The sequence below is a fragment of the Sphaerodactylus townsendi genome, linkage group LG05 (assembly GCF_021028975.2).
Source record: "Sphaerodactylus townsendi isolate TG3544 linkage group LG05, MPM_Stown_v2.3, whole genome shotgun sequence".
NCBI lineage: Eukaryota > Metazoa > Chordata > Lepidosauria > Squamata > Sphaerodactylidae > Sphaerodactylus > Sphaerodactylus townsendi.
This window is the reverse complement of record NC_059429.1, coordinates 115,492,619-115,780,976: the sequence shown is the minus strand read 5'-3', so window position 1 is coordinate 115,780,976 and position 288,358 is coordinate 115,492,619. Positions and strand designations below refer to the sequence as shown.

The window sequence follows — 288,358 nt, the reverse complement described above, 5'->3', positions numbered from 1 at the left end:
TTGATTACAGCAGCACAGGAAGGACACAGATTGTAGCTTTTAATTGCTTGGAGAGTGACTGACTGGGCACTCCTGAGTGACTTTCAACTCACCTCTGCAATAGGCAATAGCGGGCTAGAAAGTTGGACTCATGTAGAATAGCTCCATGTGTTCATTTGACTGAAAAACAGCATGGCATAATGGTTACAGCATTGGTTGATGATCTGGGATACTCAGGTTTGAATCTCTGCACCACTGGGCGGCCTGGGTGACTCTCGTTAAGTCTACCTTGCAGGATTGTTGTTGTGAACATAAAATAGAGGAAAGACAGGATAAAAATGTACAAAGTAAATAGACTTTGAAACATGCGGTTGAAAGGGAGAAATACCAGCCTGTGCATTGAATATAGTCGCCCCAATGTCCAGACCTCAGAAACTGGTTTATCAATTATCTTGACTTCTATGTTATGTAAAGGCCAGATCTTATTATGGTATTGTGATGGGGTTGGCAGGATGGCATGAAAAGGCTATCAACACAGGGGAGGCTGTTTATCACCTTGGCTTGCAGATTGCCTGCTCTACTTGCCCCACTTTGGTGGAGGGGCATTTGCAATAAGACCTACCACTGGCCCTACATCTTTTCCCTTTCAGCAGCTGTGCCACCTTGAAAGTGGGGGCCAGGTCTAAACTGGGGGTAATGTTTTTGTCATCTGCTTCCTTGCTGCTTTGTACCGCCTTCCGGCTCCCAAAGCTGCAATTTGGCTGGGGCTGGGCTGGGCCCGCCACCAGACTGTTCTATTAAGCTTTGTTTCAGTGAAAGGTGTAACATTTTCCCCCAAGGTCGACTACTGATCCCAGAGCCTGTTTTGCAGTGGTTCAAGCAAGCTTTTGAGGTCTGGGTGATATCAAGGAAAGATCAGACACTTGTTTGCCATTTGTAATGAAAGGGTTGTGAATAGTTGATGTCTTGATGTGTTTGGATTCTGGGTGATTGCACTGGGGTCTTAAATTGTTCATGATTTCAAAGTCTGTAAACTTTTTTGAGCAGCCTGAAGAGCTCAAACTAGTCTAAACTTGTCAAAGCTTGTCATAGCTTAGAAACTAAGCAGGGTCAGCCCTGTTTAATATCTGGATGGGAGACAAGAGGTGCTGGGCAGAGAAAGGCAGTGTTAGACCACCCCTGCTCGTTTCTTGTCTTGAAAAACCCCGAGGGTGTACCCTAAATCAGCTGCAACTTGACGACTCTTAATTAAGTTGCTTTGAATCCTGTGATCCATGAGAAAGGCGATACACATATATTTTAAATGAATACACGGTCTACATATGCTTGCAAGTGTGTGTGTGTCATGCTCATTGGAGAGCCAGGTTCACTATAGTTCTCTTCAAAGTCTAGGACTAGGTTCAGCAACATATCCATGTCTGCCTTATCTAATAAATATAATGGCCAGTGAGTCTGCAACCCCGCATATTTTCTGGAATAGTTATTTAAAAAGAGAGTTTTGTTTGCTTTTTTAAATTGAAGTAGCATGGATTGTTCAGCTCTTCAAAGCCTGGCGATTTCAGCTTTTGTAGACTTGGGAAAGAAGATCAGATGCCGAAATAAAAAAGACACGGGGAGGTCGGACGATCTACTGCAAAGCTTCCACTTGACGGTTTGGCCCTCGCCAATAAACCATCTGGTCTCAGCTGAAAGGAACTGCAAGATTTGGAATGGAGAAGAAAGAGAAGAGGTGGTTCAAAAGCCAGCTAATAATTTGCAATGAATAATGTATCCAGTGAGTGGCACTTGTTCCTTCTTGCTTCCTGATTGCTAGCAAACAGAGGGACTTTGCTCTTAAATGTATTTTATCAGTGGAAACAGTTTGCTGAATAATTTCCATGACTAATTCTGGCATTCTTCATCTCTGAGCTTTTGAGAATTCGTTAGGTTCAGGTTGTATGTTGTAAAGAACAAATCTGTTCTTCTGTTCAGTTGTTAGAGTGCCAGAGGCAGGCGTGCCGCAAAAAGCGATAATCACAGCGTGTTTGACTTCAGCCTGGCTCCTGTCTGCAAAACAATGCTGACTTTATCAGCAAGAACCAGGGAGCAAATAGATAGGATGCTGCATCATTTAGAGGGACAGGAGGTAAGGTAGCCCTTGAGCAGCAAAAAGGCAGGAAGGGAGAAGAGTTAAAATTTTCAGCCGGAGTGAAATTTGGAAGCACAGATGGGTAAATTTACTCAGGAAATCTCTTGCTGATTTAACAGGCAACCTGTATGAGAGGGGAAAAAAACACTTTTTAAAAAGCCTCCCCTGCTTAAAACTTTCCCCATGTTAATTTAGTCATGAAGGCTTGCTATGGTGCCCAAACAAGTTTGCAGGTTGCCAACAGAAAAGCTATACCAAACATCCACAGCCTTTTTAGCCTGGGGTTGCTTTTGAAGGTCGAACGCAGGATGGCAGGCACGGTCACAAAATGGCTGCCTCAGGAGGCAGAAACAGCTACAAAATATCAGGAAGTGCAAAGTTCTTAACAGTAATACTTCAACACATGAGGCAGAATATCTCCTTAATCGTTTGAAAATATTTTCTTGCATACGTGCAGCTGACCTTCAGTCACACACAGTGAAGATCCTTGTGTTGTGGTGGGAACACCTGTCAAAAGCAATTGGTTTTTAAGCTGCTCAGCCAATCAGAAGCCCTGCTGGACAAGAGCCCCACATGGCCCCACCCTTTTTGAAAACGCTTGGTCAGGAAAGGTGTTGGCGGGCACCATGCTTAGGACCCCTGAGATATACTGAAGCCTCAAAATGGCCATATTTCTTTATCCAGCCATATTGCATGGTAAGAAATGGTCCTTTATGCTTCATGTGATCCCTTCAGACAAATGAAAACGTAATTCAAGGTGATCAGTTCTGATTTTGGAATGGATTGATTAATCCTGGGAAAAATATTTCTCAGGAGAGGGAAGGTATGTGGGAAACTGGACCCACTGGGATAAGATTGGCTAAGCCAGGGGTCCCCAATGTAGCGCCAGGGGAGCCACTGCGCCTGCCAACCCCTTTCCTTATATTCTCTAAGCGCTTTTAGAAGGTGGGTGGGGCTTTTGCTCAGCAGAGCTTCTGATTTGCTGTGCAGATTAAAAGGCATCCTGTTAAGAGATTCAACACATCAGGTAGAAGAGGCATTGTTAGAGTTATATACAACCTTGCTCCCTGACATTTTATTCTTGGTTCTGCCTCCTGCAGCAGCCATTTTGTGATTGGCTCCACCTCCCATTGCAGTCATTTTGTGATTCTGCCCATAACCCTGTGTCAGAATCCCAGAAGTACCTGCAGGTTCAAAAAGGTTGGGGACCGCTGGGCTACGCCTTCCCCTTTTTCAGGTACTTTGAAAAGTGCCAAGGAGCCACTAGCTCTTAGTCCAGGTATCGGCAACCTTTTCTAACTACAGAGACAAACTATATCAAAATTCAGAGCAAGAGATCAACAAAAGGACCAGTATGACAAATTCTATCCATGTAACTGAACCTATGCAACTTGACAATACTGGTAACTGACATGTTGACTGATAATCCATGCAGTTTCTGCAGCCCAAACACTGGTGGCTACAAGTCATTTATTAGGAACTGGTACACAATTAAGAAGTCTCCGTGTAATAAGAATACCCGGGAGTACCTTACGCAACTATTTTAGAAGAGGAGGAGGAGGCGTTCGAATTTATACCCTGTCTTCTTCTCCTGTAAGGAGACCTACAAACTCTTTTCTCTTCCTCTCCCCACAACAAACACCTTGTGGGGCTGAGAGAGTTCTGAACTTTGACTACCCCAAGGTCCCCAGCAGGAACGTAGGAGTGGGGAAACAAATCTAGTTCACCAGATAAGAGTCTGCCACTCATGTGGAAGAGCAGGGAATCAAACCCAGTTCTCCAGATCTGGGTCTGCTCTTAACGCCTGCACCATGCTGGCTTTCAGAATTATTAGCACACTGGCATAATTCTGAGCATTGTTCGTACTTGAATTACTTGTAGCTATTCATCTCTAACATCTCCCTGTTTGTAAAGAATATCTAGGAAGCCTTTTAGTCCCATAAAAATCTTGACTACCATTCCTGTCACCTATTAGTACGCCACATGCCTCTCCAAACTTGAAAGATTTGATTCTCCTTTTGTAAGAGGCTAGAGCAGTGGTTCTCAACCTGGGGGTCGGGCCCCCTTTGGGGATCAAACGACCCTTTCTCAGGGGTCGCCTAAGACTCTGCATCAGTGTTTTCCATCTGTAAAATGGATAAATATTAGGGTTGGGGGTCACCACAACGTGAGGAACTGTATTAAAGGGTTAGGAAGGTTGAGAACCACTGGGCTAGAGCTATTTTCAGTTCTTTTTTTTAAAAAAAAAATATTTTTATTGATATTTCGGAATTATTACAGATTTATAATGTGTACTTTATATACATCCTCCATATCTTTTCCCCCCTTTTCCCCCTCCCCCTCCTTCTTCTTCTCTTCTTTAGATGCGCAGCAGCAGGTCCATTCTTTTCAATCTTCTTGTCCATTTTTCTTCTGTAATTCCAATTTCGTTTAGCCAGTCTTTGAATTCCATCCAGTTCTGTACTGAGCAAATCGTAGCTGTCTAAAAGCCCAGCCTAGCTTGACCTTGCCAAAGCCTGGAAGTTAACAAGGGCCACTACTTGAGCGGGAGACCATCAAGAAAGACTAGGACTGCTGTGCAGAGGAACTGCAATAATAAACCACCTCTGCTCATCCCTTGCCTTGAAACTTGATTCATTTGAAATCTGGTATTGGAGGAGAGTTTTAAAGGATACTGGTGACCTCCAAAAGTCCAAATGAATGAGTTCTAGATCAAATCGAGCCCAAACTGCCCCAAAAGCTAAATAACTGAACTGAGACTAGCGTACATTTGCTCACATTATGGAAGACGAGTCACTGGAAAAGACAATAGCTGAAGGAAGCAGAAAAAGAGGAAGACCCCAGATGAGATGGGTTGACTCTGTAAAGGAAGCCACGGCCATCAGTTTGCAAGAGCTGAACTAGGCTGTTCATGATAGGATGTTGTGGAGAACATTAGTCATAGGGTTGTCGTGAGTTAGAAGCAACTTGACAACACTTAACACACATTCCAGGAGAAGTTGGCCACTCTGTGAAACAGGAGGCAGGACTAGGAAAACCACTGACCAGATCCAGCAGGGCTCTTTTTATGTTCTCAGGGAAAGTAGGCATCTGAACCCCTATTTCCTCCCACCCACCAATCACAACAGAGTTCATCTTAATTCTTTAACCACTATCACACTGGTTCTCAACATTTTATATTTGCTTTAGAAGAAGAAGAGTTTGGATTTCTATCCCCCCTTTCTCTCCTGTAGGAGACTCAAAGGGGCTTACAATCTCCTTGCCCTTCCCCCCTCACAACAAATACCCTGTGAGGTGGGTGGGGCTGAGAGAACTCCGAAAAGCTGTGACTCGCCCAAGGTCACCCAGCTGGCGTGTGTGGGAGTGCACAGGCTAATCTGAGTTCCCCAGATAAGCCTCCACAGCTCAGGCGGCAGAGCGGGGAATCAAACCCAGTTCCTCCAGATTAGATACATGAGCTCTTAACCTCCTACTCCTTTAGTTATCAAGCAGCATCTGGGTGGGTGGAAGAGAGTGGCTGATCAGTTATGCCTACAGCTCGTCCTTCACTGCCCTGAATACAACTTTTAATGAAAAAAACATTCAGATTAGGTTTTGAACACATGAAACGGCAGGAAGACGTCTTTTTTCCATCTCTTACTTCCTGATACTTTTAACTGAAGACATTGTGAATCAATACTGGGGCATTCTACATACAAAGTTAAGGTTGCCAGGTCCCCCTGGCCTCCGACAGGGGATGGGGGGAGGGTTGAATTGCCAGATCTAGGCTGGGAAACTCCTGGAGATTTACAGATGGAGCCTGAGGAGAACAGGTACAATGGCGGAGCATCCATTTTCTCCAGAAGAACTGATCTTGGTGGTCTGGAGCTGAGATGTACTTCTGGGGATCCCCAGGTCCCACCAGGAAGCTGGCATCCCTATACGAAGCAGATGCTCTGCCACCAAGCTCCTGCCCCAGTTCTCTAGCAAAAATACTTGTTTTTAAATGCCAATTACTGGTGGTATTGCAATAATGATGACGGGTGCTCCTCCAAGTTGGAAAACCAGATTAGTTTGCAACAGGATCAGATTGTGTTGCAACAGGAGTGACTTATTTCTTATCCTGCACATGCAGAATAATGCACTTTCAATCCACTTTCAATGCACTTTGCAGCTGAATTTTACTGTGCGGAACAGCAAAATCCACTTGCAAACAATTGTAAAAGTGAATTGAACGTGCATTATTCTGCATGTGCAGAAGGGGCCACTAAGGATCTGTTCAATACACAGGCTTCAGTCCCAAACAGATTGCTAACTTCCCCAGATCCAAACAAAATGAGCTCTCTGCGATTGCCCAGGGCTGGTTGATGCTTCAATTTGAGCACTGCGATTCTCAGTTCTGAGCGGCCATCGGAGCAAACTGTATTCTCATTTAGGCCCCTTCCGCACACGCAAAATAATGCATTTTCAAACCACTTTCACAACTGTTTGCAAGTGGTTTTTTCCATTCTGCACAGCTTCAAAGAGCACTGAAAGCAGTTTGAAAGTGCATTATTCTGCATGTGCGGAATGAGCCTGTTTTTAATGGTTTGCGTCGGTTTCGCATTCCCGTTTTCTACCTTGGTCATTTGTTAACATTATGTTTGATTGCAGCCCTAAATTGCTAAGACACCAGGCGTAGGTACGGATACATGGGGTTTGTGGGGGTTTTTTAAAAGTTTAGAGTCAAGTATTAATAACATAAATATGGATGGCAGGCAACATGTGTGCAACAAAGCCGAGCTGCCTGCGACCAAATTCATCAAAATACAGTGAGGAGCGCTGTTCAGACGAGAGCCAGCTCGCAGCGATCCCTAGTGGCCGAAGACCACAACTACACACAGAATCTACTAATAATATGCACCCTTCCAAAAAGACTAGGGGGGGGGGGGGGATACCCTTAATAAAAGTTTCCTTTCATCCAGGGAACAGCCTGAAGAAACTAGGAATTTAGAAACCCTAAATCTGCACTTCGTGATTTTCTGCCCTTCGATGTTAATCATCTCTCGTTCCTTTTTGCATCCTTGCCGCGCTGCCAATTTCCCCAACCACTGCATCCAAGGCTGAGTTTTCTATATTATAATTTCAGAGGGTAGCGTAGCCCTGTTTGTCTGCAGTAGAAGAGCAAGACTGGAGTCCAATTACATCTTTAAAACCTACAAGATTTTCAGAGTATAAACTTTCGAGAGTCAAACCTCCATTAGTGGAAGGGGATCGTTTGTGCACTGCATTTAGAATTCATAAATTCCTCTTCCAAATGTAGGAGTTGCTATTCTATAGGTTGCAAGTTCTTGTTGGATGATGCCTATCGGTTGTACATCTGCTGTATCTGTTGAAACGCACAGCTACACCTACACCCCAGGTATTTACTTGCCCTCTGCAATACTGTGGTCTTCCCGCCCTGTTTTGTATTCTATGTCCCCGTTTAGTGTATTGCAACGCTCGTGGAGCGACCTCAGGATAAAATCACTAGCGCGAGTGCATCTATACAGCAATACCGCCCGGGGAATCCATTGGTGTATGTCTCAGTAGTGTGCACGTGTCCTGTGCGCAACACATTTGGAGCAAATACTTCTGAACCGCACGCTGCGTTCTCTTTGCAACCCCTCTTTAGTCACTCGGCACTGCAAACCCCTCTTTAAACAGAGCACCGAAGTGTTCCACGATGCGAGCAGGTCTGCAGCGTGAGATCAGGTATGCTTGTGAGTCGATGCACGCGTGCAATCTCGCGTCTTGTGTTTGTCGCAAATGTGCTCTGTTGCGCGCGCTGTCTTGGGTCGGGGCGGTCTCTCTGCTAAGTGCCTGGCGGCAAGCAATATGCAAGCCGGCCGCATGTCCGATAGAGGTGCATAGAAGAGAGTGCACAACCAACACCCCCAGCGTATGCGCTGCACGCAGCGCCTGCAGACGCCTGTTGTACTGTGCTCGGCTGCCGGTGGCGGGCGGGGAGAAGGGCGGGTTTGCGGGTGTGGCTTGACTCGTCGCTGTCGCCTCTTGCAAGGGGGGTCGTGCCGGGGGCCCCAGTTCCTGAGCGTCCTCGGGGGGCCGGGGCCGCCGCCGTCCTTATCATGCTGCCACCCACTCTCCCCGCACCGCCGCATCCAGAAAGCGTCCTGCAGGCGCAGCCTCTCCCGCGTTCCCGGCGCTGCGTTGCCTTCTGCGCGGGGCTGCTGCTGGCGGTCGCGCCGCGGAGTTTCTGCACCTGCTCCGCCCGTCCGGGATAACCGCAGACCCTGCTGCAAGTAAGCGACCCCTTCCCCGGTCCTGTTCCCCAGTCCCGTCAGGCGATCAGCTCCGGCGAACTTCTGGGGCCAGTTTGGGGAAACTTTTTGGGGTTTCAAGGAGCCCCCCCCCCCCCCGGACTGGATCGCCCAGTAGCGAAAGGCAATGCGATCCCATGCAATCTCGCCAACCAACCACCGCCAGAATGATCGCGGATCGTTTGAGGGCGGGGGGGGGGGGGAAATCTGTATGCTTAATGCAGGTTTTCAGAGGTCCCAATTGCTGTCTGTTCTGGAGGGGGAGTGTTTTAAAAGATTGTTCTGTTCTCCATCGTTCAGTACATGTTTGGTGGGAAAAGGTTGTGGATTCCAGTGAGAAAAGGGGGTTGAGTTAATCCGGATTACCCCAGGCACCTGCTTTGTAGTGTTAATTGCACCATTCCCATTTAATTCGGAGGATGGAATTGACAAGATTGCGGGTACAGTATTTTTATAACATTTATCAATGAAATCTTTGCAAAGTTGTCCAGTTCTCTCAGGTGCGCACAGACTGCAGTCACTTTGTTTGGGAATGACCTTCTCTTTGGCCCCGATCCACCTGTTCTCTCTTCCCTCTCCCCCAGTACAGTAGCGCTGCAGCTTGCTTGCAGTCCAGTCCCAGGAAGTTAACTTGAAAGAAAGCCCTGCACAATTCAAACGGAATTATTTCCAAATATGCGTGGGATTGGGGTTGCACTGCCTTTTCCTTATTCTGGTTCTCATTAGCTCTTGGACAGGAGCCTCAAACTGGTGTTGGCAAAGTCCCATAACTGTGTCAGCTTTTCACTGCTCGGGACTGACTGGGATGATATTTGCCATGACTATGCACCAGATTTCATGTGCGGAATGGAACACATTTTTTTCCAAAAGCAGGAAGGTTGCAGGGCCAGAACCATGTGCTATCGTTATTGAACATCTGGTGTGTTTATGGGCTTTTAGAACAGCCCTGTGGTTCCCCCCTCATCAATTTTAATGGTAGTCAATCTATTGACAGATGTCTGTGTTGATGCTTGTGATAGACCTGGCATCTTCCACCCACCCCAGTATGTCATTCTTGCTGGGTGTTTTCTCTCTGTGAGTGGCATTCCGTATAGCAGTTACCTTTTGATTGTCCTTTACGCAATGAAGGGCAGGGATGAATGTACTATACACATTGGTGATTTATACACATATAGAGACTTGTCTTTAGCAAAGTTATCTTTAAAAACTACCTTTTACTAGTTGTCTTGGTAGCTAATGCGATTAATTTGTCTCCTCTTTGCAGCATTTTCTGTTCCAATAAACCACCACAGTGCTGCAGATTGTATGGTCTGGTTTAGCAATCTGTGTTCCTCTGGATAACTGTTAGCACATACTGGAAATGAAGCTGTTGCTTCAATGTACTTATTAATAGCTGGTTTGGGAGCTCGTACAACTTCTGTGGGTTGTGACACATTTGAAATTGGTTTACATGAAATATATATCTATTGCTCTCTCCCTCCCTTACTTCCTCCTAGCAAGATTGTAAACAGCTCTATAACTACAAACTACAATCAATAGCAACAACAGATTCTCTTATATTTGCAAGATAATATTCCTGAAAGAAATAGAATTTCTTCCTATAGAGTCATCTCTCTTTATCAATACAATATCTAGAAACTTTACATAAAGCCCAAACTTTGATTAGAATTTAATATGGAGTTGATTCCCCCCCCCCAACAATTTGATATAAAATTGTTTTGTTCCAGTTAACAGCTGCAGTGGGAGAATGGAGGAAAGCAATGTGGTGTGTAGGTTAAGAGCAGGTGGATTGTAATCTGGAGAACCTGGTTTGATTCCCCACTCCCCCACCTGAGTGGCAGAGGCTTATCTGGTGATCCAGATTTCTTTCCTCACTTCTGCGTTCCTGTTGGGTGACCTTGGGCTAGTCACAGTTCTGCCAGAACTCTCTCAGCCCCACCTACCTCACAAGGTGTCTGTTGTGGGGAGAGGAAGGGAAAGGAGCTTGTAAACCACCTTGAGTATCCTTATAGGACAGAAAGGTGGGGTATAAATCCAAATTCTTCTTCATTTTAAGACCTGGGTATGCTGATCTGCTGATTGTAATGTGGCTATGAAGTTCTGCTTTGTAGAAAAGAGTAAAACTTTGAGGTGACCCTGTCACACTGTATACATGGATTTCAAATGTGCTATGTCAGAATTGGAACTTTCTGCGTGTGGTCTCAGAATATAATTTAGCCCAGATTCTGGAGGGCAGCATCTTCATTCTCTGACCAGCCTTGAAAAGTATTAAAAGGGGGGAGGTACACACAAAATACACCTTGCATCCTACCCCATGTAAGTATAAGGCAAGAATCATGGTAGGATTGCAGAACCGTTTGATTTCTTGTGACGATGCCTATTTTGGAAAGGCTGTATGGCTCACTTACATTGCCCTAGAACATTTTTTACTAGTGCGGGGGAAAATAAACAGCTGTAAGAAGTTCCAGACATCAGAAGTCTGCTTAGACTTTTTTAGCATAACTTGGCAGAACCCTGCAGTTTATATTATGTTATCACTTTCATCCAAGGAACAACTGTAAAATTGCCTGCACCGCAGAAGGGTTGCAAGGACTTTTTGCAGGATCACTGATGACATCCGAGATGTACTGCAGGAATGAAATGCAGCAGATGAAATTTGGGGCGGGGGGGGGGGATTAGAAGTTGAACTTTTCAGCATTTAAGTTACCATTCCTCTTTCCCACAGTGGGGAAGGCAAAGTTTCTCACCCTCTTCCTGTTCATGTCAGCCTGACAGTCTCCTTGGATTCCAGATGATCATGCCATTTTCTAAATCGGCTTGTTAGGTCGATTTGTTAAAAATATTGTTTTGCTCCATATTGAATATTGCTTAGGAAATATTAATACCGGTGCATTTTATTTAGTAGTCACTCTCAAGAGATGTGCAAATAAGTGTGCATAGGATTGCAGCTTCTATTCAGCTTGTCTCAATGGGACTTCTTTATGACCTCCCAGCGCTTCATGTAAACAGCTAAGTACTGTAACATTGTAGAACAAGGAAGCCATTCAGTGTTGATAGCACAAAATCAGGGGCAGAAGGAGTGTCTTTTATAGGGGTACAGTGATTTCTTTCCTCTGTCTTTCTGGTTGATTTAATATTGGAGGGGGGAAAGGGAAACTGACCCCCCCCCCAAAAAAAAGGCAACTGGCATTACTTGGAGGCATAGAACAGTGTGGTGTAAAAATGAAAGTAAAATTGACTGCAGATCTATAGCTATGATGCTTTTAAATGAACAGAGCAGCAGATTCCCTTTTTGTAAAAGGCGGTCACCAAAAGGAGAAACTTACTCATCACTAATAATCCTGCAAGTATTGTCGAAGGCTTTCACGGCCGGAATCACTGGGGTACTGTGTGGTTTCCGGGCTGTATGTGTCCTAGCAGCATTCTCTCCTGACGTTTCGCCTGCATCTGTGGCTGGCATCTTCTGAAGATCCTCTGAAGATGCCAGCCACAGATTCAGGCAAAACGTCAGGAGAGAATGATGCTAGAACACATACAGCCTGGAAACCACACAGTACCCCAATCCTGCAAGTGCTTCTGTGAAATGCTGGTTGTGAGCTAGAGACAGTGAGCATTGTAAGTTGTTTATGTACAGGAGGGCAGACTGGAAGAATCGGGGGTGGGGGGAGCAGGTGAAGGGAAAAGCTAGAATGGAGGGCAGGGAAGTAAGCTGAGATGGATTGGGGGAGGAAAATCCCCCCCTTTGTGAATTCCTGAGGATTTCCCTCTTGTAAGAGACTCTTGTTAACTCATATCATGTAAAGATGAGTCCCTTTGCAAGCACCAGGTCATTACTGACCCATGGGGTGACATGACATCACAGCATTTACCATGCAGACTATGTTTACAGGGTGGTTTGCCATTGCCTTCCCCGGTCATCTACATCTAGCAAAGAATAAATTGATGGGGTGAACAGGAAAGTGAATAATTCCTTTTTAACTTGTGTATCTATTCATTGTCTATTAGCCAAAAATATATATATTCTTCGTTTTTCATGACCCTGCCCCACTCTAAGAGATCTCAATTCATTTATTAAATGGCGCTCAGTTGCTATTTTGAGAGGAGGGCTCCCACAGAAAGGTCAAATCCGAGACAGAGGAAGTACCCTTCTTTACATGTTCTCCTACAGCCCGGCTGGGTCTCCATCATCAATGATGCTGTTGTAAGGAATGTGAGTAGACTGGAGGATATGCATAATTGGTGGCAGTTGGCCATATTCACATGGGGGATATGAACGAATGAGCAGTGTAAAAAGGAAAGTTGGTACCTTTCTCCGTCTTTATTCATGGGCCGTTTCCACACGGCACAATTATACCGGCTTACAACTGGTATCTTACAAACCGAGTCTATTTTATCCAGGTTTCTCCCTCTACATATTTCTTTCCAGGAGCTGAGTTAGGTCTGGTAGGTAATACTCCAGTTTGTTCCACACGAGGTCACGTCTTCTGTATTTACACCACAAGTGCATCCCTGCATGCACCTCTTGATTGGTCAACCTAGAGTGGTGAGGCGGGAAAATAAACCGTTTCTGCTCCCATGGTGTTTGCACGGCAGCAGGGTCACCCTGGGATTTGGCAATTTTTGAAAATCCCAGGCTAAGGGAAATATCGCAGGGCAACACCGGGGCAGGCCCACTTTAGCACCGGGAACCGTGTGGAAAACTTGCACGAATCGGGATATTTCACTTGTCCATTCCAGGATATTTGGACTGTGCAGAAACGGCTGTAAGCTCCAAGTGATAATGGTGAATGTGTATAAAGTGATAAACAGTATGTTGTACATTCATATCTGAGGAGGCATGAATATGTGTTATACCCATGGCTATATATAAGCAGCAGTTCCATGGGAGCTCCAAAAAACTAGAATATGGCGTTGGCTACAAAACTAGCCATCTAGGAATCCTCACTTTGTAAATCTGCATGAATACCGTGAATACAGGCAATACAGTGAAATCCGAGAAGTCAGAGGTGCTACAAACGTGAGCAGAGGGTAGGCTTGGGAAATTTCATGTTGGAAGAATGCCCAGCAGGCGTGCCAGTCAGTGGCAGCATAGGCTAACACGGAGTGTAGGCTTTGGGCTCAAAAAATGGTAGCTGAAATAACCATCCTAGGGTTGTCATGACTTGGATCCCACCCAAAAATCTCTGCTTGTGAAAGGATTACTGTCGGTGAAGGCCAATTTATCTGCCTTTCCCTTTAATCTGAAGCCCAAAATATCCCCCTAGATTCTCCTCCTGGCATACACGGGACTCCCCCAGAAACAGCATGAACAAGAGGACTACAGCACAATGCAGGACTGCACAGAGCTAAAACTACTCCCCTTTGTGCCCATGGAAGTGGGATTTATCGCTGGAACATGTTCCTGCTGAGCATTATTAGCCATTTCCTTGGCGTGTTGCCTATGCTGAACAACTCCATGCTGCTGTGTTCCATTCCTCTATTGCCTCTGACTCATTTTGGTAAGTGAAGCCCTCTCGGTGGTTGGTACTAGTGTCAGAAACTTGACAGTGTACTCTGCATGAGCCAGCATGGTGTAGTAGCTAAGAGCAGTGAACTTTTATTCTGGAAAACTGGGTTTGATTCCCTATTCTCCAACATAAACAGCAAATTATAATATTGTGAACCAGGTTTGTTTCCCCACTCCAACACATGAAGTCCGCTGGGTGACCTTTGGCTAATCACAGTTCTCTGAGAACTCAGCTCCACCAGCCTCTGTAGCGCGGTGTAGTGGTTAAGAGCAGGTAGATTCTAACCAGGTTTGATTCCCCATTCCTCCATCTGAGTGACAGAGGCTTATCTGGTGTGTTTCTGCACTCCTACATTCCTTCTGAGTGACCTTGGGCTATTCACTGTTCTTTAGAACTCTGTCAGCCTCACCTACCTCACTAGGTGTCTGTTGTGGGGAGAGGAAGGGAAAGGAGCTTGCAAGCCACCTTGAGTCTCCTTACAGGAGAGAAAGGTGAGATATAAATCCAAACTCCTCCTCCTCTCCTCCTCCTCCTCTTCTTCTTCTAGGTGTCTGTTGTGGGGAGAAAAAGGGAAGGAGTCTGTAAGCTGTTTTGAGACTCCTTATGGTTGAGGAAAACGGCATAAATCCAAACTTCTTTTCTGCCACTCTGCATCAGTGCCTCCTGTTTTTCTTCAAGATGTTTCAGAGCTGCAGTAGAGCAGCTACATTGGAGTCTGGCAGCTAAAGACCAACAAGATTTTCAGGGTATGAACTTTCAAGAACCAAAGCTCCTCTCATCAGACGAAGTCAGCTTTGATTTTAGAAAGCTCACGCCCTGAAAATTTTGTTGGCCTCTAAAAGTGCCACTGGACTCGAGTCTAGCTGTCCTATTTTTCTGTGTGCTTCAGTCAACATGTGATCTATGTTCACATGCATACCTTTGTTGCCTTTTGAGTTGCGTGCTTCATTATGCACATGTGCAATTTCATTAATTTTTTCTCATTCCTGCGACTGAATGGGAGAAGGACAGTCAAGGGGGCGGAGATGCATGCACCTATCCTCCTAAATCTGTATCATTGTTGTTGCAGAAATCTATAGCTGCAGTATCCCAGTGATGTGAAGTTATCCGGTGACCAGGATGTCTCTTTTACCAGGAGAAAATTCGGACTATGACTACAGCGCCCTCAGCTGTGCTTCGGATGCCACCTTTAATCACCCGTTCTTTGCCGAAACAGAAACTCTCAAGGGAGTCTTTTACCAAAGAGCCAAACTAATTCATCCTGGGGAAGACCTTTATGAAAGCATTTGTCCGGAAGATCGGAAACATCACATCATCATCAACGTGGGAGGCTTTAAATACTTGCTCCCGTGGACCACTTTGGACGAGTTCCCCATGACCCGCTTGGGCCAGCTGAAATTTTGCAACAACTTCGATGACATCCTCAACATTTGCGACGATTACGACGTGACCTGCAACGAGTTCTTTTTCGACCGCAACCCCGGGGCGTTTAGGACCATCTTGACTTTCCTGCAGGCGGGGAAGCTGAGGCTCTTGAGAGAGATGTGCGCTCTCTCGTTCCAAGAGGAGCTGCTTTACTGGGGGATCGAAGAAGACAACTTGGAATGGTGCTGCAAGAGGCGGTTTCTGCAGAAAATGGAGGAGTTTGCAGAAATGAATGACGCGGAGGACGACTTCATGGACAGCGAGAACCCTTGTGAAGCAGTGGAGGAGACGAAAACGGGCCGCTGCATGAAAAAGCTGCAGGACATGGTGGAGAGGCCGCAGTCCGGCATTCCTGGGAAAGTGTTTGCCTGTTTATCAGTGCTGTTTGTGACAATTACTGCTGTCAACTTGTCCATCAGCACTATGCCTGGCTTAAGGGAAGAGGAGGAGAGAGTAAGTTGAACTTTGAGATGCAGGGGGAACGGAACGAAATGCTACTACAGGCATGTAAATAACCAGCTCTTGTCACTATGGCGAATAAGAATGATTTCCTGGACATCTGTGAAGCAGCTGCATGTGTCCCAGTGCAGACCTCCCCTATCTCCAAAGTTTAGGTTTAGTAACCACCAACAATTACTTGGGATTAAGCCTTACTGAAAGCAGTGCAATGGGACTGTTATAACCAATTTAAGCCTTAGATTTAATTAGGATGAGGGCACTACTTCTGTATCAGCAAGCATTCAGGTTTTAGGGCCAGAGGCAAATAGCCAGGGTCCAGGATAGAGAAGAGTCATAGCCCAAAAGCAAGAGCAGAAGGTCAGAAACAGGCAGCTAGGACATCAAACCTAAGCAGTCACATATCACATTGAGAGGCATTGAGTAGGTGAACTACCAGACATTGAGCCTAGTAGGTGAACATCCAGATATAGGCAAACGTGCCACACATACCCCATGAGGTAGAGAGAAACACAGGGAGAGGTAAGGTCCTGGAATGAGAGTGCTGGTTCAAGGACACACATAAATGCGCTCGCATATTATTGCTAGGATTTGCTGGTAGGGAGCAGAAGTGGCATAGTGGTTAAGAGCAGGTGTACTCTAATCTGGAGGGACCGTGTTTGATTCCCCGCTCTTCCACCTGAGCTGTGGAGGCTTATCTGGGGAATTCAGATTAGCCTGTACGCTCCAACACACGCCAGCTGGGTGACCTTGGGCTAGTCACAGTTCTTCTGAGCTCTCTCAGCCCCACCTACCTCACAGGGTGTTTGTAGTGAGGGGGAAAGGGAAAGGAGTTTGTAAGCCCCTTTGAGTCTCCTATAGGAAAGTGGGGACATAAATCCAACTTTTCTTCTTCTTCTATTGCATCCATGCTTCTGCATCAAATTTATGAAGTGTGGATGATATACCAGTATCATTAAATATGGGCATTTGGGAATCTGTGACTCATTGCATGAATATACATGAGAGTTGGCCATCGGAAAGCAGGAACAGCAAATACAGTTTTAGCCCTGCTTTCGCTCAGTCACTCAGAACTCAGATGAAGCGGGGACATGGTAACTCTCAACGCAACAAATGATCAGAGGTTACAAATGATCTTCTCGTCATGTGTTTACAGCCATGACATTTTAGTATTTTAAGTGGCTAATCATTTGCTTTTATATATAACCGGGACAAAAGTGAAAATACATTAGCTTTATATTCAAATGGAACTATTGTTTCTGTCAAATGTGATCCAAGATACAAAGAAATGGTAATGCATATCTGTACACTGTCCTGCAGCTTGCTGAGTCTGTTCATATGGAGGGTTTATTGCCATTCAGACTTCATATTAGAAACCTTCATTTCTACCCTATTAGAGCATTATGTTATTCAGTGTTTGTGTATTTCAGCATCTGTTACCCTAGCATAGCATTTTCACATTCAGTCTTGCATAGTTTGGGTGGCTTGGAACTCACCCCAGGGGACAGTAAATATGGGAATATTTTGTGATAGCTTTCATACTATCTGTGTATATGAGCTACCACAGAGATTCCTGGGGTGAAAACATGATGTATCAGCATCAAAGAGGTATATTTTGTAAAACCTTGGGAAGCTGTCAGTTTGAATTTCAGTGGGATAATTGTTTGGACCCCTGATCAATTCTGTTATCCGGTAAGCTTTTGCATTGAATTACAGTTCTGTACTTCGTTGATTCAGTTTCTACCAACATTTATGCTAAGTGGGGTAGCTCTTGTTCTGTTCACATTTTAATTGCTGGTGATGGCTAATGGCTTTGGAGGCTTTTAGAAAAAGGATTGTACAAATGTATAGAAGCTGGGTACACCTGAGCTATTAACCAAAGTTCTAAGTAAAACCTCTATTAATGGAGACAGCCCTGAATTTTGGAGGGTTTATGGCTAGCCTGATCAGAACTTGGAAGCTAAGCAAGGTCAGCCATGGTTAGGTGGGGGACCATCAAGGAACTCCAGGGTTGTGAACACAGAGGCAGGCATTGGCAAACCACCTCTGTTTTTCTCTTGCTTTGAAAATCCTCTGGTCCTGGGGCTGTCATGAGTCAGCTGCAACTTGAGAGCCCAATTGCTCAGAAGTAGAGTTCATTCTTTTCTGGTAGTAAACCTAGGTTCAGTCTCTAGCATCTCTAGAACTTTCTCTACCCAAAGTACTGACCATGTTTGGTAGTAGACCATAGGTTTTGCAGAAGGTTCAATCCATGTCATCTCTGATGAAAAGGTCTCCCATGGCAGAGAGTGCAATTCTTTGATACCGAGCTAGGTGGTCTAGAGGCAGCTTTGGCCATCAATGCACGCAGTACTTACCCCGCGGCTGTTTGTCTCCTGTTCACTCCAGGGGCAGCTGAGCAGCCATTTTGTCCTCCTCCATATCCTTGTTGTATCTGCAACTTCTGTTTGGGTTGCTCCAGTTACCTCTTTTCTTTTGAAGGGCAAGGAGGTGTCTCTTGGTCTATTGCTCCTCTAATACGGCATTATTGTTGTTGTTTTTTAAAGAAGCCCCTCTGAGCTTCCTGAAATGCTCGCTTTAAGAGTGGTCAGAACTGCTGCTGCTGTGTGGGTGGGGAAAGGCAGGTAGGAGCAGACTGAATCCACTGTGTTTTCCTTCGCTTTCCCGGAGGGAGAGGAAAAGTCACATTTCGACCTGTTTCTAAAACCACGAGGAAAGTCTCATCTGAGAATGGTGAGTTCAGAAGAGTGGGGGAAACGTGTGCATAACCGAGAATCCAACCCAAAGGCTATGTATACTCAATGCGAAGGAGACCACAAGTGCATAAATGAGCTGTGTATGTTCAGTTACAAATTCTGGGAACAAATTATAGCAAAGACTATTACTCAAAGATCTTTTTGTGTACTTCACAATAGGCATCTGGCTGGCCATTTTTAGGAATAGAATGGTAAAACAGGTAAACCTTTCTGCGATGAGCCAGGGACTTTCTTAGGAAAGATATTCCTGAGTCAACATGGCATCGTGGTTAAGAGCAGTGGACTTTAATCTGGAGAAGCAGGTTTGATTCCCCACTTCTCCACATGAAGCCTGCTTGGGAGATCTTGGGCCAGTTATAGTTATCTCAGAATTCTCTCAGCCCAACCTACCTCACAAGGTGTCTGTTGTGGGGAGGGGAAAGGAAGGTGGTTGTAAGCTGCTTTGAGATTTCTTAAAGGTAGAAAACAGGATATAAAAACCAACTCTTCTTCTACGACTACTTGACTCTCATGCAGTATCCTTTTCTCCTTCTGTTCCAGGGTGAATGTTCTCAGATGTGCTACAACATTTTCATAGTAGAATCTGTCTGTGTGGGATGGTTTTCTTTGGAGTTCCTTTTAAGGCTCATCCAAGCACCGAGCAAGTTTACTTTTCTGAGGAATCCGTTAACCCTGATTGACATAGTGGCCATCCTGCCCTACTACATCACTTTACTATTAGATACCACCTCAGTGAGCAGTAACAAAAAGCCAACCTCTGGCAACATCTACTTGGACAAAGTGGGCCTGGTGCTGCGCATACTACGTGCCTTGAGGATTCTATATGTTATGCGGCTGGCCAGGCACTCTCTGGGCCTGCAGACACTGGGGCTCACTGCCCGTAGATGCACCCGCGAGTTTGGCCTCTTGCTGCTTTTCCTTTGTGTAGCCATTGCACTCTTTGCACCCCTCTTGTACGTGATTGAAAATGAAATGGCAGACTCACAGGAGTTCACCAGCATCCCGGCTAGCTATTGGTGGGCAGTGATCACCATGACAACAGTGGGCTATGGCGATATGGTGCCCAGAAGTATCCCGGGCCAGGTGGTAGCACTGAGTAGCATCCTGAGTGGGATCCTTCTCATGGCCTTTCCCGTCACATCAATCTTCCACACGTTTTCCCGCTCATACATTGAGCTGAAGCAAGAGCAGGAAAGAATCATGTTCAGGAGGGCACAGTTCTTAATGAAAACAAAGTCCCAATTAACCAACGCATCACAAGGGAGCGACATATTTCCAAGTATCTCTTCAGAGACCAGGGAAAACAACTGAAACGGAAGTTTCCACATCGGCCTGTTGCTGAGCAAACAGTAACATTTCATCTTGGCATTTGCTTCGGGAGGCATTGGAGAGAGATGTACTATACAAATAATGTCCAAAGGACTTTTAGCCATTCAGAAAGCAGAGTCTTATTTTATTGTAACGCATATTAGCATTATTGTTTAAGAGTGGGTGAAGGGGGGTGTCTTTTCAATAGATTGCATATTTGATGTGCAAAATTGTAAAAGTAATTTAATTTTTTTAAAAAATATATTGTAACAGGCTTTGCTAACCCAAAGGAAAATGGTGTAAAATGGGCACAGCTGTTGTAACATAAGGAGGAAGGCCCTTTTCCAGAAAAACAACTGTGAACATCAATATTTTGATCATTCTGCTAATTGACTTAGTTGTTCATTTATACCAGTCCATGTGAATTAGAACGTCTCAGAGAACGAAATTAATCCTTGGGAAGAGTAACTCGCTTCCTTGTGTCAGGGTTAAACGTGAGTCACACTGGCAAAAACAGATTTTCCTTGGTTGTTACTTTAGCTCATAGATTTTCTTTTTTAGCTTCCATTCTGTGTTCCAACTACATTCTGGCTCATTCCGCACGCAAAATAATGCACTTTCAAGCTGCTTTCACAACTGTTTTTGCCATTCCGCACAGTTTCAAAGAGACCTGAAAGCAGCTTGAAAGTGCATTATTCTGCGTGTGCGGAATGAGCCTTAGACATCTTAGCTTTAGGTACCAAACACAACAAGCAGTTCTAGATCATGTTTTGGGCCAGAATAAGCAGTAACAACTTCAAAAAAAAGTTGAAACATAATTTATTAGATTTTGGTGTATTAACACTTGCTGTTATATAAAAAACTAGCCCCACTGCCTCTGCATGCAATTTCCTCTACTACCTGTAGAGTGTCCAAAATACATGTTTGGGAGTCTCCTAGTACCGTGTTTCCCCGAAAATAAGACAGTGTCTTATATTAATTTTTGCTCCCAAAGATGCACTATGTCTTATTTTCAGGGGATGTCTTATTTTTCTGTGTTCTGTTCGTCGGGCATGCTTCCAAACAAAACCTTTGCTACGTCTTACTTTTGGGGGATGCCTTATATTTCGCACTTCAGCAAAACCTCTACTACGTCTTATTTTCCGGGGATGTCTTATATTCGGGGAAACAGGGTACATGTGACGAGTTACTGAAAAAGCATATGAATGAAGTGAAGTGAACACATGGACTTTCCCTGTCCCTTTAATTCATACAAATTATACAAAGCAACCATTTGACAGATTTTCTTCCTGCGGTTTCTCTTACATGTAGGTAAATTTACTCATGAATAAACCCATGATTACACAAAGCAATGATTTAACAGACTGACAAAGCATCAAATCAATGGATCAGCAAAAAAAAAAAGAAATATTGGAGGAGATGAGTGTGAACAAACATCGTGGTGAAATGGGGATCAAAAGCTTTCTAGCAACATTCTAAAAGATTTGTGCAGAAAAGACCAGTGTTGGCAATATTCAGATGATAGTTTGGGGTTGACCCAAAGATCCAGCTAATTCAGAACAGCTGGGTTCTGGGTGCCTATCTTAGGAAACAAGGATAAAATTGGCCCCTTTTAATTCTGTCTCTTGGCAACAAAGCTAAGCTAACAACATGTCCTCTGAATCACTGTTAGAAATTGCTTCTTTTTAAAAATACCGCAAAGTGTTACATGCTGCGGCTTCGTACGCTAACATGAGCACAGTTTATACATTTTAACGGAACATTCACATTGCATTCCCATGCTGTGCCTTGCTCCCAGCTGCGAAGACTAAAGAGAAATGATCATCAACTTTTTCCAGAGCATAGTCTTGAATGGTGGTGGTTGTTTTCAAAATGCCATTAACGTGACAGAATTATTTCCAATTCTGCAAGAATTCCTATTGCATAGCAGCTAAATGTTCCCACATCTTTGAGATTCTTTAAAAAAATCTTTTACTTTTTAACATCTGATGGGAAAAGTCATTTGGAAAACACAGCATGCTTTTATGGAAGAGCCACAGGACTCTTGGAACACTCACTGATAGAAAGTGGCATTTATCATATCAATATATATTGTTGCATCATATAAAATGATGCTGTTTTAGAAGGAAGTGTTTTGATTTATACCCCGCCTTTCTCTCCTGTAAGGAGACTCAAGACGGCTTACAAACTTCTTTCCCTTCCTCTCCCCACAACAGTTACCTTTGTGGGGCAGGTGTGGCTGAGGGAGTTCTGAAAGAACTGTGACTAGCCCAAGGTCACCCAGCAGACTTCATGTGTAGGAGCAAGGAAACCAATTCAGTTCATCTGATAAGAATCCCCCACTCGTGGAGGAGTGGGGAATCAAACCCGGTTCTCCAGATCAGAGTCTACCACGCTTAACCACTACACCACACTGGCTGGCTCTCAGTTTTATCAATGTCCAACTCAGTGGCTGCTGTTTATATCATATCTTTTCCTTTACTGGTCATTTCATTTCACCTGAGATCTCAGTTTAGGATATTTACAGCATATTGTAAATAGGAATAGTGTGTACATGCTCAATTCAGACAGAAATAACCATGTTCATTTTGATTAATAAAAAGGGATTTCCTTTTTAATTATTTACCTACTGTATTCATAAGAACCCTGCTGGACCAAACCAGTGGTCCATCTTCTCCAGTATCTTCTTTCATACAGTGGCTAACCCAGTTTCTCCAGAAAGCCATTGGCAGAATAGCGGTCTCTGGATCAAGTCCAAGCACTTTCGCTTCAGAAATAAACCCTTTCAACTGGTTCTGGTGGGTTTTCCGGGCTGTGTGGCCGTGGTCTGGTGGATCTTGTTCCTAACGTTTCGCCTGCATCTGTGGCTGGCATCTTCAGTGGTGTCTCACAGGCTTCCCTCTGTGATACACCTCTGAAGATGCCAGCCACAGATGCAGGCGAAACGTTAGGAACAAGATCCCCCCACCCCCCCCCCCCCCCACCCCCCCCCCCCCCCACCCCCCCCCCCCCCCACCCCCCCCCCCCCCCACCCCCCCCCCCCCCCACCCCCCCCCCCCCCCACCCCCCCCCCCCCCCACCCCCCCCCCCCCCCACCCCCCCCCCCCCCCACCCCCCCCCCCCCCCACCCCCCCCCCCCCCCACCCCCCCCCCCCCCCACCCCCCCCCCCCCCCACCCCCCCCCCCCCCCACCCCCCCCCCCCCCCACCCCCCCCCCCCCCCACCCCCCCCCCCCCCCACCCCCCCCCCCCCCCACCCCCCCCCCCCCCCACCCCCCCCCCCCCCCACCCCCCCCCCCCCCCACCCCCCCCCCCCCCCACCCCCCCCCCCCCCCACCCCCCCCCCCCCCCACCCCCCCCCCCCCCCACCCCCCCCCCCCCCCACCCCCCCCCCCCCCCACCCCCCCCCCCCCCCACCCCCCCCCCCCCCCACCCCCCCCCCCCCCCACCCCCCCCCCCCCCCACCCCCCCCCCCCCCCACCCCCCCCCCCCCCCACCCCCCCCCCCCCCCACCCCCCCCCCCCCCCACCCCCCCCCCCCCCCACCCCCCCCCCCCCCCACCCCCCCCCCCCCCCACCCCCCCCCCCCCCCACCCCCCCCCCCCCCCACCCCCCCCCCCCCCCACCCCCCCCCCCCCCCACCCCCCCCCCCCCCCACCCCCCCCCCCCCCCACCCCCCCCCCCCCCCACCCCCCCCCCCCCCCACCCCCCCCCCCCCCCACCCCCCCCCCCCCCCACCCCCCCCCCCCCCCACCCCCCCCCCCCCCCACCCCCCCCCCCCCCCACCCCCCCCCCCCCCCACCCCCCCCCCCCCCCACCCCCCCCCCCCCCCACCCCCCCCCCCCCCCACCCCCCCCCCCCCCCACCCCCCCCCCCCCCCACCCCCCCCCCCCCCCACCCCCCCCCCCCCCCACCCCCCCCCCCCCCCACCCCCCCCCCCCCCCACCCCCCCCCCCCCCCACCCCCCCCCCCCCCCACCCCCCCCCCCCCCCACCCCCCCCCCCCCCCACCCCCCCCCCCCCCCACCCCCCCCCCCCCCCACCCCCCCCCCCCCCCACCCCCCCCCCCCCCCACCCCCCCCCCCCCCCACCCCCCCCCCCCCCCACCCCCCCCCCCCCCCACCCCCCCCCCCCCCCACCCCCCCCCCCCCCCACCCCCCCCCCCCCCCACCCCCCCCCCCCCCCACCCCCCCCCCCCCCCACCCCCCCCCCCCCCCACCCCCCCCCCCCCCCACCCCCCCCCCCCCCCACCCCCCCCCCCCCCCACCCCCCCCCCCCCCCACCCCCCCCCCCCCCCACCCCCCCCCCCCCCCACCCCCCCCCCCCCCCACCCCCCCCCCCCCCCACCCCCCCCCCCCCCCACCCCCCCCCCCCCCCACCCCCCCCCCCCCCCACCCCCCCCCCCCCCCACCCCCCCCCCCCCCCACCCCCCCCCCCCCCCACCCCCCCCCCCCCCCACCCCCCCCCCCCCCCACCCCCCCCCCCCCCCACCCCCCCCCCCCCCCACCCCCCCCCCCCCCCACCCCCCCCCCCCCCCACCCCCCCCCCCCCCCACCCCCCCCCCCCCCCACCCCCCCCCCCCCCCACCCCCCCCCCCCCCCACCCCCCCCCCCCCCCACCCCCCCCCCCCCCCACCCCCCCCCCCCCCCACCCCCCCCCCCCCCCACCCCCCCCCCCCCCCACCCCCCCCCCCCCCCACCCCCCCCCCCCCCCACCCCCCCCCCCCCCCACCCCCCCCCCCCCCCACCCCCCCCCCCCCCCACCCCCCCCCCCCCCCACCCCCCCCCCCCCCCACCCCCCCCCCCCCCCACCCCCCCCCCCCCCCACCCCCCCCCCCCCCCACCCCCCCCCCCCCCCACCCCCCCCCCCCCCCACCCCCCCCCCCCCCCACCCCCCCCCCCCCCCACCCCCCCCCCCCCCCACCCCCCCCCCCCCCCACCCCCCCCCCCCCCCACCCCCCCCCCCCCCCACCCCCCCCCCCCCCCACCCCCCCCCCCCCCCACCCCCCCCCCCCCCCACCCCCCCCCCCCCCCACCCCCCCCCCCCCCCACCCCCCCCCCCCCCCACCCCCCCCCCCCCCCACCCCCCCCCCCCCCCACCCCCCCCCCCCCCCACCCCCCCCCCCCCCCACCCCCCCCCCCCCCCACCCCCCCCCCCCCCCACCCCCCCCCCCCCCCACCCCCCCCCCCCCCCACCCCCCCCCCCCCCCACCCCCCCCCCCCCCCACCCCCCCCCCCCCCCACCCCCCCCCCCCCCCACCCCCCCCCCCCCCCACCCCCCCCCCCCCCCACCCCCCCCCCCCCCCACCCCCCCCCCCCCCCACCCCCCCCCCCCCCCACCCCCCCCCCCCCCCACCCCCCCCCCCCCCCACCCCCCCCCCCCCCCACCCCCCCCCCCCCCCACCCCCCCCCCCCCCCACCCCCCCCCCCCCCCACCCCCCCCCCCCCCCACCCCCCCCCCCCCCCACCCCCCCCCCCCCCCACCCCCCCCCCCCCCCACCCCCCCCCCCCCCCACCCCCCCCCCCCCCCACCCCCCCCCCCCCCCACCCCCCCCCCCCCCCACCCCCCCCCCCCCCCACCCCCCCCCCCCCCCACCCCCCCCCCCCCCCACCCCCCCCCCCCCCCACCCCCCCCCCCCCCCACCCCCCCCCCCCCCCACCCCCCCCCCCCCCCACCCCCCCCCCCCCCCACCCCCCCCCCCCCCCACCCCCCCCCCCCCCCACCCCCCCCCCCCCCCACCCCCCCCCCCCCCCACCCCCCCCCCCCCCCACCCCCCCCCCCCCCCACCCCCCCCCCCCCCCACCCCCCCCCCCCCCCACCCCCCCCCCCCCCCACCCCCCCCCCCCCCCACCCCCCCCCCCCCCCACCCCCCCCCCCCCCCACCCCCCCCCCCCCCCACCCCCCCCCCCCCCCACCCCCCCCCCCCCCCACCCCCCCCCCCCCCCACCCCCCCCCCCCCCCACCCCCCCCCCCCCCCACCCCCCCCCCCCCCCACCCCCCCCCCCCCCCACCCCCCCCCCCCCCCACCCCCCCCCCCCCCCACCCCCCCCCCCCCCCACCCCCCCCCCCCCCCACCCCCCCCCCCCCCCACCCCCCCCCCCCCCCACCCCCCCCCCCCCCCACCCCCCCCCCCCCCCACCCCCCCCCCCCCCCACCCCCCCCCCCCCCCACCCCCCCCCCCCCCCACCCCCCCCCCCCCCCACCCCCCCCCCCCCCCACCCCCCCCCCCCCCCACCCCCCCCCCCCCCCACCCCCCCCCCCCCCCACCCCCCCCCCCCCCCACCCCCCCCCCCCCCCACCCCCCCCCCCCCCCACCCCCCCCCCCCCCCACCCCCCCCCCCCCCCACCCCCCCCCCCCCCCACCCCCCCCCCCCCCCACCCCCCCCCCCCCCCACCCCCCCCCCCCCCCACCCCCCCCCCCCCCCACCCCCCCCCCCCCCCACCCCCCCCCCCCCCCACCCCCCCCCCCCCCCACCCCCCCCCCCCCCCACCCCCCCCCCCCCCCACCCCCCCCCCCCCCCACCCCCCCCCCCCCCCACCCCCCCCCCCCCCCACCCCCCCCCCCCCCCACCCCCCCCCCCCCCCACCCCCCCCCCCCCCCACCCCCCCCCCCCCCCACCCCCCCCCCCCCCCACCCCCCCCCCCCCCCACCCCCCCCCCCCCCCACCCCCCCCCCCCCCCACCCCCCCCCCCCCCCACCCCCCCCCCCCCCCACCCCCCCCCCCCCCCACCCCCCCCCCCCCCCACCCCCCCCCCCCCCCACCCCCCCCCCCCCCCACCCCCCCCCCCCCCCACCCCCCCCCCCCCCCACCCCCCCCCCCCCCCACCCCCCCCCCCCCCCACCCCCCCCCCCCCCCACCCCCCCCCCCCCCCACCCCCCCCCCCCCCCACCCCCCCCCCCCCCCACCCCCCCCCCCCCCCACCCCCCCCCCCCCCCACCCCCCCCCCCCCCCACCCCCCCCCCCCCCCACCCCCCCCCCCCCCCACCCCCCCCCCCCCCCACCCCCCCCCCCCCCCACCCCCCCCCCCCCCCACCCCCCCCCCCCCCCACCCCCCCCCCCCCCCACCCCCCCCCCCCCCCACCCCCCCCCCCCCCCACCCCCCCCCCCCCCCACCCCCCCCCCCCCCCACCCCCCCCCCCCCCCACCCCCCCCCCCCCCCACCCCCCCCCCCCCCCACCCCCCCCCCCCCCCACCCCCCCCCCCCCCCACCCCCCCCCCCCCCCACCCCCCCCCCCCCCCACCCCCCCCCCCCCCCACCCCCCCCCCCCCCCACCCCCCCCCCCCCCCACCCCCCCCCCCCCCCACCCCCCCCCCCCCCCACCCCCCCCCCCCCCCACCCCCCCCCCCCCCCACCCCCCCCCCCCCCCACCCCCCCCCCCCCCCACCCCCCCCCCCCCCCACCCCCCCCCCCCCCCACCCCCCCCCCCCCCCACCCCCCCCCCCCCCCACCCCCCCCCCCCCCCACCCCCCCCCCCCCCCACCCCCCCCCCCCCCCACCCCCCCCCCCCCCCACCCCCCCCCCCCCCCACCCCCCCCCCCCCCCACCCCCCCCCCCCCCCACCCCCCCCCCCCCCCACCCCCCCCCCCCCCCACCCCCCCCCCCCCCCACCCCCCCCCCCCCCCACCCCCCCCCCCCCCCACCCCCCCCCCCCCCCACCCCCCCCCCCCCCCACCCCCCCCCCCCCCCACCCCCCCCCCCCCCCACCCCCCCCCCCCCCCACCCCCCCCCCCCCCCACCCCCCCCCCCCCCCACCCCCCCCCCCCCCCACCCCCCCCCCCCCCCACCCCCCCCCCCCCCCACCCCCCCCCCCCCCCACCCCCCCCCCCCCCCACCCCCCCCCCCCCCCACCCCCCCCCCCCCCCACCCCCCCCCCCCCCCACCCCCCCCCCCCCCCACCCCCCCCCCCCCCCACCCCCCCCCCCCCCCACCCCCCCCCCCCCCCACCCCCCCCCCCCCCCACCCCCCCCCCCCCCCACCCCCCCCCCCCCCCACCCCCCCCCCCCCCCACCCCCCCCCCCCCCCACCCCCCCCCCCCCCCACCCCCCCCCCCCCCCACCCCCCCCCCCCCCCACCCCCCCCCCCCCCCACCCCCCCCCCCCCCCACCCCCCCCCCCCCCCACCCCCCCCCCCCCCCACCCCCCCCCCCCCCCACCCCCCCCCCCCCCCACCCCCCCCCCCCCCCACCCCCCCCCCCCCCCACCCCCCCCCCCCCCCACCCCCCCCCCCCCCCACCCCCCCCCCCCCCCACCCCCCCCCCCCCCCACCCCCCCCCCCCCCCACCCCCCCCCCCCCCCACCCCCCCCCCCCCCCACCCCCCCCCCCCCCCACCCCCCCCCCCCCCCACCCCCCCCCCCCCCCACCCCCCCCCCCCCCCACCCCCCCCCCCCCCCACCCCCCCCCCCCCCCACCCCCCCCCCCCCCCACCCCCCCCCCCCCCCACCCCCCCCCCCCCCCACCCCCCCCCCCCCCCACCCCCCCCCCCCCCCACCCCCCCCCCCCCCCACCCCCCCCCCCCCCCACCCCCCCCCCCCCCCACCCCCCCCCCCCCCCACCCCCCCCCCCCCCCACCCCCCCCCCCCCCCACCCCCCCCCCCCCCCACCCCCCCCCCCCCCCACCCCCCCCCCCCCCCACCCCCCCCCCCCCCCACCCCCCCCCCCCCCCACCCCCCCCCCCCCCCACCCCCCCCCCCCCCCACCCCCCCCCCCCCCCACCCCCCCCCCCCCCCACCCCCCCCCCCCCCCACCCCCCCCCCCCCCCACCCCCCCCCCCCCCCACCCCCCCCCCCCCCCACCCCCCCCCCCCCCCACCCCCCCCCCCCCCCACCCCCCCCCCCCCCCACCCCCCCCCCCCCCCACCCCCCCCCCCCCCCACCCCCCCCCCCCCCCACCCCCCCCCCCCCCCACCCCCCCCCCCCCCCACCCCCCCCCCCCCCCACCCCCCCCCCCCCCCACCCCCCCCCCCCCCCACCCCCCCCCCCCCCCACCCCCCCCCCCCCCCACCCCCCCCCCCCCCCACCCCCCCCCCCCCCCACCCCCCCCCCCCCCCACCCCCCCCCCCCCCCACCCCCCCCCCCCCCCACCCCCCCCCCCCCCCACCCCCCCCCCCCCCCACCCCCCCCCCCCCCCACCCCCCCCCCCCCCCACCCCCCCCCCCCCCCACCCCCCCCCCCCCCCACCCCCCCCCCCCCCCACCCCCCCCCCCCCCCACCCCCCCCCCCCCCCACCCCCCCCCCCCCCCACCCCCCCCCCCCCCCACCCCCCCCCCCCCCCACCCCCCCCCCCCCCCACCCCCCCCCCCCCCCACCCCCCCCCCCCCCCACCCCCCCCCCCCCCCACCCCCCCCCCCCCCCACCCCCCCCCCCCCCCACCCCCCCCCCCCCCCACCCCCCCCCCCCCCCACCCCCCCCCCCCCCCACCCCCCCCCCCCCCCACCCCCCCCCCCCCCCACCCCCCCCCCCCCCCACCCCCCCCCCCCCCCACCCCCCCCCCCCCCCACCCCCCCCCCCCCCCACCCCCCCCCCCCCCCACCCCCCCCCCCCCCCACCCCCCCCCCCCCCCACCCCCCCCCCCCCCCACCCCCCCCCCCCCCCACCCCCCCCCCCCCCCACCCCCCCCCCCCCCCACCCCCCCCCCCCCCCACCCCCCCCCCCCCCCACCCCCCCCCCCCCCCACCCCCCCCCCCCCCCACCCCCCCCCCCCCCCACCCCCCCCCCCCCCCACCCCCCCCCCCCCCCACCCCCCCCCCCCCCCACCCCCCCCCCCCCCCACCCCCCCCCCCCCCCACCCCCCCCCCCCCCCACCCCCCCCCCCCCCCACCCCCCCCCCCCCCCACCCCCCCCCCCCCCCACCCCCCCCCCCCCCCACCCCCCCCCCCCCCCACCCCCCCCCCCCCCCACCCCCCCCCCCCCCCACCCCCCCCCCCCCCCACCCCCCCCCCCCCCCACCCCCCCCCCCCCCCACCCCCCCCCCCCCCCACCCCCCCCCCCCCCCACCCCCCCCCCCCCCCACCCCCCCCCCCCCCCACCCCCCCCCCCCCCCACCCCCCCCCCCCCCCACCCCCCCCCCCCCCCACCCCCCCCCCCCCCCACCCCCCCCCCCCCCCACCCCCCCCCCCCCCCACCCCCCCCCCCCCCCACCCCCCCCCCCCCCCACCCCCCCCCCCCCCCACCCCCCCCCCCCCCCACCCCCCCCCCCCCCCACCCCCCCCCCCCCCCACCCCCCCCCCCCCCCACCCCCCCCCCCCCCCACCCCCCCCCCCCCCCACCCCCCCCCCCCCCCACCCCCCCCCCCCCCCACCCCCCCCCCCCCCCACCCCCCCCCCCCCCCACCCCCCCCCCCCCCCACCCCCCCCCCCCCCCACCCCCCCCCCCCCCCACCCCCCCCCCCCCCCACCCCCCCCCCCCCCCACCCCCCCCCCCCCCCACCCCCCCCCCCCCCCACCCCCCCCCCCCCCCACCCCCCCCCCCCCCCACCCCCCCCCCCCCCCACCCCCCCCCCCCCCCACCCCCCCCCCCCCCCACCCCCCCCCCCCCCCACCCCCCCCCCCCCCCACCCCCCCCCCCCCCCACCCCCCCCCCCCCCCACCCCCCCCCCCCCCCACCCCCCCCCCCCCCCACCCCCCCCCCCCCCCACCCCCCCCCCCCCCCACCCCCCCCCCCCCCCACCCCCCCCCCCCCCCACCCCCCCCCCCCCCCACCCCCCCCCCCCCCCACCCCCCCCCCCCCCCACCCCCCCCCCCCCCCACCCCCCCCCCCCCCCACCCCCCCCCCCCCCCACCCCCCCCCCCCCCCACCCCCCCCCCCCCCCACCCCCCCCCCCCCCCACCCCCCCCCCCCCCCACCCCCCCCCCCCCCCACCCCCCCCCCCCCCCACCCCCCCCCCCCCCCACCCCCCCCCCCCCCCACCCCCCCCCCCCCCCACCCCCCCCCCCCCCCACCCCCCCCCCCCCCCACCCCCCCCCCCCCCCACCCCCCCCCCCCCCCACCCCCCCCCCCCCCCACCCCCCCCCCCCCCCACCCCCCCCCCCCCCCACCCCCCCCCCCCCCCACCCCCCCCCCCCCCCACCCCCCCCCCCCCCCACCCCCCCCCCCCCCCACCCCCCCCCCCCCCCACCCCCCCCCCCCCCCACCCCCCCCCCCCCCCACCCCCCCCCCCCCCCACCCCCCCCCCCCCCCACCCCCCCCCCCCCCCACCCCCCCCCCCCCCCACCCCCCCCCCCCCCCACCCCCCCCCCCCCCCACCCCCCCCCCCCCCCACCCCCCCCCCCCCCCACCCCCCCCCCCCCCCACCCCCCCCCCCCCCCACCCCCCCCCCCCCCCACCCCCCCCCCCCCCCACCCCCCCCCCCCCCCACCCCCCCCCCCCCCCACCCCCCCCCCCCCCCACCCCCCCCCCCCCCCACCCCCCCCCCCCCCCACCCCCCCCCCCCCCCACCCCCCCCCCCCCCCACCCCCCCCCCCCCCCACCCCCCCCCCCCCCCACCCCCCCCCCCCCCCACCCCCCCCCCCCCCCACCCCCCCCCCCCCCCACCCCCCCCCCCCCCCACCCCCCCCCCCCCCCACCCCCCCCCCCCCCCACCCCCCCCCCCCCCCACCCCCCCCCCCCCCCACCCCCCCCCCCCCCCACCCCCCCCCCCCCCCACCCCCCCCCCCCCCCACCCCCCCCCCCCCCCACCCCCCCCCCCCCCCACCCCCCCCCCCCCCCACCCCCCCCCCCCCCCACCCCCCCCCCCCCCCACCCCCCCCCCCCCCCACCCCCCCCCCCCCCCACCCCCCCCCCCCCCCACCCCCCCCCCCCCCCACCCCCCCCCCCCCCCACCCCCCCCCCCCCCCACCCCCCCCCCCCCCCACCCCCCCCCCCCCCCACCCCCCCCCCCCCCCACCCCCCCCCCCCCCCACCCCCCCCCCCCCCCACCCCCCCCCCCCCCCACCCCCCCCCCCCCCCACCCCCCCCCCCCCCCACCCCCCCCCCCCCCCACCCCCCCCCCCCCCCACCCCCCCCCCCCCCCACCCCCCCCCCCCCCCACCCCCCCCCCCCCCCACCCCCCCCCCCCCCCACCCCCCCCCCCCCCCACCCCCCCCCCCCCCCACCCCCCCCCCCCCCCACCCCCCCCCCCCCCCACCCCCCCCCCCCCCCACCCCCCCCCCCCCCCACCCCCCCCCCCCCCCACCCCCCCCCCCCCCCACCCCCCCCCCCCCCCACCCCCCCCCCCCCCCACCCCCCCCCCCCCCCACCCCCCCCCCCCCCCACCCCCCCCCCCCCCCACCCCCCCCCCCCCCCACCCCCCCCCCCCCCCACCCCCCCCCCCCCCCACCCCCCCCCCCCCCCACCCCCCCCCCCCCCCACCCCCCCCCCCCCCCACCCCCCCCCCCCCCCACCCCCCCCCCCCCCCACCCCCCCCCCCCCCCACCCCCCCCCCCCCCCACCCCCCCCCCCCCCCACCCCCCCCCCCCCCCACCCCCCCCCCCCCCCACCCCCCCCCCCCCCCACCCCCCCCCCCCCCCACCCCCCCCCCCCCCCACCCCCCCCCCCCCCCACCCCCCCCCCCCCCCACCCCCCCCCCCCCCCACCCCCCCCCCCCCCCACCCCCCCCCCCCCCCACCCCCCCCCCCCCCCACCCCCCCCCCCCCCCACCCCCCCCCCCCCCCACCCCCCCCCCCCCCCACCCCCCCCCCCCCCCACCCCCCCCCCCCCCCACCCCCCCCCCCCCCCACCCCCCCCCCCCCCCACCCCCCCCCCCCCCCACCCCCCCCCCCCCCCACCCCCCCCCCCCCCCACCCCCCCCCCCCCCCACCCCCCCCCCCCCCCACCCCCCCCCCCCCCCACCCCCCCCCCCCCCCACCCCCCCCCCCCCCCACCCCCCCCCCCCCCCACCCCCCCCCCCCCCCACCCCCCCCCCCCCCCACCCCCCCCCCCCCCCACCCCCCCCCCCCCCCACCCCCCCCCCCCCCCACCCCCCCCCCCCCCCACCCCCCCCCCCCCCCACCCCCCCCCCCCCCCACCCCCCCCCCCCCCCACCCCCCCCCCCCCCCACCCCCCCCCCCCCCCACCCCCCCCCCCCCCCACCCCCCCCCCCCCCCACCCCCCCCCCCCCCCACCCCCCCCCCCCCCCACCCCCCCCCCCCCCCACCCCCCCCCCCCCCCACCCCCCCCCCCCCCCACCCCCCCCCCCCCCCACCCCCCCCCCCCCCCACCCCCCCCCCCCCCCACCCCCCCCCCCCCCCACCCCCCCCCCCCCCCACCCCCCCCCCCCCCCACCCCCCCCCCCCCCCACCCCCCCCCCCCCCCACCCCCCCCCCCCCCCACCCCCCCCCCCCCCCACCCCCCCCCCCCCCCACCCCCCCCCCCCCCCACCCCCCCCCCCCCCCACCCCCCCCCCCCCCCACCCCCCCCCCCCCCCACCCCCCCCCCCCCCCACCCCCCCCCCCCCCCACCCCCCCCCCCCCCCACCCCCCCCCCCCCCCACCCCCCCCCCCCCCCACCCCCCCCCCCCCCCACCCCCCCCCCCCCCCACCCCCCCCCCCCCCCACCCCCCCCCCCCCCCACCCCCCCCCCCCCCCACCCCCCCCCCCCCCCACCCCCCCCCCCCCCCACCCCCCCCCCCCCCCACCCCCCCCCCCCCCCACCCCCCCCCCCCCCCACCCCCCCCCCCCCCCACCCCCCCCCCCCCCCACCCCCCCCCCCCCCCACCCCCCCCCCCCCCCACCCCCCCCCCCCCCCACCCCCCCCCCCCCCCACCCCCCCCCCCCCCCACCCCCCCCCCCCCCCACCCCCCCCCCCCCCCACCCCCCCCCCCCCCCACCCCCCCCCCCCCCCACCCCCCCCCCCCCCCACCCCCCCCCCCCCCCACCCCCCCCCCCCCCCACCCCCCCCCCCCCCCACCCCCCCCCCCCCCCACCCCCCCCCCCCCCCACCCCCCCCCCCCCCCACCCCCCCCCCCCCCCACCCCCCCCCCCCCCCACCCCCCCCCCCCCCCACCCCCCCCCCCCCCCACCCCCCCCCCCCCCCACCCCCCCCCCCCCCCACCCCCCCCCCCCCCCACCCCCCCCCCCCCCCACCCCCCCCCCCCCCCACCCCCCCCCCCCCCCACCCCCCCCCCCCCCCACCCCCCCCCCCCCCCACCCCCCCCCCCCCCCACCCCCCCCCCCCCCCACCCCCCCCCCCCCCCACCCCCCCCCCCCCCCACCCCCCCCCCCCCCCACCCCCCCCCCCCCCCACCCCCCCCCCCCCCCACCCCCCCCCCCCCCCACCCCCCCCCCCCCCCACCCCCCCCCCCCCCCACCCCCCCCCCCCCCCACCCCCCCCCCCCCCCACCCCCCCCCCCCCCCACCCCCCCCCCCCCCCACCCCCCCCCCCCCCCACCCCCCCCCCCCCCCACCCCCCCCCCCCCCCACCCCCCCCCCCCCCCACCCCCCCCCCCCCCCACCCCCCCCCCCCCCCACCCCCCCCCCCCCCCACCCCCCCCCCCCCCCACCCCCCCCCCCCCCCACCCCCCCCCCCCCCCACCCCCCCCCCCCCCCACCCCCCCCCCCCCCCACCCCCCCCCCCCCCCACCCCCCCCCCCCCCCACCCCCCCCCCCCCCCACCCCCCCCCCCCCCCACCCCCCCCCCCCCCCACCCCCCCCCCCCCCCACCCCCCCCCCCCCCCACCCCCCCCCCCCCCCACCCCCCCCCCCCCCCACCCCCCCCCCCCCCCACCCCCCCCCCCCCCCACCCCCCCCCCCCCCCACCCCCCCCCCCCCCCACCCCCCCCCCCCCCCACCCCCCCCCCCCCCCACCCCCCCCCCCCCCCACCCCCCCCCCCCCCCACCCCCCCCCCCCCCCACCCCCCCCCCCCCCCACCCCCCCCCCCCCCCACCCCCCCCCCCCCCCACCCCCCCCCCCCCCCACCCCCCCCCCCCCCCACCCCCCCCCCCCCCCACCCCCCCCCCCCCCCACCCCCCCCCCCCCCCACCCCCCCCCCCCCCCACCCCCCCCCCCCCCCACCCCCCCCCCCCCCCACCCCCCCCCCCCCCCACCCCCCCCCCCCCCCACCCCCCCCCCCCCCCACCCCCCCCCCCCCCCACCCCCCCCCCCCCCCACCCCCCCCCCCCCCCACCCCCCCCCCCCCCCACCCCCCCCCCCCCCCACCCCCCCCCCCCCCCACCCCCCCCCCCCCCCACCCCCCCCCCCCCCCACCCCCCCCCCCCCCCACCCCCCCCCCCCCCCACCCCCCCCCCCCCCCACCCCCCCCCCCCCCCACCCCCCCCCCCCCCCACCCCCCCCCCCCCCCACCCCCCCCCCCCCCCACCCCCCCCCCCCCCCACCCCCCCCCCCCCCCACCCCCCCCCCCCCCCACCCCCCCCCCCCCCCACCCCCCCCCCCCCCCACCCCCCCCCCCCCCCACCCCCCCCCCCCCCCACCCCCCCCCCCCCCCACCCCCCCCCCCCCCCACCCCCCCCCCCCCCCACCCCCCCCCCCCCCCACCCCCCCCCCCCCCCACCCCCCCCCCCCCCCACCCCCCCCCCCCCCCACCCCCCCCCCCCCCCACCCCCCCCCCCCCCCACCCCCCCCCCCCCCCACCCCCCCCCCCCCCCACCCCCCCCCCCCCCCACCCCCCCCCCCCCCCACCCCCCCCCCCCCCCACCCCCCCCCCCCCCCACCCCCCCCCCCCCCCACCCCCCCCCCCCCCCACCCCCCCCCCCCCCCACCCCCCCCCCCCCCCACCCCCCCCCCCCCCCACCCCCCCCCCCCCCCACCCCCCCCCCCCCCCACCCCCCCCCCCCCCCACCCCCCCCCCCCCCCACCCCCCCCCCCCCCCACCCCCCCCCCCCCCCACCCCCCCCCCCCCCCACCCCCCCCCCCCCCCACCCCCCCCCCCCCCCACCCCCCCCCCCCCCCACCCCCCCCCCCCCCCACCCCCCCCCCCCCCCACCCCCCCCCCCCCCCACCCCCCCCCCCCCCCACCCCCCCCCCCCCCCACCCCCCCCCCCCCCCACCCCCCCCCCCCCCCACCCCCCCCCCCCCCCACCCCCCCCCCCCCCCACCCCCCCCCCCCCCCACCCCCCCCCCCCCCCACCCCCCCCCCCCCCCACCCCCCCCCCCCCCCACCCCCCCCCCCCCCCACCCCCCCCCCCCCCCACCCCCCCCCCCCCCCACCCCCCCCCCCCCCCACCCCCCCCCCCCCCCACCCCCCCCCCCCCCCACCCCCCCCCCCCCCCACCCCCCCCCCCCCCCACCCCCCCCCCCCCCCACCCCCCCCCCCCCCCACCCCCCCCCCCCCCCACCCCCCCCCCCCCCCACCCCCCCCCCCCCCCACCCCCCCCCCCCCCCACCCCCCCCCCCCCCCACCCCCCCCCCCCCCCACCCCCCCCCCCCCCCACCCCCCCCCCCCCCCACCCCCCCCCCCCCCCACCCCCCCCCCCCCCCACCCCCCCCCCCCCCCACCCCCCCCCCCCCCCACCCCCCCCCCCCCCCACCCCCCCCCCCCCCCACCCCCCCCCCCCCCCACCCCCCCCCCCCCCCACCCCCCCCCCCCCCCACCCCCCCCCCCCCCCACCCCCCCCCCCCCCCACCCCCCCCCCCCCCCACCCCCCCCCCCCCCCACCCCCCCCCCCCCCCACCCCCCCCCCCCCCCACCCCCCCCCCCCCCCACCCCCCCCCCCCCCCACCCCCCCCCCCCCCCACCCCCCCCCCCCCCCACCCCCCCCCCCCCCCACCCCCCCCCCCCCCCACCCCCCCCCCCCCCCACCCCCCCCCCCCCCCACCCCCCCCCCCCCCCACCCCCCCCCCCCCCCACCCCCCCCCCCCCCCACCCCCCCCCCCCCCCACCCCCCCCCCCCCCCACCCCCCCCCCCCCCCACCCCCCCCCCCCCCCACCCCCCCCCCCCCCCACCCCCCCCCCCCCCCACCCCCCCCCCCCCCCACCCCCCCCCCCCCCCACCCCCCCCCCCCCCCACCCCCCCCCCCCCCCACCCCCCCCCCCCCCCACCCCCCCCCCCCCCCACCCCCCCCCCCCCCCACCCCCCCCCCCCCCCACCCCCCCCCCCCCCCACCCCCCCCCCCCCCCACCCCCCCCCCCCCCCACCCCCCCCCCCCCCCACCCCCCCCCCCCCCCACCCCCCCCCCCCCCCACCCCCCCCCCCCCCCACCCCCCCCCCCCCCCACCCCCCCCCCCCCCCACCCCCCCCCCCCCCCACCCCCCCCCCCCCCCACCCCCCCCCCCCCCCACCCCCCCCCCCCCCCACCCCCCCCCCCCCCCACCCCCCCCCCCCCCCACCCCCCCCCCCCCCCACCCCCCCCCCCCCCCACCCCCCCCCCCCCCCACCCCCCCCCCCCCCCACCCCCCCCCCCCCCCACCCCCCCCCCCCCCCACCCCCCCCCCCCCCCACCCCCCCCCCCCCCCACCCCCCCCCCCCCCCACCCCCCCCCCCCCCCACCCCCCCCCCCCCCCACCCCCCCCCCCCCCCACCCCCCCCCCCCCCCACCCCCCCCCCCCCCCACCCCCCCCCCCCCCCACCCCCCCCCCCCCCCACCCCCCCCCCCCCCCACCCCCCCCCCCCCCCACCCCCCCCCCCCCCCACCCCCCCCCCCCCCCACCCCCCCCCCCCCCCACCCCCCCCCCCCCCCACCCCCCCCCCCCCCCACCCCCCCCCCCCCCCACCCCCCCCCCCCCCCACCCCCCCCCCCCCCCACCCCCCCCCCCCCCCACCCCCCCCCCCCCCCACCCCCCCCCCCCCCCACCCCCCCCCCCCCCCACCCCCCCCCCCCCCCACCCCCCCCCCCCCCCACCCCCCCCCCCCCCCACCCCCCCCCCCCCCCACCCCCCCCCCCCCCCACCCCCCCCCCCCCCCACCCCCCCCCCCCCCCACCCCCCCCCCCCCCCACCCCCCCCCCCCCCCACCCCCCCCCCCCCCCACCCCCCCCCCCCCCCACCCCCCCCCCCCCCCACCCCCCCCCCCCCCCACCCCCCCCCCCCCCCACCCCCCCCCCCCCCCACCCCCCCCCCCCCCCACCCCCCCCCCCCCCCACCCCCCCCCCCCCCCACCCCCCCCCCCCCCCACCCCCCCCCCCCCCCACCCCCCCCCCCCCCCACCCCCCCCCCCCCCCACCCCCCCCCCCCCCCACCCCCCCCCCCCCCCACCCCCCCCCCCCCCCACCCCCCCCCCCCCCCACCCCCCCCCCCCCCCACCCCCCCCCCCCCCCACCCCCCCCCCCCCCCACCCCCCCCCCCCCCCACCCCCCCCCCCCCCCACCCCCCCCCCCCCCCACCCCCCCCCCCCCCCACCCCCCCCCCCCCCCACCCCCCCCCCCCCCCACCCCCCCCCCCCCCCACCCCCCCCCCCCCCCACCCCCCCCCCCCCCCACCCCCCCCCCCCCCCACCCCCCCCCCCCCCCACCCCCCCCCCCCCCCACCCCCCCCCCCCCCCACCCCCCCCCCCCCCCACCCCCCCCCCCCCCCACCCCCCCCCCCCCCCACCCCCCCCCCCCCCCACCCCCCCCCCCCCCCACCCCCCCCCCCCCCCACCCCCCCCCCCCCCCACCCCCCCCCCCCCCCACCCCCCCCCCCCCCCACCCCCCCCCCCCCCCACCCCCCCCCCCCCCCACCCCCCCCCCCCCCCACCCCCCCCCCCCCCCACCCCCCCCCCCCCCCACCCCCCCCCCCCCCCACCCCCCCCCCCCCCCACCCCCCCCCCCCCCCACCCCCCCCCCCCCCCACCCCCCCCCCCCCCCACCCCCCCCCCCCCCCACCCCCCCCCCCCCCCACCCCCCCCCCCCCCCACCCCCCCCCCCCCCCACCCCCCCCCCCCCCCACCCCCCCCCCCCCCCACCCCCCCCCCCCCCCACCCCCCCCCCCCCCCACCCCCCCCCCCCCCCACCCCCCCCCCCCCCCACCCCCCCCCCCCCCCACCCCCCCCCCCCCCCACCCCCCCCCCCCCCCACCCCCCCCCCCCCCCACCCCCCCCCCCCCCCACCCCCCCCCCCCCCCACCCCCCCCCCCCCCCACCCCCCCCCCCCCCCACCCCCCCCCCCCCCCACCCCCCCCCCCCCCCACCCCCCCCCCCCCCCACCCCCCCCCCCCCCCACCCCCCCCCCCCCCCACCCCCCCCCCCCCCCACCCCCCCCCCCCCCCACCCCCCCCCCCCCCCACCCCCCCCCCCCCCCACCCCCCCCCCCCCCCACCCCCCCCCCCCCCCACCCCCCCCCCCCCCCACCCCCCCCCCCCCCCACCCCCCCCCCCCCCCACCCCCCCCCCCCCCCACCCCCCCCCCCCCCCACCCCCCCCCCCCCCCACCCCCCCCCCCCCCCACCCCCCCCCCCCCCCACCCCCCCCCCCCCCCACCCCCCCCCCCCCCCACCCCCCCCCCCCCCCACCCCCCCCCCCCCCCACCCCCCCCCCCCCCCACCCCCCCCCCCCCCCACCCCCCCCCCCCCCCACCCCCCCCCCCCCCCACCCCCCCCCCCCCCCACCCCCCCCCCCCCCCACCCCCCCCCCCCCCCACCCCCCCCCCCCCCCACCCCCCCCCCCCCCCACCCCCCCCCCCCCCCACCCCCCCCCCCCCCCACCCCCCCCCCCCCCCACCCCCCCCCCCCCCCACCCCCCCCCCCCCCCACCCCCCCCCCCCCCCACCCCCCCCCCCCCCCACCCCCCCCCCCCCCCACCCCCCCCCCCCCCCACCCCCCCCCCCCCCCACCCCCCCCCCCCCCCACCCCCCCCCCCCCCCACCCCCCCCCCCCCCCACCCCCCCCCCCCCCCACCCCCCCCCCCCCCCACCCCCCCCCCCCCCCACCCCCCCCCCCCCCCACCCCCCCCCCCCCCCACCCCCCCCCCCCCCCACCCCCCCCCCCCCCCACCCCCCCCCCCCCCCACCCCCCCCCCCCCCCACCCCCCCCCCCCCCCACCCCCCCCCCCCCCCACCCCCCCCCCCCCCCACCCCCCCCCCCCCCCACCCCCCCCCCCCCCCACCCCCCCCCCCCCCCACCCCCCCCCCCCCCCACCCCCCCCCCCCCCCACCCCCCCCCCCCCCCACCCCCCCCCCCCCCCACCCCCCCCCCCCCCCACCCCCCCCCCCCCCCACCCCCCCCCCCCCCCACCCCCCCCCCCCCCCACCCCCCCCCCCCCCCACCCCCCCCCCCCCCCACCCCCCCCCCCCCCCACCCCCCCCCCCCCCCACCCCCCCCCCCCCCCACCCCCCCCCCCCCCCACCCCCCCCCCCCCCCACCCCCCCCCCCCCCCACCCCCCCCCCCCCCCACCCCCCCCCCCCCCCACCCCCCCCCCCCCCCACCCCCCCCCCCCCCCACCCCCCCCCCCCCCCACCCCCCCCCCCCCCCACCCCCCCCCCCCCCCACCCCCCCCCCCCCCCACCCCCCCCCCCCCCCACCCCCCCCCCCCCCCACCCCCCCCCCCCCCCACCCCCCCCCCCCCCCACCCCCCCCCCCCCCCACCCCCCCCCCCCCCCACCCCCCCCCCCCCCCACCCCCCCCCCCCCCCACCCCCCCCCCCCCCCACCCCCCCCCCCCCCCACCCCCCCCCCCCCCCACCCCCCCCCCCCCCCACCCCCCCCCCCCCCCACCCCCCCCCCCCCCCACCCCCCCCCCCCCCCACCCCCCCCCCCCCCCACCCCCCCCCCCCCCCACCCCCCCCCCCCCCCACCCCCCCCCCCCCCCACCCCCCCCCCCCCCCACCCCCCCCCCCCCCCACCCCCCCCCCCCCCCACCCCCCCCCCCCCCCACCCCCCCCCCCCCCCACCCCCCCCCCCCCCCACCCCCCCCCCCCCCCACCCCCCCCCCCCCCCACCCCCCCCCCCCCCCACCCCCCCCCCCCCCCACCCCCCCCCCCCCCCACCCCCCCCCCCCCCCACCCCCCCCCCCCCCCACCCCCCCCCCCCCCCACCCCCCCCCCCCCCCACCCCCCCCCCCCCCCACCCCCCCCCCCCCCCACCCCCCCCCCCCCCCACCCCCCCCCCCCCCCACCCCCCCCCCCCCCCACCCCCCCCCCCCCCCACCCCCCCCCCCCCCCACCCCCCCCCCCCCCCACCCCCCCCCCCCCCCACCCCCCCCCCCCCCCACCCCCCCCCCCCCCCACCCCCCCCCCCCCCCACCCCCCCCCCCCCCCACCCCCCCCCCCCCCCACCCCCCCCCCCCCCCACCCCCCCCCCCCCCCACCCCCCCCCCCCCCCACCCCCCCCCCCCCCCACCCCCCCCCCCCCCCACCCCCCCCCCCCCCCACCCCCCCCCCCCCCCACCCCCCCCCCCCCCCACCCCCCCCCCCCCCCACCCCCCCCCCCCCCCACCCCCCCCCCCCCCCACCCCCCCCCCCCCCCACCCCCCCCCCCCCCCACCCCCCCCCCCCCCCACCCCCCCCCCCCCCCACCCCCCCCCCCCCCCACCCCCCCCCCCCCCCACCCCCCCCCCCCCCCACCCCCCCCCCCCCCCACCCCCCCCCCCCCCCACCCCCCCCCCCCCCCACCCCCCCCCCCCCCCACCCCCCCCCCCCCCCACCCCCCCCCCCCCCCACCCCCCCCCCCCCCCACCCCCCCCCCCCCCCACCCCCCCCCCCCCCCACCCCCCCCCCCCCCCACCCCCCCCCCCCCCCACCCCCCCCCCCCCCCACCCCCCCCCCCCCCCACCCCCCCCCCCCCCCACCCCCCCCCCCCCCCACCCCCCCCCCCCCCCACCCCCCCCCCCCCCCACCCCCCCCCCCCCCCACCCCCCCCCCCCCCCACCCCCCCCCCCCCCCACCCCCCCCCCCCCCCACCCCCCCCCCCCCCCACCCCCCCCCCCCCCCACCCCCCCCCCCCCCCACCCCCCCCCCCCCCCACCCCCCCCCCCCCCCACCCCCCCCCCCCCCCACCCCCCCCCCCCCCCACCCCCCCCCCCCCCCACCCCCCCCCCCCCCCACCCCCCCCCCCCCCCACCCCCCCCCCCCCCCACCCCCCCCCCCCCCCACCCCCCCCCCCCCCCACCCCCCCCCCCCCCCACCCCCCCCCCCCCCCACCCCCCCCCCCCCCCACCCCCCCCCCCCCCCACCCCCCCCCCCCCCCACCCCCCCCCCCCCCCACCCCCCCCCCCCCCCACCCCCCCCCCCCCCCACCCCCCCCCCCCCCCACCCCCCCCCCCCCCCACCCCCCCCCCCCCCCACCCCCCCCCCCCCCCACCCCCCCCCCCCCCCACCCCCCCCCCCCCCCACCCCCCCCCCCCCCCACCCCCCCCCCCCCCCACCCCCCCCCCCCCCCACCCCCCCCCCCCCCCACCCCCCCCCCCCCCCACCCCCCCCCCCCCCCACCCCCCCCCCCCCCCACCCCCCCCCCCCCCCACCCCCCCCCCCCCCCACCCCCCCCCCCCCCCACCCCCCCCCCCCCCCACCCCCCCCCCCCCCCACCCCCCCCCCCCCCCACCCCCCCCCCCCCCCACCCCCCCCCCCCCCCACCCCCCCCCCCCCCCACCCCCCCCCCCCCCCACCCCCCCCCCCCCCCACCCCCCCCCCCCCCCACCCCCCCCCCCCCCCACCCCCCCCCCCCCCCACCCCCCCCCCCCCCCACCCCCCCCCCCCCCCACCCCCCCCCCCCCCCACCCCCCCCCCCCCCCACCCCCCCCCCCCCCCACCCCCCCCCCCCCCCACCCCCCCCCCCCCCCACCCCCCCCCCCCCCCACCCCCCCCCCCCCCCACCCCCCCCCCCCCCCACCCCCCCCCCCCCCCACCCCCCCCCCCCCCCACCCCCCCCCCCCCCCACCCCCCCCCCCCCCCCCCCCCCCCCCCCCCCCCCCCCCCCCCCCCCCACCCCCCCACCCCCCCACCCCCCCCCCCCCACCCCCCCCCACCCCCACCCCCCCCCCCCCCCCCCCCCCCCCCCCCCCCCCCCCCCCCCACCACCACCACCCCCCCCCACCACCACCACCTCCCCCACCACCACCACCTCCTCCCCCACCACCCCCCCCCCCCCCCACCCCCCCCCCCTCCCCCCCCCCCCCCCCCCCACCCCCCCCCACTCCGCGTCTCGTCTCGTTCTTACGCTGACCGCGTGGGTCGACTACAAGCTGGTGCCGAAACCGGGGAATCCTCGAACCTCCACCCTGCTCACCGTAAGCGCCTGGGGAAGGGCCGGCGATACCCGAAGTCCGCTGGATCGGCGCATCAGGGACCACCGTTTTGACGGTATCGCCTGTCACTCTGGATCGGCGCATCCAGAGTTTCGGCGATCCTAGGACGCACTCTCTCGTCCGACCGGAACACCGGTGAGTATGGGAGCTTGCAAAAGCAGGAGAAACTATGACAAGCACGTTGGGCGAACTGGGGCGTTAGCGAAATGCGGCAGGGTCCCGTGAAGAAGGGAGCTGGGCTTAAAATTGGTTGAGGAGATTGAAGCTCAGTGTCCATGGTACCCAGAGGGGGGACATTGAATCTTAAGGACTGGGAAAACATCGGGCGCACTCTTGGCACAGAGCCTCGGCGCGCCGATGTCGCCAAACTGCTACTGACGATGGAGACAATGTTTTGTCGCCATCAGCCTGCACTGAACCTATGGCTCCCTTGCTGTAGAGCCGCCCTCCTTCGATCTTTCACCTTCAATTTCAACCCCGGAATTTTTTCTCTATCCCACTAAATTGGGGCGCCTGTCCTCCTTCTGACCTAAGCTCCTTCACCCAGATTCCAAACTCTCCAGCGGCTCCAGCGCCCCCTCCCCTTGCTCCGCCTTCATTTTCGAAGCCACTGCACCTCCGTCGAAGCGCCGCGTATTAAGTGGCCCGGGTTTCAAAACTCTAGCCAGAAAGGCGGTATTAGCCACGATCTGCAGAAGAAAACCCTGGCGGAAGACGATAGCGATATTCTTGCATTGTGCCCCATCCACTTCACGAATACTGAGAGGGAGGGATGGCATGTGATTCGGCCGAAGGTTGTCGAGTACGCCCCTGAGCTATAATATCATACCGGAGCTCCATAAAGGCAATCGCAGGGCGTAAAGGTCCACTAGCCCCTACGTGAGAGGGCATGCTGGAAGCCATCGCAAGGAACCACCTAATGGTTCCAGATGACTGGAAAACCACCTTTAGCATGCTCCTGACCCATGCGCAATTTGTGGTCTGGGGAAAGTGAGTTCCGCCAGCAATGCTTCAACAGAGCAGCCACCTCTGGCGAAGCCTACACCGCCCGCTCAGCTTTACGGTTTTCGATAGCTTTTTGCCAATCCCAGCGATCAGATTGTGTCCTGCCTGGGAAGGCCACCCGCGCCGATTACGATTAGCCTCTGGGAAGTGCGCCTATAAGGCATTTATCCAGAGTCCCCAATGCTGGCCAGCCAACCCAGAGTTTCTCCTCCATCCGGCAAAAACCCCAAGAGGCCCTATGCTGGATTTGTGAACAGGCTCCAGGAAGCTCAAGAGGCAGGTAGATAGCGAGGAAGGCCCAAAACGAGCTCCTCATAGCCTGCGCAAAGGAAGGCACGCTTCCATGGAGATGCCGCGCCAGGGCAATCCGCAGGCCTAGAGCAAAATCCTGAACTGGCCGACATGCTATAAGGCTTGCCAGGACATTGGATCCTCCGCCCACCAAGCTAGCCTCCTCCCTCTCTCCTCGCCAAGCAGCACTCTCCACCGGCGGGGAGACAGTCCTCCAGGATGACTGCTTTAACTGGCGTGCAGACCCGGACACTTCCGAAGGGAGTGTAGAGCAGCCCGGTGGGGGGGAGCTTCTACAACCCCGATGGAGGAGGGTCCTCCCCAGGAGGAGAAGGCCACCTAAAACCCGGTGCCCACGTTGCCAGAAGGGCTTCCATTGGAGGAGCGACAACTGCCCGTCGAGGAAACTCCCCGCCTCTTGGGCTGTCTCCCCAGCCCAGGACCAAGAGGAGGAGAGTACTAGAGGCAGACCAGCAAACGCCAAAGGCCCCTGCCAAAACCACCCCCCTCATTGGCATTCTCGCTCGCATGCAATCTAGCCCATCTTCCTTTTAAGTTCCCCACGAGGGTTCTTTTGTCGCCCCAACCCAGTATGGCGAGCCCATCCCTACCGGGACAATTGGGCTAGTGCTGCCAAAGGCCTCTGCCGCTGAACGGGGACTGTTCATCGTCCCCGGAGTGATCGACTCCACGCACCAAGGGACTCCCATCCACCTCCAGGTCTGGACAAACATCCCCACAGGAGCTGCCCGGCGGAGCCAGCTGGCAGCTCAGCTGATTCTCTTGCCCCATGCGCTGCCCGCTGCCGACCCAATAAGGAGCTGCTACGAGCCCCAGCAGCCAACATGGGCAGCCTACACCACGATGCCAAGAGCGGTGGAGACGCTTCTATCGGGAGCTCCCCGCCCATACCTGGAGCTTGCGCCTATAGAAGGATGTAAGTTCAAAGGGCCTGGTGGACACCGGCGCTGATGTTACCGGTCATCAGAGCAGCCGAGTGGCCCGACCAGTGGCCGACCGAGGCTTGCCCCGCACATCTGGGGGGTGGGGGGGAGACAGAACCCATGAGACGGAGCATCCGCCTGGGCTCCACGGTCAACAGCCCAGGACTTTCGGCTGGCAGCTCACAGTCCGCCCATCGATTCTAGACATCCATGTGTCAATCTCTGGGGAGAGACCTCATGAGTCAGGTAAAAGCGACTCTGGTCTGGGATGGAAGTAAAACGCGTCCACGGATCATTGATTCCAATCGAATTGCCTTCCGAAGTTGCCTCCTAATTTCCACGAGGAAATCTGTTTCCCTCTCCCCTCCCCTTTTCCTTTCCCCTGCTTTTTTCGGACCAGTAAAGGCGGGAGGGCCAATTAACTGACTGGCCCTCCCTGGGATTAAAATCTGGGCCCGTCCTGATACCGCGAGCACTGTCATTGTGGACAGGCCCCAGTTTAAAAGGGCTGCCGCCATTATGCGCCTAATACCCAAAACCCGTTTGGGTTATGGCTGCCAAAAGCCTGGCAGCTCTATCAATATCATGTTTAAAGGCCAGGCGCTTCAGCCGAGAGCCGACGCTTATAACAGGAAGGCGGTCTCGGCGGACGGCCAGTTCCCTCAAGATAATTACGATCACAAAATTTAGCACCATCCAAGCTTCCTGCATTTAGCCACCAAGGTCCACGGTAAAGTGCGAAAGCTCCCACTTGCAAAGAAACCCCCCCTCCTTTCTCCTTTGTGTGTGCGAGGAATTTGCCTCTAATTGCCTGATTGCTTCATTCCCCGGATGCACCCATCCCCCCAAAAGGTGCTTCCAAGCCCCCTTTGTGTTTGCTGATTAAGCATGCATACCCTGACAATCCCCCCCAGGACCCGCCTGTTCCCTCCCCCCCTCAAGGCTCGGACTCCTGCAGCCTTGACGCGACCCCAAGCATAGTGGCGGCTCTGAAGCCAATTCCCACCAGGGTTGCTCTACCTCCTGCCCTCCCTGTCAAACAACTAAAGAAAGAGGAGTGGTAGGCGGCCCAGTGAGGAGAAATTGCATTAAAAGCAACCTTCACAGGCTGCAAAACAAGCCTTCTTCAGCTTCCTATATTAAAATCTAAACACTAACTAGATCGTCCCAATCTCCTCGCCATCAGCTCTAGAACTGAGCCTGGCATGGACATCGGCCCCCCCCGTGAACCTGGGAAAGGGGTGTGTGTTTCTCAGTCCACTCTTCCTACAGGTTCCCGTGGACTCTTCCGGATTACGGCCACGACAGAGCCAACCCATGGAGATGGCGCCAGGAAGGAAAACCAACCAACCCCATCCCGGAGATGGAACGCATCTCTCTCCTAAGAGGATCCCGCCCAAAAGCGATCTCTAACAGGAGCGCTTGCGTGTGCCAACGCCCAAAGACCCGGATGACCTGGGGGGGGAGACGGTCAAAGCTGACCACCAGCCAGGCCCTGGCTGCTGCTGCGCCAGCAAGACCACCCCCGGAGACACCCGAGGGGAACCTCTGTGCACGCTCTCTTTGCGATCATCACCACCAACTCAGCGACTCACCTCATCCTTTGCCTGCTCTGCTGCCTCTTGGCCGACATGGCGATCGGCCACCCCTGGCGAAGCTTTCACCAGACCAACATCTGGGAGCAGTTTGCTGCCGCTACTTAGCGTCTCATCTTTCTGCCTGGGCCAGTACCCACTAGGAGTCGGGAGCCTGCTGGAGCTCCTGCCGTGCTCCCCGTCTGCAAAAGCACCCGGAGACTTCCACCAAAAGCGAGGTCAGGTCTGGGCTGAGGCCCTTCATGAATGCCTCATCCATCAGAGTATCTCTATGAGCCCGACTGAGGGACCCGTCAGTCCAAACCCTCCCGGCTGGCGCTCTTTCCCTTGTCACCAAGAGCGGTGCGGCGTAACCACGGAGTCCAACACCTGCGCCCGCATGCCGGCCTCAAGCCGAGGGCCGAAAGGAACCGACCCGGGCCCGATTCGTCGGCTTTCGGCCAGTTGGAACTGCACACACATGGGAGTGACTATCCCCCCCGTGTTCGGGAAACATCCTGCTCCCCAGGGGCTGGTTCTGGACCTGCGGGGAGAGGGCCCGTTTAACTACATTCCCGCCCGAGCTCCCTGCCGGAACTCTTTTGCTGCCTCATAGTCGCCTCACCATTGTCCTACCCCAGGCTCCACCTCCGGGAGCCCGGACGCGCCGCCCGCCCAGCTCCGCCCTGCTGACCCCACTCCGCTGTCGGGATGTATCGGCGGTCGCCTTCTCTCCGAAGCGGAGGATTCGTCTCCCTCGCAACTTCCTGAGTGGGAGTCCCCGGACTTCGCTTCACTACAATGCTAAGACTATTGGCCGGCTGGCCTGTGCCCTTCTTGAAGTCCATCAACTCTACCTCCACTGCTCCTGGATGCCCTGGCTTGCCTCCGAAAGCAGCCTTAGTGAACTTCGGGCTGCTTAAGCGACCCTAGACAATCGCGTGCCGCTATTGATTATTTGCTGTTGTTGCATCACCAAGGTTGTGAGAATAGTACACATAATATGTGTTGTTTTAATCTTTCTGATAATTCCCGAGTTGATCCACATGTGAAAGTCGTGAGCTGCAAGCAGTTGTATCTTAATCTGAAAGTATGATGTTTTGCCCCATTGGTGAGTCAGCCCTCTGGAGCTGGCTGCCGGGAGGATGGTTGGAGAGTGCTATTAGTACAGCTCTGCATTGCGGTTTAATTCTGTGTGCCTTTGTTATCCGGATCTTGTTTTACGTTCAATGCGTGTCTAATATTGCCTGTAACGTGTGTAAGAAACCCCTCGGTGATTTCCCTTACCCCGCCAACCAAGGTTTCTAATGTTGCACAAGCAGCTTGGCCAGCCAACTTGAAGCCAAAAGCGGGCGGCGAGGAGACAAAGCTGAATCCTTTTAAATGCAGCCCCTTGGCGTTTATTTACGTTTTCTAAAATGTAAAAAAGCGAGGAGATAGTAAGTGAAGATTGCACTGCCGACTCCAGCAGTGCTGCGTGAGTGCGCAGACGTTAGGGACAGCCAACGGACCTCGCGGCCTTGCCGGTCGCATCACGCACCCCCCACTCCCTCATCCCCCCCATAGGAGTCCACGGGTCATGAGCACAATGTCTGAAGCAGCTCAATCACCGGGCTTAGGGACAATGGTCTTGCCCCCAGGTGAGGATTAGGCTCAGGCAGCCAGTCACGGCTCCTCTCCAAGCCCGTAGCCAGATGAGATCATGCATCACATGATGATCTCCCGACCTCCCCCGCTCTCCCGGAACTCCCCCAGCCCTCCTCTCCTACACGCCCCCGATAGAGTAACAATAAAAGGTGCCAGGAACCGGCAGACGGGAGATTCGCTAGGAACACGGACCTCCGGTCTCCCGCTGCTGGCGATCTCCGCAGATGTTATTCCTCCAGCGTCGATCTGCGTTTCCTTCAATGCTGACCGCTGCATGCCTTGCGACTACAGGAGGCAACCCCATCCCTGGATATGGTCATTGATGGAGTGTCTCTATACCCACCAGCAGAGACTATTCCTGGTTTTGCCACCTAAGAGTCATTAGAGATGCCAGAGATCAAATCTGGGAGGCTATAAATATGCTCTACAGTTATCCGGAGGCCCTTCCCTCCTGCTCTTCGAATTTTGTCCAGCATTTCTTCTTCACACCACTTGTTTCCTACATATTTTTTTTTTATCCCAGAGTGACTGGGAATGAAATTGCCTCCCTGCTGTTTTTTCTACATCTCTCTTAGCCCCCTTCTGAGATGTTCCAACACTGTGATAATGAACCTCCCATAATAACTAGGGGGACATGGATAGAGAAGTCAAGGGGGAGAGTACGCAAAAGCCACCAAGTTCATAAAAAACTATTCAGACTCAGGTAACACCTTGCAGACTGTGTATTAAGTGCTATCAAGTTGCCTCTGACTCATGGTGACCCTATGAATCAATGTCCTCCAAAATGTCCTATTGTTAACAGACCTGCTCAGGCCTTGCAAACTGAGTGCCACGGTTTCCCTTATAGAGTCAATCCATCTCATGTTGGGCCTTCCTCTTTACCTGCTGCCTTCAACCTTTCCTGGCATTATTGTCTTTTCCATTAGTGTCGTCTTCTTAGGTGACCAAAGTACGACAGCCTCAGTTTAGTCATTTTAACTTCAAGGGGACGTGCATAAAAGCGTTCAGTTTCTGAATATTAAACGTAATTCCTTTTGTATGAAACGTTCTCATACAAATGTAAGAAGAGCTCTGCTGCCTCAGACCAACAATCTTTCAGGTCCAGCACCCAAAGAATTAAGGGCCCCTGTGTTCTGAAAACGGACAAGTCAAACAACATTTCTTCATCATAACCCAGTGGGCTTCTCTAACCAGATATGGAACTCTTTGACCATTTATTCACTTGCGGTCTCCTTTGCCTTGAGCATACATTCCCTTTGGGTTGATTTCTCAGTTTTTGCCTCTTCAGAACTCACCTCATTCTCAGATCAGAAAAAATCCCCCGTTTCCAAAAGCTCTCAAAGTGTGACTTTTTCTCTCCCTTTGTAGGGAAAGTTAAGGAGTATCCATACGTGTTAGGCGTTCTTCTTTTCTCCCCACCTTCCCCAGCCTACACCATAGCAATTCCTCCCACTCTCTGGTCCACCACTTCAAAACAATCAGAAGTGCTTTTAAAAACCCTTCTGAAGATCTTTTGCTACAGCTATAGACCCAGTGGGTCTAGTGAAGTAACGTAGCAAAGTGACAGACCAAAGACAGCAGCAATAACAACAGAAAGGCGGCAGACATCCTCCTCAAATGGAGGTGGTACAGCAACAACAAAGAAGTGGCAGATGGGCAAAATGGCAGATCAGATCAGCTGGGGACACTGTGCAGAAATAGCCACGAAGTAAGCAGCACATGCATAAACGGCCTTTGATTCAGCATTTTTTAAATTAAACCTATAATATTTCTTCATTGGACTTCTAAAAGCAAAATTGGACAGCAGGTACTGAGAAAGACCTTTCTCTGCATAAGCCTTGGGGAACTGCTGCAAGACAAAACAGACAACAGTGAGCAAGATATACCAATGGCAGGATTAGTGTAAAAGTAGTATATGTTCATATAAAAGTGCTGGCCCATAATTTAAACAATAGGGTGGATTCAAAGAGATGCAGAGCTAAACTCCTAGGGTTGCCAAGAGTGTTTTTTTTGTAACCCCTGCTGTTGCGACTGTTGTAACAGCAGCTTGAACCACATACATTACACATGGTAATCTCTAAAACAATCGCCGTGGCACAGAGTCGAGTTCTGTAGTGCAGAGTGGTACGCTGTAGTACTGCAATCAAAGCTCTGCTCACAACCTGAGTGTGATCTCAATGGAGGTTGGTTTCAGATAACCACCTCAAGGTTGACTCGGCGTTCCATCCTTCTGAGATTGGTAGAACTGGAACCCAGCTTGCTGGGAGTAACGTGGGGAAGGCAATGGTAGTCTACCTAATAAGGTTTCATATGCTTGGGGGAGTTGCACGGGGGGGAGACCACCTTTACTTTTTTAATCTCTAAAGAGCTTCATCTGCTTCTTTCTGTAGATCAAGCAGATGCTAGTATTTAAAAGAACAGGAAAAGGCCAGGCTGGTCCATTTCCCTCCCCCTCAAAAATGAATTTGCTACCTTCACCCCCAGCCAGCTGCCACAGGCTAAAAGAAGATTAAAAACTTCAATAGGAATTAATGAAATCACTCTCTTTTTTTCCTCTTGCATTCATTTCTCTCCCTTTATTATTATTTTTTTCATTCTCTAAGCCCGCCGTGCTGCAGAACCCTCCATGGCAAATGTCATCCGTATCAATGTAAGAAGCACTTATGATCAACTGCAGGCATGAAAGATTAAGTGAAATGCTGAACTCATGCTAAACTAGTGGCAGCTGCATCTTCTCTCTGGCTGATGGGTTTCTTAACCTCCTTCTGCTCTTTTGGGCTCGCTCCAGAAAAGAACATCACCGGAGCTCCGTTATTGCCCTCACACAAGTTCCAACAAGTCCTACAGATCTTATAAACAAATAGTAAATCCAGGACTATTAAGCAAAGAAACTGCAATAGGTTCTCTATCATACATTATTTACCCTCATTAATATAAGAGCCAGCATGCCTGTAAATAAACATCTGTAAAGAAATGCTCCAGGGGCCGCAAAAGTATCTGCTGCACATGGAGAAGCTGGTCTATGCTCTTAAGCATCTGTAGCTCCCTAAAGTAACCTTTCTTCCCCAGCTGTGGGTTATCTACAGTCACATGTTGGTGATGCCAGAAAATGTAAAGATCTTGCCTTTGCACCCATTAGTGACTGTCATGTTCACATTTCAGGGAGATACACAAAATTAAGCTGCCAAAGCAGTCTGTTATGGCACTACTCAATTATACCAAATCTTCAGTGCCTTTTAGAAAAAGCACTCAAAACAGTTACAACTACTAACAGTGCTCAGTAAATAAAGAAAAGCAAGAAAGTCCAAACAATAATGCAGGGCTTCCTTATTCCCATCTGTTCTTCTGCATAGGTCTTTGCTGCAGGTCTTTCTTCAACTTGGGTCTATAAAAAAATAAGCAGTTCCCTCCATTGAGCTGTAGCCTTCCTTCTCCTATTGCAGGCCAGATCAACTCAGGAGCATAACATAATTACCGTTTCCCCCCCGAAAATAAGACAGTGTCTTATATTAATTTTGCTCCAAAGATGAGCTATGTCTTATTTTCAGGAGATGTCTTATTTTTTTGTGTTCTGTTCGTCGGGCATGCTTCCAAACAAAAACTTTTCTATGTCTTACTTTCGGGGGATGCCTTATATTTCGCACTTCAGCAAAACCTCTACTATGTCTTATTTTCAGGGGATGTCTTATACTCGGGAAAACAGGGTAACACACTAATACACCCTTCTGTTACATTGGATAAATTCTAATATACATTTCTCTCTTATTGGGTCCACCACGTACCTGTAAAAAAAAACATAAGCAATTCCCTCAATTCAGCCTTCCTTCTCCTATTGCAGGGCCAGATCAACTCAGCAGGGTGCGGCCCTTGCAGTTGGTAATACGTAAACAAGTTTACCAACTGCACATCCTCAGTGAGCTCTTGTCCCCGGGACCCTAAGATCCAACCAAAACACAAATAGTGAAATGGCATGGGTTACACAAACACTGGAAGGAAGCAGTAGCATCCTCAGGGGGAGCATGCCACATGAAACGAAACAGTCTTCACCTGGTGGCCAAATATCTGATAGAGGGAGGTGTGTGACTTTTTCTGGGAAGGAAGTTCCAAAGTGTTGGTGCCACAACTGAAAAAAAAAAGCAGTTCTTGAGTTGCTCCCTTGTTTGGCTTTAGTGGGCAGGGGCAGCCAAAGCTTGGCCTCCGAAGTTAATCAGAGGGTATGAGTTCAGGTAGGCTTGTATGGGTCAGAGTGTACATGAAAAGTGAGATGGAATATGCCAAGCCATTGAGGAATGGAGGCCGTGCTCAGAGGGCCCTGCGCATTGTTGTGATGGTTGCTAAGAGACGGAGGCTGGCATTTTGACATTGGGCCCCAACATTCTCTTGACAGTTGGTCAGTTGCGAGGCTGTCGGCTAAGCGAACAGTTGTGGATAGCTGTGTGTGTAGTGATAGTTTTGAGTCTACTGTTAGTAGGCTGGTTTTGTTCTTGTTTTATCGTTTCAGTAGTTCAGCTGATAGGTTGGGTTTGTTCTTATTTCACAGTTTTAGTAGTTTGTTGTTTTTAATTGAGTTATTTGTAATTTTAGAGAGCTATTTGTTGATATTTCTATTAGAGTCGTTCTTTTTATTTGTTTTTTGACGTTTGTTAGTTTGTATGTTTTAGATATATTTGTTTGTTTGTTTTTATGGTTTTAGTTTATTTAGTTTGCATTGTTAGGTATAATTAGTTTGCAATGGCCTGGACCAGGCAGCAGTTAATGCTGTAAGTGGGCTTTACTCCTGTTTTCTCCCCACCCCCTTCTCGGGTGGTGGTGGGGTGGTGGTGTTCCTACCCCCGCCCTTCGCAGCCAGAAGAGGGAGCAAACGGCTGCTCAGGCCCCAAGCAGGACAACTGGACCGTCTCTCCAGAGCATCTGTCCTAGAATGGGCTTCTCCATATCTTGTGTGCTGAGCATGACCTCCCCCCCCCGCCCCGCCCCGCCCAAGGAACTGATAGCTCTTCTAGGCAGGAGAGGTAAGTAGCAATTGAGATGCTCGTCACCAAGGAGACCATGTTGCCATCAAGCCAGCTGTGGAAGATGGCTCACACTGACTGCCTTTCTTCCAAAGCTCCCCTTCATGCCTGATGTTGGGCCGTTTGAAACCTGAATGGCTTTGGGACCATTTTCAGTGACCAAGAAACATGAGAGGCTCAGCTGCTGAGGCGGAAAGGCTGACACAGTGTGAGAGGCTGAGGGTTCAAAGCCCTAGGAGCAGCAGTGGCGTAGTGGTTAAGAGCAGGTGCATTCTAATCTGGAGGAACCGGTTTGATTCCCCACTCTGCTGCTTGAGCTGTGGAGGCTTATCTGGGGAATTCAGATTAGCCTGTGCACTCCCACACATGCCAGCTGGGTGACCTTGGGCTAGTCGCAGCTTTTCGGAGCTCTCTCAGCCCCACTTCCCTCACAGGGTGTCTGTTGTGAGGGGGGAAGGGCAAGGAGATTGTAAACCCCTTTGAGTCTCCTACAGGAGAGAAAGGGGGGATATAAATCCAAACTCTTCTTCTTTTCAGACACAAAGTCCCATTTCACATGCCATTCTCACCAATAGGAGAAAATTTGTACCAACCAGGCTACAATAATTACTTCCAAAAAAAATTTGACTCCCACCGGAGTAGCAATTTACTTAAAAGTAACCAAAATAATTTTACAACACAATAATGTTGTAAAATTATTTTGGTTACTCATAAGTACATTGCTACTCCAGTGGGAGACAAAAAAAATTTTTTGGAAGTAATTATTGTAGCTTGGTTGGTACAAGTTTTCTTCTTTTCCCTTTGGTTGTGTACCTTCCCCTTTTGCATAGCATGGAGGATTCTCACCAATAGGGGCATGGGTAACATCGACCAACCTGGCAGAACTGTTGTTAGGCTGATTGGGATGGGGAATCCCTTTGGGATTTCAGAGACCCAGGTTCCAATTCTCAACTGGTCTGAGAGCTCATGGAGTGAGCTTGGGCCAGTCACACCTTCTCAGCCTAACCTACCTCGCAGGATGGTTATGAGGATAAAATGGAGGCAAGGAGAATGAGATCAGCCAGTTTAGACCCCAACAGTGGAGAAAGGTGGGGTGTTACTTTAATGAAGGAATCATTATCATTCTGGATGCCCCAAAGCCTCTGCATTTAACAGGAACGTAGGAAGAGGTCAAAGAGGGAAAGGGCCCAAGCTGGAGACCGCCAGAGTAGTTGCGAGTAAGACAGTGGCTGAGGAGAGATTAGACTGGCCAAACTGAAAGCGGGCTGCTCATTTCCCAGCCCAGGAGAGAGGCGAACTGGCCCCTCTGGGCAGAGGGAAAACCCAAAGACAACTCTCGAGGGGTCCCCCAGATGCTGAGGCAGTCATCTGTTATGTGAATGACAGTCAGCAGGTAAGCCCATCGGCACTGGTGTCCCCTGCAGAGGCCCAAGGCCATGGCCACTCCCTTGGCAGAGGGTTCTCCTCCACCTGAGTTCTGCTCCTTTCAAGGAGCAGAAGGCTTCACACTCCTATGAAGAATGCTTGGCTGTCAGGGGATGCCAGGCACACAGGGAGCCTCACTGCTGAGCTGAACACTATACCAGAGGGAGGGGGTTGTAGCCAGGGAGTTTTTGAAACCTGAGTCCTGGTCCCTCTGGTGAAGAAAGCAGCATTGTTGACCTTTGGGCTCAAGGCCTCCCTCTGAAGGATGCTGACCAGCCTTCTGGGCAGAGCACAGAGAACATTGGGGTCGAGAGGGAAGTTGAGCCGGGGACCCAGACAGGCTGAGGGTCAGGCGGGGTTTGAGTCCTGCTGTTCTTCTGAGCCCCCTTTGGGGCAGGGGGCAAGCCCTTCTCAAGTGAAATGGTCTCCCTGTGGATATTGACAGAAATGTTGATACTCCCCTACCCCATGGTGGGTTTCAAAACAGGCCTTCCCCCACTGGCAGCTGGATTCTTCCCAATTCCAGGACAAGCCCCTTGTCCAGTGGTGGGATCCAAAAATTTTAGTAACAGGTTCCGATGGCGATGGGATTCAAACTGTGGCGTAGCGCCAATGGGGCTGGCAGGGCATGATGGGGGCGTGGCCGGGCATTCCAGGGGCGGGGCATTCCTGTCCAGGGCTGTGGCAAGGATGCAGCCGCTGCGCCAGTCCTTGGGCGGGAAACGAATGCACGCAGGTGCAGGCTGCCCGCATGCCGGTGCACCTCCTGCTAGACTGCTTCAAGTTCTGCACGCTACTGCTGAGAGGAGGGGCGTAACTAAGGCAAAAATCACATGGCAAAATCACCAATTAGTAACCCCCTCTTGGCACACACAAATAATTAGTAACCTACTCTCGGGAACCTGTGAGAACCTGCTGGATCCCAGCTCTGCCCTTGTATTTTTTAAAATCCATCAACATTCTTTACCAGGCTCAGAGGAGGAGCGGGCTGAAAACTTTTTAGCTGCCTTGCAGCAAAAATGAGGTGGGCACAAAAGTCAGAGTGAGTAATGCCTGGGAGACCTTCCCTCAGGGTGGGAGATCCCAGCAGTGGTGTGAGGGAAAGGTGAGGGAAAGGAAGCTCCTTGCAGTAACTGGGGGATGGACTCCCCCCCCCCCCTCCCCGTCCCAGGGATCTTAGCCTGGCGTATTCTCTGGACTGGAAGCACTTGGATTTCCCTGCCTCCTGGTGGAATTTCATCCTCTGCTTGAATTGTAGCCAGCCATCTTCTGGCTGTTTCCTCCTGGGGGATCTTGGGGTGGTGCTTTAGGTGGATGGGGGCTGACTTCCCTTCTCTTCATATTGCCTTGGCAGTTCTTGAAGAAAGGTGGGTGAATTATTTCCCTCCCAAGAGAGTCATTCCTGTTCAGAGGATCTGTGTGCAGTGCCAAGGGGGGGCCAAAGAGCCTGAGCCCTCACCATTGGAGAGGAGAGAGCGGGGCAAATAAGTGGCTGTAGGGGTGGAGCAGCTCTGTTAGAGTCTCAGGGGCACTGACTGCCACCATGTCCCACCTTTGCCTCACTTATGACCAGTGGCAGGGGGACATCACACCCCGGGCGCACGTCATTGGGGTCACGTGGGGACAGAAAATCGCAGAGAAATGTCCACACCAAGAGATCCCACAGTCTCTAGGAAGAAGCAGATGCCCATGGGCCGCTCAAGGAACCTTGGGCCCATGACAGGAAGGTGGACCTGAGTGCAAATTCAGCTCACCTCCACTCCAGCAAATGTCAAGACTCACTGGACCACTTTGCCTGAGCATCCCCAGGCCTCTTCTCCGTCCCTCCTGGCTGGGATGTCTGGGGGCTTATTGCTGCTCCCCACCAGTCACTTTGGCAAAGCCTGAGCATGTTTGTGTATTGGGAGTGGCTCAGGTACCTGGCATCGCATCTATTCTTCACACAGCACATCACAGAGACCAATGGTTTTCCCTCCATCTTGCCAGCCACTTCCAGCCATGGCTGAACTCTGCTCTTGAGGGCAGCATTGTGGCTTGGGCAACCCAGGAGGTTGTAACCTGGCCCCCAAGCCAGGACCAGCCTGATGGCCAAGTATGCTTCCGTCGTCCTACCTTTTCAACAGCCCGGGACAGAGGCCTGCCAGTCTGAAGGTTAACAGGTAGGAGTGTGTGTGTCTGTGTGTATATACAAAAGAACTTTACTTATACTGAGAGAAAAAGTATATCTGTAACCAAAGTAATATTTATATGTTGATGCATTTACAGTTCATCATTTTGTTACAATTTGGTTACCAATAATCAGCATGGTTTACAGTATTTAACTTTCAGTCAGAGGCTTTTGCATAGCTTTAGTTAACTGAGCAACATCTATTCTCAATGAGAGTCAGAGCTACAGCCTCCAGCTGTCACCTTTAGAATGTTCTCTGACCTCTCCCAGAATTTCGTGCCTGCTGCATGCAAGGATGTCAAATCCAGCACGGTCCCACAGTGCCTGGGACCAAGTCTCCTCTGGTCTTCGAAAACTGAGCACTGGGCAGAACCATCTTCCTCAGCCCAAGCAGGCAGAGGCCCAGGAGAGCTGGGCTGAGAGAGCAGCCCCTCACAGCTGGTTCCCTCTTTCCTTTCAGTCTCTGCTTGCCAAAGCAGAAAAGGCCCTGCGGTAAATGCTGCAGGGGCTGCTGAGGGAGGACCCCATTGCTCTGCATCTGGTGGGACATTATAAGCGTGTGAGAGAAGAGAGGGTGGAGCACCTGGCCTGGGCTCCTGGTGTTCTCTGCATCGCTGACCCCTCTGGAACTCCCCGCCACATGACTTGTCTTGGCTGTGGTAGCGGGGAGGGTTCTGGAACAGCTCCTGTTCTGTCCTGAAATCTCCGGGCCGGTTTCCAGCCTGGCCAAGTGGATCGGGGGCCTGGACCTCTGTGGGGTGTAGGTGGGAGAATGGACCTTTTTGGGCTGACACAGTTCCAAGGGGGACCAAAGAGCCTGAGCCCTCACCAGTGGGGAGGAGAGAGTGGGGCAAATGAGCAGCTGTAGGGGTGGAGCAGTTCTGTTAGCTCTTACCAGCCACTTCCAGCCATGGCTGAACTACTGCTCTTGAGGGCAGCATTGTGGCTTGGGCAACCCAGGAGGTTGTAACCTGGCCCCCAAGCCAGGACCAGCCTGATGGCCAAGTATGCTCCCTTCGTCCTACCTTTTCAACAGCCTGGGACAGAGGCCTGCCAGTCTGAAGGTTAACAGGTAGGAGTGTGTGTGTCTGTGTGTATATACAAAAGAACTTTACTTATACTGAGAGAAAAATATATATATAAACAAAGTAATACTTATATGTTGATGCATTTACAGTTCATCATTTTGTTACAATTTGGTTACCAATAATCAGCATGGTTTACAGTATTTAACTTTCAGTCAGAGGCTTTTGCATAGCTTTAGTTAACATAAAACTGAACAACATATTTACTCAGAGTCAGAGAGCTACAGCCTCCAGCTGTCATCTTTAGAATGTTCGCTGTCAAATCCAACACGGTCCACTATGTGGAAATGGTTGCTCAGTTGAAGCAGCAGGTCCAGCAGAAATTTGCTTTCATGATAAGTGTCAAGGAGATGGCCAAGAACTTCAAAGCCTTCTTTCCCATCAACAAGGACACCCTTCCCTTCATGTCATCAACTACAGAGCTCTACAACTGGTAGAGCAATTTTTTACATCAAGGAGCAAAACAGCATGAGGCTGACATGAAAGAGAAGAATCTACTCCATCGGCACCAACCAGAGCTGCACCCCAAATCATCGAGCCTTCGGGACAGCATCGACACCCTCATCAGTATTCAGGTTTGGCATGATGTCCTGGTGGCTGTCAGAAGCAAAGATTATGGGATGGTTCCAGCTCTTCCCACACTGCAGATTGCATTATTTCCCTGCGGGTTATTCATTGCATTTGGGATGCACCTGAAGCATTAGAGGCAAACTAGGTGTGTTTTCCCACCCTGCTGTATTTCCTAAGTGCCTATCTAAAAATGTTTCCTGGAATTCAACATCTAGAATTTCCAGAGAGCCAGTGTTAATGTTCATGCTGATCATACTGAGGTTTAGCAGCTTCTACCTATCTTGTATGCCAACTTCAGCCCACAGACACCCTTGGCATATCCATTTAGAGCAGTGCAAGAACTGCGAGGCAGGCGTGAGTAAAAGAAAAGGATTTTGAATTAGCCAATAAACCTGGAAAATAAGGAAACAGCATAGAATTAAATGGGTGAATAAAATTAGAGATGGAGATATGTTGATTGAAGATAGTATCAAAATTAACAAACTCAGTGATTCCAAATTATATAAGGGCTCAAATATAAAGGAAAGGGAACAAAAATAATATTTAAATAATAAGGCTAAAGGCAAATAAACAATAGGACTATAAACTAGTATTAAATGAGAATATTCCAACAGAAGAATTTTTTAAAAGCTATATAGCAAATTTAAAAGTAGGGAGAAACCCCAGAACTAGATGATCTTACCAATAAATACTATAATTTTTTGAGGAGTTGGTGTACCCTTTATGCAGAATAACAAATTCTGTAAATATTAATGGGATATCTGATTCTTGGAAAGGGGTAAACATTACAATTACCGGTATCCCTAAATTAGAAAAAGAAGTACCAAACATAAATGAGTTGTGGCCCATCTCGTCTCTGAATTGAGATTATAAATTGTTTACCTCAATAACTGCAGAAAGGTTGAAATCTATATTAAAGAACTTGATTCCGGAGGACCAAATCAGGTTTCCTTCCAGACAGACAAATAAAAGTGAATTCGAGAGTGTTTTTAAATGTGGTGGAATACTATCAAAACCATCTAGAAAAGCAGCTGGCTTTGATTTTTTATTTTTATATCAAAAAAGCCTTTGGAACTTTGAACTGGAACTTTGTGAAAAGTTTTGGAAAGAGTGGAATGTGGGGGGGGAAATGTATTAAATGGGTGAAAGAAATTTATAAAGAGCAATATGCTAGCTTAATAATAAATGGAGAAACGACCTCTAGTTCTTTAATAGGTAGGGCTACAAGGCAAGGGTGTCCCCTTCCTCCATTACTTTTTATGGCGATATTAGAGATATTGATTACTGATATTAGAGAAGAAAAGACAATAAGAAGCCTTAGGATTAGAAAAGAAGACTATAAGATTAAAACTTATGCTGATTTTTAATGGTAATTCTGGAAGATATCCTAGAAAGTATACAACCATTTAATGCCAGAAAAATTTGTTATAGTATCAGGATGAAAAATTAATGGTCTAAAATTATTTTTAAAATAGGACCTGCTTTTTCCTTCTGACTCAGGGCAGCTAACAAGCCATATGTATATATATATATTTTTAAAAACTATATTTTAAAGCAACAGACCAACCCCTCCATCCAAATGAACCCCCTTTTCTCCCACCAAGAGACAGCTGTATTTTATATTCCATTGATATAAGTCAGTAGAGGTTAGAGATGCCAACTCTGCGTTGAGAAATCCTGGAGATTTGGAGGTGGATCCAAGGGCGGTGTATGCAAGCATTGCTTCACAAGTAAGAACAGCACCACCAGTTGGATTACTGCCAGCAAGACATAATCATTATCACCCCTAAAAGGAAACAGCTGTTGCTAATAGAGAAAAAAGGTTAAATAAGCACAAAAGAAAAAAAGCCAGGGGTTCCTTTTCTCTCGTTACGTAGAGAGGAGAGACAATTAAGTGGGGCTTTTAGCCCATGGTTTTGTCAGTACTGAAAAGGTTTTTTTTTACTGGCAAAGGAACTACCTGCAATGTTGTTTGTTCCTGTATTTTAACTGCTACGAATAAAAGCTATTGGACGGCGTTATTGACGGCAGTTGGATTTGTCTGCTTTCTTCTCTGTGCTCGAAAGCGAAAGTGAGGTGAAAGTAACTCACAGAGAAACTGTCTTGGGAGAAGAGAAAGGGAGAGCCTTTTGAAGGAGCTTGAAGGCTATTTGCTAGCTGGTTTGCAAGAGTGTACGGATGCCAGAGCAAAGAGCCCGGCTCATACAGGCGGGGACCTCAGCAGGGTGGACTGCCAAAGAGACTACCACCACCACCCCAGCCATTTTCTCCAGGGGAATTTGATCACTGTAGTCCAGAGATCAGTTGTAATTGCAGGAACTCTCAAGGCCCAAGGCCCCACCTGGAGGCTGGCAACCCTTGTAGCTGTCAGTATTTCCCAGAATACTCTCAAGGCCCCCACCTTAGTATTTTACAGTGAAACTGCTTTTGCCAGCAATAGTGTCACACAAAATTTCCAATTTGTTGTATTTTCAGTAAAATTTTAAGTAAAAATGAACTCCGTTCTTTACTTTCCATTACTTCTCAAAGCAGTTTTTTTTCTAGAGAAGCAGAAAATCTGGAAGATTTCTAATAGCTGCCTTTGTGCATGTTGGGGGGCAGAGTATCCTCTCGTCCCACATTATGTGACAAGCAATTTGCTTGATGAAACTCTGAAGGTTCTCTTCACAATGGACTTTGAGTCTCAACAACAAATACAGTAAATAAATGAAGCTGTTCCTATAGGAAGATTGGGTTTGGAGGGTTGGTTTGCCATTTCTCCATTTTCGGAATACACGGAGACATGTCAAACTCACCTGCCTCTTCAGATAAGCTACTAATTAGCTGATATTGTTACTGGGTTATATCATGTGGATAATCTACTTTAACAATTGTGAGAGGGGAGTAAAGAAGACTTGCTGCGGGACCTAAAAGATGGAGCATGTCAGAGACTTTGCTAGAATGCAGCAGAGGGAAGATGTTATTACTAAATTGTTAGCGGTCATGCTAGTATGTTAACCCTTTCCTGTCTATGTCTAAGAACAGCAAGTGGAAAGAGACTTCAGTGGCAATGGCAGGTGTGGAAAGGGTTAAGAACATCCTCAACTCTCTTATTCGGCTTTTCCAGTTCCGGCAGCCCAGCAGAGCGGTCGTTATGTCTTGAGCCCCTCCACATTTTAAGATAAGTTTTATATTTTTAGATAAGTTTTCGACTCCTTTTTTTACCCAACCTAGTTTTTACATTTTTAGCGACCCCTCCTTTTACCAGAGGCGTATCTAGGCAAACTGGAGCCCAGGGACAAAATCTGAGTTTGGTGCCCCCCCTAATGGGCAGCCACCCTCCCCCACCACGACCAAACAATGATTTTTTTGCACCAGCTCACAAAACACCTCCCACCTCCAGCAAAACATACACGGCTCTCTCCCCACCAACTCTCTTTCCTAATTTTGTCCTCACACCAACCCTATGAGATAGGTTGTTAGCCTGAGAAACAGCTCCAAGCCAGTGCAAGTGGGTATTAAGCACGCAAATCTCTCACAAATCAGCCCCAGCAAAACATTTACCAAACAAATGTCAGCATCATCTCTCACAAAACACCTCCAGTGGAATCTACCCCTAAACAGCATCACTTTTCAATGGTGGGATCTCAACTAGGGATCTCAAATTCTTCTTTTAAATCCACCTTAAAGGGAGAATCTGGGGTCCCCAGTTAAAACAACATTGAAAGTGATGCTTTTTGGGGGTGGATTCTTCCCCACCCTGAAACAGCATCACTTTCAATTTTTAAAGTGGGGACCTCAGATTCTCCTTTTAAATCCATGCCGAAGGGGGTGGATTTCAAAGAAGAATCTGGGGAAATTTGGAGGGTGCCTGCTGTTAGGGGTGTAATTGTTAAGCTAGCAGCACCAAAATTTCAGGGTATCTTTAGGAGACTCTCCTGAGGATACCACCCAGTATGGTGAAGTTTGGTTCAAGGGGTCCAAAGTTCTGGACCCTCAAAGGTGTACTACCCATCTCCTATTAGCTCCAATTGGAAACAATGGGGGATGGGGTCCCCCTTTAGGGGTCCATATCTTTGGACCCCCTCAACCAAACTTCACCAAACCTGGGTGGTATCAGCAGGAGACTCTCCTTATGATGCCACCCAGATTTGGTGAAGTTTGGTTCAGGAGGTCCAAAGTTATGGACCTCAAAGGTGTACCACCCATCTATTAGCTCTCATTGGAAACAATGGGGGATGGGGCACCCCTTTTGGGAGTCCATAACTTTGGACCCCCTGAACCAAACCTCACCTAACTTGGGTGATATCCTCAGGAAGGTCTCCTGAAAAATTCCTGAAATTGTGGTGCTGATTGCCTAAAAACTGCACCCCCGCAGGCCAAAAACTAAAAAACTCTAAAAATACAAAAAAACCCACAAACGAACCTGAATTTTTTGCGCCCCCCATGTGATCAAACGGGGGCACCTGGGGACATTTGACTCCCCATGTTCCCATGGCAGATACACCCCTGCCTTTTACTATTGTAAATGTTTTAAAGTTTTATTGTTTAAAGGGCAGATCCTATTAATGCCTGTGTGTTCTCTCAGCTGTTTTCACTGCCTTTTTACGTTTAAATTGATTAAGACAACTGATTTATTTTTATTTTTTTTAAGGAGTTTGATTTGTGAATAGCTGAGATGCTGTAACTTGTGAGATTTTCATTTTAAATGTTGTTTTAATTAGTTTTTTACAGGATTCCAACAGGTTTTAACTCCCCTTGACTTGGAGTGGGAGTAGCTACTCCACTACCAGCAGGGAAGAGATAATGGTGACAAAGGAGATCAGCCGAGCAGCTTTGTAAATATGGGGGGGGGGTGTCTCTTTATTTTTCCTTTATTCCATTTATTTCTGTGCTTTCTCACACAACAACTGGCACAATTGGTTTTCAACAGCAAGGCACTTGCTACCGGAGGTTATCTGTGTTTTAGGACTTTGTGGCTGTTAAGCATTTAAACAAACAAGCTTGGCTCAAGGTTACACCTGACTAATTCAAACGCCCCGCCCACTAACTTTTTTTTCTCTAATTTTGTCCTTAGCTATCTACTTGCTGCCTACCTGCTTGTTTCAACTTTATTCATGGCTTTTGGGGGAAAGGCAAAGAGATACAGAAGAACACAGCCCACTCCCTGAGAGTAAACAGTCAAAAATTGGAGATTACTTTATGGACAGGACAACAGGACCCAAAACAGTCAACTTCCAGATACCCACCTCCAATCGTTTTGCCCCTCTCATGCAAGAGAACCTTCCCAGCTGTGTGTCTTCAGTATCAAGTGCTGATGATAACTGTGGAACCTCAACCAACTAGTACTGCTGCACCTTTAAGAACCCTTCTGAACTATGCCATATACCAGAGTCTCTGGTTGGAAACAGCTGTGGGAAGACTCAAGAGAGGAGGGAGATGAACCAGAACACCTCAACTATTTGTAACCTCCTTGCGGTAACTGTTGATAATATTTATAAGGAACTTAATGGCATTAACTCCAGACTGAGTCTTGTACAGTACTCAATCAGGGATTTGCAGGAAAGCTCAAATAAGAGACTGCAGCATGCTAGTAGTTCTTCTGCCTTAACTGACCAACAGCCACCTTGCAGCGAGATTAGAATTTCACCCTTCCCGGCTGCTCAGCCAGTGATGGCATCAGAAACTCCCATGCCAAGCTCCCCACAGTTGGTATTAGAGCGTAATAAAATCTGTTTAATCGTTTTTAATTTCCATGGCATCCATCCTACATGGAATACTATCGCCTTCAGGGCAGTCCCTGCCCCTCAAATTCTCGGATTCGAGTGTGCCGGATTGGAGTGGCTGTCTGGGGAGAGGTTGGCCGTTCTCCTGGTGTACCGGGTTAGCGCCTAGCTTGACCGAGGCGCACGGCCTGCCACTGCTGCTAGAGGCGGTGGCCGAGTGGGCGTTGCGATTCCCCCGGCTTATTGTCTTGGGGGACTTCAACGTCCATGTGGACGCCGCTTCATGTTCAGCGGCAGTGGACCTGGTGTCATCCATGGCTTAATGCTTGGACTCTCCCTTTTAAACACGGCGCCGCTACTCAACGAAGCTGGTCACACTCTGGATCTGGTTTTGGGGCAGGAGTGAATATGGTCGTATCCTCTCTGTTAGCAGAGTGCCATGGTCCGGACCATTTTGCCTCTGAAGGTTCGGGTGGACTCCGCCGCCCCAACCCTGTCTAGGCGACGGACTTGTTTCTGTCGCGCCATTAAGACTCTATGGAACCGGATAGGTTCCCTTGAATGCTCTTATGGGACTCCTGAGCCTCCTGGCACCCTGCGATGTGAGCAGGTGTCAGACTGGTACCCAGGCTTTCCGATGCCATTGAGGGAGATTAAGTTCTGTATTCTCTTATGCGCCAAGCTCACGTTCTGGCGGCCCTTTGGTACACCGTCAGGGAGGAGCTGCGCTAAATGAAAGCGTGGAACTCAGACGGGCTAGGAGATGAAAAAAAAAGTGGAGGAAATTCACCAGCGCTGACAGTGGCGCTTGAACAACTTATAGGGACGCTTTATGAAAGCCTATATATGAGTTGGCACGCCGGAGCGGCTTAAGAATGCTCATTTCGTCCATTCTCCTGCAGCGATCTGCTAGCTCTAGCCCGGCACAACTATTTCTCGGATTGTCTCGATCCCTCACACCTCTTTGGTGGAGGGGCACTACAAATTCCCAATTGGCTGTGGCTGTGAAGAGGCATTCCAGAGCTTTTTTTGTAGATAAAAGTCGCCACTCAATTACTGGACCTTCCAACCACAATTGATACAGTAAAAGGAACTGAGGCTCCTTTCGGGCCGCCTTTTGGGTCCAAGTTTGGACCGCTTCTCCTACTCTGCGAGTCCGATGTTGACAGGGCCCTAGCTGCTGTTAGACCTACTACCTGTATCCTCTGGATCGTTGCGCCCTCCCATGGCTGATAAAAGCTTTGCCGGAGGAGTTACGACCCCACCTGTTGAAAATAGTCAACTGCTCCCTTGAGCAAGGAGTGTTTCCGGGTGGGTGAAGGAAGGAAACAGTGGTCCGCCCAATTTTAAAAGACCATCTTTAGATCCTATGGCGATTCTGGCCACCATTACCGTCCCGCTTTCAACCTTGTCGCTCCTGGGAAGGTAATTGGAGAGAGTGGTGTTGGAGCAGCTTCAGGGTTTCCTGGAGGATGCATCGGGTGCTCGGGATCCCTTCCAGTCCGTTTCCGTGCTGGGCATGGGACGGAGATCCGCCCTCATCAGCTATCACAGATATGCTCCTCAGATGCAGCTAGACCAAGGCATGGATCGGCGCTGCTTGTGTTACTTGACCTCACAGCAGCTTTTGATGTGATGCCGATCACGCGACCTTTTGATCCATCCGCCTGGCAGCCTCTGGAGTGCGGGCATTGTTGTCCCTTCAATGGATTGCCTGCGTTCCTCCAGGGTGCGTGGGTCAGTAGGTGATGGTGCGGGGATGAGGCCGCATCCCAAAGGGCTCCCACTTTAGCTGTGGGGTTCCCCAGGGGGCCTTACTCTCCTCGCTTTTATTTAATATCTACATGCGACCCTCTTGCCTCAGCTGGTGCTGGGAGCTTTGGGCTGGTTTGTCACTGTTATCGCGGGATGACACCCAGCTCATTCTGTTGATGGAGAGGGGGCGGCCTCTGCCCTGCAGCCTCTACAGCAGCATTGTCTGCAGAATCGGGTCAGCTATTGGTTGGTTGAGGCAGAGTGAGGTTAAAACTCAATCCAACAAAAGAGCGGAGAGGTCGCATCTGGCTGGGCCGGGGAGAGACCGGTGGGAATTCCAGCGCTATCTTGGAAGGGTGCTCTCTGGCCCCCTCGACATCCCTGGCCTGCAGCCTGGGGGGTCCGGGCCTGGACTCTGCCTTGTCAATGGAGGAGCCAGGTGACCCATGTAACCCAGGGTTGCGTTTTTTTTCATCTTCGCCGAGGCGCCAGCGGTTGGCTCCCTATCTCTCCGGCCCGACCTGGCCACTGTGGGATCCATGTCGCGACGGTCACCTGCCAGGTGGGTGGGATTACTGTAACTTCGCTTTTACGCTGGCCTTTCCTTGGCGCTGATCCGAAGTTGAAAGCTGGTCCACAGAATGCAGCTGCACGGCTTCTGACAGGGGTGATTATTTCGATCATATCACTCCCCTGTAAGCTATGCCGCCTGCACTGGCTCCCAGTGGAGTTCCTCGATCGCCTTCAAGGTGTTGGTAATAACCTTTGAAGGCCTCTACGCTGCATGGGGCCCTCATATACCTGCAAGTGGACCGTGATCACCCCTTATGTCCCACATAGGCCATTAAGCTCAGCGGTGGCAGAACTGCTGGTGACCCCTAGTCTTCGGCTGACGACAAGCTTTGCTGGCTCCCCACACTCGGCCAGGCCTTTACGGCTCTGGCCCCTGCCTGGTGGAATGCTCTACCTCCATCAGTTCGGGCTTAAGTGGGACCTTGGGGAGTTCCTCAAGAGGGCCTGCAAAACAGAGCTATTCCACCGGGTTTTTTGGAGAGGCTGGTCAAAGCGGTTTTACTGCCCCTCACTGACCGAGGCTGTCGGATTTTAAACTGAGGTCAGCTAATTTTCATCATCTGTTGCCAACCCGGTCGGGGCCCATTGCACGATTCCATCTGGGCCCGCCTGTTTCCCTCCCTGTTCCTTTCTTCCTCTCTTTCTTTACTGTTTATCTTTTTCCTCCTCCTTTAGCCTTGGATTGGGTTTGCTTTTTAAACTGTTTTAAACTGTTTTGAACTTGTTTTTAAACTGTTAGACTGTCTAAAGGTTTGAACCGCTGGAAGTGCTTTTGAACAGCTTATATTGTTGTTGGAGTTGTTTAGAATTATGCACCTGATTGCTGCTGGAATTTTAAATTTGTTAGAAGTTATATTGTTTTTTGAGTTGCTTTGTTTGGAAACAGTTATATAGAGCTGCCTCTGAGTTCTTCGGCCGAAGAAGGCGACCTATAATCTACAGTATCACAAATAAATAAATAAATAAATAAATAAATAAATAAATAAATAAATAAATAAATAAATAAATAAATACTATGAGCTTGGTCAAATGCCATTTGGAGTGTATTGCTGAAGAAACGGGCAACCCAGATTGATTTCATCTCTGCAGAATATTTGCCCAGCACAAACCTTGGCACGCACTCCTTCGAGACTGATACTTTCCTTTGACTCCCCAGTCATCCCAAAGTGCATTTTTGAGCAGAGCTGAAAGATGCATCCAGAAGGGTGTTCACCCTACCTATTTCTTTAAAAACCTGTCAATGTCACCAGTTTGCCTGCCCATCTGAGGTACCTATTGTTAAAAGGACAAAGACGGTTGAAGAAAAGTCCCCTTTGGGAAGCGCACTCATCGTTGAAGTGTAATTTGTTGCTGAAATGATAGGACTAGCTTTGGTACATCTTGGCAGTCCCATTGCATTTGCAGTATGGAGGGTGAAATCCTTGAAACTAACCTGAAAGCCCTTTTTTTCCCATCTTGCAAGACTTGAACGAAGGGCAGATCACTTGAAAGGTTAAATTTCTACTCAAGGACACTTTATTGGCTAGCATGACTTGAATTTCTCAGTCCAGGAAGACTCTCCTGGTATGTGCATACTAATTCCCAAATTCCAGCCCCACTATATAGTGTGGGGTCAAAGGTTCTACAGATCATCTGCCAGCACAAAACCCCATATACCAAAGTGCTGTCAGGTTTCCCCTGCCAGATCTCCTAAAAGAACCCAGGCCGATTCCTTTAAACATGTTCACTGAACTAGCATCCACTTCTTTCCCATCTAGCCCCACCAAACTAAACAAATGCCCACCACCACACATTCCATCCATGCACACTGCTCTCAATCTAATTTGAATGACTGGGAATTTAGACTAAGCCTGAGAAGGTTCTTAATTCAAAGTTCACTCTGTTGAAGTAACTCTAAAGTTGGAAGAAGTCATAGATACCGGCTCGAGAGCTGGAGAACCTTAGAGGCTCAGGGTTAGACGTGGCAAAGCAATAAAGATATCCCATCTTTACCAGTACCTGCTGGAGAAGTCTACCCAAGGGAGGAGCACCTGGCAAACAAGAAAACCCCAGTCTTGGAAAAATTGTTGCATTTTTTCAGTAACACAAACAACTCACTGGATCACCCTCTTAGCACCCCAATGACTTCAGGCTTTCGCCAAAAATGTGTTACACCCCATAAAAATGGTTTCCTGGAACATTGCCGGCTGGAAGAACAAAAAGGCCAGCCCAGAGTTTGTTCACTTTCTTAGGGACTACAACGTTGCCTTCCTTCAAGAGGCCTCATCCCATATCTCTGTCCCAGATTTTAAGTCCTTATGTCTTCCAGCTTTTAGATCAAATCCCTCGGGAAGATGTGAATTGGGCCTTGCTATCTTAATTGATTTGGATCTCTGACAGAGCTCCCAGTTTGCCAAAACTTTGCCCAAGCTGTGCTTTTAAAGGGGAATCAACTTAGTGTACTTTTAATCAATGTTTACTTTTCTCCATGTGTGGACAAGGATACCCCAATCCAGCAATGGTCACAGTTGTCTCAGTATATTGGTGAATTGAATCAAAAAATTTATCATTCTGATATAATTATGGCAGGTGATTTTAATGCCAGAATGGGAAACAATGAATTAGAGATCAGTAAGGCTGCTGACGTTGACCTTGGTCTGCCAGCGTATTTTTCCCTTCCAAGAAGTTCTAAAAATAGGGTAATTAACAAGGTAGGAGTTACTTACTCTTTTTAATCTTTGTCTTGATTTTAACCTGGCCCCACTTAATGGATGGCAAAGATTTGCGCACTCAGGAGAATTTACATTTGTGTCACGGAGAGGGTGCAGCGTTCCCGACTATATCATGGTGTCAGCTGGGCATATTGACAGGGTGTTAGACTTTCATATAGAGCATAGCTCTTTAAGCGATCATCTGCCTCTGGTTGTCACTCTTAATCGTGACATCAGTCGTCCTCTCTTAACACCCTATGGCTGTAATCATTTCCTAATTAAATTGGGATGGTCAGATTTAATTTCACATAAGACTCAGGACCTCCTGCACTCCCAGAATTTCATGGACCGGAAAAATGAAATCTTACAGCCTAAATGCTCAGATGAGGTTTTGGAACTTTTTGAAAATTTAACTAAAAAAATTATTGAAAATTGCTCTCTTTCGTCTGCTGGTCCTGACATATGTCAGCAAGAACTGCCCACATTCTTTCCAGATGCATCCAGCTAAAATGTTCAGGATGCTAAATTCTGCAGCCAATAGCAAATTTCATTCTGACACATTGCACATACTTAAAAGGACTGCAGGTTGTGCAAGTGACAGACTGAGTCTCCCTCTCTTGGCTCATCATCTCTTATAGAGCCTTTCCATGTTTCCTTGGAGAGGCAGACTTCATGTTCCAGCCCAATTTTCCTCACAGCGTGCCTTGAGGGTTCCTAATTTTGGACATCAAGGCAACGCAGAGCCTGCATGTGGGCAGAGAAGATTCTTGAAACCCATTTCTTCTTGGAGGCCCAGCTATACGTTAGCAAGAATCTTCTTGCTCAGCTCTTCTCTCTGAGCGATGCAAACCAAACACGGGATCCAAGTTATTCATTCGTGCATCTCAGCTGCCACCTACAGGCCTTTTATATACACGTTATACAGTTTGTCAATGTTTTAAGCTTCTACAGAGAGAAATGCTGAGGTATCAAAAATATAATACTTGAAAATCCATGTGTGTTGATGGGATAATCAGTAAGCATAACGTTATTTCAAACAACACAGCTCTGCCTGTTCCAGCACTTTAAAAGGTATGGAGGAAGAGAACAATATCACCTGTTGCTGCTGAGCCATGGGCCCTCATGGAAAATTTTAAATGATTATACAGTGGAGCCTCGGTTTTCATTGCCTTCGGTTTTCATCAGTTTCGGTTTTCATTGATTTTATCAGTGAAAATTTTGTCTCGGTTTTCATCGATTTGGCTCGGTTTTCATCGATTTGCAGTAAGGTGCAGGGTTTGTGGAGAAAAATCACCCTGACAAAGCATTTGCAGGCCGTGGTCTGGTAACTTGTTTAATGACAATGTTCATTCCCCATTTACAGACAACTTCTACAGATAAGCGCCAGAAACAGACCTCTTTTGACAGCTTTCTGGCGTGATGTTGGTCCACAGGCTCTGAAGTTGGACCTAGTGTCATTGTTTGTTACTGTTTTCCACATTAAACACTATGTTTATTCACCAAAAATGTGTTTTTTGGTATGTTTTTTGGAGTGCCTAGGACGGATTAATTGGATTTACATTGATTCCTATGGAAAAGTTTGCCTCTGTTTTCATCGGTTTCGGTTTTCATCAATTCTTTTCGGACGGATTACCAATGAAAACCAAGGTTCAACTGTATTCTCTTCTTTATGATAAATACTTGATGGTCGGGAAGAAATTAGGATAGAAAGAGGGAATTGAAACAATGATGTCCGCTTTCCATCATTATTTAGTAGTAGCAATGGAATACCTAGCGGATAGAATTAGAAATAATGGTAGGGATCAAAGGCTATAAAATCAATAAAGAAGAAATAAGATTAAACTTATTTGCAGATGATTTATTACTAATAACAACTAACCCTGTAGAAACTTTTAAAAGAATTAAAAATAATATATTAGAAGACTTTCAAAAGCATTCTGGTTGGTGGTGTTAATATGGAGAAATCTAAACCGGGGAATAAATATAGAAAAAAAAAAACTACTAGGAAAAGAAATGGTGAAGAAAGAAGATTAAAATATTTAGGCATAACATTAACAAAATAAGAAGGAAAAGATGTTTAAAATATAATTCACGAGAAGCAATATGGAAAAAAAAAAATAATGGAACGCAACAAAGGGAGTGGCAAAGGGAAGAATCTATCTATTTCTAAGAAAGAGAATAGTAGCATTGGGTGTGTGTATAATGCCAAAACTTCTTCTATCTATTTCAGTACTTTGGTCGTGTTGGAGATTAAGAAAAACAATTTGAAGAATGGGATAGAAAAGAAAATTAAAACTATGGGCATTTAATCAAAAAAGAAACCAAGAGTGATGAATAAAATAGTCTATATGTCCTATACAAAACCCAATGTATTGGGGCTCCTAAAAAATTACAGGAATATTACGAGGCATTTCAAATAAAAAAGTTTGATGGGAATTCAAATAGATAAAAGAGACAGATGGATGAAGTTCGAAAATGAAATAAACTTGAACACGGGTAGCTTTGGAATATATTCAAGTTGTTCAAAAAATAGAAAGACAAAAAAATGAAAAGGCCCTAGAAAGGTGTTAATGGAAATCTGGGAGAAATGGAAGGGAAAATGGATGCCAGGGCTACTGGGTGCGGCACCACTCAAGCAGCATGGTTGGACAGGAAGGAGCACAAACAATAAGATCTCACACAGACAAGGAATAGTACAAGGTAGCACAACTGTACAATGAAAAGAGGAGAATTAATACCGCTTCCAAATTCCCTATAGAGAAAGGAGGTAAAAGAAAACTGGTTACTATTAAAGGAGGAATCTGGAAAAGATACAAAAGCCTCCAGGAGGAGGGAGGAAGAGTGTATAATGAAAAGTTGTATAAAAATATATGAGGAAAAGAAAGGACAAACATTAGGAGTTATATACAAAAAACATGATAGAAGATCAAGGAATCGCATGACAAGAATCATAATGGAAAAATGGCTTAAAAAAACTAAGATGGAAATTGAAAGACATAGAGCCTTATTAAAGGATTAGTAGAAGAATATGTAGGAATAAAATAAAAAATAGATAAATATGCAGAACTAGAGGAAAAGAAATTAATATTAAAATGGTATAGAACAATCGAAACAGTTGGCATAATATATGATAAGTGGGCTCAGTCCCAAATGTTGGCATTGTGGAGAAAAAAAATGCAATATATACCCATATGTATTAGAATGTATAATAGAAGTATAAAAATATGTGGGAAAATGTGATAAAATACATGAAAAGAAGAGAAAATAATATGTAAAGGTAAAAAATAAAGATAAATATAGATTTACTATTTATAGGTATAGTGGATTGATTATACTATAATAGAACAAAGAAAAAAGAAAACTTTTCAAATTCATGATTAGAGCGGTCCATGCAGTAATAGCATTGAGGGTGGAAGGACAAAAAATCTGGACAGAATGCAGAAATGGTTGGAATATGTAAGGGAGCAAATACAATAAGAAATTTGAGACACAATGTCAAAAAATCAAATATGGCAAGAAAAACAAAAGGATATGAAGGAGATTTGGATGGAATTCAAAGACTGGCTAAACGAAATTGGAATTACAGAAGAAAAATGGACAAGAAGATTGAAAAGAATGGACCTGCTGCTGCGCATCTAAAGAAGAGAAGAAGAAGGAGGGAGGGGGGAGAAAGGGGGAAAAATGATATGGAGGATGTATATAAAGTATACAATATAAATCTGTAATAATTCCGAAATATCAATAAAAATATTTTAAAAAAAAAACTGTATTCTCTTCTGAAATGGCATTGGTGGCCATGGGTTAGTTCATTGACTGTCGTCACATCTACTGTGGTTCTCAGGGCTTCTTAATTAAAAGGAACACAAATATGGGACAGGGAGGTAGAAAACTCAGATTTATCACTGGGTAACATTTTCCCTAGATACACCTCTGGTCAGGGCTGTTCGACAGTGGAATCTGCTGCCTCAAAGAGTGGTGGGGTCTCTTTCTTTGAAGGTTTTTAAACAGGCTGGATGGATATATGTTGGGAGTGCTTTGATTGTGTATTCCTGCATGGCAGGGAGTTGGACTTGATGGCCCTTGTGATCTCTTCCACCTCTATGATTCTATTATTCTAATTAGAGAGAGCTTGGAACTTTGACTCTGGAAAGCTGATACTCTGAAAATCTTCTTGGTCTCAAAGTTGCAACTGGAATTGAATCTAACTGTTGTGTGACCTAACTGGAAATATAGGTGAAACACGCACGTTGGTCATGAGAACTTACTATTAAAGCTTTTGATTTTAAAGACTTTTTATTAACTGCAAGCTAGCCAGATTTCTTAACTTTTCATAAGGTTACGTAAAGGAGAAAAAGTAGTTTATCTTCCTGTAAGAGCTTGGTCATTATTCTGTCATGGTGACCTTGGGTCATTCACACACTGTCAAATAGAGGAGAGGAGAACAATGTAAGGAGGTTTAGGCAGGGTATAAAATAAGTAAATACATACATGCACAATAGTTCAATATCTCCACCAGTACATGCATTGAGCTCACCTGCTAGGACTTAATCCAGCCGTCTTTGACCTTTCCATACCTGGAATCCACCTCTGACCCCCAGGGGGCAGTATGGGACTCACTAAGCTGCAAACACATGACAGGAAATTACTTGTCGTCACTGTTATGCCATATCAGAATGCCAAGACCACAGACAGTTGGAACAAAACCTCTTGAGACAGAAAACACGTGCAACGGTGGAGAGAGAATCAAAGCTGAAAAGAAGGGAACTGCAACAAATGCCAGCAGCTAAAATGTTGCAGAAAAGCAGGTATACATAAACCTCCAAACTAGATTTAACCAGGTTGCCTGGTATAGCAGGCCAATGAGGTAGTGGTTATAAGAGTGTTGGACAAATATCTGGAATATCAAATCCCCACTTGGGTCATGGAAATTCACTGGGTGACCTTGAGTCACTGTCCCTCAGCCTAATCTACCTTACGAGGCTCCTTCATGAAGATGCCAGCCACAGATGCAAGTGAAACGTCAGGAGAAAACGCTACTGGAACACGGCCATGCAGCCCGGAAACCCCACAACGCTCCAATCATCCTTTGTGACAGAACAGTTCAGTTTGAGGAATAAAACACCCAGTCAACTCAGCTACTCCAAATTAGTTTCACATATAAGAACAGTCTATTGTTCAAAATAGTAATCTATTGGCATATTCCTGTCATTCTACTGAAGTGTAATTTCATTGACCTGCCGGCTGCTGCCACATAGATTTGGTTTTCCAACTTCGGTGTGGGAAGCTTCTTCAATAAACAGAAGTGACCAGATGACATCAGCCGGGATATGAGTCTTCTGCTTCTCCTCCCTTAATCTGGAAGGAGGAAAATGGTTTTTCTAATTTATTTTCTCAACATACACAGGAACAAAAAATAAACAAACACTTTCACACCACCACCACATAAATACAAAATAGGAACATGAAATGCAAATATGGAAAATAACCAAATAGTGACTTCCCGCTATCTCATTATTGAACTCTAATCCATTCTAGGTTCATGCATCTAATTAAAATGAAACCATTTATCAGCTACACACTTTATCATATCTAGTATTCTAGTTCAGTCTGTCGTTTTCTTTTAAATCTCAAATCCTGCAATATTTCTCTACCATATTTTTTCAATATGCAATGGAGGGAGGAAAATATTGAAATAGAATATTAAAGGGTGGAGAATCCAGATGGATTGTCTATCCACAGCCACCACAGGGAGTGCGGGAGAGATAAGCTCTGCTTTTGGAATGGCACAGGACAGCTCACAGATGCATTCACCCACTGCCCTTTCAAGGATGCTCCCCTACCTCCCTTTACCAGTTGGGCCATGCTGCAAACAGAAGGGGGTGCAGTGGAGTGAAAGCCAGTGAAAGCAGCAAGGAGAGCAGAAGTGAGTGTAGACACTGTTCCCTCCCTGATTGCTGCTGCCACAGTAGTGGGAGTGCATTTTTGTGCCCTCAAGTATAAACAGCCTTAGATGGAATAAAATAATATGTAGAAAATATTATGGGAGGAAAGCAGGAAGCTACCAAATATATTTGAAGAACAGTAAGCAGAGATGACATGGACCTAAATGGCCAAGACTAGCCTGATCTCAGAAGCTAAGCAGGGTTGGCCCTGGTTAAGTATTTGGATGGGAGACCACCAAGGACTACCAGGGTTGCTATGCAGAGGAAGGCAAAGGCAAACCACCTCTGTTAGTCTCTTGCCTTAAAAGCCCTATTAGGTACCCATAAATCGGCTGCAACTTGATGGACTTTACACCCACACACCCCAGCAGAGCTGCAAGAAGTTCCATTTCAAACACCAACTTTCACCTAATGAATGAGGGATTAATCAGGCCCTGTGCAGAACAAACAATCCAATGCAGTTAATTAATCAGAGCTCTAATGAGCCTTTGAAAACCTGGCAGAAGTACCCATTCATTCTACTAATTAACTGAAGAGTGAAATGAACTGTCAAAAGTAGTTTCAATAACAAAATTAATTCCTCTTTTAATGATACTTGGAATAGCTGAACATGGCACCTGCATCCTTGATTCGAAAAACGAAATAAGAGAAGACAAGCACAAGAGGCTCAATTGACTACTTTTCTCCAACACAGAAAAACAAACCCTCTTTCGTTTCAGAGATAAAAACTGGATATTTGCATATTTATTCAAAGACAAACACTGTGCAATTCATTTTGTTAGGATGAGCAACACCCAGGTCCTTTAAAAGGTCAAAGGCAGAAGGAAAACACAATAATCCTTATAGTGATAATGCAGGAGATTAATTTAGATGACGTGCTGCCAGGTAATGCATGAAGACGGAGGTAAAACAATTGATAGACTTCTGTGGGGAGGAACAGCATCAGGGTTCAAAGATGCAGAGGACTGAATTAAAATCTAAGCCAAAACGAAGTAAATTTCAACTGTCAAAGAGATCCAGCAAGAGGGGGCCCATGCAAATCACCCTTCATTCTGGCAAGACTGATCTCTGTGAAGTTATGTTGCAAGATCAGGAGACAGAACATTTTATTACTTTGCGTGAAGCTGTGTTGAGTCAAAATGTATGTTTGTCAGCTTGACATGACCCTGGCTGGCATTTTGAAAGACAAGGAGAGGGTATTCCAATAAAATGAGATTTAGTGCTAAACTAGGGAACAGGCCTCAGTTGTTAACACAGGATGATCAGGATCTGGTTCGCTAATATGGTTGCCAGTCCAGATTAGGAAATACCTGGAGATTTTGGGAGTGAAGCCTGTGGAGAGGAGGATTGGGAGCAGAGGGACTTCAGTAAGGTATACCATAGAGTCCATTGAGTTCAGTAAGGTATACCATAGAGTCCTTCCAAGCAGCCGTTTTCTCCAGATGAACTTATCTGTCACTTGGAGATCAGTTGTAATAGCAGAACTCCAGCTACTGCCTGGAGGTTGGCAACGCTGCTCAGCAGAGCAGGAAGATTCTGCTTTTTCAATATTTTTGTAGTGTTCCAGATTGCCTGGAGTACAGGCCAGCATGGCTAACTGAAATTCTAACTTTTTAGATAGTAAGAAATATACTTTAGTCGAGAATGGCATTTGTGATATTTAAAAGGCTCATAAAATGGCAGTCTCATGAATTCTTCAGATTTCATGGGACAGGTTATTGGTGCAGGAAAATACAATAGTCTTTAAGAGGCACTCCCAGCTGTATTTAATAGGGACTGCACTGTGTCTGAACACAATCGTTAACAAAACGAAACTTCTGAAAAGGACCGGCACAAAACCCAGCAATAATATTATACTATTAAATGTATAAAAAACAAATAGCACATCATGAAAACAATTTGGGCTGCAATCAATACAGAATGCCAGTTCAATCCTATACTCAGGCTAGATAGCATTATGAAAATAACTACATGGAATGGGGGGAAATGGAGAGAGAAGTACAAACCCAGAACAGGGGGAAAGTATGATGATACCCTTTGACGTATGATGTAACACTATTGCACTCATAGATTCATTGATATGATACTTGGTGAAATTTAGTAAGTTTATAATCTTTCTGCTCTGCATAATTGCTCTTCCAATACAATTTTTTTTCTTCCAATGGGATGAATCCTGCAGAAGCCCTCTGAAAATCCAGCAACCAGTTATTTTGAAAGCTAAACACCCTGATTATGATCCATGTGCTACTGATGTGCATCCTCCATTCACGTTAATGATTTTTGGTGGGTGTCTACAGGACCTTCTTTGAAGTGAACAAAAGTCATACAGCTGGCCTTTATTCCCAATCCTTATAATGTTCTCTATTATATGTACTACTTTTGAAGCACTACGTTGCATGTTAGATTGCCACATCTGATTGTATATAATTTCCATAAAGCTCCACCACCACCACCACCCCCCCAGTGGAACTGTTTCAAAGAGGGGAAAAACTGGCTGTTATGGATTTTCTGGGCTGTGTGGCCATGGTCTTGTAGTTTTTGCTCCTAACCTCTGCCACATAGTCCAGAAAACCCACCAGTCTGTTGATTCCAGCTGTGAAAGCCTTTGACAATATGGGGGAAGGGGGGGAATCATTTTCAGTTTCTCATAGTCAGACTTTTTAGCCAATCTAGTGATGCAAAATCAACTATTTTTTAACCTGTAGCGCCACCTAGTGCATGTTTGTTTCACTATGCACATTTGAAATACTTTAGCCATAAATAGCATCCAGTCCTGTTTCACACACTATGCCTGCCAGAGTGCAGAAGGACTTTTTTTTCAACAGTAGCTATAACTGGTAGAGCCATTCACTGTATGAAGTGGCTTAATCAAACTGACAAGCGTCCATACCCTCAGCAGGGTTGCTCAAGGAATGCAATGTACTGGAATGAAGATTTTCCACATGACGCAGGGAATCTACATTTTTAAAAGACTACACACGTTAGGTCAATGTGTGGAAAAGTTGCCTTCAGAGAGATGATTTACACTTTCATATTCACGTTCACAATGATGGACACACCCACACAATCCACCAGACCACAGCCCAGAAAACCCACCAGAACCAGTTGAATCCGGCCGTGAAAGCCTTCGACAATACACCCACACAATTTGGAAAATAGTACTACCTTTGTTATTTTATAAAATATGTGAACGTGGATCTATGAGTGTACTCAAGTTACATGTAAATACTGCGAAGTCAGACAATAAAGTGAAGTCAGACAATAAGAAAGTGAAAGTAAAGTCAGACAATAAGAAAAGAATATATGTATAAATCTGCCATAAGACACATTTGTTTCAGAGGAATATAATTCCAAGCACTGCAACCCTAAAATTGCAATCTTAAATCTGTTACTTGACCCAATTAAGTCTTTTAAAAAACAGAATATTTACATGACAAGTTTAACTAAAACACTAAAATGACTGAACCAAGGCTACTGTACTTGGGTCACATTATGAAAAGTCAAGAGTCACTGGAAAAGACTATAATGCCAGGAAAAGCTGAAGGGAGCAGGAAACATGAAATGAATTGACTCTGTAAAAGAAGCTATGGCCCTGAGTTTATAAGATCTGAGTCTTCATTTGGTAAGACCTGAGCAAGTCAGTTAACAATAAGATATTTTGGAGGGCATAAGGTCACCATGAGTTGGAAGCAACCTTGCACTTAACACACACACAGCCTGAAGGAGATTCCATTGCAGTTTTGGTACTAAAGATTCCTTGAGTGGATGAGGTATAACCCCCAAGAATTTGATCCCATTGACATGCGTGGGGGGAATTATACCTGAAATGGTGTTTTCCACTGAAACAACATTTCAGTTGATTTCCTAATGTGACTTGTTTTAATTCTGATATGAAAGAATTCAACATGAGAATGTAGAAGAACAAATGACATGACTCCAAATCTGGGTGGGTTTTTTTTTTCACACATCTAGTAATGATAACGTTTTAAAAATAGTTAAATGTAAACAATCCTTTTTGGCTTAAAATCAGCTTGGTCACTCTGGTGGATTAACCACATCAAGAAATGGATTAGGAGGGCAACTCTGATGATTCTCCTGGACCTCTGTGTGGTTGCAGTGCCATCAGCTGTGGCATCTTTCGAAACTGTCTTACTGGACTGGAATTTGGGGCATTGTACACCTATGGTTCTAATACTAAGACTGGAGTTCTTAATCTCTGGGGTACACCTCACCACCAGGTATACTATAATTTTTTATCCATATTTTACACAAACATTTATTTCCTGAGAATGGTTTCACTGCTTGTGTTTGTGTTAATTATCAGTGAGAATGATCACTCCAGATACATACATTTTTAGTCCACTCTGGATGAAAAAAGTTTGCATTTTTAGGGTCTCACCCAGGCTAAAGTTTAAGGCAGATTCACGGCAAGTTTAACAGTTCGGCTATATGGCATTTCCATGTCATACTCCCCACCTTCACTTGTTTTTTTCTATCCATCTTCATATAGGTTTCTCCAATATAACAATATGTATGACTCGGTTGTAATCTTCAAGGACCTGAGCGGTCTGGGACTGCTTCTCCACACATTACACCCCCTGAGAGCTTTGTACTCTACCAACACCAACTTGTTGGAAGTCCCTGGCCCTAAGGTTATCCAGCTATCCTCAACCAGGGCCAGAATGGAACGTCATAAAACCCGGGCCCTGTGGGGTTTATCAAGTTCTGCAGGGCAAGTAAAATGGAGCTGTTCTGCCAAGCTTTTGGTTTAAGGCCGCAACAGTATTTCATCTTGCTGGCTGCCCTTCCCTTTCCCTTCCATCCCTCTTCTCCACTTTATGTGGATATTATAGTTATTTATTATTTCCAATCCTAATTCTGAAATTTTTGGGCACCAGAGTTTTATAATTGGTATCTGAATGATTGATAGTTGATCAGAAGTTCAATATTATCACTGTTGATAAGCCGCCCTGAACCCAAAAGGGGAAGGGGCGCCCTGGAAGTCCAATAAATAAATATGAAAATTCTGTGCAAACTAGGTTAGCTGTGTTTCTAGGTTAGCTGGAAATTGTCTCATGATTTTTTGCACACATCTTTAGTTCTCAAAATTACAAGAAAGGAAGCAAGGAGTCCTATTACATGGGGTGGCAAGAAATTTCAGTAACAAGGTTAGAAAAGCCATGGTGTATAATGCTGTTAGTCTTTAAGGTGCCACTGAACTCCTGGTTTTGTGAAAATGTAAACAGCAACTCATTTCTATAGCAAGAAAGCCTATCTGAAACATCATGGAAGCTTTAACACATTGAAATGAACACACATCTTTGGGTCCTTTTTTACTTAATGAAGAGAAACTGTAAATATTTCAATATGCCACTGTAGACTTTTTCAGTACATTATTTTTTAAAAAAAAATCTTAACCAGGACAAAGATCAGTGCAACTCCAAGTTCTCGAAATATGATTATCACTATATAAAATCAATACTGAGGGAACTCAGGATCGATTTTCGTAGCCCAAGCCATAAGTCCCCCTTTGATGTCCTTAACAGAAATTAAACCTGACCCAGGACAAGACAATCCCTGCAATATTTTCACTGCCTTTTGAGAGTCGTTTCCTAATTTGCAGATGATGTAAACTGGGAAAGCTGAATTTTCACTGGACATCTGCCTGGCTTCACATATCCTCTGGACCAGAAGCTGCAAACACCCTTCATCTTTTTCTTGCAACTTGCTTAAAGGCACAAAGACAGCCTGCGCCAAGCGGCATATGTCAACCTCAACCTTGGGACGGACATCCACCAAGATATGAGGGATGTTGCTGTCCAATATCTTCCTGTACTCTTCCACCGAAACCCGCTCCTCATTCCGCAAAAGGCACAATGTCCGACACTTGTCTGTAGCCGAAGACCCACAGAAGAGTTCATAATCCTGCAAAGCGGTCACAGAAGGGTGGTCACCACAAACCGCACAATTGGGGTCCCTGGGCCTCAGCTTGATGTACCGAAACCTGCTTTCCAAGGCGTCAAAGAGCACCATGACCTGGCTGAAGGAGGTCCCCATGCCAGTGGCGATCTTGAGCACCTCTAGAGCCTGGAGAGACCCCAGGATACCAGTCACGACCCCCAGGACCCCTCCATCTGCACAGTTGGTGACAGTCTCTGGAGGAGGGGGCTTAGGGAAGAGGCAGCGATAGCAAGGACCCCCTTGGTGGCCATACACCACCAGCTGCCCCTCCAGCCTCAGCGCGCTGGCCGACACCAATGGCTTCCCCGCCAGCACGCAAGCATCGTTGACCAGGTAGCGGGTGGGCACGTTGTCGGAGCAGTCGGCCACGACGTCGTAGGCCCGCACCAGCTCCAGGGCCGAGTCCCGGTCGAGGGCCAGCTCGTAAGGCACGCACTGCACCGAGGAGTTGAGCTCCCTCAAGGCGGAGACCGCGGACCGGGCTTTGGAGCAGCCCAGGCGGCTCTCGCGGTGCAGGACCTGCCTGGGGAGGTTGTGCAGCTCCACCGCGTCGTGGTCGACCAGGCCCAAGCGGCCCACGCCGGCCGCCGCCAAGTAGAGCGCCAGCGGGCAGCCCAGGCCGCCGCAGCCCACCACCAGCACCGAGCAGGCCGAGAGCCGCAGCTGCCCGCGCACGCCCAGCTCCGGGAGGACCAGCTGCCGCGAGTAGCGCTCGATCTCCGGCCGGCTCAGCTCCGTCCGCGGGGGAAGGGGAGGCGGGATGGGAATCTCCTCAGCGGCCGCGGCCTCGTTTCCCGCCATCGCCTCAGCGGCCGCCTCTCCCCTCAGATTCCGTGGAGGAAACTCTCGGTTTTGAATCCGAAAGGCATCGATTATGAATGCCAATCATGAATCCGAAGGGAGTTTCACCCCTTCCGTTTCCGCCGCTGAGGGGAAAAGGGTCGGCTGAGGCGCAGGCGCTGAGCCTCGGCGCCATCATGGCGGCCTCGCGGGACAAGTACTCGGTGCTGCTGCCCACCTACAACGAGCGCGACAACCTGCCGCTCATTGTGTGGCTGCTGGTGCGGAGCTTCGAGGAGAGGTGACTGGGGCTGCGAGGGTGGGAAGGGAAGCCCGCGGCGGGAGGCCCTTGGCTCTTCTTTCTCCGCCGCCGGCCCCGTAAAGAGAGCCTTGCAAATTGGGACAGGTGTGTTCCGGATGAGTCGATGCTGTTTGCACCGGTGTGACTCGCCCCGTTCTGGCCGGCAAGGCGAAGGGTTGGTTTTCCCCGCAGGTTTTTCCTCTCTTGGCTTTGCAAACGGGGGCCGGGGGGGGGGGGAAGGAAAAAGGAAGTATCGACTCCTTGATTGTGATAAAATGGGGTTGGGGGTGTGTAAAGATCGCTGTCAAGTCGCAGCCGATCTGTGGCAAGCCAATAAGAGGTGGTTTGCCATTTCCTCCCTTTGCACAGAGATGGTTTGCCTTTGCCTCCCTTTGCACAGAGGTGGATTGCCATTGCCTCCCTTTGCACAGCGACCCAGGTATTCCTTGGTTGTCTCCCATCCTAGGACTAATCAGGACTTATTTACCTGCTTGCTTTCTGAGACTTGACTAGCCTTGGCCGCCCAAGTCAGGGTTCAGGGGTATTTAGGGATCATTTGTCTGAACCAAGTGGTTTCAAGGACCAGGTGCGATGTGCTGAGTCTTCTCAGCTTCTCGTGGCCACAGGTGACTTTAGTTCAAATCCCACGCTGTGGATGGATCTGAGTGGGTGATTTTGGGCCAGTCACTTTAAGTCAGAACTACCTTGCATGGTTGTTATGAGATGGGATGTATGTTGCCCTGCCTGAACTCCTTGGAGGAAGGATGGAGTAAAATATACTGTTAAGTTAGATCATTATACACCTTTATAGACAGCTCATGATAAAAATAAGCAGGTGTGTTGTGGCATTTTAAAGGCACCTTATTAAATAGTTTTTCTTCTAACATAACATTTTAAAGATTTGAGCCTGTTTTGTCAAACTGTTTAAAACTCCCAACAGATCGTTTTTACAGAAAAAAGAAGTTGTGGTGTGATTTTGTCGTAAAGTGTGTAGTCTAGTGCCCCCTTCAGCAGATGCATGAAGTGAATTAAATAAATATGTCCTTTCTCATATTTTCTTTGGTCCTAATTTAATGATTTTAGAGCAGTTCAGTTTAATCGTTATAATCAGAAATAAATTGTAAAGTACTGTACTGATTTGAGTAGATTTTTATTATGATACTGTACCTTTTGATTTTTCAGGGCCAGTTTTCATGATTCTCTGAGGCCATGGTATTTATGGTTTTACCTCTGTTGACATCTAGCTAATTGTGTATAATTTTTTTCAGTGTAATCACTTGACATTGAGAGATATTGTTTTGGCATTTGATCACAATACGTAGAAGGATATGCTTGCTATGGTGGGAAGATCATAGATTAGTGAGAATATTTGTGGGCTTGATGACTGTGATTTTATTTGCTGGACTTGATCACATGATCATGGGGGGGAGCTCCAATGAGGATTTTATTTCCCAGTAATTCTTCAGTTTCTTCTGTTATTTCAGCTTTTGCATGTTAAATCAGGCTTGCCTGTTGTTTTTTTGTATGGTCTCTTTTGTCAAGAATTGCCCACAGGGAAAGAACATTTGCAGATTACTGGTATGTCTTTCAGACCACAGAAATGATTGGTAGCACAATTCTAAGCATATTTTCTCTGAAGTAAATCCCAGCGTATTCAGTGGAATTGTAATGAGCTGAAATTCCAGGAGATCCCCAGGTCCCACCTGGAGGCTGTAATCCCTACACAACTGTCCCATAAAAAGCTTTCCAAAACCCAATTGTGAGCCTGTTTTTGTGAAGTCTGGCTTTGCAGAAAGAGTCCCTTATGATAAAAGTGATCAGATAACTGGTACTATCAGTATGTGGCCCCACATACTGAAAGGATCATCTTTGCCTACCTGAACCTGAGTCGCAATTATGGTCTGATTCATAATCCCTTCTTAGTGTGTGTTTTTTTCTTATAAATGCATGAGAACTGCTGCTTCCTTACTTCCCAGTTCTCAGGCCTTTATAGCAGCTTCTCTTGTTTTATGGAAGAGTCTTTCTGTAAATACCGGGAAAGCATCTACCTTCATGTCATTTGGGAGACTACATTAAAAAATATCAAGGTCAAAGAGTCATGACATGCAATACAATTCTGTTGTTTTTTAAAAAATAATTGTGCCCATTACATATATCTGGCAAAGTGGTATCTACTACACAAAAGCCTATGCTAGAAGAAAAACTTGCTAGTCTCTAAGGTGCCACAGGACTCCTGTTGTTGTTTTTTTGCTGTAGCAATAAGGTTACCAACACACCTGGAAAATAATGTTCTGTTCCTTTAATAGAGACTTAATGTGTAGAAATAGGTAGGTGAAGTTTTTCTTGGCATTGAGACAAACATCCCCTTTAGTATCCTCAGGATATTTTTTTCTCCAGTCAGTTGGCAGCCCCGTGCAACTACTGTGGAATTATTGCAGCAGACGGGTACTGCATTTATGCTGTGCTTATGCATTTTCCAGAGGGTTTCCCAGTGGTATGTAGCTGACTGCTGTTAGAAACCGGATACAGGGTTGTCTGGACTGTTGGCCTGATCCTGTTGGACAATGTTGAACATACCTGCTTTTTACCCACAAATGTTTGTTGATTCAGGTCCCAGAATAATGGTTTTTGAATTTGCTTACCCAGCAACAGATACCAAATTCAGTAGGGTTTAATGGAACACATGCATGGGCTCAGAACTGCAACCCTCACCAGTACTGGAATATTTTAAGGCTGCTGTCTTCAGAAAGCAAAGCTTTTAGTCGCCTGATGCTGATTATGATGATCCATTTGTAATAGGACTGCTACAATCAGGCTCTAGTGAGATACATTATTCTCAGATCCTGGAATTGGAAGGGAAAGTGATTGACAATCATCTGGTCTCCATCCATTTGGAATCTATGCTGCGAAGCAATTCTGTTCATCTCTGGAGTGTGAGTGAAAGATGATAGCATTTAGTTAATGACAGCATTTACCTTTGACGGGGAACAGGCATTCCCCCTTCCTATAGCCCTTTCACAACGAACTCTTGAAAAGATACAGTTTTTGAAACTAGCTTTACAAACTCATTCTCTTTTTTTTCCAGTGGCAATGACTTTGAAATTATAGTCATAGATGATGGAAGCCCAGATGGAACACAGGAAATTGCTGAACAATTGGTAAAGATTTATGGATCAGACAAAATTGTAAGTTGCGTGTCTTTTTGGTCCTAACTACTGAGCTGGTAGAACAAAAACCATTCAAATAATTATTATTGATGTTGGGATTCTTAGCTTGAACAAACTAATTGAACAAACTAGGCTTTCCTCTATGGTTTCATAATGGGGGAGGTGACACTCATCTCAAGAGTGTATTTTAGATGTCATTAATTAATACCTTTTGCTGCAATTCCACATCTCACTCAATTTTGGGGTTACCTTCTCTTTAGTGGCTGATTGTCAAAGAGAAGTCTAGCAGGTGTGGTTTCTCCCACCATTTCAGCATGCATTCTGACACCTGCAGCACTGAAAGGAGGGACTTAGGTCAGGTTAGAACGGTATTTAGAATATACCTTGTATCTAATAGTGAGGGGTGGGCTGAGCTGCGAATAGCTAAATCCATGGATCAGGCTCATTTACACAGAGGAAAGGGAAGTCAGCATGGTATAGTGGTTAAAATGTTGGAGATCTAGGTTCAAGTCCCCAGTTGTGCCATAGGAGCTCGCTGGGTGACTTTGGGCCAGTCACATGCTCTCAGCCTAACCTACCTCACAGGGCTGTTGTGAGGATAAAACGGCAGAGTGATGTAAACTGCTTTGGGTCCCCATTGAGGTGAAAGGTGAGATATGAATAAATGAATTAATGAAATGGTGTTGAAACTTTACCTGGCTTTGATTGCTCCTTCAGGCCTGGTGCTTCTCTCACAGTTATGGCGCCTGGCGTGGAAAGGAGTTAGATGGTTGAGTGAGGAGGCTCCAGGACTACTGGCCCAGCTACTCTCCACAATTCCCTCCCCCTTCCTCTCCCCCCCCCCCCCCCCCCGCTGCTGAGAAGGCTGGGCAGAGAGGGGAACAGCGGAGGTGGGGGAGAGAAGGCTACCCCCTGACCTGTACGCTATTTGCAGCCTGGCTCATCTCTCTCCTAACCTGCCCGCTTACTGACTCCTGGTGGTGTACAATGTGGGCTGGTGAGGGTAGACGAGGTGGCTGCTAAAGTTGAATGGAGGAAGCAAGGCAGAGAGAAAGTAAGAAAGAGAGATGGTGCCCATCAAAAGATTTGGAGGGACAAAGCAGAAAAAGAGGGAATGTGCATGCATTTGACAGCAGCTGTTGGGGGAGAGAGAGTGACCAAGAGAAACAAAAAATAAGAGAAGGGGATCTCTCCAAGCCCACTGGCAACATCTCTCTGGCTTAACTGCAGGTCTCTCTCCACTTGGGATCCCTTTCTCCACTTTCCTCCTTCCTTGCCATCTCCTGGCTTTTTTAGGGCAGTCTTCATGTGCACCAAGTGCCTCTCAGCCCTGGAAGGGTTCCTGCCATAGTCTGGTGAAATGGAGAAGGTGGCCAGGAAGGAGAAGGGGAGGTGGCAGCAGGAACCAGTTGGGGTTGGAAGGAGGAGGGGCTGCCCTGAATGTGAGCCAGGCAGAAAGCGGAGGCTGTGGTGCAGCACAGGAAGCAGCTGAGGTGGCTGGCAAGCAAGAGAATGAGTGGATGGGGAGGATGAGAGATTGCCAGATGGGTGAGCCCAGGAGGAGGCAGGAGATGGGTCGGAAGCAGGGGGGTCAGGAGAGGTGGAATACTAAAAATGAGGGAGAGGGCTCCTGGGGAGAGACTCTAGATGACTGGATCACATTCCCCCTCCTCCAATGTGTTTCATGGGTTCCCTATGCAAAGAGAGACAAAGAGGAAAAAGTTACAGAGAAACGTGGGGGAGGGAGCCAAAAAGTTGGGATGCTCCCTCTCCTCAGATCTCTTGTGGGTCCCTGCTTGTATTATACAAATCAGATAATTAAAATAACAAATACATTAAAAACTAGTTCATACCGATAAAGATCATACACTTCAAGTACAAAAATTCTTCATTATTGTACACGTCTTTATTGTCAAAATGTTACAGAGAGTTGTTTACAGAAAAATTAGACCAGGGGCTAGCAGTATTTATAAGGAGTACATTGGTAATTTAGCCTTTAAAATTGTACAGCCTAAAAAAGCTAGTGGCCTTCATTAATTAGACTAAAACAACTGATCACAATTATGAACATCAGTGGGCAAAACCAGGCAAACGGTAATACTGTTTCTATGGAGATGGGTTGCTCTGTTAAAGTTAGTGGCAAATATGCCTGGCAGATTCTGGTGCTCAAGACTTCCATGATTTTCCTAGATGCGTGAAAGTGAGAACTTTTAGTATGTCAGATTTTCCCTGTTGCAGCACTGCAGAGGTCAGATAATTGACCGTTTCATGAAATTAACACTTTTACATGCCTGCTGGTAGCATGGGTCCGTTCAGCACAGCACAAAGAAGACATCCTGAGGACCTAAACAAAAGGTGTTTTCCTAAGGAACTCCACACAGGTTTTGTTGGAAGGGGAATCACTTCAGCAGCACTTAAAATGCCAGGTGCAAGTGGAGGGTGAAACTGACCAGAGAGTGAAATGGTCAGGTGGGAAAAAGCTTCTTTACTGTCCAGAACCAAACCAGCAGCCACCTCATTCTAAGATGTCCCACAGACATCCTAGAATAAGGTGTGCAGAGTGAAAAAAAGCACTTGCCTCTTTGTAAGACATCCCACAGGGAACTTTTTTGTCCTGTGCAGAACAGACCATGGATCCTCTGTTATCTGGAAACTGTCATTGTATTTTGAGCATGAAACTCGCTCTCTGAATTGGATTTTCAGCAGAGACAAACAATACCTTCTAAATTGGCCTAGGCTCCTTTTTTACCATTAGTCTTTTAAGTAGCGTCTGTATAATTCATAGTTTAGAAATGGATTGTGTGCAAATATTTAACAACATTTAACAGGACAAGAACAAACTGATAATGTTGACATTTTATTTAAATTAGCGAACTGTGTACAGCCATGAGTCATAGAATGCAGTTAATGTATTATCTGTTTTGTCTACTGCTATTTCACAGCTTTTAAGACCCAGAGCAGAAAAACTGGGATTGGGTAAGTAATAATTAAATAGACGATGTAACAGTTTTAATTATAAGTTTTACTGCGTTTATAATTGTGTGTGTTTTGTGTTAGTTTGGGGGGTGTTGTTGAACCTTTTTTTTACAACATAGAAGCAGGTGTATTAACTGTTCAGTAGTGCATTTCAACACAGTTAAATTACAAGCAGTTCCTGTAGATTTTAACTGAATAATTAAGCTGCAAGCTTAACTCCGTTTCCTTGAAATGTGTTGGATTTATGGCTGATAAATACAATCATTGCTTCATGTGTATTTCTAACCCGTGGCTGGCTGTAGGTTTATTGAGAGACTCAAGAACAATGCAATAAAAATGCAGGCTATTTCTGTCTCCCATACGTGACTTTAAAGAGAGACTGAATCAGCCATGGAGGTGATCATTCAATCTTAATTAGGGATGGGCAAAAAATATTTTCATATTTTCAGGTTCTGTATACCCAGAAATTTTTTTAAAAACCTGATATTCCCTATCAGCTTATTTCATTTCTTGAAAATTTTCAGGTTATTAAGCCCCAAAAATACTTCTACCTCTGAACTCCACAGGGGTCATTCACCTGCTGCTTCTGAGGCCCATGTGAAGCTCAGGGGTAGGCATAGGTGAACCCTAGGCCTGACCAGGCTGAGTCCAGCATTCACCTGCAAACTCCGCCTGGCTGGATCCAGCTTTATAAGCTCCTCCCTGAAGCATTACTTGACTTTTGAGCTGGCAGTTTAAAGCTGATCGTGGCCAGGCTGAGCCCAGCCTCGATCTATGGGCTTGGCCTGGTGGGTCCAACCCAAACTTTCCCCTGACTTTGGGGGTGGAGCCAGCAGTATAAAGCTGGACCCAGCCAGGCTGAGCCTACTGTTAAACTGTGCCCCTCCCCAAACTACAAATGTAACTGACAGCAGCAAGGGAGGGGGGAGAGAGTGATTTTTTTTAAAAGTAGCAGGCCAAAGCTACCTGAAAAATGCTGAAAAAATCAGCATTTTTCAGGACTGTTTTAAATCTCGGGCGTTCATTAAGAACTACAAATCATTTAGGGAAGAGTTGGCTAGATTTCTAGAAGAATGTGTAAATGATTATGCACTATGAAATAAATACAAATGGATATTTTCCATCTAGAGGAAGTCAAGAAAACCATGTGATGAAGGGAGCCCGAGGCACCATGTGCAGCGGCAGTTCTGTGTTGCAATGCCGCCTCCAGAGGGCTTTAAGGTAGCTTAGGGAGGCGGGAAAAACAACACACCTCCCCGGCTGCCTGAAACCCCTCCATGGGGCTGAATGGACTTACACCAGCTGAAAGGCTCCTCCCCCAGGAATGCCCCCTCCCGACATACACACACTGCTGTCCAGTTGGAGGCCAATGTAGCTGCTAATGCCAGCCGTCCTTCCAGATTGGGTGCTGGTGAGGTCTGCGCCTCCTGCCAGGATGCCCACCCCTCTGCCGCATTTGCCAAATGTGTTGACAGGGTGAGCAAATATAAGCCATTCGCTCCCCTCCCTTTGGATGGGGCTGAAAGGCTCGTAACCTGAAAATCATGTTGTTTTCTAAGGTGCTGCTGAACTCAAATCTAACTGTTCAATGGCAGACTAACACCTGCCCTCTAAAACTGAAGTCAGAGTATCCCTCAGCGTTCAACAAGGTTGGAAACAATTTTGAAAGATGCTATCCTTTGTAACGAGAGAAGTAGTGCTTTCTAAAATCCTCTCTTTGTGGTTATTAAGGGAAAAGGAATATTAAACCGTACTGACAGTATAGTCCTAAGCAGAGATACACCCTTTGAAGCCCATTGATTTCAGTGGACTTAACAATGCTTAGAACTGGACTGTCAACCTGCTAACCAAGTTAAAATGCAGAGGTAATTGAATCTAAACCTTAAACATTTAAAACCATTTATGTACATTATTCTGTGGATGACAGAAATGGCTTTTGTGCTGTTTATATCAGGGACCGCTTATATTCATGGAATGAAGCATGCTACAGGGAACTTCATTATTATTATGGATGCTGACCTCTCACACCATGTAAGTTTACCCTGTGTAGGTGCATGTATATTTCTAAAAGTTTGATTTATTCAGCTTGCATTAATTTGGAGTATTTTTGTGTTTCAGCCAAAATTCATTCCAGAATTTATCAGGTGGGTAATCTTTCTAATGTCTGAAGTCTTTCAAAACACTTTCTTTTGTGTATTATATTCAGTTGGATTGTGTACATCAGAGATCACCAAACAGTTGGATGCCGTAGCAACCATGCTGCAAACACCTCCAGTTCAAATGTTGCATTCTCAAGTTGTATGCATTTCAAATATGAAGGTCAGCATGGACCACTTGAATGGGCAAGGCTGTTGCTTAGTAGTAGAGCAGGAGTCTGGTCCCCATTGGTGCCATGGTGCCGGCCAACACCTTTACCTGTGTCTGCTCAAAATAGGTGGGGCCTTCACTTATACTTTATACTTTAATTGAGAGTTTCAGATGTTTGGATGAATTCTTTTATGTGACACATTTTTAATTAATTTTTGTACCCATACCCTAAGTATAGGGTTTTCTTCTTTTTTTGTTTCCACTATACCTGCCTGTTTGGTATATATCTCAGTTGAATAGCAGCCATACGTACTTATCATAACACTGTTGGCCTTGGGTTTTATCAATTGCTTTTTCCTCTCCTTCCTGGTGTTTATTTCTACAGAAAACAGAAAGAAGGTAACTTTGACATTGTGTCTGGAACTCGATATAAAGGAAATGGAGGTGTTCATGGGTGGGATGTGAAACGGAAAATAATCAGGTTAGTAGCTTTAACCAAGTGTGTGCATGTTAGAAAATATTTTCCATGTCCATTTTTTTTCAGAGGAAGCTGGTTTGAAGAATAAGCGATCATAACGATCACAGAGAGCTTAGCCACATTCTGTGCATTGGGTGTGTGAAAACTAAAACCTGATAACAACAAAGCCTTATTCCTACACCTTGATGTTCATTTCCCCATATGTGCCTTCGAAAGCCATTTCCTTCTTAGGAGACAGACCTTGTTCTGCTGGTCCTCATTTCCAGAGTGTGGCTAGGCAGTTGTTTTCTTTCTGGGCAATGAGTCTCAAAGTCTAAGTTTTAAATGGTTTTTAGCAGATCTCAGGATAAGCAGAATTGGAGTCTGCAGATTCTGGACTAGGAAATATATTTCACTTGATGATTTTCCTCATCCATATCCCGGCAATATTGGAGTAGCTGGTTTACAATTACACTATGTGAATAGGAGTTTTGCCTGGTGTTTTTGTGCGAGAGTGCAAAATGTTTCCCTTCTTGATACCAGCTCCATATTTCAAAAGGGAAATATGCAATATTGCAAATCTCATAAAGACCTTTCAGAATGCCACAGGTAAGAAAATTGAAATCAATGTGACTGCTCTCGAGTAAGTTTGCATTGTTGTACATTTATGATGAAAGTACCTTTTAGATATTTCTGATTAATATTTGGTACATGTGTAGACAGATTTTGTTACTATTGGCATTCTTTTCACAGTCATTCCATATGGGAGAGTGGATGTCTCCATAACACATATAATAATCCTCATTTAATTTTATCCTCAAATTTTTGCTGGGTTTTCTAAAAAATGTTCTTTCAGACACATCTAAAAAGATGCCATCCAATCCATTTTCTGTGATACTGAGGAAAAACTAGTTCAGGTCAACATTCAGTACTTAATCAAAGATGTCTGCACTGCGAGTGGCACTTGAAGACTAAAAACCTTGTACTGTGTTTCTACCGAGCTAGTTGTCTTAGAAGCAAAATTTCATGAACACTCTTGCCTGGGATTTGCAACTAAAGTGAAAAGTGCAAACAGATCTAAATATTTGTGGGTTAGTTCTCAGTGATCTGGTTATTAGTGTTATTTATTTAGAAAGTTCATACGCTACTTCTCCAGATACTTGTTTGAGGTGACTACATGCGGGATATGTAAATATATAGCCCTGCAGTTCCTGATTTCAGATTCTAGTATCTCATCAAACTTTTTCATTATCACCTCCATGGGCTTCAGTTTGGAAACATCAATGAAATCTTTCTGCCAGAACAACTTTTTTACATTCATCCCATGTTGTCTTGAGGGTAAAAGTTATTAAGGGGGCCTGCTTCTACCCAAGGAAGTATTTATGGCCCCATACACAATGCTGATGTAAACAGTAAGTGATGGAGTCAGTGTGACCTGTGAGGAGAGATTCTTCTGGATGATGACTCTTGACTCTTTTCACAATAAAAATGCAACTATACAAAATGTGAGTAGTCCCGTTGATGTCATTGGGACTTACTTGCTGTCTTCAAAGGTGATAAAAAGCAATTACAGATCAAGATGTTGGAGTTTTCCATTTCTCTTTGTACTTTCTTGAACTAGCTTTGTATTTATTTCATTTTGTTTTAACATTCCTTGCTTCTTTTTGGTCCCATTTCTATAGACTATAAGTCTGTGGGCAGGAAATTTATCATCGTAATGCTGCAACACTTAGCTGTTGTAGGAGCTGTATAATAACAGAACTTGAAGAAAAACCTTCTAGCTTGAATGGACTTAACCTCCTCACCTGGTTTAGTCTTGATGAACTATGTTAAAAATGCTTCCAAATCTTATTCTTCATTCATACATCACATATTTTTTATTTCTATAGAATTATGAAAAGCAGCCATTGATTTTCTTTTTAAATTTTAATTTTTAAATGCTTAACAACACAATGTGTGTTTTTCTTGGCAGCCGTGGTGCCAACTTCTTAACTCAGGTCCTTCTGCGACCAGGTGCATCAGACTTAACTGGAAGTTTCAGGTATGCTGGCTTAAATATAGAATTTAAATGTCTGACAGTGCAATTGAAAAGCTGAATTGACTGATACTGAAACTTTAGGGCACCCAATGAAGTTGTTGGAGAAACAGGTTCAGGATGAGCCAAAGAATATACTTTTTAATTCAGTAATTTAACTGCAATTCCCTGGCGTGGAGGTAGTGATGGCCATGAGCATAAATGGCTTAAAGGTTAGACAGCTACATGGAGAAAAAGTCTTATCCGTGTCTAGTTGCTATGTTGGAGCCTTATGCAGAGGCAGCAAGCCTCCGAATGCCAGTGCTGGAAGGCTGTGCCCTGTTCGTTTGGCTCTTCAGGGAAGTTGGTTGGCCATAGTGTGAAACAGGATCCTGTACCAGATGGACCATTGATCTGATCCAGTATGCTGTACTTGGATCCAGACTAAATTTTCTACTAATGGAACAAGAAGTGTAAATTCTGCCAGTTCTCCTTTCCTGCTACAGCCCCCAGTCTGCCCCTTGTGCCATTCCTGGGGGTCTCCAGTTCTCAAGGAACTGCATTTTGGGAAGATAGGTGGGCTACGGTAAGCAGGAGGAGGCAGAAGAGTTCTGCTGTGCTGATGAAGTACCTTAGTGGAAAATTTAGTCTAGAAAGCCATTGACTTCCATGGATTTAGAATTGTGCTCAGGATAGCATTTTAAGAGGAACAAGAATTATCAAATTAATGGAGCTACTGTGAACTATTCGTCTCTAAGGCTTTAATCAGATAAAACAGCTGTGACAGCCCATTACCATGTTGCTTTTCTCCACAACCTATAACGAATTCCGAGACTTGCCTTGGCATAGGGGATAACTGAGAAAGTTCCTAAGTTTAATTTGAAGCCTTCTGCAAGAATCATGAAACTATACTTTAAGCTGTAGCTCCTCATTGATACAACTTAAGTCTATCCTGTCAACCAATGGCAGGAGTGGCCATTATGTGCTGCCTTTTGTTTTCAGTTACAGTACTCGGGAAGCCCTGTCCAAGAACTGGGCACTTGGCTGCGGCACCATGGCTGCACCTGGCAGCCCCCGACCCCACCCCCACCCCCACACACACAGACAAAGAGGCTTCCCAGCGGCATGGGGAGATTTTAAAAGTCAAAAAGCCTCACCACCACTAAGAAGCGTCTATGGGCCTCAATGGACTTGCACCACCCAAAAGGGCAGCTTAAGTCCGAGGCTCATGCTGCCGGCATAATGCCAGCAAAGACCAGGAGGGAGCCAGCTAAAGTCAGATCCTCCCCTGGCCATGTCCCAAGTGTGTCCCCACTAGGCCGGCACGATGGCAGGGGCCTCAGGACACAGGCACAGCATCCAGCATCGCTTCCAGTGCTGGGGCAGGGTGGTGGAACCTGCAGAGACTTTTTGCCAGTTTACCCCTCCGCCAGGGTAAGTGCCCCAGAGAGGGTAGATCTACCAACATGGTGGTGCACCGCTCCTACAAGTGGATTTAACCCACCCACTCACCCACCCCCGGCCAATCCTTGGTTGGGATTCAAAGTGTTATTCGTTGATGTTACTGAAATTGTACAAAAAGTGTTTTTAATTGAATGCATATTTTGCAGGCTATACAGAAGAGCGGTTTTACAGAAGCTAATTGAGAGGTGTGTTTCCAAAGGATATGTTTTCCAGATGGAAATGATTGTTCGGGCTAGACAACTGGGATACTCGATTGGAGAGGTATAGTACAGATCTTTCAAATAAGCAAAGCATCACTGTTCACTTTTGTGTTGAGTGGTTCCTAGAGTCCTAATGGGCTGCCAGGTGAAAATGCTTAGGAAGCATAATTCCATCTAGGAATAACTTAAGGTTAATGAGAGTATATTGAGATCTTGGTAGCTGATAATTAACAAATCAGCCTAACAACTTTTATCTTGTACAACATCCGGAATTTTATAAATTGTATCATGAGCATCATATACAGCAGACCTGGGCATTATACGGCCCGCGGGCCACATCCGGCCCGCCGGATGACCCTGACTGGCCCCCCTGCCATGTTGGGGAGCGAGGCATCTCCCTCACTGTGTAGGCTCTGAGCTGTGTACATCATTTAAAATACAGCGAAACACTAATGCAAAATATAATAGCAATAATACAATAAAACCACCTAGTAGTCTAATAACAATTCATGGCATCCAAATAACCCAGCAAGGATGGGGAAAAGGGGAGGCAGGGGGAAAGGAGCAAGGGAAGGGAGGCCAAAAAAGGGAAGGTTAGTACCAAAAACTTGAAATTGATCCAATACTCGACCTGGATCCAGTGCAGCTGGTGGAGCACTGGTTGAATATGGGCTTTGCACGGTGTCCCAGTGAGGACCTGTACAGCTGCGTTCTGGACTAGCTGAAGTTTCCAGAGCAGTCTCAAGGGGTAGAGTGTAGAGTGAATTACAGAAGTCTGGAGATTACTGTTGCATGGTTCACTGTTCCCTGCAGTGACATCATAGGTGGGGGAATGGCTTTTGAAAAATAAAGGAGAGCCCAAATGGACTCAGAACACAGTTGCGGGAGAAGAGGAGGCTCCTGTCTTCACCTCTAAGCCATTTTCCCATGTCAAATCAGTGCTGGAAGGGAGTTATTTCAGTATAGTTCCAGGATGAAAGATGACTGAGGGAAGGGAGGCAGGAGCTTTTCCTCCCCTTCTGTGGCATCCTGTTTCAACTCTCCTTTATTTTAACAGCTATTTCCTCTCGCCATGGGGTGGCTTCAGGGTCCATGCGTTGGATCTGAGGCACCTAGATCTAACTCTTCAAAAAAACTTTAAGCATGTGGTTTAGCCCTCCAACTTCAGCTTAGGTTACTCCATTGCTGTTATTCATGCACTAGGAAGAAAGGTTAGTGCACTCACCAATACTGCTCATGCCAATGCTCCTTGAAATGTCTTGACAGGTGATGCAAGATTTGGGATAGACTTTTTGCTCTGGAATAAATATGTCCATAATTCTGTAAAACTATATGGTTTGTTTTACAAAGCTTAAATGGCAGCAGGATGCATCTGAGAGGCGGGGAGATCTTTGCTTGATTCCACATCTCAAAGATGTTCTCAATATGGAATGTCTTCTACATTCATTTCTTACGGCCCCTTTATCATAAGAATTTTAAACTTTTTAAAGTCCCAGCAACCTTAGCATAGGTGTTGCTTGTCGTATTAAAGAGAAGCTCCCTCGGGAGTTCTGGATGTCTTGGCTGTGTTTTCTTTTCTGACTTGGTGCCCTTGTCTGTGAGGTGACAGATGATATATCAGGAAATCTGCCTTGGGCACTGCATTGGCAGAATAAATTATTGTTTTGAGATGGAGTAGTTTATTTTTGGCAGAGAAGCACAGGTTTGGGGAGCGTCTTTTCCATTTCTTTTTCCTTCTGATTTTGGGTTGAATGTGCCAGTTGAAAGTACCTAGCCAAATTATCCATGGGTTCCGCAGGCTGAATTTGGGCCCTTGGGAATTATTTAATATGTGGTCTTGCATACCAAAACATTTAAAGTTCCTGTGTCACTGTTCTGAAAGTAATTGACAGTCCAAAGCAATGCAGAACTGTTTTTCCCCTTGAATTAAGTGAACTGGGGAAACATGTAGTAATAATTAAAGTGGCAATACTTAAATATTGGAATTTCATAAGTGGGTGATACATTAAAAAGGAAAGTTACACATTCTTAGTAATCTTTACCCTTGAGTGACTATCACGTAGGCTCATGACAGCCACTATGTGTCCCATTATTGCTTCAAACATTGTTTCCACACAACCACACTGCTGGTAGTTTCCATATATACAGAGGATCTGCCTAGAAACCCTGGAGAAGTGAATTGCATTGACTGGGAAACCAGATACAGCTAAATGTGTACAACTACCATGAACTTTTGATACTGTCATATAGTGACATTGAATGACTGAACCAATTGGGTTTATTCAGCTGATTACATTGGAAAATTGTATTGTGTACATTTTTGAGCACTTCATTTGTATTATTTATTTACGAGTATATTATACACTTTATAGTGGTATATAGATGGAGGGAATATAGAGTTTTTCAGTGTTTACATTCATATATATAAAATTGCCAATAGCAGTACAAGTGTGCAGCGTTTCTCTGTTACGTTCTTTTCCTGGTCTTTGCCAACAGCCTTGTGTGGTAAACCACTATTGCTTGCATTATGCGCTAAGAGCCAAAGGATGAGTTAGATGCCTTCTCCACTTCTTTTTTTACTGAGTCCTGTTTAGTCGTCTATGTCCCACACTAGTTCTGTTGTACCAAGTTTCAGCGTGGCATAGTGTTTAGCACGTTGTGCTAGGAATGGAGAGTCCCAAGTTTAAATCTCTGCTCAGCCCTGAAGTTTACTGTTATGACCCTTGGGTAGTTGCACTGTCTTACAGATGCAGCACTGTTATGAGCGTAAAATGAATAGAGGGAAGAACAATGTCTGCCACGCTGCACCCATTTGCTGAAGGACAGGCTACAAATGTAATGAATGCTTTGATACAATATAGTATGCCTACCCCTGCCATAAACATTCCTGTACACTTAAATAATTAATTTTCTGGCACAGTACCTTGACATCTGAATCCATCATTTGATTGTGCTCATGTTATCTAGATGTGTGCCTGAGGGCATGTCAGCAAACACCGTGCATTATTGGCCTACCCAGGTATAATCTTAAAAGTGGATTCAAATGACCAGAAGATCCATAGCAGTTGTTTGGAAAGTTATTGTAAGGGCTCCTGTAACCCAGAACTTGAAAGGGAACATCCTGAAAACGATCATCCCTGAGCTGCTGTTCTATTATGACATATTTTCCCATCTTTGTTTTGCATGGGAACACAGAGCATTGTTTTACAAGAAATAACAGCTGAGGTTTGTGTTTTGGTTGTTGTGGTTAGTTGTAGAGGATTTATGTGTAAAACACTTCACAACAGAACTATAACATTTGATAGAATACAGTTGTATATTTTCATGGGAACACATTGTGTTGTATGTGAGACTGACGTTAAATTTTGAGCTGAGTTCAACACGGTTGATTTTGGATTTGTTTGGTTTCCCCATTCTAGCACTTCCTTAAGCCATTTATTTGAATTTTAACACTGTGATAATTTGATGTATTTGCTTCCCCTAGGTTCCTATATCATTTGTGGACCGAGTCTATGGAGAATCTAAATTAGGAGGCAATGAGATAGTTTCCTTCCTACAAGGGCTGTTGACGTTATTTGCAACTACTTAAGAGATCCTACCCTGCATTCAACATATACTGTGGACTGAGACGTTGTTTTTTGCATCATCTGGGAGAACCTTGCTCGCCTTCCTTGTGCTTAGGAAAGCCATTCTAATTTGAAGAAAAACAAGGGCCATACAGTTCGTTCAGTAAGCCTTATTTATTAACCGTGGGGGGAAAACTTCACAGTGTGTTTTTTGTGTTTTAATAAACGAGGGTCTCTCCAATTGTATGGTGTATTAATTTATCAATTTTTTAAAGTATGGCCCTTCGCTTTTGCATGGGGACGGTTATTTGTGCAGAGAAGATTTACATCAAGCATAGAAACATGCATTGGGTTGTATCCTGCCATACCGTTCAGTTGACAGCAGTGCACTCCTCCCGCAAAACAGTGCTGCCGTTAACTGAGTGGAATGGCAGGCTGCAACTCTGAGACCCCTTCCGCACATGCAGAATAACGCACTTTCAATGCACTTTGCAGCGGGATTTCACTGAGCAGAATAGCAAAATCCGCTTGCAAACAATTGTGAAAGTGGATTAAAAGTGCATTATTCTGCATGCATGGAAGGGGCCAGAGTGTTCAAAATTTGGTTTCTTCTGGCAACACCTTTTGGATTGTTTTATGTTTTCTATCCTTGGCTGTCACTCTGATCATAACATCTGGCAATACTGTTTCTTACCATAATAATGGTAAAATATCCAGGTTTATGGCCCTGTAATGGTAGAGTGTTCAGCTTGGATCCAGTGATGCTCAAAATATAAATGAACTTAGCATATTTCTACTTGTGCAACACATAGTGCTTTCCTTCCTATATTGTGTAGTGCCCAGAAATCTGCTCCACAAGATCTTGCACAAGGGAAAATTCAAGTTGGTATGCGATCAGTTTGGCTTTGTACAAGCAGTTATCTTGGTCTTTTTCTTGCATTTCCCCTTACACAAGAGTGAAAGAAAATTTTGTCCTAGATCCACCCTTCTTTTAATACTGGTTTTGAAAGATAATTTATCTTTCAGAAATTGCCTAATGACAATTAGGATAATGCTCATCTGGAAGTCTCTAGGGCAGTGGTGGCGAACCTATGGCACTCCAGATGTTTATGGACTACAATTCCTATCAGCCCCTGCCATCATAGCCAATTGGCCATGCTCGTAGGAGCTGATGGGGGTTGTAGTCCATGAACATCTGGAGTGCCAAGGGTTTACCACTACTGCTCTAGGGCATGACATTATGGAAGCATTATGTTGTAAACTCATGTCCATAGGCCATCCATTTATATGAGCGTATCTATACATAATATTTTAATAATTAAATTTAGCAGTTCATACTTCACTGTGCCTAGTGCAAGGATATATTTCTTAGGACACTTTCACACATGCTGAATAAATCATTTCCAGTCCACCTTCAGTATACTTTGCAACTGGATTTTACTGTGTGAAATGGCAACATCCACTTGCTAACGATTGCTAAAGTGCATTTAAAGTGGATTGAACCCCCATATTTAGACTTCACAGTAGTATTAGAATTGCACTACCAATTGGTAAGGACTCCCTGCCCAGTAACTGATTGCATTTTCCTGTGGAAAATGCATTTGTTCTCAGTATGAGCTTGGTCATTCATTCACCCATGAGCTTGGGGGAAAGGGAATATAGCAGGCACACAAGTACACTCAGATTTTAGCATGCCTGTAATATGAGGTGGAGGTAGGGAAACAAACTGCACATCCAAGTACATTCATAGTCAATAGTGAAAGAATGTGAAAATGGAATGAATGTTAAAGTCAGGACTCTTTATTTAGCTTTATCTCATGATACTGCCCAAATGCACTCTGTCATTCAGAGGAATTTCTATGTTTGGGAAGAAAGTGAGCTTTGATGGCAAGTCGCAAGTAGATGACTAGAGATGAAGCCGATATTTTTGTTTCTTTCTGGATCTGAGGATTAAGACAGAGCATTCTGGGATTTCATTCAAGTGGATAGAAGTTCTATACCAACCATCAATGTAAGTTACTGAGGAAAGGAGCAATGTTCATCCATTCCTTCCCAAATGTCGTCCCTGCCCCACCACTGCGACTTCTATTTATGTATCAGTTTTTATCCTGCCTTCCATCCAACGAACTTGCAATGACATGTGTGGGTCTTCCAGTCTAGTCCCTGAACACCACAGTCAGTTCAAGAGCTGACTTGGGTGTGCAGATGTCAGATGTGGACTTTACTCCACTCCTTGCTCACCAGTGGCAATGGAATGGTTAGCTGGTTGCCCTCAAGTATTTCATTGTGGTTGATGCTTACTTTTGTGGGTAGATGATAATTATTGCATCTGATGGAGTCAGCTCTGACTCATGAAAGCTTACGTTAGAATACTTTATGTAGACTTGAAGGTTAACAAGGACATCTCTTCCATTTTGGTGAGTAAGTGGTTGAGTCCAGTTGGCTTCTGTGTACGGGAGAGTTTGAGGGTATGTGAAATTAGTTGGACTGAAGAAAGGACGTGAATTCAGGATCCTGCCGTTCCTCTGTATCTGTCAAAACTGACTTTTATGTATGCTAACAAAATACCCAGTTCCTAAGTTTTATCATTGTCATGTGGTTGTGTCAAGAAACGAAACTCGATGCAATTGTGTTCTATGGAATAAAGTAAATGGACTTTATTTAGCATCACTGTTGAGACAAGGACAAAATCTGCTTCCAAGAATTTGGGGTCATTGAGGCCAAGAGGGCAGACTTACCTGCTAGCCCAATAGCCCTTTCCATGATTGAATAATGACCGACACTTTAATGCTGTATGTTCAAAGAATACTTTTCTGAATATGACATCAAGCTACCTAAAATACATTTGTGGGATTCCAATCCACAAATTGTCAACATGACAGTGTTTTCTCCAAATGGCTTCTCACCTATGGTAGGGCTGCTTTTACTCTTTCATGTTCACCTGATGTCTTAAGGATACTCTCCTCAAATGTGATAACTTTGGCTACGTTCTAGTTACTTTGCTTAAAAGTAAATGAATTGTGGGTTGTAGGCATTGTCTACCATCTTTTTGTATTCATTGCTGTTACCAAAAATGTTAATAAGAGGCAGAAATTCCATCTGAGACTGAATTGAAGACCCTCCATGGTATAGATAAGCATAGTAACAGCAGCATGCTTTCTTTAATTGGGGAAGATGGGGGACTGAAGCTTGTGGATAATTTTGAATCCCAGAAAATATACCCTGTCAGAGAAAGGCTGGGCAGACATCATGACGTGCAAGTGAAGCCAGACATGAGCGATCACTTTTTACTTCAATTTACAATTCACATGCAGTGATTTCCCTGTAAGTTGCGCCAAGTTCAAAGACAAATAACAGGCCACAGGGATCTGGTTCGTCTTGTCAGCAGTTTTGCTCAGAAAGTGCCTCTGTTATTTTGCTCAGTGGGAACTTCATGCCTGTGTGGAAAAGGGACTGTGGCTGAATGTAGGGCATCTGCTTTGTATACATAAGGTCTCATGTTCAATCCCACATCCCAGTCAAAGAAAGATCATATGGTAGATGATGAAGAGGAGGAGTTTGGATTTATACCCTACTTTTCTGTCCTGTAAGGCGACTCAGAGGGGCTTACAAATGCCTTCCCTTCCTCCAGGGGTTTTTGAAAGCTCTCAAAAGCTGGCTTTCCTGCACAAAGGTGGGGGCATGGCTCGGGGGTGTGGCCCTACCTCCCTAGTGCCCCGGATCATGGCTCAGAGGTGGCCCTGCTCTGAACCCTGCCCCCAGCCTCCATGCTGGAAAGCCAGCTTTCCTGCATGGAGGTTCAGGGGCATGGCCCTGCCTCCCCCACACTTGGGGGTGTGGCTTGGGGGCCTGGCACTGCTCCCTGAGCCCCCCAGCCTCCGTGCAGGAAAGCCAGCTTTTGAAAATCAGCTTTTGAAAGTGGGGCTCAAGTGGGGGGGGGGCGCCCAGAGAAGAAGTTGTCTCGGGGCACCATTTCCCCCCCCCCCTACACCTCTGCCTCCCCTCTCAACAGACACTTTGTGAGTTGGATGGGGCTGAGAGAATTCTAAAGAACTGTGACCAAGATTATCCAGCAGGTTTAATGTGGAGGAGCAGGGAAACAAATCCAGTTCACCAGATAAGAGTCTGCCACTCTTGTGGAGGAGCTGGAAACCAAACCCAGATCTCCTGATTAGAGTCTGCTGTTCTTAACCACTACACCACACTGGAAAGACATCCACCTGAGACCATGGAGAGCAACTGCCAGTCAGAGTCGGCAATGCCAACCTTGCTAGATCAATGGTCTGACTTCAACTCCACTGCGCTCCCCACCTCACATATATTTACTCAAAAGGATAATTGTCACACCTTTTGAAGACTTTTCTAGTCAATAATTAATAGACAAATTTACAAATGAATCATTCTGAAGAAAAAACATTCCTTGTTCTCAGAATAAATACGGCTTCAATACAACAGGAAGAAAGTACTGCAACATTCACCTATTATTCCACAACAAGGATTTTCAACCAATTAGTATCTTCATATTTAAAGAATACAAGTTTTGCAGAGGATGGGCAGAGAATTTGCAATACACATTAGTAATGCAGATTCTGGGAAGTGACATTTATATCTTGAGTGGCATGCAGAACTTTTAAGGGCAAATGGGGGCATTTGAGAGTTTTAGGAAGCATCTTCTCCAGAGGTGGGATCCAGCAGGTTCTCACCAGTTCCCGAGAGTGGGTTACTAATTATTTGTGTGTGCCGAGAGGGGGTTACTAATTGGGTCTGCTTTTCCATTAGAAATTCCATTAGGTCCAAAAATCATAAAGTCCTGTTGTTTCCTATGTGGCTGGTTGGCAAAGGTAGAAAACGGGATAATTCTCCCTGTTGGGCTGTTTTAAAAACATGTTTTAGAAATATGGTAAAGTTCCTTGTTTAAGGAAAGTATCTTTCTTTTGATTTCTAGAAACACAATTAAGTATTTGAAAGTATTAAGTATTTGACAGGCAGTCAATTAGAGAAGTAGTTGTTTCTGTTGGCAGTAGATGATAGGACTTGCTATAATGAGTTTAAATTATGGACAAAAAAGATACCAGCTGGAAATTAGGAACTTTTTTTTACAATAAGAGTTTTTTACAGTAACAGAAATTATTAATGCCCCGCCCCTGGAATGCCAGGCCACGCCCCTGTCGTGCCCCGCCCAGCCCCATTGGCGCTATGCCACTGTTTCAATCCCACCATCATGGGAACCTGTTACTAAAATTTTTGGATCCCACCACTGATCTTCTCCCTGCTTCATTGGCTTTTGATAGCTTTTTTTAAACTTGTAGGAGGGGCAGCATCAATAATACTGTGTAACTGGAGACCAGTAGTTGAGTAAAGGTAAAGTTAGTTTGAATAAAAAGATATTGAAGAGATAGAAAAAGTGCAGAGAAGGGCAACGAGGATCATTGAGGGACCGGAGCACCTTCCTTTTGAGGAGAGTCTGCAGCGTTTGGGACTCTTTAGTTTGGAGAGAAGATATCTGGGGAGGGGGATATGATTGAAGTCTATACAATTATGCATGGGATAGAAAATGCTAACAGAGATAAATTTTTCTCTCTTTCTCACAATACTAAAACAAGGGACATACATTGAAAATGCTGGGAAGAAGAATTAGGACTAATAATAGGAAACATTTCTTCATACAACACATGATTGGTGTTTGGAATATGCTGCCACAGGAGGTGATGATGACCACTAACCTGGATAGCTTTAAAAGGGGCTTGGACAGATTTATGGAGGAGAAGTCGATGTATGGCTACCAATCTTGATCGTCCTTGATCTGAGATTGCAAATGCCTTAGCAGACCAGGGGCTCAGGAGCAGCAGCAGCAGCAGAAGGCCATTGCTTTCACATCCTGCATGTGAGCTCCCAAAGGTATCTGGTGGGCCACTGCGAGTAGCAGAGTGCTGGACTAGATGGACTCTGGTCTGATCCAGCAGGCTCTGTCTTATGTTCTTAAAGGTAATCATTGGGTTAAACAAATAGTTTAATTGTTGAATAACATCTTGTGATGGTGCCTGCTGTGTATTACTGTTTGTATTGGGGAAACGTGCAGGTGTGTGAATGGGGCTTGCTTTCTAATATGCTTTGAGCTAGCATAACCTGATCCAAAGTCTGAGCTCTTATTGCGGGAGCTGCTGGCTAGACCTTGCTTGGGAAATGCATTCAGACTCAGCACTGAAACGCATAAACATCTATAAAGGAATATTTTGACAAAATCCGGAAGGAAGACCTTAGAGTGTGATGAAATCAGCAATAGCTTTGTTAAAGGAAATAATTAGGGAATACTCAGGTGACTGTAATAGCAGGCGTAGAAGGAAGGAACCAAATATTGCAAAGACCTTCTTCTTGAGTGATATTTCTTGCACAGTTTATGTGTGTGGGAGGAAGAGGGTCAAATAGGTAGAACAAGAGGTGAAGAAGAGCTGGTTCTAGTTACCTGTCTGCATGGGTTCCGAGCAAAAGATCAGAATCCATAGCAAGAGTTTTACTACTTCTGGTCAACCAATAATCCAACGCAGGGAAAGCAGCAGGTCGAGATACAGGCCTGCATCTCAATGTACACAGCAAAAGTGAGGGTATGCAGTTGCCAGTCTCCTCTGGCAGAACCAGCGTGGTGTAGTGATTAAGAGCAGGTGGATTCTAATCTGGAGAACCGGGTTCGGTTCCCCACTCCTCCACTTGAGTGGCAGAGGCTTATCTGGTGAACCAGATGTGTTTCCACACACTCTTACATTCCTGCTGGGTGACCTTGGGCTAGCCACGGTTGTCTCTGAACTCTCTCAGCCCCACCTACCTCACAAGGTGTCTGTTTTGGGGAGATGATGGGAAAGGAGCTTGTAAGCCACTTTAAGTCTTCTTACAGGAGAGGAAGGTGGGATATAAATCCAAACTCTTGTTCTTGTTCTTCTACATCTGACTGGTTGCCAGAAGAGGAGTTTTGCATGTGTGTGTGTAATCAAGGATACAGGGAAGATGCTTTTTTTCTTTTTCACTGTTCACGGCTGCTTTTAAAAGAATTTGCTGCACTATACCATTAAAAAATTTTTTTATTGCTGCCTATTTTTACTTTTCTGTTTCTTTAGAAACAGATTCTCCGCCGCTTCTGTCTTGAGGTATCTTTTCTGTTTCTTGTTCCCCTGAGAACTCCCCAGTCAAAAGAGGAGAAGGCACAAAGAGAGTAAAGAACCAATTTAAGAAACATCCTGTTTTGACCTTGCTTCTGTGCTGCCTGACAAGATAAGAATGGAGGGTTCTTTTTCAAAAATGGGAACAGATTTTGCTGGTATTTTCTACTCAAAAGCATTCCCAAAATGGACACCAGAAGAGCTTCAGTGATAATCTGATCACATTTATTTGTAAGTGAAAACTGGGTTGACTGTGTCTGAGTGCAGCCTTGAGCATGTGAAACTACATTTAGCCCAATAAAGTCCAGACTGGCAGCAGATTTGAGAGTGAGCAGCAGCGTGGTGTAGCGGTTAACAGCAGGTGGACTCTTATCTGAAGAGCCGAGTTTGATTCCCCACTCCTCCACATGAGTGGTGAACCAGATTTGTTTCCCCACTTGTTTCCCCACATTCTCACTGGATATTGGGCTAGTCATAGTTCTTTCAGAACTCTCTCAGCCCCACCTACCTCACAAGGTGTCTGTTGTGGGAAGAGGAAGGGAAAGGAATTGTAAACCGCCTTGAGTCTCCTTCCAGGAGAGACAGGTGGGGTATAAATGCAAACTCTTCTTCTTCCACTGTGGACCACTCCAGTGGTGGAATCCAAAAATTTTAGTAACAGGTTCCCATGGTGGTGAGATTCAAACTGTGGCGTAGCGCCAATGGGGCTGGGAGGGGCACGTCAGGGGCGTGGCCGGACATTCTGGGGGTGGGGCATTCCTGGGCAGGGCTGTGGCAAGGACACAGCCACTGCGCCGGTCCTTGGGCGGGAAACGAATGCAAGCAGGCGCAGGCTGCCACGCATGCTGGTGAATCTCCTGCTAGACTGCTTCAAGTTCTGCGCGCTACTGCTGAGAGGAGGGGCGTAACTAAGGCAAAAATCACATGGCAAAATCACCAATTAGTAACCCCCTCTCAGCACACACAAATAATTAGTAACCTACTCTCGGGAACCTGTGAGAACCTGCTGGATCCCACCTCTGGACCACTCACAGAGATCATGTACTTTTAACCCAGTGGAGTTTCAAAGGCAAGACATGTTCAGAGGTGGTTTGCAGTTGCCCTCCTCTGCATAGCGTTCACGGTATTCCTTGGTGGTCTCCCATTCAATTACTAGCCAGCCAGTACTGACTCTGCTTATTTTCTGAGGTCTGACAAGATCAGGCTCACCTGAGCCATCCAGGTCTGCCCTGACTCAGGTAGCCTAGGCTAGTTTGATCTCATCAGATCTTAGAAGCTAAGCAAGGTAGTCCTTGGCAGATATTTGGGAGACTTCCAAGGAATATCAGGGTCATGACATGGAGGCAGGCAATGGCAAAGCACCTCTGAATATCTCTTACCTTGAATACCTCACTAGGGGTCGACATAAGTCAGATGTGACTTGATGTGAAGTGGGGAGGAAATATATTTGGGACCTCCTTCTGATTAATGAGCTTATTTTATCCTGTCTTTTAAATTCATATACATTTCAATAGTTTGTTAGTGGCTGTACGTGACAATAAAGCTCTCACCAGACACTTTGCCTCTTCTGTCCTTCTTTTTGGTTTGCAGAGCATTTGGACCAGCACTACACTACCCTCCCTCCAACTTAAATGGGAAGTAAATGTTTTGGGAAATTGTATCTATCTACTCTGGTCTCTTGCCATCAAAATTACGATAGCCTTTAGGATTCAGCAGAACTTGTTCTTGAGGACTGATACATTTTTTCTTCACTTCTATTATAAATGCACTAAACGTTGTATTGGCCCCCTAACCCACAAATATGTAGTGTTTAGAACAAACGCAAATACATTTTGAGGTACAAAGAAAACCCTGAATGTAAATTCTTGGACTGAGCCAACACCCCCACCCCCACCCCCCCACACACACCGATTTTGTGAAAGAGATTTCCTTCACTGGGAAATGTACATGTCGTTCCCTATTTGAGCTTCTTAGTAACATTTATTTGGTGATGGAAATAAAAAATTTGGAAGAGTAAAATAATAAAAGGCCCAAAATTATTAACAGCTTAAATGGAGAAGCTCCAGAGAGGGGGCCGTGTGAGTTTGTAGCAGCAAAAACAAACCAGAGTGCTGCAACTTAAAGGTAACAATAATTTCATATGTTCGTTAATTTAGGGAAAAAATCGAAAAAGGCAATCCCTGAGTATAAATACATTTACTTCTTCTTTTTGAACATTCGTTTTTACTAATGTAATATAATAGTGTTATACTGTGTTGGGAATTATGTTTTACCGACACAGTATCTTAGGCTTTCGGGAGTATAATTGCTGCAAGCAGAAGGGGGGAGGGGTAGGCTTCACCACCAAGCCTTCCGCCACCAACTGCCGCGGCCAACTGCTCTGCCATGGATTTAATACTTGTCATGCAGCATGGCTTGCTTTCTTGAGAGATATGTTCTGTATATGCTCTGTTAAGGAGTCACTAATAATCTTCAAGTTCTCATCCCACCTTGTCTTTAAAAGGATGACCTGATTTCCAGAATGTGATCTAAATCCTTAATATCTGATTCCTTGCTGCATACACATATGCATTAGATTATGTATTACAACATGTAACATGTACAAAATAGGAGCCCCATGACGCAGAGTGGTAAGCTGCAGTACTGCAGTCAAAGCTCTGTTCACGACCTGAGTTTGATCCCGATGGAAGTCAGTTTCAGAAAGCCAGTTCAAGGTTGACTCAGCCTTCAGTCCTTCTGAGGTCGGTAAAATGAGTACCCCGGATTGCTGGGGGTAAAGTGTAGATGAGTGCACTACAATCTACTATCTAAACAGCTATGAACATAGCTAAATACAAAAAATCACAAAAAATATAAACAAGTACCGTATATACGCGCATATAAGTTGAATTTTTCAGCACATTTTTTGTGCTGAAAAAGCCCCCCTTGACTTATATGCGAGTGAGGTGTATTTTAAAAAATATTTTAGGATTTTTACTTTGTTGACCGCCAGGGGGCACAGTTTTTAGGCTAGCAGCAGCAAAATTTCAGGGATTTTTCAAGAGACTCTCCTGATGATACCACCCAGGTTTGGTGAAGTTCGGTTTAGGGGGTCCAAAGTTGTGGACCCCCAAAAGGGGTGCTCCCATCCCATTGTTTCCAATGGGAGCTAATAGTAGATGGGGCTACATTTTGAGGGTCCATAACTTTGGACCTCTTGAACCAAACTTCACTAAACCTGGGTGGTATCATCAGGATAATCTCTTGAAAAATCCCTGGGTGGTATCATCAGGAGGGTCTTCTAAAGTTACTCTGCAATGTTGGTACTGATAACATAAACATTCCTCCCCTGACAGGCACCCTCAAATTTTCCCCAGATTCTCCCTTTAAATCACCCTCCCCCAAGAGTGGATTTAAAGGGAGAATTAGGGCTTACAGAGCTAGTTTACTGTTTTTCTTTGAAATAAATATTCAAAAACATTTAACTACTGATGCCTCAATTAATGTAATTTTATTGGTATCTATTTTTATTTTTGAAATTTACCAGTAGCTGCTGCATTTCCCACCCTCGACTTATACGCGAGTCAATAAGTTTTCCCAGTTTTCTGTGGTAAAATTAGGTGCCTCGACTTATATGCGGGTCGACTTATACACAAGTATATACGGGTAACAATATACATATACAAAAAATACAATTGTATTTATAGGAACCGTATTATATCTGTATGCCATTGGAAGGGAGATTTTGAACTCTAATACACATGACAAAATACACATGACAAAACTATCCCAAAAACAAATCAGAGACAGCTGTATAAAGGACAGATATCAGGAAAAAAAGACAGTCCATCATATATAGAATTCCTCACAAAGCTAAGCCAATCAGAATTCTTAACCACATATATTTTTAAAAGAAAAAAATATTGTTTCAAATTACTGGCTTGGATCCTGCCTGAATTTTCCACAGATGGAAGGGTTTTTGTTTGTGGAAGACTGATTTCCTTGCCTGACTCTTCCTGTAGCAGCCCAAAATGCTGGTTGTGGGGGTAGGAGGCCCTCGGGAATAGCTTGGGGTAGAGACAAATGAGGTTGGAGTTATGCAATGGGAGGAGGGAGAGGATGAGAACTGCTGACCCTTGTGCCCATGGAAACTTTGAGGGATCCAACTTCCTACCTTTGTTTTGTCTGTGTCTGTCCCTCTGCTGCCCCAGAATGCTCCACAATCAATATAACCAGTTTCACATGTTCAAAGATCATGAATAAAATATTGTAAAGTTATAACATTTTCCTTCCCCTTTATTGGGATAGGGGACTTCAGAGCTGTTTTAATTTTGAACAGTTACCGGAGCTTCAGACTAAAAGAAAAAGAGAACAATGGGATTTATTTATTTTTTTAAAATTCAAAAGCGGCAGATTCTTTTTTGCATTAATAATTTACTTGAGGTTTTTACAACAGCAAATAAGACGCAATTCGGTAAGAACATCTGAAACTAAGACCACCCCTGCTGGATCAGATCAGCGGTCTATATAGTTTATCATTTTGTTTCTCATAGAGGTCAAGCACTTGTCCGAGAAAGCCAACAAGTAGGGATACAGATGCTAAAGCTTTCCCCACCAAACACTATTCACGGATATACTTCTGAAGTTCTCTGTAGCCATCATAAGGGCGGGGGGGGGGGTCATAATTTTGAATCCAGGATTCAAGGGGGAAACATTTATTGTGACTGCTGGGTTTGGGGTAGGATGCTACCAATTTGGGTTTCAAATCCAGATGTTTTTCAGGTTCTGGACTTTTGAGATACTTATTTTCAGCGTGGAACTAACTTGAAGCTTAAGGCAACTATTTTTAAGATAGCTAAACTAAACAGTGTATCCTAAATTGTGTATATTAGCTAAACTAAATCCCAGGAGGAAGCTAACAAACATCAGCTCTGGCTCTGAAAACACCTCCCCTCCCCCCACCTCCACTGACATCCAATTGGGACACCAGTACAGTGACCCGAACTTCTGGGTTTTGCCACCACAGAGCTGGGGAGCGGCTGCCCGCTAGCCCATCTGCCTTCTCCGCAGGAGTAAATGCCCTGGGGAGGGCAAATATGCCAGCGCAAAGCCAGACCACTCCCCTAACCCCTTTTGCGCCCCGACTCCCTGGATTGGGCTCTACATGGCTTCCATTTTGAACTGTATTTTTCCCTCAGTGATTTTTCTGTCCATAAGCAATTGTGTAATCCTTTTTCTAAATCTGCCGTTTCTAGTTTTAGAATTCTAATTTTATTGCTCCCTGGTCTGGGTTTCTAATCCAGTCTGCAATTCAAACAAGACCATCTGCTCAATAGTATAATTATTATTAGGTATTGCTAATCCTCCTCCCTTTTGCTCATCTTGTTCAATTTTGAATCTGAAACTTTGATTCTGGATATTTACAATTATTGTGGTAAGTGAAATAGTAGAATTGGGAAATATCAGGAGTGCCTTTGCTGGTATCACACTTTGCCAGAGTCATGTAGTGGTTAAGGTGGGCTCTAATCAGGAGATTGGGGTTTGATTCCTCACTCCTCCACATAAACAGCAGTATCTAATCTGGTAAACTGGATTTATTTCCCTGCTGCTACACATGTCCTTGGGCTAGTCACAATTCTCACAGAACTCTCTCAGCCCCACCTACCTCACAAGGTGTTCATTGTGGGGGGAGGTGGGGAAAAGGAGTTTGTAAGCCACCTTGAGATCCCTTACAGGAGAGAATGGTGGAGTATAAATCCAAATTCCTCCTCCTTCTGTATAAATTAATGGCTGTTATTCCTATGGGCCATAAGAATAGAAGAAGTGCCTGACTACCAATGGTTCTAAGTCCATTTTCCTCTTTCATTAAGTGGCCATCGAGTTACTCTGAAGAGCCAACAATAGAACATAGTGGCTGAGGTCTTCTCCTGATGTTACCAAAGTAAAAGTGTCCAGGGGTCGCCGCGACGGCTCGCCCCGGACTCGCCCAGCCGGGGGGCGGGGCCAGCGAGAGGCCGGGGGAAACGCCGACGAGGAGGCGGGACGGTCGACAGACGGCCCCGGGACGCCGCAGCTGCGGATCGTCGAGCCGATCGCGGCCGGCGGGAACGCAACGCAGCTGCGGCTGGGGCGGCGGCCGAGAGCGAGGCCGGGGAAAGGCTATTTAAGAGTGAGGCAAACGGACGGGCGAGGCTGGTCGCAACGGGTCGAGGGAGGGAGTTGCGGGGGCCGGGAGCGGGAAGGGGAGTTGTGGGAAAAGGACAGAAGGAGAGAGAGAGAGACAGCAGAGGGACGGAAGAGGGAAGCAGGCGAGGGAACAGAGAAGTGGTGAAGAGGCGAGGGAGGGAGAGTGAAGGAAACAGAGAGGAGCGAAAGGGAGTGGAGGAGGAAAGGGAGGCGGCTCAAGGGGTTCGTGGGCGCCTCACCCGAGGGGCTGCCGACCCCAGTCTTGTCTAGGCCAGCCCCAGGCGAGTGGGAGGAGGCTCCTTCTTCCTCCTCCCTAGGCGGCCACCCTGTGGTTTCGGCAGCTGGCAGTGCGGGCCCCAAAGACCGGGGCCACTGACGAGGGGCACATCACCTCGGTTAGGGACGGAGGGACGGTTTGCCAGCCCGGGCTGCAGGAGGGGCAGGGGGAACGCCACAAAAAGCAATACTTTTGGAGATAACATTGCAATAGGAGAGTGCTTGCCCATCACTGTGGAGCCCAACCACCAGCAACAGGCAGGTCCTGGTGGAAAGCTATTTTCTTTCACTTCCATCCAAAGTAGCAGCCTATTTGTATACCTTGTAGCTACTTTGGATGAAGTGAAAGGGTGTTGCTCCCCACCATTATATTCCTGCACATCCTCCCCTCAAAAAACCTTCCAGGTTTCAGATACAGGGAACATTCATGTACCCCTTGATCCTCTAGCACAGTGGTGGCGAACCTATGGCACGGGTGCCAGAGGTGGCACTCAGAGCCCTCTCTGTGGGCACGCGCAAACAGAGTGCCCCCCCCCCACATCTAGGCTGGCCTCAATTATTAGCATTAAACCTAAGACCTAGTTTTGGGGAAGCAGTGTAGGTAACCCTGTTAAGCGATATTAAACCCCACTGATTTTTATGCGAAGAACTAAAGTGTGATCCTTTACCTGGGAGTAAGCTCAGTTGCTGGCAATGGGGCTTGCTTCTGTGTAAACCCTCCTAGGGCTGTGATTCACCTGTTGGAAGAGTTGCATGGTTGCTTCAAAGCAAAGCCACCGACTACCACCAAGCTTACTCCTGAATAACACATGCCTTGGCGCCAACTGTTTTTTCTAAACTTAAACCTCAGTATTCGGGTTAAATTGCCGTGTTGGCACTTTGCGATAAATAAGTGGGTTTTGGGTTGCAATTTCGGCACTCGGTCTTGAAAAGGTTCGCCATCACTGCTCTAGCAGATATTGAGTTCGGATGAATGTGAGATCTACAGAAAGGGCAGAAAGGTGGGGGAAGAATCCTTCATCTTCTAGTGTACATGTCCACCATTGAGATTTTTGCATAAGTGAAAGGCAATTCCAATTTTGCTTCCCAAGATTTTCTGTATATTCACCAGTATGAAGAGGTTGTACAGGTAAGAGGACTAGGCATTAAAGATGTGAAATTTATAGAAATCTTATGGCCATGGAGAGAAAAACAGGGCTTCTGGGAGGATGGAAATTGGGTGTGGAATCAAATACATGCAGTATATGAAACTTTACTTCTTTATCAGCATTGTTAGATCTATAATCTAATAGCCGAGTCAGCCAGATCTGAGGATACCTGAATCCAATTATTGGAGCTGTGAATAGGCAAGACAAATCTTTCTACAAAACTGAGAAACACCCCAAATGTGCCAAAAGCAAACAAAAAACTGAAATCCTTTTTTTTTCATTGTGGAGGTTAAAAACCCAAAATGGTAAAAGGAGAGTTTGCAGGTTTAAGAAACAGAAGCCTTAAATGGCTATTGCTAAGCAACCACAGCATTCTAGATTTAAGAACATAAGAAGAACATAAGAACAAGCCAGCTGGATCAGACCAAAGTCCATCTAGTCCAGCTCTCTGCTACTCGCAGTGGCCCACCAGGTGCCTTTGGGAGCTCATTTGGTTCCTGTCAGAAGAAGTTGGGGGGAGGGACTTTCCAGGGCTGTTTTGGACTTTGAAGTAGAACTTATTGGAGGCAGCAACCACTGGGTCACTTCATAGTGTGAACCCCAAGCATAGTGAAGAATGTTCAGTGCTCATGATCCCCACACATGAGGCCTTTGTTTCCCTAGAGTCGACACCATAGCCAAAGACTCCTTCTCCACAGCTGAAAGATGTTGTTCCCTGGCTAGGAGCTTCCTGCTCAGGAATAACACTGGGTGTGTCTGTCCATCAGGGCCACACTGGCTTAGTAGTGCCCCCACATCCCCACTAGAAGCATCTGTGGTTACAATGAATGGTTTTGAAAAGTCAGGTGCCAGTACCACAACTTCAGATGCTGTTAGCTCTTGTAACCTTTGGAATGATATTTGACATTCTGCTGTCCAGTTCACATGTTTGGTAGAGCCTTTTTAGTCAGGCCAGAGAATGGAGCTGCAATGCTACTAAATTTAGAGATGAACCGCCTGCAGAAGACAGCCAAACTAAAAAAAGGACCTCACTTTGGCATTTGGTTAAGAGCGTCAGCTATTCCCTGATGGCTTCTAACTTATGCCCTTCTGGTTTGATTACTCCTCCTTCCACAATGTGTCCAAAATACTTTACCTGTTACAGGGCTACCTAGCATTTTCTTACCTTTACCCTCAAACCAGCCTCCCTTATCCAGTGTAGGGTGGTGGCTTGGTGTTTTAGATGATCCACACATCTTTGGGTAAAGATGCTGTTATGTCTCAAAGAATCAGGAGTCGGAGGAACAAAACATGGTGCTTTATTTCAAAGCTGCTACTCACACATAGCCTAAAATCACTCTGCAGCTGTGCTCAATATAACACACCTACTGATTACCAATTCCAGTGCAACAGCTGCAGACTCTTAAAACAATACAGTACCTCACAATCAATACAATACATTACACCCCTTCCCCCTAACTCCTGTAATAATCTGGTGGGATTCTCTTTCGCTGAGATCGTCTCAGCTCCCGCTCTGGCTCCTGAGTCTGTGTTTGTTCCTGGTTCTGCAAAACAATTGGACCCTTTGCTGTTTCCTTATCCTGCATCTCCATCTGTGCCCTTAACGCCCCAGGTTCCTCTGGGACAATTGGACTATTTACTGCTTCCTCATCCTGCAGCTCCATCTGCCCCCTTAACGCCCTAGATTCGAGGACCTGGGGTTCCTGGATCTACTGTTGGACTCTGGCACTCTCTTCCTTACTTGGTCAATATGTTCGGCGGATCACCCGCCTCTCTTCAGTTTCCACCCTATAAGACAAGGGCCCTGCTCGGGCTGCTCCTCACAACTGCTGGGACCCAACATGGACCTGCTCCATAATTTCGACATACACCGTGATCAGACACCCTATCAAATGTCCGAGGTGCTTTCAACACCTGATCTTCTTTCCGTGGGATCTATCATCAACTGAATCGGGATGCATTCGTCCAGCAACGCTGTAAGCCCGATTCATTAGCAACTCCGCGAGGACTCCTCCCGTGGCTGTGCACGGTGTTATGTGCTGTGTTAACAAAAAATTCGCCAACCGACGGTGCCAATCCCCCCTCTACTATTCGCTGCAATGCATCCTTCGTTGTGGACGCACTATCCTTTTCTGCCTGCCCATTCAGAAGCCGGATGAAAAAGGGAGCCGCAGGGTAACCTGGGCGAATAACACCCATTGGCCAGGAATACTCTAAACTCCTTGGATACAAACGCTGTCCCATTATCCGATACCACCATATCCGGGAGGCCATGGGTTGCAAATAACTTACGCGAGTGCCCTAATAACTGTTTGTGATGTCATTGACATTACTGGCACCTACTTCTAGCCATTTGGAATATGAGTCCACTCACGATGAGAAACACCTGGCCTTGGAAAGGTCCCTGCAAAATCAATATGTACCCTTGACCACCGGTCTTTTGTGGACTCCCATTGATAGGCTCGGGGTTTGAGGTGGGGCAGGTCAAGCCAAGCATTCGACACTCCCTGCACCTGGCCACCCATTCTTCTATTTCACTATCCATCTTTGGCCACCACACATACAACTACGGGCCAATGCCTTCATTCCTCACTCTTTATTCCGGGGTGCCTCTGGTATGTAAGGCCTCCAGCACCCTAATCCTTAAAACTGCTGATCACTACTCTTATTTCCCCACAGTAAGCACCCCTTTGTGGACAGATATCTCGCGCTGCCTCATTCCAAATGGTCTGAATTTCTTCCTTCTAACTTCTACCTAATGGCCAACCCTTCCATGCCCAATTCAAAACTCGGGCAAGCACTCGGGTCCTTAGCTGGACCTCTCTGCTATTTCTTAAGTTTTGCACTGGGAGGCTCTGATAATCGATTCCAACATCAAAACCTCCAAAAGTGGGGAATGATCTTCCTCCTCCCTTTGTACTGGCAAGCCTTAATTCAACGATCTACATGACCAATTTTCTTTTCCCTAACCGGTGCTGCAAGACATAATCATATGCATTCAGGAACATTGCCCACCACAGCATTCTAGGGGACAATATCTGTGGTGTCTGGCGCTCTGAGCAGAAAATAATCCCAACAGCGGCTTATGGTCTGTAACAATCATAAAATGGTCGCCCATACACGTAATCATGAAACTTCTTAACCCCAGCCACTATTGCTAATGCCTTTCCCTTATCAATTTATGCAGACCACTTCCTCGCCCGCTGTAGTACCAACGGCCCTAGTGAATAATACGCTAATTGGAGCTTCCCGCGATATCCTCCAATTGATGGCTCAACACTGCTCCAACTCCATACGGGAGGCATCGCGACGTCAAAAAATTATTCACAATGGCTTCCTCTCATCAAAATGAACCAATACACTTTCTGATGACAACAATCGCTTGACATCTCGGAATGCCTTCTCACATGCTGATTCCTTGTCCACTGCCACACTGCCCATTTATCTTAATAAACGGTGCAGTGGGTTCGGCCGCATTGTGGCCTTATGCTTGGGTTATTAGGGAATGAATGGTAAAAAATTTAGCAATCCCAAAAAATGCCTGTAACTCTTGCTTTGACTGTGGTGCTGGGGCATCCTGGATGGCCTCCTCACCTTTGCTGATGTGTCGGGTGGATTCCCCTTGCATCTACCAAGTGTATCCTAAAAAACTCTACTTGGCGCTTACTCCAAACACAAGCATTTTTTCAAGCGCTTTAACGCTAATCCCTACATCTGGAGAAGCACAATTGCAGTACTTCTTTCCGCATTCGTGTCATCAGTTCCTCCCTCAGTTGCACCCACTATCAAGACATCATCAAAATATGGTGGTATGACTCCTGCAAGTTTCTTAATATTTCTTCCCATCAAGCTCTTGAATAATCCCAGGAGCTACGCCACTCCAAATTGCAGCTGCTTTTACTCTTCGAATGCCCCCCCCTGTGAGTCACTTCATCGCCTGGGCTTCTGCAGTGGCATCATCCACTTCCAGCTGTTGGTATGCTCATGCGCTTCTAGATCTAATTCTTGCAAAAAACCTTTCCCCTGCCAATGTTAAGCTAACAATAACTGACTGACAACCTGGCACTGGGTACTGATGTTTCTGTGCAACTGCCTTGTTAATTGTGCACTCCTCTTTATAATCAGCACAAATGCGCGACATCCCCATTGGCCTTCTTCAGTGGGGTCATCAGCAATTGGAGTTTCCCATCTTTGCATTTACCACTGGCTCCAATATTCCCTGTTCCAATAACCGCATCTAGTTCTTGCATCCACTTTAGAGCTGCTAGCAAAATGGAATACGCCTTGTGATTTTAGACGTGATTGGGGTACAAAATAAAGGATCAAGATGCAATGATATAGGTGGACCCTTATACTGCCCCCCTGCAGTCCCTCAGCAAACACACTCTTAAATTCCTCCCCACTAGCACCTCCTCCCATGTCAACTTTGCTAACTCCTCATGAATTCCAGTAATTACATATTCCCAACCTCCCAAAACCAGTCCAACCCCAATAGGTCTCGGCCGTCTTCCTTCCACTATTAACAATTTCAAACATCCATCAAAACATGTATGATATTTCACATGGACATTACACATGCCAACCACAGGTACTCTATGTCCTTGATAATCCGTGAAGTGGTAAGTCACAAGATTGAATGTCCAAATCATCCTGTGGGCAAATAATGTTTTATAAGTGTCCCATGAAATCCATGGAGAATGCTGAATCCCAGAATCCACTTCCATCACACAAGGGACATCCTGGATCTTCATTACATGTCACCGCACAACTTCACGCTGGATCTCAGGCTTGCACGTGGTTAATTACACATCAGCTGGGCAAGTAGAAACACCATATCACACTGCTTCATGTGGGGTTGGCCAGTCAAGCCAGCTACATGGGGACAGCAAGGTGCATCCACAGAGTGTGTAGCAGATGAGCCGGGAACATGTCTTCTCTTGGTCCCCTGATGCCTTTTTTTTCTCTGCAACACTCTCCTCCAATATGCCCCTCAACGCTTACAACAACAGAAACATTGTGCCTCTTTTTTTTTTTAAATTTTACACCTTTCTCTCTCATGGGGCCCACCACAACTCATACATTTCTCTGTTAACATCCTCCCCCTCTGTTGTGGTGGTCTTCTCCCATCTTCATTGGCACCATGCTGCAGTCTCTGAATTTCACCATTACCACTCGGGTCTACAGTCCCACTGCCAGCTGTTTGCAATCTCTGTGGGCTCCCTGGCTTGTCGCGACTTCCCGAAAGTAGAGGCTGCAGCAAGTCTGCAAAAATTCAAGGCTTCTTGGTATGCCGCTTTGAAAAGTCAAGTCTGTCTCTTTGCCAGCAGCAACTTTTGCAATGGTGCCTCTCCCTTGCAGTGCCGCTGCAGACCCAGACCGCATCCTCTTTAACATTTTTTCTTCCAAATTGAGAAATTACATTGTTGTGCCAACCGCCGTGAAGACTGCAACAGATAATTCCTTCCGTAATGCTTTCAGTCCCCTCCTGATCACGCTTATAAAAAAAACACTCCGCCTAGCTATTTCTGGACGGTTGGGGAATGAAATGGTTCCCTTTAATGCAGTCAGTATCTCTACAAAGCCGTGTTGTTGGATAAGTCTCTTTGGCGCTTATCAATGCTGAGGCGAGGTCAAACACCCCTTCACCACAGAGGCTCAGTAAAACACGGGCTCTTTTCCTTTCTGGGTCTGTTATGCCATTTGGCCAGAAGATAAAAAATCTCCAATCGTGGCCCTCATAACTCTGCCACTTCAAAGGAAAACTCCCAAATTAAACTGTTCCCAGCTGCCCCTTGAAAAGCCATAATTTACTTCACAGTCCTTGCTTCACAAAAAAACTTGCTAGGACCTCGGCTTCTATAAGTTTATCCATCCTCGGGCTTCGCCGCCAAATATGTTATGTCTCAAAGAATCAGGAGTCGGAGGAACAAAACATGGTGCTTTATTTCAAAGCTGCTACTCACACATAGCCTAAAATCACTCTGCAGCTGTGCTCAATATAACACACCTACTGATTACCAATTCCAGTGCAACAGCTGCAGACTCTTAAAACAATACAGTACCTCACAATCAATACAATACATTACAGATGCCCATATCAACAATGTAATTTAGAACGAACTCATTCAGACCCTACAACAGTGGTGGCGAACCTATGGCACGGGTCCAGAGGTGGCACTCAGAGCCCTCTCTGTGGGCACTCATGCACAGAGTTCATGATGTGGGAGGGGGTGGAAAATCACCCCCCCCCACACACACATCTAGGCTGGCCTGGGCACAGTGGCGTATCTGCCTCCAGGGACAAGGGGTACCCCTTGTCCCGGGGCCCCACTCTTCTGGTCACGTGGAGGGTGCAAAATCACACACACATCTAGGCTGGCCTGGGCACAGTGGCGTATCTGCCTCCAGGGACAAGGGGTACCCCTTGTCCCGGGGCCCCACTCTTCTGGTCACGTGGAGGGTGCAAAATCGGCCCCCCACGTGACCAGGAAGTCCTGATGTTTCGTCGTTTTCACGTGCCTCAACCTGCTGGAGGCACACAAAAAAAGATGAGGCAGCAGAACTTCCTGCTGCCTCCAAGCCCCCTCAGCCCACCCTGGACTCCCCCTCCCTTCCCCCCTGCCGGCAGGGCTCCCAGCCAGCAGCCTGCAGTCTCTTCTGACCTCTCCTCCAGGCAGGCCAAAAGAGACTGCAGTTCCGGCCAAGCAGACCTGCTTTTATAAGCACTGAGGCTGGAGGTGGGTCTTGGGGAGCAGGAAGTCCCACCCCTTCCTGCTCCCCAAGCCCCATTCCCTGGCCTCAGTGCTTATAAAAGAAGGTCTGCTTGGCAGGGACTGCAGTCTCTTCTGGCCTGCCTGGAGGGGAGGTCAGAAGAGACTGCAGGCTGCCGGCTGGGAGCCCAGCCAGCAGGGGGAGTCTGGGTGGGAGGTGGGCACCCTAGACCTTGCCCATGTTCATGATGACATGGGCGGGGTCGAGGGCAGTGGGGATGGAGCCTGGGGCATCAGGGGGTGGAGGTAGGGTGGTGTGGGGGCAGGGCCTGGGGGGCATCCTGGAGACAATTTGTCTCTGGGCGCCATTTACCCCTAATATGCTTCTGCCTGGGCATGATCCTTTACCAGGGAGTAAGCTTGGTTGCTGGCAATGGGGCTTGCTTCTGAGTAAACCCTTCTAGGATCATGATTCACCCATTTGAAGAGTTGCACGGTTGCTTCACTAAGCTTACTTCCGAGTAACGCGCGCCTTGGAGCCAACCGTTTTTTCTAAACTAAAACCTCAGTATTCAGGTTAAATTGCCGTGTTGGCACTTTGCGATAAATAAGTGGGTATTGGGTTGCAATTTGGGCACTCGGCCTCAGAAAGGTTCGCCATCACTGCCCTACAACAACTTGTCCATTTCTAAGCCTATGAATTAAAACAAACTGGCCTTGGTGGTAAAGGTAGTTTGGGGTCAGTCGGTCCTCTGGCACCATTTCTACCGTCTGACTTGCATGACTTTCTTAGGCCTAGGTGCTTGAATCTCACTGGGGATGTTTTCCCAGTTACATACTAAACCTACCCCTGCAGAGTTGTCATGAGGATAAAAAGGAAGAGAGATGAAGTGAAAGCTGTAAGCTGTTTTGGTCCCCATCTGGAGAAAGGCGGGGTATAAATAATTGACTAACAAAATAAGTAAGTAAGTAAATAAATAAATAAAGATGGGAGGCAGATAAAAGGTAGGTTGGAGAATGGCTGAGTAGGTGAGAATAAGGTGACCCGGGGGGTGCAATTCCAGTGCTTGCCCCAGAGGCCATTTTTCAGATTCACCATCTCTCCCATTATGTTTTCATAGTTTTAATGGGATGGACGCAGTGGTGGGATCCACCCCTGGAATGCCAGGCCACGCCCCGTCATGCCCCGCCCATCCCATTGGCACTATGCCACAGTTTGAATCCCACCACCATGGGAACCTGTTACTAAAATTTTTGGATCCCACCACTGCCCCTACCAACCCAAAATTCTATACCACCCCCAAATTCCTCACTGTTCCCCCTGATGTCTCCATTGCCCCCAGGGAGGCAGTACCACCCACTTTGGGAATCTCTAAACTAGAACAAAAACCTACCACGCCAGTAACTACCAAAATTTAAAGACATATAAGGATGTTGTATTAAATGTGAAAAGTCAGAAGTCAACTATTATGAAAAGCATAGTCACAAAAAATCACCAATGCATACACATATAAGACACAGTTTACAAGACAGCAACAAAAGCTAAGTGGAAATAGAAGCAAAAGTTGTGCCCAACCTACACTGAAGAGATGAAGATAAAAAAGGATGGAAGACTCAGGTAAGTCCTTGTGTGGCAACCTCAAGAACAGGTAAGTCTTATGGTCTACCAATGCTGATAATTTATAAGATGACACTTTGAAAGCCTAGCTCTTGAAATCATTGGGATCGTTCAATAGCCATATATTAATTATAGGATAGAATATTATACCCACAACATAGGCATGCTATGAAATTCAGTGCCACTGACGAAGCAGCCCAGCCGCTGCGAAATGAGAAAAACCGGGAAGCACCCTAGATATTATCTTGAGGCTATTGATGCTGCTTTTCCTTTAAAACGCACCAGTCACCAGGATGGAAGGACAACAATAAGAACTGGAAAACAATAAGACTTAATAAGACAATAAAACATTTAATAAAATCTCCTTTTGTGCCTTTAAGTTTTGACAGTCATTGGTGAAAGTATCTTTGTATAGACAGGAATTATCTAATTATGCTATAGGTGAGTAAAATCTTATCTTGGGAACCAGCATGATGTAGTAGTTAAGGTATCAGATTAGGTTCTGGGAAAACTGGTCTGAATCTCTACTCTGCCATGGAAACCTGCAGGTGACTTTGGGTCAGTCACACATTCTCAACCTCAACCCAGGCAAGTATTTGGTTGAGAGACCTCCAAGGCATAACAAGAGATTGAGGTGTAGGCAGGCAATGGCACACCATGTCTACACACACACACACACACACACACACACACACACACACACACACACACACACACACACACACACACACACACACACACACACACACACACACACACACACACACACACACACACACACACACACACACACTTTAAACATACATTTCACTCATTCCAAATTAGAAAGTATTTCATAGGATTTTTTGTCTCAGTACTCCCTAAAATTTCCAATGGAACTGAAGAAAAGTACTTGGAAAACAACAGTTCCCCTTCTCCCAAATCTTTCTGTTCTACTTGTCCCATGCCTTCACATGTCTAGGAATAGAAACTGGTGCCACAGAGAAGAGGTGGTTTTTATTTATTATCTATTTAATATATCTATGCCGACCTTCTATCATTCTCCTCATCACCTTTTATCCTCACAAAAACCTGGTGTATGGCTGACCCAAGATAACCCAGCAAGTGTCCATGGTAAAGTTCAGATTCAAACGTGGATTTCCCAGATCCCTGGTCAACCTTTTAAGCACTATACTAGCTGAGTAGCTTAAGATGGAGGGCAGGAGAAAGGATGAGAGAAGAGCTTCCCCAAACGTGCACACGTGCACATGTGCCACCTTGGCTGCAAGAGGCTCAGGATTAATGTCATAAAAATATAGATAGATTAGATATCAAGTGAAGTCGGCCCGCGAGGGTCGGAAGGAAGAGGCGAGACACAGCGATATCATCCGGTGGAGAGAGCCAGCAGCAGGAAGCGTGATCCGTGGATCTGGCAACTCTGCCGTGTGCTAGTCCCTGGCACCTTTTATTAGGGTTTTCAATAGGGGCGGACCGGGAGAGCGGGAGAATATTGTATGATACATGACATCATGGGGTTGCCTACGTGCGGGAGGAAACGTTCGCGTCTGGGTCTTATCCATACCTGGGGGCAAGTGCCCCTTTGTCCCTTTGTCTGGGACACCTGGTGACTGTGAGTCAGGTAGTTCATGACCTGTGACTCACGGGGGCCTGGGGGGTAGGTGAGCGTGTGCGCCCAGAAGGACACAGATGGCGCAGGCATTCCTGCGCTCTTTCTGAGGCTCTCCCCAGTTCGTGGGGCTCATCCCGACATCAAGAAATGCTTCTCAGCTGTCAGAATCACTGAAACAAACTGACCTATGGAGTTTCCTTGAAGTTATTGAAAAGAGGCAGTGCAATTATCTAAATGATGTTCTAAATAGAGGGCATGCTGTGGTCGATGCGCTTGAACTAGGGTTCATTTGAACCCCTGAAATCATCTCCATGTCAGCTGTCCCAATTCAGAGATTACCCTTCTTATCTTCTGAAAATAATTACCATGGCATTTAGTGATGGGCAGCTCACACTTCAACATTGTATATTTCAGACCTCTGGAGTTTGCATTCTTTCTACAAATTGCAGCAGCTGCCTATCAGCCCACTTAGGAAGGTAGAATGGCATGCCTCCACATGAGCATGACTGGACTAATGTCAGGCTATCTTGCAAGGGTCAATAGCTAAGCTTGCCAGCTTTGTTTAGCTCAGTTTTGCTTGGATCTTGTCTCTTGGAGATCCTTCTACTGAAAGGAGTACAGCAGTTTCTATAATTGCCCTTTCCCTCCTGGATGGTTTCCTGAGAAGGTATTTTAAGAGAAGAAATGTTTCTCTTTTTCTCACAATACTAGAATCAGGGAGCATACATTGAAAATGCTGGGGGAAAGAATTAGGACTAATAAATGGAAACACTTCTTCACACAACGTGTGATTGGTGTTTGGAATATGCTGCCACAGGAGGTAGTGATGGCCACTAACCTGGATAGCTTTAAAGGGGCTTGGACAGATTTATGGAGGAGAAGTTGATGTATGGCTACCATTCTTGATCCTTCTTAATCTGTGATTGCAAATGCCTTAGCAGAAGAGGTGCTTGGGAGCAGCAGCAGCAGAAGGCCATTGCTTTCATATCCTGCATGTGAGCTCCCAAAGGCATCTGGTGGGTCACTGCGAGTAGCAGAGTGCTGGACTAGATGGACTCTGGTCTGATCCATCAGGCTCTTTCTTATGTTCTTAGAAAATGATGCAAAGGCCCTTCTGTATCCTATTGGGATTTAACCTGCTGTTTTATTATAATAGCAAAAGTTGTGTGCCAAGTCACAACCAACCCATGGTGATCCCAGAGCCATGGAGTTTTCAAGGCATGTTATGAACAGGGGTGGTTTGCCATTGCCACTGCACAGCAACCTTGGTCTTCCTTGGCAGTCTCCCAACCAAGTTCTAACCACGGCTGACCCAGCTTGGCTGACCCAGCTTTAAAAAGCAGGCTTTGAGTTTGCAGTTTAAATCTCAACCCAGCCACGCTGAGCACAGCATTGAACTGAGATGTTGGGCTGACAGAACATAACTTTATACTGTTGGCTTGGCCCTCCAAGCTCCACCTCTGCCCAGGGGGTGTAGCCAGCAGGATAAAGCTGGAGCCAATCAGCCTGACTGCTCAGTTTGACACTGGGCTTAGTCTGGCTGGATTGAGAACTGCAGGCTCGAAACTCTGTTAAAATGCACCCCCTGCTACTCCCAAACTCCATGTGGGGTTCAGGGTATGGCAAGCCCAGATAAACACGGGTTGGTTTAGCATTCAACTGTACACAAACCCCCGAACTTTATGTGGAAGGGGTGGCTCACTGTGCCCCCTAAGGAGCACCCGTGGCTCCAACCCCCTCGCATTCCTCCCTAGTTACGCCACTGGTTGTCCCAGTGTCTTGTCAGACTTTGGCCCTCAGCAACTCTGTGGTGGGGAGTGTGAAATGTGTCCTGTAGTGACCCGATTGTCTGAACCAAGTGATAGGTTCCCCAAATTACAGCTAGTCTATATCTGCACAGGTTTGGCTTCTTGGTTATATTTGATTGTGACAGAATATTAGGAATTGGCTTTGATAATGATATTCCCTGCCATAGGATATAGTGATGTCCACACACATAGATGACTTTAAAGGGGATCTGACAAATTGATGGAGCAGAGGTCCATCAGCGGCTACTAGCCCTGGTAACTAATGGGAACCCCCAGGTTTAGGGGCAGTGGCCTCTAAATCCTAGTGCCAGAAGGCAACACCAGGGGAAGGTCTTAGCCTCTATGCCCTGTTCTTGGCCCACCAGTGACTGGTTGGTCATTGTGTGAGATAGGATGATGGGCTGGATGAACCACTGGTATGATCCAGCAGTGCTCTTCTTCTAAAAGAGCAACAGCTGTTGAGTATAAATAATACTAAAGATGCCAATCAGTACTCAAGTGTCTCTGAATGCTACAGCAGTGGATAGTCACTTGGATACTTGCAATTCCCATGGCACTGCTACTGTTCGGATTGGTTAGTATTTCACAGTCCATTGTTTGATTGCCACTGATGTGTATCCTTACAGTATTTGCATTGATCTACTATCCTATGGTATGGGAGTGGCTGCTCTTTCACATACTCAATAATGGCTATGTGTCATCATTATAACAGTAATATGATTGCAGATTCATTGCATTATATGTACTTGCTTTAATGGATACTACTTATGCTGTAGAATATTTATCGTCATTTAAGGTCCCACAACATTGTTTGTGTCACTGCAAATAGTCATTTGTGTGATGCTCATCAGCGGAATTATCTTTACTACTTCTGTGGTGGGTGTTGAATTGTTCCTAGTGTGAATTCCTCAGGCTGCATTTAACAATCAACAAGTGTGTCACAGAATCCTTTATTATGTCTTAGAGGTGTTGGGGTGGATCTCTAGGACTACGTATTACATCACGGGTACCTCTCAGGCATGGACATACCAAACAAGTGGGTTTGTTGCTTTTGTCACCTAACCGATGTGATGAGTATAAAACATTTGTAATTGGCAAGCTGTATATACAGTGTGCCATATTGGCTTTTGGTTGCTTGCGATTTAACCTGTTCACTACAGAACTGCCAAGGGCAGAAATTGTGTGCGCCAATGTGCGATCACTGTTTTGTAGGCAGATGCAGCTTTGGAACCACTGGAACTGTGTGGCCTACTGGTAAAAGTAGTGAAAAAGATGTGTCAGCAAGGTTCTCATGGGTCAGCAAGGATCCTCCAGGATGTGGTCTAAAGTCATCAAGGCTTTTGCATGCCTTTCTGCACAGAGGGCCCCCTCTCACCAGTGCAAGACAGGGGTAATCGTCAGCCAAATGGCACGAGGTGTACTGATGCTCAGCCAGGTGAGGGGGAGTTTGAGTCACGTGCTTCTCTCACTACAAGGTCACGTGGCCGTGGCGGGCTCTTGGCGCGGTGGTGACCCCTCATCCTCCTCCCCCCTCCCATATGGAGAAGGATGTAGTCCCGGCTGGGGGCGGCGGAGGGATAACCGGGCGGCTTCGCGTCCCTCGCCGCGGCCCCATTCGCAGGGCGCGGCGCCTCCTAGCGGAGCCGGGGCAGATCCCGCCGCCGCTTCCCCTCTCTCGCGAGAATCCCCCCGCTAGGACGGGGTTATGTAACCCGAGCCCCTCCACCTCCCGTTAAAGGGCCCGTTTCCTGTCGGGGCAGGAGTGGAGGGAGGGTAAGCGCAGGAAGGGCCCCCCGCAGCGAGGGAGGCGGTTGAGCCCCCCCTCTCCCCCACACTGCCCCCCTCCTCCCCGGCCGGACAATGAGTCCCCTATGCTAATGAGCGCCCCGCGTCACTTCCGCTCTTTCTCGGCCGCCATCTTGGCCAGGGCAGGTTCTGGGCAGGAGGGACCCGGCTGTATTGTCTGCAGGGCGCCCCCCCTCCCCTTTCCTCGCGGCCCGCAGCGCGGCGCCCCCACGGCCCGGCGACCGAGTCTCGCGGAGCCGCCGCCCCCTCAGCCCCGCGCGGGCCCAGCCCCTGCCCTGCCCGCCGCCCTCCTCCCCCCCAGCCCGTCCCCCCCCCCTCGCCCGCCATCCAGCCCCCTTTGTCTCCCCGGCGCCGCTCCTCGCGCCCGCCTGGACCCAGCGAGGAGCCGCCGGCAGCGCCGCCGCGGAGGAACAGCAGCAGCCGGAGGAGGAGGAGGGCGCGCCACAGCCACCCAGGTGAGAGCCGGAGTGCGCGCGGAAAGGAGGGAGCCCGGCGCAACCCTGCCCCCGCCCCGCCGGTCGCCTCCTTTCTCCTCCTCTCGTGCAGCCGGGCCCGGCGGCGGGTCGCGCATGCTGCGGGTCGCGTGGAACCTTTCGGTTGATCCCCCATCCGTGCATAGACCGGTGTTTTCCCTCCTCCGCCTCCATCCTGGCTCCTTGGGTAGATGCCGCTGCTCTGGAGGCTTCCGCCACTGCCGCTGCTTTTCCCTGCAATCTCCTTTTCTTCCCACCTCCCTCCTTTTTTTTTATTTTGCAGGGAGGCGGCCCATGTCTGCTGCGCCCCCGAGTGTGGCTGTGATTGCACCGTCTGCAGCGTGGAAGGAGGGAAAAGAGGGGTGGGGGAAGGAGAGGGGATGGCGATCGCGCCCGTCCTCTCCGGAATCCTTCGGCGGGCTGAGCAGGGGTCGCTCCTTTCCCTCCAGCATGTGCTACTTTAGAGGGAAGCCGCTTAGGAGGACCCCTGATGACTGCGGATTTGGCGCTGGGGTTTTTGGAGCGGGCTGCGGTACAATGAATGGGAAGCCACCTCCTCCTGCGACCTATCCTCCCTTCCCTTGAGTAGAGGCGTCGGGGGTGCTGGAAAAGGCGGGATTCGTGGCAGATCCAGGGGAGAGTAACAGGCGCCCATCCGCCCACACAACTCTTCTTTTGCTACATCCATTCCGGACAGTAGTTGCTCTAACCCATTTCCAGACAAAGACGGGAGGGAAAGGAGGCCGCCTTCTGCACCTTCCTCTAGCACGCCTCTCTGCTGCTGCTTTGGGTCATGGCATGCTCATTTTGCATTTATTTTTGCAGCCTAGTTCAGTTTTGCTTAGGCGTCCAGGTAACGAGCCTGTGGATTGATGTTTAAGACCACCGTGGCTTGGGGTTTATGGCCATCGAAGGAGGAAAAAAAAACCCTGCCCCCACCCAAAATGCACCGCAGCCCAGTCGGTGCGATGGAGAAATGAGCGTGGAAGTCAGTAGGGGGCGCATTCTCTACACTGGGTAAGGCTGCGCTGCTGCAGAGTGGGGGGAAGGGCCCCAGATGCTCGGCATGTAGTTGCCACACAGCGCCTTCTATAGGCCTGGGAAAATGGGCCTATCGCTGCAGGCTCGGTTGCTCTTAGTTGCTGACAGTAGCACAGGCAGAGGTTTAGTGAGCAGAGCATTGATTTAAGGAATCTGACCACTGCATCCATTTCCCTGGAAACGGGACCAGAAGTGTCATCATGGCATGGTACCTGAAAGCAGTGCCATCTCTGATGCACTTCACCTGCTTGAAGCTTTTGCTGAAATTATTTGGGGTTGGTCTTTCCTGAGCCAATGAAAGTGCCTTCCTGCTAGTTTGGGAAGTTGATGCAGTCCTTAGTTCTGCACATGAAGGGAAGTGAAATAACTATTATGGGGGTGGGGAGAGGTTGTTTATCGCTTCTCTGGCATTGAACGTTAACTTCATTTTGGTTTTGAAGATAAAAGTTCATGATGAGTAAAGGAACTGTGCATCAACATGTGGCATCCCAAGTCGTAAACGCATCTGACTTGCTTGCATGGCTGTTTCTTTCCTGTTGAAATCATGGCAGCAGAGATGGTTAGAAGTCTCTCCCAGAGCAGTGCTTAACTTTGGTTTTTAGTAAAGGGAATATGTCAGATAAAGAACTATGCCATAGGTGCTATGATATAGCCTGCATTTATGGAAATGTCCAGCGTCCTAACGTTGGAGTTCTGTGTTATTTTAACAATGCTAAATTCAATGTCTCAAGTCTCTTCCATCTTACCTGGACAGGAGTGAATGATCAAAAACTCAAGTCATAATTGCTGAAACGAAAAATGAAAGAGGCAGAGACTTCATTCCAATACTTACAAGCAAGACCAAAACAAAAGGTTTACTTAAACATCATACACTGTTACAGAGTGTTTTGATTTGTTTCCACCTAGTTGCTTCCTATCAACACCTTTCTTGCTGTAGAGAAATGAAAGAAGAAACATATTCCAAGCATTGGGAGGTAGAGGCTATCTGCTGGTAATGTGGTTGGTTCAAGACACAAGTGTTTCACTGTTCTGTACTTAAACATCAACAAGGAAAAATACTGTGCATTTCATATTCAATCAACCAGGCGTGTAGGATTTTGTGTGAATTCGTTACGATATTATGGATTGGCTACTTTTGTTTTGTTGGGAAGTGTTCCCATTATTGTCCAATTTAGCTTTTAAATATTTAACAATTTCTACAACTTCTACAGCTTGTTGGAATCCCTTTGAAAATGTAGTGTTCTGTTTTAGTGTCTCAGAAAGTCACCAGAATTCATTTTCATTCCAGTAGATCATGGAAACTATTTCCAGTTGATATGAGTTAACCCTGTTTGCCAAGGCACTTATGTGTTTATTAAGTCATTACCATCAGGAATAATTAGTAGTACACAAACCTGATTCTTTCATTGGATTCTAATATAATGAGTTCTAATAAAACAAACGTAAAAAATGTTTCACTTCAGTTTGGGCATGTGGCATCTTTAACATTAGTATGAATGGCAAAGGCTTCAAAAATAAACAGTGGGAAACATTTACTGTAATGAATGGGAATTTAGCATCTGCCCAGAATTGTGGACTGAGTAACCTGTATAAGTAAATAGAGAGGATAGAAGATGCCAGCTACTTGAGTGTACATATATGTACATGCATGTGTCATTCATATAAGAAATATGTACAGTGGTCTAGAATGAATTGTCAGTATTTGCAACAGCAAGCCTCCCTGAGTTGAAAGAAAAATTTTAGAGCCTTCCAAAGTGTAATAAAGATTTTTAAAGTTGAACTGTCTGGCAGAGCTGTAATCTTGGGCCTAAAGTGCTGCAGTTGAGGAGAGGGGAGAGGCATGTGTTTCCAAAAAAAGTAAGCAAGTATTCAGTTGTCAGTCAGCAATGTCAGTCGCAAGGAATGATGTGAGAAAAGTACAGCTGTGATTGTAATGGGGGAGAAGGGGATAGGGTTAGAGATCTTCTTTGCCTGCAGTGTAGTACAGTGTAATGCTAGAGAATGCTGTAGGGCATGTGCCTGTAGGCAGAAGCACAACAGGTCGTACTCTGCCTCTCAACTGAAAGCATTTTGTTCAGTCAGCGGAGATGCATCCCACCAATGAAGAAGTCTCTTGCGTCAGTGGGCTGTGTCTGTACCAATGAAATATATTTTCTTAGGTAGGCAGACTGGTAGGATACAACCAATTGAATTAATCAAAATTGTACAAGCTTGACAAGAGATAATAATATTCAATTTATTTATTGCACCATATAAGTTCTGTCACAGTGTAAGTTAATAGACATATAGTGGTAGGATGTATTAGTACAGAGTAAAATGTTGGAATGAAACAATTGATGCCTGCCATGGTGAATTAGCCCTGTCCTGCCATAGGAAAGGAAACCTAGTTAAGTAATTGAGAAAATCCTTTTTTTAAGATCTGAGAATTAATCCATGGTGTCTAAGGTGAAGAAACCAAAGAAAGGAGAAATGGGAAAGACTAATGGGAAAGGCTTGTCTCGAAGATCTTTGAGAGCTGCTGCCAAGGGTGAGTGGTCCTTGCTCAACTGGATGGTCCTTTACAAGGCAGTTGTATGTGTCACTGTTGATCATTGATTGGATAGATGTTACTTGGGGAAGAACATTTAACACTAAAGGTGAGAAAATCAGTCTTAGGTTATGAAAACTCTCTCAGTCTACCTGGAGTGCCAAAATAGAAATAGTATCAAATAATTGGGTCAGCTATTGTATAAATCATGGGTGGCAAACTTGTTAAAAGGTGACATGGCAGGCATTTGTGGCATGCCAGATATATATCTGCGTCTATCTATCTATTTGTGTGTGTGTGTGTGTATTTCACATGACTGGCTTTTGGGCTCTAAATCTGGATAACTTATGAACCAGGTCAAACTGTCATGTGTAATGTTAATTTCAAAATAATCAGTATTAAAAGAAATGAGGGTGAGACTTTGTGCTGAGACCTTAATGTCACAGAATTATCGACGTTTACTTACTTGAGTTCTCACAGCGGGCCACTGCATTTCAGTCCCTGAAGGCCTGCTGAATGTCTACCTCATACACTTTCATTCTGCACTTCTCCAAGGATCTTAGAGCAGTGTACATGTTCTTCCTCATTTTATTAGCAGTGTGCAAATTCATGATGTGTCCTGAGTAAAGGGCACGCATTATCATACTCAGGGTTCTCAGAAGCACAAGTGTTATTAGTCCAGTTCAGAATTTCAGATGGGGGAGCACTGATCGTGCCTGCTGTGTACACATGGGATCCCTGGTAACATGTGCAAGGCCTGCCCAGTACCTACTGTCATGTGCATGTAGGATTCTCTTCAGATCTTATCTTAAGTATGTGAAGATCAGGGGGTCTTTCAGTCGTGTACTTCATTCATGTGCATATTCCTCTGCCACAACTTAGTTTGAACATGGCTGCTGCTGAGTTACATGGATTTTTTTGAGGTTTATTTTTCCCCATCTTACTAAGTAACATGAATCACTGCTAAAATGACAGAGTCTTGTGGCATCTTAAAGATAGGAAAACTCATTGTGCTTAAGATTTTGTGAGCAGCAGCTAATCATGACAGTAGATTCTGGCCCACAGGAGCTCATACTACAGTGAATGTTCTAGTCTTTTAAGTGCCACAAAAATCTTTGTCATTTTGATTACAGTGGCTAGTCACAGTATTCCTCTGGAATGGATGACTGCTGGAAGAACACACTTCCTCTTAAGTGTTCTGCATTAATTTCCTTGGGTGCCTTCTGGATGCTGTGTTTATCTTGGCCCTCAAAGGTTGTAGTATGGAAACTGGCACGCAGACTTTGCAACCCAAATCATGAACTTGGTATCTTCTCCTGCCTGGCATTTCTGTTCTAATCTGGAGCTTTTAGTACAGCTTTTTCATGTGGAAGGAAGAAATCAGTTTTTAATTTTTTTTCCTGTACAGTTTCCTATATCCTGTATTTTGGTGCTACCATAAATCACTAGGAATTGCAGTCCTATTGAGATATGCAGAATGCTATCCTTAATTATCAGTAACATTGTTAGGTTAAAACAAATTTCATACACACACAAAAGATGTCTTAAAAATGAAATTATTTGAATGTGACTTAAATAAAGCAGGGAGAGAGCAAGTTTTCAAAGCAGTGGGGTGTGTGACAGAAAAATACTTGGGGTGTGATCCAAGCAGGTAAGTATTTCTAAGTCCTTTTGATTTGAACAGAAGAGTTAAGCATGTACTTAAATCTCTCCTGTTGTAACCAAAAAGACTTAAAGATGCTTCACTTTGTTTGGATTTGTCCTATTCATATAGTAGTCTGTATCAGGAGTGCTCAAAGGGTTCCACATAAATCATGTTATTCCCAGCAACCTGTTGAAACAGGGCAGTTTATAGGTAATATCCAGTTTATTTGTAGTATTTAAGATAAAAGTAATGACGGACCAAAGCTGAAAATAGTTTGAAGTCACCTTGTAAGGTTGAAACTGCAATAATAAGAAGTAAGTTTTGGCTATGTGTTCAAGTGATAATAGTGTTCATTGTAGTATACAATTCCTAACTTTACTGCATTTGTATGCATGTATAATCTTTAAAGCTGAATCTTGCCAGTACATATGTGAAAATCAGCTGTTACCCAAAGTGGAGACACAGTCTCTCAATATAGTGGAGAATATTAGCTTAGAACAGACTTCTTATTAATGTTGCGAGAGGCTGAGTAAGGAATCTTTAATACCAGTGTACACGAAGATCAGTTTTGGAAGAAAATCCACAGAGAAGGATATAATGCAAATTTGACAATCTTTATTGTAGGGGTTATGGGTTTACAGTCACTTGGTTCAATTCAGCAAACATGCACACACAGAGTTCCTAAGATATAGATAGGTTGGAAAATAGATTTGGAATAGAAAGGGGTGTGGGGTATATGGGTAATACGACCTGATTGCGACGTGAAGAAGATTCAGGGTTCAAAGCCAAACAGCCAGCGTTTGGTTCCAGGGGGCAACGCATTGGACGCTGCAACAAAGACAGAAAGGTGTCCATGGCACTGAGCAATTGGCCCTTTGGAGGGTAAGATATTTATAGGGTGAAGGACTTTCTTTGGATATCAGGACAACCTTGGGGGGATGTTAGGACAACCTCTGGGTGGTGTCCAGATGGATTGTTTGAGAAACAATAGAGTGGTCAGAAGAAGTTAGTTACAGGAGGGAGTATCTGGGTTAAGATAATCAGGGGAGGCAATGACATCAGGAGTCTTCCTGTGGCTGGAAATGAATATCCATTCAGCAGGGCTACTGTATCATGCTGAGGACACATTCTTCCTTGATTGTGCAGCTGAAAATGTGCTGATATGGCAAGCAAGCTGAGAGCATGAGAACCGGAAAACAATTCTTGTAGGTAGACCTGGCTATTGCCAGAGAATGGGCTCCCCATCTCTGCAATGTCAGCATCACCCTTTAGGCTGCCATGCGAGCAGGGTTACCTGTGAGTAAGCACTTCACACCACTATGCCAGGACAGTATGGCTGCATAGCATATTTGACAGTTGGCTTTCTGAGTGTGGAATCTCTGGTTTCAGCTGTCCAAAGAACAAACAGCAAAAGGTCTGTGTTGTAGAAAGGTTAGAACTGTTCACATGGATGAAAATTGTTTGTGTGAGTCATGCTAAAGTTGCCAACTTTGTGAAGAGGCTTTCTATTTTGAATTTTCCTGTGTGTGTGTCTGAATAACGGAGACTTCATTATGTCAGGAAATGCAAGGCTGTGATTTCCATATCAATCAAAAGTTTACTAAGTGATTATTATAGGTAAAGGAATGCAATGCATGCATCTTATTCTGCTGTTCCTTCATGAGGAAATAGTTACTGCAGTTCCTTTTCAATTATGCAGTAAGATGCATGCCCCCTAGATGGCGTATCAGCTGCCAGTGGAAAATTCCAGACCTCGTGGAGGGGGAGGAATGTATGTGAGTTGCGAGGGTTGTGTTTGCTAGGCAGCAGAACAGTGTTGAGACCAAAAAAGGAAGGTAGTCTTAGCTCATGGCTTTCTAGCAGCCTTCATGGAAGTTCTTACTATTTAACATGGCAGTCAAGTAACAGACCAATGAGTCCATATCTAATGAAGTTCTATTGAATATGCAAACGAAAAGTAAAATTATCCTTGGCGTTGTAGACACATGGCAGAGCAAAGAGGATGTATGTGTGTGTCGAAAAATTGTAGCCCAGCCAGACAATGTTAAGAGGAAGCCTTGAGTCTGCCCTTTTGTAGTAAGAGTGATAGGATGGCTTTTGAAGATTGGATGGTGAAAGAAGCTCCAGGTTGCAAATAAAGAAACCTCTGACGGATGTCTGGAGATGAGCTTTAAAAATAATTTTTTGTGTCAAATTTTATTTCCCAGGCTGCTTCTTAGAAAGCTTTCTTAAACAATTAGTAATCCTGGGACATGAAGTGAATAGTAGTTTTACAAGATGCCCAAAGAAGACCAGGTGCACAGCACACTTTGAAAGTTGCAGCCGTTTGGCAATAGATGGCATTTTCTTTTAAAAGCAAAATATCTCACAGAGCTATACCAATTGCCGAGCCCATTGAGGACCACTTGTCACTGAAAACTTGTGTAGGAGTAGTGCTACTATTCTGTCAGTTTCTCTGACAACTTGCTAACTAATGGATGAGCATCCTAAATAGAAGCGAAGCTTATTATTTTGCCCTTCCAAGAATGAAAGCAAAATGTTGTGAGCTTTTTCAGAGCTGAAGCTAATGCAGTTTCATTTGTACATACTTGTAAGAGGTTTGTACAAAAAAGGTCCAATTCTAACTCATCACCTAACTCAGGGGTAGGGAACCTGCGGCTCTCCAGATGTTCAGGAACTGCAATTCCCATCAGCCCCTACCAGCATGGCCAATTGGCCATGCTGACAGAGGCTGATGGGAATTGTAGTTCCTGAACATCTGGAGAGCCGCAGGTTCCCTACCCCTGACCTAACTCATTGGGAACTTAATGTTTCTGAGAGCTATTTTTTTGACAAAGGGGGGAGTGGATTTTTAGTGGTTGGCATGGTGAGAAGCACATCTGCCTTTTGTTTTACTGGTTGCTGAATGTTCGGGGGGGGGGGGGGGGGACCTACAGTTGGGCCTAAGTGAAATTGCTTAGCTTGGAAGCAGTTTCATCTTGGAGTGGGGTAGGGCATGTATCTGCACAACCTTAACATGAAGTACTTACCTCTGGAATGAATTGCTGATGTAATTATGACTGTAAAAGGATATGCCAGCATATGCTGCTGTTCACAAAGCATGGTGCCATTTCTTGTACGTAGCCAGCTTTGCTCTGACTTGATTTCAGCAGTTATTTGCCATGGGCATCTTATCTTAACATGAGTAGGTTTCACAAAACAAATTGTGTAGTTCTGCAGCCCACTTCTTCTTTTGTGTGTCAGGTCACACAAAAAAACCACAAATAGAAGAAGACCAGATTTTAATGAACTTCACAATTTTTTGTGGTCAGACTTTGGCAAATCATTGATGGGCGGTATCACATAAAGACAGGAATCAGTTCTGTAATTGAGGGCCAGCCACCAAGATATGTTAATAGAGGCATAGAGGGCCTGTGTTCTCTTCGATATGATAGGTGAAGATGTGGCAAGGATTGTTTGAACTTGGTGAAGGATATTTTGGATTATGCTTACTTTTTTAGAGTGGTTCTGTAAGACAGTTCCGGGTAGAGTAGTCTCTTCTGTTCTTGCATATCAGGGTTTTAGTGAGCATCCATCTAGGCTGTTTTCTGTTAGCTGCTGTACCTCTGCCATTTTCTGAAGGTCTCTTAAGTCACTGGGCTATGGAACTGTCAAATTCTAACCCCATCCTATATTGAGCATCACCAGCAATTTTTTGGTGTGGCCAGCCTGATAAAAGATCAACCAGTATTCTATAGTGTGAAGTTCTTTTTATTTTTTTGGGGGGAGGGGCAGAGTCACTAGTGGACTTTGATTGGTCCATGGTCAAGCCTGAAAGAGCTTTCAGTGTTTTCATGTAGCAACAGCCTTCTCCTTTGCAGCATGGTGTTGTTAAAACTTCTCAAGTTTATAATTTGGAAATGGGGATTTCAGCTGTCCAAAGAAGGGGGGAAGTTAAAAAAAAATTCCCTGATCTCTGTGTTTAATTTTTACTTAGGATATCTGAATGTTGACTAATTTCAAGCAAATAACCTTCAGATTGGTATACTAATTTAAGCTATGTAGACACTTGCCGTTTTATTGCACTGTTGTACTGATTTATGTTGTTCGCCGCCCTGAGCCCTATTGGGAGGGGCAGGATATAAATTTTAAAATAAATAAATATGTATGCGTGCACATTCATTTCTTCAATAAAATGAATGTGGGGTGGGGCAGGGGATCTCTGGATCGGGAAGAGCAATTAATTTGAGCTGGAGCAGGAGGTTTTGAATTATGTGCAAGGTGCCTGCTGCATGTTGGGAGTGATTTCTTGTATGGACATATTTCCTCAAGCCCTGCTTCCACTTCCCATTCTCTCTACGGTAAAGATAGATCACACACTGCCAGCCTACCTAGCTCCACCCTTCCCACTCTCTTGCACTGCACACAGTCTCCCTCGCTCACAGTTTCCATGTTGCCAATTCACAGAAAAGAAATTCACACAGGCTTCACCAAAACATACCGACTTCCACCTTCTCATATTGAGATATTGACAGAATAAGAACAGAGAGCGCTTGGAAACAAGCCTCTCTGTCCTCTGGCAGCAGCAGAAAGGGGAGTGGAATGGAGAGAATATTGACTATAGCACAATATCCCCTTCTTTGGCAGTGTGTGGTCCAGGGAATTGCTTTGCTGTTTCATTTGGGGGTGGGGGACCAGGTGTGGGAGACTTCTCTACAGAAAAACTGCACACTCAGGAATGAGTGCCTCATCGCTTGTAAAAAGAGAAACACAGGGAGACCCCATTACAAGCCCACTGCGCACCGAAGAGTCCTGAGGTAAACGTTCCATGCATAATCGGCAGGTGTGTAGGTATTGCTTTCATAAGATGTGCAGATTCTGTTCTTGAGCTTTGTGGCTTGCCATAGGTAATGCTTCATCTGCAAATGTGCTGGTGTGTGCAAAACAACTATCAGATCAGACTGCAATGTGAACCCATTTAATTGGGAATAAGTCCATTGATTTTTAACTGAACTTCAGGGAAGGGGCAATTCTCCTTGTTGCCACCTCAACATGGGAACTTTCTTCAGACTGTTTATTTCAACAGGGACTAAACAGCCGCCTTTTGAAAGCTCTGAGGAAGACATACACATCTGAGAGGGTGCCATTTCCATCATCATTTTGCCATGACAGAACAAAGTGCACTTAGTTGGTCTTTTCTTTGCTTCCTTGTTTTCTGATGGGCAGGATTAAAATGAAACTGCATTTAATTTGGCTATTTTTAATGCAAGCTGCTGTTTTTTTCTCGAGTTATAAGCAGATTTTACTGAATTTTTTTAAAATGCTGTAAACTAGCTGGTCTTTCATTGATTGCAGCTGTTAACACCATCTCATAAAGAATTGCCATGCGAGACCCATTATTATGAGGTAGTCTGTTCACATAGCTATTCTTATTAATGAACTATTTCTGTTCTTTTCTCCTCTGAGAAGTATTGGGAGCAATAAACTAATAATTTCAACATGCATGGGATTGAACACGTCCTGTAAAAAGCAGTGGGAAAAGTGTACTTCTAGACATTCAGCTCCTTGCAGTGTCTGAACCAAAAGGATGCCAACATAGGCCATTTTTGCATGGTCAAAATATCCTGGGTTGAGCAAGAGAAATACCCTGTTCTGTACAACAATTCTGCATGGTCCTAAAGCGGGTTTGCACCGCAATATTTCCCTCATCCCAAGGTATTAAAAAACCATCAAATTGGCAGTTATTTTTTAAAAAATCCCGGGGTGAGTCTGCTAGAGCCTGCTACAGTACAAACATCAATCGGGAGCAGGACCAGTTTATTTTTCCCACCCAGTTGACTGATCTCCCCACTTGACATTCATTCAAGCTGCCACTCAAAAACAACAGCCAATCAGAATGTGGGACACCGGGCATGTCAGATATACTTGCAGCTGCCACTCAAAAACAACAGCAAATCAGAACGCGAAACATCAGGCATTCTCAGATATGCTTGCAATGTAAATACAGAAGTCCTGGGCTCATTCAAAACAAGGTGGAGTATTTCCTCCCATTCCTCACTGAATTCCTTCATAAAACGGGCAGCCATGCGAACGGACACCCTGGGATAAAATAGACCCAGGTTAAAAAACCCGGTGGTACACAGGTATACTTTTGCCATGTGGAAATAACCATATAGATAGTAAAATAATTAAGGGTTTTGATGGGATTTGTCCAAAGCAAACACAGGGTTTAAATACTCTGCTGGAAACTCTATTTCATATTTTGCCTAAAAAATAGAACCATTAGTGAACAGACTAATATCAATGATAACCTTCCATTTATTGGCATAGAATCTTAAAAATGAACTCCTTGTTTAATTCTCATCGACTTAAAATACTTGCTAAGCTGTAGACTGGTACTGTAGTATGCTTATGCTCCAGCTGTCTTTTATTTATTTTTTAAAATCACCTTCTGCTAAAATAGGTTTTCAGCCTTAATCTTGACTTATTTTCTTATTAAAGCTTATTCTTTTGTTCAGCATGAAATGAATAATTGGTGTAATGGTGAGGTGAGAGTTCTGTCTGGGGAATGATTTTGAAGCTTTTCCCTTAAATATCCTCAGTGATTGGCCATCTTACTTTAGGTAAAGAACTGGGCAGAAGTTCTCATTTCCTAAGGTGCTCAGATATAATCAACGGTAAATTGAAAGTTACTACTAGCATGATGCTATTTTAACTATGCCTATGAGAGTCTGTATCTAGAACTTGAGCCCTAGGTTGTTACTAATAGGCGATATGAAGCTATAATAATTGTTATTTGCTGTATGTAAACATGGGACAGGAATTTACAAAAACCAACAGCAGGAAACAAGGTTCTGTTTGGTTATGCACATGGTTTCTCTTAAAGTTACACAGATCTGAAGTCTGGGCAACTTGTATAACAGTTCTTGCATCTGCTCCTTTTCCTGAATTACTGTCTGATATATTTATAGTTGTACACAGTCTCTCAGCTTTCCAGTAGTGCTGCATGGAAAGTCCTATGTAGGGGAAAAAAGGAACCCAACATGAAACCAATTTAGCTAATATCAGTCAATGAGTATTTATGAGTGCTGTTTTCAGACATGTAGACGGTTTGAAATCCAGGTGGTTGAGTTGTCTTTTAAGCAAGTAGTGTTTCTTTTTACAGAAGTTGCCTGATTAATTAGTTTAAACAGAAATATAGGGCTGCCTTTTGGGAAACGTAACTGAAGTGTTTCCTGGGATGTTTCCTGTTCTATCCATACCTCAACTATCCTTTTTATGAAAGTATACATTTGTGTCTTTCTATTGGCAAAAAACATTCAGTCCTTTACCATGAAACTGTTTGTCCAATTTATTGGTGAAGGTTTTGAAATATCCGTACACAAAAATAAGCCAGAAGAAAACATTGCAGTCAACATTTACTGAGGCAGTAGCCAAATTAATAATCTTATTCTGAAAAAGCTCTGCCTGGTAGGCCTTGGATCCTGGACCTGTGCTGTCAGAAAGCTTTGTTTTGCTTTGGGAAAGGCAGATGTATGAGGAGTAGTTGATTTTGCCCATTTGCAGGTTGGTGCTGGTGACTTTGCTCAGATGTGAAAGTTAGTGAGTTACTCAAGAGGTTTGAAGGAAGACTAGGAGTCAGTACTAAAAGGGCTAGAACAGGGGTAGGGAACCTGCGGCTCTCCAGATGTTCAGGAACTACAATTCCCATCAGCCTCTGTCAGCATGGCCAATTGGCCATGCTGGTAGGGGCTGATGGGAATTGTAGTTCCTGAACATCTGGAGAGCTGCAGGTTCCCTACCCCTGGGCTAGAACAGTGGTTCTCAACCTGTGGGTCGGGACCCATTTGAGGCTCAAACGACCCTTTCACAGGGGTCGCCTAAGACTCTGCATCAGTGTTCTCCATCTATAAAATGGATAAATGTTTGGGTTGGGGGTCACCACAACATGAGGAACTGTATTAGAGGGTCTCAGCATTAGGAAGGTTGAGAACCACTGGGCTAGAAGGTGCAATTCCTGCTGGAAGTGAAGTACCTCCCTTTCTGTGGCCTTATTTGATACTGATGGATGGTTCCACTTGTTTAATTCTCCATTCCTACTTGCAGAAACTGGAAAGTTCTTGACTCAATACTTGCACTGTCAGGTAATCAATTCCTATATTTATTAATAGTATTTCAAAGTGTATACCTTGTGGACTACAAAACTGTACTTATCCATTGTGGTCACCATCTTGTGAAATGGTATGGTATGCTTTATATACTGCCCTCCCTTGAAAGGCTCAGGGTGGTGCACAACAGGATAATAACAATATTAGCAATCAAAACATCATACTACAAACATCAAAAACATAATAACAATAACAAGGGTCAGAAAACAGCATCATAAGCACAGCATAGACATAACATCACATCAAAACATAACATCATAAATATAGCATAAATAACAATAAGCATAGAATCATAAAACATAACATTAAGATCAACGATAAACCTTGCATGATAAACCACAGGCATCATAAGTAGCTATAATATCATAAACTATGAAGCAACAGTAGCCACAGCAACAAGTATAATCAACATAACTAGGTGATAATAAGCATAGATGGTGACTTTTCCCTATAATGACCTAGGAACTAACCCCAACAGACTACAGCTGTGTTAGTGCAAAAGCCTAATCCAGTAAATCTAAAAATACAATATTTTGACACTAAACTAAGCCCAAATAAAGCTAATACCCAACACTAACATAATAGAATTTACAACAGTACAATAGCGTACTACCTAAACCAGGGGTAGGGAACCTGCGGCTCTCCAGATGTTCAGGAAGTACAATTCCCATCAGCCCCTACCAGCATGGCCAATTGGCCATGCTGATAGAGGCTGATGGGAATTGTAGTTCCTGAACATCTGGAGAGCTGCAGGTTCCCTACCCCTGACCTAAACTAACAATCAAACAGGAGGGAGCCCAATATAGCATAAGTAACTAATTATCCACCCTCACATACTTCACATCAGCAACAAGCAGTCCAGGGGTCCAAAGTCTCCCCTGTGTCCATGTTCTATCCGGACTCAGTCACCCGGAGTCTTCAGCCGGCTCAGTTGTTGCCAGCATACTGTCTCTCTCTTGCCGCTCACTGGTACACAGTCCATCTGTGGGTTGTCGCCACCGCCGCTGTATTCTCCCTCGGGCACACCCAGTCCAGGCTGCTGAATGGAAAGCTCTTGTACTCCCTATGGGGACCCCTGCCACCAGTCCCCACCACCATCCGTGGGCCTTTGGCGAAAGACAAGAGCAAAATTATTAGAGATTGGTCTATACTACTCAGTACATTTGCTGTAAGTTGTAACATACGATTTGCTTCATTTCTGTTTTTACATTTCTGGTTGCTTCTACAATCCAGATCTTATTTGTTGAATGCCCCATTCTGTTGATTGTATTGACTTACTCTGTGTAATCCAACTTGAGAAAGATGGACTATTAATAATCCTGCAGGAATCTATATAAGAACATACTACATGGATTCTTGAGAATTGTAGTCCAGGCCAATATTAATGTGATAGAAGCTTATCATTGACCCCATTATTTGGTTCTTCATACAAGTCTTAATGGAATAATGAATATTTGAGTGCTGAAAAAGATTGTGTTAATTAATCCTAGTGGCAATCCAAGAAAAGGCTTTCTCCGTCATGGCACCAAATCTTTGGATCTCCCCCCTCAGGGAAGATTGTCTGTCTCCATCTGTTGGTGGCTTTTGTCAGCAGATGAAGACTTTGGTTCATATGGCATACCACCAATAACGGTTATTGGCTCTCCTTATAGTATTGCTTGTTTTTATGTGATTTTAATTGAATGTTATAATTTTAACTATTTTTAATAACTACATCTGTTAATATCCTTGTGTTCACTTCCTTGTGGACACTGACTGGATAGAAAGGTGACATGATCACTATAGGTTTCTGTTGAGATGATAAGGCTGATGCTTTAATATTGACTAGCAGCAAAAGCCCATTGCAAGGTTGGGGAGAGGATGCAATGGGCCCTAGGAAGCATACATCCCCCTGCAATGGTCAAAAGTCGGCTTTTGGGGGTGGGCAGTGGGAGACTTGGCTTTTGGAGGTGGGGTGGGAGGAGGGTGCCGGCCAGCAGAGACGCTGCTCAGCTTTTGGGGGGGGGGGGACAGGAAGAGAGTGCTAGCCAGAGGAGCAGCTGCTCTCCTGCCACCTTGGCTTGTGGGAAGTTGGGAGGGCTTCTTGGGGGTATGGGGAATCAAATATTGGGGCGATGAACTCCTAGCAATGAAACTCCCTCTCATTGACTGAGGGTTTGTTGTCATGTCATTTGTTGGCTTATTGCGTTTTATTGTTTAGGATTGGTGATATGTTGAGCTCCTGTCCTCACCTTGATTGAAATACATTGATATTTGTGTTCGTAACTACCAATCTACATCAGTTGCAGCAGTTTGAGATTATGCTTTAAAAATATTTAAGAAAAATAGAGCTTAATTTCAGATTTTTGCTTTTATTATAATAAAATGTAACTTCCATATGCTGTGATCAGGAAGGATAAAATCAAAAATTACAATAACAGGATTTTAAAATTTTAAACCAGGTTTTTAATTTAAATCAGATTTTTTTAAAATAAAGGGCCTTTTGAGGAAATATCTAAAGATAGTTTCTATTTAAGATACATTAGGATTAGTTGGCTATACATGCAGTGTTTACAACGTCGAGGCAGATTGGCTCAGCAGGCAGGAGGTAGCGGAGGCCGAATGGAAACTGAACCCCAAAATCTTCCAGCAGATTGTCCAGGAGTTTGGAGAACCAACAGTCGATCTCTTTGCCTCGGAGAACAATCGTAAACTGTCAACCTTCATGTCCAGATACCACCACACTCTGGCGTGTGCAATAGACACACTGGTATCACTATGGCCCAGAGGTCTTCTATACACCTTTCCGCCCATTCCAGTCATCCCCAAGCTACTGAAGAAAGTGACCTCGGAAGCTGCAGAGATCATACTAGTGGCACCATGGTGACCAAGAAGACCGTGGTGTTCATCAATTCTGTAGCTCTCAAATGCCCTCGCTCTCAGGCTGCCAACTTCTCAGGACATTCTGTCTTAAGGCCCCATTGTTCATCCAAAGCCTCAGTGGTTCTACCTGACCGCATGGTGCTTGAGCGGCGAGCTTTGAAGAGCAGAGGATACTCCAAAAGTGTCACGGACACCATCCTGGTCTCCAGGGGGACCTCCACCAATAACATGTATAACTGCTTCTGGAGAAGTTTTCTGAGAAGGGCCAAAAAGGGAAATACCAATCCTGTTAAATCCTCAGTGCCACAGGTCCTCCAGTTCCTGCTGGAGGAATTTGAGAAGGGTTTCAGGAGTTCTTCCCTTAGAAGACAGGTGGCAGCCCTCATGACCATCTGGCCTAGGCTACAGGGGTTCCCAGCATCCAAGGCACCTGGACGTCATCCGCCTCTTAAAGGGAGTACACCAAAACCAGCCCCCAGTTGTATATCCTTTTCCATCTTGGAGACTGAACTTGGTTCTCATGATGCTTATCAAGCCTCCCGTCCAAACCATCCCACTAAAGTGGTTAAGGATGAAGGTCTTGTTTCTGATCGCTGTCACGTCGGCCAGGAGAATATCCAAGCTCAGAGCGTTGCTCATCAACTCCAACTTCTGTTTCTTTCATAAGGATGGAGTAGTAATGCAGCTTGACCCGACCTTCCTTCCCAAGGGGGGCTCCAGCTTCCATGTCAAACAGGAAATAGTCATCCCTACCTTCTGCCCATCTCCTCTTCACCCCAAGGAAATCTTATGGCATAACCTAGAAGTTTGCAGAGCCTTAAAAGCCTTTATCCTCTGGACAGAAGCCATCAGAAGGACTGAGAGTCTGTTCATTAACATCTCCACACCAAATCTGGGAGTCCAGATGTCTAATCTATCAGCAGCACTATCAAGCAATGAATTATCGAGGCGTATAAGACAGCACACCTCATGGTTCCTTCGGGAATCACAGCACACTTAACTTGCAGCGTAGCCGCTAATGCTGCTTTTTGGAGATTTATCCCTGTAGAGGACATATGTAGGGTGGCCACGTGGTCGTCCATCACAACATTAATTAGACATTACAGAATTCACTCCCTTACAGCCACTGAGACAGCCTTTGGCAAGAGGGTGCTAGAACACATTTTGGGAGACTGATCAACTCCTACCCATTGTCGGGACACTGCTCGGGGAGGTCCCATGCAGGATGCCCTCAGTCGCCTCCAGGAGAAAGGTCCATTGGTCACTTACCATGAAGGGGCCTTCTCCTGGTGGGCGATGAGGGCATCCTGGCCCTCCCTGATTCTTATCAGTCTCCAATCCATCCGGTTCAGATAGCAACCAGATTCAGGCAGAGTGCCTTGTGTTATTCATTCAGTGTTGCAATTCTGTTTGTTACCATTATTATTGTTCTCATTACTTCCTGTTCTTTATTGTTGGAAGAGATCTTACTGCTTTATCATGTCAGTTGTTACTGGAGCTCAAGATGGATGCCCGGCCTTCCACAGGAAGTAAGCAATTTTTAGTTCCTCCCTCCCTGACGAGGATGCCCTCATTGCTCGCCAGGAGAAGGCCCCTTCACAGTAAGTGATCAATGGACCGTTTCTATTTAAGATACATTAGGATTAGTTGGCTATACATGCAGTGTTTACATTTTTTGATAAATGAATTTCATCAATCCATTCACAGATACAAAATGTAAATTTCTCAAAAATGTAAATTTGTGTCTGCAGGGATAACATTCCTCTTACATCAAAAATATTATATATAAAATATAGAGTTGAGAAAAAGGCCTTAATCTTATTGTTACTGTGCAGATCTATGTAGACAGACCTACTATGTTTCAAGAACTTCAATGAATAGAAAATTGTTTGAAATGAATAAATCTGCACAAAGAACTAAGTGTGAGGAGGGAGGGGCAAGCAGTATAAATGAAAGTGAAGCCTTTTGAGGAGAATGCCCTACAAGTCTTGTGATCTCCGTGTATATAATCTGAGATTTATCATATTCTCTCCCTTGAATAAAATTATATTGGCAGGAAGCCGTAAAAGAGACCCAGTTTGGGAATATTTTAATGAAGTTTCTTTTCCTATGGGTAAGGCAGGGATGCTTTCAAAATTCAAATACTGAAGCAAAGAAATGCAAGGCCTAGTGACCTGGATGAAATTATAGATAGTTAACCTCACAATAATTCCATAATTATCTATCTGTGTGTTTCTAATAGTATAATTAAATCAGTATTTTTACACTGTAACTAAAACTAATCTGAAATGTTATTGGAAAAATGAAACCTTCATCTGGTTGCAAATATTAAGATTATACTATCATGAATGTGTCCTTATATACACAACCATGATTTAAACCTCATCTTATTGACCAGGGAATTAAATTGTGATTTAATTCAAATCCACCTTGGCTGTTATTTCACTGTTTATAATCAGAAGAGACTATAACCTTATTATTGCTGTTTTTATGTTGTTAAATTATTTAAGCGCTCCCCAAAAATCATAATTTAACAATATCAGTCTCTACTAAAACTGATTTAACTATGACTTGTTCACTAATTGTTTGAGATGAACTGACTCAGGACACTGAATGGTTCTTGGATAATGTAATTCCTGATTGCTTTCTGTCTTTAAAAGCAGAGCTACTTGACTTTTTATGTTGCTTTGCTGCGGGAGATTATTACAACATTTGTTTTCAGGTAAATACTGGGAATAGTGTAAGGGAAAGCGCTTGCTGTGATAAACTGTACTTAAAAAGCCAGCAGCGGCTGCAGGTCAGCGTTTCATGTTTTGACACTCACAGCCTCCATTAGTAGTTGGGTGGTGGGAACTGCGTACTGTTTTTCCTACAAGAAAATACAGTCGAAGTAATGGCATTAACATAAAGCTGCATACTCTTTAGAACATATTTTGTGGGTTCATTTTTTCATATCCCACTTTTCTTTACTCATAGGTCTTAAAGGTGTCCCATCCAGTCTTTGACCCATGCCCATTATGTGCCTTTCAGCCACACCATGGAATCTTTTCCCTCAGCAAACCTCCACTGCCTATATTTATCGGAGATAGGATCTACGGATAATGTTTATTCAAAGATGCTTCTTTTGGCGCTGTTCTTTTTTGAAGGGGCAGCCCTTCCTGAAACGACTGACTCCTCCTGGGTAGGGACTGCTGGCTGGGACCCTTTTGACCCTTTCAGGGTCGCTGCTCTGGTCCTCTCTGCTAAAGACCTGCTAAATGTCTCTCGTGGGGGGGAAAGAACCAAGACGCCATTTACTGACCTCTGATTTTAGACGGGCAAAACAAAATGCGTGTTTTCCTTTCCCCTTCTAACAGCCCAACAAGCCCTACTGACAAAAACTAACTACAAGAACATCCACTGACAAAAATAGACAAAAACAAACAAAAAAACCTAAAAAGAAGAAGAGAGAACCTATACTGGCTATTGGACTCAGTAGAATCACTGCTCTCTCTGCTGAGGCAGGAAAAATACTGGAGCACGAGGTGGACGCCCAAGCCTTCCACAGGAAGTAGCAAGTTCTGCTGGAGGCGGGGAACATCTGGATGGGTGTTTCCCAACTCTTGCTCAGGGAGGCAGGATGAAGAATTATGTCACTTTCTGGGCATTGGCTGGGAGCCCATCCCCAATCTTCAGTTTACATCCTGCCTCGCCAGGGAGAGCAGCGTTTTTCAAACCTCTGCTTGAGAAGGGATTTCGTTCCTCTAATTCTACTTCACTACTTTACCTTTTCCATTTCCTCAACTACTTCTCTTCCCCCTCCATACTCGCATCCATCCTCCCATCCCCCCCCCCACCTCCACTTGTAGCCACAACTTCTTGCCACGAGGCGCTTTTCCCCACCCCCTATGGCCTATGGCTACCTCTCCTTTCTCACTGGAGAAGCAGGGCTTCACCCCATTGCTCGCTGAGCACACTAGGGCTGCCTGCAAAGGGGAAAAGAGCGCCAGACCCGCTCCTGAGCACCAGAAAACTGCAAAGAGCACCCCGGTGGAGGAACACACCCACAGACTGCTGGAACCACGCGCTAAGAAGCCGCAGCAACCTGGAAAAGAAAAAGCAGCAACCGGCGGCCCACATAGGGGCTTGATTGAGATGTCCCTTGTCGCCCACCAGGAGAAGGCCCCGTCACAGTAAGTGACCAATGGACCGTTTCCCCCAGCAAACCTCCACTGCCTATATTTATTGAAGATAGGATCTATGGTTAATATTTATTCAAAGATACTCATTTACACTTCCATTCTCTTGTGTGTAATTCTGGAATTTAGTACTCTTATTGCTCTCATGATTCTGGGATTTTCAAATAGACTTGTTATGAAGAAAGCAGAAAGGAAAGGGTATTTCTTCATATCACCACTTGTTGAGTGGAGTGATGATTATTGATCTGATCTTACTGACTGTTTTGCAAGCTTCCCCAATCTCGATGGTAGCAATTTGCTACTGGGGAAGACCTAGCTCAGACTGTTCTGACCTTTGAATCAATCTTCACAATATTTTTGCAGGTCAAAATATCCTAGGATATCCGACACGGAGTGCATGCATTACTAGGTTTCTTTTTATTTTTTTATTTGATTTCTTTGTCATCCTTCCCTGGAGGCTCAGAGCAATTTAAAACTTTCATTAAAACCATCTAAATCAACAATAAATACACTAAAATAATTTGTTAAAATGTATCTCACTCTAAAATAATAACACTATTGTGGCCATCAGACCTTAGATGCTAATCTCTGCCTCCCTGGACAATGCCCAGATCAGGTGATACTTCACTCGTTTTACCACCAATGGCAATAGCAGCTGGATGCTCTGACATCACCTTGGCCACAGGAGCTTCTCTTTGTCGACTCTGCCCAGACTGTGCACAAAATACAGAGGGAGAAGGTGGAAGAATTAGTAATTGCTTTTTATTGTCTGTGGTTTTCTACCTTGCTCCAAATGTCTGTGCTACCACCTGTACATCTTCCTCTGAGCAGAGATATGCTCCATCAAGGACCCAATTTTTCATCTGGATCCCTCCCGACTGAACTTCACTATGTGGCGCTTGAAAGGAGGTCCTTGATTAGAGAAGGTCGTAGTGAAAAAATTGCCAACACCATGTTGGCATCCCAAAGAAAGTCTACTGTACACATGTACAGTGTGATGTGGAAAGCCTACATGCGCTGATCTAGGATTGTGGTTCTCAAACTTTTTGAGTTGCGGAACACTTTTCAGGAAATAAATTTGTCACAGAGAACTATTATTGCCTTTATGCCAAAGGCATGTATGTTCTTTCTTGGCTGTTTTTATCTAGTGGTACATTTTCAGTTGTTAGTCTTTTGCCATATATAATTATACCAAACCATTAATTATTTTTCTAATTCTAAATAGCTTAAATTTTGATCTAAACTTTTCCCACTGTAAGTAATTAAAAATTGGAATTTTAAATATCATTTTCTCAAAACTTCAATTTTGCACATGTGTCTTTGGCTGCAACAGTATTTCCCCCTATCACTGAACCAAAACAACAGAATTGAATATGAAAGGTATTTTTAAACATTTGGCCTTATTAAGCATCAAATTTTATTTCATTCGAAATGTTATTTTCTCCACTGTTTGACAACATTTTGCCACAAATGACGCACTGTGGCTTGTTTTCACTGGTCTCAATGAACCCAAGTAGGAATCGTGTTCTTTTCCCTGTGGCGCTAGTTTCTGAAGAAGTAGGCAGTTGGTCGAACCCTTCAGAGGTTCTGGTGCACCGGCTGTCACTGATTCATCCAAAACCCCTTCATCCTGCCCACCAATTCTAGCACTAGCAACTGCTCCATCTTCTTCCACACTACAATTGAAAAATAATATATCAGCGGGTTAAATAATAAAAATATAGGTCTGGTAAATAAGAAAATAAAAAACTGCATCTAATGTAATGTTTGGCCAAAACTATTAGCTGTTGATGCTTCCACAGCTACTGGTGTCACTGCGATGAAGGTTTTGACAGTTTTCTTTAAGGATCCAGACTTCAGCCAATGATCCACAGAAAGAAATGATGGCATTTTCTGAATCACTATGTAGATGCTCAAAAAAGCCTGGTAAATATGCACAATTGGGATTCTGCCTAGATAGGGCCTTGAATAGGTGGATTAAGGAAAGGAAAGTTCAGACATGTGAAGAACTTAAAAACCTAGTAGGTTTGGAACAGTTCTATAGGCATGTTTCCTCACAGTTCAGTTGGTTCCTGAGGGACACAAAACTGAAGACAGTGGAACAAGCCACCCACTTTTCTTGATGAAATAGAAGGGACATGGTCAAGCTCATATTCCCAATACCCAGCAGGAAAAATAAAGTTTGGGACTTTTCAGAGAGGTTTTATTCATTTGAAACCAACCCGCCAAGGTGGAACTCTCCCCCACAAAGCAGAAAGGGAGAGATAACTTGTTATTTCTGCCAAGAAGAGGGACGTATAAAATCCCATTTTCCAAAATTAGGGAAAGCCAGAATACCAATTACTTGCATATTTGTCTTTATTAAAGAGGCAGATCCTGTGACAAACCAGCCCAGTAACCCTGTTCAAGCTGAAGAAGCCAACCTGAGAAACCAGCCAAACTCCTGCAGGTCTGGAAAGTTAAAGAAGATCTAAACAGGGATTATATGGACACTATGGCAATAAATGATGAGGAATTAGTAGGCTTGGGCCAAAAGTCACTTTAATTAAACCCCATCTGGTACAGAAAAACCAGACTGATCCTATCAAATTAGGGATTAATGGGCCTGAGTTTGAAGTGAAACTGGCAGAAATTCCCATCAAGTACAAAGACTTACTGGGAAAATGGGAGTCTGGGATGACATAGGAGTACCTGTTTTATTGGGAAATGACAAACCAGATTAAGACAGTAAATGTAATAACCAGATGTAGACCTCAGCTTTCAGAAGGGCAGACACTGGTAGCAGAGCCTCAGACATCACAAGTTGAGCCTGTGAAAGTGATGCAGAAGAGCTGATACAAGGCATCCATGCAACAGAGTGGCAGGATGATTATTTGAAAGAACTGTGGTAGAAAGCAGAGAACTCTCTAATTGAAGTGTCTGGAGATTCCCTGCACCTTTATGATTATAAAATTTATTTATCATTGGTATAATATTTTTCATTCATATCAAATTATCTGAGGCATTGTGAATGATTTACAACGTAATAGGTTCTAGTTAACCGTAAGCTATGTGATGCAGAGTGGTATTGTTTTAAATCCTTCATGATTATACAATAGAGACTGTACTGAGTATTTAGGTAGGAGGAAGTGACCTTCCGTCTGGGAAGGGGGAAAAAGCAGCTCATAATTCCCAGAAAGTAGAGGCTGCAGATACTATAGCTAGCTCATGAGACAATTATGTCTGCTCATTTGGGCATCAACAAAACAAGAGACAGAGTACAGGAGATATTTTATTGGCCAACTATGGGGAAAGACATAAGAGCCTTCTGCAAGTCTTGTGAGGCATGCCAGCTTGTGGGCAAAGAAGGTGGTGGGCAAAATGGACTGAGCTGAAGCATGACATATACTTCAGTCTATAATACTTGCTATCTACACTGCTTCACGACATGCTGCAGGAGCAAAATAATTTCTACCCAATACTTCTACACCAGGGGTCAGCAACCTTTACCACCCAAAGAGCTGTTTGGACCCGTTTTCCATGGTCCCGAAGATCTACTGAGCCGGAGAGGCGGCTCCGCATGGAGCTGCCTCCAGTTTGACCCCTCCACTCACCTTTCCTGGAGGGACACGCCCATGCTACCCTCCAATCTCCAAGCCATGCTGAGCCGCAGTATAAGGCTGAAAGAGCTGCATGTGGCTCTGGAGCCGTGGGTTGCAGACCCCTGTTCTACACGATTCATGGCTGCACAAATTCACAACTTTGGTGTCTTATTACATTTATTCCAACCTCTTTGTGGAGCACTTGGAGATGCTTCACATAGCACCAGATGCTCCCTGGAGCACAGTTTGAGAACCATTGGTCTAGGAGAAAGAAGCTGGATCCTATGCTTCCTAACCCCCCTACCATCCTCACTTTTCTCCGACCACCCTTAGACATCAGATAACAGCACTCGCCACGATTGACTGGATGATTGTTCTCTGACCTAACACCCACACATACAATTTCTCAGAGGAGCCAAAGCCGTGAATCGTCCCACAAATTTCCCACATGGAGACTGAATGCAGTTCTTCTGAACGCTCTTACCAAGCCCCCTTTTGAGCCTCTGTCATTGGTCTCTGAAATTCTTGAGGATGAAGCTTATCTTTTTGGTCGCAATCACTTCAGCTATCAAGGCGTCTGACTGAACTCAGCACGTCATCTCTCCACCTGGACTTCTGCTTTTTCTGTAAGGATAAAGTAATGTTGCACACAATTCCCTCCTTTAGTCCAAAAGTTGATTCTAAGTTTCATAGAAATGGAGAGATATGCTTACCATCTTTTTGCGCACTCCCAGACACCCGACTGAAGTGTTGTGTCATGCACTGGACACGACGAGAGCTTTAAAAATATACATCCTCAGAACTCAACCCATTAGAAAGAGTCAGTGTCCATATCCACCTCCTCTCCAAAATTAGCAAAGGGCATCGCAAGCAGTACCATCAGCAAATGTTTGAAATCTTGCTTTGTGGAAGTCTACAAGGCACAGAATCTGGAAATTCTGACCGGAATTATGGCACACTTGGTATGTGGTTCTGCTACCAACACCACCTCTCACAAAAATGCATCTATAGATGAGTTCTGCAAGGCGGCCATTTGGTCTTTGGTGTCAACCTTTGCAAAACATTACAAAATTGACTCTTAATAGCGCTTCAGATGCTGCTGTTGGTTGAAAGGTCTTACAGCATGTACATCAATCTAATCTACAATGACCCACCCATCTTTTGGGACACTGCTATGGAATATCCCACAAGATGTCCTCCACTCAGTGGGAGAACAATAATTGGCTACTTATTGTGAATGGTTCTCCTCCTCTGAGCTAGGAGGACATCTTGCCCTTCCCAAGGTCGTCATAAATTTTTTCAAGACAACCTTATTTCCATCTTTTGCCTATTTTGCCTATTCTCCTTCTGCAATGGTTATTATTGGTTAATTAAGTTAAAATTAGTTTGTTATAGTTATAGTACTAATGTGAACAGCTTTATGGAGTTTCCAAACTGAGGGAAGAGAGGAAGGAGACAGAAAGGAAGAAAGTAGAAAACAGGAAGGAGTAAAAAGTTATTTTCTGCCTCCCTGATTGGATGGTGAGAAACACCTACAAGATGTCCTCCTAGCTCAGAGAAGAAGGACCGTTCACAGTAAGTAGCCAATGGTTGTTTTCTTAGACTCTTTTTTTTGCTGTATTGTCTGCCAGTGGGAATCTGTAATTTGATTTGTGTCAGTTTTGCTGCTGAGTGCAAACTCTTGTCTTGTGGTTAGAGGTTGGACCTAGGTGGCATTTTAGTTCTTGTCAAATGCATGATTCTTCCAAGTGGTCCTGTGAGTACTGAGTTAGTACTTAATATGCTTTTGCCTCTTGAAACTTGTTAGCGCAGGTAAATAGATAGTTTCCATAATTTGAATCCATTGAACCGTAAATGGCAGATGTTTGTGGTGGTGGAATTTTTCTTGCCTTTTCCTTTACTAACAGCCCTCAAAGATCCTTGAAAAGCTAACGCTGAGGGTCAGTAGAGCATCCTGGAAAAAAATACAATGAAGATTCAGGTGAACATTCCTCTCCGCCGTATTATTTCTGTAGAAAACTTTTTAACTTTTTCTCTGCTGGCATTTCCACCTGACTCCCCCTCATTTCTGCATCTCCCCACATTCACCACTTGCAGCATTTGTCCACATTGCTCCCTTTGACTGGAGTTTTATGAGTGCTGGGGCAAGGGTCAGATGGGAAGATATGCTTCCACTAGTTCACATGCACACACAGCCCACTGGGTTCAGCCACAGGTAGGGGTGGTGATTTGGTAAATACCCGAATAACCCCTTATTGGGTTTTTTGGTTGTTGTTTTTTCTTACACCGAAAGAAATTCCCAGGCTATTTGGCAGAGCCTAATATGATTCAGCTTTATTGGCTCAAGAGGACCAACTGAATGCTGGTGGCTAGCATTCAGTTAAAGCTCCCCCCACCCCCCTCCACTGCCAGTCCCCAAGTCCACATGGACTTTGGAAGTGGTGGAGGAGCTGAGAAAACGTATCCGTTGAATGCTGCAGTCCAGCATTCAGTTGAAGATACCCCTTCCCCAACATCAGCTGGAAGAACCGAAACATTTCGTCTCTTAAAATATCAGCTTTATGTGGCTTTACTGGAAATGTCCAGGTTTTTATTTACCCCAAACCAAAATTTACCAAGCACGATTGTTTGCGCTAAAGAAAATGTCTTTCCCAAGAAAATGTCTTTCCCAAGACCTGCTGCAGAGCTCGGTTTGCACAAGGGCTCTCCTCTCCCCCACCCCCAGTTTCTGCTGCAGGGTCTGTACCAGAAAAGCTGCCTGAGGATCAGGAAATCCCTCTGGAAGAGCAGACAAGAAAGGTGGCAAGAATCTTGAAAACTAACCTTTTGTGTGAATGGAAGTGTATTCTGCTTGTGGGAACAAGTCTTTAAATGCAAGCTATAAAGATGAATTGATTTTGGCTCTTCCCAATTATCACTGTTCTACTTGTTCGAAGCGTTATCGTGAACTAATTCAGGTACTGCAGTTACATTTAAGATTATAAGTGGGCCCAGTCCAGCTGACCTTTTGTTTGATTTACTTTGGCCGTGACCCAATAGCTACTAGTGGCCTTGTCTGAACTCTTAGGCTGTCTAGACAATTGTCTTAGTGCCTTCTTAGGGATCCAAGTCATTACTATTTAAATGATTTAGCTAGTTGTAAATTATTTTGGTACAGCATGGGTATGAAAATAATAAATTTGAGCCTCCAGATTGTAACTTGCTGAAGTTAGGAATTATGGTTTAAAACTGGTTTGTAATCCTAGGGTGAGGGGGAAGGAGCCATTGTTAACTGGTTTAGAATGAACAGTAAGCCATAGTTGGCACTAAAATAGAAATTGTTTGTTGACTCCAAATAAGAGACAGTATTAAGGAAGTGGCAGTGTGTGAGCAGAGGGCTCTTTCATGTAGTACCACAAGGGTCCCCAACCTTTTTGAGCTGTGAGGGGGTGGGGGTGAGCACAGTCACAAAATGGATGCCCACAGTTGGTAGATCCACCCACAGAATGTCAAGGAATGAGGTTTTTAAAATCAGTCAGCAGGCATCAGTAAAAGTGTTGGTTGGAGCTGATCAGAGAAAGCTTTCTGTGTGGATTGAATGAAAGTAACTGCTTGAAATTTCATCTAGTGTTTGGCACAATATGGGTTATATGTTGCTGTACCATAAAGTATCTACCTACCTTCAACTTTGTCCCTAGTCCCTGTGTACTGAGAGGAGAGGAATGGCCTCTTGTTCTCTCTGGATTCAGAACGGAAGAGGTCCTTTGAAAAAGATGACCCAAAAGGCAATTCTTAGGGTTCATAATATGACAGGCGGGGCTGCACAATCACCTGAGGCTCAAGACCCAAATGTTATTGTTACTATTATTGTTTTTGATATTTATATGCCACCCTTCCCCTTATTGACTCAGGATGGCTTACATCATGTAAAATACAATAAATATAGTTCATATTAAAAAATTTAACAACATTAGTGCAACATTCTGAGATGGATGGCTACTGAAATCTTTATGTGATGATTGGGGAGGGAGTAGGGAGATGGGGGCTGTTGATTGTACTGTTTCCATCTCAACCATAAGCCCGGTGTAACAATTCTGTCTTGCAGGTCCTTTGAAATTGCATCAAATCTTGCAGGGCCCAGGGCCCCTCGTACAGAATGTTCTACCAGGCGGGGGCCAGGACTGAAAATGTCCTGGTCGCTAAAGTCCACCACTCCAGTGAGCTTTCAGCATAAGGTTGATGGAAGCAAAAAATTTTTGGGTTGTTGTGTATCCTGGCTGAGGGAAACTCAATACATAGAAAAGAAGGCACAATTTTGGTAGTATTTCTATAGCAGTGGTTCCCAACCCCCTGGGGTATGCGCCAGAGTGTTTGGGTGTGCATGAAAAAAAATATGTAATGAGTTTGCTAATTTGAGGGTACAATTTTAGGGAAATGGGTTACCAAGGGGTCTGTGAGTGGAAAAAGGCTGGAGACCACTGCTCTATAGCATATTTTTGTCCTCCATGGAACTCAGGATGGTGATTGTATCTTTGCAATATGTATGAGGAATGTTGTGTAGTAAATAAATAATATAGCTGAAGATGGAGCAGATAAAATGTTGTTTTGCTAGTTGGTAGGAAAGAGGAAGAAGCAGCTGAGGATAAAGGGGGTTGCCAGGAGGAGAAAGAGAGGAAATAGTGGGGAAGGAAGAAAAAGATGCCCATGCAAGGAGGAGTGGGAGCTGTTACTGTTGCCACTACTTGAATAGGCAGGGAGAGGTAACCCTGCATGTGGGGGCGGGGTGAGAAAGAAGAAGAGGAGGGGGGCCAAGGTAGCATCACTTACAGTAGGCAGGTGGGAGGAGGGGTGGAAACCATTGCCCACGTCATTCCTTGGGGACTGTAGAAGCAGGTTCTGTGCATGTGGGGAATAGCAGCAGGGGGAGGGGGGGTTGTTCCACAGGTTTCTCAGAGGGGAGAACCAGAGCTGAGGCTTCAGTGGTGTTCCTGGCTGGTGGGGGAAGGAGAAATAGGGTTAGGGACAAGGGGTGGGAATTGCTACTGCTGTCCCTGCACTATGTGAACAACAGTGGTAGACAGGTGGAAGAGTGGGAACCACCCTCTCCCCCACAAGCCATGGAGACGTCACCAGTGCAAGCAAGGGAGCAGAGGAAAAAGAGGAACCAGTGACTGGGTAGCTCTGCGAACAAGGGGGAGATGATGAGATGCCTGAGCCCTTTGGTATTTCTGGGTAGAATGAGATATTGAGCTGATCTGTATGAACTACATGAGAGATGTGGCTTAGCATCTTGATTTTGCTACTGTGGGTCTTTGCAGCCTCTCCTCTCCAAACTCTTTGGGGGGGGGGCGTTGAGGGGGAATTAGCAGGTTCTGTCCTCAGATGATATTTTTCATGGGTGTGTGTGTGTGTGTGTGCGCGCGCGCGTGTGCGTGCGCGTGTGTGTTTGGACTAGACATCTTCATTGAAATGGGACAGCCATTCTGTCTTAGTCATTGAAAATGTCAGATCTGTCTGCAGTTCAGTCGGTTTCTTCCTGAGCAAACGGGTCTCGTTTCTAGACCTTTCCAACAGGCTGCTGGTAAATCCTCCTTTTGCTGAGTATCCTCTCAGAATATTAAACACTTTGCTTTAATGGCACGCCGTTATAAAAGCGCTATGCGGGCATTATAGATTCTTCCTATCAGAATTTGTAAGATAAAAGAACTGTAGCAGAAGAGGGACTTTTAACTCAGAGGGTTTATGAATCGATTGTCGTCAGCTTCTGCATAAACCACCACATCTCTGATGGTTTATGTATCTGGATCTAAGGAGTGGCTTCTGTTGAGCCATGTGCACTTCTGGTATGTCCTTTAGCTGTCTTGGATATTTTAATTAATTATTTTCCTTCTCTGAAATAGAGATGTTGAGGGAAATTATACTAGAATTAGATGAACCTAGTATAAGTTGCGTCCTTCACATAACTGTCCTTAGCTGAATGGATTTTCATCTAGTTATGTGTGGGGCTTAGGTACTCAAGAGTTGCTTTGCTCATCAAAGTTCCATCCAGTCCAGCTTGCTTTCTCAATTTGCCTCTGTATCTGAAGTCTTTGAGACGTCGAGAGGAATGTATCCATGTCACTCAGACCTTTATATTTTTCTTTATATAGAATATGGCTTCCTCTTAAACATCTAATCCCTTCCCTCCACACCCTTTTTTGTGTGTGCTTTCACCATTCTTGTACTTTTTATATTGCCCGTGATCAGTGTTCCCTCTAATTTTTCCCGACCACTGAGCGGAAACTTTGATGGTTTGAGGAAAAATATTTGAAATTCAGAACTACTGTGTATCCAGCGTATATTTACAATTAAAAAAGCACTTTTCCATTGAGTTATTAGTGCATGGCATGCATCTGGATTAGATGTATAAATAATGGAGCTTTTAAAGGACATCTCTCTATTTGGGGGAGGGTGACCTTAAGTCACAGCTGGTTTTCAGGGCAAGAGATATTCAGAAGTGGTTTGCCATTGCCTGCCTCTTCATATTGACCCTACACTTCTACTAACTCCCATCCACAGCAGACTTTGCTTAGCTTCCAAGCTTGGGCTAGCCTCGGCCATTTAGGACTGAGTCAATAGATGTCTCCATTCATATGCAGAATAGGCATAAAACAAAGATCATCTTTATAATAGACATCTTTGCTCCAGGGAATCTTTTCAATTACTGATCATTGCCTTGTCATAATTCTTCTCTGCCCCCTTTCCGCCCAAAAACAAACCAGTTCTTGTAATTCCCTGTTCCTGAAAAAGAAAAGCCCGAGAATGCTGAGATTGTGTATGATGGAGGAACTTTCTTTTGCACTCTTGAGATCCAGTAATATTGATAATAATGTTACGTCCTGGGAAAAACATCATTCCGGAAAGGGAAGGGGAAAGGGACAATGAAAAAAGGAGGAAAAAATAATGCGAACGAGGGAGAGAGATCAAAAGAGAGAAAGAAAGGAGAGAAAGATGGGGAGATAGAGGAGAGGTAGGTGAAAAGAGATAAAAAAGGAGAGAGATTAAAAGAGAAGATCTGTTAGGATTGCTCTCCAAAGAACCATCCCTCACAGGATTTTAACTAGATCTTTATTTTGCTTTTATTGTGGCTGCCTACAATCTATTCTTTTTGTCTAGTTCCAAATAAAGTTAGCATAAGCCTAATGCTTAAAGTCCCTCTTTATTCACTGATAGAATCTGCGGAGGTTTGAATGCTCCTTCTTTTCCCTGTAAATATCTGTCCAGGTGTATGTTAATGCTAGCAAATAAGAGCTCAAGGAAGCAAATGGGGCAGCTAACAAGAGGTTCTTTCCTAGTTCCTGCCCCTTCCATTTCTTCGCAGAAAGACAATCCTGTTGAAATAATACAGAACAGCTGCTGCTTCTCTCTTGAGGAGAGATGCCATTTGGATACCTGCACAGGGAAAACAGAGCTTGCTCACTAACCCAAAAGAGATCCATCACAAGGCGAGCCAGGGCCGGAAGAGGAGGAAAGTAAACACTTCATTTTCCTTCGAGCACCTTCAACATGTAGACTTTTGGAGTTGTGATTGGAGGAAAATGAAAGTGTCAATGGGAAGCAGGAGCACCATTTTAGGGGAAGAAACGCATGCTGAACTTTTTTCAAATCCCAGCTGCACTGAGAACTGGCACAGCAGAGAAGAAAGTTGCTGCTTCTGGATTGTTTTATCAGGGGTGAGAAGAAATTTGACCTCTTCTGTGCCCCAGCAGAGCTATAGTGGGACTCGCAGCCCACCTGCCTGCCTCCCCCCTTCTCAGGTGGCAGAAACTGAGCTGGATCATGGCAGCTGCATCAGAGACTGCTTGATGGGGAAGGGAGAGGCTCCTTGCTCCTGGTGGAGGAGGGCAGGAGGTTTGGCCCCGAGGAGTCTAGATCCCACTCTAACCATACCTTCCTGACTCTCAGTGCCAGTTGCTGTACTTCTTATCAATTTCCTAAAGTCCTGTAAACCTGGATCAGCCTTGTTGCAGCTGAGATTGTCTAAGACTACCTTTCGTGGGAAATGTAGGGTCCCTAACTGACAAGGCCAAGGCACTCTCCTCGTGGCATAGCCAATGCACTGAAGTTCCTCTCTGATCCTCAGAAGCCCAAGGCTGACCTGTGTTCTGCATGTACTGCTACCTGCTTGGAGTCCATGCTGATGATCTCTCCACGATTCTGGTGGGGGAGGGGGAACAAAGTGCTGATAGGTGGCTGGGCTGGGCTGAGCAGTTCCCTTCTTTTCTCTAGGGTGGGCGACATGGGCAGCAGCTACTGGCCTGGGTAGTTGTCACTGGTCACTGGGTGCTCCCAGTCCTTTCCCAGCTCCTTCTAATTTGACGCATTGATATTCATGCCTAACTGCCCTGCTGGGCAGCCCCTCCCCCTGCTCCAGATCTGCTGCCTCTTTTTAATTTGACGTGCATTATTCGCGCCTAAATAGAACTCCCCCAAATCAGCCGCTCAGTGAACAGCAAATGCTTTTATGTGCTAGGCACCAAGACTATCTGAGTGGCTTCAAGTGCAGGTTACAGGGAACGTTGCCCATGATATTTTAAATGTTGATGTATCTCTACCACCTACATAGATTCCACTGTGTTTTTTAGTAGCATAGCATATTTGCATCACCTTAAAAATTTCCCAGGTGGCTGTACCTCACCAGTTTATTATTAGTGTTCACATTTTTTTCTTCTGCCCTTTCTTCAAGGATCTCAGAATGGCTTTTCACTCCGTAAGGAGAGCCCTGCTTGCTCAGGCCAGTGATTCAATGACATTCCAGACTGTATTCCAGACAGCCAACAAACAGCTAGAGGTCAAGGACTTCCCGATGCTGATTCCTAGCTCTGGTATTTGCTGCATCTGTGTATGGAATCACATTGGCTAATAGTCATTGGACTGCTCATGGCCATCCCTACTTCCACTGGCAGTGAATTCCATGGTTTAATTACTCATTGAGAAGATACCATTTTCCCCTAGTTTCATCCTAAAAGCAACAGAGTGGGGTAGACTAGGCTAAAAGATCGTGGGTTGGGGCCAACAGAACAATTCACAAAGGAATTGGTGGAGCAGACCTTTCCCTGTCTTCCATAATATCCTCTCTGGTGGTTGAGAGAGCAAAGACAACAAAATGCACCACGTTGATGAGGGAGGAATGAAGTAAAATTGGTGGCTTGGATCAGTAGAAGAGAAAACAGTATTAAACATTCCGCCTTTGTTGGGTTACCCTAGCATACCCCAGCATACTTGGATTCATTTTGTTTGTAAGGTTACTAGTGCACTGAGAGGATGTCCAGAATTTTTTTTTTGGGGGGGGGGGGGGGGGGGGGCCATTCCACCAACTTCTTCTGTGAGTTTTTTTGGTTGGATCCTCTCCAGTGGGTCACAATCATTCCATAAGTTTCTTGGCTGAGTGTAAGGCTAGGGTTTTTCTCCCATTTTTGCATCACTTTCTACCTGTTGAATTTCTGAGATTGTGTTGTCTCTCTCTTTCAGCTCTGTATCATCTGTGCCTGCTGTCAAGTTTCAGGCTTGATACAAATTCTGGATGGTGTATTTGAGAAGAACTAGAAACTAATAATCCTACCTTTTGTTCAGTTCTTCAAGGTAATTCCCAAATCAAGATCAGAATTCTAAGTGGATAAACTGTTGTGTCAGTTCCCAAAAATAATTGCTGTGTGAGCTTTTCCAGGCAGTTTTTTAATATGTTAAATTAGTCAAAGATGGGTGGAGAACAATATGGGATAAGGGATGCAGAACTCTAACCTTTTGTACTGTTATACGATAAGAAAACATTTAAATGTAAATACTTAAACATTTTTCAAGAGTTTGAAGAGCTATCTGTGGAACAGGTATTTTCCAGTGTTGGCCATTAGTTAAGTCATCTGTTCTTAAGATTGGACTGCATCATGTTAACATGTTAATTTTTCTTAATAAAACTCCATGACAGAGTTGATTGGATTGTCAACCCCAAAAACTAATGGATCCAGTTGGTTTCCACTGAGCCTGGGGAACTTTGAGAGGCTGACCATTAGCCCTACAGAGGCACTTATACCAGCACAGAATGCTGGATTGCAGGGTACTATTGACAGGATTGCTCTCTGGCACCATCGTTTTCCACTCTTCAAGGAGGGCTCTGAACTCTCCTTTTATCAAGGAGCTGGGCTCTGTGAAGTGCTTGGGAAGACAAGCATCAGTTGGCTGAAAACTGATGCCAAATCTGAACATGCTAGAATACCCATTTAAAGGCCTAAGAAGTAGCAGTGATGATGGCAACAAAGGCTTTGTTTTCCTGTTTCCATTGGATCTGCTGACTCTTGTCCAGCAGGAATATTTTGGGTGGTCCAGGACCTTGGCCTAGTACAGTCTAAATATTAGCGGTAACTATTTTGCTTGATTCTTTACTGACAAAGCTTTCTATTATTCAGTCCAACTTGCATGCCAGACTGAAGGTAGATCCTGTGCTTGATGCATTAGAGGCAATATCTTATTATAGCTCTGTGGATAGTTTCAGTTTGGTCTCCTTGACTGATCTCAACAGAGTTCTTCAGCTTGTGAAGGCCACTTCTTCCAATTGGACCCTTCCTTTCTTCCACTGGAAGAAAGGCACACATTTCTTGGGGAAGATTATTAATATGTCTCTTGTTATAGCAACTTGAGGCTGTGGTCAGGTGACTGAGGGTAAACAAAGAAGCTTGATCCAGACAAGGCAAATGATGGTGATTAGAAAGACAGAGTGTCTTGTCAGTTCCTTTTAGTAGGTTAAGATCTTTGGGGTGCTCTTGGACCTGCTCTTGTTGAACAGATCAACAGGTTGGTGCTGTTCCTAGGAGTGCCTGCTTTGTATAACAAATAGCCTGATCTTCTCAGAACTCAGAAGCTAAGCAAGGGTGTTCCCTGGCTGGTGTTTGGAATAGGGAGACCTCCATGGAATACCAAGGTCATGATGTGGGGGAAGGCAATGACTAACCACCTGTGAACATCTCTTTCCTTAAAACCCCTATAGAGTCACCATAAGTCAGCCATGACTATGTGGGAAAAAATTATGTGGGTTAGATAGATTTGGGACTTGTTGATTTTTAAATGATAAAGTGTTTTTATCCAGTTGTAACCCAGCTGTGCTTTTGAGTGTAGGGTGTTTGTGTGTGTGCCTGTGTGCATGTATTGGAGTGTTCTAAATCAGAGAATTTGCAGGGCCTATAAGACTCAGATATTCTGCCGGGCTTTTAACTGACAGTGCTGGTCCATATGTCATTTTGGCCCTGGGCTAGTGTCCCCTTTCCTTACCTATAAGATCTTGTGAAATTATCATGGAGTTTGGGAATGTGATGTGGGTGAGACTGTTCAAATCGCCATTGTATTTTAGACATTTGTGTTGGCTGCCCTGAGCCTGGCTGTGGGTGGGAAGGGCGCAGCACTAAATTAATAAATAATAATAAAAAAGAAGCAATCAGCTTCCTTATAAGTGAATAATCAGGCTAATTACTCACCAACCATGATTATCAACAAAATGCCCTAAGATACAAAGTTGCCACTTGTCTGTACAGCTGTGCAGAGATTAAAATCAAAATCCCTGTCAGATATGTTCAAGTCTGTTGTGTACATTGGGGCTCCTTGTAACTGAATTCTAGAATAAGGCATTATTTCAAATTCCATGTACACTGCTAGAAGTTGTCTTGCAATGAACCCTGAAAATTTAACTCCCATTTCTCAATGGTTTTATCATACGGTGGCATTTTGTCAAAATGTGCATCAAGTTGCCTTTGTGAATCAAGTTGTCATGTAGACGACCACTTTTTGCCTCTGCTGTTACGTGCCAGTTTAGTTCATGAACTACAAAAGCAAGAACATTCAATATATTATTGCTCTATTAAGAATTATTCCTTCCAGCTTATCATTATAGCAGAATTATCGTATAAAAATGATGTAGGATGTGACAGACACTTATTTTCCAGGGAAATCTGCTCTTTGCCAGATAATTCCAAGTATTCTAAGCACAGAAAAACCACACCTTCCCCTAAATATTTTTTAAAAACCTCAGAAACACCTGTGAGTTTAAATGTTCCATCAAGGTAAAAAAAATCTGCCCACTCACAAAATGGCTGTGCCTCTGTTTCAGAATTCACGTGAAGTAGATTTTTGTTCTGCACACAATCAGATATATTTAACTTTATATTGGGGTGGCCTTAAAAATATTAATTGTATTTTAATGCTGTTCCTGTATTGGTTGCATTGCTGCCTATGGGTCAGCAATTTATACATTTCCATACTAAACACTTGTTTGTGTTTGATATTACTTAAAAACCTACTATTAAGTTTTGTATCACAAAATGTATGATTTCTTTTCAAGGTCATTAACAAGCACTCCTTCATGAATGCCTATTGATTCTTCTTAAAACAATCCTAATCAAAAACCATGTGTGGTGTTCTTCCCAAACATGGATACTGTACATCTCTCAGTTGCTGTTGCATGTTACAAGACATGGTCAGTTCAGGTTGGTAATTTATAATGAGCTCTATCAAACTTGGAGTTTTGCTTCTGTTGCAGTATAATAAGAAATATGCAGTATAGCATTTCTTAAAATCCAGATTCAGTTTTATTTTGTTTGGGTACAGAATTTAAGTCTTCAGTGGGGTGCTGTGTGGTTTCTGGGCTGTATGGCCATGTTCTAGTAGCATTTTCTCCTGATGTTTTGCCTGCACCTGTGGCTGGCATCTTCAGAGGATCCTCTGAATATGCCAGCCACAGGTGCAGGCAAAACGTCAGGAGAAAATGCTACTAGAACACAGCCATACAGCCCAGAAATCGCACAACACCCCAGTGATTCCGGCTGTGAAAGCCTTCGACAGTACTTTAATTCTTCAATGTTTTGATGCTTGTTTCTTGCATCTTAGTTGTTCTCTCAGACTTACATACTGGACCCTAGAATCAATCCTGTTTTTAAAATTATTCAATATCAGGAACATCTTCATTCTTACTATTTAGATTGCTATACAGAGATAAGTGGTTTGCAAAGAAGTTGGGACTCTACTACTGTTTGCAAGTAAATTTATTCCACTGGGCTGAGAAGAGAATGTGCGCTGCTTTCCTCTAGCACAAATCCTGGACCACCTCAAGCTATAAGCATAATATTTAGAGATAGATTGTTCATAACTAAAAATATACAGTTGCACAGTTCTTTTGCAATAAAAATCTACCAGTTACATTTGTCGTGCTTTGAAAAAACTTTTATAAGCATTTTTGGCAATGCAATTGTAAGCAGAGCTAGGCTCTTCTAAGCCCACTAACTGGGTGTGACTCTGCTTAGAACCGCACTATGAATGTTGAAAGATCTTCATGCATGTAATCTTGAAATTTGGCTGATTTAATTGTCTATACTCTATAATATACCACAGGCAAATAGTATATTCTAAGAGATACCTTTTGTGATAATGTACTGTTTTTTTTTTTAATGAATCATTTTTTGAAATGGTAGACATAAAGCTGAAAAGATCATTGGAGATAATGTTTTTATAACATGTAATGTTGTTCAGGAGTGCTCAGAACCTGTTGTCTTTATTTTAGACCTTTTATTATTTCTCTATAGAGTCCACATTTTTAAAATTCATCTGAGAGTATGAATTTTCTGAATTGACAGTTTCTTGCTTCACTAGTAATTGTGCGGTTTTCATTATGGAGAGGGGAGGAATGCTTCAGTACACACTTGCAACACACTTGCAGACACTTGGTCTGTCAGTCAGCATCATCTGGTCATTATCATAACTATGGAAAGTGGCGATCTGTAACTTTAGAAGTTGATGGTGCTCATTCCTAGTGAAATAGGCCAGATACAGAAACAAGGACTACGTATGTGTTTTTTAAAAGAATCTTATTTGGAATATTTATCTGTTTGGGATTTGCCTTGGCTACCGCACAAGATAACTGCTTGAAGAGGTTTGAAGAATTCAGAGTAATTTGAATTTGCAACCATTTCATCTCGAAAACCTCTGCTTGGTGAGGTTCTGTTACATACTCAGGTCTTCTCTTGGGTTCATGGCTGATCTGAGCATATTCTCTTCTTGCTTGCTCTTTTTGCTTACCTTTTCCATGGCCCCGCCAGTATTCAAGCAAATGGAACAAAACTGTAGATCCTAAGGAGTTGAGAGAGTCCCTCACTAGTAATAAATAGACAGTTCACGTGTGTATAAAAATAGAAAACCAAGCCCATGCTAAAGAGAAGAAATGTGGCATGTGTAACAGCAACACCACCATGCTATGTTTCCCATTCATATTCTTTAGCTTTCATTGCTTGAAGTTTTTACCATCTGCTGCATGTTTTTTTAAAAAAACAAAACAGGCTGAAAAAATAAATTTCTTTTGAGTTGTAAGGCTTCCTTTTAATCTAAAGTAATGAGAGAGCGAGAAACGTAAATTGAATGACAGACCTGTTACTGAGAACTTAACACACACCCTGATGAAATATTTTCAGTGAATTATTCTCTCTTTCTCCCCTTTGAATAGAAACTATGTTCCAGCTTCCTGTCAACAACCTTGGCAGTTTAAGAAAAGCCCGGAAAACTGTGAAAAAGATACTAAGTGACATCGGTTTGGAATACTGTAAAGAGCATATAGAAGTAAGTATGAGCTTGGAGCTGTTGACTTGCAGTAGAATTTAAGGGCTTCATCTTCTGTCGAAAACATTTGAATTAAAATATTTTCAGGAAAACTACGTGATTTGGGCTGGTGTTCAAAACCGGGTAATTTGAACTCTAATCTCACTGTCGAGCCTTAATTCTACCTAGCTATCATCACATTTTAACTCTACATTTCCTCAAAAAGAATTGCATACGTGGCTGTCTCCTCTCCCATGTTATCTTCACAACAGCCTTGTGACATAGACGATGATTAGAGTGAATGATTGGACTTCATGACAGAGTGGGAACTTAAATCCAGGCCTAGCTCAGCACTTTAAACCACAGTGCCACACTGTCTCTTAATTGAACTTCTCCATTGGCCTTCATAAAATGTGTATACCAGTATCTTGCATTCAGTGGGTGACTGTGAGTCAGCCCACAGGTGGCATGCTTGCTTGTCCAAACAACTTTCGCTTTGTTGCGGTGGGGAAAGCAAATATACTCTTTTTCATCACACACAACAGCTAAGGCGCTCCCTATGGAGGCATGTCAGCACAACAGTTGAGTTTGCACAACCTTGGGCAAAACTCACCTCTATATGGAATGCCCACATCGTGGGCTGCATGTGTAGCAGAGGGGTATCCTGACCTACTATTCTGCCAGAGTGAACATGGTAATGGAGGCTTTAAGAAATGCATGGGGCTCTTAATTTGCAAAACTTGCCAACCTTGAGATAAGGAGATGAAGTATGTTTATCCTCTAGGTCAGTGGTTCTCAACCTGGGGGTCGGGACCCCTTTGGGGGTCGAACGACCCTTTCACAGGGGTCGCCTAAGACTCTCTGCATCAGTATTCTCCATCTGTAAAATGGACAAATGTTAGGGTTGGGGGTCACCACAACATGAGCAACTGTATTAAAGGGTCGCGGCATTAGGAAGGTTGAGAACCACTGCTCTAGATGGCATTGTGAGCTGATACTGTGTCCTGGAAAGTAGCATTTCACACTTTTGTAGTGGAGATCCATTCTTTTCCTACTGAATCGTGTCTCTGCAGAAGTACATACTGCAAACTAAAATGTTTTGAAACTACAATAAGAGATACTTACCAGAGTTTGAAATAATTATAGCTATTGCATGACTTGTTTTTATTGTTAAAGATATGTGTAAAGACTATGTTACATTGTCCAGTTTCTAAGTTCAGAATTTAAAGGTAGAAACTGTGTCTAGTTGATGTTTCATAATCTTACAGCTGTAACTGATCATTGAACAGTTTAAGCAGCCCTTTGCAAATTGGGTAAATCTAGCCACTAGAGGTCTAATTCTGATTACGTATTTGAAAAGTAGAGCTGTCACATTATCTGTGACTCTACTTACATCATCTGTGACTCCTTACGTGATATCACATTAATGGTAAAAAACCTCCCACCAACCCTCATCCGCCTACAAGACAATCTCTGTTCCTGCAAGGATCTCCATGTCTTAATGGCTGTTGTAGGATGGGCAGTATCCTTGCTTTGATGGAATTCTTGCATGCTCTGAACTAGGGACTATTGCTTGATTACAGTAGGTGCACTAAAACTAAACTGGCCTTTTGCAGAAAACATTTGGAACAGGAACCAGCCAAAATTAAGCACTATAAAGCCCACTCATTTAAGGGGGGAATCTGAGTACATTTATTCTATTGAAATCAGTGGATGATTAACCTCCAGATGAGTAAAATTGGTTTACTGGTGTGTTTTTTAAAGACATGAAAACACATTTTTGTTAAATTCTCTGGAACATTGTTGAAGACTTCTACTTAGATTTGCTTACTGTAGAATGCTTCATGGATTTTCAAAAATTAAGATATAAGTGTGCAGTCAGCTTTTGGCTGTTTATTTGTATTTATGTTCTGGCCAATCTATCTTTGTAGGATTTTAAACAATTTGAACCGAATGACTTCTATGTGAAAAACACTACATGGGAAGATGTTGGATTGTGGGACCCTTCACTTACAAAAAATCAGGTTAGTAATGACAGCTTCATGTAAAAAGTTCTTAAATCTGCAGCTAGTTACTTTGAAACCGTTTTTAAATTATGAACATTAGTGGCTTATGCCAGGAAATCCCCAGTAAATTTGCATAGGATATCAGACTGGGCGGCGAGCAAGGATAGGAGATGAGGGGTGTGTGGTCTTAAGAAACTTGTGCTTTGTTTTATGGTGCATTGCAGCTCTATGGAACGCATAACTATTAATAGCCAAACCAAAGTTCATTAGCCACCAGCAGCAAGTTTTGTAGCCTTTCCAATGTGAAAAGTTAGTTTTTTTAAACATATTACCATACATTCTTCAGAAATGCATATTGTTTGAGCATATTAAATGCAATAGAACTGAGAATGAGGCAGTATCTTTTTATTACAGTAGCCTCTGTTAACATAGTTACAGTGTGTTACACTGGAATTTGATGAAGTTTGAAGGCTTTCCAAATGTTATAGTATCATGAAGCTTTTGCTAAAGAGATCGAGAGAGTGAGCAACAGAGTATAAGTGCAGTTGATCTATACTGAAAACTAGGGTTTTTGAACAAACATGCAGTTTGGCTTATGTATCTTCTGTAAAGCTTGTATTACTATGTTGGACAGCCAGGACTAGTTTTATGCATTTCCAAAAAAAGCCAATTTGGGCAATTTATGTAACCCAAATACTCATAATTTAGGGTAGGCTGTAAGTAATCCTATTAGAAAATTAAGATCATAGTTCATTTTTCACAGCTACAAATAATATTCATAACTCCAAAGAATAATATTTAACCTAGAAATATTTTAAAAGCCACTGTGACTTTTAAGGACTTATCTGAACTGAATGTAATGGATACATTTGAATTCTGGCAGTGAGAAAGGCAAGGTCTCACCATTTATTTTTATGATGAATGAAGACTGAGCCATTTGACATGTACTAAATATTAAATCTGTAGAGCATTTAAAATATGTTTAAGTCATGAGGAAAATGGCAATAATTTCTGTTTCTTGAAGGTCTGAACTTGATTTTTATAAATACATAACTCAAATAAACAAAGTATGGTCATAAGAAAAGTCCCTTCTGTTTCATGTAAAATATAGTTGGAAAGTCATAACAATCATGCCTTCTACATCTCTAGCCCACTGGTTAATATGAAAAATTATTAAGACTCAAAATGTTTAGAAATGATCCTGTTTAATGAAAAATTGTGATGCATATTGGACCAAAGTATTACAGCCATGAAGTCACTTTAAGAAGCTGATAATTTGTATTTGAATGCTACCTACTTTGCTAAGAAATTTAATGATTATGAATTACCTTTTCTCGAAGCATAATTTTTGTCCAGTACTTAAAAGTGTTTGTTTTTGTTTTTAAGGATTATCGGACAAAACCCTTCTGCTGCAGTGCGTGTCCCTTTTCTTCGAAGTTCTTTTCAGCGTACAAAAGTCACTTCCGGAATGTTCATAGCGAAGACTTCGAAAACAGGATTCTTCTTAATTGTCCCTACTGTACTTTCAATGCAGACAAAAAGACTTTGGAAACGCACATTAAAATATTTCATGCTCCAAATGCCAATACACAAAGTAGCGGCATCAGCACTTTTAAAGAGAAAAACAAGCATGATAGCCTTAAACCTAAGCAGGCTGACAGTGTAGAGCAAGCTGTTTATTACTGTAAGAAGTGCACTTACCGAGATCCTCTCTACGAAATAGTTAGAAAGCACATTTACAGGGAACATTTTCAGCATGTTGCTGCTCCATACATTGCAAAGGCAAGTGAGAAATCACTCAATGGGGCAGTGTCCTTGAGTTCTGGTACCCGAGAGGAGGTTATGATTCACTGTAAACGATGCCTTTTTATGCCGAAGTCATATGAAGCTTTAGTGCAGCATGTTATCGAAGACCATGAGCGTATAGGATATCAGGTAACAGCAATGATAGGGCATACAAACGTGGTGGTCCCAAGATCCAAACCATTGATGCTAATAGCTCCAAAACCACAGGATAAAAAGCCCTTGGGACTTCCTCCAAGGATGGGGCCCCTCTCCCCTGGAAATGTCCGGTCTCTTTCATCACAGCAGATGATGAATCGGTTGAATATACCAAAGCCTACATTAAATTCTGGAGGAGTTAATATGATGTCTAATGTTCACTTGCAGCAAAACAACTATGGGGTAAAATCAGTACCACCAAGTTATGTTGGCCACACAGGAAGGCTAAGTTTAACTGGTAGTTCTCCAGTTTCCTTGTCCCAGCAGTCTCAGTCAATGAAGCAGTATTCTCCAAGTGGAAATGGACGGCCATACCCACTTGGAGGGGAACCAAGATCACAGGCTTCAGCAAGATACTCTCTTCAGTCTGCCAACACATCTTCACTTTCAGCAGGATCACTGAAATCAACATTAGCTCAGTCTCAGGCAGCTTCCAGAGTATTAAGCCAGTCCACACCCAAGCCTGTGGGAGCTGGTACTACAGGTGCCTCTGCTGTCAATACTTCCTCAACTCAGAAATGGAAAATTTGTACAATCTGTAATGAGCTGTTCCCTGAAAACGTGTACAGTGTTCATTTTGAAAAAGAGCACAAGGCTGAGAAGGTGCCTGCTGTTGCGAACTACATCATGAAAATACACAATTTCACTAGTAAATGTTTATATTGTAATCGCTACTTGCCTACTGACACGCTGCTTAACCACATGTTGATCCACGGTCTGTCTTGTCCCTACTGCCGCTCAACGTTCAATGATGTTGAAAAGATGGCTGCCCATATGCGAATGGTTCATGTAGATGAAGAAATGGGACCTAAAACTGATTCCACTTTAACCTTTGATCTGACGTTGCAGCAGGGCAGTCACACCAATATACATTTACTCGTAACAACTTACAACTTGAGAGATGCACCTGCTGAATCGGTAGCTTACCACGCTCAAAATACGCCTCCAGTTCCTCCAAAACCACAGCCAAAAATTCAGGAGAAAGCGGATATACCCATAAAAAGTTCTCCTCAAGCTGCAGTTCCCTACAAAAAAGATGTAGGGAAAACACTTTGTCCCTTGTGCTTTTCAATCTTGAAAGGACCGATCTCCGATGCACTGGCACATCACTTAAGGGAAAGGCATCAAGTCATTCAAACAGTTCATCCAGTAGAGAAAAAGCTTACGTACAAATGTATACATTGTCTTGGAGTGTACACCAGTAATATGACTGCCTCAACTATAACCCTGCACCTTGTCCACTGCAGAGGTGTTGGAAAGACCCAAAATGGTCAAGACAAATCTAATGTGCCCTCTCGACTAAATCAGTCTCCAGGTGCAGGGCCTGTAAAACGTACTTATGAGCACATGGAATTTTCTTTAATGAAGAAAAGAAAAATGGATGACGACGACTCCCCTTCTGTCTTTGAGGAGAAGCCTGAAGAACCTGTAGTTCTAGCTTTAGATCCCAAGGGTCATGAGGATGATTCTTACGAAGCCAGAAAAACGTTTCTTACAAAATATTTCAATAAGCAACCCTACCCCGGTAGGAGGGAAATTGAAAAGTTAGCTGCCAGTCTTTGGCTATGGAAATCTGACATTGCTTCACACTTCAGCAACAAGAGGAAGAAATGTGTTCGAGATTGTGAAAAGTATAAATTGGGAGTTCTGCTAGGATTCAACATGAAAGAATTAAATAAGGTTAAACATGAAATGGATTTTGATGATGAGTGGCTTTTTGAAAACCATGATGAAGAGAATTCTAGAGTCAACGCTAGCAAAACAGTTGATAAAAAAATCATCTTAGATAAAGGTAATGAAAGTTCCTCAGACAGTTATGAGAATATAGAAGAAGAATTCAATGAAAGCAATAGTCCTTTTGCAGAATCTGTTTCCAATTCTGGTCATAAAGCCTCTGTTAATAGCATAAATGAGAACCAAGATGAAAGCATACCCAAGGAGGAAACTGAGGAAGTCACCCTAGTATCTCCAGAAAAAACAGACCAAAAAGAAGAGGAAGAAGATCCAAAACATAAAGACACTTGTCATACAGAGCCAACAAAACTGGTAGCTGACGGCTCTGACAGTGATGGTGACCAAGTAGATCACGATGATGCTATTGAATGGAAAGATGAAGCATCACCATCTGAAAGTGGACCTGGTTCTCAGCAACTATCTGACCTTGAAGATAATACATCTGAAGTGAAACCGGAAGCTTGGACGGACGAATCATCCCAAAGTGAAGATGTTAATAATAGCAAACCAGTTGTAGAAACTAAAGGTGTTGTCTCTGAGAGTGATGAAGAACAGACAAAGTGGAAGAATAGTTCCTATGGAAAAGTAGATGAGTTTTGGTCTAAGGACCAATCACAGTGGAAAAATGCAACAGAAATTGAGGAGAGCTTGTCAAATCAGCAGATGGAATGGCAGAATAGCACAATTGACAGTGAAGATGGAGATCAGTTTGACAGTGTGACTGATGGGGTTACAGAATCAATGCACAGCGGCCTAACTGGGGTAGAGCTGAGTAGCCAGCAAGCATGAGCTGTTCAGCTCCCTAGCCTCTGTTATCCTCCACTTGACAACTGTCTAAAACTTTAATTACAGGACTGCTAAAGTTCATTGTTACTGGTACTGCCTTTTAGCGCAAGGTCATCTGGCTAGTAGCCGTGAGATGGCCATACCAATTCCAGTTCTTATTTCAAAGTATCCTGTTGGCAATTCTCACTTGAGAGTATCTGCTGTGACGAGCACAGTAAATTAATGTGAAAACGGATACGCTGATGGCTTCCAGCTTGTCACTGAAGAAGAAAAGTAAAGGTTTATTTTACTGGCATTTTCAACATTTATTTCATTCTGAGTATGTTCAGCTGTATGTCTTTTTAAACATTACCCTTTTCCACATGGTAGTTATAGGGCCAACATACAAGCTACCAGTTCAATGTGTATAGTAGACTCTGGGAAAATTGTTTTTTTCATGTATCATTCTGAATAGTTGAAATGTATATTTGTACAGTCTTTTAGACCTATTCAAGTGATGCTTATGCTATTGTTCTTGTGTACCCATCATAGATTTGGTTCTTTTTTTTTTTAGTGTTGCCCTGCTGTGTAATAAATGCTGTATCTAGTTTACCTAGCAAAAAGCTTGAAACTGCATAGTATGACTTTTGACAGACTTAGTTTTTGCACATAACCTTGTACAATCTCAAAACGGAGGCCAGCAACATAAAGTATATCTGGACTCTATTGTATTATAGAATTTTCTTGTTCTTGAATATCCTTGACATTACAACTGATGACTGAATTTCAGAGCCATTTTCTGAAATCTTTTAAGCTAAAAAAAATCACATGCAAGAAACAAGTTTGCAGCTACTAATTTTGACACCTTTTAGATCTGTATAAAAGTGTACTGTGTTAAAGCAGCATACGGAAATGAGTGCTGCATTTTTGGATATTTAGTTTTATCTTTAGTTAACACCGACATGGTGTTGTATTCATTTATACCATCTAATATATGACACATTGTTGTAGTATGGATAATTTTGTGATCTTTATTTCCCCTTTGTATTCATTTAAGCATCTAAATAAATTGCTGTATTGTGCTTAATGTAAACATTTGCTTTATTACCAGGTCAGCTTTCCTGTTTCTTTTTTAATGTATTTTGTTAAGCTGGTTTTTGTTGAAAGAAAATAATGGGAGTGGTTTGAATTGCTTGTGTTGATGCATTTGTAAGAAAATGGGGAGGAAATCCTCTACTGAAGCAATCCTAATGCCAGTCAAACAGTCTGTCAATATTACACTGGCACTAAAGAAAATGGATGGGATAGAAATGTGCAAGGTTACAGAAATTCACTGCTGAGTACATTTAGGGCACCATCCAGCCAAATGTTACCATTTTTAAGCTCCATTGCTTCCAATGGGAAAGTTAAGCATGTGCTTATTAACTTGTTGAAATCAGTTGGGCTTCTAAGTACTTTGTGTAAATTATGTTGGTCTGTCCTGAGCACTTTCTATAAGGAGGCTGTTAGTAAAGCTTGCTGGTCTTCATGCTTTAATCTGTGAGATGTGAGTTTTCGTATATGGTTGTGAATACATGGTATGTTAGCTTTGAACAGGTACTGCTTCGTTGTTTTAGGCAGATGAAGTATTTGTACATGGCGTGAGAACTGGCTGATGTATACTTACAGTGCAATCCTGTGCAAAGTTACTCTAGTCTAAACCCTTTAAAATGAATTGGCTTTGATTGAAGTAACTCTCCTTCGAATTGCACTGCTAGTAACTTAGAAAAGTGTTACAATGCCTTGGGTTTCTAATATGGTTTATGCCAGTAAAATGTTAAATTAAGCATAATGACATGCTATTGGGCATTAAGCACTTTCTACTAGGGAAAGAAGATTTTTGTTTTTCTGCTATAACCAGGTATCCCCTGTGACACAATTAAGGGTGGGGTGGGGTGACCAGTCTCTCATTTTTGACTTTGTGTGCAAACTGTTCTTTAAGTTGGCTAACAGCGGAACAACACAAGACCTCATTTTTCTAAAAGAAATCTTTTAAATATCTATAATTGTGGTTCATTGTGTTCAAATAAGCTGGAGTCAAAGATCCATCTTCTGTCCTATGAATAAGCAATGGCAAAGAAATAATGTGTGATTATGACCTGGGGAAGTTGATATATTTACATGCATCTCCAGGAAAATCACCACTGGAAAATAAAACTTCTTTCTGAAGTTATATATTAAATGCTGCATTTGCCAAGAAGATTTCCGTTTTAAATATGAAAGATTTTTTGGTAAAAAAATTGAAGTACAAGATGATAGAACAAAGTGGATAAACTACAACTCGGTTGCTTGCTGTTCCAAGACAGTTGATAAATCATGTGAATTAAGACAAGGAACTAAATACTGCTGAATAAAATGAGACATATTTCTGAGTAGGGCTGCTTAGAAATTTTCATTGAAAGACCAACAAACCTAACCCTACCATTCAGACCACTTTCTTTCTTGACCAAAGTATTTGACTTTTCTTGCATTGGAGCCTTGTAATTATGCAGTTATGTTTTGTTCCTGTCTTTCAAGTACACTCTGGTGAATAAGATTCTGCATTTAGAAACTAATTTTGAGGTGCAGAACCTTTGAGACAAGCAATCCCTCTTGTATATTCTCAGTGGCTGCTACTCTGAGGACAGGACTATGCACTTTCCAAGAGCATTTTAATTGAATCTACAGTTTTAGCATGGTATGCTGCTATTCTACTCTATACCATTTACTTGCCTTTAAACTATAGTCATTTGCATTGCAGTTCTACACTGTTTAAAAAGGCTCTGTAGGTTCAGGGAACCATTTGTTGGACTACATAACTAGTCATTAACCTACAATACAGGGAAATCATTGCATGCTTATTGAATCATATTTCTGCTGCCCTTTAATTCAGTTAAATTCATTTTTAAGGAAGTAGTCATTGTATCTGCATTTCTGATGATAATATTGTCAACGTATACAGTTGTGTTCCAGGCTGTCTATTGGCTGCTGTAGGCAAAATCAACTTGGAATGTTTGAAGTCAGATATGGACTCTTAAGGTTTTGTTCTATCAAGTGAAGTGACAATTGTCCTCATAGTTGCTCTCCTAAGTATACGTGGAACTAATACACATACTTCAGTCAATCAGAATAGTAGATGTGTGCATAAAAGAAAGCACATGAAAATCAACTGCCTCTATTTGAATGAATAACTAAGCATTTGGTATAGAAGAATTTCCATAACTTCTTAGGGGCTCAGATTTGAGAAAGGCATAAATAATACCAGCGTACATGTGAGCCTTCGTGTTTGATACAAAGGACTCTGGTGCTGATGTACATATGTCAGATATACTTGATACCTTTGTGACTGAGCCTTTAGACAAACCCTTTAAAAAAGGAGTGATCTTTGGGGTGGTGTAGTAGCATTCCTTTGTATAAATTATGTACTTCAACATAATTTAGATGGTATCCTGCTACAATAAAACACTGAACACATTTTCTAGAATTTTATTTGTACCATTCAAACTACATTATATAAGAACTTTGAATACGTGTGAAATAGACTCTGTGTACTTTAGGATTCCAGTATGCTGTCACTTTAGCCCTATGCAGACAACCTGTGCCCATTTTGACTGTTGTAGACAGGACCGCAGATACAATAGTGCCTCTCTCACCATGATTGCAGAGTCATCTGTGCAGTGCAAACACACAGAGGAACAGTGGAAGTGTCTGTGCATACATTTCCTCTCTGCGATCAATGAAGCTGCTTTCCAAACACTGATGATGATGGGGACAGAATGTACATGAGGACATTTACTCTGTATTTACAGTGCATAGCACAGCTCAGCAATAGTGCAGAAGTGAGGGTCACCGATTATGCCCATTTTCCCTTCCTGTGTATTCCTGTGTGTAGATGAGTTGTCGACACAGGGTTTGTGAGAGCTGCTTTCAAAATGGAATTTTGGCACTGCAATTTAAAAAAAAACAAACCTTGAAGCATCCTTTGTATAGATAATTTTAGCAATTGTGTCTAAAGTGAGAAATAGTTTGTTCAGTATTTAAGGTAAATAAGGGTTCATCAGACCTTGACGTCTCAAATATTGCAAACATGTCTCAAGTGTCTAACAGAAACAAAAAGCGAAGAGTTAGTAACGTGACATCCAAGAGTCAGTACCTGCACAATTGAAGTTTGTCAACAAATTTTTAATTCTTCCTCATACTCTGTTCCCCATTTGTAGAAAGGAAATGCATATTAAATCATCTAGGCTCCTATGCTTGCATGTTATGATACATATAAATTTGAGTTAAACTGAACGTTCTTGAGGAGGAGGACATCTTGGGTAATTCCCACTGATCAATCAGAGAGGCAGGATAATTTTTTCTCTAGCTTCCTTGTTCCTGTGGGAGTTGCCCTTCAGTTCTATTCCTACCACATCAGGAAGAAGCACCTCAGAGTAGGCCTGCTACTAATTTTGTTGGATTTCTCTTCTAACCTTTCTTACCGAATTCTACATTCCTTCTTATTCCTTATATCTAAACTGCTTGTCCTTTCTTGTTTTTGGCTTCTGAAATTACTGATCTTCTTTGCTAGTCTTGCTCCCCCCACCCCTCTTCCTCTCAGACAGGAGTAGAGATCTAGCCTAGGAAGTGTGTCTTGGCCACTCAAGCCATGATTGGAGGAGACAATGACAGCTTGCTTTTGGAGCCTGAAACAGGCGTCAGCTGCAGCCTTTGTTGAAGAGCCTCCCACCATGGCAAGCAGTATCTCTAGAGGTAGTGACAAACGGTTATGCCTTGGAGTTCAGGCAAGCTCCACTGGACCAATTTGTATTGTCTCCAGCCCCCAAGAATCTCTCCAAATGACTCAGAATCAAACAAGCAATACAACATCTGATGATGATGCAAGCAATAGAAAATGTACCTCTTTTGCAGAAGGCAAAAGGCATCTTTTTTTTTTTACTGTGCCGAAAAGGATGGCGATTGGAGGGCCATTCTGGATTTGAAGTTTGTCAACAAATTCATAAAGTTGAAACACTTCAGAATGGAAACTTCAATCTATTGCAGAGTCCCTGCAACACTGGGAGCTTCTAATGTCCATAGACCTAACAGAGACTTACCTCCACATCCTACCAAACTATCAAAGGTACCTTTGTTTTTGTGCAGAGGATTGCCATTATCAGAGCCCTCCTTCTCAGTCTTTCAGTGGCTCCCAGTGTTTTCAAAGATATTGATCCATTCTATTGTGAAACTGAGAGAAGAGGGGATCAGACTGCACCCCTACTGGGGTGACATTTTGATCAGTTCAGACTCCCAGGTTCAGTCAGCAATAGACACACAGCGAACAGTACAATGACTGCAGAGGTTCTGCTTCCTAGTCAACTTGGACAAGAGTTTGCTGGAACCAACTCAACACTTGGGAGTACTGATAGACATGAGACAAAACAAGTTTTTTCTTCTGGTTCATCTTTTTAATAAAATTAAAATTAAAAAAAAAGATCAATAGAACCAGGGTTTCCTCTATAGTGAAGGCCACGCACACACCCCTAATGTCTCTGTCAGCTTCGATGGGCCTGCTGGTGCTGGAAGCGATCCATTGGGAAATAATGCATTCAAGGCCCTTGCAGCAGATCTTTCTCTGTTTCAATTTCAGATCATGCAGAGGGCAAACACTTCAGTCCCCTAATCACCAAGGGTCAAGTACAATTTACTATGGTGGGCCAAGTCACCCAATCTATGACAAGGCATGTTATACCTAATACAACATCTCTACAGATGCCAGCTGAACTGGGTGGGGCACCACTCTGAGGAGTGTTCTGGTGCAGGGGAAATGATCCCCAAAGAATCTCTTCTTGCCATCAACGTCCTGGAGCTTTGAGCCATTTGTCTGTCTTTGATTTCCTTTCAACAGCATCGGAACCAATCTCGCATCCTAGTGAGGACAGACAGAATCACGACAAAAGCCCACCTCAACAATCAAGGGGCATCCGGGGCATCTGCTTTTCACAAGGAACTAATACTGATTCTCACCTGGGTAGAGAAATGCCTTCTTTCCATCAAAGGGGAATGTGCGTGAGGGATAGCCAACAGAGGCAGACTGACTCAGCAGGATCACTATCCAAGAAGGAAAATGGTCTCTCAGCAGGTAGAGGTCATTCTAATAGCTCCCTTTTGCCCTTGAAGATTATGGTTGGTGGACCTTTTCCAGCAATCATCTGAACATCCCCTGAGATTGCCTATGTCATAGGAGATGTACAGCCAGGGGCCAATATACTATCCTCATCAAGACTGTCTGAACTTAACTGCGTGGAAATTGAACACAGCAGGTTTATATTCAAAGGTCACCAGCACCATATTGGCATCCAAGAGAGCTTCTACTTCCAGAATATATAATGCCATGTAGAAAGACTTTCTCTGCTGGTGCAGTAGGAAGAAGAAATCAGGCCTTCATCCTGAATTGTACGTGATCCTGGAGTTCCTACAAACAGCAGATAGGGGTGTCGAAGCCTTAGGAGACAAACTGCAGTGGTGACTACTGTATTACCTAATATGGATGGTGTGTTCATCTCCAGACATTCTCATATCATTTGATTTATCAAAGGAGCCTCCACGAAGGATACCTCTCTATCTCACAAGCTAAACATGGTGTTATCTGCACTCATGAAGCTTCCATTTGAGCCTGTCCAGGACATTTTCCTGAAATGGCTCAGGATGAAGGTTCTGCTTCTCATGGCAATAGCCTCAGCAAGGAGGGTATCTGAACTTGAAAGGCTTCATGTATATTTTGTAAAGACATGGTTACCCTAAGAACAGTTCGCTCCTTTAAGCCTAAAGTTAATTCATCCTTCCACAGGAATCAGGAAATCAACCTACCATCCTTCTTCCCTAACTCTTCACACCCTAAAGAATGTTTGTGGCACAAGCTGGATGTGAGATGGGCACTAAAGTGCTTTATTCTAAGAATGGAAGACATACATAAAACAGAACATTTCTTAATTTCAGTTTCTCCCCTTAACATGGGTCCGAGACTGTCCAGAGCTGCAATGAGCAGGTGCATCAAAAGTTACATTGTGGAAGCATACAAGGAATTAGACATTCAACCACCTCAAGGCGTAACAGCATACTCACTTAGGAGTGTGGCCACAAATGCTGTCTTTAGTAAACAACCATCAGCTGAAGAGATGTGCAAGGCAGCCTTCCTTGTCAACCTGGCCTTCCTTGTCAATGTTCATTAGGCATTACAGATTGAATACATACAGTAGGCCAGAGCCACATTTGGAAGAAGAGTGTTACAAACCATATTAGAATCTCAAGATAATGACCCACCCCAAAACGAGGACACTGCTCTGGGAGATCCCAAGAAGGTGTCCTCCTCAGGGGAAAAAATCAGTAGTTATTTACCATAAAGGGAAAGGAGGACATCTTGGTCCTCCCGCTGTCATTGTCTGCAATATTCTTCATGCTTACAGTTGTGTTGTATAGTTATAGAATTTCAAATTCAACTGTTTGCAGAGATCCCAGAACTTCAGGGGGATTCTCACAGGCACAACTAAGTTGGAGAAAAAGTTATCCTGCCTCCCTGATTGGTCAGTGGGAATCACCCAACAATATGTCCTCCTTTCTTCAAGGGAAAAGGGTCCTTCATACTTAGTAACCAATGGACAGCTCTGCCTGTAACAGAAAGAAGAGAATGTGTAAGCATTGACAGCATGGTTTGTCATAGGCATGTAGTCTGAATGCAGGTGATCATCAGTGGTTGAAAACTAGGGTTGTGTTTTTTTTTAAAAAAAATAGGCTAATATATTGAATTAGTTCTTCTTTCAGGCCATGATTATCATTCAAAGTCAGCACATGGTAGAAACACTGCCGTTCTCTCCCCACCCCTTTAATCTAACATTTTACTCTGTATAGTGCTACAAATAGACTAATTTGAATAAAATGCTATAGATAACTTACATGCAGAAATTTGATATTTGCTACCTATGTACTTGATTGGAAAACAGTCTTCAGTTCTGTAGAGTTCTGGCAGGCTGTAAGGGTGCTGTGGAGATGAGGTGCATTTCTGAAAGAAGAACAGAAGAGAAATTTTTACTAGGCCGGATGCCAAGCCATTAAAGATATTTTAATTAAATTGCTCTTAACTAATTAAATCAAATGTACATGATACAAAACCTCATCGTGATTTTGAACATCAAGAAGGAAGCAAATTCAGGAATTTCAATTACAGCAACAAACTGTAGCCAAAAAGAATTTAAAAGAAAGTTCTAGGCCTATCAGTACCATAGAAGATTGAAGTACCAAAAAATGCCATAAAATGTATTTCCAGGTCTGAATTGTCACCTTGAGTCGCTTGTGTGTTATGCCAGTTATTGGCACGTGTGCTGGAAACAGTTTTATCTGCCAAGACACTGCCTGTTAACATTTGAAGGCAAAAATTTGTTTTGCTGCCTGGGGAAGGTGGTACATGTGCGTGGTCTCTGTGGTACTGAATGCTTCCAGGCTCCTGTTATCTTGTCTTTTCAGCCTGTGGATTGGGGTCTGCATAATACAAAGCTTTTGCTTTTCAACAGTTGACAGTTAAAGGTAAGTTCAGAGTGTTGCTGGATGAGTGTGTTGTCTCTGCCCTGTAAATTCAGGCTTTCAGTCATTGCATCCTATCTCGTTTATTAACACAGGGTATTGCTGAGAGCGAGTGTGGTGTAATGGCTAAGAGCAGGTAGGCTCTAATCTGGAGAACTGGGTTTGATTCTCCACGCCTCTGCATGACTGGCAATATAGGGTATTGCTAAGATCCAGTTTGGTGTACTGGTTAACAGCAGGTGGACTCTAATCTGGAGAACTGGGTTTGATTCCCACTCCAACATTTCTGATGGGTGACCCTGGGCTAGTTAGTCACAGTTTGTTCAGAACTCTCATCCTCACCCACCTCACATGGTGTCTGTTGGAGGAAAGGAAGACAGTGCCATAGAAAGGCAAAATGCCCCCCCCCCCCCAACTCACCTCACTTACCTTTTAAAGCCTTAAGCCTTTTAAAGAACAGCCTGCTCTGGGCCGCAAAGGTTGCCTGAGGGGAGGGGTGAGGGGAACGATTCTCCACCCCACTCCCTGCACCTTTGCCCTGGGCGTTTGTCCCCCACCCCGTGGTAGCTCTGCCTATGGAGTTTGTAAGCTGCCTTGACAACTTGCAGGAGAGAAACTCATCTTTTTTATATCCTCACACCATTCGAACTTGCAGTGGCTGGCTTGCATCCTGCTGAAAGCCTCGAAATGCTGTTCTGGGGCAAAGGGTCTTCAGGACACACAGGAGGGGGAGCTGACAAAAATCATCCTGCTTGTGTCTGCGGCGATTATCAGAAGGATCCAACCAGGAGCCAATTAAAACTCTGGTTGCTGTGAATTTCTCAGTGAACCTGTTAGTTCCATACTCACAACCAGACTGTGAACCAATCGGGGATATGTTAGGATTGCCTTGAAGAACTTGAACAGCTGTTGAAGAAGTCTGCAGCTGTCTGCTGGTCAGCAGCCCATTCACAACTGATCAGCAACCAACAGGGAGTTAAGTTGTGATGCACACACCAGCAGAATGGACAATGAAGTTGCAAATGTGACAGATGTGAATGAGCTGATTTCTCTTCCTCCCTCTCTAAACTGGGCACTGACAAAAGCAGTGCTTTCAGTCTCTGCATTGCAAAAGGGAAGATGACAAGGTGTGCATTTCTCTCCTGTACTCTGCAGCCAGAGTTGGCAGCTTGGGATGGGGAAGGAGAAGGGAAATAAGGTGGGCTTTCAATCCTCCTCTACTGCTAAATTTGCTACAGAGGTAGGAAATTTTCAGGATGAGATCAGAAGAACTCAACTTCCACACAAAAAGCTTTGTTGAGCACAGGACAAAATTAGCCTAGCAGAACCTGAGTCCATCAGATGAGCCCTTGGCTAAAAATTGGCTCCTGGTGGCTGCAAGTAAGCGTGCTCCTGCAATTACACACAAACTGCTGAAGAACCTGTTAACTAGCTTCCCGAACACAACTGGTAAACATGAAATGAGTGGAACTGGCAAGTGTTTGAGCATCCCTAATTAGATTTGGATCAGCTACATTTTAAAAGCTAAGTTTAAGTAAATTGTGTAAGCTATAAATAAATGGAGATCAGCTGATTCCATGGAGTCAAAACTCAAATGACCTGATCCAAGTCTTAATCATTCTCATTGCTTTGATTCTGCACCACAGAAATTAAGTTAACTAAAAAATTTAGGAGGATGGCTGGACAGTAGTGAGAGGGAACCTGCTGGTAGAGACTGACTACAGCCATAAATTTACATAACTTTAACTTCTGGTATTCAGCTGAAAGCCCCCATTGGCTATTTTGGCATGCATCCACCTATGCCTGCACAAAACACTGTTTTTTTGGTGACATTCTCTGTTTGTTTGTTTGTTCTGGTGATATTCTTTGTCCCAAGGATTGAGGGAACTGAATGATAGAATAGTTCACAAAATCCAATACAAACGTGTACTACGTGCAAGGAGAGAAGCCAAAGATACACGTGGTACACTGGCTAGCCAATGATGACAAAAAATTCTTATTTCAGTATCTGTATTTCTATACAAGTGTCTATATTTCTATACAAACGTAAATCCGTTTAAGTTGTGTTCATATTCAAACCAATATAAAAAAGCTTAATATACAGCTAATATAACATCCTTCAAAAGAACAAGACTTGCAATCAGTGGTCCAGAACATATATCTTCATATATATCTTTTTTATATTGTTTTGTCATCGATGATAGAATAGTTGTCTGGGTCAGAGCTGCTGTAAAAAGGGAAAGGGGTCTAATCCTTCCCCATTAATGAAGTCAAGTTTGCAGAAGTTTTTACCTGCTTCCCTCTCTGTCCACCCCACCAATGTGTCTCAGAAGGACTGCTAGATCAGAGAAGAATGCAAAAAAAAATATGTTCCAAGCAAATATAGTTGGAGATAGAGAGATGCTGAAGGGCATAGTTCTTTAAGCTGAAATCCTTTGTAGAGTGAAAGCTAGTTAATTTTATCATCAGGGTTTCTACAGCTGAGGTATTGAATGCTAGAAATCAAATAACACATTTTCTGGCTAGTGTTCTGATGTGATGTGCAAATTAGATGACCAGTCAAAGCTCCAACCCTTGAACAAACAGCTCTCTCCCCCTCCAGGTGCAGAGCCTCTGCCCTTGTTTTGTTTGTATTGGGGGGGAGGGTGTCTGTTTTTGCATTAATTGATTATGAGAGAGGCTCCCCCCTGAATCCTTGCACAGGACTAGTGGAGTATCTTTGTGCCTCAAAGGGTTCCCAGACCCCAGTTTGGAAAAATCTCTAAGCAGGCCAGAAATGTAGCGAACTAGAAACTGGAAAGGAGGCATTGGGTAGTCTCTGAAGTCGTAAATATGGTTTTTCTATACAGACAATATACTTTTGTTACCCATATGTTGCTTTCACTAATCCAGGAGACAGCACTTCTGTTGGGTCTGTTTATCTGCATGACGTCTGTTTGAATTGGGCCTATGCAAAGCAGCTCTGTGGCCTTAGAACGGCAGCTCAACACCTGCTGCCAGACTCCCGTCTTTCTGGCATGCTTGGTGAGCACCCAGAGGTGCTTTGCATAGGTAACAACCCTGCTGAAACATGTTGTGTGAGCACAAACTGCCCTGGGGAAGTTCTTTGTCTTACCAGCCAAGGAGACCTCATCTTCGCAAGACAAGCACTATAATAGTGCGAGTTCTGAAATCCTTAGGTTATTGTTGGTCTGTTAATGAATCCTGACTAGCCCTGTGGTAACATTTAGTCCTTACAGGGGGTGAACACATACGAAATACATGAAGTAGGAAACGGCAGTATTAAAATGTCATGTGACCATTTTAACCCTCCTAAGCATATTAGATGTAAAGAGTTGACTTGGAAACACAGACATTTTGATGCCCTGGGCAGATACTAAAATAAAATCCTCTTCCTTTCATCTTCCTGTAGGCATAATGGCCCCTCTATCTTCTGCCAGACTCCTTTCCACCGTTTCCATTCAGCCAGCTATCTCATTGGGTTCCAGACCTGTTTCCTTCTCTCATTCTAATGTGTTGTAAATACATGCACTTTTCTTTACACCTAGGCCATCAGCACTACATTTGCCACTATATCACTAGTGAGTTCCAAAATGACACTAGGCAATAGTATATACCATTGGTCTCCTGTTGTGGTAAAATGCCATTTCCCTGCAAAGCATTTCCAGATGGTGGAGATATGGCTAGCTCTGAGGGAACATGCTATGCAGAAATCCCTAGGAACCCTTCTCTAGCTAATCCAACTGTAATATTCAAGTATCAGAGTATGTATTTTGCAATGAAGGAACTACTCATTACAAGACAAAACATGGGACTCCCAAATTTCTATTTGCCTTGTAATGTTAAAAGATAGGATACACGTAGAGGAGAATCTACAAGGAAGGAATTTCTTTGCATGGGGTATGCTTAGCCTCCATTTTTCCAAAGCCAGTTTATGAAACTAGAAGTAAGACCAGGTGAGGAAGAGGGAGTGGCAGTGCGGGGCAGGGGAGAAGCAACTGTGCGTTGTCGCTGATTCTGACCTTCAAACCCCCCCCCCCCCCAAATAAATGCAGATTCAGGATAAGCATTTACCGAGGTAGTTGCCAGACCTGCCCATAACATAAAGAGTGCAGAAGGAACAGATCAATTACAAGGCAGGATGTTAAGTCTGGATACCATCTTCACTTAATTAATTGTGCCTGAAAGAGGAGCAGTATAGGAATATAATAAATAAATCACACTGATATCTTAATTGGGCCTGCAAAGATGTTCGCATCAGCCTAAAATATATTCTCCTAACTCAAAAATGTTACCTTCCATTTTTAAATAACATGGTTGGCTTTCCACCCTCCCTCCCAAGCAGTAAATATGACATGTTGCTGACTCTGTAAGAAAGTTTTATTTTTCAGAACTGCCAGAATAAATGTCCATGCCTGAGAAAGAAGACTGACTGCTCGGATAAAGTTGACTGTTGCAGAAATTTTACATTTGGCCCCCTGTTGTTCAGTAACTCATTCCTGAAATAATGAAAGAGCTGGTTGTATTAGCAAAAGTCCACATGGTTCACTGAAGGAAATTAAGTCACCTTCAGACTAGACAATATAAGCTGGTCCAGTACAGTGAAAGGAGTGGGGTGACGCTGCCCAATGTTGTAAGATAAAACTAGAGTCAAAGGTAACATGTCTGTCATTTTCAGAGTGAATTAATGGGAAGTGCAAGAAGGGGAAGTCGCAGATGTTTAACTAAAGAGAGGACTACGGGAAAAGTACCCATTCACCTGATCACACTTAAGATCACAGTACAAGCTACTTTAATTGCAGCAACACTTTGGAAAGATGACAAAATACTCATAAAATGCCTTCTTTGCAACAAGAAACAGACGAGATCTGCTGGGATGCATCTGCTAACAAACTGAAAATGTGGTAGCCAAGAGGCACAAGGTTCAGCAGTCTGTAATGCAAAATCCAATGAGAGGCAATCCATCCCACCCCGACTATTTTCTTTGAGGGAGGAAGGCTGCTGAAATGAAAAACAATCCAGATTTCAGCAGATTTTTACATACTTGATGTATTGAAAACATTACTTAAAACTGGTTTATTTATATTTGTTTGATTTATTTAAAACAATTATCATTTAAAATCACTTTGACTGTATTTTTGCATGATTGCACTAGATGAGCCCTAACAATTCTGACCAAAGGGCGAAGAACTAGAATGGTGGGAACCAAGTCCCCTGCTGCTCTTTCTCTTAGGGGCACCCGGAGTAGCAAGTAGATGCCATGCACACGTCTTGTCATACTGCAGATGGGTACAATATAGAGGCAGAAACTCTCCTAAACTAGAGCGGGGTGGAGGGGAGCACAGGGAGCAGCACAACACTCTGAAGGGTTGGCCGCCATCTCAGGAGCTTTAAAGACCACTTGGCTTCTGAATTGTCCAGCAGGTTTGCGCTACTTGTACTCAGCATTTTCTTTGCAATCATGAGGATTAAAAACTTAGTTTTTAATATTTTAAACAGAAACCTGTAGAATTGGACTATGGGTGATGCAGTCATTGGTTTGGGAAAAGAGAAGGGTGTGCTTAAGGTAGAAAAAGGAAATGTGCTAGTTCTAGTTCCTGGTGAGCATTAGTTGGTTTGAAAAACTGTGATCATGACTCAAGATCCTTTCCTGGCTTCAGCTCACAAATTTACTATCAAAACTGAGCTTGTGGAAAGCACAATTTGGTTTCTGAGCTTTTACCCACAATTGGAATGAAGCACAAGCATCTGAGACCTGGACCAGGAGAACAAGGTGGCACAATGGGCGACTGTTTTGATGGCAAATTGTTGTTGTTGTTGTTGTTGTTGTTGATTTGATATACCGCCTTTCCCCGAAGGGCTCAGGATGGTGTACAACATAAAACATCATATATAAAATCATCATAATACAATTCTCATACAGTTAAAACAGCAATTATTTCCTAACATAGGCATCCCACGAAACCCTTACTTGAACCCTCCCAAGAAAATGAGGGGGGGAGACAGTGGGTCCCGATGATGTTAGGGATCCATATGGAGCAGAGGGGAGGAGGCATACTCAGCAGCTGGTCTCCCCAAAGGCCCGGTGGAACAACTCAGTCTTACAGGCCCTGCGGAAATCACCAAGGTCCCACAGGGCCCGGACAGCTGGAGGGAGAGTGTTCCACCAGGCCGGCACCAGAGCCATGAAGGCCCTGGCCTGAGTGGAGGCCAGCCGCATCATTGAGGGGCCAGGGACCTCCAGTAAATTGGCCTCTGCCAAACGCAGAGGTCGAACCGGGACATATGGGGTAATGTGGTCCCGAAGGTATGAGGGTCCGAGGCCGCGTAAGGCCTTAAAGGTCAACACCCACACCTTGAAGATGATTCGGAATTCGACTGGAAGCCAATGAAGGTGGCGCAACACAGGTTGAATGTGATCTCGGAAGGCGCCCCCTGTGAGCAGGCGAGCCGCTGCATGCTGGACCAGTTTCAGTTTCCAGATGAAACGCAAGGGAAGGCCTGCATAGAGCGAGTTACAATAGTCTAACCTGGAGGTGACTGTTGCATGGATCACAGTGGCTAGGTCCATGTTGGAGAGGAAGGGAGCCAACCGTCGGGCCTGACGGAGATGGAAAAACACAACCCGGGTTATATGGGCCACCTGGGTCTCCATTGAAAGAGACGAATCCAGGTGGATCACATATTAAATATTTCCTTACATTAAAAGCTTTCTGAAAAATGAAAGCCAACATGGCAAACCAAGTAAAGAAATGGTTTAGTTAGCTGTGTTAGTTTATAGTTTTTATGTGAAGGAAAATCCATGGCTGGAATTCACCACTCAGCATCCTAAAGAGTAGCCTATTCCACTACCTTAGAACTTTACCACTTTGTTCTGCTTGAGTGAACTAGGCATCAGTTATAAGGAAGTGACCAGATTTCACAAGAAAGAGCAAGCAGAGAAAGGAGCAAAGTCCTTTTAAAAGATCAAGCCATTTGAGGAAGGCAGGGCAGTGTAACCCTGCTCCACTACCCCTTGCTTGTAAATGCCCTTTGTAAAGCTCTATTGTTACCTTCAGAAATTGGGGGGAGAGAATGGTTAACAAGAACATTTCAGAAGGTCCTTAATGTCTATCTTCTCTTCAGAGCTTGCTCTGCAAATAGCTCCCCTTCATTTTTGCCCTTGGAACTTTCCCCATATACAAATAGATTTTTGAGATGGAATTTGCTAGGGACTTTAAATTTATGCTACCCTAGGCTAGTGGAGCTTACCATTGAGAATTCTAGACATATATAATGGATAATGAGAAAATCTCTGTTTATAGCATATGTAGAAAAAAGTGGATCCCATGTCAATTTTATGAAAAAAACCCACCCGCAATACAATACTATCAACCACACCTTGCATAGGAAGTTCCACCCAAATACTTACTGATTGGTTCCCCACCCTGGGACATGGACAATATATACCCCACATTACCTTCTCACTTGACACAGTGTGTAACAGACTTCCCTCTGTGATACACCTCTGAAGATGCCAGCCACAGATGCAGGCGAAACATTAGGAACAAAATCTACCAGACCACAGCCTCACAACCAGGAAAACCCACAACAACCAGCTTATGAACAAAATTGCAACTCCTCCCAAGCATCCTAAAATGCCCCCCTCCCCAATGCTGCTCCCATACCCTTAAGAGCAGTATGAGGAGGGTATCAAGGGCTCTCCACTGCAGGGGGGAAATAGTGAAAACTGCCTCTCCTCCTTGCACATGATCTTTTCCATGAGATCATACTTAATGCATACCTTCAAGTCTTGTACCTTGTGAAGAATGCCTACTTAGCAGCTTGAGCTCTGCAGTGGTTGCAGATATCTGGATTTGCATTTGCTTTACACTGTGCAGTTTTAACAGGAAGTCTCTTTTTCCTCTGACAGTGGTCACAAAACTATAGCTACAATAAGGGTGCGGGTGAACATTCAATCCAGATTCCCTCAGGTTGCAAGAAAATAGTAGAAGCCTTCTCAGCAAACACAGTTTTAGTCTGGAAGCTGCTTCTCATCTTGGACAGAATTATTCTGTATTTAGATGGCAGAGCATCCTGCTACATTAAAAGGAAAGAAAATACTCTTCAGTTGCTGCCCTCACTTCTGCAGCTATAATGTTCCTTTTGCTTGAAAAGCTACTTTCTTCCGTGTCAAGCCATTCCTCTTCTTCCTTAGTAACCACAGCCCTGTGCCTGGCTCACCAGAGTCTCCTGGTGCTCCAGCACCATCTTCCCTATTCCTTTAGTCTCTATGTAAAAAGAGGACTGTAGCTGACTGTTGGAGCTTGTGGCATCTCCAGAATCACTTCCTAGATCCTCACTTTACCACATAAAAAGCACCCTGATGGACCAGACCAGTGGTCCATCTAATCCAGCATTCTGTTTCACACAGCAGTCAACCAGATGCCTCGGAAAACAGCCAGCATAAATATCCATTGCTGCCTCCCGGCTTTAGTTGCCAGGTCAAGCCTAGCTCTGGCAGGAGGATTGGGGACATGCAATCTTGATATGTCAGTTGTGGAAAACCGAGAAGTGAGGCAGGGTAGCTCTAGGAATCACCAGAAATTCTATGGTAAAACCATAGAGTTTCTAGCAAATCACAGAGCTACAGTGATATGGTAATGTCTCTGACGTGGCAACATCACTTGGCAGACCTACTCCAAGTGTTCAGAACTTTGAGGTCTCTGGATGCTCTCGTTGCTAGACATTACTACTCCCCCCTCCCTCAGAAATGAATTCAAGTTTAATTGCTTACTGAATGAATAAGTATTTCCTGTTGTCTATTCTGAACCCATTTCCAAATAATTTCATAGGGTGCCCCAGAGTTCTAGCATCATTGAAAAAGAAGAGAAAGCTCCCTCTGTCCATTTCTCCACCATGAGCATAACTTTATAAGCCCTGTTACGTCTCCCCATCTTACATTTAGACTTAAGGATTCCAGAATCTCCATTCTTTTCTTATAGGAAAGGGGTACCAACTCTCAATCATACTGGTTGCCTTCCTTTTTTTTGTTTTACTTTTTCCATTCTGCAATGTCCTTTTGAGATTCAGTAGCTGTTACTGCACACACTGTTCAAAATGAGGCCACGCCACAGTTTTACCCAAGAGTACAACAACATTGGCCGTTTTACTTTCCAATCCCTTTTCTAATAGTTCCTAGCATGGATTCCCTTCACGTTCGCCAGAAGTTAAAATGGCAAAGAGAGATCTATAGGGGAGGGAGAAAGAGATAAAGTCAAGATTATGGAGAATGGCTTTGAGTCAGGATAGGGATAGGCCAAGGGCTGCCAGGCTTTTCTTAAATGTGAGCTCCTTCACAAAAATGAAAAATGCCCCAAGCCACTTCCTCACCCCCAGCATTGCCACAAAAGGTCTATTTTGTCCTGGAAACAGAGCATGGACAAGGAAGAACACCAGAAATGAAGGTATCAGCAACACAAGAAAAATCCCACGAAATAAAAGCATTTGAAAAAGTCTAGAACAGGCTTTTTTGTCATGTCTTCCTGGGTCTTATAAAGGATGCATGAGTTATTCTGCAGCAGCCAGCAAGCTGCCTGTTAGAGACCTTGGCTTAGGCAGCACTGTGCTAGGCGAAGTACTGAGTTGACAGTATAAAGAAACTGCTTGTCTCTAACATTGATAATAAGCCCCCTTATACTCTGTACAACACCTGTTACTCTAACAGAAGGTATAGTCAAGTTAGAAGAGGGAACCGTTACATGAAGGACAGCATTCTGCCCTGAAGCCCTCTTCCTTTATTCTGTGCTCTCACAAGCTTTAACTACAACATTAAGCAGCAGTATAACAGAGGGTATAGAACAGGGGTAGGGAACCTGCGGCTCTCCAGATGCTCAGGAACTACAATTCCCATCAGCCTCTGTCAGCATGGCCAATTGGCCATGCTGGTAGGGGCTGATGGGAATTGTAGTTCCTGAACATCTGGAGAGCCGCAGGTTCCCTACCCCGGTATAGAACCAAAGTTATCAGCCCTACCTAAAGGGGCTGGCCCTGTACAAATGCAATCAAACCATCCTGGGTCCTAGGCCGTTACATATACAGTAAGTCAAAAACTGAATTATAAAATCAACAGTTGTTCCTTGCCTTTATCTGAGTAGACTGTGATTATTAAAATCTGGGAGAGGTCACAAATGGCAGCATTTCTCAGTTAAAATGACAATTCCCCTATTTCAGATAAACTGCTTCCAGAGTTGCTGGTCTACAAAGAGTCAGCTCAGAAGCTGTCTGGTGCAAAAATCCCAACGGCTTCTGCTGTCCAATCAGATCATATGTCCTCCCCAGCCAGCAGTGTTCATTGGTTCAGTGTGCTTAACTGTCTTAAACTGCAGCCAGAGAGCTACTTGAAGCTTCAAGAATACCATTCTGGCTGCTGTGCTGCTGTCTCCAGGCCTTCCTACAAACCAATATTCAGCTTTTCATCGGCCACTTTGAAAACTGGTTGGCTTATTCCAAATTTAGAAGAAAACATTATACAATGCGACACTTCGTTGATGAGGCACATTTTGTGCACAGGACCAGATTTTGTCTGGGGCAACTGCTCTGGTAATCTCAAACCTGTTTATAGGACTGGCATCAAAGAAAATGATGAAGTTAATGACATCAAAAGGTTACCCGGCAATTCAATGCAAGACCTTACACCACACATCAGTGTATGCAATTCAGAACACTGCATGTCATAAGCAGAGAAGAGGTTCTTTGCTGAAAGCTCTGCTAGAATCTAACAGCTCTAAATATCCCAGATTAGCAAACCTACTCATAATTCTGTAACAGCAAACCCTGATCCAAGTTGCTACCTACATTAAATGGAAATAGTTTTTTTATTATTTCTTTTCAATCAGAATTCCAGCAAGGATATTCAAATATGTTGGTAAGCAGACATCCGTACAGAATTTCCTGCTTGTTAGCCTGGAACTAATTGGAAGCACAAAGAGAAATGGGAGCCTGACTTTGTATAGATAAAATGGACCAATAGTTTCTGTCTTCTTGTATTCTTTGGGAAGGGAGGGGGAGTGTGTGTGAGAGGGCTACTAATTCAATTTAGTGCAAGGACAGGTTTCATGTATATTCTGATCTATTCTGTGATCCATGAAAGTAGATCTCATCCATCTACTTTGCCAATTTGCTTGTCAAGAGTCTCTTAGAATTTTTGGAGGACCTTCAGCAGAAGAGATAGGCCTGCTTCAATAAAGCTGCAGTAGGTATCTCTCCACTTCGAAGATGATGAAGGACTAGAAACAGCCTCTGCTAAGTTGCTCCAAGAGTAGGTTCAAACATTAAACAGAAAGCAAGAAAACATCTGGTGTTGTTTCTGAAATAGGAACACTGGCTGCCCCACTGATCATGAAGCTCCACAAACAAGAGTGCTTGGTCCAGGTTCAGTACCCAGCATTTCTAGTTGGAAGGATAAGCACAAGGTGATGTGATCGATCTTCCCCTGATACCCTGGAGAGCCACTGCCAGTCAGAACAGACAATACTGACTGACAGACCAATGATCAGAATTAGTATAAAGCAGATTTGTATGCGGTTTTGTGAGTCAACTTGCTCATTATACATCAGAGTGGAAAGAAAAGGAAGTGGAAGAAGATGATCTCTCCATAGTTTATGAAATATGAAATCAGAACATAACAGCCTGCTGGATCAGACCAGAGTCCATCTAGTCCAGCACTCTGCTACTCGCCCACCAGATGCCTTTGGGAGCTCACATGCAGGATGTGAAAGCAATGGCCTTCTGCTGCTGTTGCTCCTGAGCACCTGGTCTGCTAAAGCATTTGCAATCTCAGATCAAGGAGGATCAAGATTGGTAGCCATAGATCGACTTCTCCTCCATAAATATGTCCAAGCTCCTTTTAAAGCTATCCAGATTAGTGGCCATCACCACCTCCTGTTGCAGCATATTCCAAACAACCATCACGCGTTGTGTGAAGAAATTAGTCCTAATTCTTCCCCCCAGCATTTTCAATGAATGCCCCCTGGTTCTAGTATTGTGAGAAAGAGAGAAAAATTTCTCTATGTCAACATTTTCTACCCCATGCATAATTTTATAGACTTCAATCATATCCCCCTTCAGAGTTCTCCTCTCCAAACTAAAGAGTCCCAAACGCAGCAGTCTCTCCTCATAATGAAGGTGCTCCAACCCCTCAATCATCCTCATGATACTTTGACATTACATTAGTCTGATACCAGTAAACAACTGGTTCACTTGCAGCATATATATATATTGTGTCCTTCAACCAATATTAGCGCCCGGGTTTTAAAAGTAGGACCTGGCTCCGGTGAGAGCATTCTGCACAGGCTTCACTCTTCCATTACCAGTAGCACTTCCATTATGGGTTCCTTATGATTTTCATGAACAGAAGCACTTGTTGGCAAAGGAAGCAAGCTCAGCTGTGAAAAATGTATGGAACCCATTTACAGGATCCAAACTGAAAAATGCTGTAGTAGTTGTTTACCAGATTTAATCAGGAATGGTGCGAGTAGGGCATTCTTGGGAATTAAACTACATCCTACATGAGAGTACCAAAAAAATCCCAACTTCAGAGATTTTCCAAAGACAATTTTTCTGGTTATGATGAAAAACAGAAAAAGAAAAGGCCCCCCTCCCAAAAGGTTGTAATTAGAGCCAAACCACACACTGGAATTCTACGACCTGCTTTTTCCCCTTCCCTGATTTTAAAGAAGCCAATGGTAAAGCAGTTTTGATTAGAGAAACAGCACAGGGGAGAAATGTTCAAACCTGTGAATTCATGAGCTTCAGACTTCAGTCCATGTTGTCCTATCCCTCCTATTGCTGCTTTTTAATCTCCCCTGCCCTGCCAAAAATGGAGCTCCAGTGATAAAAATCAGTGTTATGTGTAGCTTCACATTTAGTTCGACTTTACAGCCTTTTGGCATACATTTTTAAATGTATTTTGGAGCATACCTTTGAATACATCAGTCATAGGTTATTTTAAAATTGCTTGCTTGCATCAGGTGTAATTATGATCTCTTCAGGAAGGATGGAGCAGAGATGGAAAAAATACTATTGTTATTTTTTCAGGGTCAGAGCTAGAATCCCATGACATTGTATTTCTCTCTGGCCCCTATGCAGGCTCTGCTGCAGTGCCTGCTTTCTCTGTGGCAAGCACTTCCATGCACACAAGGGCTCCTTGAAAGGCAGATCTTGTGATCGTGGAAGTGCAAGCTGCAGAGAAAGCAAGTGCCACACTGAAGGAAGCACGAACATCATCATAAGATCAAAGCCATTGTTCATAAGGTGTAAGCAGTAGTATTTATGCCCATCAACCAACATTAACAGCCATGGGGTTTTTTAAAAGTTTTTTTTAAGTGGGTTAAAAATTAGGGCTTGAATGCTGATACTGTGTTCTGCACACATTTCACTATAGCCCCACTGCCGCTAGCACTTCCATTTGCTCAAAGGCTCATTGAAAATGGCTGACCTTGCACAAAAATTGAAGCGCTAGTGGCAGAGAAAGCAAGGAAACCCTCCACAGTGGCTGAAGGGAAGAGAATGACATCATAAAAATCTAAAAAGCTCTGCACAACTGTGGCATCTGTTCTGTCCAGCATATTCTTCTTAACACCAAATGGACAATGCTAGCCAAAACTGATGGTTTTCCTGTTGATAGTTTATGGTTTGTAGGTTTGTTAATTTCTATTCCAAATAGCTTCTGGACATACAGCATGCTTTCAGAGATGTGGAAAAGAGTGGCACTGGAATAAATTGCTGCTATATACCATGGCACACTTCTGAAAGACAATGACCACTACTTCCCTTCCTCAATAGATGAAAAACTGAAGGAACTGCACAACATAAACATGGAATGTTTCTACAGCTTGTATACTTGGGAAGATTATATAGGTGATATAACAATCTTATATAATGGACTGCTGTCTGGTGGACTCTGGTGACTCGGCATCATATCAGTGTCGGATTGGCTCACGATCAACGGGCAGTCAGGATCCCTCCTGCCAAAGTCAGACCGTCTCTCACTGCCATTCCCACAAAGGCTCCTCACAAAGGCCTCTCGCTGTTGATCTCACTCCCAGTCAAGCCATATGTCTCTGGCTGCCAACCTTCCCCAGTTGACACCACACCTCCCTGCTGGGACTGTTGTCACTGAGAGCTCAGGGGAGGTGGCGGCTCAGCACCAAGATCTGCAACTGCCCATTATGCCTTTCCTGACGTGAGTGAGCTGGCACTCCCATGGCCTTCACACCCGCCTTATGGGTATTACCACATCTACGGCCCTCCTGAGGGCTGGCATCAGAGCCATCACATTTGCTGCCACTGTCCTTTGTCAGAATCCTTGGGGTTGGAGGGTCAGCATGGCCGCCGCCATCATTCCCGTTGCCAGTCAATGTTGCAACTTTGCTCTACATCTCGGTGCAGAATGAATGCCCAATGATATTCTACCTTGCTATACCAGGAACACTCCTCATTGGCTCAGTGCCAGTGTTCATCCTCTTCCAGAAGATGATCATTGTCTCACTGCGGTGCCTCACCTGAAGCACTGGTCCAACACTGGAAAGGCTGCTACATCGACACCAGCGAGCACTGACTTGGGAACCAAATATGAAAGCTCGATCATAGGTGGCCAATTTTTTGGCCATCAGGGCTAGCTATCAAATTTCCCTTTTGGAATGCATTGTCATCATTTTGAATGACCTCTCAGAAAAGGCTAAGACCCTGGCAAAGGCCACCCCATTAGAAGGTCTAATTGGTCAAACAGCAAATTAATGGGACTCGCCACATCTTAGATGGAGCATCCAAATCCCTCTCTGTGACTGTTGGCCTACAGCATCATCTGTAGTTGTGGGTGTCTGATCTACCTAATGACCCCAAACACAGGATAGAGTTCATGCCTTTTGAAAGGCAGAATTTATTTAATGATTAGACAGACAATGTCCTACATAAGATCAGGAAGGAGTTGTCAACATCTAAGAATCTGGGGATCACCCTGCTCGAAACCTACTACCAAATTCCACTATTTCCTAAAAAGGCCTTACTACACTACGCAGTATAGGTCCAGCTTTTCATCAAGTTCCAACTGTTCCCAAGATCATCAATCGTTTATGCCTTACAGCCTGTAGAAACACTTGTAATAGCACCTGACTATACGGGAGCAGATAAACAAATCAGGATGTCATCCAAGCATGGGTGAACCTGAATTCCTTGACACTGTATCAGTGCCACAAGCGTCACCAGTATTTTGGAAAAAATTGGGGAGCCGAAGCCAGACTGAAGGGAAGGGCTCTGAATTGTAAGAGTTGATCTTGGTAATCAGAGGAGTCTGCGGTGTCCTAGATAGATGGGGATATGCAAGTATGTATCTGCAAGACATATTGAAGCCATGGAGGCCCTGGGAATCAGGGCCTCTGTGATGAAGTACAGCATTTCCATGCAGAAGCTTTTGTGAGCCACAAACCTGTTCATGTTTTTAGCTCGAGAATGGCTGTCCAATCCTCATTTTTCTCTGTCAGCTCTGGCACCCCGATAAGATTGGACTTTAGATGACCTGCTGAAGAATTTATCTCTTTGAAAGACCCTCTGTTACTTGACCACTGCATTTCACTCTGATCGGGTCTGGACCATGGCAGTGTATGATGGGAATGAAAGGAGCGTGATGAGAAAGTTTTCCTGTCATCCTTCTGTAGTTATCTAAGCATAGGTTTCTTGTCCCTGGTCTCAAGCACAATCTTAGCTAGTTTGTTCCAAAACAATTTTCCACCTTGGAAGGGATGGGCAATCAATACAGACCTGGAGTGATGGTCTGCTTACTGGGCCCTCAGCCACAGGACATGCCTTATAGGGGATGCAACCACCATTGAACAGGCTGTGAAAGGCATCCCATCCAATGATGTGTCTGCTAAGAAGGTAACAGGATTGAGGACATGATTCATTCCCTCAGTTACCCTTCTACTGTCGCTGGGGATCAGCTGGCTCAATTGTTGAGGCCAGACGATTGGGGACATATACATAATGGCTGTTTTGGCTGTTGTTCTATGGTCAATGATGTGGTCTTGTGGGACTTCCAGGAGGCATAGTCAACTTTCTATCTAAGCAGCCTTTGATGAAATCCCATCCAATCCTCTGACAGAGATTGAAGCTGCGTTAGGAGCATCCATCAATGAGACCTGCAGCAGTTTTATGGCATGTGGGGCTAATGAATAGAGTTTTCTTGTAGTGCTGTCTATTAGCCAAGGGTTTGGCACATTCTGCCTTCAACAGCCTTTCACAGTATCCAGGGAAAGGAACTGACCTTTCAGAGAATGGCAGCCTTGGAAAGAACTCTTTAGTTCCTTTAGATCTAGATCCACCTCTTCCCTTTTGCTTCCTCTCCAGGATTAAGGTCTTCAAAGAGGTCCAATGTCATAAGGCTTTAGCCAACAGGACTGATAGTTGCTAATTATTTATATTACTGGTTGTGGAATTATGTGCAATGGCAACATCTGTGAGGGAAAGTGGAGAGAGAAATTATTTCTGCCACTGGGCTCTTAGAGAGAACATCTACGAATAAAACCCTGCCAAATGGTCCATGATGTACTGTATTGTTTGAATACTTGAAAATTAACCCACCCTCCATAAAGCCTTACTCCTCTCCATATGGATTACAGAATAGCCATTAGATGCTTCCAATATAGCTCCAAGATTTGCATAGCTAGGGGGCAGAAGTCTGTTCTGAAAAATAAATGAGGGCTAAGATTTTTTTCAGGAAGATCCAAGGTTTCCAGATAATGGATCCTGTACTTGCGCCATAAATTCACAAAGATACAGATACAGAAAGCCCTGGATCTAAAACTGGAAATTAAACTAAGTGTACTGGTAAATTACATTGTTAGTCCTCATTACCATCAATGATCTCTTCTAAGCATGGAGCCTCACACTGGTGTCTGGACTTTGCTAAGCTTTCCTACTTGACATTGCCAGAAGTACCATACCCATAAAATGAGGGCCTCTATGTGTTTCTATTTGCAATTACTTTTACAGTCTGTGTCTCCCGGGCATCCTGGGGTTATGCAAGGACATTTTGGTCTAGTTCTTGCAGACTGTGAAGCTTTAGTTTTGGACAACATGCTGGTATTAAAGGGTAGGGTGGGAAACATGGATGCCCCAATCTGAATTAAAAGTGCATAACATGACCCATCTGCTGGATGGTTTCAAGTGGTGGGTGATTCTTTCTACCCACTGTGATATCAGTGGTGTCTGCAATGGCAGACAGCTGCAGCTCTGCAGTTGCACAGCTAATGCCAAATTGTAGTCAATTAATGAGAAGTCTCCATAGCAGCATCAGAAGCTTATCCAAAATTATCCCCATTTTGGAACATGGATACAGAGCCCACAGATGCTTGCATCCTGATCTAGTTGTAATTAAGGGATAAATAACTTCCCAGAATCTTCTGCAATCACCAGATAACCTTCAGATAAGAAACAACATCTGCAAATGAGCACTCCCTGAAAACAAACTCTATTACACAAAGGTTGAGAATGGGCTCACAAAAGGGCCTGAGGTGTGACCTCAAAAATCATTCTGATTCCCTCAACAATCCAGGAAACTCAGACCAGTGTTGGCAAGGAAAGGGTTAAATGGCTCCAAACCAGGTGTGGAGGGTTGTTTGTATCACTTTTTTTGAAGGAGTCTTAGTGAATAGGTCCAGAAAGTTCCCATTTAACATGGCACAGCTTTGCTAGCTAAGGAGGAATAAAAATAGTCTGTGTATGACTATGTGAAAATACACACACGCTGTCTCCCTCACTCACCATGGAACTGGCACTGCAGTATGGATGGGGGGATGGGCAGCCAGAAGGGAAGCTGCAGTAATCATGGGGACTCCTGCAGGCTGAGCTCTGCTGGGTAAACTACACTGAAACACTGTGTGTAATAGCAACCACTAGCCACCGCAACTGCAAAGAGAAAGAGCTAGAATTTTCCAGGCAGGCCAGAAAAGCTCCTTTACTGCTACTGGCTAAGGGAGGGGACACACACACACACACACACACACACACACACACACACACACACACACACACACACACAACACACACACACACACACACACACACACACACACACACACACACACACGGTGAGTGTATCTTTAGAAAAAATTAGTGGCAAGCAGGAGCCATAAGCAGTATTTAGACAGAGTAAAAAGACCATGTCATGTATAACCAAAGATGCATTTGTACTATCGCTGATATTACAGGAATAGAATGCTCTGACATTTTATTAGTTTTATTAATGTGGATGTCATCTACCTGTGGTCTTTCTAAAAACAGCTGATTTGCTGTCTAGCCATGTGAAGCATATCACCTGAGTGGCCAGATTTGCAATGGGTATGTAGTAATTCTAAAAGAGATTCAGTTGTAAGTCGTGATGTTAAGGCACAATGATATTCATATGTGTAAATGTCATCTGCTTATGTTTCAGTCTTTTTACATTTTATAATTAGCCATGAAATTTACTCTCCTCTCCTCCTGAAAAAATTGTACTTTGCAATGATGTCTTTTGCATACAAAAACCTTATAATGCTGCTGCTACACTGATAAGATAATTCCCCTTAATAATACATGCACTTTGGTACTGAGCATGTGCACTCTCTCAAACACATGCGTCTGTTCATATTTTTCAGCTCTACTAGCTGCCTTTCGGTCCTAATATTCAAAATGGACATAAAAATATAAAATTTTCACAGAAGGTCATTAATGGCATTTAAACCTGAATACATTTTTCTCGATTGGACCTGGATGATGTTAGAAATCCAGAACTAACAAACAGCTACTAGTTTCTCGTGATTTTGGGACTCAATTTATACCCTCTCAAAGATAACGGGATCCAAGACAAAGGGTTGGATCCAATGATCTACAATTCTTATGCAAGTGAATAACCCCAACATTCCCCTTCCTCTTTTACCCCCAAAAAGTTGACTCCTGGGGTCGCAGGCAGGAGGTGGGGATGATCTGTGACCATCAGCAGACTGCTGTTGGGCAATTGAAATAATTGTTAGGCTAAATCCCATCACCACCCATAAAAGACCTGCCTGCTAACTGGGCCTACTGTACCATAAGAAACCGTCTGGATGCCAAGTCAGTATTGATTGTCTGGATAACATTAAGCAGAGGCTACCTCTATGACCTCTCATTGCCTTGCACCTCACATTCAGGCATGCTCTCCTCTATTATCAGCCAAGCAGTTTCCCAAGATGAAATGCAAATTATTTGACTACAATAAGGAGAGTGGGGGGAGAGAGGCACACAAGCCTGAAGCGCACTCATGCAATGGCAAATCACAAAATAGCATTAGATTTGAACCATCTCATTTTTCAATTTCAGTTTCAATACAAGATAGATATTGTGCCTTTCATTAGTTTATATCTTGCACTTCTTCCATCATGGAAAAATCAAGGTGGTGAACACAAGGTTTTCAGGAGATCGTCTGTCCAGGTATTGACTAGAAAAAAGGTTGAATTCAGTGTCACCTTTAAGACCAACAAAATGCCACTGGACTCCAGCTTCTTCCTGCTGCTTCAGATCAACACAGCAACCCACATGAATCAGGTACTGACCAAACTGAAATCTGCTTTGTTCAGAAGGCTACAGTCCGGCTGCCTTACAAAACTGGTGACACTGTATTTTGTTCAACTTACAGCAACTTTATTAGCTGCCAATTTGTTTCTGGGCTCAAATCAGAAAACTGCTTTTAACATTCACGACTGTCAATTATCTGGGTTTCTAGTATCTTAAGAAGCAATTTCTCCTGATGCATGCTTTCCCATCTCAGGGGTTTATTTATTTATTTATTTATTTTTATTTATTATATTTATATACCGCCCTCCCCGAAGGCTCAGGAGCACCATACTTTTTTGGATATAAAACCAGCATCTAGTAGTAGCAGGGCCTTTTCAGATGTTGCCCCATTATTGTGACACAACCTCCTCCAGGAGGCCCATTCTTCTTTCAGAGAATGACACACACATGCCTGTTCTAACTGCCTTTTAGTAAAATCTCTGCCTACTGAATTTTGTGTGTGGTCTATCTAGCTGAATTTCTAGATCAATTTTCAGATTCAGATTTCATTTTTATGTGTTTACTGATCTTATGGTTTAGATTACATATTCTGCTACCTACCAGTACTTTGAATCTGAAAGCAGCATACAATGAAATAAATTGTCCAAAATTGGCTGTAGCAAGCCAAATAATACTGTATATTATCAGGGGCGTAACGAGGCAGCCCTGGGTAAACTGTAGCCCTGGGCAAAACCTGAGTTGAATGCCCCCCCCCCCCCCATGGGCGGCCACTCCACCACGACCAATTTTTTTTGCACCAGGACATTTGTGCCTGCAGGGGGTGCATTTTTGGATTTATCGGCACCAAAATTTCAGGGTATCATCTGGAAACTGTCCTTATGGTACCCCCAAAGTTTGGTGCAGTTTGGTTTAGGGGGTCCAAAGTTCTGTACCCTCAAAGGGTGTGCCCCATCCCCCATTCTTTGCTAAGGAGATGGGGGCTACCCTTGTGAGGGTCCATAACTTTGGACCCCCTGAGCCAAACTGCACCAAACCTTGGGGGTGCCATCATGACAGTCTCCAGATGATACCCTGAAATTTTGGTGCTGATACGTCCAAGAATGCCCTCCCTGCAAGAACATCCCGAAATTTGCCCAAGAATCTTTGTTCTGCATTGAGTTTTCTGCATTGCTGTCAATGGGGGTTGCAGGCTGGGGGGGGGGCACATTTCTGAAGGCACAGTCTCAAAACTTTCAGGGTCTCATCAGGAGACTGCCCTAATGATACCCCCAAGTTTGGTGCAGTTTGGTTCAGGGGGGCCAAAGTTATGGACCCTCAAAACTGTAGCCCCCATCTCCTATTAGCTCCCATTGGAAACAATGGGGGATAGGGGCACCCCCTTTGGGAGTCCATAACTTTGGACTCTCTGAACCAAACCTCACCAAACTTGGGGGGTATCATAAGGACAGTCTCCTGATGATACCCTGAAAATTTGGTGCCGCTAGCCTAAAAACTGCGCCCCCTGCAGGCCAATAATGGAAAACCACTAAAAATACCCCAAAACGAACCCAGCATTTTGATGCCCCCCACAAGGTGATGCCCTGGGCAGCTGCCCACCTTGCCCAATGGGCATTACGCCAGTGTATATTATTCAGTTTATGCTTAGGAACCAGCAGTGTAACACATAGGAGAGCTCAAGAGTAAAAAATAATATTTGGAAAGCAATACAGCATTAGGTTAAAAGAGTACTTCAAAAACAGCAAATATTCCAAGCAGACATGATCACATATTTATGCCCATACTGACCAGTGGCCAAATTAAACTGCACAAGATCTGTGCTGGCACAATGAGTATTTGTAACTGGTTCGACACTGCAGAAACCTTGTTTGCGCCAATAAATTCCACCTACCCCAAACTGAACAGCAAAAACAAACAACCCCGCCCACAAGATCTGTAAAAGGGCTAATAGTCGTTGAGCACTTGAATGGCCTAAGAACTTGGATAGCCCAAGCTACCCTGATCTTGTCAGATCTGAGAAGCTAAGCAGAGTTGGCTCTGATTAGTACTTGGATGGGAAACCACCAAGGTACACTACGATCTCTAAGCAAAGGAAGGCAACGGCAAACCACCTCTTTTAATCTCCCACCTTGGAAACCCCAACTGGTTGCCATAAGGCAGCTTTGACTTCACAGCACTTCTCTCTCTCTCTCTCTCTCTCTCTTTCTCTCTTTCTCACACACACACACAGAGAGAGAGAGAGAGAGAGTTATCTTTGGGCATTATGAGTATACTTTTAATTGCAGTATCAATAAACAACTTGGGTGGAAAATGTAGAAACTCTCTTGGGACGTTTAGTTACCAGTCAATTTATGCATCCAATCACAATTAACTTTCCTATCTGTAGAACAAAGCTTTGCCAAAATACAGAACTGTTAGAAATTCTATTCTTTTGCCTTGGCCTATGGCCACCAAAGATGGATACAAGAGAGTATCAGTAGAAGCAAGAATTATGTAAACTGTTTGTTGATTTAAGAGCCAAAAAAACTTCCTCAACTGGCAAAAAATATTGTCTAGCTTCTTGTAGTGAAAACCTTTCGAAGGAAGATTTGCATAACCTTGCACTCTGAATTGCTGAACTTCAAGATTAAATACAGCTTTCAGGGAAAAAAAGGGAATATCATGAGATGCAGGACAGAGTTATGATGATGCTACTAACTACATTTGCTAGGATCTGCCACCCCCCTTGAGACTACACTGCCTCTGCAGCAGGGAGAGCCATGCCCACCCCTGATGGGAAACAGCTGTGCTGGGGGAAGGGCTTTTCAGGCAGCAGCTCCATTGCCAGCTCAGGGGATAAAATCTGCCACCTCTCTGAGACTACACTGCTGGGACTGCTGCATCATGCTTCTGCCTCTGCAGCAGGGAGAGCCAAACCCACCCCTGACAAGAAACAGATACACTTGAGAAAGGGCTCTTCAGACTAAAGCTCCATTAAGAAGCTTGCCAGCTCAGGGTCCAGCAGCCAAACGGGGGACCAGTGGGGGTGGGGGGAGGTCCTCCTGGGAGTTGGGGGAAGGGTTTTTTAGCTAGTAGTGGAATACAGAGGGAAGACACCCCCCCCCTCAATCAGCCCCTCCCTTGCAGGTTGGGTTGCTCGGTGGAATATGCACAGGGCTTCAGTGAGAGGATAGCCCAAGAAGAGAGAAGAACAGGTTGTGCTCCCCAATGGCAGACGGGAGTGAGGTCCACCAGTGTCCCCCTTCCAGGTGGGAGCCTGCTAGCTAGTGCAGTGGGGTGCTGTGAAATATGGGGGCCTTTTATTTAAGGTCAGGGGGTTGGCTGATCAAGGGGAGTCATGTACCTAGGTCAGTGGCATAGCACCAAGGGGGTGGGGTGGGCCTACAACGCACCGGGCGTACACCCCTGCGGGAGCGTGGCAAGGCTGTGGCAGGGGCACAGGGCACACGCCTGGGTGGAGAGGACAAGGGTCAGCCTTGGGGTCATATTCCAGTGCTGATGGGCAAGGAGCATATGGTGTTGGGGCACAGAAAGTTAAGTTGCAGAGAAAAGGTCCAGACAGCTGCATGCTATCACCCCTTCTACTCTGCCTTCCAACCTTGGGAGAGTAGGGACACATGTCATCCAGCCCACCAGCCTGAATGCCAGGTCAGTCCAACATAAATCTTTTCTCATCCAGGACATGATCTGGGATGAGGAAGCTGACTTGATTAACATCACAGAGACCTTGGTGGGTGAGCTGGGGGTGGGGGGAGCGTTTACCTAGCTCTGGCCTTTGGGTTACTGTTTTCAGCACTAGTCTAGACTAGTGGAGCAGGGTGGGGGAAATGGCCATGATCCATTTGTACTCACCAGACAATCCACCCACCCTGTAGCTGGAGTGGAGAGCTTGTTCTTGGTGCTTGGTCAGAGAGATAAATTGGGATTGCTGCTGGTGTATGCTCATCCCATTGCCCAGCAGCCTCCTTGCCTGAGCTGGGAAGGGCAGTCTTGGAGGTGGTGTTGGAGGCTCCAAGTGCAGTGATGCTGGGGGATTTCAACCTCCTCATCAAGGATGCCTCTGATGGTCTGGTTGAGAACCTCATGGCCGCCATGGCAACCATGGGGTTATCTCAGTTTGTTTCTAGTCCAATGCATTCAGCTGGACATACTCTTGACTTGGTCTTTCTGAAGGGGCGGGCTGGGGGTGATCCATTAGTTGGGAGACTTAATACTTGTGCCTTGTCATGGATGGATCACAATCTGGTGAAGTTTGGGCCTTAGATGCCACTCCCCTACTGCAGGGGCAGGGAACCAATTAAAATGGTCTGCACTTAGAGGAGTATAGAATTCCAAGGATTCCTGAAAGCTCTGGGGGATTTTCTTAGCGACATGATCGGTGCTCCTATCAGGGCCCTGATCTCACTTTGGAATGGTGAGCTCAAGAGGGCCAGCAACACAATTGCTCCTGAGTGTCCTCGCCCCGTTGGCAGAGTTCATCAGGTCCCACGGTATACTGGGGAGCTGAGGGCAATGAATCATGTTGTGAATCTGATCAGATACTGGTGAGAACCCCATTATCAGGCTGCTTGCTGGTACATCCACACCCTGAGCCCCACCCTCTCTGCTGGTTCCTGTAAGTGGGGCGGGGGCGGGGAGGCAGTCATGCCCCCGGGCACAATTTTGCCCCAGTACGCCACCGCCTCCCCAAGATATGGGGGGCAGGGGCATGGAGAGGGTTTTCTCTGTGATTGCCCTCAAGCTTTGAAATAACCTCATCTGAGAGGTTCAACAGGCTCCTTCCTACCTTTTACGGATTTAGGCACCTGTCAAAGACTTTCCTCTTCCTTCAGACATTTGGTTAGTCTCCTTGGATGCTCCCTCTATGATACTGGTGGTTGGGGGAGAGTGAGGGTTAGGGTTGGAATTTTAACTTTTGTAAGTTGCAGTGTTTTTAATAGAGGATTTTATGTAAAGGAATGTTTTAATGTTGCAGATGCCCAGAGATCTTGGATATAGGCAAGGTATAAATTTTAAAAATAAATATATAAAGAGATAAATAGGAGTCCATGATGATATTTACAGCCACTTAGATATAGGAAGTCATGCCTAGCTGCCCTGTGTACTTTTTTTAATTACAATTAGGAATTAATTTAATATCGGCAATTTCAGCTAGAGTACAATAACTGCATATTCGTTTTCATAAACAGGCATCAGGTTTGCAAATATTATCAGACCTGTGAAAAAAGGCAGCTTCATTCGCAAGCTGTTGTGCATTTTTGCCAACTGCACATGTGATGTGCAACAATGAGTCAGATCTGTATTCATTTATGGTACTTTCTATGTTTTAGAGGAGGCAACTTGATGGGGCAGCCACAGATAGCAGAGGTGACATACAACAATGATTCAGATTTGCTTGGGAAAAAAATGCCTATCCATTTCTTTGGATATGTATGCCAAACACAGAATGCCAGCTGGTAAGAAAAAAAAATCTGTGGACTTTTTTTTTTGGTAAAGGACAGGTTTTTATAGATTCTTACCAATTTTCACCACTCTTTAAATGAGTAAATAATCTAAATTCTGGTTGAACCATTACGTTGGGAGAATAGTTTTGAAACTTCATACTCCTTGATTACTCCTCATGGAACTATTGATTACTGAACCTCAGTACACATCAAATATTTCAAGTGGAACAAATTAATTAATTTGTAAATACTACTTAATGAACTGCAAGTCCAAGAAAGAAACCTACATCATCGTTACATCAGCATCTAGAGGAACCAACTGTGTTTTATATGTTAATACTTGCCATCTGCTCATGTTGCATTTTCACCACAGTGGTGGAAAAAAGGAACCAAGTCCCACAGATTGACACACTTCTGACCTATATGGGGCCACATTATTGGGGGGGGGGGAGTAGATGTGCCTGTAGAAAGTTTACTAAGACAGGAGAGTTAAGTATGTGTCACAGAAAACAGAAACTGACAGGAAAAAGTCTTTTTATGTGTAGCTTGCTTTGTAAGTGCTGCACAGGGAAATCCTTTAAGGGAGGGGGGAGAGAGAAAGGAAAAAAGTGCCTGTGCATATTTGATACTCCAGACAGCAAGAAATTTGCCTCAGGGAAAAGCTCTGTGGAGAGAGATGGGGGAGGGGCAACATGCTGTGAGTAGAGCGAGAGCACGTTGGAGGCAGGGGAGGAAACAGCCAGACATTACAGCTCCTACAGGCCGCAGTGGAGAACAGCACCTTTGAAGCAGCCACCATTACATCACAGGAAAGCTGCTAGCTGTCTCCAGAAAATGGCCATAATCCTCCCCAGCCAACAGCAGACACAATATTCCCCCCAGCCTCACTCCCTGTGGCTGGAGACTCTCATATCAGATTTTCTGCTCCTGCTATCAGAAATAACTGGTTTCTTGAAAGAAACGGCCTTCTGACAAGCATCCATGGAAGGCCCAGGGTTTTTTGCTAGACTGGGCTACTGCTGTGGAGAGGTATCAGGTTGCTGAATCTCGGTTTAGTCAGACCTAACTAATTATACCCTTAGCGCTGCTCTTAAAGTATGCTGGCTTCCTAATCTAAAAGAACAGTGTGCAAAGTCTTCCATATGCCACTAGATGACTGATCTGGTTACAAAAGTGATAAGCAAATAATATGCTGTTCGATCAATGACTTCATTTCTGTAGGTCAATCACTCCCAAACAGGCTGTGTTGTACCCAATCACATTTTGGTACCAATAGTTTCAAAAATAGACATTTATAGTCCAACATTATATTGGGTAGAAGCCTAACATCAAGGAGCCTTTGCTTTCCTTATGTACAATATTATAAAGCTAAGGTCTGGATGATCTTCTGGAGCACTAAAACCATTGTATTGTCTCTTTAGGTATTGAGATTGTTCTTACGCTCCCTTTTATTTAGTTTTCGACTGCCTGCTATTGCACTGTATAGAGCATCTTAATCAATGCTCCTGCATAAAAGGTTCAAATTTCATCATTCAACAAGATGAAGAAGAAAAGGAGTTTGGATTTATACCCTGCCTTTCTCCCCTTTAAGGAATCTCAACCCCCTTCCCTTCCTCTCCCCACAACACACACTTTGTGAAGTAGTGAGGCTGAGAGAGTTCTGAGAGAACTGTGACTAGCCCAAGGTCACCCAGCAGGCTTCACATATAGAAGCGGAGAAACAAATCCAGTTCACCAGAAAAGAGCCCACAGCTCATGTGGAGGAGTGGGGAATCAAACCAGGTTCTCTAGAGTCCACAGCTCTTTACCACTACACTATGCTGGCTCTCTCCAATCAAACATGGTTTTTATTTGTTTCAATACATTCTGTATTATGCACTCTTCCACTCTATAAGCTGAAAACCTAGCTGTGTGATCCAGAAATAGACACGCAGGTTAAAAAACCCAGTGCCAAAGATGACTTATGGTCTCATGAGGAAAGTGGCTCACTGAACAGAAGGATACAGACAAGCAAGTAATGTTGAGAATACAACTTCCTTTTTCAGGAAGATTATATAATAACCTTCCAATTCTCATAATGAGAATATGGTGGACCTTCTCTTTTGCTTGTTCTTACTTCAAAACCTTCTGAATAATTGGCAGTTTTAAAAACTCGGATAATTTTGAGGATGACTGTGTATGCAAGCTCCTCTGTTCATCAGTAGCCAGTCTAAGATATGAATTCTTTTTTAAATGCAGCATAGAATGCCCTGGCATCAACAACAGGGCCAAAAAATATCAACTGTCAAAATTCATAAAGCTCCAGCAACATTAAATAGCTTTTTCTTATGAAAAACATTTAACAGCCTTTTTTAAAATGAAAAATAGGTTACAAATATTCATTTTAATTAATTTAAAAGTCTGAAAATACAGTACTTAAAGGTAGCTTCCTTATGGACACTAGCAGTAAGATATCAAGCAGAGTTACGCCCTTCTTTGCCCATTGACTTCAATGGGCTTAGAAAGGTATAACTCCTGCTTAGGAGTACACTATGATGGTGCATCTTTACAACCATATACCAATGGTTTTTTTTTTCAAATCTGGCAATGGAAGCCCTTTTTAAAACTAAAATTGGAGACAAACTTCACTGTTACATCCCAAATATTTCAGCAAGCACAACAGTAAATCACCGGTCTCAATACAACCCACCCTTTTGTGTTTCAGCAAAGATGTACCATGAAGGTATCTTTGCAAGGGTGATACTTTCTACTGCACCTCTTTAATCAAGAGAAATCACTGAATGTCCTGACCACATGGTAAGACAAAATTATCTCCTCCCAGTGGGAGGCTGACAGCAAAGAGGCAAATTCAGAACAACAAATAATGCAGATATACAATATGCAGCCTGCCATATGGAAGAGTCCTTGGTGCCTATAGAAGTTTCATGAATTTCTTTGGGGACACTGTAAATAGGCTTGAAGCATACCATCTGGGAATTCCAGAGAGTTGCCATGCTAGTCCTGTAGCTCTTTAAAAGATTTAACAAATTCACTGTGGCATAGGTTTTTGCAAGGCAGAGTTTTATAGCCCCATATTACCAATAAAACTTTATTTAATTACCAATGTCATTGCAATGACATTATTTTCAAGAGACTTTTATTCTTATGAACAGAGAACAAAATGAAGGAAACGGAAAATCATCCCAAGTGCAGCTGTCTAAGTAAGCTATTTTTGTTCTATAACTGCCACGATACGCATTTTTAGAACTGTAACAGGACTATTTGAATCAATACTGCCATCTTTCCCACTTGCCTTCCTGATTTTATGGAAAAACACTGAAGTAAGTTGGGGTCTGTGTGAGAAAACAGAGTTGACTGGGTTTTCTGCTACCTAAACCACTCTTGCAAAGAGAGAGCCAGCGTCGTGTCGTGCTTAAGAAAAGGTGGATTCTAATCTGGAGGACCGGTTTTGATTCCCTACTCCTGCACCTGAGTGGTAAAGGCTTATCTGGTGAACCAGATGTGTTTCCACACTCCTACATTGCTGCTGGGTGACCTTGGGCTAGTCACAGTTCTTTGGAACTCTCTCAGCCCCACCTACTTCAGAAGGTGTCTGTTGTGGGGAGAGGAAGGGAAAGGAGTTTGTAAGCCACCTTGAGTCTCTTCTTCTCTAATAATGAAATACGGGTATCTTAGGTAAGAGTGGGGTACTAAAATCCCACCACTATGTCAACCCATTCCCACACTTGGCTTCATCCTGGTCTTCTTCCAATCTCCAACCCAGCATCACTCATGGTAGATTTCTTTATCAGCTTTAACAGCAAACAGAATCTCACTTTTCAGGAGTATACTTCTGAATATTAGCTGGTAGAAGAACGCTGCTGTTGCTAAGGATTGCTTAGAAGCTTCCCAGACATGGAAAGATCAGCCTCTTAACTTACCCCAAAACTTCCTGGTTCACTGCCAATCTGGAGAGCTAGGAGCTGCTAAAAGTCTGTGCTTGCCATGGCCACTTAGAGTCAGAACGCACTGGCTAGCAGTAGCATGGAAAAAGCCCACAAGGGGAAGGGTGGCATAAAAAACCAATTAATTAATTAAGTAATTAAATAAGAGCCAGAGCTGTGGGAGGAAGAGAATTAGAGGCTGCTCCTGTACTCATGCGTGGCTCGTTGCCTTTACAATGAAATGACCAGAGTGGATGTCACCCTCCTTTTTGTCACCAGGAGGGCAGTCTTAAAGGCAAAAAAGGCATTCAGCTGACTTTCCCTTTAAAATGGCATTCTGGTTCTCAGTGCATTGTATAAAATGTGTTGATAAAACTCTAGGAATTAAGTAATTGTGCCACTGTTCCCACTACTGTTCTAGTTCTAAATTGTAGAGTCAGCCATAGAATCATTCAAAGAATTTCCTCAAGGAATGTTGCATGTTTTGGAAGAAATTGCTACTGAAATTATTTATCTGATATTCTGAGGAAGAACAAGAAAGGAAGTTTATGCTGGTTGATTACTTCAAGTGGCAAAGGACATTACAATTTATAGCACAAGTTTATCTGTACTAAAACATGATAATCCCATATCAGCATATCCATCTTTTAACCTAAGTGGGGCTCAGATGAGCATCATAATACATACAGACAAAAGTTGTGCAAATGGATCGTCCACACTGGATCAGAATAGATAAATGTAAGATTGATTGTACTGGCGTTTGGACTACAGTAAAAGAAACAATGTCCCAAAAGTTTTATTTGTTGCTGCTTTTGTGGATGGAAAATGTTTTTATTCATGCAGAAAATTTAATTTGAGCTGGAGTAAATTTCCATGTTAACGTATAATTTTTTCTGTCATGTGACAGCTGTCCAGCTATTTTCAAGGACTGATGATGTCTAGTAGGGATTCTTGGCATAAAATGTTTAAGATAGAGTTGACTGAAGGGACAATGATGAATCCTGATCATATGGGCCAGATCAATGTCAAGTTTTTGTACCTCATTAAACAGAGCTGGCACTATTACAAGATGAATGAAGAACAAGTTGAGATGTAATTATGTAATCAGAAACAGTGAAGGACAACACACCTTGGTAGTAATTAGTGATAACAATATTTGCTAAGTTTGTTAACCTATGTAATGACTGAAAAATTCCACATCCTTGGAAAATGATTTTTAATGAATTCTAATTTAGCAGTCTCATGCTGTAATCTCCCTTTAAAAATCTTGTGTTGGAGAATGGTGACTTTTAGATCGTGGAAAATGGAAAAATTCTCTCCCGCGTTTCCACACGATACCATTTTTAATGTTAAATTGATGTATTCTTTTGATGTATACTAGGAAGACTTGTTTGTCCTATGTATAAGGGTACTAGTCACACATCATGGCATATATCACTTTAGAAGATGAATAAACAGACAAACCCAAAATGGCATAAATATGTTATTAAATCCTGTAATAGCATCGTCTGAGTAGAGATAGAGACTGGGGTTGCTGCAAAATCTGGTGTCTGGGGTGGCCCACCACTCTTATAATTAAGAAGTTGTTTTAGTTTGGGGGGAGGTTATATTTAAGTAAGGCAAGGCCTACCAAGCCAAGGCCTGTGAGAGTGTTGCTGATAGTAGGATATTAATTAATAATGATACACTAGACTCTTTTGATCTAGGATTATAGGTGACAAGTAATGATGATCTGGGACCTCTTTGGGCTTCATCTCACAGTAGATTATAGTTCAATATGTTTCTTCTCCTTGTTGGGCACATATTGTAATACTAAGAATGCTTGAAATTAAAATGCGAGTCTATATTCAAGGAATTGGAAAAATTCAGTGGCAATATAGTGGTTAACCCAGTAGAGACAATGAGTTGTGTGGTATACTCTGGGTAGTAGCCAAAAGTATGTACATATGCAGGGCTGTTTCTGTGTCCATTATGTACTTGTCCAGTGGAGTTCAAAAAATGAACCTGTGGTATAGAATGGTCTAGGCTCAGACAGATGGCAGGATTAAAACTGAGAGACTTGGGGGAGGGGATCCCAAGTGCTTACTTTCTGTGAGTTCAAATAGTGAAAATATCATTAATAAATCTGAAGCTGAGGAGAAGTTTTGTGAGAAGGAGCTAAGGAAGCATTGCTTCAAGTCAGTCATGAATGCATTTTTTTGTGAAAAATTATATCAATTTTGCCAGGTTAACTGGGTGGCTCAGAAGTATATAAAGAGAGAAAGATACAATTAAAATGCCATAAGAGTCTAAATCTACAATGGCAAAAGAAAAAAAAAACTTAGCTACAAATCTTGATGTAAATTTTTGCCATAACTAGGCACCAGGAGAACCTCTACTGGAAGGGAATTCCATAGGGAGATCACCTTCATGGACAAGGATTCCAGCCTTATGAGGTCTGACATTTGTCGGGGAAAGATGGGATACAAATCTAATAGAATAAAAAATAAAATTGTGGCCACATACTTCCACAGCTGGGAGTACATAGGGCAGACCTTGTTGAATGGATCTTAACTATTGAGTGAGGAACATATGGGAGAAGGACATTAGACCGATGTGGGTACTGTGGACCTATGCAGGAATTTATAGCTATTGGCATAGCACTTTGCTGAGCTTGGTATTTTAGAGGGAGATGTTGTTGGTTAAAAAGACCCAGAGCAAGCCTTCTCATGCTAGGGTTCTTTCCCTTCCTCTTCTGAGTGGCACAGTTTGAAGTTATAATTTAGTGATCCATTAGTCGAGGTTTGTCTTTGCCCAGTATATATTTCAGATGTTCAGTTAAAGTCCCTTGTAATACATTCATCCTTTCCAAAACATTATCGAACATTACAAAAAAAAAATCCTAACAATTTTGATTAAGTTCATTAGCTGGAAAAATTATCACAATGTAAACTGCACTAAGGCCAATTTGGTGATGGCAGGTTAAGTTTATTTTATTTCACTTCATTACTTCATTTTATATAGGAAAAACTTCCTGTCAGAGCAGTTCCTCTGTAGAATAGGCTTCCTGAGGAGGCAGTGGGCTCTCCTTCTTTAAAGATTTTTAAGCAGAGGCTAGACAGTCATCTGACAGCAGGGCTGATTCTGGGAACTTAAGTAGATCATGAAACGGAGGACAAGAAGGGATGAGTCACTGTTTGGCTCTCATGGTCCTTTGTTACATGCCTGGGATAATACCAATGGCCACTTTGGAGTCAGCAAGAAATTTTCTCCAGATAAGGGATCTTGGAAGGTTTTTGTGGGAATAGAGCAGGGGTCACTGGGAAAGTGTGTGGGGGCGGGGGGGGGGAGGCAGCGGTGAATTTCCCATGTTGTGCAGAGGGTTGGACTAGATCAGGGGTAGGGAACCTGCGGCTCTCCAGATGTTCAGGAACTACAATTCCCATCAGCCCCTACCAGCATGGCCAATTGGCCATGCTGACAGAGGCTGATGGGAATTGTAGTTCCTGAACATCTGGAGAGCCGCAGGTTCCCTACTCCTGGACTAGATGACCCTCGAAGTCCCTTCCAGCTCTATGTTTCTTTGTTTCTTTCCCAAATCTCCCATTCAATTACTGTTGCAGGAGCTAATATAATATGGCACACTCCAAAGAGCCAGATAGAGGAATACCTTTTATGATAACACAAACACAATTTGCTCTTTGCTGCGGTCAATCAGCTCAAATCGTGGCAGTCTTTATTACTGATGTTTTTTAAGTACAATACATCAAAGTGGTGGTGTCACGCACCAGGACCTAATCCAATCATTTGAGAAATAAGCCAAGATGTACACCATCCATAGTTAACAACCTGACAACAGCAACTGAAGTACTGAGTTAAATAACCAGATTCCAACCAAGGGAGCAATTCCTGCCTCCGCGTGGCTGAAGCATATGCCATGCAGACACTTAGTCAATAGTGCTGCAGTAGACATCATCATGCTGCTGCAGACCCAACAGCAGCAGCTATCAAGGGACAAGGAAAAGGCAGGAGATTCCCTGCCTACTTTCTCTGGAGCCTCTTGGTCGCAGCTAAAATATTTCAGAGCAGCACAAGCAATCCAGAGAGAGGAATTCAAAGGCACTCCTGCATGTTGTAAGAGAATTACTGTTGCATTCCAGCATGTCAGTCTTAAAGGCTACGATAATCAGGTGTTGATCAAGGACTGAAATTATAATTGTAAGTATGGAGAATACCACATATTTTATGTTGCAAAATCCGATATCAAACTGAACATTCGTAAGGTAGACCATCATCAGTAAATTACAGAGGTCTTCACAAATGAAATTAAAATATTAGTACGGTATAAGAGGGACCCACACGGACTTGCAGGAGGCTTCTCATTTCTCCCTGTGTTCCCCCACCCACCCCACTATTTCTTATTTCCCTTCCCTGGTAGGCCCTTTTCCTTCTCACCCATGAACCAGACACTGTCAAACCTGAGAAAACAGGGACAGATTTTGTCTTGTTGTCACACATGGACCAAGGCAGATCAGGATGTGGGGGTGGGGCAGTTAGATATATTATGGACTTTATGGCATTATGGCCTCTAAGCCATATTTCACCATATACTGAAACAGTTTCTTTCAGGTCAGGCAGTTAACATTCTATCCTACTAATTTAATGATGGTCCTTTCTTTGCCATCTGAAAAGATACATTTATCATCTGGTGATGGGTGACCTCATAGGATCTACAAGTGGCAATTTTAGTTAGCTCTCCCAAACTGACCTCCTTAACAATGACATCAGCCAATAATCTAGTCTCACAAATTCCTCCAAAGTCTTTTTTCCAGGTTTTACAAAGTCCTTTTCTTATTACATGGTAGTCTTTCCTAATCAACTCTGTCTTTTGATCGACTTTTCCACTCCATAAATAACTATGTATACCTGTTGTTAAGGCTGCAAGACCCAAGTCCTCTAATTTTCTAAGTCTCTGAAATGGGTTTTGTATCCAATCAGAAATCCATACAAATCCTGCTGCTTGATGGTATAATTTCATGTTGGGTATGGCTAGACATCCTCTCTTTTTTCAACTTGTAAAACTTTAAATCTTATTCTTGGTCTTTTGTTGCTCCAAATAAATTTATTAATATGCATTTGCCATGCATTCAAAGCAACATTTGAAACAAAAAGTTCAACTTGGGCAAGACATTCATTTTAGTACTGGCAATTTTTCTTAACCAGGATAATTTCAGTTTAGACCATCTTTGTAGATCTTCCTTTATTTTTTTTCCCAGGTTGTTCCATAATTATTTTTAAACAAATTATTGTTTTGTCCATTCATATTGATCTCTAAATATTATTTTCATGGGCAAGAACATCACAATTGGTTGTTTTTCCAACATCTAGTATTTCTTGTTTTGTTGATGGTTAACCTTACATCCTGCAAAATATCCAAATAATTATATTTGATCCATCAGATATTTTATTGAAAACTGAGGATTACTCATTGTCAATCCAACATCATCTGCATAACTCTTCATCTTGAATTGTTCTCCTATTTTAAACCCATAATTCTTTGATCTTGTCTGAGCTTTGTCACCAAAAGTTTCAAAACTTTTTAATTTGAACATCAATGTTAAAATGCCATTGATTAATATTCTTGCTCTTTGTCTGGTATATATTCTCTGAATCCAGTCTAAAAATCTAGGTCCACATTTCAGATATTCTAAAGTTTTTAACATAAGTGTCCATGAAACATTGCCAAAAGCTTTCTCTGCATCCAAGAAGATAAATGCTGTTTTCCTTTTCTTAGTTTTAACAAATTCCAAAGTATCCATTACAAATCATACGTTATTTTCCATATATCTTTTGGGTACAAAACCTGTCTGATCGTCAAGTATCATCTTATGAATACATTTTCTTAATCTTGTCGCCATTATAGTTGCAAATAGTTTGTAATCTACATTTAATAGTGATATTGGTCTAGATGATTGTGGCAATTCTGGATAATTTCCTTCTTTATTAATTAAAGTAACATTTGGTTCTTGTCAGGTCAGGAGAATATAAAGTCAAAACTCATTCATCATTTCTTAAAGAGGTACAATTAATTATTCTTCTATACGTTTGTAATATTCTGTGGTTAAACCATCAGGTCCTGGAACTTTCCATTTTTTCAATTCTTCATGGTCTGTAATTCTTCATAGATGGATATACTTCTCTTCAAAATATCTCTGTGTTCTTCTGTAAATTTCTCCACGGGACTCCCAGCAATATAATCTTTTTATTATATTTAATGCTTCGTTCACCACATTTTGGTTTTTATAGATTCCAGAAAAACAGGAAACAAATTGTTCTTGTTTGACTCTTTCTGAGTAAACCAGGGTACCATTCTTTTTAACAGCTCTTATTGTCCTTGTTCCAATTTCTCTTCTCAACTAGCGTGCTAAAAATCTCCCTGGCTTGTCAGTATGTTCAAATGTTTTTTTTTCTTTAAAAATTTTAACTTCTTTTTGCATTTTTTCTGTTTCTAATAAATTAAGTTGATGTCTTAAAGTTTTAATTCTCTCACTATTTTCTTATCTGTTTACTTATGTTGTTCATCCAAAAACTTCATTTTATTTAAAATGTCACATTTCCTTTCCACCTTATCTTTCTTCTGTTTGGCAGCAATTGCTATTAATTTTATATATGCCTCACTTATTTCCCAGATGTTGTATCTGACATTCCTTTATTCTTGTTCAATTTTTAAAAATCCTCTAAGTTTACTTTACATTTTTTAACAACATCCTTTTGTAGAGATTATTTTCCAGTCTCCATCTCCTTCTTCCTTTCCACGTTAACTGCCATGTTATTTCTATTGGGTTGTGGTCCACATAAATCTTCAGTTTGATTTCTACATCATGCAGATTGACCATTAAAGTCTTTGAAATCCTACACATGTCAATTCTGGAATAAGATTGATGTCTATCTGAATAAAAGGTGTGATCTCTTACATTAAGATACTAAGTATGCCAGGAATCAACCAAGTTCAATAGCCTCAGATGAGTTAACACATTTTTAGGAAGCTTACCTCCTGTAGACTTTCTGGATTTATCCTTGCTTGTGTCTAGAACCGCATTCACATCTGCAATTATAATCACTTCACCTTCTTGAAAGTCCAGCATTAATTGAAATGGTTATTTGTTGTTTTTAAATAGCTATTCCACATTTTTTTAGAATGTGTCAGAGCTGAATAAACGTTAATCAGTAGATACTAGTGTTTATCTTTCACATGGGTTTCGTATACAAATAATATCTCCTTGTTTTTGTAGTCAATTAAAAAATTTTGTTCTCTTTGAAGGGGAGTTTAATCCATTTACATTAACAGAAAATATGTTCATTTTACTTTATAGTCACCAATGCTGCTTGATCCAATTTATCTTTTTTACCTGCTATCTCTTTTAATTTGTCTGCTAATAAGCTTCTGGGGAAACTTTCTTCTGTGCTGTAGGCAAATTATTATTCAGATGGGACCTAAACTGTGTATTCATGAAGTAACACCCATCCCTTCATTTAAAGTGCAATCCTAACTATACCCTTCAAACAGCCCCATCCAAGAGCTGGGCACCCAGCTGTGCCACCACAGCCACTGCTCACCAAGAGGCTTCCTGGGGACGTGGGGAGGCTTGAAAAGTGAAAATGTCTCCTTGCCACCAAGGTGCCGCCATTGGGCTTAATCAACTTACGGCTGCCAGTATAATCCCATGAATGGCTAGGAGGGAGCCAACTAAAGTTGGCTCTTCCCCAGCCATGCCCCCAGCCTACCCCTACTACACCAGCGGCACTGGGATGCTGACGCCGTGTCCATAGCCACATCTCAGTGTCAGGAGGCTGATAGCTGTCATACACTGGCAGCTTTGCTCTCCGTGGGATAAGTGCCCTGAATAGGGCAAATCCACTGGCGCAGCTATATACCACTTCCACCAGTGGATTCCCCCCCTCCGATAGGGCTCAAAGTCTCCTAATGAAAACATTAAATATGGACCAATCTTCAAAGTCTTAGTAACTTTGCCTACGATTGCACTGTAAATCTCTCCGGAACTCAAGAATGTTCTACCACCAACACCTTCAACTTATCTGAATTCAGTTTTAGTCTGTTCAACCTCATTTATCTGACCACAACTTCCAAATGTTACTTAAGGATGGAAATAGCAGCTCCTGGCTCTTTAATGTAATGCAAATGAGTGTGTAATCTGCATGTAGATCACACCACCTCCAAACAGCTAGATGATCTCTTCCACCTACTTCATACAGATTAAGGAACACTTGGTGAAAAGTATTGAGCCCTATGGAATTTCTCTAATAGTCACTCAAGGAATCTGACAGGACAAAAAAATGAAACCATCAGAAACAGGATGTTCCAAACAACGTAGAAGACTTGCAGGGTCAAAATCCACGCAGAAGTCCAATGTTATCAACTAGTGGCTAGCCCTAACTTTTCCTTCTTTTGAAGTTTCTAGCACTGCTCAAGACTATTCTTGTTAGCCTTCTCTTTTGAATGCACACTAGACACAGCATCTTCAATACTTTTCCTGTGAGCTGACAGAAAGCTCGATGCAATGCTAATGCACATCACGTTGTTGCCCACTGTCAACCAATGCAAACCATGTCGTATCTGTGGAACATTCCAAGCTACTTAACTTCAAATTAACTGTACAGCTTTTTTCTATTGTTTGCACTACATACTGAAATGCCATATTTACCTGAAGATGATAATGTAAGGTAACCACCTGTATAAAAATGTTACAAAAAATGTTATATGTTGTTACCAAGCATGCCTTTAATTTTCATAAGCATTTAAGAGAGCCCCAGTTTTTCTTGATGACACTCCTAACCAAAACAACAACAACAATACATCATAATCTTCCATTCAGGTAAATAGTTTATCTGCCTGGAAACCAACAGCAGTAGGACAGGAGCCCATAGGGCCATCTACTTAAAACCTCACTGTTTATCTACAGGGAGATCTAAAAAGAGCTTCCAAAATCAGATTTTTTGAAATGGAATTGCACTACTTGTAAGTTTGCAGCACTATTCTAGTTCTGACAAAAATGGCTAAATAAGTATGCATGTTTCAACCTTCTAGCTGTCTTTTGACCTCTTCCCCTCACCTTTTATCATGCTTTACTTTCTCTGCAGAAGAAAAACTCTTTTTCACTCATTCTGTGCCTGTAAAATGCTAGAGTGCAGATTCATCTATCTGAGGCTTAAAAAAATACACCCCATGTGGTTCTCAATACACAAGTTCTCAAAAAGTAGCTACAGGACTTTTTTTTTTAATGAAATTTTCGAACTGTGCAGTGGTATGTGATTGTAATTCACACGCTCTGCATGTGTCTCTAAGAATGGACTTTTGCCTTTCTTTGGCATGCATGCAAATGCTTTGATGCTTAGAGCCACGTGCCATGACATTTACAGTGCTATCCTATGCTGAAGTATAAGCCTATCAATTTCAGTGGGCTTGGACTAAACTAATTCTGCAAAGGACTGCACTGTTAGAAGCCTACAGACAGTGGGGGGAAATCCTTAGTACTGGGAATCTGACACTGAATTTTTGAACTTCACAAATATTCCTCTGGTACGTTAAAAAGGGCTGAAATCCTGTGGACCCAAATAGCAGCTTTGTGCAATAAGAAAAATGTTATCACCAGTACTATAAGCATTCACATGCACACCATCAGTATTTTCCAGAAGGATAACAGGGACAAATTCAGTATACCCATTATAAAATCACCTTGACAAGAAACAATGGTTTAAAGTGTTTGGTCTACACATTCAAGAAACTTCTACAGAAAGGGGCAAAGTCCTTGCCTCAGATTCCAAAACAGAAAACAAAAATCATGCTCCTGTTGCTTATTCTACATAATTCAGAAAACAAGCAAAAGTCTACCATAATCTAGTCTAGAAATCTGATCCAACCAGTTTTTCCACTGGTGAAAAAGGGAACGCCACAAAAAAAGGTCTATGCTAAGAGTTATAGGACCTAAGATAAAAACCATATGGAGTGGGGGACGTCAGCTTTGAGAGGAAGTAGGTGAGGTTGGGTGAAAAAAGTTGGCTGGACCCAGCACTTGTACACATGGTATACTTGTAGTAACACATATGTATTATAAAATTGTCCCATTGTGTATTTTTATGCAGCTATGATTGACAACAGGCTGTGGAAAGATTTCACCTGCACCCGCCCTTTTCTTGCTTCATTCTATCCTTCCTACCTACCACTCAACCTATCTTCATCTGCCTCCCCATCTTCAGTTTTACCTCCTTCCCTCCCCCTGGCAGACTGCGCTCAGAAAAACCGGTTGTACAGTTGGAAACCCTCAAGTATTTGTGCAGGAAAACTAATTTTCTCCAATATTCCCCTCCTCACACTATTTCTTCCTTCGTTTATTCTGGCAATCCCCAAATCCTCTGCTTCCCCTCTTCCTTCTCTATTTCCCACCCACCAATCTATCTTTTATCAGTCCCTCCATCTTCAGCTATGTTTATTAGTTATTTAATTAATACCCCACCAGTGGCGAAGCTAACTTTAGGAAATCGAGCCGAGCCGGCTGGAGAACAGGCCTGCCTGTTCTAGAGGGAACTACATTTCCCAGGGTGCCGCGGGGGGGCGCTGCAGGGGGGCGTGATTCCCCCCCACAGCGCCCCCCCCCCACTAACTTTAGGAAACCAAGCAGGCTGGAGAACAGGCCTGCCTGTGTGGGAACTACATTTCCCAGGATATTCTGGGAAATGTAGTTCCCACCAAAACAGGCCTCCAGCCTGCTTGGTTTCCTAAAGTAGAAAGTGAGTGGTGAAGCCAGTGAGGAAAAAAAGCAGAGTGCGTACCAGGCACACTCTGGCCTAGCTACGCCTCTGTACCCCACTGTAAATAATTAAGTTATTTACTTAATTAATACTCCACTGTCCTCCACAATGGGAACCCAAAGCAGCCCTAAGAATGTGTCAATGCCCCAAGGTCACCTAGTGAACTTCCAAGGGACAATGCTGATTCAAATCTTGGTCATCCAGATCCAAGTCTAAAACTCTAACCACTATACAATGTTTTTTACAGGGTGGCTACTGTTGAACAGCAACAAGTAGCCAGAGAGCCATGCAATTCTGGTGGTTGCCTGGTGTTTGCTGCCATGCCATAACCAGAAGCTTGACCTGAATATGGAAACACAACGGCAGCCAATGTAGCCACGTTCTCAACAGTGCCCCCTGTCAACAGTGGATCTGCCATTTTCTGAACTACTTGTAGTTTCCAGGGTGTCTTCAAGGGAAGCCCAAAGCACAGTGTGGTGCAGTAATCCAGCTGTGAAATTACAAAAGCATGGATCAGCATGGCTGGACCAGCTGAGTCTAGGTAACAAGAAAATATGCTTTATCTGTCATTTCATCAACTTAGTTAAATAAATAAACAATAAAGAGAAAAAGGAAAACCTAAATATACTAACTAATTGGGGGGGGGGGGGGAGGAGTAACTCTCCTTTTAAAATGAAGTCTGCAGGAGAGGATAGAGATCCAAAGTAATAATTTCCCAAACAAAGTAAATCCAATGAAATTTATGACTGACCTGGCAACGTTAGCCTCTACAAGATTTTAGAGGATTATATTTCCACGCTGCCCTCTGCTACTTTATTGTCAACTCCCCAGAAATTAGAAGATACCAAAGACAACACTCACAAACAAGCTAGAACATGGCTATTGCTTTTAAGATGCTCTAACCTAGCTACTCCCTAAGGCTCGTTTCATGTTTGGAATGTTGACATTCTAGCTGTTAAACAATAGCTATCAGTACAGATATTGTTAAAAAGGAAGAAGTTTTACTGTCCTCTGGGAAAACCGGAGGTGACACAGCAGAAGAACTATTGGGGAAGTAGAAAATGAAGGCCGCTGAATGAATGGAGACATAACAGTGAAATCAGATGTAGAGGTCAGAAGAGTTTATGGAAGAAGACATCAAAGACATGGGCAACACAGTCTCTGCTGAAAATGGGTATAAAACAGATGGGAAGCACTACTTCTAAAATCTGATCATAACCCTATGGTTTAACACTGACAATTATGAAGGGATGTCCCCCACCCAATATCAAGTTATGCTGATCTGAATTTTCATAACACAGGTGTTTATCTCCCACACTTTGCCTTTCCTTTGCTGCTGCTAAGAAGAGAGCCGAAAGCTAATTTCATCTTGGCCAAGATGAGGGAAGCCCCACTCCAAAGACAAAAGAATCTGTTACTACTGAGTTTAAGTTGGGGCATGTGTTGGGGGAAGGACAATTGCCCACCACCACAAATGGTGGACACAACCCTTGAAGGGTTGTGGCCCCTTCCGCAAATGCAGAATAATGCACTTCAATCCACTGTCACAATTGTTTGCAAGTGGATTTTGCTATTCTGCACAGCTGTAAAGTGCACTGAAAGTGGATTGAAAGTGGATTATTCTACATATGCGGAAAGGGCCTAATGCCAACTGGAACACTAGGAATGGGTGTCACTTGGATCATCGAAGGCTTCTACAGTTCCTCCATCCTGTTACCCAAATTTGAGAGGAAAGCCCACCACTAAATTTGAATATATGCCATTTAATTCTTTTTTTCTGTATAACCTCATTGCTCATAACTATTAACTATTACAGCTGCTAGGTACTATTCCTTGAAGTTTGTGATGGGTTTAAAAAAATAAATACTTTGGAAATCAATCTCAGCTGAAAAGCAATGCATAAATATCATAAATTCTCACAGTCTACCCAGATTCAGACTGAACTCCAACTTCCCAGAGGTAGAAAAGAACCCTCCGCCCACATTCCTGGGTTTTGAAACCTTCTGCTCAATAAGCCTCAAGTTTTACACTTTCCATGGAATAATCCAGTTATAGCCCATCAGCTTTTCTGACAGCATTTGTTTTGAAATTAATACCTCGTGTAATATTATTCACACAACTGGTTATGAAGTGCATCCTATTAAATTATTTTACAGAGAGCTTTAAAGCATTTTAAGCTTGATAAAGGATTTAAAAGAATGTGGCAGCCAGAAGGAAGGACTGAAACCATTACAAACATTATATCCCACTCCAGTGGTTTTGAAACGCTGATCTACACATGGACCAATGCCATGTTCCAATGGGCACTGAGAAGTATGCTGCAAGACAGCCAGCTGCATCATGCTGCTGCCTGGTGGGAAGTTTTAGCTTCTTCCTCCAACAGCAAACAGACTCCACCCTTCCAGCAGCAGAAGGCATAATCTGCCTGCAAGTAAGAAAGCTCCTCCTACACGGCAGGGACAAGCTAAACTTGGCTCTCTGTGTTGTGCTAGTAGTCTACAGTCCCTCTGCCCTCCCCACTTTTCCCCGCCCCCAAGCCCAAGGCCAGATGGCAGGCTGTGCTGTGCTTTGGAAGAGGAGGAAGTACTGCAATAGCCCTGCTCGGCCTTTCCAGTTCTGGATGGGGGAGGCTGTACTTGTGGCAGCAAAAACAGTTTTAGTCTCTTATGTGAACACAGACACAAAGAAGTCACGTGTACATTACAGGGCACCATTTTGCCTGCTGCATTTCCAGTTTAAGACACTAAATTCAGGGTGTGATGCCATCTGAGCGTGCCCTGAGTACCTGCTCCAATAAAAACATGTTCCATGATATTACATCAATATGATTGTTACTGCAGGATGTCCAAGTTGGCGCTTCGGAAAATTAAGTGGAATTCTAATACCCTGGAAACGTTTTGTTAGGCAAGTTAGCTGCACAAAAGATTTTAATCTTTTCAAAACTTATATTTATTTGAACCTTTTGTATAAATTTGCATGAATTACCTTCCAGTCTGACTGTATTACTAGAGCACAAACTTTTCTACTTCAGAAGGTAGCAAAGTGAAAGAGTGAAAGAAGAGCAAAATGAGACATTAGCAACGAACAGAGCTAATCCACAATAATGGTTATGAACAACAGAATGATTTCTCTGATGCCCTTCTCTAAAGAATGTAGAGGCAAAGATCCACATTCTTGAAAAGAGATTAACCGTAGGATGGAACTCAGCACAGGCTGCATGCCCAAGATCACCCGATGTGGAAAAGTTAAACTTTAATACATTCTACACATCCTTTTGTACTCAAGATGAAAACTGCATTTCCAAGCTTACAGGTTCAGGACCCACTGTGAGCCTGAACTCTAGTTTTAGGAACAGAACATTTTCTGTAGTTCATAGGTGGGTGAAAAGTAGCACATGTGTGAAACACTTTAAAAGGATCAACAAGTAGGACCTCAACATGTAATTCTAAATATAATCCATATATTTTAAATTAGCCATCTGTCCATCACCAAAATCAGCCATACAGCCTTCTCTGGGTGGCAGAAAAGCTTTTGAAAAGGTAAATGCTAAGAATGCAAAACAAACGATAAATTGTTATAAATAGCCAAGATATGTGGCAAAAAGGTGTTTCCACCATGCAGTGAAAATCTTACACTGACTTTGTTAAATAAAGGGATAGCAGCAGAGCAGACTCAAACAGCTTTTGGACAGTGTGTGAGTCTTCTCTGCTTGGAGCACTTGTTCTTCTCGTAAAGAAACATGCTGCCCAACCATTTTAATAAATGCCTAGAGAGGAGAAAAGAACTAATGAGACGGAATCTGACTAGGTTTCAGAGTTGTCACGGTTCCATGACATAGTGTTACAAAGGGGCACATCTATATACCAGTAACTGCTTCTTTCAGCAATTACAATCCTTTTACTAGTTACACTGAATAAGTGCATAATACCTGCAGTGAAGACTGGTGCCCCATTCTGATCATTGCTATTTCATACAGAAGAAGGAGAAAGCTATCGTAGACCATCTTGACTTCTAACTAACCTTAATAATGGAGATATTGTGTAGATGTACATTTGTTCGCAACATGCAATCCAGAAAATGGTCAATTACAGGGTAGACTAAGAGGTATCATTAAGAAGAGCACTGCTGGATCCGATCCACCTAGTCCAGCCTCCTCTCTCATACAGTTGCCAAACAGTTTCTCTGGTGGGCCAACAGGGCACAGAGGCTGAGGCCTTCCCCAAGAAGCTGCTTTAGGATTCAAAGGTTTACCACCATTAAACATGGAGGTTCCCTTTAGTCACCAAGGCTAGTAGCCACCTCAACTAACCTAGTCACTTTTTAAAGCTGTCCATGTCTATGGTTATCATGACATCTTCTGGCAGCTAATTCCATATTTTAATAATTTGCTGTGTAAAGAACTGTTTCCTTTTGTCTGTCTGGAATCTATTAACCATCGATTGGATGCCCTCAAGTTCTGGGATTTTGGGAGAGGGAAAAACAAATCAGTTTGTCAACTCTTTCCACCCTATGCATTTTTATAAACTTCTGTCATGTCTGGAAAATTAACACAGAAACAAAGAGCTGGAAGAGACCCTGCACAATATAAACTTCACAGCTACCTTTGCCCCACCATTTCCCCAGGGACCCCTTTCCAGGATCCCTGAGAAAATTCCTTTCTGACACAAAGTGGTGATCAGCATTATCCTGGGCATATAAGAAAGAGTCAAGAGAACCAACCACTGGTTCATCCTTTCCTGTTCTTCTCTGAATTTTTGGAGTTATAATGCTTTATTTGAACAGACCTATTGGCAAAATTCATGAGAAATTCATTTGCCACCACCCAGGTTTAGAACTGTATTAACAAACTTCACAGTACTTTATCAAAGTGGGAAGTGTGTAAATATGTAAACACAATAAAGCATTCTCATTGACCAAAAGAAAAATGCTAACGATTTCCTTGAAACATAATAATAATTAGTTACACTGACTTTCTATCAATAGTACAAATCTCATTCGAACAGCAAAAAAGCTACATCATATTACACACTGGTTGAATCTGAAACGCAAAAATTCCTTTTTTTATACATTTCACTTCTTTTACTTCCAAGTCAGTTAAATACCAATTATTCAACAGATAATACATAGATACTAAATACTATGGTAAGCATCTTGCCATGTTTTGTCCCAGAGGGAAACCTGCACTCAGTCATGTACGATATAGCTTGTTTAAATGAGGGCATCAGGCCTGTTGCCTTAAGGTCTTTTGTGCTGGCAGTTTTTATACTTCACAGCAGTTGGAATATTCATAAATATTTCAAGACATCTCATCTGGTGAATCCATGGTTGGGGAGTTCTCATTTCAACCTGCTGAAGCCAGAGTCCTAGCAGTCAAAAGTCATCAAAGTTTTGAAGACTGAAGCTTGAATTTACCTCTATTTTTCTGTTATTTTTTATTTGGGGGATAAATTCAAAAACACTAGGTAATTTTCTAATAGGATCTCCCCCCTTCATTCTGGAGCTACTTCCAATCCGAGGAAAGTTTATCCTCAAGTTGAGGAACTTGTGTGTACTAACAGTCATACCAGTTAGGTGGTTGTAGTGGGAAGAGACAAGGAAATGTGATTGCTCTTCTTTGTCTCTAGCATGAGCAGTAAAGAAAGGAGAAAACCCTCTTTCCCTTCTCAACTTCTGCTGCCCAACTAGTGCGGCTACCTAGTAGTACACACAAGTCCATCAACCCAGGGAATAAACTTTTCCAGGTTCAGAAATGGGTCTAGGGAGGGAATAGTGGGAAAGATCCCACAGTCCATTCCTTGTAGGATCCAACCAGCTGGATCAAATCCTCCAAATTCTGAAGGGAAGAACTTTCAAACATGCAGTCTCTTGCACAAAAATTACATAATGTAAAATTGCAAACCTCTAGCTTATCCAGATTCACATCGATATTGTTCATATCTATGATCTTGGCTTCAAAAGTAGAATTTCTTCATCCAGGAGATGGTATGTGTTGCTTCTAACCTGCATAGAAAAGAGGGGGTACTCTGCATCAGAACACATTTTCAGTAAATTCCAGGACACCTCTGACTCAATTGTTTAGTAACAAATACTGCTGTTGTTTTGTTTAATATTACATTACTTTCTCTCAAATGTTTAGAGTTGGCTGTATAGATTTCCCAATGGTCTACCGCCCAGGCATTCAACAATGTTCCCCTAACTCCCACAGTGTTCAAGCCTGCCTTACATGTGCAACAGACCCTAGGCCACAACTACTGTGCACCCACATCCAACATGTACAGGCCCTGCAGGACTAGAATGGTTTCCGCGGGGCCTGTAAGACAGAGCTATTCCACTGGGCATCAGTATTTCTAACTTTTGTGCATTGAAGTTGCATCAGTGCAGGGGTAAAAATCTGAAAATAAATAAATAAGAAGCCCTATGGGAACATGGACACATGCAGCAGAGACCAATGGTGGCCCTGTAGCAGTTCCTTCCTAAGCCATTTCCCTTTTCTGCTCTGACAGGTTGCCATTTGACACAGGGCTGGCTTCCTTAAAGGGCTAATCACTATTCATCAGCTGGCTACCACATGTGCATCTCTTGCCCCAGTGGGCCAGTACTAGAGGCCAATAAAGAGAAGAGACAATTCCAATAAAGGAATTCCAATAAAGGAATTGTCTGCAAATTAGAAGCAAAAGAATTCCATAGAATACAAAAAAAGTTTAAACCATTTAAACCTTTTTATGGCTTTCCTTAGCTTGTGTCATATATGACATATCTTCAAAGAGGTCCAATAAATAATGTGTAAGACTTAAAAAAAGCACATAAAATTCTACACCATTAAAAGCTGAACCAGGAAAGACTACCAGTCTCCATTTTATATCATATCCCCGCTAACCAAGATAGTTGGTTGTACCATAAAATATTTCAAGTTATTGGCTGGATTCTGAGTAGTGTTAGAAACTGACCCTGAACTTAACAAAGTTAAGGAAGTAAAGGTTGCTTGTTAATCTTGAAAGTGAGAAAGAACAAACCCCAAAAGCCATTCAGAGAGCTACAATAAGTACATTTAGTGCAAATGCAATCTGCACATGTAGACAAAACAAGATATTAATCAACTGAATTATACTGAAAGCAAACTATCACCACAGCAAGGACAAAGCAACCATCTTCATCTGAATGCAGAAGCAAACAACTGGACAAGGTACAGAGCCATTTTTAAGCCACATTTTTAAAGCAGATTTATTTGGAAGCTTACTAAAGACCCTACCAGCAAAGGTGCTGAAAGAAATCACATAATAATCAGTGCAAATGCTTAGCTTGGCATGTGTGAAGAGAATAACCATTTTGTTTTTATATTGCTATGACCAAAGAGGCTCCATTTGGATTGCTGGAAAAGTTTACCAAAAAAATCTTTGTTTTCTGTCTCTCTGGTTTTTCACATAGCTGAGAAGCAGGTGTTTGTACGTTGAGATAGGCCGTACCACCAGCAAGGTCAGATTCCTCATTATGGGCATGGAATCATCTATTATTTTCAGCTAGATACAACTGGTCAGCTAAAGCCCTAATTGATGGTTTCAAACGGGCAGAGTAACTTGCTCACCTTCCAGAGAGTTCTCACTAACTTGACACCTGATTGGGTAATTGGCAATCATTTGGTGTGGGCAGCTTATACCATAAATTAGCCTCATCAGAGTTGGCAGCCATCTTTTTCTGTTTATTCTGTTTATTCGCCTCTACTTTGCTTAAATAACTTTGCTTATACACTGAGGACGTCTGTTATATTTTCTAGCTAGTATTTCTTTTAGTAAGCTAGTGTATTTTATTGTTTTACTGCATATTTGGAAATGCACCTTAAGATTTTCTATTCACTGAATTTTAAAAAACTATTGTTTTACAACTTTTCTTTTAAATAAAAAAAATTAAAATGTCACTTTATGTTTGAGTACTGGTTCAGAACCCAGGACTTGCCATTGCTACCACCCCAAAGACAGCACAGCAAAATGGGCAACCAAAGCTTGACTCTTTCTCTCCTTGAAACTTTAAGCAACGTAAACATTAGATTACTTTTACCTTGACGAATGCAGTTTCTTCAGGAGCTTAAGAAAGATTTTGGAGTCCTGCAGGAGACACTGATCACAGGCCTCTGTCTAAGCAAGAATTACCCAGGCTGCAAAATACTCCCACACCCCTCCCTAGCATGCCTATTAAGGAAGAAATGTGTAACAAATCCTTTCTTTTTATAAGGAGAGAAAAAGGGCAGAGAAAAAGAGTACGTGTTCCTGGCACGAGGAGAGAAGGTAAAATGGGGATGGGCCCGATAATTATCCTAGCTTTCCAACTTTACTTTCTGGATGAAGTGGCCAAAGACAACAACTGTCAACAGGAAATGCCAGTTGTTCCATTAAGACTCTCACAGAGCAATCAGGGGAGAGGTGCTAAGTGCAATGTGGCTGGGGATGCCACAGCCATGGTGCAGCCGCACTATCTCCAAAGAGGCTGGCTGCCCTGCGCCCAGCAATGGTCCCTCTTCCTTTGTGAGAGTGACCTAGGCTGTGCCACCATTTTTGCCAGTGTAAGTTCGTACTAACAAATGGGGATGTTCCCAGGCCAAAAGGGCTCAGGAAGCCCCCAGGAATGCCCCCAGCAGCGCTGGGAAAGTTCCTTTGCTGGAGGAGGGCTGCCGCTGAAGTTGCATTTGTGCCTAGAGGGTCATGCTGCTGTGAAGTTCCCCGGCACTGGCACCAGAGCACTGGCACCAGTGTAAATGCTTTTACACCAGCGCAAGCGGCATTTATGCCAAGGCCCTTTTTGCACCCTCCAACTGCACTGTAACTTCACGGCCTAATAAGGAAATAACACATTCAAACTAAGTTTGACCTCACATGGATTTAACAATGAACCTCTCATGAAGTACAAAGCATATAGAGTAGAAAATGGTAAAACAATAGGATGCAAAGAGTGGCAGAGACTGCAGTTCTAAAACAGTTCATTTCTGAATGGCACAATAGTATTCTTAGGGCCTTAACTGAAAAGCACAAAAATTGCCACCAAAACACTAGAAACTTGTCAGCATGTAATTCAGTAAATTGAATGCCAAGGTCAAAGACTAGAATTAATCCAGACATGGTAATTCAAGATCTGATTTTGTTCCTTTGGGATATAGAAAACATTTTCTTCACTGTATGATGTTTCAGAGGACACAAATCACTTGGCATTTTGTGCAGTTTAATCTTGACTGAGAGCTGCTATCTTGGTCAAAAGTTTAAGGAATGACTCGTGGTTCTGGAGAACTTTTGCACACCTACAAAATTCTTCTGTCCACTCAACACTAAAGTCAGAAGAGTCCTTTTCCATTTCAAACCTGCCAGTTGCACTTTGTTCTTCTAAAAAATGCAGGCATGTAGTTCCAGATCTAAACATTCAAATGAATGATTAGTTTGTGTATTTTCCCATCTTCCCAACCCACATCATTTGCTGTCACTGCCAGAGGATAGATAAATGCTCAGGGCTGTGATATTACAGCACAGTTAAGTTACATTACAGCATTTTACAAAGGGGGAAACTGACTCTTGACTGCTCATATACACTATGATGTCACATTTCAGATAAACTGTCTCAAAATACATCTTACAAATCAGCTGAGCATGAACTACTGCAACCCTGCACTGACGCAGCTTCAATGCATAAAAAGTTAGAAATACTGATGCCACCAGAAAATGTTCAATTAAGTAGTGACAACACTGAACAAGGTTTTTAAAAAGTTCTTCTAAGGAGGTAAAAGACTAAGAAGAAATTAAAAAGAATTATGCAGCAAATGGTTGAATGAACAGATTCATAATGAGTAAACGCACAGTGCACCCATGCTATACTCACAGAAAATTAGCACTGTGACAAATTACAGGCAAGGAAAGTATCCAAATAACATTTCCATTTTACCTCTCTGGAAACATTAGTCAGCAAAAAGTAAAAGTTAGGAATCCTAAGTAACTATTAATCTGTATGGCAGCTGAGATACTATCAAAACTCAACAAAGTGACCATTAAGGAGATTAACAAAATTGCATCAGGAAAGATAGCACTTCAGAGTCTAATGCAAATATACTGCAATACTGCACACTATTGCTAAAACACAGGCACTGCAGACAATTCAGGGTTTAATACAACCAACAGCTGCATCTATAAAAGATAAATCTAGGAGTTTTCTCCTAATCTACTAGCAACCTGAGATCTCACAAACTCATCAGCAGAAGAATGGGGTACAAATTTCAACCTGACAGGCTAAATTAGAAAAGGATAACTGTTTCATTTAAATTTTTATTTGCAGCTGCAAATATTTAAATAACATGTCTAAACTGGTAGAATGTTGGTCTAAAATCTGATATCATCAGCGGTTTCGACTTGGGTATATCTCCAGGAGGAGGCAGGGACAATGCCAGACCCTACCCCCACCCTCTTCACTCTCCATCTTGTCACCTCACTGCATCAAATCCATCATCCACAAGGCCCAATGGGGTTGCAGGTGAATCCTGCAAAGACACACATAGAAATCAGCTGATCACTAACAGCTGGCCTTCTCACAGTCGAAGATCTGACTATCTGACAGCTCAACTGAAAGGGTGGGAAAGAGGAGCAGCAGGGTAGAGACTGCACCACAGTCACTATTAGTCCCTCAGCAGTGTAGCCATACCTTTATAGGCCTTCTGGGTAGAGCGAGGCCACTGGGCAGGACCCAACCCCGAATAGGGTCTTTAAAAGCCCTGAGGGAGGACACACCATTTCTGGCTCTAGATTAAGAGGCTGAACAGTTAAGGTGATGTTCAGTCCCCACTGCAGCCAAAGGAAGGCACTTCAGTCAAATCAGATCCTGTCATATGACAACCATGGCCTGGGACCCAAAAAAACACCCAAAGAAGGAAGAATGAAATCTGAATATGCAACTGTAAACCCAACTGCAATACAAGCCTGCTGAGTATATTGTGGTGGAACAACAGAATGTACAGAAATCTACAGAACAGGTGGTTATTTCCTTGACCATCTACTGCCAAACAATATTCAGTGGTCACATTTATAAATAGGTGAATATGTTGGAAAGTGTGCCATCACCAGATCTCAAGAAAAAAAAACTCACTGCTGAGTTTTCCTGCTCATCCAATATTAATCCAACATGTAACATCTGTCTTTGCATTAAACATGAAGGCACATATAAATGCCTTCTCTAAGCAGCTCAATGCATGATTCTATGGAAATGTTCATTTCATAACATGGATCCAAAAAAAAAACCCACCAAACACCCTGAGATTTGACTCGTGAAAGCTTAAACTGAAATGAACTTGATTGCCATCAAGTGTTCTTTTACTTAGTCAAATGTTGATGAACAGAGTTACACAGAATCACCAAAGTACATAGACTTTCAGGAACGCTTTGGATGCTGTGACAATACAGCAGGATGAGATGGCATCCCCTACACAGGATGCAGTGGAAAGTTCTCCCAATAATCTTAATAACACTAATGTTTGCTTAAACATTTTTACCCACTTTTCTCCGCAGTGGGGACCCCAAGAAGCTTACGTCAGGCTCTCAGTTTTATCCTCACAACAACAACCCTGTGAAGTCATTTTGGATTAAAGTAAGTGACTGGCCCAAGGACACTCCCACAGTAGTGGAAATTTTAACCTAGTTCTCCCAGATCTCAGCTCAACATTCCAACCACTACACAACAGAGCGGCTTGGACCCTACATTTGTATCAGCAAAACTTTATTCTTCCTGACTCCCCAATTCTGTTACAGTCTGCTATACTGCCCACATTCAAGGGAGTCCCCAGGAAAAGTACTGGGTTCAATATGTGTGTGAAGGGGGGGGGGGTCTATGATGGGAACAGGAAATTAGCAAAAATCACTCTTCTGCCAGCAGAAATGCTATACCAGCAGAAATACCCTGTAGGATCTTACCCAGTATCTCTTCTTTGCTTCTACTATAAACCACATGCAGAAAAAAATATTTACTTCTATTAGAAGACAAATAACACAGTACACTCATACTTAAATATTCAGAGATTCCCATATATACCAATTGTTGAAAAAGCTGCAAGTTGTAAACAAAATTTTGGTTCTTGCATCAACATACATGTAGTTGAGTTCTACCAGGGAAGGAAGTGAAACAAAAATTACTGAACAAGGATATGTCTTTACCCTATAACTACTGGCATAATTGACATCACTAACTGACCAAAGTGATTAATGAAATTTAACTACTTTCTTATTGAGTTTTAGTAAGAAATGGTACATCCCTCAACCCATCCACACAAGTGCCATACTTCTCTTAATGAGCTAGGAAGACACTAAAATGTTATAGAAGAAAATACTACTTCCAAAGCAAGTTGAAAGGACACTAAAATGGACTGAGGGATAAAACTGGCCCACACAGATATTCTGCATAAACACATATTCTACAGAAACACTTCTGCTTCATAAGTTAAAGTAAACTATTCCTAAAGAACACCCAGTTTTACTAGCTTCCCATCATTTCTAGCTCATCTATGCACACATCTAAAAAATAAAAACATAGAGCTATACAGTGTTTTTAATAACAGCAGCCAAAACAATAACAACATCCTAACAACATAAGACTTCCATGGTTAGTTTTATTCATCTTACACCCGTAAAAACTTATTTATTTAAAAGATGGGTACCTGCATCTCACCCACAGACTTCTAAGGGCATATGTCTAAAAATATGATAAACGTATTAAGAAACTGATAGAGGTGACAATGTCATACAATATGACCTAGCTATAACATCATATAGTACCATGCTGGAATTATAGTACCATGCTGGAATTATATAGCTATAATATCATATAGTACCATGCTAAGAACATAAGCGCTTGCTCCTTTAGATCAAGTTGTAAGGCCTTCAAAAGCAAATCTGATTTGATTAATTTTCTTTTATAAATATGACAAGGGTCTTTCCCAAAGTGACATTCCTTTTCCAGTTCAGTCTCATCTTTGTCAAAATACTGCTAATATTTAAAATTAAAGTCCTTTGTGTATCACAAAAATTAATATATACAAAATTATCCATATTAAAAAAAATAACTGAGTCAAATCATTATATTAATAAACCCTGACGAGAAAGGTGTTGAAAACAGTCAAGTGAAATGTTGCAAATGAAACAATAATGTCTTCAGGTAGTAGTAACAAACCAAAATAAATGTGGTTGAAGAGAATCTGAAGATGACACAAAATTTTATCAGATTCAAATACAGCGTCATATGCTGCTGGAAGGAACGTATTACATCCATTTCGGGTACTTAGCACTGCAAAGTGCAAATTCAGCAGATTAAGTCCAGCATTTTGATGATGTCAGATAAGGTCAATAATCAGTATACAACCTAATTATTCACAGCCACATAAGGGTACAGAATAATGTTTTCACAGCTAAAGAAAGATGAAACAAGCAAATAAGCAAACAAAATCCTAGGCTAGTGTTTGCTATAAAATAAGATTTGTGGAGACATATTTTCGGAGAGATTTGAAAGTTTACCACCAGACAGGGCCAAGTGATTTTGAACATTAACAGTGCAATCCATTGGGGGGTGGGTGGGTTAAACTATTATGGAAGCCCCACGACCCTGTGCTGATGCGGGTGCCCCTTACAAAGGTGCTAAAGGGAAATACACCGGCAGGCCACTGGGCAGCTGTGCAGCAGCTGGACACAGAAGTTGCCCTAGGGCTGGGGCTCCTCCATCACAGGAGCCTGAGTAGGCACTAGAGGGAGGGAGGTCTGGGGGCACTCCTGGAGGTGGAGCTGACTTTAATTGGCTTCCACAGGTATGGGAACACATCCTACGCTGGCCAGCAATTCACGCCATGTTTTTGTGTGACGTAGCCCATTGGGTGGCAATAGGAGTTTTCAGGTTGGCCTGGGAGTTTTTTAGTTTTTTCATGCTCCCCGTGCCATCCCCGGCTGCCATGGAACTGCCCCTAGTATGGTTTGGACTGTTAAAACAGTTAAAATGCCAACATAATGTATCCTGTCTGAAGATTAAATACAGTCAAAACTCTGAATGAAAGTCTCCATATAATTAAAAAAAATTGAGAAAAGTTCGATACTCAAAACTGAAACAGATGCCATTATAACAGTTTATATTTATACTTTGCTGTTCTCCCTGAGAGGATCCAAAGAAGCTTACAATATCACTGACCTTTACTCCATTTAATCCTCCCAATATCTCCTGTGTGAAGTACGTTTGGTTGAGAGAGTGTGACTGGACCAAGGTCTCCCAGCATATTTCCAAGGTCTCCCAGCATGCACTACTACACATTGATCACAATAAATCTTTGAAGCCCTTGGACTAAACTGTAGATATCTGAAATTGTTCAACAAAGAAAGTACAGGAAAAGCTTTGTTATTAAAGCACTTGATTATCCAGAATGTTCTATTCACAATCATCACCGAAAGATTAAGCTTCGCGGTCACAACATGGCTGAAGCTTTTGGCATATGACCACTCCACTCCCACCTCTTGAGAGCCAGCGTGGTGTAGTGGTTAAGTGCAGGTGGATTCTAATCTGGAGAACCAGGTTTGATCCCCACTCCTCCACCTGAGTGGCTGAGACTTATCTGGTGAACCAGATATATTTCCGCACTCCTACATTCCTGCTGGGTGACCCTGGGCTAGTCACCCAGTTCTTCGGAACTCTCTCAGACCCACCTACCTCACAAGGTGTCTGTTGTGGGGAGAGGAAGGGAAAGGAGCTTGTAAGCTACCTTGAGTCTCCTTACAGGGGAGAAAGGGGGGCATAAATCCAAACTCTTCTTCTTCTTTTATTCAGCTAGCCAGCTTGGTGAAATGGTTCAGAAAGATGTTCTGCACAGGGATGTGGACTATACTATCTAATGTGTACTGTGTTGCTATAAGTACACTCCTTACTACAAAATTACTACATAATTTTGCTATTTTTAACATGTCATGTTTAAATTGTTATGTTTTGTTTCAGCTGTTTCAAATACCTGCTTGTTTTCAAATTTCTGCAATCCAAATCATATTGCACTGTTTATTGGACAGTGTTGATTGCACTGACTTAAACTATGTAATCTTCCTTAAATCTGAAAAAGGCAGACTGTAAAAATGTAAATAAATAAGCAAACTTCTCGGCTCCTGACAGTGGGCACTGCCAGTTGACATTCTCTTATGTTCCCTCTCAGTCTGCCTCAAGCAGTCAAGAACCAGCTCAGTCCAAAGGCAACTGCTTATCTACTGACGCTATAGGATAGCTCTGTAGGATAGCTCATTAGGGAAAAGTTTCTGCTAGGCATGGGGGCCATCACTATGGTGCTCTCATTAGATTGGGATGGGTAGTGGGGAGGACGACAAATAAGTTTATGTATGTGTCAAATCTGATTAACTGTTAAACCCCATTCTCAGTAAGCACCAATAACAAAGCTTTTACTGTGCATCAAATAAAGGACAGTGAAATGGGCAAGTGCACACACACATACAGTCAAACCTCGGTCTTCGTTGCCCTTGGAGATCGACAGTTTCAGTCTTTGCCTGTCGCCCCCGGCCATTTGGTTGCCTTGGAGATCAGCGGTCACCTCGGTTTCCATTGGCTTCCAAGGCAACTTTTGAATATTTCCAGTCCACCATTTGCACTGCGCATGCACAAACGGCGTTGCGCATGCACAAACAGTGTACCTTGGAATATGCCGTTTTTGGTTTTCGCTGCCTGTCGCCGGACAGATTAGCGGGGAAAACGGAGGTTTGACTGTATAGCTTTCTACAGCTCTTTCAAATGGTCCACAGAATCTGTGGTTACCTAAAAATGTTGGCTTGTAATTAAATCCCTCAAAACAGATTTCAACAGTGCAACCATATGTAGTTACACACTTTTAAGTGCACAGAAGTCAATGGAGACCTTGAAAGGTATAACTCTGCCTAGCATTACACTGTCTCTCTCATGGTTATACAAATAACACTGAAAACCACACCAAAAAGCGCTAAAGAGTTTCAAACAATGAGTGGTTTAGGAGGAAAAAGAATAGATTTGTTCTCAGTTTGTAATCTATAGAAATACATTAAGATATAGTTTTACAATATAATACTGTCTCCAATCTAATGTGTATAAGAATTAAAATAAACCTATTGCCATAGCGAAATTATAGTGATATGGAATCAAAACACTTGCTAAGTATGCTGCTAGCTTGCATAGCAGTTAAAGAGAAACATAACTTATTGTTTCAACCAGGAGTTCATGCTACAAAAATATTCAGCATCCTCCTTAGAAAGAGACATTACAGCACCGTCTCTTAGGCGGATTCCGTATGGGCCAAAAACAGTGGTGCGAAAACCCTTTCACACCATTTTAAACCATTTTACACCATTTTCACACCACTGTTTTTGGCCCATGCAGAATCCGTTTCAGTCTGAGCTGATACATTCCATCATTTCCTCATTATGTATCTGCCCAGAACCTACTCAAAGAGTAGCAGTTCAACATTCCACGTACACAGCCATATCTAGCAGTGAAGAAGGATGGGCCTTATATTAAACTTTTTGTGCTTTTTTAAAACAAATGAGAACGCTATCATCAATAATACTGTTCACCCTCTATCCTATCTCTCAGATCACCAACTGGAAAAAACCCAATATACAAGACATGAGAGAACCGAGCGTTGTGAGAATGTGCTTTACAATCCTTCAGATAAAAAGCACAAGATCTGTAGTAAGAAAATTATCCTGAAATGTTCTTTGGGTTGCTATGAGTTAGATGCCATTAGACTTCATCTTCTCTACATATCCAGAGGGAGAAAACATACAGGCCCTAGGAAAGCCAATATCAATCTATTTGCACTGTTTAAGCAGCCAAGAAAACCATTAGAGGATCCAGACTCCTAAGGGCATGTGGTCTATGTGAGCATGCATGGGGGCCTATGTGTGGAGCACATGAAATTTACAAGCAGAGAGCACAAGCCAAGGCCCTTAAGTATTAGTACACCATAGTGCCACCTTGTGGCCCAACCACCACTACTCTCTGCAATAAAAACTATTTCAAGGAAAGTAGTTATCAAGATGGCTGCCTCAGGAAGTAAGAGAATGTGTACATGTGTGTGTGTGTGTGTGTGTTCGTGTTCACTCCCTCTCCCCACCACGGCTGGCTGCTGCCTTGCCTGAGCTGAATGGTTTCTAAATCACTCACAAGATGGCCTCCACAGGAGGGAGAGAGAGAGAGAGAGAGAGAGAGCACACACACAGTCAGTTTCTGAGGTATGCAGGAGTTGAGCAAACACATACCATATCAGTCATACCGTAGAACTCATCCAGTCTTATTAACATCTCTTCTATGCTTTCTTCCACTTCCTGCACATGAAAACAAAAACAGAGATAATGTAATGTAGATAAATCTGTGAAATGGAGAGCAGAAACTTTCTCTTAAAAACAAATACTGATGCAATAAGGCTAAATGACAATACTTTTAAAATCAAAATTTAATCCTGACATACATGTTAACATTTTTAATAGGCTCTGTATCAGATGAATCGATACTAGAGAGCAGAGAATTATGCAATAAGCAACACAGGAAAAGGATTAACCCCCCCCCCCCCCCAAGATACATGTTAAGGCTGGCAAATCTAATAGCCTTCAATGTTTAAATCTCTCCATGAAATCCCACATACATCAGATGTCTCAAATCTTGTATATTCCTAGTGATGTAGCAGTATGTCTATGGACAGTCCATGCATAATTCACATGACTTGTAAAAATAGGAAAACACATTTAAGTTAATCGTTGAGTTTATTGGTTTGTAACTATTTAAGGACCAGAATCTGTTTCAGAAGGATTATTGGACTTCCGAAAAGCAAATATTAGAGAACAGTTTTTTAAAAATACAAATTTCAGTTAAACTTTTTTAAAAAATAATTCTCACTAAAAGTGGTAAGGCACAAAGAGGGAGGAAGAGACAGAAAGGCTTTTATTTGCACATTCAAACTTCCTTCTCCTGTGTACTAATTAAACTTTCGAACAGCAGCATATTTTTATGGAACATTTAAATTTTGTTCAAATTTTGCTCTTTTCAGATTTGTTAATGTGATCAAGTGCCTGAGAATACTCAAGTACATTAAGAGCCTGGAGTAAATTCAAGAAGAGAAAAATAGTCCAAGTATAACTAACTTTCTCTACTGATCTTAGTATCTTCTTATGGCTAGTGCAGACATTCCCAATTCTATATAATATACATGTAAAGGTACAAAACTACAGATCTCCAAGAACTACTGCAACATGTTTCGAAGATCTGCATATGACACAATAGTAGACTTTTAAAATTGTAGATTCAACACAATACCCGGAGAGAAACACACATACAATTATTTCCCCGTGTGTAAATGTAGTATCAGAAGTAAATATAGTGGAGTCCAAGTTTACAGGATGAAGATGATTTGAAATAGCCTATTGACACTGGCAGGTAGAGCAGAAGCATACTTTCCAAGCCTATAATCAGTATGTCTATGGGAAAAGAGGATAGTCAGAACTTAACACAATGGTGCTTACCACACATTTCCCATTAATTTCAGAGATCAATGTGCAGACACACACAATAGCCCAAATTCTCAAAACAATCAAATCTTGAAACTTTGTCAGATATAAATCAAAGGGGTCCTGGTTTACGAAAGCTCATGCCACAATCAACGTGTCTGTCTTTTAAGGTGCCTCAAGACGCTTAGTTGCTTTGAGTGCAGCAGCCTTTCTCTCCAGCCAGAAAAAAATCTGCAAAGTCATTTGAAGCAGAGCAGGTTAAAACTGAATAAATTGAAGACAGAGATCCTATGGCTGGGTCGCGGGGAGAGGATTGAGGGTTTCCAGCCACCAGTGCAGGAGGGGGTCTTAATTCCGACCTCCTCAGTCCCCAACTTGGGGGTCTACCTGGATCCGTCCCTTTCTATGGAGACCCAGGTAGCCTGTACAACCCAGGTTGCCTTTTTCCATCTTCACCAGGCTTGGCAGCTGACCCCTTACTTCTCCCAAGCTGACCTGGCCACGGTGATCCATGCCACGGTCACCTCCAGGTTAGACTACTGCGACTTACTCTATGTGGGCCTTTCCTTGCAGCTGATCCGGAGGCTAAAGCTGGTCCAGCATGCAGCAGCACGGCTTCTCACAGGGATCATATCTCCCCTTTGCTGCGCCAGCTGCACTGGCTCCCAGTGGAACACCGGATCACCTTCAAGGTCCTGGTTTTAATCTTTAAAGCCCTTTGCCTTAGGGACCGTCTTTCCTCAGATGTCCCTAATCGGCCTCTCCATTCAGCAGAGGCAAATTTGCTGGTGGTCCCCGGCCCCTCAATGATGCGACTGGCTTCTACCTGGGCCAGGGCTTTTACTCCCCTGTAACGCTCTCCCTCCAGCCATCAGGGCCCTGCGGGACCTTGGATTGTTCCGCAGGGCCTGTAAAACAGAGGTGTTCCACTGGGCTTTTGAGGGGGCTAATCGCTGATTGCCTCCCCCGCCACTCTCCACATACCATTGTACCAGCTGTCTTATGGTGTGTCGGTCCCCTCCCTGAGGGATAGGAAGTCTTCTTGGGTTGCCATCTGATGTTAGATTTTTTTGGGGGAGGGGATTGTTGCTGAACTTTATTTATTTATTTTGTTTTAACTATGTGATTTTACGTTTATTGGTTTTATCCTGTATACTGCCCAGAGCCCTTCGGGGGTGGGCCGTCTATTAAATCCAATTAATTAAAATAATAATAAATTTGAAGACTAATAAATTTGAAGACTAATGCAACACATCTATTACTGCAAGTGAAAAATAATCTGCCAGAGCCATTCTTATGGACAAGCAGAATCCAAAATGGTTTATGATACCTTTTAATGAACTTTATATGCAGGCTTTTGAATATTACAGAACTGTTTTTCAACAACAAATTTGTAAAGGAATTGTAACAGAAAAGGTCTGGTTAATCTAAAAATTCTGATAACCCATCACAGCTCACCTGAGAAAGGTACCATAGGAACTACTGCGGTCACCAATGAAATGCATTGAAAAAACAATTGTGTGTATGGTGTTGAAACCTCCCCACCTTTCTTTAATCTTGTACGTTTAACCACATCAGCAAAACTCATCCCCAATTACAGAAAATCAGAAGAAAGCAAAGAAAGGCAATATTAGTGATTTAGCCAACAAGAGATAGGAAAGTGGGCAGACAAAGTGTGGGGATGATAATTTATCTACCACACTGTACTACCACACTGTTGCTAAGGTTCACAACCAGTATTCAGAACTTTAGTTTCACACTTAAGTTGTGTCAATATCAAACTTGTGCAGTTTAAAAATACATTCCAGAATCTTGTGTACTTTGACCCCAAATTTTTTATCCATGGATTAGATCCAGCCAGGTTTTTTACTGGTAAAATAGGGAGACAGGGGTCCTTCTTTGACCACCACAAAGGTGATGCTGGAGATCATGCTGCCTGGTTGGACAAAAGCCTTGAGGGAGGGCAGCTATATTAAGGAGTGGGTTTAAGTGAGATTGAATGAAAAAGTTGGCTGGATCCAACCCTATGAGATTTAAATAAATTAATCACGGGTGAATAGTAGGCCTAGGTGACCACTTAAAACCTGTTACTTATTATATTATATTAATATAATCATTATTGTGCACACAGGAAAAAATAAAACATGACTAATCACTGGCCAAATATAAAAACAAGAACACCTTCAATGTGAAATGTCCCCTATGATTTTCCTACCACAGTTTCCTGGCAACAGCCATTCCTCTGCTCCAACAGAGGATTTTTCTTTTATTTATTTATTTTATAATTGGCAATTGGATATCATTTTATCAGTCTATCTCGATTACTAAATTCCCAGTTTTCATTTTTTTAAAAAGGTCTTCCGTCCTTTTCATCGTGGAGGTATAAGAGGAAAGGCATAAATCTACAATGAAAAGGGCTAGAGAGGTTTTTTTAAAAATGACTTCAGACAACCAGGTAGAGTGTTATCAGGAATAATGATATCATGTTATTCAATTGCCAATTTTTTAAAAGCCCTTCAGTGGATAGAGGTGAGGAATGGCCAATGCAGGAGCAGAGAACTGAAAATGGCACCACTGTGAGCAGGAAAAGGAAAATCCAGATCTTTCCAACCACATGAATTCCACAGCAGCCTTGCTGTGGTCTTTCCCAAAAGATCACACAAAGCAAATTTGAGAAAGACCATAGGAAACACTGAAAACTCAGGACGTACACAGAAGCACCACAATGCACTGTGGGATAACAAGAAAAAAAAGATGTCCCAACAGCATCCACGCTGGGGCAAAACATTCATGTATAAATGATCCTGGTGACCTACAATTCAAGGGACAAGTCCTAAAATCGATCCACTTCCATTGTAAAAAGTCAACAGACTCCGTGGTTGCAGATTTGGAGGCCTAAATGTAAAAGAAAGCTGGTTCCCATGGAAACCTGTTTTCCTTAAAGATCCACAATGTGTTGAAATTGTATTACCACAGGGGCCTTGTATATCCGTAAAATGAATTTTTAAAATAGACCTTAAAACATTCACAGCAAACTACCTATATTGCCTTCAACACACTCTGGATGTTTTTGTGCATCATCTTAGGCACATGACAGGGGGTCAGGATTCAGTGGTAGAGACCATGTTTACAAAATATCCCAGGTTTAGTATCTGGCATCTCCAAGTAAGAGTCTCAAGAACTTTCTCTCCCTGACATCCCCCAGAGTCTCTGCATGGCAGAGTAGACAATACTAAGCAGCCTAGACAATGGTACCACTGCGTAAGAAAGCTCCATACTAACAGAAAGATGATCAACAACTTAATAAATAAGACAATAATAACTAGCTGAGCGGTGAGTTAAACATGTATTCTGTAATAACGTTATGCCCATTCATGCTATCAAAGCACACTTCCTCCATGATGTAGTTGGTTTCCACTGAGATAACTTAATCTCTTGCTTTGATGCACCACTTACGGTATAAAATGTGGCTTTAAATGCCTATATAAATGATAAGTCATACAGCTGGCAATTTGGAGACAAAGGGAATATTCACCTGGGAGCTACACGTAGTACTAGTTAAATGCTGTAACACTAAATCAAACATGTGAGAAACAGAACTCCGCAGAAGAAGACAACAGTTCTGCAAAAAGCCACTGTGCAACATCTATGTATGTGAGCACATGGCATCACACTGATCCACTGATTCTCCTATCCAACACATGCACTTGCAAGGATATGTTAATGAGCTCATCCTGTATATATAAAAGTAAAATGAACAAAATATATAGGAGAAATTGGCAGTACGTGCATGCATAAACTGAAGGAAGGGATTCTGGAACTATGGGCTGAAACAGACACGACAAAGATTTCAACTGCTCTCAGCCACAGGTAGTCCAGTTTTCCAGAGAACTGGTCTACCCACCATTGAAAGCAATGGATAGGTCTATCAGTTCTTAATAGTGGGTAGACCACCTCTCCAAACAGTAGTAGGAGGCATAGTGGGGCGCAGCCTGGAGAAAGAGCTGTGCTGGCTTCCTGACTTACAAATGGGTGGCCAGGATGCCCCCAGGCAAGTTGCGACAGGAACACATGCCCTGGTTTGCTCCACCCTAGATATACCAGTGTCCAGAGAACAGAGCCTCATCCAGACAGGGCTTGGCAGGGCTTGCATCCAGACAGGGAGGTGGCAGGGCTTGCAAGGAGCAGAAAACCAGCCCCAAGTGGCCGGCAGAACACAATAGAGGTAGGTGGGATCAGCTGGTGACACAGTTACCTTAAAAACCAGAGGAAGGAAAGAAGGGCCAGCAGGAGGAAGGAAGAGCCCAGCCCTGGGGCGGGGGTTGGGCCAGAAGCAGGAAAGGGTTGGGAAGAGCAAAAATAAATTATGCTGTTTTCCTCATTATGGGGATGCCGTGTCCCTAATCCCTGTGATGTGGGAGGGACATCTCTACTGTTTTAATGGAAGAATTCTGAATGAATCAAAGGACATTTCCATGGACTACAGAAGGATTCCTGAAAAATCTAAGTGGTTGGAAATTGCTGAAAACCTATGCAGTACGCAGTTAAAATTGGAAAACTGTCCAAGTTATTATATGCAAGTGTTAATATTTGAGTATGCTTTTTACTACAAAATTATTTCCTTGGTAACAAAAGCTCAGCAATATCCATATAGTTACAGTTTCATCTGTTCAGAATAAATTATACATATTAAACACAATACACATTATGAAGAAAAGCTAGCCTCCATTTACAACAAACTGTGCAACTCAGGTTCCTCTTTTAAACTCACATCTGATACCGTAATGAGATACAATTTTATCGCAGGGGGTAAGCGCCTACATTTAGTTGTTGACCTGTGGGGGGCAGAGGGGCACTGCTGTTTCATGTGCCTATTTCTCATTTTTAGTATACCAGATTTATTCCAGAACCGTAAGGGAAGTTCCATTCCAGAAAAGTAAATTCTGATGTATGTGGAAGGAAGCTTCATTATACTGACAGTTTTGTTTAGGGGTTTCTAGATACCAGTCGCTTCCATTTTTTGTCTCATGCTCACAGCAGGGAAGGGGTTCAATTTGATACTATTTTTATATAGTACATTCTTATCCTATTTAGTATATTCTTATCCTCCCCTTCAGGGAGACAGAGTACATCATTTACCTTCCTCCATTTTTATCCTCACAACAATGAGAGGTAGGGTGCAAGAGAGTCTGGTTCAAGGTCACACAGCAGTATGCATAAAGGGGGAAAGCTTTGTATCCAGGTCTCCCAGATTCCAATCCAGAACTCTGACCAGCAAAACACACTGATTATCCACACCCAGTTTTTTGTGCAAAGCATTCTACACATGATGCAGACCAAGAGGCCTTAAAGATGATGTTCTCAAATACTGGTAAATGTTCTTCCACTACATATTCCCACCTTTCAACATCCACCCAGGGCAAGGAGTTCTGAAGAACTCAAAAGCGTTGTGTTTTTATTCTGCATGATGTTCATAAAAAGTATTCTAGTGACAGTTTCATTGTGAGGGGATTGCTGGAGACCAAAGCAGCAGATCCTGTCTACCAAGACCTTTTAAATAACTTAATAGAGGGAGCCCAATGAGCATCTCAGAGACAAAGCTTATTCCAGCCTCAGATTTCAGGAGTGGGTTTCCAGCATGTTGTGAGTTTCCAGACCATGTGGTCATGGTGCGGTAGTTTTTGCTCCTAAGGTTTTGCCTGCATCTGTGGCTGGCATCTTCAGAGGCACGCCACCGTGAGCACTGTGACATGCCTGTTAAAATGCCTGTCACAAATGAAGGAAAAAACATTAGGAGCAAAAACTACTAGACCATGTCACCACATAATCTTGGCTCATTCCGCACAATAATATTTATAACGAGTTGCAATCATTATAAATGAATTCATTTTTCCATCTATAAAAAGGGAAAACAAGTTCATTTACTAGAGCTTGACTCGGCAACCTTGTTAGTGGTAATACTGCTGTGCTGAAATGAAACCCTAGGAAAAACTTTCAAATAGCCAGTTGACTCCAGCCACAAAAGCCTTCAACAATACAGCCGCCTCACTTCTGAAGAGCCAGTGATGGAATAAATTTTGTTACCTCTTCAGCAGCCACTGATGTATCCAGGATTTTCCATCATCAAAAGAGGACACCACACCACTGAACTTCTGGTCCACCTTTTGGGGGGGGATAGCTAACTGAGAATTGCAATAAGACCCCTTATTTAGGATGTCAGGAGCATCTGCGAGCCAGAGCCTACTGCATAAGCTAAAATATCCATATATCAGTATCCAAACACTTAAGCTCCATCTGTTCCGAACAAATTATATATATTAAACCCAATACACATTATGAAGGAAAGCTAGCCTCCATTCACAACAAACTGTGCCACATGAGTTTTACACGTGAGGAAGTATTTTCTTTGTCCCCAGCCTGACCTCGCTTCATGAGGCGTCCCTGGAGCCCCCGCGACTACAACAGCCCCATCCCCACGTGCGCTGTACCTCTCCTGCCCCCCAAATTGCTGCCCTTTTCCCTCCATCCCCCTCACCCACCCCCCAATGGCGGGAATCGCCACAGACTAAGGGACGCTTCCCAATCCGTGCCGACGGCCCTCAGGCCACGACCATCGCCCGCCCACTCGCCTACCTCCGCCCCCGCCTCAGGGGCCAGGCACGGGGCGAACTGCCGGGCCCCGCTCACTGCTGCCACCTCCGCCACCCCCTCAGCCCTCCTCTGGGTCTCTCCGTGGCGGGCCTCCTCCTTTGCCGCCCGCAGGCCGTGAGGCGAGCCTGAGGGCCACAGAGGGGGTCTTCCCTCCCAGCGGCGGCAACCATAGCGGATTTCCACGAGACCCCCCACAAAAAAGCGGCGGCGACTCTGTCGTCCGCTTCTGAGTCCCTGCTGCCGGGTGAGGCGAAGCGCTCCTCCCCGGGCCGCCTTCTCGCGAGCGAGGCTGGGGCTCCCCCTACTGCGGCCGACGCGGAACGGCACGGGCGGCTGCCTGGAATGAGCCTGAGGCGATTCAAAGCCGCGCTGCTGGTGCCTTCTCGTTCCGCGCAGCGTATTTATCTCGAGTTTCACTCGTTTTAAATGAGTTCGTTTCCCACCTATAAAAGGGGGCAACGAATTCATTTATAACGACTGCAACTCTTTATAAATATGCAGGGCAGAATCCATATATAGGAGCAGCAGTGGCGTAGAAGGAGCAGCAGTGACGTAGAAGGTTAAGAGCTCGTGTATCTAATCTGGAGGAACCGGGTTTGATTCCCAGCTCTGCCACTTGAGCTGTGGAGGCTTATCTGGGGAATTCAGATTAGCCTGGGCACTCCAACACAGGCCAGCTGGGTGACCTTAAGCCCCTTTGAGTCTCCTGCAGGAGAGAAAGGGGGGATATAAATCCAAACTCTTCTTCTTCATATTAATGGTTTTGGAGGATGGTTAGTTACCTCAGGGCTGTGGTCCTGCAACACGCTGACTATGGCAGTAAGGCAGTAAGGCCCAGTTCACTTGTGAAGGATAATGAGAAGTTGGATTGCTCAGCTTCAGGCTGTCTGTTGATGTTTAAACTGCCTGCAAATAACATAATCTTCTGAAACTTTAAATAATAATATATGGATTTATAACCTGCCCCCCACTGCCCCCATGGGGACCTAAAGCAGTTTCCATCATTCTCCTGTTCCACGTTTTATTTTCACAACCACCCTATGAGGTAAATTAGGCTGAGTGTTTGACAGGCCCATGGTCACCTAGCAAGCTTCCGTGGCACAAGTGAGGATTCAAACCTGGACTACAGCAAATGTTCCTAAATGGGTTGTCTTGATCGCATGGGAAAATGCAGATGAGAACCACTGGCATACTGCAACATCATTCCTAAATGGATTATCTTGACCACATGGGAAGATGCAGCATCATTTAATTTTACATCAGTATGTTACATCGTTACTGTCTTTATTTCATGGGACCTAGGCCCTGCTATGTTTTGTTTTATTCTGTTTTACACAAAACAACTTCATAGTTAGAAACTGCATTTGAAGAAGTAGGCTCTACAAAAAATTCTGCTGGAATAATATGTAGTGTGTTTTTCAGGTGCCACAAGATTCCAGAAAAATAGTTGGCATTCTACTACGTTCAGCTTATTTGGCAGTTATCTTTACCACAGCTACTCCAGCATTTCCTGCAGTAAACACCAAGCATGAATGATAGGTACCAGTCCACTAAACTCTCAGGAATGTGAGTCCATTCTGAACTTCCAAATGTAAAATACAGGCATTTCAGGGATTTATATTTGTCATGGGGTCAGAGCTATCAGTCACAGACCAGGAAAGGAATTTGGGCATCTTAGTTGATAGTTCCATGGAAATGACAACTCAATGCATGGCAGCTGTGAAAAAGGCAAACTCTATGCTGGGGATAATTAGGAAAGGAATTGATAATAAAACTGCAAAGATTGTCATGCCCTTATATAAAGCAGTGGTGCGACCGCACTTGGAGTACTGTGTTCAGTTCTGGTCGCCACATCTCAAAAAGGATATCAAGAGGTAGAAAAAGTGCAAAGAAGGGCAATGAGGATGATTGAGGGACTGGAGCACCTTCTCTCTGTGAGGAGAGGCTGCAGCATTTGGGACTTTTTAGTTTGGAGAGAAGACGTCTGGGGAGGGGATATGATTGAATATAAAATTATGCATGGGGTAGAAAATGTAGACAGAGAAATTTTTTCTCTCTTTCTCACAATACTAGAACCAGGGGGCATACATTGAAAATGCTGGGGGGAAGAATTAGGACTAATAAAAGGAAACATTTCTTCATGCAACGCATGATTGGTGTTTGTAGGTGGTGATGGCGAATAACCTGGATAGCTGTAAAAGGGGCTTGGACAGATTTATGGAGAAGTCAATCTTTGGCTACCAATCTTGATCCTCCTTGATCTGAGATTGCAAATATCTTATCAGAACAGGTGTTCGGAAGCAGCAGCAGCAGAAGCCCATTGCTTTCACATCCCGCATGTGAGCTCCCAAAGCAGAGGTGGGATCCAGCAGGTTCTCACAGGTTCCCGAGAGTAGGTTACTAATTATTTGTGTGTACCGAGAGGGGGTTACTAATTGGTGATTTTGCCACATGATTTTTGCCTTAGTTACACCCTCCTCTCAGCAGTAGTGCGCAGAATTTGAAGCAGTCTAGCAGGAGGTGCACCGGCGTGCGTGGCAACCTGCACCTGTGTGCATTCGTTTCCCGCCCAAGGACTGGCGCAGTGGCTGCATCCTTGCCACAGCCCCGCCCAGGAATGCCCCGCCCCCAGAATGCCCGGCTATGCCCCCATCGTGTCCTGCCCAGCCCCATTGACGCTACGCCACAGTTTGAATTCCACCACCATGGGAACCTGTTACTAAAATTTTTGGATCCCACCACTGTCCCAAAGGCATCTGGTGGGCTACTGCCAGTAGCAGAGTGCTGGACTAGATAGACTCTGGTCTGATCCAGTAGGCGCTTTCTTGTGTTCTTACCTAGAGGTGAAGCGAGGGGAAACTGCGCCTGGGGCGCGTGTGCGTCCTGTGTCCCTGTTGCAGCATCCCCCCCGGAATGCCCCTACCACCCCCCTCGACGGCCTGACCATGCCTCCACCGCTGCTCTGCCCAAGGCATTGCTTCCCCATCCCATGGGCACTACGCCACTGTTCTTACCACATGTAAAGTCCTTCTTAAATGATGGATGTATCTTAAAAGAACTATGTTACATGTATTAAAATGGTTGCAATGGAAACAGCTCATTCAATAAGCAGAAACTGTTGGCTCAACTGAAATATGTGACTTTTTGTGGATGATAGTAATCTGAAGGATTGTAAATAATTTTTCTGAGGATTTTTAAATTGTTTGTTTACTTATTTCAACACTCCCAGTTGTCCTGCCTCAATATCAGAAATGTGAAATCTTCACATCCTGCATGTGAACAGAGCTTAGCTGCAAATAACAGCAATACTTCCATTCATTATTTTTTATTAAACTCTTTGCATATGGATGTGTAACATGAACTGTGCAAACCTACGCACAGCTATATCCTTCCAAATTCCATTGATATCAGCAGGCTTAGAAGGGTTTAACTCTACTTAAGATTGTCCTGTAAGGGGTGTAACTTGTAGAAAGATTTGAGTCAAACACATTTTTAAAAATGTACTGCTAACATAAGATCTAGTTTATTATATCCACTTAACCCTTGGAATATGCACTTATAGCATTTTAAATCAGATGTTGGTACAATGATATAATTTCTACACTTTCCTCTCATTCTTCAGAACAAAGTTGTAAGAATCCACCCTAAATTCTGCTGGAATTAATAAGAAAGACTGGTTAATAAGAAAGACTGGTTGTCCATCATATGACTCCTTACTAGCTTCTCTTCACTTGTTAATTGCTACTATTCTCTTGGTTTTTTGTTAGCTTTACCTTGTATTTTACAGTTACATTTTTATGATTCACTGTTTTGTTGCTTGGCTTTTTAAATGTATCTAATGTGTTGAGTATTTGAAAAATGCTAGTGAAAAAAGATGGTGCAGAAAAGTCTTAACTAGCTAAAAACACACAACAGGGTAAGATGTGTTTACTCTCTGGGGGAATAAAGTCTTCACATTCTTCGCATTCTCACATGTTGTATACTTTTCTGAAGAAGCTAATTTTGTTCTTTGTTATTGTAAAGTGTCCACTCACATAAATAATGTGCTCACATCAGCCAGAATATGAGGATCTGGCTGCTTTATATCGTAGTCCAGCAAATTACTTTCTGGATAAGAAAAAAATATAATTGGGTATCACCAGGAAGACATCTTATGATCAAACCTACAGTGCAACCCCATACAAAGCTACTCTTATTGCTTAAATCAATTGCTTAAATTGATTTAATTGACCTTAGACTGGAATAATTCTGCTATGATTACACTGTTAAACAGTTTACTTGAAAGTGATTATACTCCCTAGCTCATAGGTGTCAAACTCGCGGCCCTCCAGATGTTATGGACTACAGTTCCCATCAACCCCTGACAGCATCATGCTGGCAGGGGATGATGGGAACTGTAGTCCAAAATATCTGGAGGGCCGCGAGTTTGACACCTGTGCGCTGAACTTATTTCCAGCAAAGGATGCACACATTCATTTTGCAATAATTTTTGTCACAGAATCTCTTATGGGCTGTTATTGCCAACATTCTAATTCAGAGTCAATTTTGTTGCTGGTATTAGGGGGCATAATTTAATTGTAAACAGGGTGAGGAGCTGAAAGTCTCAAGGTTTACATTTCTTACCTATCTTGACTCAAAACCAACCAAAGACACCATTTCAAAAATGGTCTTCCACGATAACTAACCCACTAAAATAGGAATCTTCCACCCCACCTCACCCCACCCCCCACACACAGACACACACACTAAATCAAATAAGGGAAAATTTCATTAGTAAATGAGAGAGAACAGGCTGAAAATGAATCCAGAAAAAGATGTGGTGCTGACTGGTGATGCTAAATGTCCTGGAAAGAAGTAGGCCTACCTGCTTTGAATAGAATCCTGTTTAGTCTATCCATTCAAGTGAAGAGCTTTAGGGTGCCCGTTTGTAAAACTAAAACAACCAATTATCTGTTGTTTGCTACCCAATCTCAGCATAAACCTCAGCCTATAAAGAAGACCACACAATGCCCATCACAGCTAAACCCTACCTTTCTTCAACTTCGTATCTATACAAATCAACAAAGGCTTTCGTTGCTTTTGAACATGCTTTAGTTACAGCAAGCATGAGAAAATTCCTTTGGTAAATAGTTCTTAAATGGCAATAGTTAAATTTCCAGATAATGTTCTCCTCACCAAAAGCAAAACTGTTTGTTCAGTTTTGCAGGTGAATGCAATTTTGTTCCATTTGCAATGTGATCTTCAAATTCAGTTGACGTTTCAGGACAAAATGAAACACTGGGGGGCAGCATTCACAAGCTCCGCCAAACGACTGAACACACATGAATATTGGGCAGGTTTGCTTTCCCCACTTCTAAATAGGCTGCTTAAATACAAATTGCTTTCTGCTGCTAGGTTGAAAACATAACATCTAAACAATCACATTATTATGTTTTGTAATTCAACTACCACTCAAACTAGAACCTTTTCTTCTTTTTTCACTTGCTTGCAAAAATAGGGGTCTATCTGTGTCAAATAATATAACATGGTGGAATAATGCATGGGGATCTATCTAAAGAGTATTGCTGAGTTCCAGATGTGCTTAAAGGGAGGCACAAATACACACTGGGGTGGATCCAGACTAAAATTTCCAGCAGCAGAATGGAACTTTCCAACCTCTCGGTTTAGCATGTCAATTTCTAGGAAATGTTACTCCTGGGAATTAAAGAACCTGGAGGAATGTCATGGGGAGCCGGGGAATCAGAGGAAATTGCCAAGTCAGTTTTGATTCAGTTCTTTATGTTGGACTATATGGCTGTGCTGAAAGATATGTATTTGTGCTAAAAATGCTATGCAACACTAAAGAAGAGAAGAAGAAGAGTTTGGATTTATATCCCCCTTTTCTCTCCCGCAGGAGACTCAAAGGGGCTTACAACCTCCTTGCCCTTCCCCCCTCACAACAAACACCCTGTGAGGTAGGTGGGGCTGAGAGAGCTCCGAGAAGCTGTGACTAGCCCAAGGTCACCCAGCTGGCGTGTGTGGGAGTGCACAGACTAATCTGAATTCCCCAGATAAGTCTCCACAGCTCAGGCGGCAGAGCGGGGAATCAAACCCGGTTCCTCCAGATTAGATACACGAGCTCTTAACCTCCTACGCCAGGCTCCTTACTTTTCATCTAATCATCTGGGTTTCCAGGAGAATCCATCCAAAGACAAAAAGAAAATACACCAACTGATTGTAGAATAGATAATAAATGGCCTTGAGGAGAGGAACGAGTTGGAAACTGAGGTGCTTTCTGCAAGTCTTTGTGAGTTCAGCTGGGCTAGCAGCTAGTGCCACACATTGGACCACAGTTCTCCCAGGTAGAAGCTACAGAATGTCATGATGGTGCCGTGGGGGTGAGGGGACGGATCGCTTTTGTTTTTGCAGGTGCAGTTTTATCACTTCTAGCTGATTTTATCACAGAGGAGATGGAAAGAGGGAAAGCTGAAGGGGAGCAGATAAAGGTAGGTTGACTGGTGTGTGGGAAAGAGAAGAAAGCAAGAAAAGAATATTTGAAGGATTTTAGAGAAGGAAAAAAATTGTGGGGGAGGGGGAAAATAACCCCTGGAAGTCCTCGCAAATCCCCTAGATCCGTGGTGGCGAACCTTTGGCACTCCAGATGTTATGGACTACAATTCCCATCAGCCCCTGCCAACATGGCCAATTGGCCATGCTGGCACAAAATATCCGGAATGCCAAAGGATTGCCCCACTGGCCTCTATGCCTGAATCTTTTTCTCAAGAAAAGGAAATTTCTTGGCTGTGGATTTGTATAATTTGTCTTGGAACTTTAAAATTATCAAGTTCACAGTTTCCAACTATTGGCATTTACGTAATTTTCCAGTTGCTTTTCTGTCTTGTCCTACCTGTTGTTATTGCACAGTTAGTCCAATTCATATTAGAATCTGCCTTTACCTACAAAGACATCCAACTGAGATCAGTTTTGATTAGAACCAACAGGTAAAATAAGAGCATTATTTCCTAAAATATATATATATTCACCTTTACAACTAACACATACAATCTCATAACAATGTACAAAACAAATAACATCAGAAGTAAGCATGAAAATAAAACGCAGACTAATAAAAATGAAAAAACAATCACAAATTAAAAATCATGGTTAAAAAGCAACATTATAAATATCAGCTGGAGAAAACGTCTGTATATATATAAAGTCTTCCCTCAGAGATAGGATTCTCAAGAGCTTACACTACATGGAGATGTTCATTGCAGTGGTGAAATTAAAATGCAGCACAACAGCTTTAGTTTGATTGCGCCCCTCCCTTTCTCTCACACACCATTCTCATTGCATTCCTGCATATTTTCTTCTTAACATGCTTCAGGAATTTCAGTTGCTGTGCTGATAATAAGGCCATACATGTAAACACTAGGCATATTGCAGACGAGCAACTGTTTGGCTCCAAAAAAAGACAACCAGAGGATCCGCTCATAGCACAGTGCAGGTGAAAGGCCAAAGTGCTCTCATGCGAAAAATAAGCAATGAGTTCACAATGTACACACCCTGCCCTGTGTTATGTAAGTTTCACATGCAACCATTTGGCAGAACCTGCTTCGGGCTTTAGTCACCAAAGAAACGGTTTCTGTATGTTGCAGGCATCCAAGACAACTTTGCATGTGTAACACTGGCAGTGCCAGGTGGTTATCTTATACAACCAATATAACTGACCTAATTTCACCATGCTAACTGAGATAGTTCCTTCACATGCTCTTTCTTGGAAATCCCCTGGAAAGGACTTTTTGCAGGTCACCCTATTGGCTGAAGCTCAGCATGCTCCATTGTTGTCCAGATATCATGTGGTATGTTGTTTCTGTCTTGTTAACTTGCTTCCATATTTTCCCTATCCCCTGGATTGGATTTATACTGTGCTTTTCTCAATTATAAGGAGTCTCAAAGAGGCTTACAAACTCCTTCCCTTCCTCTCCCCACAACAGACACTTTGTGCGGTAGGTGGGACTGAGAGAGTTCTGGAGAACTGTGACTAGCCCAAGGTCACCCAGCAGGCTGCATGTGGAGGAGAGGGGAAAACAAATCCAGTTCACCAGATTAAAGTTTGCCACTTATGTGGAGGAGTGGAGAATCAAATCATGTGGAGGAGTGGAGATTAGTGTCCACCACTCTTAATCACTACACCATGCTGTAGACTGCATAAAAAGGTTGGTCTGTCTGTCCATTTGTGGCAGGCATAACTCATCAGAAAATAAAGCTATAAGTCTCAGAATTGGCCATCTGTTTCAGAATGATGGAATTTGCAGTGCCAAAAATCAAGGGAATTGGAACATCCCTCTGTTTGCAACAGAAGCAAATGTTTACTTACTAGAAGCTAGAAAGGGGCAGGCGGTGCAGAAAGAGAGGATGGAAAACATTGAAAAAGAAAGCGGGTTTAAGAATAGCTGTTCTAGGACCTGTTAAGGTGAAGATTCCTCCTTTGATCTGGAAATCAGGGACAGCTGAATGTGTAACCGCCATGCCCAGAATGGGTTGGCCCAGAATGGGTTGACCCAGTAAGGGGGTGGAGACTCGGAGCAGCAGAGAGGTTGCAAGAGCTCTTTTGCAGAGGACAAGGCTACCAGACTCGGACCTTGATTTCTATAAGCCCTTAACACCTTGTTAAGGTAATTGCAATATTGTTGGAAACTACTGGGAAGGTAGTTGTTGTTTTTGCTATGTTGTAAAATGTTGGAGTTTATTGTTTCAGGGTTTTCTTTTGTGGTTGTAATGGGTGAGAGTTCTCCTGGAAACCTTCATCATGTTGCAACCTGTTCATCAAGCCCTTGGAGTCTTCAGGAGCCAGCCAACTTGCAAAGAAGAATTTGGACTTGGCAATATCAGTAGACTGTAAATAGAAGGACTTGAAATGCAACCTGAACAGAACCTTGAATTGTAAATGTTAAATGTTTTTAAAGTGTTATTTGTAAAGAGAAGAATTGTTTTTGTTTAAATTCTGTTCTTTGCAAACTCATTCCAAGTACTGCCCCACAGAACCCACAAGCTGAGGTTACAAATGGAGGGTAAGTCTTTTATTGGTTCTTTTTTTCTACCTTCATTCCATAAGAACAAGCGAAGGGATCGCACTAGAGTCCATCTAGTCCAGCTCTCTGCTACTCGCAGTGGCCCACCAGGTGCCATTGGGAGCTCACATGCAGGATGTGAAAGCAATGACCTTCTGCGGCTGTTGCTCCCGAGCACCTGATTTGCAATCTCAGATCAAAGAGGATCAAGATTGGTAGCCATAAATCGACTTCTCCTCCATAAATCTGTCCAAGCTCCTTTTAAAGCTATCCAGGTTAGTGGCCATCACCACCTCCTGTGGCAGCATATTCCAAACACCAATCACACGTTGCGTGAAGAAGTGTTTCCTTTTATTAGTCCTAATTCTTCCCCCCAGCATTTTCATGGATGCCCCCCTGGTTCTAGTATTGTGAGAAAGAGAGAAAAAATTTCTCTCTGTCCACATTTTCTACCCCATGCATAATTTTGTAGACTTCAATCATATCCCCCCCTCAGACGTCTCCTCTCCAAACTAAAGAGTCCCAAACGCTGCAGCCTCTCCTCATAAGGAAGGTGCTCCAGTCCCTCAATCATCCTTGTTGCCCTTCTCTGCACTTTTCGATCTCTTCAATATCCTTTTGAGATGTGGCTTAATTGGTGAACTGAACACAGTACTCCAAGTGTGGTCGCACTACCTAGTTTTATATAAGGGCATGACAATCTTTGCAGTTTTATTATCAATTCCTTTCCTAATGATCCCCAGCATAGAGTTTGCCTTTTTCACAGCTGCCATGCATTGAGTTGACATTCCCATGGAACTATCAAGTAAGACGCCTAAATCCCTTTCCTGGTCTGTGACTGATAGCACTGACCCCTGTAGCGTGTATGTGAAGTTTGGATTTTTTGCCCCTATGTGCATCACTTTACATTTTGCTACATTGAACTGCATTTGCCATTTCTTTTAGCCCACTACCTAATTCTATCAAGGTCCCTGGAGCTCTTTCGCAATCCTTTATGTTCTCACCATTAATTACACATAATTTGGTATCATTCTGCAAATCTTGGCTACCACGCTACTCCACCCCTACTTCCAGGTCATTTATGAATAGGTTAAAGAGCACTGGTCCCAAAACGGATCCTTGGGGGACACCACTCCTTACATCTCTCCATTGTGAGAATTTCCCATTTACACCCACTCTTTGCTTCCTGTTTCTCAACCAGTTTTTAATCCATAGGAGGACTTCCCCTCTTATTCCTTGATTGCTGAGTTTTCTCAATAGTCTCTGGTGAGGTACACATTCCAGGTACAGATTTAAAACAGAGGTGTGCGCCAGAAGCGTGAGCTTCAGTGCGTTGCCTTTGCCAGGGTGCATAACAAGGGCCCAGACACGATAAGCAATGAATGGAAGAAGGTACCCATCACCACCACTGGGTAAAGAGAGTGTGCTACATCATTTACTTATCTGAAAGGCAGGAGTCATTGGACATCTGTACCCCCAGCATGTCATGACTGTGCCCTGGACGTGTCATATGGCTTTCTGTGGACACTAGAATGTTGATTGTGAGGGGTTGGGGAAGGTTTATTAATAGCTTTTGGGAGAAACCTTGATCTGGAAAAGGATGTTTGATGAATACACTAGTATTTCAGTGCAAATGGGAGCTGGGCCACCTCCCCACTCCCTCATGTCAACACTAATATTGTGCAACATCAGATCAATGAAGCAAAAAGCTGCACAGCTCTATGAGATGTTGCTGGGGAAAGTAATTGACAGAAACATAACTGGAAGAAAATAAGGTGGTGTGGCACTGACTGCATGCTCTTTACATTGAGGACTAAAGAGAGATTAGGCATTCTTTTAACCAAAGGCCACCTAATTGCCCAGTGGGCACCCTTTATGAACTGGTAGAGGTACTGGGGAACTTCAGTAAACATGCCAAAGATACCTCACCAGGACTGACCAAGGATTTTATAGTCTCTTTCAGTGTCTTGGGTCTCTATGAAAATGGGATGCAGGGGCGGAGCGAGGGGGAACTGCGCCTGGGGCACGACCCCAACCATGGTGTTACTGCTGCCTCCTCCTTAAAACCAAGGTGAACATGGTGCCAATACCCCATACAAAAGGGGGCTAGGTTAAAATGACCCACCCATGGAGAATCAAGAATCCTGCTTGATTCCAGGATGTTCTGGAAGATTTTAGGATCCCAAACACATGCTCAGCTGAGGTGGAAGTGGAAGTGAGGAATGCGAAGGTCCTCGAAGTTATCAACAAGTTCTCCTCTCTTCGACCAGGTATAACCATGGGACATTAACCAGGCCCTGGGCTTACCACATGTAAATAAACTTCCCTGACCTATCAGAGCTTGTGTGGTTCAGTAGTTAGAATGTTAAACTAGGATCCAGGAGATCCAGGTTCGGATCAGCACTCTGCCACAGAAGTCTGCTGTCTGACTTTGGGCCAATCAGAGACAACAATCCTACCTTATAGGATTGTTGAGGGATACAATAGGAAAGAACGATGCTTTTGGTCCCCTTTGGTAAAAAAGCCAGGATATGACATTTGTTATGTGTAATTTTGCCTACAGTTCATCAGAAAACGATAGCTGCTACTGCAGAGGTTTCATTTGGTACTACTACAACTATTTTGGCAGAAGGCAGAACTGCTCATTTAATATTCAAATTAAAGTTAAATATTGCAAGTGTAACCCCTATGTTCAGAATGGGTTGACCCAGAAAGGGGTGGAGACTCAAAGCAGCAGGAAGCTGCAAAAACTGGTGAAGTTGGAGGAAGCAAGGCTGCCAGGCTGGGACCTTGATTTAATTCTTTATAAGCTCTTAACACCTTGTTTAAGAGAACTGCAAAGTTGTTGGGAAATAGTGGGAAGGGAGTTGTTTATTTTTGCTGTATTGTAAATGTTAGAATTTATTGTTTCAGGGCTTGCTATGTATGTAGTTGATGGGAGTTCTTTTGGGGACCTTCATCATCTTGAATCCCGTTCACCAAGCCTCTGAAGTCTTCATAAGCCAACCACCAGCAAAGAAGAATTTGACTTGACATTATCAGTAGACTGTAAATATAAGGACGTGAAATGCAACCTAAAAGGACTGTAAATTGCTAATGTTAAATGTAAATGTTAAAAGTGTTATTTGTTAAGTAAACCATTTTGTTTTAAATTTAGTTCTTTGCAACTCCTTCCAAGTTCTGCCCCATAGAACCCATAGACAGAGGTTACACAAGCACATCCAGCTATGGATTGGTGAGTGAAGTCAGTGTTCGCACTTCTGATAGAGAATATTTCAAGGAGGGGGGCTTTGGCTGCAGAAGGCCCATGTTCAGTTCCTGATATCTCTACTTGCTTCCCTTGCCACTGCTCCTCCTCCACTGCTGAAAACCAGCCAACCATCTTGTCTGGCCCCGACTGCCTGTTCTAGCTGGGCTTGCTGGCACTGAGAACAAAGAGGAGAGGAGCTTGTATACAGAAAATTCGCTTAGTGCCCAACAATGGCTGTGGTAGAATATTCCTTGTCTCTGAATCCATCATGGTGATAGTCCATATGGTGGTATCTTCGCAACCTGCAAGGCCTTGAGAGGGCTCTGGGTCATCAGTCATGAACAAGATGCACATGGAAATGTGTTGTTTTCCAAGCATTACCCTCCTGGTCGAAACGTGGGTGAAACATTTCAACAGGGCCAATCATGTGGCTGTGTCAAAAGACAGACCTTTTCTGAAAGAGCTGCACCTTTGAGTTGAGCCTGTAGGCGAAGAGCAGACATTCATCAAGTATCAAGATGGCTGCGCCTGAATCAGTAAGGCTTCCGTCTACGTGACCATTGACCCATTGTGGCCTTCAAAACAAGCAGATTGATCTACAGTGCCGTCCCGTTGGTGGAGCAGTCCTTGAACCAACGTCTGGCTCTCATCAACATCAGTGGGATCTCTCAGGCCTTCACCCTCTTTTGGGGGATGGTGGCCTTCATGAACACTAGCCAGAAGAACTAAACTGAGAAGAATGTCAAAGCTGGTCAGCTCCCGAGCTTGCTCATGCATGACTGTCTGCTTGGCAACCTGCTCAAGATGAACTTGAATGGCTCATTGTTAGAAAGCAGTTCCCTCGCTCTGAATGTCCATGCGCCGAAACCTAACAAAAGTGCAGTGGGCAAAATCTAAAAACTAAGAAAAACACTATACCCAGGCTCAAATACTAAAGCTCTGAATTTATATAAATATAAATGGTGTACATATATAAGAATACGTATGCATACACACACATGCACACACAGAGAGAGAGAGAGAGAGAGAGAGAGAGAGAGAGAGCGCCCAAGAGGGCTGAAAATCTAATGAAAAGATTAAACAAGAGGCTTGATTGGTCCATTTGAACGTAAACTGGTTGCAAAGCAATCACTTACGAATTCAGCCTTTGCTTCGATGATAGCTCAGACTACTTGACTGGATCAAAGTATGCATTCTAATAGCCATGATCAGCCTGGGTTGGGTTTGCTTTGTAATAAGACTGTTCTAAAGGTCCGCCTATCATAGCTCTTTGCCTTGATGAGCCAGCCTTTGTCTCAGGGGCCTCTGATCCAATCATGCAGAGTGGCTATTCCCAGCCTTGCATTCCTCTTCCTCCTGTTTCTTGGCTTGACAATTTCTGTAAAATCTGGCCAAACATTCTGGACCTGGCACAGGCAGTCAGCTGAAGTGATAGCCAAAATAGTAGGGAATAGTACCAGCAAAATGCAGGCATCCTAGTCTGGGCAACAACAAGCAGAGGCCATCTTTTATAAACATACCCCAGACACATTTCTCTTTGTGCACAGCGTCACTTTTGGGAGGTAAATCTGGGACAGACTGGTATACTCTACCAAAAGGAGAAATAAACCAGTCTTTAGATACAAAAATCCTGTAAACAGGGGTAATATGCCCCTGCTCCCATTGCACAGAGACGGCTTCCCTTCTTAAAGTGGGACTGAGTGCAAAGTTAGCTAGGAAAAGAAAAACATGATGGCAGTTCCCTCTTGCCTCCACAACAGCAGCAATCCTCCCTTATAGCCATTGCAATAGTCTTGCATAATACCAGCATGGCTTAAAACTTATTCTCAGAGTCAGGCAGGCTTGCTATTTAGTCCAGCATGTTTGCTGTGTAACAGCTGTGTGGAAAACTTGCAAAGACAAAGAGGATCTATGTACAGACATTTATCGAAAAAGTGAGTGCAATTGAGAGGTCTTAAGGTACCTTCGATTTGCTTTACAAGACTGGATACTTTGGGAGAAATATTGACGTGTTTGGCTGTTCTTCCAATATGCTCCAGGATGAATCTCCAAAGCCCCCACACTCCAAAAAAGGACCATTGGTCAGATCCAGCAAGGTTTGTCTTATGTTCTTAAAATTGAGAACAGTTTGGCCTTTGTGGGTTGGCTGGGCTGTGCAGTCGTGGTCTGGTAGTTTTTGCTTCTAATGTTTCGCCCGCATCTATGGCTGGCATCTTCAGAGGCACATCACAGTACCCCTTTCCCACTCTCCCTTTCCTAGACATAGGACCAAGATGTAGGCTGGGCTGTTACAGCTCAGAAATCTCTATATTCTGATTTCTGTGGGATAGGCTACGCAACCCTACAGTCATGTGATCCATCCCACTAAAACTAGAAAAGCGGGGGGGGGGGGACTTCCCCTGGAACAGCAACGCTTACCTTTGTACATCCATCTTAAGCAGGAGTGTGTTTTCAGATTCTCCGAAAGCAGGAAAAGGCTGGGACTCAATGGAAGATTTTCTGCTTTGCATGCAAAAGGTCCAATGTTCAGCCAGTTGAAAGGACCAAGCAGTAGATGATACCTTTTCTTGAGATTCTGGAGGATGCTACCAGTTTGAGTAGATGGTACTGATGGTTATGGACCAATGGTCCATTTCAGTATAGGGAAGCTCAGATGTGCTCAAGTGACTACTTCAACGGTTATTTTTCTGAGAAATGTAACTAGGATACAAAGAAATTGATCTATATAGAGCCTCACATTTTATCAGATTATCAGATTTCAACAGTTTCATCACTAGATTTCATCCACATTTAAGTCTCCATTTACTTTAAGAACTTGACTGGATTTATAAGCTACATCCATGACTTGACAAGCTGAAACCATTTCCCCCTGCCGTGGGAGTGCACACACCCAGTCTTTCCAACTAATTGATGGTACTTGAGATAAACCATGTTTCATAAGTAAATAATGACTTCTGGATTGCAGGTTTTAACCACTCCTCCTGCACCACTACTGCAACCTTCAAGTTTGATTACAATAAATACATGGGGTGCTAAATATGCTAAACTTTTCACCTTTGCACTCTTGCATAAGACTGAAAGCTAATGTAAGAAAAGGGCAAGGGTGACAATGAAAATTTGAAGGGCATGTAGGCAAAGTCAGCTGACAGGAGGTGAAATCCAGCTTCTGAAGCAGTGTGGAAACTTGAGATTGGGAAAAGAAGAAGCAAAGAGTAAGCCGTTTACTTATAATTGGAAGTTAAGAAATTGCCTGTTTGGAACCTTTGCATATGAAAAGTAAGTCTGGACATCTCCAGTGGAAAAGGGGCCATGCTCTCTCTCTCTCTCTGACACACACACACACACACACGTCCAGTTTCAGTAGTCATGGGTTATGAGCTGAAAGTGAATCTAGACAAGACAGAGGTAGTTTATAATTTGATTTTGAGGTCGCCCTTCTCCTTAACGGGCTTAGAGCAGTTTACAACGATAAAAGTACCAGATTAAAATTAACATCAATCCATTTCGAAGACACCATAATATTAACCTCTCATTAAACTAAGGGGAATGAATTAAAGGAGGGAGAAAGGGAAGAGAAAGCGGGGAAGAAGAAAATATTAATCAGGAAATCAGGAGTTTGGAAGATTGACTTGCCAGCTCTGAAGTTCTTTTCAGCAGGTCAGATCTGGGAGTATTATTGGACCCAGTCATTTCTTAAAAACCAGAAATACTGTTTGGAAGTGTTTGTAGTAGTCTTTCATCCGCACCTAATTCAGAAACCGCCTTCCCTTCTGGACTCCGCTGACAGAACCATTTTCCATGCTTCAGTAAAACTCAGTATGACTGCAATGTGTTCTACATGGGGCTGCCCTTGAAGCAAACTTGGAATCTTTCATTAGTGCAGAATATGACAAACTGCCTACTAGGCTGCTGTGCACATAACACAGCAATTTTGAAGCACTAGCTTACTGTTGGCTTTTAATTTCAGTTCAAGGTGCTGATTCATACTCTTAAAGTCATTCATGACCTGGGATCTACATATCTGAATGCCCACTCTTCCCTGAATCACCCTTTGCACCCCCCACACCCCCCAATGTATTTCCTGCCTGGCCCTGTTCCTTGGTTCTGTCACTTGCTATCCAGAGGCAGCTCAGAAGGCACCAACATTGGTAGCTTTTTGTAATACCTGTAAGACTGTTTTTCAAAAGGGCCATACCTGAAGAGGAAAGCTTATCAGCTTTCACTGGCAAGTGAACAGCGTGGTGTTTCTTTGTTTGGGAAGTTGTGTTGAATGATGTGTATTTGTGCTTCACTTCTCTTGTGCACCCTACAGTCATACTCCTAAGCTGCTTTGAGGATATGCAGAAAAGGTTTTAAATACAGAGGTAAAGCATTTCTGCCATTTGCAAGGCCTACTTTTCTTGGCTTCACAGTCCTCAAGCACATAATGTAACCCCGTTCCTTTTTCTGCCCATCAGGCTGACTGTCCCAGTGACAGAGGAAAGCTTGACAAGTTACTTTTGCCTTGGCTTCAGCTGGGATCGCTCAAATGCAATTACACTGCCTTCTGTGGGAGGATCAGCAAATAAAAACTTCTGAGAATCTTTAGCCTAATGCAATAAAACACTGTCATGGCTTAAAAGTAGCAATACTCTGGTTTTTTATTGTGTCTTGTAAAAATATGACTAACATACAGCTAGTGCCAATATGATTTTTGCAAAATCAAAGTTCATTTAGTGGTACCAATGTACACCATACATTAAAGTGATAAGAAAAATACTGACATTCCACTTATTAAACATGTTCATGTTAAAATCATGTTGCATAAAGGTTAATTAGAAAACACATTAATAGTTACAAAAGTAGATATTGCAGACAGCTCATGATGACATTGTCCTAAATAATCATAGCTGTGGAAGAACAAATGATTTCACAGTTCAGCCTGACTTCATCTGGAACTACAAAATAGTTTCAAAGGAAGTGTCCTGTACTAAACATAGATGCAGGAATCCTACAACTGGGATCTTCCATGGGCTTTAATTTTCACAACAGTTGTAGGGGGCCCACTATTTGGATCAGGGCAGCAACACTTATTTTGTCAGTTTGCTTCATTGACACACCCCACATTTTTCCCAGTTAGAAGTCTCCCTCTCTCTTTTTCGCCCCTACTGGGACTAAGAAGGGCTGCTTATGCCAGTGGTGGCAAACCTATGGCACTCCAGATGTTCAAGAACTACAACTCCCATCAGCCCCTGCCAGTGCCATAGGTTCGCTACCACTGGCTTATGCAGATAATTTCTATCTAGGAAACAGCACCAGGGTAATGTCTCTTGCCTCAAGCCCAGATCCAAATCACCCTCACCCCCTGTACCAGGGGTCTGAAATCTGCAGCTCTCCAGATGTTCATGGACTACAATTCCCATCAGTCCCTGCCAATTGGCCATTGTGGCAGGGGCTGATGGGAATAGGGGCTGATGGGAATTGTAGTCCATGAACATCTGGAGAGCTGCAGGTTGCAGATCCCTGCCCTGTACTATTGGCTTTTAAAAAAAATTAAAAACATTGGAAGATCTAATCATGGATATCCTGCGCTGTCTGGCCGAGCCCTCAGATAAGGTGCACTTAAAAGGCTAATCTGTTTTCAGACTGCCAGGGATTGGGGGTGGGGGGGTGGGTTTGAATTCTTTACGTTCTTTGCACTGCCTGTAGCATTAACAGAATTCTGATTCTTTGATGAACAATGAATGTGAGCTCCAATCAAGAACGGAGAATGTTCGCATACAAAGGGCATGCAATGGAATCTTAGAACCTGCAATTAAAATGCAAAGAGTTTACTGCAAGTTCTGGGTTTAAGTAGTTAAAAACTGTACACATATTGAGCCTTCATGTATTCATCCACCTGGAGTCGCTTCCTCCACATACATCCACACACACAGTAAAAAGTCTAAGAGGTAGTATATGAAAACCTAATAATCAGAATTTAACTTATACTGAAGCCCAGTACCACATATATATATATATATAAATTAAAATTTATTGTTTTAACAAATTGATTTTAGATTTTGTAAAAACAAGGTAGTGATAAGCTGTCAAATCTTCCTATCGTGGCAGCTGCATTATCATGCAATTATATGAAGCGCAGCCTGTCATTTTAACAGCAAAATGCCGGGATCCTTGGGTTATCCTCTCTCTAGCGTTCATTGATTTTGTCAAATCCTAAATGTTTAATTTTATTAGACATAAAATAGTTCAAGCCAAAATTGTTTTATGCTTACATATGTGCGTATATGTACTGTATACAGATTCCCTCTTTTTTTTTACAGAAGAACGCACACCTCAAACTCCACCCCGGCATTAAAGCTATCTAATTGCAGCTAGTAACTTAAGGAATAAAATTAGAACTGGTTTTAACATAACATTTCCTTGCGTTTGTAGTTGCAGTATAATATGAAAGTGGTCATGCATATGATAATAGTACAAGTAAAAAACAAACAAACCCCCAAACCCTGAAGTTGGTTAACAAGTTAAGCAGCACAATCATTCAACGTGTTTGTTTCTACAATAAGTTAACATCCAAGTCTCTCACTGTTTGGGTTTCCGTGTTCCTAGCAAGGTAAGAGCCCGCATACCAAGTTAAGATCCGCAACAGGATGAACGCATTCGACCCTGATAAGATGCGAATTCAAATCACCACGTCTATTTGTTGAACTTTTCCTCACATAAACAAATGAACTTCAATCACATTGATAGTTGGGTCATTTGGGTGGTTAAAAGCAGATGCCAGAATTATACAAGTACAGAGATGTCCTTCATTAAGGGACTGCTTTAAAAATTACTTTCTGTCTGACAGAAGGCTGTTAAAACAAATCCAGACAGATTTATGATCATACAAGTAGTCTTTATCGGCCTCTTCACTTACAGAAGAGCATTCATTCCCTCAGCCACGCACCATATCAGTAGCACTTATGTTTGATTTAGATATACTGCAATTCAATGCAATTTGTAATTCAATGTATACAGTTAAAAGACGCCATAAATTTAAGAGAGCCGGTTAATGTATAAAAAGATTATTTTAAGGCTCAGGTTATGGGTATAATCCACTTCAGCTGAAGGTAATAGAAAACTACTTTTGGTTCCATCAGGGCTGGATTTGTGTCAAACATTTCAAGATCAGAGTTTCTCTCGTTAAAAGGTAAATATTCACAGCCATGCGTGGTAGGATCTGACGAACAACTTCAATGCACTTAATGAGTCTAATCCACATGAAGTGGTGGTGGAAACTTATATCTCCAGTAGTAGATCACATATATAGTCAAGCACTAACCATAAAACAAACAAAAACCACAGTTACACCACTCAGTGTCCAACACTTCAGCAGCCGGTAATTCCCACCTTTCTGAAAATATTTAGTTCAATTTTATAACGACTGAATTCAATCAACCCATTATCATTAAGCTTTTCATAATCTACTGATTACACCAATGATTGGAACAGGAAGAGCTAAAAACAGCAGTGAGCTCCTGTTTTGCTTCATTAACATTCTTACGCTCAAATAAGCTGCTGCAGGCTGTTCTCACATGATTCCAAGAAGAAAAAAACCCCTCACAACTACTATTGTGCAGATTTGTTTCGTGAATGACAATGCATGCAAACAGACCGCAGGAGAACCCATGAACTGTGGAGCTCCTTCTCAAACGTCACAATTTGCTCTGAAGTTGGTAAGTTCATTGAAAGCTGGACAACAGAACACACCTGCATAGCCTGGTCATGGAATACAATCCTACCTTGGACTCACAATAATCAGCCCACGTCCCAAAACTATTAACACATAAAGATGCCAAAAGGAAAAGTGATACAGAAAATCACAAATAAGTATCTCAGTTCCCTTAGGAAGGGAATACAGCCACTGGAGTACGATAACTGAGAGGCATGTACTACAGTCATACAGCCCAGTAAAAAATGGTTATGGCCTCTTCATTTCAATCAGAATTACATCAATATAATTTCACAATGTTATGATAGTCCCATCTTCTTCTAAGGACTTTTGGTCCGAGTCCTGTATTTCATACTCCATGTTAATGCTGCCCATTGAACAATATAAGTTTGCTTCTCCAGACGGAATAAAGCCATTTTGCATTGATTCATGCTGTGATTCGGTCTGCGACAGTGAATCCAGACTCTCGTTGGAAGGAGCAGCTTTTGGAATTTGCTGTGGCTCGCCGTTATCTTCAATAATGATATCCCCTTCATCACTGTCTTCCTCTTCTGGCTGGTAGATCGGCACTGTGCTTGGAGTGTAACTCGGAAGGCTGGTATCTGTCGACTGTCCTGAGCTGCCAGAAGTCCGACTGTTCCTAACAACGTTGTTTCTCTGGTTTGCTGGTCTCACAGTAATGATCAGATTACGACTGTTTGCAATCATCATATCTGTAACCTGATCAAGGCTCTTTCCTGAAACTTCTATACCATTCACCTCCAGAACCTCGTCGTTGACGGCCAACAAGCCTGTACTTTGAGCCAGGCCGCCGGGGACGAGCCTAGATATGAAAATTCCGGGTACTTTCTCTAGCCCGTGAGGAGTCACTCTAACACTGGAACCATCTCGTATATAAAATCCCAGAGGCTTTTCAGTTCCATACTTATAAAGCCGCACTCTGCGATGGGTTTCTGGAAGAATGTCCACGTCAATAATAGAAGACACTGGCCTGAAATCTTGTGGCATGCTGATTACAATGTGTGGTTTTTTCCTGTGGTTGTCTGGACGCAAAACATTCGACAGGACATTTTTCTTCTTTGCCATGGTGTCTGTACCAAAGGCACTGTAGTCTGCGTCTTCTGTACAGAAAGAGAAAGTTCCATGTTAGTCATTTTGACAGTGCAAAGGGAAACCCAACCTCAGCCCATTCCAAAACATTCAATAAATACTTTTCAGCATGCACCGTTTTTCTTCCCGTTCACCTGGATCCTGCCTATTTCCAAGGTCAAAATTTGGAACAGTCAGAGAGCGCAAGGGTAGCAATGAAACTATACATCACAAGTGGAGGACACCTCACAGCTAGGTCAAAAGATAAGCATTTCTATTTGTAAAAATGCATTACGGTATGACAAGAGACTGCATATGCCTGTACTTCGGGGGTAGGGCGGTCTATTAAATTTAATTAATTGATTGATTGATTGAAATAATAATAATAATAATAATAATAATAATAATAATAATAATAATAATAATAATAATAATAATACTTGGGGGGAAGAGGTAGAGGGCACATGAGCAACTTGGCACATAGCTCTAGATCAGAATGTCTTGCTCTAAGCTGTTTTTTTTAAAAAGCAGAAATGTTAGAACTGGAAAAACACTACTCAAAAGCATTTTAAAGACCTGTCAATGGTTTAGAATGTATGCACTTAGAATTCTTCAGTCAAAATGTAATTCTCTGCTACATTTTTCTGCTCTCAAGTTTCAGTGCGTTAGAATAAAAAGAATGAGGAAGGGCAAATAGCCAGTGAACCTGCCCCTGCCAAATCTCTGGAAAGTAGCCAGATGACCTGGTTTTAATCTCTTGAAAATGAATACCATTCCACAAGCTCCCTTCCCTGCCCCTCATTCAGAGAAGGTAAAATGACTGGCAACAGACTGAATACATAACATGTTTTAATACAAAGATGATCCTAACAAAGGGTTTCTTGAAAATGCCCAGGCGATCAAACCGAAAAGTCAAGTTTACGAGCTATAATGCTCTGCGTGAAAAGTGCTAAATTGTTGTTAGCAGCAGAATGAAAAATAATTGAATTTACATACCAATACTTAATTTGACAACTATAAGTTTCCCATTTTAAAAACTTCCCATTTTAAAAAGTCCATCATGCGGGCAAATCTCTCTTTGTAGCATACAGTCCTTCAGTGTCAATTGAACTCTTCATCCAAAGTCTGACATTTCTTTGAACTAATATTTGAGATGTCCAGTACTCAGGGATGTAATAGGCCAGCAGTCCTATAGAGTCTTCTGTCATCCTCAGAATGTCCAATTCTACTCTTAACAGGTTTCCCATGGCTTCAGAGGGGGGAGTTTGCTTCTCCAAGACCTCTGCATTCGTTCTTTTGCAGTCTGTAAAACAGATCCCGCTGCTGATCAACCAACTCAACTACTGGGGTGTGTGTGTGTGTGTGTTTTCTCTCTTTTTTTCCAGACTATGAATGGCTCGGTTGCTTGCCAGAGGCTATTGGAATGCCTGCAGTTCCTACTGACACCAAACTGGTGAGAAAGTGTCCATGTTAGAACCAGCATGGTATAGTGGTGGGGTGTCAGACTAGGACAAGGGTGTCCAACTCTGGTGACCCAGATGTTCATGGACTATGATTCCCTTCAGTCCCTGCCAGCATGGCAAACTGGTGAGAAACTGTATATGTTAGAACCATAGTGGTGGGGTGTCAGACTAGGACAGGGGTGTCCAACTCTGGCGCCCCAGATGTTCATGGACCACAATTCCTATCAGTCCCTGCCAGTAGGGGGACTCGTAGTCCATGAACATCTGGGGCACCAGAGTTGGACACCCTTGGATCTTGGAGATCTAGCTCTAAATCCCCATCTGCCATGTAAGATTGATGAATTGCCTTAGGGCAGTCACATAATCCTTGTCTAACCTACGCACCCACCCACACAGGGTTGTTGTGAGGATACAATGGAGGAGAGGAGAACAACATAGGCTACTTTGGTTCCCCTCTGGGAAATAGCCAAGGCATAAGTGGAATAAGTAAAATAAATACAGCTTGCTTGCCACGCTGTCTGCATGCAGCAAAGTATAAGCCCCCCCCCCCCTCTCAATTCAACTACCTTTCCAGTGGGATTTTACCTTGGAAGTCCAATCAGCTTTCAAAACACCACGGCTTTTCAAACCTTCATGCAATTATTTACTAATCATTTTTCTGCCGAAATATTTGGTATGCTGCTAAAGATTCTGGGTTATGTTTGAAAGTGCATGCTCAGTTCACAAAAGGCATAAATATGACCCAATGTGTTTCCCCCTCCTGCATCATATAAAGGTTTAATAACTGTCTGTGGCTGAACAACACCTTATTTCTCCCTATTTGATCTCCAGGACCATAAAGAAAAGTAGGTTAAATATTGTGAAACGACCTGCATGTTATATCATTTTATTGCTATGGTTGTCTGTTTTATCACTGCTTAAAATTTACCTTGGGTACATTTAGCCTATTTAGTTGTTAACATTTGTACAAAATTTCAGCAATTAGGGCACATTTGTTGCCCCCCCCCCCCCCCTCAAATTGCTGTATTGTATTGTCTGGCATATGGGAAGATTGTGAAGGCCTATGGCCAATACAATAAGCTTTTGCGATTGCTACTGCTTCCTTTCTGAAGCTACCACTGGAAACAGCAACAGGAGGGCACTGAAATACTGCGAATTGGGATAAAGAAGAGAAGAATAAAAATGCTGTCAGGTCTCTTGGAGGACTTTACACTCAAAAAGTCAAATATCAAACAAGCAGAATATTTATGTGGTTTAAATGTTTTGTCTTTTAACCCAAATAACAGGGCTTATTTCTATATAAAAGTGTACAATGTTGTAGCTTTATTATGAATCATTCTTTAGGGTTGCTTCCTTACTATGCATTGTTTAGGACATGCAAAAGGACCATCAATGGCAAAACTGATTTGAAACTGGCCTTTAATCAATATCATTTACCACTAAATTTACAAACAACAATTCACAAAGGCTGATACTGCTCTTCTTTTGCAAGCCCTTGTAGTTAGGTTAGGACATACACACCCCTCTACAAGGAACACAGCAACAAGAGTAGAAAACCTGCTAAATGCCAGATGCTATCAGAAAAGGCAAATGAGGGAACTTGTAGAACTTGAAATGTATATTGGTTTCACTATACGGTTCTTGTTAGCTCAAAGACAAGAAAGGATTACTGTTAACAGTTAAAATTTAGAGGTTTTTAGTTCTGTGTTAAAACAGTGAAGACAGATTAAGCCAAATCTCTTGAGATTTAAAGGTTCAACTGTAATGTTAAAAGCAGCAAACTTTTACAAAGCTCTAAGACTTGAAACTAATTTTAATTTGACACTAATTTTATTTTAGGACCATATTGTCACAGGCTGTTTGCAATGTCTACCTTAGTGACAATTATGTATTTTCTAATTAATCTTTATGCAACATGAGTGTAACAGGAACATGTTTAATAAATGGAATGTCAGTATTTTTCCTACCAATTCAATGTCTGCTGCACGTGCATGATGGACTTTGATTTTATAGCAATCACACTAGCACTAATAATCACATTGCCAAATCCTTCCACCATGTTTTATTGCATTAGATTAGATTCTCAAAAGGTTTTTATTTGCTGATCCTCCCACAGACGCAACGCAAGTGCATTTGAGCAAGCCTCGTTGCATCAGCACCATTTGCAGCTTATGGTCTCTTATTTTGCTTGACTACTTGAATTTTACGTAATTGTGTCACACCCTGCACTTCCCACATTGCGTGGCACTTTGACCCTGCTGTCAAATTTTTCTCTTCATAACAGTTACATGGGACACAATGAATCCTGACGTAAGTGGGATACTTTGTGGTTTCCATTATATCCTAGGTAATTTTTTTGAGGTGCAGAGGATTGTATTTTAACACTCCCCGCCACCCCCACCCCCCAATTGAAACTATCTCTGTTGCATTCAAGGACTTGCAATTGAAAGACAAGCTCCTGGGGTGCAGCGGAGACATTTCCTACCTTTGAGGGGTGTTGTCAGTGCACCACCTTTTAGCTACCGTACTCTCTGGACTGAGTGGCATCATTCCTACTTCCCCACAAGAAAACGCTGCTGTATCCCAGAGGCTAACACAGGGAAATTTCTCCCTTTATTAATATGTTTGTTTTTTTAAAGGACACAACAGAACCTCTCCCCCCTTTCTACCCGGGCACTGGATTCTAAAACCAGACATTTAAAAAATTCTCCCGCAATCTGCTAAATTAAAAAAGTGCATCCCATGTGTCTTGTGTTTCTCCATGAATATAACGTTCAAAAACACAAGTAAAAAACTTCAGCCATTTGGGCAGTGCTGCCACCTGTGGTTTAGAAACCTCCAGGAGATTTGGGACTGGAACCTGGGGAGGCAGAAATCGGGAGAATCAAGTTATTCAGTGGCATTATGCCATGGAGCCCACCTTCCAGTGCAGCTATTCTCTCCAGGGAAATTGACATCTGTCATTCAGAGACTGGTTGTAATTCCGGGAAATCTCTAATGCTCACCTGGAGGGTGGCAATCCTAAATCTGGGCCAACAGATCTGTGCTTTGTAATATATTTGACCCTCTTTCAAAAGGTCACATGTTTTCTTGTGTAAATAGCCTCTTTTGGATACAGACTCCTTAAGTTTTTTGAAGACAAGCGAAAGGGCTGTCAAGTCTGTTGGGTAGTGATGGGAAGCAAAATGACAGCCTTTCAGCAACCCACAACTTGCGCATAGTCCCCATAACAGAAAGGACTCTCCGTTTGCCTGGCTGGTTGCCTTCTTTGAGGAACCCCTGCAGTGGAAGGGCAAAGTCAGTCACCTTCTCACTACAGTGACTGCTGGAATCAGGAGAGCAAATTAAGCTGCCATGGGTAAGCTGGAATACTTTGGGAAAGATTTGAGAGTTGGCATTTGGGTTGCACAATGTGGCTCACCAGAACTCACCTTATGCACCCAAGTCCTTATTCATCTAATGAACTTGGTTCTAATCTGCATTGCCAAGGTTTATGCTACCACGAGACTCCTGCTAATTTTGTCACAAACTACTAAGGAATAGATGTGTGGGCGCTTGCCTGAGAGTACAAGCAAACATAAAGCTGTGTAAAATTCAATAGGAGTGGGTCCTTCATTAATGAATCAAGCTGTTCTTCACTGGCCACTTGCAAATTGTCCATAGGGTACTAAATTTATATTCTTTCAGTGCTTACAAAAAGAAACCGATGCCTAAAGATGATTCAGTTACTGTAATTCTGTAACTGCTCTGTTTTGTTAGTAATACAACATTTATGGAATACATGGATTTTTAGACTTGTGGTTTAGGTGCAAAGGAGGGAAGGCAGCATGGCAGAGCCCAGTCTCATCAGATCTCAGAAGCTGAGCAGGGCCAAGGAGACCACCACGGAAGGCTCTGCAGACGAAGGCAATGGCAAACCAACTGAGCTTCTCATTTGCCTTGAAAGCTCCTTGCTGGAGTTGTCATACATTGGCTGAGATTTGGCAGCACTTTACACACACAGAGAGAGACTAGGTTCATAGGTTTCTCTGGCTTTAGGTAGTCCAGAGTAGCCACTCTGATCTCTGTCAAGCCTCTAACCACATGCATCCTTTGGAGTGTGGCCAGAGGCTTCCAAGGGGCTGGGGTGTTAAGAAAGATCAAAACTTTGAGCTGGCAATCTGACATTCTCATCTGCATTCTGATACTTCCTTCCTCGCACCCCTGAAGCCTATGACCCCCCCCCTTACAACACAGCTAAAAGTGTTTGTGTATGTTGGGGGGGAGGATACTCTGAGGTCAGAATATGGGAGCTTCCTTTGCTGTGACCAGCCGGTGTCTCTGTCTAGCACAAAAGGGGGTAGATTTTATGTCCTTGAGATTTGGTTTTGGAGTTTAAACCTGAGCTTGGATCCAGCAATGCACAAAGAGAAACAGAAATAGACTTAGCACAGTCCCACTTGTGTAAGATTTTGTACAACACCTAACAGGTTCCACTCTGTATATTATAGTGCCTAGAAATCAAGTGAACAAGATCTTGAGAAAGCAGAAACAACTGAGGTTAACTTTGACTTTGTCCAAGTGGCTACCATGCTCTCTTGTTCCATTACCGGTTATACAAGAGCTCTGGGGGCAAGGAGAACTTTTGCAGAAGATTACTCCTGAGGTGTGAGGCCAGGCTTGGTGATGCCCACTGAACATCAACTGAAAACTATTACAGCGAACACAATTGTTTGAATGGTGTACTTCCACCTCAAATCTGCTTCGATTGGGTAATGCCATTGTTTCCCCATTCTTTCGAAGCCATCAACATGAAATGAGATTGACGCAACACCAACCCACAATCTTTTCCCCAGCTCATTTGAATTTCTAAGAACCAACGTAATTCACACTAGGAAAAAAAACAGTCATCTTCATGAAGTCCGGAATAGTGCTGAACTTTCAAAAATTAATGAGCAACCACCAGAATGTCCCCTGCAGTTGCACACTTGCCATTAGCAAAAATGAGCTTTTGCACATGTATATGAGCAGAAAGAATGAATTGTGTGGAAGAAAGAGAGCAGAAAGTGAGGCACACTAGGAAAGAACCTATCATCCATACAACCGGTAGTGGGATTCAGCAGGTTCGCACCACTTCAGCAGAACCGGTTGTTAAAATGGTGCTCGTAAACAACCAGTTGTTAAATTATTTGAATCCCACCACTGGATACAACCCACCTTAACAAGATGTACCATGTTTTTTTCCCCCAAGAAAACTGCAACTCTCACTACATATACATTCACTGGATTAGAGGGATGCTCCGTGGTGTGACTGTGGCCTGGAGTTAAAATGGGCTGTAGCCCAGAGACAAAGCTAAGGCTCAGTTTAAATGTTTATATTCTTAATGGTTTTTCTGGAACAATTTAAGTAAAATCTTAGAACCCCATTAAACCAAGAGTGTGAATGTTTGCCTTCAGCACCGCACAACTGAAACAATAGAGCTCTACATATATTATGCAAGGAATGAAAGGTACAAAGTGAGTACGTATGAAACAAGCTACTGAATGAATGTTTGAGAACTATCCCAAGGGAGTTCTGGATGAGAGAATTTTTAACCCAGGTTAAAGTTAAAACAGCTATTATAAGATGCGATTCCAGAGTTCAGTTTCAGCACAGGTTGAAAGTTCACTTACTACTTGCCTTGATGAATAATTGTTCTTGTTTCAATAACAGTGTAACTGAACAAATCAAGATGGGATAAAGTTTTAAAAAATGCATTTTTAACTTCTCGGTTTCATTCAGCACTTAGTTTAAGACACATTAAGTAGTTTATATGTACTAAAGGATTTTCACATTCTTGGGAAAATGTACGTATGTCAAGGATTTCACTCTGAACAGCAGGTAAAGTGCTTTTCAAGAAACGTTTAAAATGTAGCAGGGCACTGGAAACAGAGATGACGTCACCCAGGTCATGTGACTTCCTTGCATGGATGTTCTATATTTCCAAAGTGAAAGTAACGCAATGACTATACTGCTAAAGGTGTCAATGATAGCTCAGGCGGCCTTAGAAATCAGAACCCATTTCATGAAGAAAAATGACATTTAAGCAACATCTGCTCTTCCAGAAAATATGCAAAGTGTCTCACAAGTTTTCTTTAAAACCTTAAAAGGTTTGGGTTCTCACCTCCTTCTTAGAGGTTTACCTATGACAACGACATCCTTCCCATTCAGGGCATGGCCTGTTTCTAATTCTCTCGTTCAGCATTTTCCTAGAGTTGTAAATAATTATTTAACACAATTTGCTATGAAACTGCTATTCAGGACAAAACATTGCAACCTGTTTGGGTAGACCGATACCATGACGGTTTTATGGCATGGCGGCAGATGTAACGCCTACAGCTCCGAGGAATATTAGTTTAAAAACAGTGTCACAAATAGATACCAAAGAAAGAATGTGTAGAACACAAAAAGGATTTTCATAAACTCAGCCAGGCAGCATGACTGTTTAACCACTCAAAAGCCCTTCAGTTCTTTAAAGCCATATCTCGCGGTACAAAGGCACCATTGTTCTGACATCAATTAATCAGTTTACAACGGCAAAGAAAACCTTTTGGCAACAAACCATAAATGAGTGTTAACCATAAATAAGGCGAATGCCAATAAAGCACAAAGGAGAGCAGCTTTTAATAAGTATATTCACTGATGTGAATCTGAGTCAGCGTGTTGCCATGTGAGAACTACAGAAGGAGGTGTTACCTAGAGTTTTTCTTGTGCCAGCTCCTAGGACTGAATATACACAAGATCCTTCATCATGCACACAAACATTCTGCAGCAAAATACAATTGCGCTCTTTTGTCTATCCTTGGTTGCCAGTTACTCAGCTACTCAGAAAGCATGCAGTACAGCCATTAGAAAAGCACAATTACACCTGTCACATTTCTTCAGAAAGCACTGACCTTGGAACTCCATAGACTGAAAGCAATTATGTACACACTCATTTGCATTGTGAAGGGTTTAAACACAAACTGGTTATTCACTTGCAAAGCACAATCGCTGCACTTGTTCCACAAATACTTGTATATACTAGCACTTCTAGACAAAGGTTCAGAACTCTGCTGAACAGGGTCTAACCACCTACTGTAGTGCTGTATATGCAAAGTTTGGGGACATCTGCTTTCAGGGTTGTATATTTTAAATATAATTGAATTCATAAATTTAACATGCCGTTTTATCCATTATCCAGGTCCTACTGGATTTCAGACTCCTGCACTTTGCAATATTTCCTTTCTCCTCATTTACTGAATGTATTCTTTCATATGCATCAGCAAATAGGCCTTGGATTTTAAACTAAAACCTTCAGACACCTGAGCTTGCCACAAGAACCCTATATTTTGCAAATGAACAAGGAGTGAATCTTGCATAAATGGGTCATATTTGCTGAACTGTCAATTCCCGTGCTGATTCTAAATCTTCTGTAATTTTTTAATGTAGTATATTTTACTCTATGTGGATAAAGACTGTGCTTAGGTAGTCCTTTGAATGCTGAAATTTTCATCTCAATACTACACACAATAAGTATTAACTCCCCCATTTGGTTTTGTCATGAGGTCAAATTCTAGGTAAAGTTGCCAAGGTCTAGCCATGATGATTCTTCTCACCCCATAAAACCCCACAGACATACTTTAACCCACCAAAGAATCTAATGCAGTCAAAATAATATTAAATGCCTTCCATATTTCAATCTATACAGCATAAATGCTTGACACAGCTCTAAAATACAAAAGTGGTTTTTCAAATATTGCTCAGTGAGGAAGAAACCACAGTTGTATATATACGCATGACTTGAAAGGGTTTAAAAAAATTCTTTAGCTATCTTAGAAAACAGATTGGGTTTAGATTTACCACAAGCTGCTTTAAAATTAAACACCACAGGGAACAAATTAGTTAAAGGCAAATTTTCACCATATGAAAATCCAATAAACATATTTACCATTTAAAAATAAATCTGTCATGATTTCAGCGACTGAACTAATAAACCATGACATACTGCTGATCAAACTCTCATCGTTTAGAAACCATGGAAAGTCTAAGCTGAGGAACGTTGACGTTTTTAAAAAGCAGCATATTTTGTACAAAGCAATTACGTGATTAAGATGGAATAGTCTTTCAAATTCTGGCCCTAAGGCATCTCACAGAAGTCGCTGACTGCACCATGTGCTAGTTGCCAGGTAAATGACTCACAGAAGCACATATGGTGTTAAAATGTAAGTGATAATCCCAGACCCACAAAATGGCTTATCTGCTCTAGTCATGGCTATTGAGGTTTCCGCAGAACAGCTGAATCTGATCTAAGACACCCATCTGCTTCAAGAGTTTTTACAACTTAGCATCTTATCTTTCTATGAATACTAAGTGGGATGGAGACCACAGAATAACAACAAACAAGGGATGGGTCTACTACAATCTGCTTGCGTAAAGAACTGCCGCCGAGATTTTTATCAGGCAAATTTATTTGCACTGATCTGTCATTCACAGCCTGGGGATTCCAACACTGTCTATGGACCATTTCACACATTACACAGCAGAAGACCTCGGCTCGCCATCAAGTGTACACTGAACAAGGAAGCTGCAGCCAATATACATTTCAAAGCTAGTTTCACATTCATCTTTTTTACATTTGTGTATGTAAAAAAAAATTTACTGAAGAAGAACAGAACTCATGGGTCTCCAGGACTTCCTGGTTGAAGGTCTACAGTGAACTCTTCCTCTTCATATTTTCAACTGTGCTCTTCTTCCTTGTGTCTAAAGCAGCACCAAAATTTTTACATTGGTATCCTATTTTTCCATACCATTATATGCACCACATATTGGGAGTATGTATAGAAGTGTGGTTATAGAAATGGCTGAGCCAAGTGAACAGAGTGTCAGCTGCCAAGCTGGTTTTGACTAATCTTTCCCCTGCTTTTTACCTCCCTCTTCTCTGTCTCTCTTCCTAACTTCCCCAAATCCTGTATTGTCACTTAGCTGTGTTTCTAGACAACAGCCATGCTGACTGTTATTCACCTTTATAAGTCCATAGTCATTGGTTGTGGTGGGCTTATCTGAGAGAAGTGGCTGTAACACAGTGGTCTGTTACTTCTCTCTGTAATACACCTCTGAAGATGTCAGCCACAGATTCAGGCAAAACATTAGGAACAAGATCCACCAGACCATGGCCACACAGCCAGGAAAACCCACCGCAACCTTCGACAATCCATATTCATTCTTGATCCCTTGCTTCCAAAGCTGTTAAGTTTGATATTACTTGCCATTGCCTATGGTCAGTGTGCTGGAAAAGCATACTATGCCTAACGCGTGTTTGGGGAGGGAGCTCTTTCCCTCGTGTAAGACATCAGATTCCCCAGTCACATTTTCTTCTTTCTCATCTTTCCAGCAGCACCTCTCCAACTTCAGCTAGCAAAACGGTTCAGGTAGAGAATGGAGTCAGATAAGCCTTGCAGAGGTGCTGGACTGCCTTATGTAAAAGAGATGAAGCTGCACTGAAAAGTATTCTTTGGAGAATTACAGAGGGTGGCAGTTGGTAAGGCGTATTAAAGTACCCATTAAATCAGCAGAAGTTTATACATAATTTGTGAAGAATTCAAAGTTGAAAAACATTTCTTCCTAAAAACTCCCTAAATGGTACTCCTGGCAACTTTCCCAATTTACTCTTCTCTGTGCTGCACAGGAAATGCAGAGGGATGGAACACAATACCACACCGCACTACCTGGTCACAGGATACACTTTCACTGGAGAGAAATTACAGAAACAATTCACCCCCAGGAATACACATAATGATAGAACTTTCCTCATCCTTCAATTCAGTGTGGTTTTAGCAAAATTGAGGGGTGGGGTGGAAGGAATATGAAGGTACGGGATTATTTTGAGCTACACAAAGCAGTGGCTTTGGTTTAACCCTTGTCAGGACAAGGCTTACATCACTGAAGCTCTGCTACTAGACATACGCTTACCTTTCCGTTGAATGAAAATCCTTAGCAAAGGATTAGCTGTAGAAACTGCTTTGTGGTAGTTGTCATCATTGTTGATAGGTAAGAGATCTCCATGAATGTCTGTATAGCCAACTAACACATCAATGTTGGGTATCTTGTGAACATGCTGCAGTAATCCATAAAACTCCTCAAATTTACCAGGCTTGGACCTTTCCAGAGAAAAGCGACGGAATTCTGCACCAAACTGCAATAAAATAAAATGGTAACGATGAAAGGCACATCCAGAGACTGAAGTCCCGTGTTTTATCCACCTAAATCCACACAATGCTGTAGTGCTAGGTGATCTTCCTTACTGACCATATATGTTGAAATCCACACCATTAACTGCACAGAAATGTCGAAGGACTTGTTTCTTTCACTAAGGCATCAGTATCCTGGCTGAGGGACTGTTTAATTTATTTGTGTAGTGGGGTGTTGCAAGCTGTACTGCGAATCTTTAAGGAGCTGATACTATAGCCTTATCTTTGACACTTGTAATGTAAAAAGGGTAATGTGCAGAGATTCAAGCTACTTTATTTATGCAAATTTCTAGCCAGACCTATCTTAATGGTTCACAGTGGAAGGGAATAACAAATCTTTGAAAGCCTCCTGAGAAGGAGAGAATTTTGAGTTTATATTCTGCTTTTTCTCAACCGTAAGGAATCTCAAAACGGCTTACAAACTTCTTCCCTTCCTCTCCTCACATCAGATACCTTGTGAGGTAGCTGGGGCTAAGAGAACTCTGAGAGAACAGTGACTAGTCCAAGGTAACCTAGCAGGCTTCATCTGTAGGAGTGGGAAAGCAATCCTGGTTCACCAGATAAGAGTCTGCCACTCATGTGGAGGAGTGGGGAAACAAACCTGGTTCTTCAGATTAGAGTCCACCTGCTCTTAAACACCACACCATAACTGGCTCTCATGTGTACTCAATTAACAGTGTTAATTTTTCTACACAACTTACTATTTACTTATACTACAAAAGCTCAGCCAGAAAGACAAATTGACAGTACATTCATGTGACTTATGTTCGATCACAGTAATGAATGTCTGCCACAATTTAAAGCCACAATAGTCATAATTCTATCACAATTCCACAGAAGTAGCTGTTTTAGTCTGCTGTAGCAACACAAAACAAACGAGCCCTGACTGTCAAAATTTCATGCTGGAATTACTGCTGTTAGTCAAGTGCCACTGGACTTCTGTTTTGTTATAATTTTACCAACCAACCTTCTGAATCCAAACACTCAAGACGAGATAACTCAGATCACAAGAGAGATCAGTACAAGTTCTTAATGACGCCAAGCAACAATCCACTCCTGCATTTCTAGAATGACGTTACAGAACTTCACAGGAATGCACTGTGCCAAGCTATGATATCCCAGAGGATTGTCTTTATGCTGAAGTCCAAGCAGACTTTGGTTCACAGTATCAAAAACTAAGACAGGTAATCATATTAAAAAAAACACTTTTCAAATTGGTGATGGCTGGCTAAATTGACATATCTAAAAGCCCGTGGCTCTCTGCTAGACATCCCCATCACAGCTATTTTTTATGCCTTACCACAATGCGTAACACAATCTGTAAAAGCGATCAAGTCTTGTGACACCTTCAGCTACTGAATTTGCAGCATAAGCTTTCAGGAGCCAGAGTCCACGGCGCACTTCTGACAAAGTGAACTCTGACTCATGAAAGCCTGTGTTGCCGTAAGTTTGTTAGTCATTACAAGATGCCACAAGATTGTGCTGAAGCATGTACTCAAATGCAAGACTGCGTTTTTTTCACAGTTATGTCATAAAAAAGACGGCGCGTATTACATTTGTATACAAATTACAGTTATGTCCAATAACAAACATTTTTGCATCTAACATTTCTTGCTAGGGTCATCATAGTTAGGGTTACTTACCTTCTTTTCAAGCAAATATATGAAAAAGAAAATAGTTGTTTTTTATACCCAGCTTTTCTCTACCATAAGGAGCCCCCATGACTTACAATCTCCTCCCATTCCTCCCTTCACAACAGGCACCTTGTGAGGTGGATGGGGTTGAGAGAGTTCTGAGAGAACTGTGACTGGTCAACATCACTCACCAGGCTTCATGTGGAAGAGTGGGGTAATCAAACCTGGTTCTCCAGATTAGAGTCCGCCACTCCTAATCAATACACCTGGTGTTTGGGCTGCAGCAAGAACACAACTACATACCTGGGGCACAGTCTATAATATCAGTGTTGGCGAACCTTTGGCACTCCAGATGTTATGGACTACAATTCCCATCAGCCTCTGCCAGCATGGCTAATTGATCATGCTGGCAGGGGCTGATGGGAATTGTAGTCCACAACATCTGGAGTGCCAAAGGTTCGCCATCACGGGTCTATATGAAAGAGGAGTCTCCTGTGCAAGCATGGGGTATTGACTCACAGAGGGTACTGACCCATGGGGTGATGTCACATCACAACATTTAATAAGCAGAAATTGTTTACAAGGTGGTTTGTCATTGCCTTCTCCATTCATCTACACTTTACCTCCAGCAAAATGGGTACTCATTTAATTGATTTCAGAATAACGTAAGGATGTTTAAACCTTGACCTAGTAGCTCCCTGAAACTTTTTTTGGGATTGAACTCAGGTCATGAGCAGAGCTTGGATTGACTTCTCTGTGCCACAGAGTCAGTCTGTTAAATCTTAGACTCTGAAATAAGTGTTCTTTATTTGCAAATTGCTCGGTAGTAGTTAAAAGTACCAATTCTAAGAAACAAATGTTTTGAAGTTTAAGATGCAAGTTGTACTAAGCTATCTAGAACAGTGGTTCTCAACCTTTCTAATGCCACGACCCTTTAATACAGTTCCTCATGTTGTGGTGACCCCCAACCCTAACATTTATCCATTTTACAGATGGAGAACACTGATGCAGAGAGTCTTAGGCGGCCCCTGTGAAAGGGTCGTTCGATCCCCAAACGGGTCCCGACCCCCAGGTTGAGAACCACTGATCTAGAAGAAGAAGAAGAGGAGTTTGGATTTATATCCCCCACTTTCTTTCCGCAGGAGACTCAAAGGGGCTTACAATCTCCTTGCCCTTCCCCCCTCACAACAAACACCCTGTGAGGTAGGTGGGGCTGAAAGAGCTCTGAAGAACTGTGACTAGCCCAAGGTCACCCAGCTGGCATGTGTGAAAGTGCACAGGCTAATCTGAATTCTCCTGATAAGCCTCCACAGCTCAGGCGGCAGAGCGGGGAATCAAACCCAGTTCCTCCAGATTAGAATGCACCTGATCTTAACTACAATAATATATCTACGATATATTGATGGAAGAGTCAAAAGAAAGGAAACAACTTCTATAAAATCATTGGCATTTAAGGTCTGCCACACCACTTACAAATTACTAAGACAATATCTGTTTACAGCCTGTTTACCTGTGTGTTTCTCATTAACATCTAGGATTGCGAAATTACCATTTTTATTTGTATTTGGTCACAGAACCACAAACTGCTCAATTCTTTATACCATAGTATATCACACATCATTAACGTAACAAAGAGAATTTAAAATTAGCTGTTACTCTCCACCCTGGCCTAAGGACACTCATTTAAATATAAGGAATTTACTGTAAATAGTTCTGCTCTACAAACAACACAGCTAATGTTATACAGAATAGTAGAACAGGTGAGTCATTCTGTTTTTTTTACCTCCATGCATCACAAAGTAAACAGAGCTGGAAAAGTAACTTCCTTCACATGAAGGAGGGAATTATGGTGTTGGCATAAATGTATATTTACTATTCATTTGCAATTTTGAAACTGAAGGGAAATAGTTCTCTCTTAAGCAGAATTCAAACCTATTTTCTCAGAATGTTAATTAACTGAACCTAAAAATTAAATCCATATAATAGTTTGCAATCAGTATAATGCTGAGTAGGAAATATTCATGAGAACTGGACAATTCAGATTGACCACAGCAGTAAAAGACACTTTTGCTTTTAGAATGAGAAGGAAGGAGTGCCAATTTAAGAAGATGGATAAGGGCCATTCTGACCCTAGTTTATCTTAAGTGCCATTCCTATGCTAACATGGTCCAGTAAAGTAACCTGCCCATTACAATGAAAGAGGTGAAAACATAGAAGGTGGGAGAGTTCTGTCTTGCTGCTTTCCCCACGCTTTCTCTCAGACCCAACAATATTTGTTTCAGACATACTCATGCAGAACTTAAAACAAAATTATTATTAAATTATTATTTAAAAAGCTAAACGATCAAGCAATGCTGAGTCAAAAGTTCCTAAAACACAGGCATGCATGCTGTGTCATTTGTCAGGAGTAAATTACAGGTATCTGCAATCCGATGCCTCCCCAGAGGAAAAAAACTTTGCTGTTTGAGCGCTGGGAACAAAAGATTCCCCCTAAAAGCACACAAACACACACAGGAGCACTACTTCTGCCTCTCTGGCAACAACTACACACCTCCCACACCATAAACAATCTGCCAAGTATGTTAGATAGGTAAAAATCTTTATTTGATAACCAAGCACCAGTGGGCATTTAAGCCCTATAAATTGAAAGACTTATCACTTCATCAGTATGAAAAGTGTAACTGAACCATTCCATAACCCATTATCAATCTAAGCGTGAACAACTGAAGATACACCAACTGTTGTAAATTCTGGCTGGTCTTAACAAACTGTATACTTTACAAATTTTTGAAACAGTCTTCTTTTCCACAGTCATTGTCTGCATATATAATTATCAGACCAATTATCTACTTTCATTCATACTTTTGATACTATACATTTCTGTTTAATGTCATTACACGTCATTATTTGAAACTATTTGAAAATGCCTTCCATTGTCATAATTGCCAAGAAGTAACTTTGTTAGTCTGCTGCAGTAAAAATAATCAGAGATCAGTGTAAAAGTTTAACAATATTTTATTCCAGCATAAATTTCTTAAGAATAGAGACCACTGCATTTGAAAGAAGTAGGCCACAAAAGTGGAACGGAATCTTGTTACTTTTTATGACACTAGAGTCCTGCCGAAAGATATGAATTCAAGATCACATCACAAAAATTTGCCACCTTTGAACGGTGCTTAACCAACTGTTCGGAGAAGGAGATTCTAATTCACATTAGCAATTAGAAGTGAACTTGGTATGGCAACTCTTCTATGCCAACACAGAGTACAAGGATGTGATTTCACTAGAAGGCTTGCAGTCTTAATACATGCCAAAGGACAACGAGCAAGCTTCGTAGAAACTGGTCTTCATGGAAATATGAACTAGCTGAGGTAGGGATAAATTCAGCGCTGTAGAGAACAGAATAGTGGAGATCTAACTAGAAAAAGGGATAAGAAGCACGAGAAGAGCAGGGTTTGTTTTATATGAAACTGTGAGTCATAAGTAAAATATGGTTTTAGGGGCCACTTCATCTAGGAATGAGGGAGGAGGCTCCCCCTTGCATTCCAAGCTCTGTCATCTTCAAGACAACTTTAAGTTTAAAGCTTAGAAATTATTACCATGCTAACCAGTCATCAGAACAGTGGTTTGCTGGAGGTGTTTAAGAATAATGGTAAACACAAGAGCAAAACACTATAATGAGACATACTTGTACACAGTTAACAATTAGCCTTAAATTAGTGGTTAAAATCTCTTATTATAACCACAATTAGAGATAAGATGCATCCTGTTGTTTATAAGTCATTGGTGCACCATAATTCATCTGTTTAATTTGTGGCTTGACTGTACAAATAATGAAAGAGCACTTTAATCTATAAAAGAGAATACCAGGGTGTGCACACTGACATAAGGTTCCAAAATCACCCCAGGGTATTTTCTATTAGTATGGCAAAGAAGAACCCACATTATTTTGCTAATTTACAGGGACTCTGAAAAGTCCACAGATATTTTTGTTGTAAAACAACTCCAAGTTATTCTTGCAATATAATATATCTCTTTAACCTCCATCTATAGTTAAGTATCTCACTAATTTGGAAGGGGTGTATTCTGGCGATTAGCACCCCGAGTTACAACTGAATTACCATAACTGAATAATTCAGGGACTGCAGAAAACAGAAAGCGACTTCATTTGCTCAAAACGGCATCTCCTACATCCCTTGCCACAAAGAATTTGTGCTTAACAAACACATCTGTGGCTTGCGCAGAAGCTTGTACAGACTGACCAGGTTAGAAATGTATACCTGCCCCAATGCAATTGTTTATGGTCACTGATAGCGCCTTTTGATGTTCTAGCCTATCGACTTTCACACAGAGTATTGCATCAGTAACAACTGTGTCATGTCACAGGACATTATATTAATGCGTAAGAGACTCAGCCCTGAAGTTAGAGCCATACAATGGATACTTTGAATAATTACTACCTGAATCAGATCTCTAATCAAGTCCCCCTTTTGAGACTACTGTCTAATACAGGACAATATACACTAGAGGAACGGTGACAGAAACGCAACTGCCCAACAAATTCAGCCGTTGTCTTTTCACCTCTTAATGCCTCTTTTCACCTCTTTTCACCTCTTAACTTTGTGGCACACGATCTACTACTGTGGTTTGGGATCCTGAGGAGGACAAAAATATGTGTCTATACTTAATCCAAAAAAGACAAGTGATGTTTGGGGGGGGGGGGGGTACCTGAGTCAACATACAGATATGAAAAGTCAGAACAGGTGAACTCCTACGCAATTTGTTCATGCTAATTATGAATAACTAGCACCTTGGCCTCTGCAATCACCCACAACATATTTTCCAATTACTGCAGCAATTTGATCTTTTATTCATTTGAAGTTACCCCACCTGTAAATGTAACAGCACAGTTAATGGATATGTCACAGACATTAATTGGTTCTGTGTTGGTAGCTGTTTTCAGCACATATTTTAACAGTTCTCTTCTCTCTACCTCATTACTCGATTTTAATCTAGGACAAAAATACCACCTTCCTTTCATACTCAAGGTCCTTCTAACATTTAGTCCCAAAGAAATGCCTCATAACAACAAGAAGAAAAAAGGCTATTACAAGAAGCTTAGGTTTACTGTAAAAAAAAAGAGCTACTATGTGAACATTTTTCTTCCTCTCCAGTAAATGAGATGGTAGAACCTATTGGCCACGACATTTTCTTACCATATAATCATTCTCTGTTTCCCCGTCCCTGCTTACAAATTTTTGAAAGAGGATGCAGAACTCCAAATTGAATTGTGGTCTTCTGGGCTGACTTAAGAACTTTCCTATATTCCAAAGTAAATAAGAACCTTGTGGCACCTTTAGGACTAAAAACATATTTAATCCAGCATGATATTTCAAGAACAAACTGTGCTTGGACACAACGTTCAATTTTTAAAGAGCCACAAAATTCACCCCCACTGGAATAATGTCACACGTCTACTCCACATATGCTCAGAGACATTTTGACAGAACTTGTATATTTACTATTCGACACAGGTAGTGAATCTGAGCCCTGAAATTCACGTACAAGGCTTCCCTTCTAGAGTTATTCCTATAACCAATTTCTAGCACAGCATGGGAACTGGCTAAGGTTACTAAAGGGGTAATGAGAGACACTCCACAAAAGCTCAGAGACACTTTGACCGAATCTGTATATTTATTATTCAATACAGGTAGTGAATAGTAAATACAGGTAGGGAGTGAGATGCACTCCACAAATGCTCAGAGGCACTTTACAGGTGTATTTTTTTCCTATAGAAAACAGGCAACAAGACCGAGCCTTGGATTAAATGAACCCCTCCAAACCACCCTCGTCTATTATTCCACTCCCAGCACCACCCACATACCCCAGTGGGAGTATGAAACACGGGTCGTTCCTCTCCATACAAACCGAATCCCTCCCAGAGATCAAAGCCACATGCGCCCCCCCCTCCGATCACCTGACCCCAGGTAGGGTCTCACCTTACTCTTCACTTCCATAGTGCCGAGGCCACGGCTTCCCCCGCCGCCGCCTCGATGGACCCGGTTCATGCCGTGGGCGAGCCCTCCGCTCGCTCGGTGAGGCGACAGGAGAAGAGCAGACGGCGGCAGCTCCGAGCGCGGCCGCCTCTCAGCCGCCACCCGCCGCCTCAGTCTGAGCCGCCGCCGCCGCCGCTCAGAAGCCCAGCCGACGAAGGGGGGAGGGGCCACTGCCCAGCTGCCTCCTCCTGGCACCTGCAGCCCCAGCGGAAAGGCAGAGAGGGCGTCCCGCGCATGCGCGCCCAGCCCCGGTCACGGCACCCGGAGGAGGGTAAGACCGGGCGCACCTGCAGAGCCAGTGCGCACGCGCACCTCTCGATTCGCGCGAAGAAGGAAGGAACACAGCACCTGCCGAGCTGACAACACAGGCGGAGAATGCGCATGCGCCCCGAAAGTGAATACCTGCTCGGCTGGATTCCACAGAAAGGGATGGGAAGACGCATGCGCACTTCGCGTGTGGGTTTCCGTAGTTCACTTGGGGTCTGGGCGAAGATGAGTTGCTTGTGGAAAAAAAACCCTCCTTGGAATTTAGTGAGGGAGGAAGACTTATTGACCTCTTGTTGTAGAGTTATTGTACTTGTACTCTCCTAATTGGAGAACAGAAAGGAGTCTAGTTGTTTCTATCTGTTGCATTAATAGGTTGTTTGGGTGATTCAGAGTAAGGAATGCTCGCTATGTTGTGTGGAGCGGTGATGGTTGGAATGAACTGTCATGTGAAGGAGTGGAAGTGTCTGGGAACTTGTATGGCAATAGGTGGTTGTGTGGTTTGGCCTCTCGGAGCATTTTCCGTACTAGACATTCTTCTAGCTCACCTTTATTACCCAACTTTATCCTAGAAGCAACATAACCACCTTCTTCCTAAAGCCAAGGCCTTTCCAGGTTAATAGTTAAATTAGACTTTAGGATGAGTATATATGGAAAGGATGATAAAGGAAGCAATCAGGCCATTCATTGCTAATGAAATGCCCTCTACTATCAGAATACAGCCTGAGGAAAGAGTGTGGTGCCCTGACCTGGAGGCCTAGGGGCTCTACCCTATCTCACCAAAAGATCTTAGGAGATTTCTGAATTAATCCATCATTTCTTGCTCCCAATGTAAGTACTTAAAAATCTAATGGGGGGGGTTCCATTTTGTATACTTCCAGCTGTCTAGGGATAGGATCATTCAAGGGAAAGGCCTGGGTATCTCACACCAGGTCTTTTCTCATGTTTGCAGGAGAGAATGTCTGTGCTGAAATGGAGCCTACTGCAACACAGGAGTTCATCACCGCCCCAGCTCCCCCCCCCCCGAACTGTTGTTTTATTTATGTACAAGTGTATGAAGATTTACTTTTGCAAGTTTTTACTGTGCAGTCCTGAACACAGTTATACCCTTCCAAGTCCATTGTCATTGGTGGATATAGAAGGGTATAATTGTACGTAAGACTGCACTGCTATAGGAATAACAACCCAATCCAGAGTAGTGGGGCTGAAGGGACTTGCAGAGGTGGTACAGGGCTATGCCACAGATATGCCCCCCACAGGGCATTTACCTTGGCAGAGAGGCAAATCCACTGGTGGGTGCAAAGGCGTATCTAGGGAAAATGTAGCTTGGTGCAAAATCTGAGTTTTCCGAGGGGGGGGGGCATATGGGCGGCCACCCTCCCACACCATGACCAAACTTTTTTTGCACCAGGTCTTAAAGTCAGTGTATGAACCTGGGGAGAAGGAGGAGGGATTTGGGGGAGGGTGATTTTCCACCCCCCACATGACTAAATGGCTGCAGCCCCGGGGAAATTTGACCCCATATGTTCCCCTGGATGGTACACCCCTGGGTGGGTGTCCATCACAGACTTCCTGGACAGCCAGATGTGGTGCAGAGTGTCAGCACTCTTCTGGCCCTGCCAGCATAGTAGGAGCATTCCAGAGGCTTGGCTAGGGGCAGGTGCTAATCAGCTTCCACCCCAGCTTTGCCTCTGGATGTGCCGCACCACCAAAAAGCCCTCTGGAGGTGACAGGGCAGCATAGCAGCAGCGCTGCTCCTGCCCGCCCAGGCTTCTGGATTGAGCTGCAAGGTTGATTTAAC

General features: G+C 46.6%; 5 protein-coding genes, 1 long non-coding RNA gene and 1 pseudogene across 20 annotated transcripts; 4 read left to right on the top strand and 3 right to left on the bottom strand.

Moving 5' to 3' along the window:
• The first annotated feature begins 7,749 nt into the window (after nucleotides 1–7,749).
• Nucleotides 7,750–20,226, top strand: KCNG1 (potassium voltage-gated channel modifier subfamily G member 1). 4 transcript variants are annotated; one of them, XM_048498841.1, is made up of 4 exons: nucleotides 7,754–7,819; nucleotides 13,650–13,883; nucleotides 14,962–15,770; nucleotides 19,070–20,226. In XM_048498841.1, the coding sequence occupies exons 3-4, from the start codon at nucleotides 15,012–15,014 to the stop codon at nucleotides 19,838–19,840; spliced, it is 1,530 nt and encodes a 509-aa protein (XP_048354798.1). In that variant the 5' UTR covers nucleotides 7,754–7,819; nucleotides 13,650–13,883; nucleotides 14,962–15,011; the 3' UTR covers nucleotides 19,841–20,226. The 4 variants fall into 4 exon arrangements, with proteins under 4 accessions (XP_048354799.1, XP_048354798.1, XP_048354795.1 ...); XM_048498838.1 differs by lacking the exon at nucleotides 7,754–7,819 and adding an exon at nucleotides 8,062–8,367; XM_048498842.1 differs by lacking the exon at nucleotides 13,650–13,883 and having other exon boundaries at nucleotides 7,750–7,819.
• Nucleotides 20,227–80,621: 60,395 nt separating this feature from the next.
• Nucleotides 80,622–82,220, bottom strand: MOCS3 (molybdenum cofactor synthesis 3). Its single transcript, XM_048496403.1, has one exon. It carries the CDS (start codon nucleotides 82,061–82,063, stop codon nucleotides 80,777–80,779), a length of 1,287 nt encoding a protein of 428 aa, XP_048352360.1. The 5' UTR covers nucleotides 82,064–82,220; the 3' UTR covers nucleotides 80,622–80,776.
• Nucleotides 82,186–98,735, top strand: DPM1 (dolichyl-phosphate mannosyltransferase subunit 1, catalytic). The gene is made up of 9 exons (XM_048496404.1): nucleotides 82,186–82,343; nucleotides 85,429–85,528; nucleotides 88,453–88,486; nucleotides 90,441–90,517; nucleotides 90,605–90,630; nucleotides 91,179–91,274; nucleotides 93,223–93,291; nucleotides 94,875–94,989; nucleotides 98,413–98,735. Exons 1-9 carry the CDS (start codon nucleotides 82,240–82,242, stop codon nucleotides 98,515–98,517), a joined length of 726 nt encoding a protein of 241 aa, XP_048352361.1. The 5' UTR covers nucleotides 82,186–82,239; the 3' UTR covers nucleotides 98,518–98,735.
• A 28,138-nt stretch (nucleotides 98,736–126,873) lies between these two features.
• LOC125433184 (activity dependent neuroprotector homeobox) lies at nucleotides 126,874–173,424 on the top strand. Of its 6 annotated transcripts, none has more exons than XM_048497616.1 (6): nucleotides 126,874–127,240; nucleotides 160,729–160,839; nucleotides 163,583–163,727; nucleotides 165,734–165,846; nucleotides 167,757–167,849; nucleotides 169,218–173,424. In XM_048497616.1, exons 3-6 carry the CDS (start codon nucleotides 163,649–163,651, stop codon nucleotides 172,353–172,355), a joined length of 3,423 nt encoding a protein of 1,140 aa, XP_048353573.1. In that variant the 5' UTR covers nucleotides 126,874–127,240; nucleotides 160,729–160,839; nucleotides 163,583–163,648; the 3' UTR covers nucleotides 172,356–173,424. The 6 variants fall into 6 exon arrangements, with proteins under 6 accessions (XP_048353573.1, XP_048353577.1, XP_048353572.1 ...); XM_048497617.1 differs by lacking the exon at nucleotides 126,874–127,240 and adding an exon at nucleotides 130,807–130,826; XM_048497620.1 differs by lacking the exon at nucleotides 163,583–163,727.
• Nucleotides 173,425–175,821: 2,397 nt separating this feature from the next.
• LOC125433185 lies at nucleotides 175,822–246,095 on the bottom strand. Of its 7 annotated transcripts, none has more exons than XR_007244606.1 (6): nucleotides 245,790–246,095; nucleotides 245,241–245,338; nucleotides 237,915–237,980; nucleotides 226,541–226,641; nucleotides 180,282–180,387; nucleotides 175,822–179,996 (listed from the first exon to the last, which is right to left on the bottom strand). It is a non-coding gene; the product is annotated as an uncharacterized LOC125433185 (long non-coding RNA). The 7 variants fall into 7 exon arrangements; XR_007244609.1 differs by lacking the exon at nucleotides 245,241–245,338 and adding an exon at nucleotides 238,986–239,126; XR_007244610.1 differs by lacking the exon at nucleotides 245,241–245,338 and adding an exon at nucleotides 234,826–234,990.
• An 11,992-nt stretch (nucleotides 246,096–258,087) lies between these two features.
• LOC125433395 lies at nucleotides 258,088–259,007 on the top strand (annotated as a pseudogene).
• A 3,725-nt stretch (nucleotides 259,008–262,732) lies between these two features.
• On the bottom strand, nucleotides 262,733–286,654 carry PARD6B (par-6 family cell polarity regulator beta). Its single transcript, XM_048498423.1, has 4 exons — nucleotides 286,237–286,654; nucleotides 278,326–278,548; nucleotides 263,624–266,924; nucleotides 262,733–263,480 (listed from the first exon to the last, which is right to left on the bottom strand). The coding sequence occupies exons 1-3, from the start codon at nucleotides 286,303–286,305 to the stop codon at nucleotides 266,095–266,097; spliced, it is 1,122 nt and encodes a 373-aa protein (XP_048354380.1). The 5' UTR covers nucleotides 286,306–286,654; the 3' UTR covers nucleotides 262,733–263,480; nucleotides 263,624–266,094.
• Nucleotides 286,655–288,358: the final 1,704 nt, after the last annotated feature.

Bases quoted from the DNA above. Each gene is read 5' to 3' on its own strand.
- MOCS3 (XM_048496403.1), bottom strand. From the start codon at position 82,063: ATGGCGGGAAACGAGGCCGCGGCCGCTGAGGAGATTCCCATCCCGCCT.
- LOC125433184 (XM_048497615.1), top strand. From the start codon at position 130,733: ATGGTGTCTAAGGTGAAGAAACCAAAGAAAGGAGAAATGGGAAAGACT. The intron at 165,847-167,756 runs GTAAGTATGAGC...CTATCTTTGTAG, and splicing joins ACTGTAAAGAGCATATAGAA to GATTTTAAACAATTTGAACC. The intron at 167,850-169,217 runs GTTAGTAATGAC...TTTGTTTTTAAG, and splicing joins CTTCACTTACAAAAAATCAG to GATTATCGGACAAAACCCTT.
- KCNG1 (XM_048498842.1), top strand. From the start codon at position 15,012: ATGTCTCTTTTACCAGGAGAAAATTCGGACTATGACTACAGCGCCCTC. The intron at 15,771-19,069 runs GTAAGTTGAACT...CTTCTGTTCCAG, and splicing joins TAAGGGAAGAGGAGGAGAGA to GGTGAATGTTCTCAGATGTG.
- DPM1 (XM_048496404.1), top strand. From the start codon at position 82,240: ATGGCGGCCTCGCGGGACAAGTACTCGGTGCTGCTGCCCACCTACAAC. The intron at 88,487-90,440 runs GTAAGTAATAAT...TGTTTATATCAG, and splicing joins AGCAGAAAAACTGGGATTGG to GGACCGCTTATATTCATGGA. The intron at 90,631-91,178 runs GTGGGTAATCTT...TTATTTCTACAG, and splicing joins TTCATTCCAGAATTTATCAG to AAAACAGAAAGAAGGTAACT.
- PARD6B (XM_048498423.1), bottom strand. From the start codon at position 286,305: ATGAACCGGGTCCATCGAGGCGGCGGCGGGGGAAGCCGTGGCCTCGGC. The intron at 278,549-286,236 runs GTGAGACCCTAC...ATTTTATTGCAG, and splicing joins CTATGGAAGTGAAGAGTAAG to TTTGGTGCAGAATTCCGTCG. The intron at 266,925-278,325 runs GTAAGCGTATGT...CTTTCTGTACAG, and splicing joins GATTTTCATTCAACGGAAAG to AAGACGCAGACTACAGTGCC.